The sequence below is a fragment of the Seriola aureovittata genome, chromosome 19, assembly GCF_021018895.1.
Source record: "Seriola aureovittata isolate HTS-2021-v1 ecotype China chromosome 19, ASM2101889v1, whole genome shotgun sequence".
NCBI classification, from domain to species: domain Eukaryota; kingdom Metazoa; phylum Chordata; class Actinopteri; order Carangiformes; family Carangidae; genus Seriola; species Seriola aureovittata.
Genome location: NC_079382.1, coordinates 20,063,320 through 20,351,677, shown reverse-complemented (window position 1 = coordinate 20,351,677; position 288,358 = coordinate 20,063,320). Strand labels below are relative to the sequence as shown.

At 42.2% G+C, this 288,358-nt stretch overlaps 9 protein-coding genes and 1 long non-coding RNA gene across 18 annotated transcripts; 5 read left to right on the top strand and 5 right to left on the bottom strand.

Annotated features, from left to right (window-relative positions):
* The first annotated feature begins 6,443 nt into the window (after positions 1–6,443).
* LOC130160721 (mitogen-activated protein kinase kinase kinase 7-like) lies at positions 6,444–25,183 on the top strand. Of its 3 annotated transcripts, none has more exons than XM_056363409.1 (18): positions 6,444–6,579; positions 7,793–7,912; positions 8,047–8,157; positions 9,407–9,472; positions 9,599–9,644; positions 11,819–11,957; positions 13,364–13,492; positions 14,357–14,481; positions 14,878–15,008; positions 15,957–16,038; positions 16,763–16,893; positions 17,029–17,176; positions 17,793–17,873; positions 20,582–20,649; positions 22,685–22,784; positions 23,611–23,672; positions 23,934–24,049; positions 24,870–25,183. In XM_056363409.1, exons 2-18 carry the CDS (start codon positions 7,820–7,822, stop codon positions 25,048–25,050), a joined length of 1,809 nt encoding a protein of 602 aa, XP_056219384.1. In that variant the 5' UTR covers positions 6,444–6,579; positions 7,793–7,819; the 3' UTR covers positions 25,051–25,183. The 3 variants fall into 3 exon arrangements, with proteins under 3 accessions (XP_056219384.1, XP_056219383.1, XP_056219385.1); XM_056363408.1 differs by lacking the exon at positions 6,444–6,579 and adding an exon at positions 7,009–7,236; XM_056363410.1 differs by lacking the exons at positions 6,444–6,579; positions 17,793–17,873 and adding an exon at positions 7,009–7,236.
* A 90-nt stretch (positions 25,184–25,273) lies between these two features.
* On the top strand, positions 25,274–26,850 carry LOC130160768 (mitogen-activated protein kinase kinase kinase 7-like). Its single transcript, XM_056363468.1, has 3 exons — positions 25,274–25,278; positions 25,788–25,961; positions 26,670–26,850. The coding sequence occupies exons 1-3, from the start codon at positions 25,274–25,276 to the stop codon at positions 26,848–26,850; spliced, it is 360 nt and encodes a 119-aa protein (XP_056219443.1).
* Positions 26,851–50,642: 23,792 nt separating this feature from the next.
* Positions 50,643–152,468, top strand: bach2b (BTB and CNC homology 1, basic leucine zipper transcription factor 2b). Its single transcript, XM_056363473.1, has 5 exons — positions 50,643–51,170; positions 112,902–113,156; positions 133,175–134,686; positions 144,755–144,961; positions 146,096–152,468. Exons 2-5 carry the CDS (start codon positions 112,914–112,916, stop codon positions 146,603–146,605), a joined length of 2,472 nt encoding a protein of 823 aa, XP_056219448.1. The 5' UTR covers positions 50,643–51,170; positions 112,902–112,913; the 3' UTR covers positions 146,606–152,468.
* LOC130160776 (uncharacterized) lies at positions 140,092–144,746 on the bottom strand. Its single transcript, XR_008826053.1, has 2 exons — positions 143,657–144,746; positions 140,092–143,100 (listed from the first exon to the last, which is right to left on the bottom strand). It is a non-coding gene; the product is annotated as an uncharacterized LOC130160776 (long non-coding RNA).
* A 236-nt stretch (positions 152,469–152,704) lies between the features above and the next one.
* gja10b (gap junction protein alpha 10 b) lies at positions 152,705–156,247 on the bottom strand. 4 transcript variants are annotated; one of them, XM_056363474.1, is made up of 4 exons: positions 156,080–156,247; positions 155,719–155,965; positions 154,184–155,611; positions 152,705–153,384 (listed from the first exon to the last, which is right to left on the bottom strand). In XM_056363474.1, exons 3-4 carry the CDS (start codon positions 155,582–155,584, stop codon positions 153,346–153,348), a joined length of 1,440 nt encoding a protein of 479 aa, XP_056219449.1. In that variant the 5' UTR covers positions 155,585–155,611; positions 155,719–155,965; positions 156,080–156,247; the 3' UTR covers positions 152,705–153,345. The 4 variants fall into 4 exon arrangements, with proteins under 4 accessions (XP_056219449.1, XP_056219450.1, XP_056219453.1 ...); XM_056363475.1 differs by having other exon boundaries at positions 155,719–155,946; XM_056363478.1 differs by having other exon boundaries at positions 155,719–155,913.
* Positions 156,248–158,378: 2,131 nt separating this feature from the next.
* casp8ap2 (caspase 8 associated protein 2) lies at positions 158,379–169,161 on the bottom strand. Its single transcript, XM_056363443.1, has 10 exons — positions 168,831–169,161; positions 167,675–167,748; positions 167,115–167,189; positions 166,885–166,985; positions 166,517–166,591; positions 166,068–166,183; positions 163,493–165,924; positions 160,185–163,014; positions 159,592–159,691; positions 158,379–159,491 (listed from the first exon to the last, which is right to left on the bottom strand). The coding sequence occupies exons 2-10, from the start codon at positions 167,706–167,708 to the stop codon at positions 159,429–159,431; spliced, it is 5,826 nt and encodes a 1,941-aa protein (XP_056219418.1). The 5' UTR covers positions 167,709–167,748; positions 168,831–169,161; the 3' UTR covers positions 158,379–159,428.
* A 113-nt stretch (positions 169,162–169,274) lies between these two features.
* mdn1 (midasin AAA ATPase 1) lies at positions 169,275–212,101 on the top strand. The gene is given in 103 exon segments (XM_056405436.1): positions 169,275–169,542; positions 169,830–170,056; positions 170,732–170,956; positions 171,878–171,985; positions 172,259–172,451; positions 172,531–172,740; positions 173,629–173,760; positions 173,887–173,990; positions 174,338–174,452; positions 174,564–174,748; positions 176,217–176,298; positions 176,486–176,581; positions 176,762–176,874; positions 177,448–177,596; positions 177,727–177,787; positions 178,084–178,295; positions 178,388–178,491; positions 178,719–178,863; positions 179,066–179,162; positions 179,298–179,411; positions 179,866–180,013; positions 180,106–180,213; positions 180,368–180,519; positions 181,992–182,170; positions 182,873–183,081; positions 183,241–183,387; positions 183,493–183,634; positions 183,716–183,850; positions 184,274–184,412; positions 184,516–184,648; positions 184,858–184,988; positions 185,471–185,609; positions 185,721–185,835; positions 186,090–186,350; positions 186,445–186,642; positions 187,042–187,250; positions 187,345–187,467; positions 187,565–187,762; positions 187,986–188,093; positions 188,186–188,374; positions 188,460–188,549; positions 188,650–188,913; positions 189,008–189,272; positions 189,373–189,532; positions 189,632–189,748; positions 189,843–190,051; positions 190,135–190,283; positions 190,392–190,591; positions 190,799–191,022; positions 191,186–191,299; positions 191,588–191,717; positions 191,858–191,964; positions 192,050–192,183; positions 192,982–193,148; positions 193,284–193,404; positions 193,496–193,709; positions 194,625–194,865; positions 194,976–195,099; positions 195,257–195,421; positions 195,526–195,740; positions 195,833–196,220; positions 196,451–196,563; positions 196,802–197,468; positions 197,612–197,773; positions 197,864–198,146; positions 198,243–198,481; positions 198,617–198,712; positions 198,828–198,922; positions 199,051–199,175; positions 199,274–199,426; positions 199,558–199,667; positions 199,796–199,869; positions 199,959–200,148; positions 200,297–200,441; positions 200,743–200,889; positions 200,985–201,111; positions 201,219–201,324; positions 201,487–201,602; positions 201,905–202,312; positions 202,396–202,622; positions 202,730–202,867; positions 203,327–203,526; positions 203,741–203,902; positions 204,075–204,212; positions 204,341–204,476; positions 204,614–204,786; positions 204,885–205,016; positions 205,128–205,287; positions 205,545–205,849; positions 205,936–206,103; positions 206,250–206,351; positions 206,461–206,659; positions 206,780–206,838; positions 206,841–206,952; positions 207,065–207,225; positions 207,407–207,496; positions 207,930–208,045; positions 208,948–209,122; positions 209,242–209,315; positions 209,461–209,575; positions 210,206–210,272; positions 210,685–210,827; positions 210,914–212,101. Coding segments are annotated over 103 exon segments (16,623 nt in total). The 5' UTR covers positions 169,275–169,446; the 3' UTR covers positions 211,100–212,101.
* Positions 212,102–212,196: 95 nt separating this feature from the next.
* On the top strand, positions 212,197–221,943 carry lyrm2 (LYR motif containing 2). The gene is made up of 3 exons (XM_056405581.1): positions 212,197–212,309; positions 221,182–221,322; positions 221,619–221,943. The coding sequence occupies exons 1-3, from the start codon at positions 212,265–212,267 to the stop codon at positions 221,697–221,699; spliced, it is 267 nt and encodes an 88-aa protein (XP_056261556.1). The 5' UTR covers positions 212,197–212,264; the 3' UTR covers positions 221,700–221,943.
* Positions 221,944–221,949: 6 nt separating this feature from the next.
* Positions 221,950–254,704, bottom strand: ankrd6b (ankyrin repeat domain 6b). 4 transcript variants are annotated; one of them, XM_056405577.1, is made up of 16 exons: positions 254,535–254,704; positions 244,687–245,027; positions 237,775–237,873; positions 236,064–236,162; positions 235,443–235,541; positions 234,818–234,916; positions 233,646–233,744; positions 233,089–233,187; positions 231,560–231,637; positions 230,478–230,582; positions 229,081–229,194; positions 228,790–228,960; positions 228,298–228,450; positions 226,228–226,341; positions 225,300–225,603; positions 221,950–224,812 (listed from the first exon to the last, which is right to left on the bottom strand). In XM_056405577.1, exons 2-16 carry the CDS (start codon positions 244,810–244,812, stop codon positions 224,217–224,219), a joined length of 2,355 nt encoding a protein of 784 aa, XP_056261552.1. In that variant the 5' UTR covers positions 244,813–245,027; positions 254,535–254,704; the 3' UTR covers positions 221,950–224,216. The 4 variants fall into 4 exon arrangements, with proteins under 4 accessions (XP_056261552.1, XP_056261553.1, XP_056261555.1 ...); XM_056405578.1 differs by having other exon boundaries at positions 225,300–225,600; XM_056405580.1 differs by lacking the exons at positions 237,775–237,873; positions 244,687–245,027; positions 254,535–254,704 and adding an exon at positions 235,641–235,754 and having other exon boundaries at positions 236,064–236,161.
* A 9,893-nt stretch (positions 254,705–264,597) lies between these two features.
* On the bottom strand, positions 264,598–287,159 carry LOC130160735 (gamma-aminobutyric acid receptor subunit rho-2-like). The gene is made up of 9 exons (XM_056363429.1): positions 285,978–287,159; positions 282,788–282,894; positions 277,690–277,757; positions 273,958–274,181; positions 273,707–273,789; positions 272,284–272,424; positions 269,275–269,427; positions 268,619–268,827; positions 264,598–268,523 (listed from the first exon to the last, which is right to left on the bottom strand). Exons 1-9 carry the CDS (start codon positions 286,097–286,099, stop codon positions 268,209–268,211), a joined length of 1,422 nt encoding a protein of 473 aa, XP_056219404.1. The 5' UTR covers positions 286,100–287,159; the 3' UTR covers positions 264,598–268,208.
* Between the last annotated feature and the right edge of the window lie 1,199 nt (positions 287,160–288,358).

Genomic DNA, 288,358 nt, shown 5'->3' with positions numbered 1-288,358 from the left:
ATGATTTCAATGTAGTTCATGAAATGGTTCAACAAAATCTTGAAATAATTCACCTCCACTGTGTTGGGCTTCCTGCAGAAATCAGTCAGTGCAAAAGCCTCACACAAATAAGTTCGAAGAGAACCTGAGCATGTGACCGCTTGCAGAAGAAGGCTCCAGAAGTTTTAATGGTTTTTTTTAAGTATGAAAAGATCTAAAATGAACTTTACTTGATTACTATAGGCAAAATATTTAGCTCCACTAATCTTATCCACTGTTGCTGAGAAGAGGAGGCCCATCAGAGGCAGAGTCTAGAGCTGTAACTTTTGTCACAAGATTGACCCAGGGCATAAAAGTGAACCGTCAGTTTCCAAACTCTGTCTATGCAGAAAATTCAACAGGATTTACCGACTGAACCTTGGATGCCAGAAATAAGTCAGGTATCAGTGTCCCGTCTGCATGGTGAGTTTCCTGTACTCGTCACATGATTGGTGCTCCACGCTGCTGTGTGCAGCACTGTGCAGATGCCAGAGTGAAAGTCTGTGGTCAGGCAGAGCGATGGTGCTAAGGGGGTGGCCATAATCCGCCTAAATCCCTGAGATGTTGTACTTCTGACCCAATGGCACTGAAAAGAAATTAGTTCCTTGCACTGTAGCGATTTTTTTTTTTTTTTTTTCTATAAATGGGGCTTTTGAGTTGAGACGGAGCGGCTCTGAGTTTCTGTCCACTTTCTTTCTTGCTGGTTCTTATCACCTCCAAAAGCAAGTCCTGCAGATACCAGGGAGGAATAATCACAAATAACAAGAACGCCCTTGATCCCTGTCTGACCCCCCCTCTGGAGACCGCCACACACTGTTCTCGCCTTGATACCGCCCGCCTGCTAAAGGGTACGGACATCACCTTATCCCACTCCTGTAGGTGGCTGTGATGCGCTGGCCGCTTCCCTTCGCAAAGGGACTTTGTGTTTTATCAGACACAGACTCTCGACCGGGTGAGTACCAAAGGACAAGATGCCAGGAATAAGTAATTGTATTAACTTGTCTCTGATTTGGAAAGCAGCTGTATGCGCAAAGTCTGGAAAACACTCTCATATTTCAACATGTCGTTTTGGATGCAGCGTCGAGACCACGGCCAGGTTAAACAGGTTTGATGAATGTGTCTTTATCAGGAACTCTGTGGGAGCAGTCATCGTTTCATTTCAAGACTTGGCATCTTTGAGATGATGTCACAGGCCCCCGTGATAACCTCTTATGTTTCCCCCACTAAAAACACAGAGCTTTTTTAAAATGAGTGTGAAACCACTTCAGCTTTGAACCACTGTATACCAGTGATTTGTTTCCATAATCATATACTCCAAAGCCAAAACAAATCCGCAGACAGGCCTGTCAGGCTGGTGGCTCCGGATGAAATGTAGTGTTTACTGAGATGGATCCCATGGGAGCTCTTTGGGAGAACTAATCTACGACTCTTAATACTGCCCACCAGTTTTGCAATTTGTTTAAATATGATTGATTCCCCTGGAAAACATATACACTGGTGCACTGGGCTAAATGCAAACAAAAAATAACATGAACGGAAAAACAAAAAGCTTTTCAAGGACGGACTGGTGGATACTGCTTACACTCAAAGAGTTCACATTTTTGTCTGACAGCTTCAGACATTCAAGCCGAGATGCACTCGTGTTGCGCTGGAGATGATCAGATTTCACATATATCTTAATATGGGGCTAACAAGGTGTTAGCAAACAGTTGTTTATTTACACATCCACCAGCAACTTAGCATTCAATTATTAGCATTCATTAGCAAGCCCAGTTAGCAAAATGAAACTTCTGAAATCTAAAATAAAAACATACATGTAAAAATTAGATATGAAACCTGTTAGAAAACATATATAGTATATATGCAGTATATGTAAATATATATCCATCCTAAAGCCTGTCAATATATGTTGATATTATATACAGTATACGTATTTTGTATGTATATTGTTTTAATAAACTCACATATATAAATTAAATATATATTGTTAACATATATGGTTGCAACTTGTATGTTATTATATCTAGTTATCTGACAATAATATATTCTCTTATATGTGACATATATGGGAACATCACTCTTGATATAGGGACATATATGTCGTATATTACATTTCTGTATGTACCTAATAGAGGCCCAGAGTATGTCACCAGCCACTTTTGTAAGGTTAGAGGTCTTGTTGCAAAATCCGTCTCCCCATTGAACCGTTTCCCTCCCATTCTAACAGTGTTTCCAGCACTCTTCTGAAATGATTCTCTGTGGCTCGGGGTCAGGTCTCAGGTTAAGTTATGGTTAGGTGCCTGAGAGATAACAGGTAGGGATTAGGATAAAGCTGGGTTCAGGTTAAGGTAAGGTGGAGAAGCACAATTTCATGGGTAAACTTCAACACAACAGGGGGACTCTCCGGGCCCCCTGGACTAGAGCTACGGTTGCTAACTGCTGGCCTCAGTTTATCGCCTACATGGACACTTATTCCTTCTGGTTCTGTGCAGCGCAGTTACCTGTGCACACAAAAACTATTTTAAAAAAAAAGGTCAGAAAAAGATTTATATACATAATGCATGTTTACTATTTGTGATGTTATTAATGATAAATCTGAATTAAGAGTATGATTTGCATCGAGTCATACATCTTTATTCCTTTAAATGGAATTAGGTTTGTTGTTAAGGTCTCATTGTGCCTGACCGCACACCCACAGTGTTCACATTACATGGAAAGCACCACCACCACCATACAAGTAAAGTAATATGTAATATCAAGCCTCATTAACAATGTTATAATTATTATTATTATTAGTTATTGTTGTGTCATTCTTGACATTTGTAAGCGTGGGATATAATGTCTACCTTCTTATAATGTTGACTAAACTAAACTCAACTCAACTAAGCCTCTAATGCTACAAAACACACACTCAAAATGACTCCATAATCTCTGAGGGGGATAAACCTGTCAAAGTGCTTTAGTGCAGTGTACCTTTCTGAAAAGAAAAAAAAAAAAAAAAAAAAAACCCAAAAAACATGAAATATTTCTCCAACACCTGTGAAATCAAAAATGAGCGTAATTTGCCTCAAGACATTTGGCTTTTTTAATAAAAGTAAATTCCATGGTAGAAAGTAATGAAAGTGGAAGGCAGCTGAGAGCAATATTTTTACCTTGTTAAAATATGACGTAAATATATTAAACACCTGACTTGTCAGAGGCTAATCCATCGGGCAGGTGTCTTGTCGCCTGCAACCCCCCCCCCCCCACCACCACCACCACCACACACACACACTACAACTAATGCTCTAAATAATAATCAGATTCAAATCAGCTCCTCAAGTGAGAACAGAGAGAAGGCAAATAATGCATTCATTCCTACCTGTGCTTTGAACATGCCTCGGCTGTAATAGTCCCATCGTTACAGTCTTTACAGAGCCTTCTAAAGCATTTAAGCCACTCTTTCAGGTGTAGCTCTTTGATTCACACTGTGACTCTACTACTGGAGCAGTTACCCAGACTAATACTAATTAGCCTGTGGGATTTCTTTTTTTTTTTTTTTTTCTCCCCCCCTCCTCAGGTGATGTATTTCATCTGTCAGAGAAATTTAGCGCGAGGGAACACAGCGTTTAGATAAGGTTTAAATGATGTTGCAAAATGACTTTGCAGAAGTCCCCAGTGTCTACAGTGTTTACTCATGGGGGGCGGGGGGGCGGGGGGGGGGGGGGTGCAGCAGTGGAGTTGCTCCACTTATAGAAAAGGACTCAGATGAATATTTGTGAACAGTGGTCCCTTCCCCCGTCCCTCCACTCTAATTAAACAATGTAAGTCTTATCGGGGACAGAGATATCCATAACGCCAACCTGGAGAGCTCGTGGCAGTTAAAAGCCATAAAAACAAGACAAATGTTCATCAGCTGCACGAGTGAGCCACAATCAATCACACAACTTAGCGCAGGAAATGTATTATTTCCCGTGGAGGAGAGTGCTGATGCTGACATAAGGATATAAATGAATGTATTCTAATTGTGAGAAATTTCTGTGTATAGTAGCACACACAAACAAATGAAAAATGCCGGCTTTATGTAAGAAGGAACTATGACAGATCACCATCAGGCTCATCTGAAGGTGAGGCCCGGCTGTTTGGAAGAACAACAGCAACACCCTGTGGTGTGGAGAACACATAACAGACTGAGCGTGAGACATCAGAGGAGCAGACACTGCAAAGCAACAGGATAAAATATAGATATCCGATCTGTGATAGATAGTAATAAATCTACAAATCTGACGTGCAAAATTTAGGCACCATAAACTGTTTTAATCCCTAGAGGTTATGTTGGGATAAATAGGTACTATAAGCTTCTTTAAGATTCAATGGAGCTTGGTCATTAATGTGTTTTTTAATTTAAGAAGGATTTTACTTGCAGCTTGTGCGATGAGAATTCTTTGCATCTTTCCAAGGCAGCCAGATCTCCTCAATGCAACACACAACCCTGATGACAGCTCTATTTTGTCCCGTCAAAGATCACATTAAATTCCTTTCCAAGCTGGTAAATTTCACTTTGGCATTGCAGGATATTACTCAGCTTCATCACTCGCATCACACTGCTGCATGATGATGCCACATGCTGCAAGGATGCCTCCTTTGCAACCAGTTCGCCGTGTCACCTGTCCAGGAAGAGAGTGGTTCATCAGGCCTGTCTCTTCAAGGATTGTAGGTTGCTGAGAGAGTACACAAACATGCAGCTTCCTGTTGACCACAGGTCCCAAACCATATGCCGGTGCAGGTAGTCCCGGAAAAACTGCCAGGTGAGAACATTTTAATCACCTTTGAAATGAGCGATTAGAATGATTATTTCAGGGGAGAGAGATGGCTCCTGCTATTAACAACCCTCTGTTCAATATCACAACAAATTAGTTCATGCTCATTAGTATGAGTTGTGCTTGCCTAGTGGTTTGGAAAGTCTCCTTTGGGAACTTGCTTATTACTCCTCATGAGTGTAGCATGTAATTATCATTCATGAAGTGCTTATATAACATCCTTCCTCACAAATGTAATTTTCACATTACATAAGTGTTACCTACCTGAACGTGGACGGTCCTGTTTGCGAGGCTAAGTTGTTACATTAAAAGGTCAGCAGAACTTCCTCCAAACTTAGTCGTCCGCAGAGAAAGTGTCAAAATTCAAGTTTAGTAGGCCATCCTATGTTCGAAGGCCAACCGAGACATCATCAAGAGTTCCTGATGAGCCATACATTTGTAAATTCACAAAGATATCTTGCAAATATGAATTGGAACAAACTCCAGAACAACATTCACTTCAATAATTTACAAATAAATGAGACGTATTAGTGAATGTCTTCCTAACATTTACAACTTTCAAGCAGACATTTGTGAATCAATTTTCCATTTGTGAAGCGAAAAAGCATTTGTGGATCTGAATTCTACACTACAGAGTTTTGAGACAAACTTTCCCGCCAGTCTGAGCGAAAATCGTCTTGTATCACTCCGCCACGTTGGGAAACTTGTTATCGCCTGCTGTGGAAACTATTTCAGCTTTTCAAAGTAAGAGCACGCAGTCTTCTATGAGCTGCCCCGGTTGTAACGGTTGTAAGACATGAAGTGACAGGACCCTGTTTAAGGTCTTTAATGATATGGCTGATGGTGTTGGTATTTAGGTATTTGACATATTGCAATTTTATTGTCCGTTGTTAATATGTAAGCTAAACTAACGTTAACTAGTAAATCGGCACCCGTTCCCATGGCGACGGTAAACATTCATGTTGCAGACGGAGGGAATAAGAGCAGGGTGCTGGATTTTAAACAATGTGATACTGATGAAGATGCATTGTAAATAGACCACATGTCATACACGTCAAATCTATAAAGCGACAACTGCTGTCATTTCTTTAACACCAGAGCAGACAAACATACGGGAAAAAAATGTCAAAATCGCGGAAAGATACGAATCACAACTTCCGGTCAGAACCTTCACAATTAAAATCTGATCGGAAACAGAATTTAGATCACGGATTGCGATTACCCAAAAAAATATTATCATATGATATTTTTGCCACATTAAACCAAGCGTCTTGGGTTCCCCTAACTATGTATTTAATTTCAAAATAACAAATGGTACATGGAGACAGTAAGGTGAACACTAGTCACACTTGTGACCCCAATATAGTTTCGAACAACAACCAACATTTAATTACGGTAATTCCCAGGGGACACACTTCAAAACCGTAACACATAGCAAACATAGGAGAGAGGCGGAGATCCGAGTATTGTACTTACTGACCGTGGACTGTAGAAAAAGCCAGCGGTGGTTCACTGACGCCATTGTATCATCTGTCGTCTGTATTTAAATCCGAAATGGCGCCACCATTGACCAATCACAGCATGGGGGTGGTGCGTAGCATGTTTGCGCAATCGTTTGTTACAGGTGTTTGTTGCCCACCATGGATGTATTATTTGAACCTGTCGTGTAAAAGGCCTACGTCAATGTTCCCCACAGCGATGGTTCCACTGTTTACTTTTCTGTTATTCCTATGACTCGGCCGATACTGGGCCGAGAAATCCGGTAACTATGGAACTATTTTTAACTAGCTTATATACTGTTGGATAGTTTAATTATAACAAATCATCATATTTGATAATGTAATCATTTGTTTTTTTATTAAAATCTTAATCGGAAGCGAGCTAGTAATTAGAGTTGTCAGTAAAATGTAGTAGAGGAAAAAGTACAATAATGTAGTGTAGTTGAAAAGTAAAGTAGGCTAATGTAACATGGAAATATTCAAGTAAAGTACTCAAGTAAAGCACATGAGCACTGGTTGGTCTGCTCCGAAAGTTGGTTCCCTCCCGTTGGAAAACTTACTGATGGAGTCGCATTGACTTTAATACAATAAAGATATTTCAACAATGTAAAGAAAAAAAAGCCTTTAAAGTGTGTCTTTCCTTTCTTTTAAAAGGTTGGAATGACAGCTCCTTTTCAGTGTGCAGGGGACATAATTGCAGTGCGCACACACTTCCTGATGGAGCTGCTCCTTCGGAGAATAAAAATACACTCCTAGCAAGCCAGCTAGTCGAGTTATGAAAAAGTTATGTTTTGCTATCAAGAGGGTAGAAAAAGAATATTTTTAGAAATGGACGTTATTCTTCGGGTTTTCGTACATGAATAGTAGGAAATATCCCCATGTCCAGAGAGCCGGCACTGGTGACAAGTCAACTGCGAAGGGTTGGAGTTGTTCAAGCTAATAAGTCCCGGTAGCTAGCGTTAGCAACCAGGCCAGCCAGCTAACATAAGCTAGCTAGCTAATACAGCCTAGGCCTTAGCTATCTTGTTTTTACTTGCGACTTGTGGTATGATAATATTAAACTGTGGTTAGCATCGGTCTACATTGATTCTTTAGGCCTATAGGTTAGCTTTACGTATACCAAAAGCTATTTTTTTTTTATCTCTCTTGACTTTCAGTCAGTGTTTCTAGGGCAGCTACAGTTAGCTCTGCTAGTTATGCTACGCGGTTAGCCAGGTGGTTGACTGCATCATACCACTTGACAGAAGGCTAACGTTTGACAGCTCGGGGGTGTAACTAACCTAGCTGCTATTTTTCTGAGTAGCAAATACATTTATTATGTCACTAAGCCATGTTCCTGCGTAGCGACACGTTAATTATACAGTTATAAAAGTATGTTAAATGTCTCGAGGCAAGTCTGCGCATCGGTTTGTTGAATTCAACTGTAATGAGACTTTTAACTTATGTTCTTTTGTCTGCAATTATCTGTCTTTTCAGTGAGTTACTAGCTAACGCTAGCTAGTAATGTCTCTATCGTTACCATCCGCCGATATGCTTGAAACACCTCCTGGATACCCGTTTGAAGAAATCAATTATGAGGACATTGAAGTTGAGGAGGTAGGTTGTGTTTATTTATTTTTGTGGTTTGTCCAAGACTCAGTTCATACTCTACAGCACTGTAAACTTCCAGAAGATGAGCTGTAGCAGCTTTCACCTAGAAATAACTGTTTTGTCAACTGTCTCATTTTCAGGTGGTGGGGAGAGGAGCTTTTGGAGTTGTTTGCAAAGCCAAATGGAAAGGCAAAGATGTTGCAATCAAGACTATTGAGAGTGAATCGGAGAGGAAAGCATTTATTGTTGAGGTATTGTTGTTTTTGTGCTTAATAGAGTTTTTCTCACTGATACAATATGTTTAATTTACTTACTTACTCAATCTAATCTCACATTTTCATTGTGTCACTTCATATTAATGCCATCCATAGTAGCAGAGCAGAGCGGGGGCGGTTCTAGGTTCAGTGGAGTTCTGGGGCCAAACCCTGAAAATTTGAATGACTCAGTCTCACATGGTCATACCTATCTCCACAACGCTGGAGAATGGTCTGGCTGCACCATTTATTATTCTGCTATTTGGGAAAAAAACATTCTGCCGCCAATCACAATTGTCTTTGGCTGCGCTGAGCCCAGGATGCAGTGACAGTGGCCCTGCAAAATAGTGTTGAGGAGAGAATCTTGTCTTGGGGGAACATTTGCTCGTGGGGAGGCGAGTACTATCATTAAAATGGCTAATTTCTCCGTAAAGAAAATGTTTTCTAATATTCTCATGTTTATAAGGATGACTAAATGTCAGAAGCACCTCAGTATAATACAGTCCATTACAAGACCACTGCAAACTACAACTACAATAAGAAGAATATGCAGTAGTACAATTAATATGTCAGTGCCAGTCAAACATGAACATTATTATCTTTCTAAAGGTAGAATTAATGTTTGAGCTGTTGAAGTGGATTTACAGGTGTACCCAGTAAAGGGGCAACTGACTGTATATGAAACTAATCAAAACGGCTATATTTTAAACAGTGTATGAGAAGCTTACCCTAGATTTTATGACAATTATAAGTAAATGTTCTACCCATTTTTTTCCCCATCCAACCACGGTTACTAAATGAACAATTGTTATCAGCTGCAGCTGAATGAATAAACTGAGTAATGTCATGTATTCAGGCACACCTGCGGAGCTCTGTCATCCGGCAGCACTTGTTGTTTGGGATCCGGGGGAGGACGCAAGTCAGGCAGTCTGCATGTTGAACTCAGGATGCAGGCTAGAGTTGTGCTGTTGGTGGTGGCGATTCCAGCAATTCAGTATCATTGTTATCAGGGAGGAAGCAGCGTCGGTTGTTGTTCAGCTTTCGGAGACATTTTAATGTCCATTACCTGCTTTCTAACAAAAGTGTTGTGTTTGTTGTTTCATGTTCTCTAACATTCTGCACATTTCTTTGGTCCAATACTAGTAACTACTACTAGTAACAACAGACTGGGTATTACCTATTTGTATTTTTGTACGGGATGCATTCAGATGGAACTCTGCATAATGTTTTTCTCCTTTGTCTCCAGCTCCGGCAGCTTTCACGAGTTAACCACCCCAACATTGTGAAGTTGTATGGTTCTTGCAATAGTCCAGTAAGTTACTGGAACATCATTATATGTTATGCTCTGTTTACTGCGCAGCCACACTGATGCTCCAACTCACCAGTGAAAGTTTTGTATGATTGTTTTTGTCTGTCTGGTTGCTTCTTTCCCACTCAGGTCTGCCTTGTGATGGAATATGCTGAAGGCGGGTCACTGTATAATGGTGAGTCTACATGTTGTGCTAAAGAACAGTGCTGTTTTATTACCAGTGATGGCATCTGTTCCACTTTGCTAGTGGTGAAATGAACACAGCCTTGCACAGACATGAGAAGCAGCCCTGTTCAGTTGACCCTCCCACTGTTTGCATGTTCAGTCACTCGTCCAAGTCCTTTATCAAGTAGCCTTGCACAGTGACATGCTGTATAGCTTTGTTTGTTCCTGCATCAAACATCCAAATGGACCTGGGAAACCGTGAGGTGTAGTAAACAGCAGTATGCAGTGTAATGTTTAGGGCTGTCCCCAAGTCAGCACTTTTATTTATAGTAATTGGTATGGTGCTTGTTGTTCATTGGTTCTTGCTTTTTCTTATTTATATTTTTCATTTTTATAAACATTCAACATTGTTACTGATTTTCTTCAATACAACTAATCTACAACTAGAAGAAATATATTAAATCACATTTTAATGTCTTTGTTCATCATCTTGTTCAGGTCGTTAACACATCAGATTTCCACAGAGTCAGAGAACGTAAAAGTTGGCATTTTGCTCATAGCTCAGTTATGAAATCATATCGCACAGCGGAGTGTCTCTTATGCCAGCCAGCGCTGTCAGCCAGACACTTGGAGCTCAGAGTACTGGGGCAGCCAACAGGAACGAGCAGCGCTGCTCTGCCTTGTGTGGTCCGGCATTGTGCTGCCCTCAATTTCTGCACTTCCATCTCAGTTTTGTAGTTTGGTCATTTAAAGACAAGACTTGTTCCTTCTCCGGGGTTTTGTGTACCGTCTGTCAGCTTTAAACAAAAAAATGCAGTGAGTCAACTTGGGGTCTTCTCAACTTATGCTTTGACTCATCGACTTTTAGGGGACAGCCCTAATGATGTCTAATTAAAGATAAAAATGAGACAGTGTTTCAGCCAAAATCAGCATCCTAGGACTGTAAGACTATTACCTTATGCTCAATTAGAAGGGAACGCACTGATGAAAGGTTGGTCTATCTTAATGGATAAGGCCCACCAGCCTTATCACAGAATAATCACATTTATCACTCGCAGTTTTACTTTCTAGTTTTCCACTTAATAGATAATTCTGTTGTATTGCAAATTGGGTCTTGTTTCCATAATTCTGAAGATCATTACTGTCTGTAATAATAAGACTGCATTTCCTAAGTCAATTGCTGAGATCTCAGAATGTGGCACTATCTCTAAGAAGTCCAACAGGGTCAAGAAGCATGAGCTGTCAGACAGTCGGCAGGTTGTAAACATCTCGTATTAGCCAGACTCTTGTTTTATCAGAGGACCAATGTAAATTGTCAAATCATTACTCAAACTGTTTGTTGTAAACTTCCACAGTTCGCATACATACTTCCTGCTTCATCTTTAACCTACCTTGCATACCAGCAGCTCCATGCACTGTTTTCTTGTGCAGCTGGGATATTATTGACATTTTTGGGTCATTTACTTCTTAGTTTTAGATAATCTGGTTGACCTGTCAGCTTGTTGACAACCTGTCTGATTGTCCGACTGCTTGTCTTTCTTGACATGTTTGACTTTTATGGAGCGATGTCGCTGTCCTCCCATGTCTTAGCAGTTATTTTGGTGTGGATAATGTAACTAATTGAAATGATGCCCAGAACTCCAAAAATAAGTCAGAAGTTCACTTATATCCTGTTGTTTATACATATAAGTTGAGGCATCTCAGCTCTAAAAGATTCATCGCAGGTAATTAATGTCTCATACTTTGAATAGGCCTTATATCTGTGTTCCCAATACATCAGTGGTTGGAACAACTATCATCCCCAAGAGATTCACATTGGCACATTTTAGTTTTAGCAGGATGTGAATCCCACCATAAGGGACTCTCTGCTGTGCTTCACAATTACCTGTCCTCAGAGTTACACCTGGGAGCTGCACGGTGACACCATAAATTTGATGTTATTCAGCTTAGTTTGCGAACACTGTTTTGGAACAATATGTTCTCGGTTTTCCCTCCTGGAATAAACTTGTTAAAGAAGCTGTACCAGAAAGATAGTCTGCTCAGTGTGTTATGTCTTTGTTTGTGAGTGTTTCTTTGTGTATGACAGTGTGATGAATCCCTACAAGGACTTGCTTTCTGCTCGGTTCCTCTGGACATTTATTATCTGTGGTGACGGTGGTTGTGACTGTGCTCTCTTGTCCACAGTGCTGCATGGTGCTGAACCCCTCCCCTATTACACTGCTTCCCATGCCATGAGCTGGTGTTTACAGTGTTCCCAAGGCGTGGCCTATCTCCATGGCATGAAACCAAAGGCTCTCATTCACAGGGACCTCAAGCCACCCAAGTATGCTCCTCCTCACCTCACACTCTCCTGTCTCCAGGTTCACTGTGCCAACAAAGTGCCTTATTCCTTTACTAGTTTGATTTAGTTCATGTTGTTTTCTTCACTTGATTAATAAACATTTTCTTTTATAATCCAAAATACTACTACTACTTGTATGATCTATAATAATAGTAGTATATAACACATTTTATGAAGGGGTTTAGTTGGTCAGACGTGGCACAATTTCAACATATTGACATGCGTTTTACAACTTAAAGTGATAGTTCAGGTTATTTTACGTTGGGTTGTGTGAGGTGTTCATCTAAAGTCAGTCTATTACCTGTGGGAAATTAACCTATCAGGTTAGAGGAGCAGCAGGAGCACCGGCACACAAGCTGAGCGAGTTGCTGCTGTGGACGGGAAACAGCAGAATAAATGTATTTTAGCCACTTAAGAGAATGTCCTCTGAGAAAAACAATAACAGTTTACATGTGCTCTCAAATAGCCCCTCCGCGATATACTGGTGCTGCACAAATGTTTGGGTACGAGATCTACTGCAGGCTACTGAACTTAAGCTGAAACACAGTTGCAGCAGTGGTTAGGAGGCATAGAAAGAGCCATACTACCAATAACAGAAGGCGCAGTGTCTGCCCTAAAAAATGACACCACCCCTTTCATGTGTTTTGTTTTTTGTTTTTTTCTTAAACAAAGTGCTGTTTTTGTCTGAACGCCGAAATACAAAGCAGCACTGAAGGATATCTAGATCCCAGAGGTTGTTTACTCTGCTCTGGTGGAAAGAAAGCTCCTGGCAGGACTCTCTGGGAATGACCAGCTGGTGTGTTTCCTGGAGAACTGTTGTGGAGTTTCCAGGAACAACAAGGTCACGCATTGTGCCAAATTGTCAACTCTTGGTTATTATACATGAATTTATTTAAGGATAGACTCTATGTAATGATTCTTCCTGGACTTGCTACCAAGCTTCTACTTGACACTTCCTTGTCCTGTGATGAGCTTGTGTCAATACACTGATACATGATGCAAGTTAAGGTTATAAGGTTATTAATTGTGTTAAAATAGATCATTAAAACATAGAATTCAAATCTGTTACGCCAGTCTTTTAGTCCAGTTGTTCCCAACCTGTAGGTCAGTTGAGTGTTTGGGTTCACAAGACAATTAAAAGAAGAAGTAAGTTTCTTTTTTCTGACTTTTTGTTGTTGTTGTTTTATTGGTGAAATATTTGTCAGTTTGCAATTTTCTATCCACACTTGGATAAGTCCCTTGTGACAAGGGGTCACAAATCAGAAAGATTGGGAAGTACTGTGTTACACCTGTAGCTGTTGCCAGTAAAGTGTTTAAATTTCCTGTCATTGATCTTTTCAAGTTAAAAGCTTCTCATGGGGGTTTATTTCTTGCCTTCTGTGTTTCAGTCTGCTTCTAGTGGCAGGTGGCACCGTGCTGAAGATATGTGACTTTGGAACGGCTTGCGACATCCAGACCCACATGACCAACAACAAAGGAAGTGCAGCATGGATGGCCCCGGAGGTATTTGAAGGCAAGTATGAGCGGCATTCCAAGTATTTATTTGGGTAACTTCCCTGTCACTTGTTTTTCTTAAACTTAAAAACCACAGTTTTATTTCTATAAATTCTCTGAAATCACCCATCTGTACACGCTCTCTCTTTTTTGCTTTGTCACCTTTCACCTTAATAGCAGCTTAGCGCTCACAGCGTGGAGGCATTAATTCTTAATTCATCATTAAGCGCCTCACTCTCTCCTGCTTTATTGATGGTCGTTTCCCAAGCGTAGTGAGAAGATAAATGGAGTGATTCTGGTGGCTTTATTTCCTTCGGGAGGCAGCGGTGCAGAATTTGTGTTCTCATTCAGCCAGAAGCCCTAATGTGTGTCTACATGAGACATGTTGTTAGCAAGGGGGAAGATGAATTAAGCCGTAGTCATTATCTCGTTTTTTTGCAGACAAGTTACAAAGCTCCTGTGCAACTAAACACCTCACTTTTGCCCTCTCGATGAACTCTTTACAACTCATTTGCATCAGTGTGAAATGCGATCAGAGAACGCCTCAGCAAAGCAACTTTAAAATAGGTGTGTGATGTGATGTGCACTTGAGCGCCGCAATAATAGGCCCAGTAATTAAGCAACACAGGAGCTGTTCCTTGGTGAAAAAAAAATAGCTCCCTCATTTTCTTCATCCTCTCCTCTGAAGGCGGAGGAGAGGAGATAAAAGCTGCCGTGCTTTCCTGAGCTCGCACTCGTTCTCCGCTCTTAACACGCCGCAGAGAATTACCTTTATCAGTCAGTCAGTCAGTCAGTCAGTGATGTCAAACGGAGCCTTTTTTTTCCCCTCTCTATTTGCAAAGGGTTTAAGTGTTGCTGTGTGTGGGTTCCTCTGTGCATGCAGGCAGCAATTACAGCGAGAAGTGCGATGTGTTCAGCTGGGGGATCATTCTCTGGGAGGTGATCACTCGCAGGAAGCCCTTTGATGAAATTGGAGGACCAGCTTTTCGCATCATGTGGGCTGTGCACAACGGTGAGTCACTGACTTTTCTGCTCGGGAGGGGGGAGCAAAGGCCGTGTCCAGCTGTCAGTCGCTGTGAGTCCTCAGACGTGCCGGCCCAGTCGGGGCCTGCTGGGAGGAGCCTGGCAGGAAAGAGGAGCTAAAAGACTGTGCAGAACTCCCTGCAGTTTATTCTAATAAAGAGATGGATGGAGACGAATACTAATGGGACACTAATAATACCTGGGGACAAGTTTGATATTTTCCACCAGTGAATCTGCCTGCCTGAGTCATTACTAGCTCGAGCTGCAGGAGTCAGGGAATATAGATAATAACACTTTGCTTGTCTTCTGTGATGCCAAAAGTTATTTGTTCCTTTGACTGTGTCTGAGCAGTTACTCTATTTATTTATTTTTTTTTAACATTCAGGTACAAGACCTCCTTTAATCAAAAATTTGCCCAAGCCCATTGAGAGTCTGATGACTCGCTGCTGGTCTAAAGACCCCTCTCAGCGGCCTTCCATGGAGGAGATAGTGAAGATCATGACTCATCTAATGAGGGTAATCTGTCTCCACACACTCTTTACCATCTGTATGAGGTTTCCATTAAACTGGGCTGAATTAATCAATAAACCTGACCAAACAGTTCAATCACAGGGAGCAGAATGAAAACAGAGCTCAGGGCGAATGGGAAAAAGTTAAAGTTTTGGTGCTACATGCAGTTTACAGTAACACAGGAAGTGTTAACCACTTGAAAGGTATGGACATGAGCTCAGCATTTTTCACTTAGTAAACAGTCGCTTGAGCAGCACGGGAGGAAAGTTGAACATGAGTTGCACCGACATGTAAATACAACCTGGCTCCACTAAGCTTTTTGTTACAAGATCAAGGACAGCCAGTGGAGAAAAGCACACTCTGATTTAACATCCCTGCACACATGCACATTCTGTGTTATAAAACAGTAGACAGCTTGGGTGGTATCTATTTTTCATACCTAAATACCTTCCCAACATTTTCATACATGTGTGATATTGTAGTAGCCTACAGCGCTACGTAATACCATTTACTTAATAAGTCTCGCTGGGATTAAAAGATTATGACCTACATTGTATTGTAGCACTGTGAATAAAGTTAAATGCTGCTAACGGCACAAGCTGCCTGTCATTTCTCCCTGTGAAACATTCTTCTGTTGGCTGAGTTCCCTGTTCCTTCATTTTAATTCCACTTTTCCTTTTACACAAATAAGGCAGTAATTTGACGCACTTACTTTTTTTTTTTTTTTAGGTATAAAACACTTTCAAGCTACCACCCATTGGGATTCATTTCAAATTTCTTCTCATCAGTTACACTGACATCTCACAGACAAAACGTTTTTTATTAGTGGCTGTATTGGAATTAACCTGACTTTTTCATACACAGTGACTTGGATAGAAATCAGAGCTGTATTTTTTTTGTTTTGTTTTTTTAAATCCAGCCTAATTTATCCTTCCTTCTTATTTGTTTTTGCAGTACTTTCCAGGATTTGATGAACCCCTGCAATATCCCTACCAGTATTCAGACGATGGACAGAGCAACTCTGCAACTAGTACAGGTACAAAGGTCAAATTCAAACCTCTGGGATGCACCAGTGCACTGTGGGTGTCCGTATGTGTGTCGTGTTATCAACACAGAACACTGTAGGAGTTCATGTGTAATGTATAAATAAGCTATGTTTAGTTTCACCTCATCAGGCCTAATTCTCTCTCTGGACAGTCGATGCATCACCTGGGAAAATCTTTTGATTGGTTTTAAGGGCCGTCCCATAACAGTCGAAGACTTGAAGCTTCAGTCAAGAGCTGCCTCACAGTACACAGAGCAGTGCAGGAGCAACTGAAAACTTAACGTACAAAACAAGAGTATTGTCTTAAAATGACTGAACCACAAAACTAACTGATGGAAACAGGGCAGCGTGACTCCTTCCTGTCGGCTCCTGATACTCTCAGCTCGACAGCGCTGTCAGCAGCCCGGCAGTAGAGACTCACTGCTGTGCAGTAGGATGAGACAGGCTGGTTTGAGTATTTCTGAAACTGCTGATCTCCTGCGATTTTTTGATAGGTGAAGACTGGAAAAACATCCATCCATTGTAAAATTTCTACATTTTCTATCTTAAACATATTTTCCAAATCTTTCAAATGTTTTCGGTGTGATGCAACACTGAACAAAAGTAGAAAATGCCACAAAAATAATGTGAAATCTTAGAAGAAAGTCACCGTGGTTGAGACAGTATGTGATGTAATAAAAGTTTTCTCCTGTTTTATGTCTTGGGGGAGTAACAGGTTCATATGTGGACTACACTGGCACCAGCACAAGCAACAAAAGTGATGCAAACATGGAGCACAGTGACTCTCAAGGGAGCAATGACACTATCAAGATTACCCCTCAGTTTGCACCTCATTTTAAGCCAAAGGTATCGCTCTCCTTCACATTTCTATCAAAACCATTTGAGCTTCTTTCTGTAACAACAAATACAAAAGAAGTCACAGGAGCCAAAAAAAATTATCAAACAACCTTCTGTAGTGAAAGTTTTCTTCTGTTCTTTCAGGGAGACCCGTTGAGGACTCTGCCCCTGTCCAGAGGGGGCAGCGTTGAGAGTCTGCCTGCTCGGACGCAGTGCCTTGCGTCATCTGACAGCAAACGAATGAGTGCTGACCTGTCAGAGCTGGAGCCCAAGATGCCGTTTGCACCTGCAGGTAATGTCACACATGACATGGCACAAGTCGACACATGAAAAGCAGGAAGAGGCACTCATCAAGGCACAATGTCCATTTCTTTTTAAAAGTTGCATTAAATAAGCAAAGTTGTGCAGGAAAGGCAAGTTGAGCTTGAATGAGTTCACAGTAAGGTTCCTTTGTCATGTGCTTTCATCACTCCGAGGTAAAGATTGAAACCTCACATAAACACACCCAGGCCCGTCAGAGCTAGCTGTCAACCATCTCCCCTCCTTCAAAGACTCTGACAGAAAGCAGACACTCACCAGTGCTGTCATGGTGAAATTAAACCTCATAGTTTTGAGTTCAATTTGATTTGGGCACAAAGTTTGTCAGATTTTTTTTATTATTATTATTTATTTATTTATTTTTAATTAATGCATGCTGTTGTTTGTGCTGAGAAACATAGCGCAGCGGCTGCCAGCAGTTTACGCAGCGTCTGGAATGGCCAAAGTGCATGCTGCCCCCTTGCACATACACTGAATGCTCTGCATGTGTGTGGCCTACATTTCCAGTCCAGCTGTGGGCCCCCAGTCTTTGTTAGTCTGCATGCTTGTTTGTGTACGCAGCTGTATGTGTGTGTATGTGTTTTTTGCAGCACGCCCACAGTATAAACGAGGCCACCGTAAAACCGCATCATTCGGCACCATTCTGGATGTCCCCAAGATCGTCGTCACAGGTATCACTGGACCACCGGGCTTCCTGGTGACTGGGTGGAGCTGGCTTGGCTTGACCTGTTGGTTGCTGTGCTGACATATGTGTGTCACTCCATGCCACTCACAGAAATGTCATCCCTACTAAATTTATTTTATGTCGCTGTAGTCACATAATGAGAAATTTAGGATGGAATCGAGCAGGTCCTGGAGTAACACACATCAGAGTTGTCTTATGTCTCTCTGCCCTCCGTCAGTTTTAGTCGGCAGAAAAAGGACATGAGTTAACACTGGAGCTTTCTCATCTGTTGTCACCTTTTACACCCAAAACCTGCGTCCAACTAATTGATCTCCCACCAAGGTCGATGCACTTTCAATCATGCATGTCAATGAAAGCAAAAAGCTGAATCAGAATGTTGCATCACATCGGGTGTCACACATGAGATAAGTTTCCTAACTCATGGCCCTGTAATCTCTCTGGCTTGGCTGCAGCAGAATCATGGGTAGCAGGGGTAAATCAGCGCACCACTTCTCTGCATTTGTCCTTGCCTTTCATGCATAGAGGACAGAAAGAAAGCATGGCACCCCCCCACCCCCCCCCTCCTCTTGCTCCCTTTACATCCATTAACTTTGAAAAAGTCATTTTGATTAATCTCTCACAGACTGAAGGTCAGAGCTATTATTACAAGCAGAGATACGGATGAATGGACTGGGGACAGCTCTGGATGACAGAAAAGGCTTCTGTTTGGGAGCCGTGTGAGACACGGTGAATGAGAGGCTAATTTAATCCAGTGACTAGAGGAGTCAGCTGGTGCATGTTATTAAAGGTAGGACACTTAGCATTGCATGTGCACACCTGGACATCAGGCCCTCTCCACCAGCACACAAGTAGGGGTGTAACAGTACACAAAGTCCACAGTTCAGTGTGCACCTCAGGTATGTGCTCATGATACGATGCAATCAAAAGAAACTTTTTATATTTTATTAAATATATAAAGATTAATTGGCAGCTTTTTGGCTATATTTCTTACTGTAATAAATTACAGCACTCAGTCCAAGTAAGAAAGATTTTTAATATGTTTATATCCGTAAATATAAAATAAAATGAAAATCGTCCATTTAAATGACTTCTACATGTCTATAATGAACTCAATTTGGCCATTAGGGCCAGCAGTAAAGTTTAAAGTTACTGTGAAACGGAGGTTAGAGCATCTGTAGTTTCATAAATGAGATGTATTTCAGAGAACATGTGGGTTTAACTGTTCAGTTCACAAACTGTCAAAGTGAGTTTACACATTCCTGTCCCACTGCCAAAGCTTCCTGCGCAGGTTTTGCACTAAATAATGAATGTTCCTCACATGCTTGACATAAACTAGGATACAGTGCATTAGGGGAAATCCTCAGGCTAATTTGATGCTAACCCTACTGAGGAAAGTCCCATACTGAAGAAAACATTGTGTACACTGTTACACCCCTGCTGAGGAACAATTTGGAAAAATATTGGCTGCAACTCCAGAATTGGCAGTAATTTGTCCAGCCCTTCTGTTTATTAAATACTGGGTTTATCAAATAATGGTCGCAGGTTGAGTATCCCACTCAATTTACTGCCAGAGCAGCAGATACAGTCAGTCAAGATCCAAGGAGTGCTTTGTGGTCTTTTCTTTTCTTTTTGTGTTTGTTTGTGTTCTGTCTCTTCGTTGTGCCATAGACGGAGCTTATAGTCAGCGTAGACCAGATACTCCAGCGTATCTGTTGCAGTCTTGTGTGTGAGTGTGAAACAATCAGCTCCAGGTCATGAAGAGTTTGGGAAATGCACACACTGTGACAAAAACAACTTGTGCAGTTCCCAGTAAACATGACCTGGGAACCTGGGAATGATTTTTGTGTTTAGTCTTTAGTTGAACAGTTATGTACTGTAGATTCTTTTTAAAAATACAACACTAAATTCAAAGATTTATGTTCGTTATCTTGAAAAAAAAACAAAACAAAGTTGACATTGTGGACATAGCAGGTATTCTTTCAACAGCGTTTATAAGCTGTGTGATTTATTTTGAACTATTTCTATTTCTTTCTTCAAAATATAAAGATACTTCGATGACATTCAGGTCTGTAAAATCCACAGAAATGAGAAACACTTCGGAACACAGTGAACATTAATTATCATCATTAATTATGAACGAGAGATTGAAAAACTCTTATTTACCACATTTTTATTCACCAGGAAAGTAAGAGGCAAGAAAAGCCCTGTAGTTAAAGTGTTAAAGTTCAAGTTGTTCTCCTGCCTACAGAGCAGGTGAAACCTCAGGTGATGTTAGTTCCACCCTGGTGTTTACCTGGCAGCAGCCAGATGAGTGATGACGAGCGAGTACGGTACCCACCAGGTCCCAGGAGCCCAGTCTGACACCTCAGCACTGGCCTGTAACCCAAACCAGCCAAAGTGCAAACCCGTCACCTGAGCAGTCTCAGTTGTGTCTGTGGATAGAGTTGGTCTGCAGTGACTGGTTTAGTGTGTGTTTGTTGTGCGGCTGGGCGCTGTGGTCACGTTCCTGCCACTGCACATGTCGATAGGCCAGGATGTGAAGCGGTAAAATCAGTGCAGCTGTCCCAGTGTGGCTCCGTGGGTCCGGATCCCCCTTCTACCCACGAGCAAACACCAGAATCGATCTCCCTCCATTTCTGCCCGCAAACTGTTCTTGATCTCATTGTGTCTCCTCTCTGTCCGTCCCGTCCACAGCCTCATGCGAGACTCAGAGACGTCGCTCCGTGCAGGATCTTCCAGGCGTCAGCACAGAGTCCAGCCAGGTAAGACACAGTCAGATACCGGAAAGGGAATTTAAATGTGTCTAGCTTAAATTAAATTGGTAAAGTGTGACTGACAGTGACCCTGACTAAAGGGGGGTTTTTAGTTGTGCAATTATGGGTCACAGAAACAAACAGAAAACACTCACAGATTAAAAATGTTTAATGTGGAGCAAATAACGAAGGCATTTCAGCTGTCAGTCATCGTCAGCCGTCTGTCCTTAGCTTGTAAAGCTACAGCTACCAACAGAAGAGTGTTTACATTGTGTGTCCGTGCTCCTGCCAGTTCAGCTGTCAATTAAACCCACTTACAGACTGAAGCAGCATTAGTGATATGTCTCCAACTGTCTGATTTATTTCCTTTTCAATAATTAAATTAGCGATAGATGTGAACACGGGTTCAGTAAGTTTACAAAAATAAGGCATAAATGACGCAGTGACGTCGCTGTTGCTAATCTGGGAACGGAGGCTGTGCCTGTGTCTTTTTATTTAATGGAAAACTACCCGATACACAGTCTGTGTATGAGCACATGTTCAATAAAACTCACAACACACACACACACACACACACACACACACACACACACACAGGACACAGAGTGGTAAGGAACGTGTTGCCACCTGTGAGCGTGCGCCTGTGTGTGTGTGTGCGTGTGTGCGTGTGTGCGTGTGTGTGTGTGTGTGTGCGGTCTAACCATCACCACAATGATAACAGCAGCACAGTTAAAACAATACAGACGTGACAGAGTGAAACACAGATCATCCTTCAGCCTGTCACTCTGACAAAAATCATTTTTCATGTAGCAGTTACGTTGCAATTAGGCGCTTGATGTGAGATTAATGATGCACTTTGTCTTGCTTCACCAATATAATAAAAAATAATGCATCGATAATCAGCTTTAGACAACACTCCGTCTTTAAGTTATTCCAAACGAGAAGTTGAACTCCACCAGAACCCGAGCAGACGGGTTTACTGCCGCTCTAATGCTCTGTGTGTTTTTGTTTTCCACCCTCATCACTTGTCATCCTCCTCTGAAGCCTTGTAGATGTTTAACTGATGCCGTCTTTGAAAAACGTCTTTGTTGAGAGCGAGAAATCCTTGGGGAGAAAATGTCATAGAACTTGACATGTGTTTGATATGTCGTCTCCAGGAAAGTGAAGACATTAGTGTAGGAGCAGCCCAGCGCTCGCTCGCTCGCTCCCTCTGCACGCACAGCTTCAAATAAGCTCCTTGGCTTTTCCCAAACATTTGTCTCCATTTGTTTAGTGGAAAAACCCGCAGAGCTGTCGAATTTAAAGTTCATTTAAAGTTCATTTAAAGTTCACCATGAAGACTCGGTACAAAAATACTGTCGCTGAAAGAGACAGATTGTGCCGTGTTGTGTGTGTGGGATTAAGCTGCCCTCCAGATTCACAATGTTTTGGGTCGTGTGGATTTTTCCGTTCCATCAATTTGCGTTGTTACCGTTTTGTCAAATAAATGTTAAAGAAACAAAAGGTGAGAAATCCCCGGCAGTGCAAGGCAGATGATAAAATTTCAAGTTTAAGTGGTACTTGACATCCCTCCAGTATTTCATGGTAATCTCCCGGCGCACTCCCATTGTGTTGGTTCTCCCAGAAAACTCCTGTAATTTGCGTGGCCCTCAAACCTTTATTACCAGTAATCATCATACACAAATCCATGCATTTTATGTTTGTGTGACGTTATCCAATTTGCCAGATGGTGTATGAAACACAAGCTAGACACAAAATACACAGACACAGTGGAGAGGAAGTGAGCTGGGTTGATCCGGGCATTGTGTTTACAGCAACAGCGACATCCCTTTGATGACTGGAATCATCTTGCATCGACTCTTCAGTGACAATCACAAGCTGATAAAATCACAGATCAGTAAAAACAGCTTTGTGTTCAGTAATCTTCTTTTAGCACATGTCTCCAAATGTGCATGACAACCCGATTGTTCTGCTGAGTCTTTTTTTTTTTTTATAGTCCAGCTCAACACTCAGACGGTGACTGACAGTTTGTGTCCTCTTGCAGGGGAGCAGGAACAGCAGCCGGTCCTCCAGTCCCAGTGTGAGGATGATGCCAACGGATAAGACGAGCAGCAGAGGCTACTTCTCCCCCGACGACCCCACAGGTGCTCATGACTGCATTTCCACCAAAGCTTAACCACCACACGTTCACACTGGAGTGAAAGAGAAAATATCACAACTGCACCTACAGAAGAGAAGTATTATCAAGAGATTTAATGTTTTTCAGTCATCCGTCTCGCACACGTCAGATTGAACAGATGCGCTGCGATATTATTCAGTCCAGCAAAGTAACAGCTTGCATTGTACTCACACTATACAGCTGTAAAACACGACCCAAAGCTTCAAGTCCTGAGTGCTTCTGAAACACAGGTGACCTACAGCTCAGCTGTTTCTGAATGAATCGCGTGTAGACACATGAGAACCGGAGCTACAGCTGTTCTGCTAACATGCTGCTCACCCTACTCACGCTAAATGGGATGCTCCTGGTAGCCTTTAATTGAGCTGTTTGTTAGTTATTAGATATCGCTACATAGCTAACATTAGCATTAACAGCTGTTTACTCACCAGTCTAGAAGGAACATTGCGAATTCAGCATCAAACTTCATTCCTTTACTCACCAAGAGCTGCCTCCAACATTAACTCTCGTCTCTATCACGTCTTTTCTTCTACTGAAGTTAGCAATGCTAACCAGCTAGCTAATAATATATACATATATATCATATACCGAAAACGTCTAGTATTGTGACATCCCTCACTGTAGCCTCCAATCTGCCATGAAGACTTGGGTGGCGTGATATCACCTCAGATGATGTCGTGTGGTGTTGGTCAGTAATTTACAGTGTTGAGGGTCAAGGTTGTTTCCTCAAGAAAAACCTGTGTTGTACAATCATTAAAAACAGCCCCTTCTCTCTCTCTCTCCTCTTTCCTCAGACACCAACGGCTCAGACAATTCCATTCCCATGGCTTATCTCACCCTGGATCACCAACTACAGGTACATCCACCAATCACCCTCCAGAAAACAAAGCACTGTGTAACTTGTTTATGTCTCAGTGGTGTTGCAGGTGACCTCTTTCCTCATTGTAAACTGCACCAGCTCAATTAAATCATTGAATCATCATGGAATGTGAATGTAAATATACGATGTCAGTGTATTATTATCAGTTCAGACTATAGTTACAGCTGATAGCAGTTACACTGCAGTTTCTGCAGTGATGTATGAGCAGTTAACAGCAATGTGCATGTTTATTTGCAGCCCCTCGCTCCCTGTCCCAACTCCAAAGAGTCCATGGCCGTGTTTGAGCAGCACTGTAAGATGGCCCAGGAATATCTGAAAGTGCAAACAGAGATCGCCCTGCTGATCCAGAGAAAGTAAGACCAGCTGCTCAGTGCAGCCAGTTTTCATTTGCTGAGGTCATTTAGTGTAGAAAGGGTTGATTCAGTTAGATATGTTACTGAGATATTCCTCATTATGTTTGCAACAGTGTCAGCAGAATAAACCAAAGCAATTCAGCATTTAACGTGGAGCTGTGGGTCTCAAAGCACACAAGTCCAACAGTCATCCTAAGATGAAAAAGACACACACACACACACACACACACACACACACACACACACACACACACGTCCTGCCTCACTACATTTGAAGCTACAAGCAACACAGTGATGTCAGTGATCATTAGGCAGGTTTGATCCAGTCACTCTGACACCGCTGCTATTATGACTCACCACAGGTGTAGACTGCCAGGTGTTGTTCACTGGACTCCACAAGTCTCAGCTTCTTCCTGTCTTTGTTTGTGGTTGGCAATAGATGAAAAGTGTTACTAGCAGGTCAACTCACGTCACACTGGACTCGATATGAAAACCGTCACATGCTTGTTCAACACTCCCTGGAGCCAATTCAGAAAATAACACTTTGTATGACTGTATGAAACCACAGAGGAAGCTGCTGCTGGATGATTTCAGGAAGTTAAAAGCTCCCAGTCAAAAAATCTGTCCTGTCCTCCATTTAACCTCCCAGTATAGTTATGGCTGATGCATGTTGAAAACCAATCCACTACTGACTGTATGTGACGTGACTGAGTAAGACCTGAAGTGACTGTGTTGTAAGTCTTTAATTAAAGGGACTGTAAATCGCGTAAGTAGCCCGGTGTTCGAAGGGTTAATGTGGCTTCATTTCCTGTCTGTGCAGGAAGGAGCTCATTGCTGAACTGGACCAAGATGAGAAGGACCAGCAGAACACATCGCGTCTGGTGCAGGAGCACAAGAAGCTGCTGGAGGAGAACAAGAGTCTGTCCACGTACTACCAGAAGTGCAAAAAACAGCTGGAGCTGATCCGGGTCCAGCAACAGAAGAGACAGGGCACTTCATGATGAGACACAGACATATGAGCCACTACCATCCCTCCCCTCCCCCCCGCCTCCCCTCCATACCCCTGCACTATAACACTACCCACTCTCGTGCTCTGCACACACACACACACACACGCACGCACGCACGCACACACACACACACAACACACACACACACACACACACACACACGTCCTGCCTCACTACATTTGAAATTACAAGCAACACAGTGATGTCAGTGATCATGAGGCAGGTTTGATCCAGTCACTCTGACACCGCTGCTATTATGACTCACCACAGGTGTAGACTGCCAGGTGTTGTTCACTGGACTCCACAAGTCTCAGCTTCTTCCTGTCTTTGTTTGTGGTTGGCAATAGATGAAAAGTGTTACTAGCAGGTCAACTCACGTCACACTGGACTCGATATGAAAACCGTCATATGCTTGTTCAACACTCCCTGGAGCCAATTCAGAAAATAACACTTTGTATGACTGTATGAAACCACAGAGGAAGCTGCTGCTGGATGATTTCAGGAAGTTAAAAGCTCCCAGTCAAAAAATCTGTCCTGTCCTCCATTTAACCTCCCAGTATAGTTATGGCTGATGCATGTTGAAAACCAATCCACTACTGACTGTATGTGACGTGACTGAGTAAGACCTGAAGTGACTGTGTTGTAAGTCTTTAATTAAAGGGACTGTAAATCGCGTAAGTAGCCCGGTGTTCGAAGGGTTAATGTGGCTTCATTTCCTGTCTGTGCAGGAAGGAGCTCATTGCTGAACTGGACCAAGATGAGAAGGACCAGCAGAACACATCGCGTCTGGTGCAGGAGCACAAGAAGCTGCTGGAGGAGAACAAGAGTCTGTCCACGTACTACCAGAAGTGCAAAAAACAGCTGGAGCTGATCCGGGTCCAGCAACAGAAGAGACAGGGCACGTCATGATGAGACACAGACATATGAGCCACTACCATCCCTCCCCTCCCCCCCGCCTCCCCTCCATACCCCTGCACTATAACACTACCCACTCTCGTGCTCTGCACACACACACAACACACACACACACACACACACACACACGTCCTGCCTCACTACATTTGAAATTACAAGCAACACAGTGATGTCAGTGATCATGAGGCAGGTTTGATCCAGTCACTCTGACACCGCTGCTATTATGACTCACCACAGGTGTAGACTGCCAGGTGTTGTTCACTGGACTCCACAAGTCTCAGCTTCTTCCTGTCTTTGTTTGTGGTTGGCAATAGATGAAAAGTGTTACTAGCAGGTCAACTCACGTCACACTGGACTCGATATGAAAACCGTCATATGCTTGTTCAACACTCCCTGGAGCCAATTCAGAAAATAACACTTTGTATGACTGTATGAAACCACAGAGGAAGCTGCTGCTGGATGATTTCAGGAAGTTAAAAGCTCCCAGTCAAAAAATCTGTCCTGTCCTCCATTTAACCTCCCAGTATAGTTATGGCTGATGCATGTTGAAAACCAATCCACTACTGACTGTATGTGACGTGACTGAGTAAGACCTGAAGTGACTGTGTTGTAAGTCTTTAATTAAAGGGACTGTAAATCGCGTAAGTAGCCCGGTGTTCGAAGGGTTAATGTGGCTTCATTTCCTGTCTGTGCAGGAAGGAGCTCATTGCTGAACTGGACCAAGATGAGAAGGACCAGCAGAACACATCGCGTCTGGTGCAGGAGCACAAGAAGCTGCTGGAGGAGAACAAGAGTCTGTCCACGTACTACCAGAAGTGCAAAAAACAGCTGGAGCTGATCCGGGTCCAGCAACAGAAGAGACAGGGCACGTCATGATGAGACACAGACATATGAGCCACTACCATCCCTCCCCTCCCCCCCGCCTCCCCTCCATACCCCTGCACTATAACACTACCCACTCTCGTGCTCTGCACACACACACACACACGCACGCACGCACGCACACACACACACACAACCCAGCTTTGTAAAGAGACCTGCATTCTACTGTGTCCTGCATGTTGCATCTAGACCCGTTCTCGTGTCCAGCAGGAAGACGTCCTCTGTACATACAATTTGCACATCCTCACAGTGAATTCTGTGACTGCAGACCAAACAATCACTGCACCCCCCCACCCCCAACCCCCCCACCCCGCTTCTGTGCTTCACAGACAGAGCTTTCTCTTCATCAGCAGGGCCGATAAGTACGGGTCGGGTGTTGGCTGGCTCTCACTCGCGGCCGCCGGACAGTACCTGGTCCGTGTGTGTGTGTGTGTGTGTGTGTGTGTGTGTGTGTGTGTGTGTGTGTGTGTGTGTGTGTGTGTGTGTGTCCCCACTCCTCGGCGGCTCCACGGCCACGCCGACCTCCACAATGTGAAAACCAAGACGAAGGCTTTTCAGCAAAAAAGAAAAAAGTGTGAAACGAGGATGTTTGATACCAGAGTGTGTGTGGAATCCCTGTTATGCAAAAAAGAAAGAAACACACAAACACACACACACATACCCCATAAATCAATGTATTTATCTCTAACCTCTCCCTTTTCTAATCAGGAGCATGAGCCCTTCCACAGGCTGCCACACCTGTTTACTTCCCCGAGGTGATCGCTTCAGGGGGGGGGGGGGGGCTGTACTTCATGTCAGACGTTACAGTAAAAGGAATGATCTGCTCATGCTCTTTAAAAAAACAAAACAAACAAAACACACACCCACAGAGCGAATACAGAGAGCTGTGGATTCCCTTTTTATTTTGACTTCAGTATTGTTTTGTTTTTTGTTTTTTTTGCGTGTAGATGTTTTCGTCTTTTCTATTCAGTAGTTCACGTTGTATGATAGCTCTCGTGTCATTTCTGCATTAGGACATATTTTATCTGGTCTGGGAACGCCCTTTCAGACAAGATTAGGGGGGGAGGGGGGGGGGGGGGCTGTACTTCCCTATACAGTATCTAGTTTGTTTTTAGTTCACATGTTGCCTTAGGAGTTGCCTGCATTTTAAGTGCTTGTTTTATCTTAACATGTAGTCGGGATAAAAGCTGAAAAAACAAAAAAAGGTATTTTTAATGTATTGGACGTTGAATGAAGTTCTCTGCGGAGGAGACTGAGAGGAATGTATGTCTGTAAGCTGATATTGTAAATGTTTCCCACCAGCTTCACATGCAGGACAATGCCATGTACTCAAAAAAGAAGGATTCAATGTCATATATGTATTGTTTTTTTTTTTTCTTTCTTGGTTTCTTGTCCCTCAAGTATTTTTTGCACAATCACTTTTTTTTTTTTTTTTTTTTTTCTTGCCTGGTCATGTAAAAAAATGTATTTCTCGTTTTAGACGATTCTGTTTTTAAAAAGTTCAAGACTTGACAGGTCTTTACTCTTCAAACTGTTACTGTACAGAGATTCCCCCGTGAGTTTTGTGTTAATTTACCCCCCCCACACACACACACACACACACACGACAATGTTTCCTAAATTATTGGTGAATGAGGTACAGTATATGACATTGAGCAAGGCATTATGAAATAAACTGAAGGGTGAAAAGATGCAGGTTTTCATGTGTGAATGTTTCTGTGCTGCATGTACAGACAGTTTACCGACTGTATTACACTTTTTTATTTAACCAACCAAAACGATCATCAGTTTCCTCAGCCCTTAAACATTCACTGTGCTGCTGGAAAAAAGAAAGCGAACCTTGGATTTAATAACTAGTTGAACGTCCTTTGGTACCAGTAACCTCAAAACCAGCTGCCAACTCAAACTGGAAGTATTCAGTCCCTTAATTCAGGACTTTGTCGAAGCCACTCCGTCCTCTTGGCGAAGTCTTTAACTCTTTGGGCAGTTTATTCTTCCTCTCAGATCCTCTCAGGATCTGTCTCTGGATGGGAAGTGTCTGAACTGATCTTCAGGTCTCTCCACAGATGTTCTTTGGGCTTCAGCTGCGTCACTCAAGGACAGTCAGAGACTCCAGTGTTGTCTTGTCCGTTTGCTGCAGGTCAATGTCGTGCTGAAAGGTGAACCGTCACCCCACCCCCCCACCCCCCCTGGTCTCAGGTCGTGTGAGTTCAACTTTTTGTCTTATCAAACCAGAGAATATATTTCCTCAGTCCTTTTTAAATGCCGCTCTGCAAACTCCAGCAGGATGCCATATATATCCCTTTAACTCATGCCGCTACAGGAGAGGATTCAGTTTTTGATTTGTAATAAATTTGTTTTGAATTTGTCATCATGGGTTAGTGATTTTATCCATTTAAAATTAAATCTATAACACACTAAAATGTGCAATAATTGAAAAGATCAGAATACTTTAAGAAGCCACTGTACCAACTCCATAAAACCACAGTTTTTATAGCCTAAGTTAATTTTCAATACCAGTCCCTTGTTGGGCCTTTAAACAGGGTGTTTTTCACTCCTTATAAGATTACGTCATCATGATGACATACTGTCTCCTCTCTGCCTCTCTGAAAACTCAGGGCTTTACTCAGTAGACCTGCAACTGGAGGACAGTGCGGCGCAGACGTTGCAGTGTCTGCGTCCCTTCCGCCAGCAGGTGGTGCTAAACATCCAGTCTTCGTCAGCGACACGGAGCTGAGAGGTTGTTTTTCACAGACAAAGGAGCGCACATATCTTCAGTGTGTCAGTGGCTGGTATCAAAGTGAATCCTTATGTCATGCTACGAGGCCCCCGGCCCCCGCTTACTTTATTGATTGTGTGAACAGCCGTGCTTTTGATTTATCTAATACAGAAATAGATTCAATGAAACAAGCTGCGTCTGGTCTTTAACAGCGAGGACCACGAATCTGATCCGTTTGTCTGCTCACACTAAAAGAGGTCACAAAGGTTAAAAGGTTTTATATTTCGGGTCGAAGTTATCTCAGTATTCTGCTGACAAAGGCTTCTGTTTTTTTTTTTTTACCGTCTGTATTTGAAGTTGCAGCTAAATAGGGAACAATGAGTCATTTCATTGTGGAGAAATGATGTAATCTTCCCTCTGCAGCCAGGTATTGTGTGTGTGAGCTCCTGCTTGCCCTCGCTGAACTGGTGGAAATAAGGAAGACGAGTATTGTTGCCAGCTTTGTCCTGGACTCTTTTGTCCTCAGAGGTGCTATGCTATGTGTTTGGCCCTCTGAAAGCTGGTAGGAAAGCTGGGGCGATGGTCTGTTTGTGAGTGTGACCAAGGAAGGAAGGCTACCATCTGGCTTGTGTGTGTTGGTTTGTGTTTTTTTAAGCTATTGTTTTCACAAGGACAGATGAAACCCCACGTCGTATACGACCGCTTAGGACTGGCTTTTTTAAATTGCCCGTGTGTGGAGCAGGACAGGATAATACTTTCTCATGTTCTCACGTTAAATGTAAAGATAACACTGTCGACATCAAGCTGTTGTCTAAAGAAATTGAATTCCAAAATAAAATTTGAATTATATCTGGAAATCAGAGTGCAAATTATACAATGACAACATTTTCTCTGGGGTGAAAGGGAAGCGCAGAGCTCCACCAAATTGTACTTTAGTACAGTACTTACAGTAAATGTACTTCATTACTTGTAAATACACTTACTCAGCCTTCAGCACACATGTATTTTAATACTGTTAAATTATCAAACCAGGTGTTAACTATAGAAAATTGATAACAAGAATGTAAAAGACAAACTAATCCACCACAGCTACACAAAACTCCATTAAAGTGAAATAATAAACTCTATATTGATGTCAACAACTAATCCTCCGTTGCCTCACCGCTCGTGACTGAGCACCAGTGTTTGCTAACATTAGATCATATATGATATTTCATATGTGTAATGAAATGCTAATGCCGACATTGGAAATGAAAGGGCATGCTATCAGCTAGCTAACATTAGTTAGCTAAACTGTATCTCAAGGCTAAAGTTAGAAGCTAGCTAACGTTATTAGTTCATCTGTAGATACTTGACACAATCTGTAGGAATCAGTATGAAAGCTAAAGTTCACAAATGTTAAATGTTCTAATACAAGAACTTAGCCGACTTAAAATATGGTATAAATTTGGCAACAAAAAAAAAAAAAAAGCACCAGGAACTATTTGATCAAAGACTAAATCACTGGAGTCCGGTTCAGTTCCCGGTTCAGTTCCCAGCCTCAGTGCAGCCGTACCAAGATCTTGTTTAACGTGTTTGTTACGACTGCTCAGGACTTGTGTGTGGAGAGAGGCTGAATCATCCCTCAGATTATTCTATACTAGTCCAAGAACAGTTTTTGAGTTTCAATACAAAAGCCAGTTTTGTAAGCCAAAAATTCTCTAATATTAAATGTTGCTGTAACACAAAGAACTACAGTTTAAAACTGGCGAATTCAGTTCACTTTGAGTCCATGTGATAGAAAAAAGAAAGAAAGTGAAGAATGTTAGAGAAATGGTAAAGCGTTCAGGGTTTGGAGGATTTTTGTCATCACTGAAAAAGTATTGAAGCTCCATCACCAGCTTGTGTTTGCTTTGGGATCTTTAACAACCTTAACCATCATGGGGAATAAATGCTTTGCTCCCCTTTCTGATCTTCAGGAGAAACATGAACACAATGTGCTTTCTTGTTTTAATCTTTATGCAGAGTAAGAGACAACGGACAATAACATCCTCATCTGCCTCTGTTGAACTGTATTAATGAATGTAAGGCAGTAGAGTCATCTCTCTCTTCCCTCTTTGCAATGCAAAGTTGGTGTTGCACTTGAAAACCTGTGTGTGTGCTTTAGATTTTATCTATGGCATGGTAGCCATGGAAACTGGATGACATAAATAGGCTAGCAGTGGCAGAGAGAGATGTTGCCGTTTTAAATAATGGACAGAATTTGGGTCATAATATCTTGCATGTTGGTCTATAAATTGCACTCTGTGCCAGTTAGGATTCCATTAATCTGCATGAATCCCTGGTCGGTCTTCAAAGTGGCTGCAGGCGATTATTTAACAACTGGATAAGGTCTCCTCTGCAGAGTCAAAAAACCTTCACGTTCTAGCATCAGATCTTTTTTGTTTACTCCATTATGTGTGCATTATGTAATTATACACTGCAGCTTCGCTACAGTAACAGTGTAAGTATGCTAATTGGGATCATTAATTAATTTGTTATTTGGAACAGAACTCATCTCCGTCCGTCTTCATTCAGAATTTCACCGTGGCTCTATTCGCAGGGGCGCTAATGAGGGGGAGAGGAGGAAGAGTGCGAGCAGCTGTTCCTCTTCTGATGCAAGATTGGGAGCAAACGCTTTAACGTATTTATTTTTTCATGATTTGTTTATTTTGATTGATTTTTTCAATGTAGTCTGATGTATGAGACTCTGAGTCATGTAAGAGAGGGTGACTTCACCCTCTTGTGATTTGATAGTTGCAGAGTGTAAGAAAGGTCAAAGCTCTCCGTGCCGCCTGCTGGAAGACAGTGATTGAATTACCAGTGTGACAAGAAGCCATCACTCACTCAGCTTGCAAGTCACAGCCTTAAAACCAGCTCTCCCACTGTAAAGGTATGTCGTAAATGTAACACAGATATAAATGTATGTGTGTAATGTAAATGCATCAGTAGAAGTGGCTGAGGAAAATTCACCTCCACTGCAGCGGAAACATTTGAAGATGCTTAAATGCCTTAAAATATTGATACTGTGAATGTATTTAACTGGGAGATGAACGTGAGGCCGACGCACTGAAAGAAGTTGGAGTGGCAGATGAAGTTTAAAGAGTAAAGCAGTGTTTTCTCTCTCCCCTCTCTCATTGATGGTTTGAAGCATGTTGCACCTGTAGCCACACCCCAGCAGTGACACCTGCTAACTCTGACGCTGATGTCACCGTGTACTCACACACCTTGGAGTACATCATTACATCACTGCAGCAAGGAGGGAGAGTTAAATGCGTGGGCGTCAAGAAAAACACAATTTTAGCACTGATAGAAGTGGAGGTGACGGTTGAAGCGATAGTGGTTGAGGTGAAATTGCTGAAAGGAGATGAAGTGGCAGCTGAGGTGAATACAAACGTTACAGGAAGCTAAGCTAACCTACCCAGCAGAATGACTACGATAAAGAAGTGAGTGATGCTGTCATAGTGTGAATTGCTGAATCGAGCTCACTAACTGTGCGACAGCTTCACGAGTTGAATTATGTATTTATTATCGCTTGTGGATGTAACACCTGCCTTTTGATGTGCTGGATGTTGAACGGTTAACCGCGGCACACGGCGTGCTGCTGCCTCACGCTGGAAAGCACCGCATGAGTAAGAGGTGAGGCATCGTTGATTTACACCGAGATTGACTTCTTCCCGTATGCCCACAGGTTCAGGATTGAATGAGTGGGAAGTGTTACAAAAGAAAACAAAATGCTTATTGTCCAGCGTCAGCAAGTCCATCACAGCTTGTGCAGCCACCCAAAAATAGACATTATATAAGCAGTGTGTGTGTGTGTCAAATACATTTTCTATGATGAGGTGGAAAAGCCTTTACAACAACATTGATGCTAAAATATTATGTTTCTCCTGACGTTACTGCAGGGTGTAAAGGTCTTTACACGATAGCATCTTTTCAGCAGAAGGTCAGAGTGACTGTGGGAGGCACGCTATTGAGCTCAAACTGACACCAAGACAGTTACTAGCCTGCATCGAGCTGCACAGCTCTCCACAAGCAAAGGTCTAGGAAAACCACAAACAGTCAAATGTCAAGAAGATTTTTTTTATTTATTTACTGCCTCGCTCGCCTTGAGGTTTAAAGGTGTGACGTGCATTTGTACATTCAGTTTAGGTAACATTCACACTGCAGGCTCTGATGCCAGCAAGGGAAGCTTATCAAGGTGTACTACTGCTCTCATTTCCAAAAAAGCCAACAGTATAGGGGACGCTGTGTTTGTCTGCACTTGTGACTAAGATGAAGATCAGATCACATTCGGTGACCTGTCACTGCAGGAAACCAGGTAATTCCAAAAGGTTCAGATAGTTTTTGCTGCCACTGTATGTCACCAACATGTGCACCCACGGCTTGCCCCACTTTCGTTTTAAGGTACCCTACTTCTAGACAAAAATGTGGTAATTATTTTAGGAGAACATGCCCCACAGTGGGGCGATAAAATAATATTAGAATATAGCCACAAGCGGCGATTTGCAGGTTGTAACAGGTCAATCACTCAGTATTAACACCGTGAGCAGCAGCTACTTGAGAGACCCGAGCAAAGTCACTGCAGCTACTTTAACTCTGTTTAAAGGAAGGAAACCGATCACACACTTGTTACATCATCACAATATAGTAAATGCATTGGGGAGCTCATTGATTAAAAGAAATCTACTTCAGTGTTTCAGCTAATTGACCCAGGTTGCGTAGTGTTGTTGAAGTGTTTTGTATGACCTACGCCCGGTTTCACGGCCCGAATCTGGCCCACACACAGCAGACGGTACTTCCACATCTGGCACACTCGCAGAAAATCTTGCCGCCATCGACAATATCTGAGGATATCAATATAAGGCTAACTGTTAGCTCTCCAGCTAGCTGACTAGCTATCTATTCTGACTATCTTGTAGACATCATTAGCTTATCCTCCTCCATTAAACAAGCTGTTTACTGTAAGCTAACGCTACCTACTAAATTAGTTTAGCTATCAACCGAGATTTCAGCAAAGAAGATCCCTGTAAGTATAATCCATCCTTTCAAACTGCAGACAGTTGGTTGCCTGGACGTGTCATTGGTAGCATCCCTCCAGCCAACTAGCCCACTGTTATGATGTGGAAGTCTGCCATGGCCGCCATGGCCGCCATGTGCTTGTGCCATGTGCTTGTGTCACAGCTGATATGTGATTGGACAGTCGATCGTTTTACATTTCGGCGCCGACGATCCGTCGTCCCTTTAAGAGGGAAAACGCTCCCTCGCTGCTCCCCAGGACCAATAATGACAGTGCTTTGTATTTAGTGTTGGCAGCTCTATGCTCCTCGCTGTTTTTGGTGTTGGGATTTGATTTCAATGTGGCATGGAAAACACTCAGATCATACCTGTCAAAACTATTAATTTGCCTCATTTGCCAAACAGTTTACAGCGAGTTGTGTTTGTGGCCACCAGCTTCCAGCCGCAGCTGCCAATGAGATGGATGAGAGCAGAGTTCAGAAGCTAGAAAAGTGGAAACAAAAAGCTAAAAGAGGGGAAATGCACCACAGATGTGAGGGGAACTGCAGCACATGTGACGACACATTTTACATCACGGTTGATTCATTATTTATATGAAGAACGTTGATTAATGCAACTTTAGATTCATTTATTTGAAGAAATAATAATTTGTCTTATTTTAACTCTGCGTTGTCGTTACAGTGGAACATACAGCCGGACTAATATCACCGTTTGTAGCCCCTGTAATCTAATTCAGTAATCTGTGTGTGTGTGTGTGTGTGTGTGTGAGCTGCAGAGTGCTGGTGAGCGAGTTTGGAGTGGGACAGTGCGACAGCCTGTTATTACGGCCCATGTGACTGACAGCGTGTGGGCGAGAAGGTAATTGCTGAAGTATGCCTGTGGTGACGAGGGCCTTCAGGGGAGCGGATGTTCAGCAGACTGAGAGAGGCGCACAGCGAGCACAGAACTGATGACTCATCTCTCACACCCCATTCACTCCTGTTTGTTTACTCCTCTCATCTGCAGCCTGAGCCAGAGATGAAGCTGTCACCCAATGACTGGGCTGTCTTAAAGGATTTCACCTGCTCATGCTTCAGAACAAGTGGCTTAGTTAGATCCAGGTCCACTTAGCATGTAAACAGCTTCCATATCTGGCATACTGTATGAGTATACACAGTGTTCACTTTATTAGGAACACCTTACTAATACTGGGTAGCTTTCTCTAAAAACAAAACAAAAAACAGCCTCAGTTCTTTGTGTCATTGATTCCACCAGATGTTGTGAACCTTCCTCTGAGACTCTGCTCCACCTCGACGCGCTTGCATCACAACGTTTCTGCACATCCACGCTGCCAATCTCCTGTTCTACCAACATCCCAAAGGTGTTCTACAGGATGCAGGTGTGGAGACTGACGAGGTCGCCGACGTTCACTGAACTCGCAGTCATGTCCGTGAGACCAGTCTGTGACACGCAGCGATCAGGATGCAGGATGAGGCCGTGGATTCGTCTGACTGCATGAAGGAATCTCATCCGCCTCAAGGTTGCACGTGCTTTCTGCGTTTCTGCTCACCACTGTTGTGCAGAGTGGTTATCTGAGTTACCGCAGCCTTTTCTGTCAGCTCCCACCAGTCCGTCCGTTCTCCTCTGACCTCTATCATCAACAAGGTGTTTCCGTCTGTAGAGCTGCTGCTGGACGGTTTTTGTTTTTTTTGCACCATTCTGAGTAAAAACTCTGGAGACAGTTTTGCATGAAAATCCACGGAGATAAATAAAGGCAACAGGCTTTTATTTGAGCTTTTACTAGATGCACGCCTTTTATTTTCTAATTCCCTCTGTTTGATAAGTATAATTTGTCTTATTTCAGTAGGAAACCTCATTTTGATCCAATATTAAACAAAGGCAAGCCTCGTTTTGATTCGCTCCTGTTTGCCCATTACACTGTTAATACAAACTCAACACTTCCTGTAACCGTTTCTTTAAGATTAAAAGCCCTCTAGCGTTTCAGAGGACAGAAACCCTCCATTTCCTAACAAGGCTTTCATTATTATGAAACATTTGCAGGCATACCATATGCAACAACAGCCGGAGAGGATTAAAGGATGACAAAGCAAAGTGGATCAGAGTGAATGAACCAGATACTTAAGATGAGTCATCCAGAATAACAATGTCCTGGAAAGCATGATTATATTGTTGAATTTATCAAAATTGAAGCAGTAAAAATGTACATTATATTTAACTGGCATGTATATTATACAACAGGCACCAGGAGTTTACCCTCCCTACTTTTTCCCCCGGCTTTTAATTGACTTGTTTAAATCTTGCTACACAGGTTTTTCCGCTACGAAATCAATAAAATTCTTGGAAGGACAAACTTTTTCTCTTCAGGGATTCATCAAATTTGACAGAGCAAGATCTCACAGCACATTCACATCCATTTTTGTTTGTAGCAGGATCGGCTACTTTGAGTTTGAATTTGTTTTTGTTGAAAGTTGGGGCACCACCCACTGTTATGTTTTTGGTGCTTTTTGCCTTTATTTGGACGGCCGGGGTTCGGGTTCGGGTTCGGGGAGAGGGGATAACATCCAGCTAAGGGCCGCGGGTCGGATTCGAGCCGCCGAGGTTAGGACCAAACCTTTATGGTGTGCGCTCTACCAGGTGAGCGACTGAACCAAATGAATCTTACAATCAGAAGTAGTTAAAGTGGTAGATCAGGTTATTAGACGTGGGGTGGTGTCAGGTACTGATCTATAGTCAGTTTCTTACCTGCAGTAAAATGCCCACAGAAAAAACCTAATATCAGTTTGAGCCTACGCTATATTTTGGATATTTTCATCTCTTTGTCTTGCCGTCAAACAGCCCTTTACTTTGGATCTACAGTTTGTCAAACGTTAAAATACGCACAAGCGAAACCTGCGGCACACGCTGTATTACTCCGCAGATCAGCTGTTCGAGTCAAGACAGAGCTAAGCTAAGCTACGTTAGTTCAACAGTTGAACGGTTACGCTGATATTCTTACCCTAACCAACTATCACCAGGGCGGGTCGTGCCTTCATCGTGCCTTCGTCGTGCCTTCATTGTGCCTTCGTCGTGCCTTCGTCGTGCCTTCGTCGTGCCTTCGTCGTGCCTTCGTCGTGCCTTCGTCGTGTACACACAGAACTACACCACTGGAAGCCAATCGCTTGAAGCAAACTGCAAACAGCTGAGGCTAATGAGCCAACACAAGCACAACGCCAGCGCTCTACCTGAACTCTCACTGTGCTTCATCTGTGTTTATGTGGGAAGAAAACTGGCTCTCTGCCTGTCGTAATTACAACACATATCACACACACATGCTACACACACTCGTACACACATGACAAACGCACGATGACAACCTGTCATCTGTAGAGTTCAAAGTTTTACCTTTTAATCTCACTCTGTTAAACTCAATCTGTCAGACGGTTCCTGCGGTAAGACACAAGTTGTTATTCAGTCAAGGATTGTACAGAACTTTATTTCAAATTGCAAGTTTGGAAAGTTTCCAAAGATACCAAATATGTCACACTGAAATTTTATTAAAATGTGTCAGTAATATTTCCATTTGATGGACTAACGCAGCCGGAAAAATGTTCATTATTCAAAGCTGTATTGTGCTTTGTTTGCTGTCCTGACTGCAACAATCAGAAAACAAATATAAACTGGTTGAACCTCTTCAGCCTCAGCGGGTCACCGTGAGTCAGTCGTTTCAAACTCCTGTCAGTCAAACGCTTCACACCTGCAGAGCTTTGTTTTAAATTCTCATGGAGATCCCAAAGATATCAGAGACCAAAGATGTCAGGCTTAATGTCCTATAATGAAATGATGCTTGAGTTTGAATATAGCTGTTATTCAGCTCTTTTTAATGACAGAATTGTTTTTAATTATTATATGAATATACATTCTATGCCACATTGAAACCAGATCACAACACAGACAATGAACAAAGTGAGGACATTGGTTTCACAACAGTTTTAATGTGCAAAAAACTCACAATATTATCTACAGTGTTGCCCATAAAGCTGGAATAATTTTGTTTTCAGACACAATCCTGTTTAATCCTATTTAAATGCAGTAATCACTTTTGACCAGGTGCAGTGATTACATTATGTGTCCCAATTACCCAGGTGAAATGAAAGAAATCACATCATCACAATCATTTCATGGAAAGAGGTAAAAAATATTTTATTCTAACTTTATGAGCAACAGTGTATATTAATACGTTTGCTGTTCATTATTTCATTTTAAAATAAAATGGTTATTATCAAATAAACAACAATTAAACCACATGAAAACAGAGATTGCAAAAGTCATCACCTCAAAAAATGTACAAAAAATAACAAAGAAACATTAGGAACTTAAACACTGCAGCCATTTATTTCTTCATTTATTTGTAATTTTTCAACCACAAAGTTTGTGTTTTTACACTTCATTATTCGACACCAAATAATGCAACTTGCCGACAATGTAAATGAACAATAATACTAATATACTCATTACATGAATAGGAAACATAGTTCAGTCCTAGTTACATTTTCTACAAGATGGATTTGCTGGTGCAAACTACTCGCCTATAAACATCTGCTGTATCTGTGGCCAGGGGCTGTATGTATGTATATATACAAGTATATACATACACGCATACATAAATACATATATACATGCAGTAATATACATGTATATATACAAGTATACACATACACACATACATAAATACATATATACATGCAGTAACATACATGTATATATACATATTTAAATTTAGTACATGTGAAAATGTGTGATACATTCTCGTGCTTTACATGTCACGAGTCATAAAAAATGTACAAAACTTTACGACACTTTAAAACAAACAGTAACACACGTGTAATTTCACCGACTTGTTGGAACAAGCGGATCCAAAAAACTGTGTCGAACACTATTATTCTTTCTAAAATCTCCTTGAAAAAGAGCGTGGGAACAGGAGACGCCAAACACAATCTCACATCTGCCTCAGTAACCTTCCTGACACCTCCTCCACTTCTCTGTCTCTCTAACCTGTTGTCCCTCTCTCTCCCCCCTCTCTCTCCCTCCCTCTCTCTCCTTCTCTCTCTCTCCCCCCTCTCTCTGTCTCTCTAACCTGTTGTCCCTCTCTCCCCCCTCTCTCTCTCCCTCCCTCTCTATCTCTCTAACCTGTTGTCCCTCTCTCTCCCTCCCTCTCTCTCCCTCTCTCTCTCCCCCATCTCTCTGTCTCTCTAACCTGTTGTCCCTCCCTCTCTCTTTCCCTCTCTCTCCCTCTCTCTCCCCCCTCTCTCTCCCTCCCCCTCTCTACCTCTCCCCCCTCTCTCTCTTTCCCTCCCCCCCTCTCTCTCTTTCCCTCTCTCTCTCTCTCTCTCTCTCTCTCCCTCCCTCCCCCTCTCCCTGTGTGTCTGAGTGGAAGCAGGTGTGCTGGAGTCAGAGTCGGGCGACGCCAGCTGCACCTCGTCACCGTCATCAAACCCTCTACAAATACCCAGCTCTCTCTCCCTGGCAGACTGCAGCCTCTGCTTCAGTCAGACTGCAGCCTCTGCTTCAGTCAGACTGCAGCCTCTGCTTCAGTCACACTGCAGCCTCTGCTTCAGTCACACTGCAGCCTCTGCTTCAGTCAGACTGCAGCCTCTGCTTCAGTCAGACTGAGCGTCCAGCCTCTTTTTTATTTTTTGCAAGTTGCTATTGTGGGTTTTTTTTCTCTCCCTGTTACCTGCAGCCTGACCCTGACCCTGGTCTCCCCTCCCCTGCAGGTTCATCTGCCCTGGCTCCCCCCCCCCATCGTTTCCTTTTCCCCGCTCTGTGGCTCAAGCCTCCACTGTCTCATCCACGTTAACAACCTCGTCATCACCGTCTCCAACACGTTGTCTTCTAATCGACCGCTGATCTGCCGCTCGTCTGCGCCTCACTCAACGCAAACGGTACGGTGGCCCTGAGAGCTCAACACACTGCAGCTCAACCAAACATATGCAAACACACGCGGTGCAAATTACTCACAACACAACCAAATACACAAACTATATTATTATATTATCAATACATGCACGTGCGCTCGTTGTTCACTGCGTTTAACTTTAAAAGTCACAAAACATTGAGCAGCAAGTGCGTCCACGCCAGGTTCAGCACTTTTTAGTGTCCCCCCGGAAACACTTCTGTTGTTGTTTTGTGGGTATTTGCAGCGTGCGTGCGTGCGTGCGTGCGTGCGTGTTGTCAAACTGTCGAAGATGTTTTCTGAAGTTGTTTGTTTTGTCGGTTTGCATGTGTTTTCTCCAGCTGCAGTGTGTCGAGCTCTCACGGCCACTGTGCAAACCACAAAAGTACATTTTTAAAAAAATGTGTGAAGAAAATACACAAATGTAATATGTATGTACATAGATTGAATTTCCATATATGAAATATACATACAAAAAATTAAAACATATATATATATATATGTAATAGAAATTAGATCAATTTAATTTATTGACATGAAAACATGAGATCACATTAAACGTGTTTAAAATTAAGAATAAACTTCCTATAAATGTATATGTATGCTGGTTTAATAAACATAACATATACTCTGATCACGGCATGTCATATCATGAAATTTAGATATATATATTTATATAGAAATTTTATTCAGAGGATGTTTATATTTGATAATAATCATCTTTTTCCACATACAGTTAAAGCATCACACTGTATCTTGATTGACAGATACAGGAATGTGTTAAACACAATAGAAAAGGGTGTGTGTGTGTTTTTTTTTTTTTTTTTTTGTTGACACACAATAATAACATGCGCATTACTTGTATGTTTTTCTTTCATCTGTAACAATGTCTGTGTTTTCTCTGAGGAATGACGAGCTGTCCTGAAGGTAACCTGAGTCTGATGGGTACGTCTGTGGCATCCTCTGTTATGAATGGCGGTTAGATCAGTCCCTCAGGCACCGTCAAGCTCGCAGTAATTGATGTAATCAAAGGCATTTGGCAGTGGGTCACATGCCTGCCTGCCTGCTGGCTGACAACACTGCTGCATTTACGTCTTTGTGCCTGTGCCTGGACTTGCCGACCTCTTAAGCCAGCAAATTCATGGAAGTTTTTTTGGATGGCGGTGCTATCGGGGCGACCACAAACCCTGATGAATCACTTGGAAATGAGTCATCCCAGCTCTCGAAATGGTGACTCTTTGACCGACATGTCTCTCATTCTCAGCACAGCTTCTTTCTTCTTCTTTTTTTTTTTTTCTTTTTTTTTTTTTTCATGCTTTTGGATTTTGCTTTGAACACTTTTCCTATGAGTCACTGCTTTTGAGCAGATGCAGGATTATACATGCGCTTGTTTTGCTCACTGTAAAAATTCACCGAGCTGCACTGAATACACACTGTGAGCTGTGCTGCAGTTACTGGTTGAAAAGCATCATGAAATGTTGTATAAAGAAAAAGAAACACAGGTTCCCATTCATTCATTCATTCATTCGTGCACAACATGTTGCAAAAGGCTGTCGTGTTTTGTTTTGGATAGACTCCTCCTGAAGAAGCTGGATCTGTGTGTATGTTTGTGTTCAAGTGAAAAGAAAAACTGTTGTGACAGAGATTATGTTTCGTCTAATCCCTCCTAAAGAGACGTCCGTTTTCTCTAATCTGACGTTGCTACTCAAGAACATCCCAACCGAGCTGCAGCCAGGAGTTGTACCTGTGTGTCTGCATAAGAAGAGGACATCTGAGTGGGAGAAACAAAACTCTCCACATCATCTTGTCTTTTTTTTTTCTCTCTCTCTTCTTACTCGTCCTAGTTAGTAGTTTTATTTTGTTGAAAACATCTGGCAAGCCATACAGATGTATCCGCTGCCGTAGCAACGGACTTCAGAGCAGTTTCTTTCTTCGGGCTGTGACTGGACTGAATCCATCCTCCACACTCCACCAAGAAAATTCTTTCATTTTTATCACTTGATTATTTATTTATTCATTTTATATAACTCTTTTTTTTTTGTGAGTAGCAGGAAGGGACTACATCTGTTATTTTTTGTTACACAATCTTGTGTTGCATAACAATATAGTAATTAAACTGAATCTTAAATAATCCAATACAAACTTTTGTCCTTTTTTCTAAAAGAAATTTCAAATCTTGGAAACAAGCTGAAATTTTTTATACTAATAAGAACAATATTGCTGCAGTTTTGTAAAAAATGTAAAAACAAATGTTTGCCTTTTCAGATCGCTGCAGTGAGAGAGACAGGTAGGTCAGGGGGAGATGACATGGAGACCAGGGGTCAGATCGGGGGTCAGACTGGAGCCCCGGAGGCTGTGGGCGGGACTAAGCCTTTGTGGTGCGCGCTCTACCAGGTGAGTCACCTTGAATTACTGATTTTATGATAAGTGAATCTGCTTCGTGGGTGTTTTTACTGGGTTTTAATCCCCTGGTGTGTTTGTTATGGAGCGGAGGACTCCTCTGTGGATTATTCGGCTGCTGGTAAAAACCTCCTGAACGTCTGGTTCATAAGTTATCAGAGCAACAATCAGAAACAAAAGTTAGCGTGAATCTCAGCTCCAACTCTTCCCTGACGTCTCTGTCCTCCGTACAGCGTCGCTCAAACACTGACTTTAAATGTCAAACTGCTTTATTTGGTTATAATCACCAGGTCTGTTTGATTTCCTGAACCACTGACACTGAAGGAATCCCATGATCCCACGCTATTTCACGATGTCACCCAACGCCGTCTTTTGTTATTGTTTTGACTGAGAGACCCCGAGAGGCAGAAGCTACAGACTGTGCGTGAAATAAAAGTAGATGCGTTAATAAAAGTAAAAGTGCAGGGTTTCAGATAACAAGCAATAAAAACAAAACTGTACAGAAAGGCACAATATGATTGTGTTACAATGAAAGAATGTAGAGAAAAGTGCATCAGTGTTATTATTTCATAATGTAATGTGAAATATAAATTGGAAAAACCCCCAATATTAACTGTATGATGGGGAACATCACACTGTCGATGTGATAAGAACGGTGGATTGAGTTTGTAACTAATAGCTTTATAATGAAGCCATTAAAAACTGAGTATATTTTGGCACACCTCAATCTGTCCTCTGTGAAACACAGCTGTTAACCGTGTCGGACGTGACTTGACTGAGAGCAAGATTAGCACAGTGTTGGTTAAAAAGTAACACGCAGTGTATGAGTTGAATGGGCAGACCACATGCATCGGTTGCCTTTCTCAGTAATGCATGAATGACAGGGCGCATTGTGCTCTGACACCTACCAGCTGAAAGATAACATTCCACATGTGTTGCACAATCATCGCCATCGACTTGTCCTTAAGATGACGGTTTCCACACACCGGGCCTCCCTCCGACATGCAGCTTCCTCTCTCTGTCGTGGAGGAATGGCAGACATTTCGCATGCTGCTTTTATTAAGTCTAATTAGTCTTCCTGACATAAGAAACACAGTGTTTGTCAATAGAGTGCGCGCTGGGCAGGAAGGCTAGGCCATTGCCATTGCTCTGTAGACTCTTTCATCACCACACCACCACCCCATTCATCCCCCACACCTTCCCCCTTTTTCCGCCACCCAACTTCAGTCAGCCGCCTTTTATTGAGAAGGCCTCGAGGAGAGGTCATTGAGTGCAGGAATGCCATTGCTCACTGTGTGTCTATGGATGTGTGTGTGTGTGTGTGTGTGTGTGTGTTTGTGCAGGGAGTCTATACTCTGTAATTAAATTCTCCTCATGCAGTTAGTGCACTGGGAGCATGGGCAAAGATGTTGACTGTGAAAGTACCGCACTGTGACAAAGAGGTCAGGGCTCGTCTCCCAGCTCCCATTTGACACCGAGCTGCCTCTGCCTTGCAGAAGCCCCCCCACCCCCCCACCCCACCCCACCCCCCACCACCCACCTTCAGAGCTCCACCACTTTACGTACCAGAATCAAAAACCCCTCACATGTCCTGAAGGTTTCTGCGTGGATGCATATGAATATGAATACCTTCACTAATCTGGGGGATTAGCTTCTGGATTGTCAAACTGTGTCTCTGGCCCCTAAAAAAAAAAAAAAAAAAGCACCCCTTGACAGTACGCAGTTCTCCTTTCAGTGCTGCACTTTTTAATTCAGCATTTAGCTCCTTATTTCAGGGCACCTCTGATTTTTCTTCTGTCACATTTGACTTTTAAATTGTGAGTATACTCGTAATATGCCTTATGATGCATATTAATTTCAAGTTCTGTGAAGGGTGCAGTGAAATCTGTGCCTATCATCTGACTTCTCAGAAGTGAGCTTACTTTGCACATAAAAAATTAACATTTGGATTAAGCCAGTGGCTCCACCGGCTGTCAGGAAGCAGCATGTTTAAAGTCCAACTGAAATGTGAATTCTTTTCTCCCCTTTTGTGTAAGAAAATGTAGCCTATACCATAAGAGTGCAGCTATTTTGCAGGTTTTTTCAAAAGTGCATAGCATTAGCATAAGTCAACATACCTACATGCCATTAGCAATTAAAGCTGCGTGTGTCTTTACAATAGTGGTACAGTGCCAACAATGATAGGCATTGTGCAGATGTGTTGCTATTGTGTGTTAGTCGCTACAGGGATAAAATAGTCTATTTTCGGTATAAGAAAGTAATGTGAGACTGAAAAGGACCGACAGCCATGTTAGCGCTAAAAAAGCTACTGAAAAGGTTCCCACAGTATTGCCCTGTTATTGCTCAAAAGCCAGTACAGTTTTACAAAACTCGGGAACCAGGTCTCAAGAGTCTTTTTTTTTGTAGTTACAATACAAGAACATTCATCATGTGGAGGGGCCCACTTTTGCTGTTGAATTTGTATTCCCAGAGCAAATGGAAGCCAGTTAGTCTAGTTTGCTCACATTAGCGCTGATTCCCACAGGACGGAAACTTTTCATTCATGTTGCTTCCGCACCTGCTGAGTCATTGGCAGCTCCTGCACACTCAGTGTTTGTCCAGCTTTATACAAAGGAGGGAGCCTATGTAGTGTGTTAGCTGTCTTGCTAACACACCAGGCAGCGTTTGGGCTAGGGCTAACAGACTTCTCTATATACAGAGCTGTTGCACCAATCAGTGACGTATTTTTATAGACTAACCCAGAAGTTAGTGTCACCCTGGTTCCCTTGACAAAAGACCAGGGGTTTTTCCATTGGCTTTTGGATTAATGCAGAAAATAAACTCTGCAACAAACAAAAGTTTATGATACTGAAAAGTTTTGTTCAGCAGGAGAATCTTCACAAACACCACTTTATTATTTCTGAAGCCTAAATACAATCACCAGAGTGTTGTCACTGGACAAAGGATTTGGCAATCGTTGCATTTACAAGACAAGAGGTTATAATACGTCCTCTGAATAGCGCTACGTCTATGGAATGAAGTTTGATGCTGAACTCACAACATTTCTTCTAGACCAGTTAGTAAACAGCTCTTGATGCTAATGTTAGCTATGTTGCAATAGCAAAACTCACAAATGGCTCCTTTAACATCCCCGACAACCTCTGTAGTCTCATTTAAACACTTGTTAACAACTGGCCTTTTGAAAGAGATGTAACAGCTTAAGGAAATACTGACTGGGGTATTTATGCATGCATTTTACCCTGAAGAATAAGAAGTGAAAAATGTCTTTAGCTTGTGTTAACCACAGACCTTATTTCAGTCATCTAACCAGAAACCCATTCAAAAAAGTCATAGACTTTGGCAGGAGGAAAGAAGTGCTAAAATGCTACTAATTTCTGGGTTTTAGGACTCATTCCTGCGGCACTCTATAATGTCTGTACTGTAATGCACTGGAAAACGCCACTTTGGGGCTGCTGGAAACCAAATAAAATAAAAAAAAAGTTAATGCAATTTTGACCAAATAAGAATCAAAACAAAATCAAAACAAAGACCAAAGAGATATGATTTACATGATGATACGATTTCTTAGCAAAAATGAAATTATATCAAAACTCTGTGTTTCCTATCCCTGCTGTATTTCTTCATTCTATTCAAGTTAATTGTATGTTTAAGGGTTGCAGAAGATTTTTGATTGTTTTTTTGCACTTCAAAAGTTGCATCATCATAAAATGTCATCATCCCTTTCCTTTGTATACAGTATGCAGACCTCTGTCTTCTTTTTCTGCTGTTTTTCCCCCTGAATCTCACTCACTTTGATGTTCTCTCCATGCATGTAATAAATGCCTGATGGTGGTGTTGTTTTGATGTCAGCAGCAGCACCATCTCAAATCACCGGTTTAATGCGTGCAGCAGCACTTGGGAGCTGCTCTTTGAATGCCACTCAAGGAATATCCAGTGAAAAGCGAACGCTGCTAAGAAGAAGGGGCTGTCTGCTGTTCTATGATAATTCATAATTACATGCAAACTCCCCGGGGGTAGTTTTTACATTAGAAATTAAAACATCTCCAGTGAGTGTTCGCTTGTCCAAACAGGATGTGAGTTCCTTCCAGAACAAAACCCTGCCTCCCTCACACGGCTTGTGTTTAAGCCAAACAGCCAATTCTCAAGCTTATACCTCCTTCCCACAGCCTCGCTGCGCTCATTTAGCATCATGCATTTGCATTTCTGTTTGTTTGCTTTGGTCAAACTGGTTTGGTTAAACTGCTCCCGCATAACTGGTTTTTCTCACAAATTACAATCATTTAGCCTGGGCCTCCATTTTACAATATTATGCCATTAAAACAATATGATATTTCTATAGACCCTGTGTTGTATCTGTGGAACTTGTGACTTTAACATTTGTATCACCATAGTAACCCTTGATATAACATTTGCACAATGTGCTGTGCTGTCTTATTTTACCACTGGTTACAAACGTTTGTGGTTTTTAAGACAAGAAATACATGACAGCTCGTCACCACACAAGGTGGGTTATTACCCCACCACCCCAGACTCCTAGGGACCCTAAAAGACCAAGGTTTACTTTATGTGTTTTTATTGATTATATTTATGATGGATAACTAATATCTTATTGTCCACGTAGACCACTTGTAGTATATTGTATGAATATAGGAATCACAGGACACACAACACACTTTTCTGATATGCCCAAACACAATAAAGGCACTTTAACTATATCCTTGGTGCCACGCGAGTGTTCCTGGAGTCAGCCCAGAGGCTTCACATTGTCTAAACTTTACTGTATGTGGGTTGGGTTTGTTAATTTGAATAACTGCAAATGTTGTAAAGAATTTTTGCCACTGAAGTTTAACGTCAACCGGGAGAAGTCTTGCGTTATCGGTTAATTTTGTTGCCCTGTTTTGTATAGGAGTCCTGTGTCTGACTACACTATGAATGTATTTGTACTCACATGAGGCATATTCCTGAACAAAATTTTATTTAATCAAATCATCACGAGCTAATTGAGAACACTGGTTGGTCTTTGGGCAAATGACGACCTGCCATGTATAGTCTGCTATATGTGTTCACGGCACTGAATGGGAACTTTGAAGAGACAGGGTTCATACAGGGAAAATAAAGTGAGTACACGTGTGATCACTGCAACAGAAGAAATGCGTTTGATTTAGTTTGGGCTGACAAGCAGAGCTATGATGAGGGAACTTCAATAGTTTAAAAACAGGTTTATTGAAGATTTGGTTCAGTGAAGTTATGGGAAGTTAACAGAGTTGACTGCGAAGCGTAGCAGGCTGAAGGAGCAGGAGTCGGAATTGGCAGGAAGACAGACGAGTGCTTGGCGAGGCGGGCAGACTGGAAACAGCAGGGGATGATGAACCTGAGGCACAGGCAAACAGGATTAAAAGATGTTCAGGCAAGCACGAGAGAAATGCAAACTTAGAGCTGGAGTTTGGCCTCAGCGCTTGTACCACACTGACGAACCGAACGATCTGATGAAGACTGGAGTGTAGAGCCGGGATGTATTTATACTGCAGGAGTTTATTAGTGGACAGGCCACAAGTGTGCAGGTGAACTGGCAGCATGAGGGGGCTGATTGCCAAACCAAACAAGAAACACAAGGGAGGGGAAAAAACCGTCGATGCCATGACAAAATGTCATTGTACCTGTGCTCACAGCAACTAAAGTGTTTCCACAATTGATTTCCTATTAAGCCAAATTGCATGAAATAGGCTATAAAATAACCTGTGAACACCACAGCTTTCTCGCTTTTGGCCTGCGGTGTATTCAATCTGAAAACGGTGAGCAGTGTTTTGCTACAGTTTCCAGGTTGAACGACAGGATCACGGTTTGAAACAGCGTGCCCTCCTTTGGTGGAACAAGTAAGACACCAGATTGTGAGAGAGGGAACAAGAGCATCAGTAGACTGCTGAACATAAGCTATATAGGAAGAGCCATACCACCAATAACAGAAGGCGCTGTGGCTGTCAACGGATGCTTGGTGTGTACCGGGCCAGGACCACCACAGCGACTGCACAGCCCCGACTGTGAAGCACGGAGGTGGGAGGGTGTTTGATGGGAGTGTGTTTGATGGGGCTGCATGAGTGTAAAAGCTGTAGGGGAGATGACATTTATAGATGGCACTATGGCTGCAGGTCTGTAAACCCAAATACTCAATGAAACGATAACTCCCGGTCTCAAGAAACACACTGCAGAAATCACACAAGAGTTTGTGAAGAAGAAACAAGTGAAAACTATGACCTGGTCTGGTTTGTAACCTGATTTGAATCCCGTAGAAAAACTTTGGAGTATTTTAAAGTGAAGGCAACACAAACCCCTCCAGCAAAGAGCAGCTGAAAAGAAGCAGAACCTCTCTCTGCAGATCTGTTCAAGACTGATATCATCCATACCCAGGAGGATCGAGTCTGTCATTAAAAATAAAGGCAGATATTTAAAAAATATGGATCTTTTTATAGTTTAATTAATCTGTTTTTCAGATAAACTGGTCTCATTTCTCTTGGGCTTTGGCTGAAAACAAATAAAATTGTATTAAATTGTCAGGATTTGTAATTACTTTAGTGATATTGATAAGGGGAGTGCTCAGTTTTGTTGTGTACTGTACGTTTTGTCCCTTGAATCCCCTAAAAAAGTGAGTTATTTCTAATATTTGAGCAAACACTAATACAAACAACAACTGCTGAACAATATAAATCAGAACAAAGATTCTCATACCGTACACCCAGTAGATATAATTTATTAAAGCAACATTTTGATCTCAGAGATCTTCATCAGACATTGTTTAGTAAGGACCACAGAGCAGAACAAAGTAAATATAGACTATATAGCATTTTTCGAATCATTTAAGTTTTGAACATGAAAAAGAAACATGTTTAATCAACTGCAATGCAAAAAATTTCACTACCCAAAAAGGAAACAATTATTATAGGAACTTCTACATGTAAAAGACAATAAGTACCCTGAGGCCAAAATAGATACACAAGATAATAATAATGGGCTCTAAGTAGCAGTCCAAAAAAAAAAGAAGTTGTGGATTTCTGCCTTCGCTTTTTTGATCCAGCACCAGAAAAACATATTTTGGGACGTTAACGTTCTACAATATGTTCTGAATATAAAGTTTTAAAGGGATAAATGTAGTTTTGAGAAGCTATCCGAATCATCCTGCACACAACACATATGCATTTAAAACAACAGCAGAGAACAAGCATCATTTTATGTTTTAAAGTAATTTTTTACTTAAAAAAGCTGAAAAAAGTTTGATTCCACGAAGCAGTTGCTTCAAAGTCAATGCAAATAGTTTCATGCATTTTCTTTTTGAGTTGTGATGCTGAATTTTGACACAAGTGGTCTGCCGTATAAAACCTTTTTTTTTTCTTTTTCTTTTTTTCTTTTTCTTTTTTTTTTTTTTTTAATAAAATGTTTCCAAAATACTACAAACATACAGCCTGAGGTGTTTTGGACGAAATAGAAATGTTACCGCCACCTTTGAGTTTTAAGTTGCTTTGACAGAAAAAGAAAAAGAGTAAACACTGGACCAAACTGCGTTCACATTCCCAGCTTGTGAAAAAATGCCTTGAGTCATCTTTCACCGTCATATTCCCGCTGTGTGCACCTCAGGGAGGAGGAGGAGGAGGGAATGGAGGGGCTAGGCCGCCGAAAAAAGCGAGTGCTCGGGGAGGGGGAGGGATTTCAGCTTGCAGCGCCGTAGTTGCGATTCTCCAAACCCGGCTGCGCACGTTCGAGGGAGTACGCGCGCGGTTCCCGCCGGCACCAACGCAAAAAAGCCGCGCCGCGCTAACGATGTTGTGAATGAGGGGGGATCGAGTGACGTCAGCGGCCGAATGTCAACAATGTAGCGACTGAGAGTAGGCGTTCTAGTCGAGTGTAACAAACAGCGGAGACGGAGCAGCACGCCGCGCTGGATCACCACGCACACTTACACACACGCGCGCGCACACGTACACAACACAGACCGTAGAACCGTAGACGTTGTGTGTATGTGTGTGTGAGTGTGTGTGTGTATTTTTTTTTTTTTTTTTTTTTTTTTGAAGTAGGCGAAGTGAGAAACAGCCGAGTTGCACCGACAGGGAGAAGAAGTGACCTATCTGCAGCCGGGAGGCTTTGAGGAAACGACAAAGCGAGCCATCATGTGAAAGAACTTAACGTGGGAAAAACGGACAAAAGGGGCTGGAATACGAGCGGAATATTAAGTAAAAGGTGAGCTGGCATGCACGTTTCTTAGCATCTCCTCTATCTCTCAGACCCACATCTCACTGTGTAATCTGTGTGAATTCGCCGTTTGTCAATCTCAGCCTATTGTTGATGCTCTCGTAACCGAGTTCAAACTTGACTAAGTGGCGCAGCGGTGGGCTACAGTCAGGAGAGTCCTCCTCACTGTGAGATATTAGGAAAAAAAGTCACTTGTAGCAAGAAAAAAAAAAAAAACTGAAGAAGAAAAAAACCGCATGCATGAATCGTGAAAGCATTGGCGGTGGTGCGAAATATTGGAGGAGCGTAATGTGCTGGGGTGTGAACGCGGGTTCAGGAGTGAAACACAACTCTTGTACCACATCCTGTTATGCTTTGAGTCAATGCACCGTGTGCGCTCCCTTTTCTTTCTGTGTTTTTGCAAAGTAGAGGCGTTGGTGATCCCGGAGGAGGGTCAGGCATGCCGCTGCTCCTGTGAGGGAAAATGCTCCATAATAAAAGAAGCTTGTCACTTGTAGCGTCATTAAACAGCCGCCTGAGTCACTACATGTACATTCATCAAATTCATTTGTAGCTTAATAGAATATAGGCTACTTTATTATTATTATTATTATTATTATTATTATTGTTATTATTATTTGCCTATTTCATTATTATTATTATTATTATTATTATTATCATCATCATCATCATATGGTTTATTTTATAGTGGAATTTTTATTGCTTTTCCGTCATTGTCATTATTGGTCATTACACCATCCTCATTAATCTACATTCAAAAACATCATCAAAATATTTGCTGTGTAAGGACGAGCCTTATTTGCTCCGACAGCCAATGGAATCATCTCAATCTCTCGACGGTGCCTTTCAGAGCCCGTATTTTCATCGTCATTAGTCTAAAGCCCTTATTTAAAAAAAAAAAATAAAAGATCAGGAGCAAGCTTGACTCCAGTCATCGTAAATAAAAAAAAAAACATATATGTTTTAATCCATCACTACTGGTGAGGTTATTTAAACAAGCTGTGCCTTCACGCTCTGTCCTGCATTGTCATGTGAATGTATGCTGCTGCAGTCGTGGCTTAGTCAGTCCCTGTCACTCTTATTTTGTAGGTGTCAATGATGTAGTGGTGAATTATGCTGTGATGTAAGGCAGTGATTAGGTTGATATAAAAACAAAACAAAAAGGAAAACACCTTTTCACAAATTCTTTTTTCGTTTAAAATTGAACAAACATGTTTGCTGGCACGTGAGTCATACGAACTGTTACCATCTTAAAGAGACATATTAGATATTGAATGTGTGTGTGTTTGTTTTTTAAACCAAGTTTTACAAGGAGAATAAATCGTCCATGTTTGCTTCGCTCACTCTGTCATGGATTTATAAAATAAAATAAAAATAAAAAGCATGTGTCCACAGTGACCAGTGGCCATTTCTCAGCAGAATAACTGGTTTATTTCGGGATACTATTGTGTGATGATGCCCATGTGCTTGACTCGGCCCTGGGATCATCAGGGAGTGGAGCGATGCTGTCATTAATGCGGTGATACAGCACTTTGAGGAGCGGTGGCATTCACGGCATCACAACCTCTTTGTTTTAGTGCTGATGCAACGCGATGATGCCACTGAGCGGGATCGCATCGCGTTGCCCCCCCATCCGTCCATCCTCAGCCCTCTCTGCCATCCCCGCTGTTACTGCTCTGCTGTTATAACCTTGCAAATATAAAAAAAATTGCAGGATTTCGTGCGTGAGGGTGAGCTGGGGTGCAGGGCGAGCAGAAGACGCGCACGTGCCATGTAGTAAATCCATGCTCATTGTCATCTTTAGCAGGGAGCTGAAATTGAAACACATTTTCGTCCGCTGACATCGCTCTGCTTTCACAACACGTGTACGGCGCCAGCACTCATGCGCAGTTTTGTGCACGGAGCCTTTCTTTTGTTCTGTACAGTAGTCCCGCTGCCCTTCTTTTGCATGGCAGTCCTGTAGCTTATTGTGATGGAGGGGGGGGGGGGGGGGGTCCAAAACTGTAAACCCCACAGTGACTCAGTCAGGCTTAAATGCCACTTCATGCAATCTCCCTCCGCTTTATTTTAGTCATCTATAATAACAATTATATTTATTTCCCTCCATCAGAATCCATTATTTCCCTTTGTCCGTCAATATTGATAAAGAGAGGGATTAAAATGACAAATGACTTTTTGAAATTGACAGCTAATTCTCAACAGTGTATCACAGCAGTCAAAATAATAATAATATAAGTCAGGGATTGATAGCTATTTCTCAACAAACGGAAATATCAGTCAAAAGTTTCCTATCAGAAGCCGTCGCCTCACTAATGCATGAGTGCAGGGTTTCTGGTCTGAGATCCTGTTATTACAGTATATGATTCCACTGAGTGTCAATAAAGAATAATATATTGCAGTATTGCCCAGTTATTGCATCACAGTTTTGACTTCCCTTTCTCTTATGCCTCATTCATTATTGTAAAAGCTGCAACTTAAGAGTCACATGAGAAGCATCGACTGGGGTCAGAGATAAAACCTGCGTGAAGTTTTCACCAGACAACAAACAGAAAGGAAAGAAAAAGTTCCTGCGGCGTTTTTACATCAAAGCAAACGGTGTGTGTGAAAACACAGGGTCTTTATCAGGGTGAAAACAGGTTGATTACACCTGTTAATCCATGTAGACAATAAACTGATATGAACAACGCTGCATGAAACAACCAAGAACTACTAGTTGTATTTTTTATATTTGATTCATCCAGTAACCTATTCAATATTTATGTTCCGTGTAAATGTGATAATTTTACACGTCTTTTAAAGCTGTTTGTGGTGGAGAAATCATTGATTATTTTATTGCATATATTAAGTTTAAAAATAGTGGAACAGGCTTGTAAAATACTCAGACTGTTAGGTTTTTAATTGCTGCAGTTACTAGTTCTTTATGGTGTGCACTCTACCAGGTGGGCCACCAGGGCGCCCCCCCCCCCAATCGTACAATTTGATAAAAAAAACCTTAAAATTGCCAGAAAAATACCCAGGGCTCATGACCTCAGTGTCCAGAATAGGAGCAACAACTGTTTTATGGGTGTTGCAGCCTCCAGAAACTGTAATAAAAAGAACTGTGTTCCGCGTCCCCAGCTGAAGCTCTATAAAATAGATGAGCAGTAATGTGAGACAAACTGTATTTTAATCGTGTAACGTGGCCAACATCTCCCAAGTCGGGACCACCTCTCAGTCTGAGAGAGGCTGCTCTGGGGGATGTGGACATAATGACGCCCTCGGGTTCCCAGCCACAGCTGAATTCTCACGAGCCGACAGGATCCTCCATGCGATCCCGCCGGTCCGCCCCCCTTCAGGCTTTCCATTCTGCACTGTAACGTCCAGGACTAGGACCTCCAGGTTTCCACTGAGCCCACACAGTAGTCGTGCTTTAGAGCGCCGAAGTTCCTGTCAAGCTAATTAAAAACGCTGATGACAGAGAGGAGGCTGCTTGTGTTAGAAAAGCAACCGAGGCACTTTTGGGTTAATGATTTATGAAATTGCAGTTTGATTATAGGATGTGATGGAGTGATGTCATGCCATGATAATAGACAGATTTCTCATGAAGACAATCTCAGCAGCTGCTTTTTTATTTATTTTTTATTTCCATGAAGCGCAGGAAAAGAAAAGCAAGATTCTCCTTAAAGGAATTAAGCAAAACGCTGCAGATCCCGTGAATGTTTTCTCCTCTCTGCATCATTAAAGGATCGCTTGCATCAGTGAGGATATTTGAGTAACCCCCACCAGCTCGGCTCAACATCTCAAGTCAGTGCCTTGGCGAGGAGAAGAGAAAAAAAACATGTTCCCATAGCTCTCCCACGTCAGCACAAAGGCATGTTTGACTGGGCTGCTGCCAGTGTGAGGCGTACATGGAACAGCACTGCTGGGAGAAATCTAAGATCCTGCACTTTACACCAAGGGCTATTGTCCCCCCCTCCTCCTCTCCCTTCCCCTCCCCACTCGCCCCCCCCCCCCATCCCCTCCTAACCCCACCTCCCCATCTCCCTCCCTCCCTCCTCCACCATCATGTCATGGCTGCTCATTCTTCTTCTCCCCGTCGTTCACGGCAGCGATGTGCACTGGCGTTTTTTTTTTTTCTCGCTCGCTATGTGAAATCAGATTGTATTATCCCGCCAGAGCCAGATCCCATCAGCCTGTGGTTACAGAGTCTGTGTGTTTTGCTGCTCAGCACCGACAGTCGCCAAGAAGCTATCAAATCTAAAACACCACAGGCAGATTTCTAATTGTTCTGTTTTGGTTTGGACTTTTTTTTCTTGTGTCTTGCCTGTTAGAAATGATCTAGACACGTAAATCATCCCTGATAGTTGCGTCAAACCTATTTAATGATCTCACACAGACTCGTCTCGCTGCCTCAAGCAGAGACGCTTGACCTCCTGAACTCTGAGGTTCATACTTTAGTCGCCCGTCCTGCAGCCACCCATCAGTTTACAACCATGCAAAAACATACCGGGCTAATGAAATGATGCACATATGGTCCTAATAGCTCTGGATTTAAAACACTGGAAGAGTTGGAGGAGGGAGGGGGCAGGAGGTTCAGCAGTTATTGGAGCACTTTAGAAGAATGAGCTGTTTGTAAAGTGGCGTTCAGTGAATGAAGAGAAAACATTTAACACAGTGTAATGACTTGTTTGTATTGGATTACTGCTACTACTACTACTACTACTACTACGACGACTACAACTGGCAGGGAGCTGCAGAGCTCTGAGGTTTGAACTTGCACCCTCTGAGCTGGAGAGGGTTCAGTGTGGAGGTGCTGCTGCTGCTGCTGCTGCTGCTGCTGCTGCGTTGGGTTTCCTTATATTCACGCAGCTCAAACTGGCAGCGCTGCTGTTTTAGACACAGTTAGCTTCGTAGCCAGAAGGAGCTCGACTCCAGAGAGCTTTAAAGACACTCAGCAATTTCCACTTTACTATGAACCAATTTGTTGCATTTGAAGTGTTGAACATTATCATTTAATGTGAGTCATCAGTTGTTGAATATGGAACATCTCTTTGGAAGAGAAAGTCAGACTATTAAAAACTATTTAATTCATTAATTGATATTCAGATTAATCAAATACAAGACAAAAGTAAGTGTGTGAAACTCTGTAAAGTTCTGACTTTTGACACTAAAGTCATTTCTGAGTTTTCAGTTTGAACTTTCTGAGATTTCTGACAATTCTCACAAAGTTTAAGTTCAGGTTTAGCTTCATTGTTGTTTTCACACACATGCGTGTCACACATATACACAGAAACTTAATGTTTCAGAATTTATTTTAATGTTCTTTTCATGGCTTTAATCCTCAGAATAGCGAGAATTGAATTATTTATTTTTAAATAATTAAATAATTTTTATTATTAATATTGTAATTTATCATTTGTATTTTTAAATATAATTTTTATAATAAATAATTAAATTAAATCTAAGGTTTTATTTAGCCAACTTCATTCTTTGCATTGTTGATTGTGAGATTATGATTCTGGTGATTCAGAAATTAATCTTAGTCTCAGATTTCAGAAATTATATTAATAGACTCAGAATTTTTTTTCTCATGTATTGATTTCAGAAACTTGGTTTTAGTCAAATACCAATAATCTTCCCTCAGATTTTCAAAATAAATGTAAAATTCTGAGAAAAAGAAAGAACTATGTCGATGTCTGACTTTCAAATCAGACTTTTTGGATTTTGAGATCTGACTTTAGATTTAAGATTCAATTTTTCATACATTTTGATCTCAGAGTTAATTATCAGAATTTTGCAAAGTGACTTCTCTTCCTTCTTCTTTATTCACTGTGTTCTGGCTTCTTTGGATTTAATTGAATTTACATTTACATCCAGATTTTGTGATTTTGAGATTTGTGAGAAATTCTGACTTTAATCTCAATTTTCTGAATTCTCATAATATAGTTTAAAAGTTCTCAAACGAAACTGAATGAGAATTGTTGTTCTCTTCAGTATTTGAAATCAAACAAAAACAAACTTTGATGTTATATTTGAATCTCAGTTCTCTCAAAGTTTTGAGGATTCATAAATTAAATTCAATGCTCTCATTTCATTCTCAGAATTAACGTCAGAGCTCAAATCCCTTACACTCGTGTGGCCTTAATTTTCTTCCATACTTGTCTGTTTTTCTGTTGTCAGTTGGAAAGTTCGGTTATGAAATCGCCTGTGGGACACATATGTTGATAAAAATAGCTCTGAGACTTTCGCATGTGTTACAGTGGTTTCTGAGAATGCTCCTGAACACTCATGCAGCTCTGTGTGACACACACACCTCCACATTGAAGCAGCATTTTTGATGAGGCTTTCTGGATGTTGTTTCTGAATCCCACAGACTTGAATGTGTGGTCTCCCTTTTTTTAAATTTTTTTCCAAGTGTCACAGAACGTGAATGACGTGTGCTACAGTTTGTCCTCCCCCTGAGCCCAGTGGGAAAGTAGCGGCCAAAGAGCAACATGAAGTGCTTCTGCTGCGTTCAGATATTCACCTTGGTAACAGTAACAGCGCCATTATCACAGCATATAAATGGGGCAGCTCCTCCATATATTCATGTTGGATTTTCTTAGGGTTGCTGAGGTTATTCATAGTAAACACTAGTCCCCAGAGCCCACCCCCCTGCTGCCACCATAGAAACAATATGCATACCATATCAAATTAGAGCAGCAAGGCGTTGTAAACAGTGCGTCTCTAGGGGCAGGCCCCCTCTGTGTTCCCCTCTATGTAGTCCCAGGGAACATTGAAGCGCAGTCGTAGTAGTTCCTAATTTAAAGTCCTCCTCTGGCGCTTTTCTCTCTGCAGCTGCTGAGTCACACATGAAGCGTGCACGTACAAACCTAAACACATGCACACTCTGCGTCTTTACTGTCAGTCTGAGCCTCTTCATTCATCGCAGTGCTCAGGTAACAATCAAGTCGCACTTTCATATCTGCAGACAAGACAATCTCACCTTAAGGTCCTTTTTTCGCAGTTGTTCTGGAGCTTTCGATCATATCACATTGTCTTCGTCAGCAGACAGTTTTACAAGCTCAGAACTTTAAAACTCAACGTTTAAGTCGTCATGGATGAGAAGTATGATGAGAAATTTCAACATCTACAATTCAGTCTCTGCAACTCGGCGAACTCCCATCTGCATGATGAAGATCATGCAATATGATTGAAGGCTCCAGAACAACTACTAAATGGACCAAGAGGGGAGATAGTTTTTCGATTGCTGCTTCCAGAGTCACGATAGAACCTCGACTAGATATTAAGCGTTGTATCGATCAATATTAACAGCTGCATCACTTTTTCTGAAATGATAATGATGTGACTTTCTTTATTTAATAATTATGAAAGACATGTTAGCCTGTATTTAATAACAGAAATCACATGACACAAGTTGGACAAAATTAAAAATGATATTTTATGTGCATCTGGATCCAGAGCCCAATTAAATATTTAACATTTAATTTTTATTATATTTAATAATTTAGAAATAATAAATTATAATTTAATAGAAAATAGAAAATCCAGAATCAGCATCTAAATCTGTTCATTTGTTCCTTGGCTGAATATTCCACCAAATTTAATAAAAATTCCAACTAATAAACTTAGAGACATGTAAACACGACTGAAAATATAAATCCCTTAGAGGAGATGATGAAATAAAATCAAATAAAATTACCAACCAAGTAAATTAAATAAATGTTAAGCTTTTATTAAGACTTAAATATGGATGAATCCGAGTGAGGTAAACGTAAATACAGCATATTTTATTTACCTTTAATTTACTTACTTATGCCTTGTGCTTCTTTTTTCAGTTAGAACTCAGTAGTTTGTGACTCTGTACAGTTGATAAGTTTCACACCTCTGTCAGTACAATTGTATCTTAGGGCATGTATTGGTTGTCGGTTCACAAACTTGACTAGAGTTTCTAAATATAAAGATGTGTGTGTGTAAAAGGCACGAAAAACAAAAAAGTTGTTAGTTTCGACACACTTCTCTCCTGACTCGTGCCGAGGCAGAAGAATAGCGCTCTGTGCTTCTTCGTCTGAAGTCTGAGGTCATATCCTCATATGTGACACCCTTTTGTTCTGTTCACTGACATGGCAGTACACACGGCAACAGTGGAAACCTCAGCACTGTTGCTGTTTTTATCAGAGTTAAACTCATTACGTTGTGAACGTGACAGTCACCAGTGTTACATACTGTGTGCTGGTGAAGATAAAGACTTTTGCCTGTAAAACAACTGAGTATCTGGTTAGTGTTTATAGTCATAACCCAGACACACACAGCAGTGAGGACTGTGTGTCAAAGTCTGATATCATAGCACATTAAAGGCCATTTATGGGCTGAGCTCAGTTGTATTTTGTCTTCTAAATACATGGAGTGATACACTGATATCCCACATATCTCTTTTCCAACTGATACATTGGTTGAGCAATATTTTCTTCTGGTAATTGATTATAACAGATATTATATAATATTGTATTATATTTTAAAATTTTCCCAGTTTAAGTTTAATACAATATTTTCTGTGCATATGTTTCTCTATAAAAACAGGGCCACATGCAAGAACTTGCTTATATTGTTTAATTATTTATATTGCTTTCTAATTTTTTTTTTTATGGTTTAATATTTTTCTGACAGTTGACATGGAAACAGGAATCAAACTGTAGATGTTGCTGTTATGTGGTTGCACCTGAACCATTAAGGGGCCACCAGACATTATTTTTCTCAAGTATTAATATTGGCCTTAAAATCCTGTTTCAGTCAGACTCATACTTTTATTTTTTGCATGTTTTATCTTCCGTATCAATCTCCTCATTCCTCAACTTCCCCATCAATAATCATTCACTGTGTTTTCTGAGTCTCCCTCAGCGACAGTGGCTTTGTTGTCTCTGGCTGTAATTTAAACCATTAGTCGTAGGTGGCCAAATGAGGCTAGCTCCCATCTTGCTACAGAGGGCTTGACGTTTCCTGCCAAGGTCATTTTGTTTTCGCCCCCCCCCCCCCACCTCTCTCTCCCTCTGTCCTCCGGGTCGATGGGAAAAAGAAGTGGCGCTCAGTCAAGCATAGTGGAAGGTATTTCAAACAATCAGCGGATTCCTGGTACGGGGAATGAGATCATTGTTTTAGTGAGGGGGGGGCCTGCAATGACCCCCGTGGCAGGACGTTGTCGCCCCGTCCGTCGGTGATCTCTGTGAACTCGAACGTGACGACGGCAGATCAGAATTCCTCCCCAGATGGATTTATTTGTTCTGCTCCGCACATTAGAGACACCTTGCAAAAACAAAACACTCCCATTGTGCGCGTGAGGCATGTTAACACGAACCTCTGACATCTGCAGCTGATGAACAGGGTATAAATAGAAGATAATACAAGCTCGCTCCGCTGAGGTCGGAGTAAACACAGTGTCAGCGAACAACTATTGATCATTCAACACGCACAAGTTTGATCTGTTGTTTGTTTCCTGAGCTCACACATTAGAGAAGAAGCTCCTGGTTCACGTATGTCATTATAGCTCATCTTGAACTTCATCATGAACTCAGCTGCACGGCGCGAATCTTCGCAGTGACGGTTCACTCAGAGTGCAGCAAAACATATTTCTTCAATTAAACCCTGTGTAGTATCAAGCCGTACAGATTTATTTGTCTTGGTCTCTGCGATTTCTCCTGTACAGCTGAGGTGGGACAAGAGCCACAATTTAATTTAACCGACAACTGTTGCCAGCAAGTTTACCCAGCTACAGTTAATTAATGCGAATGAGTAAACTACAAAATAAAATTTTGTTTCCTGGCAAACAAGTTTAGAAGAACTAGAAACAAGAAATAGAAGAACCACTCTCTCATTTTGATGTCAGAAAACAGAAGAGACTGTTTGCATTTGCTCTTCACAAAGACTGCACTGTTTTTCTATGAACTATCTCCCTAATAGGACGTTATATTGTTCAGAAATGTTTGATTGTTGGGACCCACGCCATACCTTGACTTCAATACCGATTTGTGACGATGGTTAAATAGTTTCAGACCAATTCCGTCAAAGGTCGATACCCAGACCTAAGTTTGTAGTTGTCAAGTGAATGAAGAGTATTTGATATTTCCCAGTTTTTTTTTTTTTTTATCACCTTTATATCTTTGAATGAAGACGTCCAAGATTCAGTGAGAAGCTGGAGTGCAGTTGTAGGGTTGTTGGTCAGATACAGAACTTTTCACCATGAGACGCGACTTTGCCGCAGTCTGTCATGTCACTAATGTCTTCTCTTAAATGAGATTCTGTTTAATGCAACTAATCAGTTTATGTAATTATTTAATATTTACAGATCATGGAGTTGGCCTGGAGTTCAAATGATGTAAGATAATTGCAATTTAGATATTTATCGCAAATTATTGGTTTCTCTTTCTTTTTTTTTTCATTGTAACATTTTGTTTCTGGGATTTCATTTCTGCAAAGATTCAGATGATTATAAACTTCTTAATTACAATGTAATATTCCTGAATTATTGATGACGCATATCTTCAAACTTTCTCCAAAGTTGCTTAAAAAACCAACCCCCTCCTCACAGGATAGAAACCACTTGAGGTAAATGCAAAAATGCATTTCTTTAATTTGGGTAAACCGACCCTTAAGCGACTGCATACATGTTGAGGCAGTTTGCTGTAAACGCAGTCACATCTTCTCTGACGTCGTTGAGGCAGCGGAGTGTGAAACAACAAAGACTGCTCAGCGCACGGTTTGGTAAAGAAGTGCAGCTGTAAAGGAGTTTGTGTCAGGGGAGGGGGGGGCGGCGGCTCCTATGAGACCAGCACAGGTGGTTAGGAGGGGGTGGGGGGGGGGGGGGGGGGGGGTGTTTGGTGTAGTGGTGGGAGGGGAGTTGCAGTAATGTGCCCACTTCCTGCACCGAGCCTCTTGCGCTGTACTGTAAAGCAGTAAAGCTCACAACCAGATCAGCAGGATTTGCCGGTGGTGGCGTCTTGCCATTTAACAGCAGGCAGCCATAGGTGGAGGTCCTGTCTGTGCACTCGATTGGCCCGCTGTGACTCATACTTTCTCATGTGATTTGTGTGTGTGTGTGTGTGTGTGTGTGTGTGTGTGTGTGTGTGTTTTTTCATAAACATGGCACCAAAAACGGAGCAAGAGCAGGAAAACTAATTGTACAACAAGAAAAACCCTGTGAAGTGCCACTCTGCGTCGAGTGGTACCATGGGGATTATCGTTTCCCATGACAACTATTTTGGGTCGTTAGGAGCATCAACGATGCGACTTATTGCTTTGTAGATATGTAAACTTTTTTTTTTCTGCCGAAAAACACATTAAAAACCACAGATTCTCTTCAGCAATGATGTTTTTTTAACAAAGATGGCTGCCGCTAGAAGGCAGGATATCAACCCAGACCTCCAATATTAACACAGGTTTCACACTCTACTTTAAATCTGAACGCTCGTGTTGTTGGTGAGGGGTTTATTCAGCGAGGTTCAGGGATCAAATGCAGACGAGGTTACATCTTTAATAATGTAATGCAATATAATTAAATAGCCAAGCGTAGTGTTTATACACAGGGCGTCTGCAGAAAATAGAGGTTTCACATGTTTGTGTGCACCTGCAGTTCAGACAGAAATATTTGGACTCTAGGCTGAAATTATGGCTCCACACAGACACACATACAAATACACACTCCCACATACATGTCAAACATCGGGTCACCCGTCTCCTGTTGGGAGGCAGGTTCACAGTGGTATTTAGTCAGCCAATCAGGGTCCAGGATACAGTTTTATATGTAAGGCTTTGGAGAATGTCTCTCCTTGAACCAGTTAGCGCCGATGCAGTTAAGCAGTCGACAGGGGTGTAACGATTTCTGAAACCGAGACCGAAACCGTGATACAGATGTCCACGGTCTCCTGATACGGAACCGTGACCCCACCCGCCCCAACCTGCGCCCACCTCTGCACAGGTGCATGTGTGGAGCTCTCGTTATGTAACAATACTAATTTTATATTTTCACAATTAGCACTATAACGCAGTGAATCACAACATAATTATTCTATTCTAAGAAAAAAATTATTAAATATGATCAATATAATAATAAATAAAATAAATAGATATTACACGTTACGCCTGTTTTATTGGCTTCCAACTACGTTACTAATTTAATCTGCCCGTGATCAGTGATCACACCTGCAGTGAGACTGAGGCTTGTTTAATTAGCTGAGTATGGAGAATAACAATGAGACTGCATCAGTCAGATCAGCAGTGTGGGAACATCTGGAACATCTGCAGTACTTCATTATTATTATTATTATTATACCATTGAGTGGCGCTGGTGTTCTCAGTTTATATAATTCATGTAATTAATATCCTGAACAAGACAAACAAATAAAGTTAAATGTTAAAAAAAAATAATAAAACTTTTCCAGTTCTACCAAAACCAAAACTGGACCTTTTTAAACACCTGACTTTGAAGAAAAGTGACACGTTTTTCTACAAAGAATCAACTCTCTAACAGCCGCAGACTGAATGTTTTTGTTTGAGTTTTTAAAGAAACTGTCGGGAGGATGGTGGACATCGTTTCACCTTCCTCCTCTCGTAGTTTTAATGCATTGCTTTGAGTATTTGAATTGCTGCTCTTACTAACTTCTCTTCAACCGCACCTTCGTCTCTTAAGTGGAAGGATTTCCATGTTCGTGAATACACAGTCACATTGTGGAGACTTGATCATCTACGAAGTCGTATTTTTCCATGTTATAAAATGACGTTAAACGCAGGCTAAACATGAGCAGCTGTAGATGAGCGTCGACTAAATTTTAAAGTCTAAAACCTGATTTTAAAATCGAGGATGATCGTCCAACGCTGGCTGTCAGTGCTTCACTCTTTTTGATGTTTCACTTGGTCGAAATAATGTGAATTAGCGAGAGTTTTTGATATTAGCTCCGTGGGACGTTTAAAGTCCAGAGGATTTCCTCTGAAAGACAGAGAGGAGCGGGCGAGAGACAAAGGCAGCCGGGGCAGGAGAGTTAGTGAGAGTAGAGATCAATAGTTGTGGCTGCATGAAAGGCGGCGGCAGGCAGCCATTTAGATGGATTACAGTAGCGCTGCTCCCCTTTCATCTCACTCAGGGATTGTGTCTTGGGGGAAGGAGGCAAATTGGTTCTCATGATGCTTAGCAACTGCTGCTCGGTCTGATACCTAAGTCTGTTTGAACACCGTGATGTATTTTCCTACGGCGGGGACGTGCAAGAGGAGCATTTACATTGCGCTTTAAGCCGCCGTCTTCTCCTGCACGAGCGCGGTGACAGACCCGAGAGCAGGCTCATCCATCATCCTCTGCTCTGCGGCGTCTCTTAACAAAATGTGATTCGTCAACACGCCGCTGTAACCATCATCGCCGTCGTCACCGTCGTCGTATCTGCCTCACGATTGTGCAGCCGTAAGCACATGTTCAGGTTGAGCTGTTTGATTGTGATCAGTTTGACGCCAGTGAAAGACTTAGAGGAGAAAAGAGGAGATTTCACAGCTGATCTGAATCTGAAAGTGAAAGATTTCCTTTAACCAGCAGCAGCAGCAGCTCAGAAACACAAACCAGATAATCTATAGGTTTAAACTGCTCCGTGATCAACAGGTACTAAACACAGCTCATTTTTCACCTCCCTCAGATATGATGCGGACCTCCGTCGTCAGGGTAGGAGCGTACCGGCAGCAGCCGGACCAGATCTTAGTTGTTATGGTAACAGTAATGAACCTGCAGTTAAGGTTGTCACAGTTTGGTTTTGGTTCAGGCACAAAAAAAAAAAGACTACTACTACTCGGTTTGTGCTTCATCACCTCCGTCATCGGTTTCACGCAGGTGAGCGTCTCCTGTGTGCTGTCGACCTATATCCACCCACACAACCTCCGCCTGACGTGGACACTGTGGCTTTTTATGCTACGTCACCTGACTTCCTCCTTTGTTCCTGTCATGATCAGCGCGGCTGCAGAAGGTCAGCTAACGCTGTCGTCGAGCTGCTCTCACAGACGACAGGCGGGGATTGTTTCTGACATCGTAGCCGCGTAGTGAATTTGTTTTCTGACGAACAGACTTCAGTTCTTGCTCCTGTGTTTCAGGAATACTTGTTGAAGAATAAGAATAAAAATGAAATATATAATGTCACCTGATATCTGTTGCTGCAGATCATCAGAATTTGAAATTATACATTCATCCATATTTTCTTTAATTAAAACATTTATCGACTGTTCATCCTTCATGGTTGTAGTTTGGAAAAAAAGGAAAAAGAAAAATGAACTCTTAACTTTCAACCATATCTCTTGATCTTCATCGGTGTATGGAGTTGTCATGACAACTAGCCAAACTCCACTGTCCACTGATACAATTGAGAATATGAAAATATAAATAAAAACAAATCATGATGAACGGCCGCTGAAATCGAGAAAAGCAGTGGATCCTCATTTGTAATGAATCACGCAACAGGTCAACAAGTGAGCAAACTCCATCCTGAGGAAGACTTTGAGATATAGTTGAAAGCCTAGGAAAAAGTGAGGGAGTGGATCTTGAGTCAGTTTTTTAGTTTTTAGTTTTTTTTTGGTTCATTCATACTTCACCTTAAAGTCAGTCTGACAAAAGCTTCATGTAACTATATTCAAAAGAGCAAATTAACTTTTATGTGACAGGAACAGAAACAGAAAGTCAAATACTTTTAGAAAAATCTTTCCTTTTTCCTTTACGTCTGATTTTTATTCTTATTCTTTGTTTTCTTTTTAGTTTTTTTGAAATTTCCTAAAACAACTAAACTTCCACTGAAAGCAAAAAGAGCAGTATCTTCTTTTTGATTAACAGTCGTAAAATATATATTTTTTAAAGCTGAATTCTGGCAGATTGAATGACTTTTTGATCTCTCTCTCTTCAGATGTTTCACGGTTCATGTACTTGTTCTCACTTTGCAGCCGTAGCTGCGACAAGAAACCTGAAGAATTGCAGTTGTTTTCTGACGGATTCTCTCCAAACAAAACTCTTCTCTTCTAATCACAAAATCTGTGTTTGGGATCTTTGTATTTAAAATGATTTGTGTTCTCGACTGTGAGTGGATGAGTAGCTGTGGATGATAGGTGGGTCTGTGCTCACGCTGCAGGGACGTCCTCCCCCCCCCCCCACACACCCCCCCCACCCCGTGCACCGCCGACCTGCCAATCATATATCTGACCTCACATCTCTCTCACTGATGGTAACACAGATGTGTCAGCGTGACTGTTTGTGACTGCTGGATAATTGATCACTGATCACTCTGGGAACATGAAGGACAAGTCTGTAAGTAGCTCTGATGCTCTAGTTGTTATTCGTCAAAACAATATTTTCTGTTGGCAGGAAGGCTGTTTTTTATTTTTTCCTGTTGTGGTTAGGCTGTGTGTAGCCGAGGCAAACATTTGTCACCGTGATACACAAACAAAGAAATCAGACGGTGCTGCTGTTGTTTGTTTGTTTCAATATATAATCTATATGTATTTGAACTATTTTAGAATCCCTGCAGCAGCACGACTTATATATGTGTATATATATATATTTATCTGTAGAATAATTAATTGATTCCTTCCTGTTTTGAAGCAAAACTTCATTGGGTTTCAATGTAAAAATTCTCGATTTGAACAGGCGAACTCCTGAAGACTTGATTGCATGTTCTCAGACAACAAGAGAAAACCACACAGTTCAGAACTAATAAATTCTCGACAAAATGCACATTTCCATTTATAACTAACTGTTGCAAAGGAAATCAAGCTTCCTTCTATGACTTCCTTTGCAGGTGCTAGAATAGAGGCTAAAGTAAGCTTAATATTCAGTGTTAATTAATCCAGCTTTCTCTCCTGTGCCTTGAACGTGCCTCAGAACTATTAACAACCCGATTTCCTGACAAAGTAAAGGAAACCTACATTTTTTTCCCCCCTTTTTAATAATAGATCCAGGCAAATGAGCTCATTGCACATAAGCACGTTAAAGGTGGAACTATATCTCCAAAAGTGACATTTTGCCCACAAATCTCTTTATGGCGGCTCTCACGTGTGTTGCGCATGTTTATAATGTCAGCACTCTTATCCCAGCTTTTCTCCACGCTCTTCAGGCAAACACAAAGAGCGCCTTTCTCCTGGAGCTGTTAGTTTCATAGCCAGAGTTTGTGGCTTAGTGTAAGTAGTGGAGTTAAAGTGTCAGAGTGTTTTAGACCCAGACCACGTGGAGTGCTGGCATCTGTGTGTCACGCCCTGAGACCGGCTCAGCGTGGATACTTTTACTTTTGGCGGTTGTGGCGTGGCTGCTCTTGGCCTTGTGCGGGGGGTGGGGGGTGGGGTGCTGGACCTCCCACTGTAAAACATGTGTATGTGAAGGTCCACCCGAGATTACAATTCATTTTTCGATCAGACGCACCATCTGTGTTGTTTGGACTTGTGTAGTTCTTTTGTCAACATTGAAATACCAAGAAGGAAAAATGTAATTTATTGTTATTTTTCTGAAGTGACAGCACCCACTTTACTTGTAGTGTTTAGTTAGCTTGAATGTTTCATGCAGACTGATGATGTAAGCGCTGCAATTTGACAGGGGAGACAGCATTGTATGTGTCTAGGCCAATGCCGCTGCTCAGCTCTGAGGTCACAGGACTACCTTCTAATGTGAGCTAACATCTGGATCCATTAAAGACAGACAGCTAACATGAGCTAGCTCCTCTTCTTCTCTGTAATTACAGCGCACAATGAACACAGCCGACGTTTAATGGAAATAACATGAGCAACGTAACGTCTAGTGGGAATCAGCGTTAACGTTAGCGGGCTAGTCTTGCTAGCTCCCACTAATACAAGCCTTTTGGACAGACTGCTAACAGCTGATGGCTAACATGATGTTCTCCAGGACATTGTTCACAACAGCTGTAGTATCAGAAAACTTAAAGGTCCATATTTTCCTCTTCTCCTGCTTGTGTCGTTACCTATTTGAACATTTTTGCGCAAACATTTTAATTCAGCCTCTTTAAGTTGTTTTGATATTTCTTTATTGTTCTACCGAAGGCTGTAAGAAATGTCTCAAACAGGAAGCTAAAATCCCAAATGACTTCCTGCTTCCTGCTCAGCTCATTTGAAACTTGTGTGTGCTATTAAAGTGGAGAAAGTGAAGCCAAACTGGATGGATGAAATGTCTATTGCTATAAGTGTCTTGAAGTTTGTAAAGGGTTTTCTGTCTTCAAACAGCATCCGAAAAAACGCTTTCATTTCATGTTTTTTTTTTTGTATTCTGTGCACCAGAATACAGACCTAAAGGGATTCATGTACTTAAGAATAAATCCTTACTTATTTATATTTCCTAAGGCATTCACACAAATTAAATCTTTACAGTCTTTTTCTCTGAATGAACTTCTTTTTCTAAAGAAAGAGAAGCAGAAAAAACACGGTTTTAGCAAATGAACATTTTTTTCTATGAAAGCATGAAAACCGCCGCAGTCGTTTTATCTCCACTTGTCCTGAAACAACTGACAGTGTCTTTTAAATGTAAAAAAAAAAAAAAAAAAAAAAATATGGCGAGCAGAAAGCCGTGCTTGTAGATCTGAGCTGGGAGAGGTTTGTGAACCTCCTGCCCTCGGATCCAGACTGAGCGCTTCAGCGCTGTGTGTTTTACAAAGCAGGAGTAATCCAAGCACATAATTCACACATGGCCCATGTCTGGAAGTTTAAGTGTCATTGCTTGTTGCCCGGGTTTGCGCGGGGCCTCTCTGAAGTATCTGCGCTCAACTGAACTGAGTCTGTCTGTTTCCCATGATGCACCTCCCCAACTCCAGCCTGGCGAAAAAAGGCAAGTGAAGGAAGCCATTGTTCCTGTCACTGCGAGGCATGTTGCATGCACTTATGACACAGAGTGGGAGAAATTATTCCCATTATATCCCTGGAATGTCTTTGAATCAGTCGTTTCTGTATGAATAAGTGGAGCTCTTCAGCAGACTTGTTTACATGTCTGAAAGAAAGGGACACACAGTATTTTACTGTATAAAAAACTCATTTGAAGAAGCAAAAAGATTACTTTTCAAATTTAAAGCAACACCTTGTTTTATGCTAATTTCCTTCCTCACTGAGGCATTTTTCATTTTTTGCAAAGACCACCTCCAGGGCCTGATTCAGACGTCTGATCCTCTCAATCAAGCAGTCTGTTAGGAAGGGGCTTTCAGGACTTCTCTCCCCCCTCTGCCCCTCCGCCCCTCTAATTCCTCTCTTTTCTTGCTGTAGCTTTGATTGATGCGCAGCAAACCACAGCTGGAAAAACCTTGCAGCTTCTCTCATGGATTTTTCCGGCATGATGTAATGTTTTGATGATGATCCTCGGCGTAGTACGCTGTGTGCAGCAACATCAAAACAAAAGAAAATACCCCCGGAAAAGGTGGACTTCTCCTCTGTCTTTGAGGATCATTTCTGCTTCACATACCACAAGACCTCTTTGAATCCCCCCCACCCACACACACACACACACACACACACACACACACACACACACACACACACAAAACAGGACGTTCTTTTGCTTTGACGTGCGTGAGAACATTTGATCGTCTCTGTTCTCAAGTTCCAATAGACGTGAGGGTTCCTGATCGTATTTCAGCAGCTAGAAATGGTTAAAAAATGCCTTTTATAAAATCTTTTATGTTTTCAATCGTGAGTTGAGCCGCATGAGTCTCAGCCACAGCCGCTCAGGAAAGGTGAAACACTGCCCTGTCCATCGGCGGCAGGTCTATTTTTAACCCTGCTGTATCACGTATCACGTCTTTGCCATTTTGGTCTTTTGTTCTGCCTCTAAACGGTGTGCAGGGGTTGAGAATGTGCTCTGCCACCGAGTGTTTTCACTGCATTTGTATTTGTAGTCTGGAACACCCATGCGGACCTCTTACGAGCTTCACATGTGGCGAACATTTCATTTAAAGGAGCCTTGCACCGGGGGTCACACTGTAAGCAAATGATGATCCGTGTATTTTTAGTGTTAGCAGTAGATTTGAAATCTACACACAAACAAAGGAAGAAACTAATAGACGTAACAGAGTAGAACAAAAATAAAACAGACAACCTGCCAGCTCGTAGAGAAAGAGCACATATGCAATGATCGTGATTGTCCGCAAGTGGATTGAGAGTCCAAGGCACAGGCCAGGAGGTCGACATGCTGATGGATCAGAGCTGCAGTACAGCCTGATATGATTAGTTCCCAGGCTGACACCTCTCCTTCATAATATGTTCAATAGAAGTTCCCTGAACAGAGTAGACCGAATGTCTTCAAGGTGTGGACAGGAAACCATGTCCTTTAGTCATTTTTAGAGCAACAGAGAGGCCCAGAGCCTCTCTTCTGATTGGCTGGCGCTGGCTGGGAGCGTTGACTGTTTTGTTGTGACATCACAAAGTCACAGAAGTCCTGATGGCTCCTTTTAAGGCTCAGTTTCTGAATACAGGCTGTGTGCATTTCTCTGTGGACTGAGCGCTTTGATACTTTCAAAGTATTAAAATAGAATCTAGACCTGATCTATAATCACACTACACATGGACACAGACCTTTAGACTGTATGGGACCTTTAATGTTTCAAAAGTAATCTATGTGATCTGTACATCCATGGCTACAGAGCTAATTCAGCATGACTTGTTTAGGTGAAGCCAACATCTGTGGACAGATAGGCCATTTGTCCTAGAACATATATCTTGCAACACGTATCTGCCAGTGGACTGTATTCTATAAATAACCATGCATGACACGGCTAGTTTCAACTTGAATTACTATAAGACAATAAATAAAGAGAATGAAAAAGAGCAAAAGCAGCATCAAAAGTTTAAAGGGTGAAAGGGCCCATAAAAATTTGCCAAAGTGCAGGAATTCCCACTCACTTGGCTCATCTTGCATTTGCTCTGCTCCTCCGCCAAGTTTCCCCCGCCACACATGGAAAAGGGGATGTTTTGTTTGTGAGAGACTGTGCTCTCGGGGCCGTGCATGCCACCCTTGTTTTTCAGGCATCGACGGGTGTTGGGGGGGGGGGGGGGCACTGCATTGCACAGTGGCAACCCGCAGAGACGCTTCACAATGTGGCGGCTAGGTTTAGCGGGAGGAACGCCACTGACTTCATTCATCCGCTTGTCAAGGGCCGTTTTCTTTTTGCTTTTATTTTTAGCCAAGATCCATCGGGGGCCCTGAAAAGCAGCGCGATGTGAGCCAAGTGGAGGGCCGCGCTCCAGGGCCCGTCCACAAAGTCAATCTTCTCCTCCCCTCCTGGGAAACAAAAACAGGCTCCGGACAGCCCTGCTCCAAGGCCTGGGGGTTTTTGTTGAGTCATGTGAGATCATGTACACAGAAACCGAGGAGGGGGGGGGCTGAAGGTGGACAGGGGGCAGCAGGGTAAATGAGGCAGGTGGGGTTGAGGCCGGGGGCAGCAGGGGGGGGCTAAAATCTGCTCACAGGCCAGCAGACAGCAAGAACGTGCTGATACTAATCTTGTATAAGGTAATGTCTAGCGCACATGTCGGGGTGGAACATGTGCACAGATTTATTTTAATAGACCGCCGCTGTTGCCAGTGAGGAGGTGGGGGTTGTGGAGCCCGCCAGCTCGTCCCAGGACCACTGTCACACTTCGGACCAGACGGGACTTTTTTGACAAAGCTGCCACAAAAAAACAGTGAAAAGAGGCGAGTGTGAGTCTGACTCTGACCTAATAATCTGCATGATTAAACCGGATTTCTTTTCCGTCCCCTGAAAGCTGTTTGCACTCGTCTTCCTGTCTTCATGCCGCCGGGCCGGCTCCCCTTACAGATGCATGTTTTGAGCTCGCTGCGCTGCAGGGCGGTCTGGATTTGGCATGTCAGTCTGGTATTTAGCGTTGCAATGATACAGTATGAGTAGTTGCCTCAAGGTAGCTGCTGCACAGAGGCAGGAGTCTGCTGCAGCCTCACACCTGAGAGGATCTGTTCCTGCATCACATGCTCCATATCAGCTTCAGACGATGAAAGATTTCAACCTCTTACTTCTCTAATTAGATAATCATGGAACTGCAGCTAATGATTAATGACATAATGAATAAATCTATTGATCATTTTTCCCTCAGATGATTTAAAGTGTTCTAGAACCGTGTAAAACAGAAAAGCAGCAAATCCTCATATTTGAGAAGCTGCAACCTGTAAATGTTTTGCAGTTGAAAAGCTCAGGAAAGCCCAGGATAAAGCTAGTAAGTGGACCTTGAGTTAAGATTTTTAAATTTTTTTTTATCAAACAAAAACAGTTGTAGCTGCAAGGATAAACAGAAACTGCTTAATTTTGTATGTAAATGAAAAGAATAAAAGAGTTCCCCAGGTCCCTTAAAGCAAACAGTTGTAGGCTGTGTGTTGATGCACAGACTGAAGTTCTGGCACAGCCTTTGTTTGCAGATGGCTTTGCTGCGTTATTTATTTATTTTTGTTGTAACCATGCTGGAAGCTGACGGCGCTGGGGTCAGCAGGAAGGTCGATGGGTTGATTCCCTTCTTTGCTCCTGAGTGAATCGTCTCAACGACAGATATTCACGTTCCTGAAAGGATCTATTCTAATCACTTTTCTCTTTATCTTCTTTATTAGTTTCATCTCTTTTCATCTCTGTGGCCTATGACCAAATACCTGCAAAACTAATAATCTCCCCACCGCCTTCTTCAGGTGTTAATAATAGGTGGATAGCGGTCCAGATCCGGACTGTCTAGCTGTCAGTCGCAATCAGTGAGTGAGAGATGGAGGCTCACAGGAGAAATGAGTGAGGAAAGTGGGGATATAAGAGGGAAAGAAAGAGAAAAGGAGGCGTTAAAGCTGCTCAGTTGTTAAGATGTGTGGAGATTGTTTAACTTAAAAATGGCTGAGCCTGTTAAGATGTGAAAAAAAGAAGAAATTAGATTATTTTCTAAAATTAGACACTGCTTAAACATTTACTTTATACAATACGAGACCTTTAAATGAGAAAGGAACATATAGTTATTATGAAGTAAGTTATAAGTCATTATTTACACACGCTCCAGACCTCTGCTTGATGATATTTTCTCTAACTGGACATATAATTGAACACCCTTGTGCTAAACTAGACTATATACATTGTCATCCTAGTGCATTAGCACACTGACATTAGCATTAACAGGAGCTAAAAGTGCTTCTCTGGCTAAGTACAGAGGTGCTACCGTGGCTGTGAACCTGCAGAGAGAGAAAGCATGTCTATCCAGCATCAATAATTAAATCTGAGCTAATTCTGGAGTTGGACCGGCATGGGATGGTACTATCAGGTTCATTGTCGACTTCATGGCTCGTAGCCAACGGCAGTGATGCCAAATGAGTGTCTGCTTGGGTGTGAAATCCAACTCCAAGGAGGGAAAATTAATTTCAGTCTCAGTTTTAGCTTTTCAGGAACAAGTACTGACAGATATCAATTAAAATGTTCAGAGGACGTTCAGTGGGTTGATCATTTTTATAGCCCATAAATAAAATAACGGTGACACTCTTCACAGGACATAAAAAATTAGAGCAGTCTGTCTTTGCTCAGTGTCCTGAAGCATGTTGGAAACAAGGCTGTGCCACTGCAGTGGCAACCCGCTCACACGCCACCTTGAGCGATGAAGGTGACACAAGAGGAGAGTTAATGACCAAGCACACAGGGCAATTTTAATGAGCCCTGCACAAGTGTTATTTAGATTCCATTATACCTCGTCTTCCCACTCTCATTAAAGCTGTCAAGAAGCCATATATCCTCCGTCTGTGCATGTGTGACTTCTGTCGCTGGGAGCTGTAGGCTACATGTCTGTGCTGCCATGTTCATGCTGCATATGAAGTTTTGTACAAAAATACTCATGTTTACACGAAGGAAACAATCAAAACCTTCGACTCTGATGTCATTATTTGTCTCATCACCGCTCCAGTGTGCCGTAAAAGTGCTCAGTGTTTCAGCAGCGATCTTTAAAGCGGCGCTCGCTGATGACCACTGAGGTGCCACGTAGCGGTGAATGCTACCTGTTCGTCAACACGCTCATTTTCACCAGCTGCTCTTCTGATGCTTCACGCCAAAGAAAACTTGGTTAAATATTAGACATTAGTGGATCACTTCCTGAGGGCAGACACCATTACATTTAATTCAGACATTAACTTGCACAGCTTTATTTCTGCCCTTAAAAAAGCACCTGGAGATTTGGAGCAGGTCAATTAGCAAAGTCGGTCAGAAAAGGGCAAAGACATAGTGGATAGTTTGTCATTACATGCTGAAGTAAGGCGCTAACTTTCTATATTGATTATTGCATTATATGTTTCACATATGAAATGGTTCAATAGGACTATTTTCACCTAATAAATGACTGTGTTGACTCGTGTAAGGATCAAACTCCAAAAAAGCAGGATACTACACTTGATTAAGACTTGGTTGCTTCAGCATTTAAAACAGCAAAGTTAGCAAAGGAGTTTATGGTTAAATTACTGACTTATTAGCGAATATGCTAGCTGTCAGTTAGCTAGCAAGGTTCCTGAGAGAGTTACAGTGACAGACAAGTGCTAGCATGTTCCCAGCTGGCTAGTGTGTTGGAGATTAACACCCCAAATAGCCTCGCAAGCAGTCACTACCTCATCAAGCGCCTAGCACCACCTATTTCATTAGCAAGGATATGCTAATGAACTTTGCAGTGTCACTATTAGCTGCAGGTTTCCTGGATGTTGGTTTTTTTCAGGCTCCTCGCCCCCACTTTGTAACATAAGCTTTCCGTAATGCAAGATAAGATAATGATATAGCAGCAGTGTCATATTAACCACGATGAGTAAAGTTAGTTTGATGTGTGAAATGGGCAGAGTGACGCTGTAACTGCATTTTTTTCCAGACATTTATGAGCTTGCTCTGACAGAGGACGAAGCTAAGCTAATAATAGTTGACATTTTTCTAATGACTGACGTCTCATTTTAGAGCCAAACTCTCCAGTGACTAGCTTTATTGTCCTCTCAGCGTTTGATGTTGTGTTTGTAGCGTCCAGCCTTTGTTGCTTGTGACTAGAGGTTTGTAAGTGGGATGTCACCCCGCAGCTGTCAGAGCTGTTGGGTTACGTGAGTGCCAGAGCTATGCCGGCGGTCAGTATGGCGCTCAGAGCTTACCCGTGTTTCCCTCTCTCAGTGTGACATCATACACTTGCTAGGCAGCGATCAGCCTCCAGCTACATGGAGCTTTACTTCTCTTTCTGTTAAACTACTTTGTGGATCATTGAGTTTAACATTAACTGTGAAGTTTTGTGAAAACTCAAAAGGATTATTTGAGGAAACAGGTTCATAAATACCTTATGAGAAGATGAAGAGCAGGTAGAAAGCTGCTCCAAATCGATAATTGAAATTATTTTTACTCTGAAATACAAATGACCCTCCCAAAAGGATGTGGCTCTCCAGACTTGTGGATTTTGTTAAGGATGTTGTTTTCATCCAGACTATTGATGCATGCAAATTCCTACTGTGTTGTCAAGACCATAGGCTGAAAGGATGCTCTAGGAAAAAAAAAAAGCTGTAGGGACGTTTGGAGCTGTAGCCGTGGATCATGGGAACTGCGGCCGGAGACGGAAACGCGACGCAGACAAAAGCGGATTTTCTTTTGCGTAAATCGAGAGTTTACATACCTTCTGACACAGAGAGGAAGAAAAGGGAGCCAGCTGAAAAATGCTCCATAACGTGGTGGAAGTTAAGGGGGGGGGGGTCATTGTTCTGGCAGCCCTGGATCCGAGGACTCGTCGCCATGGTAACCATTATGTGGGGCAATTGGCGGCGGAGCACTTTAGAAATCTCCTCGGAATATATTAGGAGCTGCAAAGGCCCCCGCTCCCCTCATCTTCAACCTCTCGCCATTGTCTCAGTAAAAAGTTTACTTCAGGCGCCGCTCTCAGGATTTCAGGCCTCGGCTCAGGAATGTTCGACCTATAGCCCGACCTTAAAAAAAAAAAAAAAAAAACAACCCATGTGGCGTCAGCTGAGGTTTGAAACCTGCCAAACGCTGAAGCCTCAGCGCCTCTCAATTCCCACTACATCTATTTTTACACACAAGAAATCAAATTAGAAAAAAAAAAGATTAATTTCATCGACTCGTGCCGGCTGCAGCAGCGCGCCGACTTCAATTTTGACTTTCATCAGAGAAATGAAATTATTTGCGCTGCGGCGGCGCGAACAAAAGCCACTGTGCTCTGTTTTTCCTGATGTGGCAAAAAAAAAAAAAAAAAGCCAAATAAGATGAAGACCTCAGATGGAGCAGATGTGCTGAGGTGGAGAAAGTGCCGCTGAATCAGAACTGTCAGCCCAGTCCTACCTGCTCAACTGAATTTGAATATGAAGTGTTTTTATTTTCCTCTTTCACAGCATTATTACCTTTTCTTTTTTTTTTTTGCCCCTCACACACATTTGCTGTGTGCTTCTTTGTTGGCAGGACAGGATCTCAAACCTGAAACGCTCAGCACTCATGTGTTCTATCACCTGGAATCGCTCAAAGGCAGTGAGTTTACTACCACTTTTCCTTTTTAGATACTTAAAAAAAACGCTGCCTATTTCTGTGTTACTGCCCAATATGAAATATTTTTATTGTGCAGGAAAACAAGCTTCCTAAAGATCTAACCCATCTGGCTGAGGTGATTAGCAAAAGCTGAGGCAGATGGTGCCGCGACGAGATTCTGCATTGCTTCAGGGGCGTATTAATCTGACAGCCATGTTTGGCTGTTAGAAATATATATTTTGTATGTTACACTGTGACTGAATGGGAGTGTGACAGTCAGTCTTTTTCCAGCAGCAGCAGCAGCAATGTGTGTGTGTGTGTGTGTGTGTATGTGTGTGTGTGTGTGTGTGTGTGTGTGTGTGTGTGTGTGTGTGTGTGTGTGAGGTTTCCAGTGGAACTGGCTCATTTGAGTGGGACCCTCAGGATGTTTTTGTTAGGGGACGAGAGGAGGAGGAGGAGGGCAGGCGGTACGCAGACATTCCCCTCTCTTTTTCATCTGCAGCAAACACGCTAAAAGTGAATGAGCCACGCAGCAGCAAAAAGCCCACCACGCCCCGCCCCACCCCACCCCCCACCTTCAGTGTTGGCAGTGAGGTCTGGAAATGTTGACACAGGGAGCGGAGAGCAGCCCCAGAAACCCCAAGAATCCCCCCGAGAAGACGCGGGGCGGGAGGGTGAGGTGGAGCCTTGGAATGCGCTCGGAGGAGTCAGTCACTTATTTACTAGCTGAACTCGGTGAACCCTGCCTGAGTCAGCCACTTCCAGCACAGTCAGCCTGTCCCACCTCCCCCTCCCTCCCTCCCTCCCTCCCTCCCACCGCCCCGCTCTGTTTTGTTCTTTAACCTATCCTAATGCTCCTCATTGGCTTGCCCCCCGTTCCCTTCCCGCTCCTTATCGATAGACACATGGCTTCTCATTGGCCGACATCTTCACCCATGGCTCAAACTAATCCAACCCCCCCCCAACCCCAACCCCCCCCCACCACCACCACCTACACCCTGCAGACCTGACCCCTGTCCCCCTGTTGCTCACTCTCTAGCTGCAAACATCGAGCTCATGAGCTCATGATGAGTAATAAAACAAATGTCACCAGGAATGTGAGTCAAGCTCTGGCAGTGTGTGTGGAGTACAGCCCGGGTACAGGAAGTACCACACACACACACACACACACACACACACACACACACACACTTGTTTTTGTTTTTTTGGCTCCTGTGATAAATGCTCATTAGTTGGTGGAGTGAATCTGATCCGACCCGCTTTCCGTCGAAGCCCACTTCAAACAGGTTAATCCGCTGGTTGACCTTTTCATCAGCACATCTCGTCCCGTACTCTGACCCGGTGGCCCAGACAGACCAGCGTCCTCGTCGGATATTCCCGCCCTGGAAAAGCCCTCTTGTGTGTGATCAAATGTGTCACTTTCAGCCACAAGTTTTATCACAGAGAAGAAGAATGACAGGAAGACTTTACTCTACCTTAGTTGATTTAAAGATTTATGGTTTAGCATCCACCAGAAGGAAGCAGGAGGCAGCGTCCTTCACGGTCAGTAGTTACGGATCTTTCATTAGTTTTCATTTCGTTTTGACTTTTTCTTTTCATTCGCAGTTTGAATTAGTTTGTAAAGCAGCTTAGTTTTATTTATTTTGTGCGTGTAATACGGTGTATATGTCAGGGGTGAGATTCATAAAGGTCAGAAACAGTGTGTGGTTCAGCTGATAGAACATTAAGGCCTAGTCCTAACCGCAGCAGCTCAGGTTCTTATCTGACTTGCTGCATCATCCCCTCCCTAACTTTCCTGTCTCTCTAAATAACTTTAAAAAAAAAACAAACCTTGTGTGTAAATGTGTGTAATTGTGCTTCTGAGGTGAGAGGCAGGTTGAGTCAAACTCAAAAACCCAACGAACTCTACAGGTTTGAATGATTTAGATTAACCAGTTCAAATTTAACTCATCAACGAGCTGGACTGACGTGCGCTGCTGCACAGATCTGTGGCTCATCACTGCAGGTAATTAACGATAAAAGACTCGTCATCATTAACACAGTCAGTGTTTTGGACACTTGAAAAATGCAATAGGTTTAAGCATGAAAATAAAAGATGAAAACTGAAGACAATTTTAGTTTATTTTAGTGGAAAGTTTGCAAACACAAATTCAGTCTCAGTTTTTTATACTTCGTTTTTATCTTTATTTCATATAACGAAAATGTTTTTTCAGTTTGAGTTATCTCATTAGTTTCAGTTAACCTTGCTCATCACTTGCAAGCCGGGGCAACGGTAACTGCAGGATGTGGAGAAAGTCAGAGAGTCCTCAGCCAGAGAGAAGCAGCAAGAGAAGAGATGTAATGATTTATAGCCGTCTCAGTCTTTCACTCCGACCACTGATCTGATGAGAGAACAATAATCCATGACTCTGCGGGAATCCAGCGCCGTCTCGTCAGTGATACTCTCTGCATGACAATTACTGTCGCTGGGGAATGTCAGCAGGTTTCATCTGAGCGCAGACACTTAAACTCTGCATCAACAATTACAGCTGAACACTTTATCTATTATTTTATTGAAAGATGAAATTGATAAAAAAAACATGAAACTAAATTAAAAGTGTTCTTTTTTTTAGACATCAGTTTTGGCCTGTTTCGTGCTTTGCGTGTGTGCGTGGCGTGTGTGTGCGTGTGTGTGCGTGTGTGTGTGTGTGCGTGGCGTGTGCGTGTGGTCTATGGGAGACTGACTTGTGGATATTGAATGAACAGCAGAGGAGGGGAGCGAGCTGCTCTTGCGGCAGTGTGGATGTGTTCAACAAGGTGCTGTTTCTGCTTCACTTTATCACCTTCATCTGGCCTTTGGCCCCGATCAGTGTCACCAGCTGACACATTATCAGCAGCTTTTGTCTGCTTACATGTGTGTTTCCCCGCCTCCGCTGAGGAGATTATGTTTGTTTATCCGTTAGCGGGACATCTCAAATACCAGCCGAAAGATTTCAGTTACATTTGGTTGAATTTGGCACAAAATGAGCAACTGGTATTTTGGGGGTTAAACTTTGATCCAAATGCAACTCAAACCTTTTTGAACATTTTCTCTAATTTCCCATTAACTACTTTTAAAGCTCCATAATTTCCTTTTCTCTTGTGTTTTATTTCAAGTGTTGATCCATAAGAAGATATATTTGTGATTTTAAGAACCAAAAACCATCTCAGTGTAGTTTTACATCTCCTCTCTCAGGCTTCTCTCTGGAGCTCTAGTAACAACAGGTCTGTGAGCCAATCAGAAGAGAGGAGGCTCTGAACCTCTTCTTCTGATTGGCTGACTGTTTTCTGAGTGATCCAATAAAAATATAGCAGATTTCAGGTAAAACACTCAGAGAAACCAAATCCAGCCAGGTTGGATGGTGGGTCCAGGTGGGCGGGGCTTGGTGACTGCTTTGTAGTGACATCACAAAGTTCCAGAAGTCCTGACGGCTCATTTTAAGACTCAGTTTCTGAACACAGGCTGGTTGCATTTCTCTGTTGACTGAACGAATTGATACTTTCACAGTATTAATATCGAACCTAAACCTGATCTATAATCAAACTACACATGGACATCTGCCTTTATCCCATGATAGACTGTTGCTGTTTGTACTTTGATGCAGATGCACATATATATTCTTATATCAAAGTAACACAGTCTTGTAATGTGCAATTTTCCCCTGTTGTGAGTTTAATGCCGCTGAACCAAGAATGAGCTGATTGTGGAAATGTTTTGCTTATTTATCGTTTTTCGTGCAGTTGTTGAAGTTAGAGTCCAAAACTATGTCATTGTTATCAGAAGTCCACATCGTCAAGCTGCTTATCAAAAGACCCAAATAGAAGAACTGATTATCAAAATATTAATTATTACATTATTTCAGTTGATTGTTTTGGCACAAACTATGTTTTTAATTAGTTTTGGTTGTATTTTTACTATTAAGGCGGAGACTTTAAAATGAATGTCTCCTGTAACCATAGTGATATTAAATAAATAAGCTCGGGTGTTGAATATGAAGCAGATATTCAGCAAAAAATTTGGACAGATTTTGAATCTGTAAAACTTCATGTTTGGTTTCGGTTTATCGCTGTGGTGTGTTTACAGCCCAGTCAGTTTCTGTTCGTGTCTGTTTAGTCATGATGGCTCCTTCTTCTTCTCTACTGTAAAGTTGCATTAGTTGCTTGTGGTGTTGTAAAAAGGTAACACTTCCTGTCTGCTGGGACATGCTTCCTGTGTAAAACCAGCTCCACGCAAGGCAAAACAGAACGTGTCAAAGCTTACACCTGCCTAAGACACAGACATGGTGTCAGTCAGACCAAGCTGACAGAGATGGGCCTCAGCGCCAGGGGCTGATGGGAAAGATGTGGGTGCACGCAGTCCAACATGCAGACGCTGCCAGAGTTTACCTACTGGACCTTTACCTCACTTCTCTGATAAATGACTCTGACTGAGATCTGGGTGGAAATCAAACTCTTTATTTTGCCTCAGCTCTGATGTGATGGTCTTTTTGCGCCTGCGCCAGATATTGCACAACACCTCCACCGTATTTTCCTCAAATGACATTTGACGTCGGCTTGTGTTTTTGCTTGTGTTTTTGCTTGTGTGTAAGGAGCAGATAGAAAAAACAAACGCTGTCCCAACTCTCCCCTGAGACGTCCTACGAGGCCTTTCAGAGAGAGAGAGGGAGAGAGAGGGAGAGATCCTTTTGTTTTTTTTACACTTTTGTTTTGACTCTCTGCATCCCAGCAGAAAGTAGGTCACAAGCTGACCGAGGTGAAGTATGAGGCAGCAGTTTGCCGGCCGGCCCACCGTCGAGGCAGATAGCGTCTCCAGGAAGCTTGTTGCAGGAGGAGACGTTAAACACACAAGTTCCTGTTTGACATCTGTTTCCAGCGGGCCAGCCTCCTTTCCAGGCCTCGTTCACCTAGGCCCTCCATCAGCCAGGTTTTGTCGGTTTAACTGCTCTATGACCCCCCCCGTCCCCCCCCACCCCCCGTCCCCCCCCACCCTCCCTTCCTAGAAACCAAAAAAATTCTTCTGACGCGCCTGCAGTTGACTCGGTGCCTAGAATAACGAAATCTTGGCAGATAAAATCAGGAAAGACAGGTTCTTACGCAGGCAGCTACCCTGCTAGACTGCAGACCCTCAGGGCTGTGAATAATTAACCAGGTGTATATTTAAGGAGACAAAGCAACACTGTGAATGTGTGTGTGTGTGTGTGTGTGTAGTTCATCTGCTTGATGTGGATGATCGCTTTCTGCCATTTTACACTTAAAAATCTTCAAATTGCAGCTCAAATGAAGCCGTGAATTTGAAAGAGGAACGTGCTCCAGGAGTTCTCAGAGTGAGCCGTAAACATGACAGCTGCACGCTGGGGGTTTGTTGTTTTCCCCGGGCTGCGCAGAGAGATGGCTCGAATGTGTTTTTCCATCATCAATAAACCGGTTGCAAACCTCTGCCAGCCCTCCACGGGCTTCCCTCCTCACACGTATGAAGGCGCACACACACAAGGGGTGTATTTTTAGCTCCGGGAGATACTGTGATACCGCCAGGCATCAGAAGACCAATTATCCTCCTACTACACCTTGCCTCACGTGAAACCCTAGATAGGCTGAGCCGGGAGGGAGACGGGCGACCTGACCCCACCGCGAGCGACGCTGATGTCAGAGGCCAGGCTGAAAAGCAACACGAGTGAGTGTCATCGGTCCGGGCAGAGGGCCAGCACAGGGCCAGCACAGGGCCAGCAGAGCGCAGGAAGAGCAAGGGCACGGCGAAAAGGTGTCACTGCTGCTGCTCCCACCTGAACCCTGGTTTCCAAAGTCCCGGAGACGTCAGCAACTTTAGTCGTTATTATTATTATTATTATTATTATTATTATTATTATTATTATTAAGACCTAAAACCACTTTTTTATTAAAAGAAGCCAAAAAAAAAAGAAAATAGGTTCAGTTTCCAATACAAATGAACTCATATCAAATGAATCAGTGAGAGTACACTGTAAAAAATGCTCCATTAAAAGTTAAAATCCTGCATTGAAAAGTTTATTTAAGTACTATATTATTATATATTGTACTATTGGATATTTATTAATAGTGCGTTGAAATGTAAGCAGAATTTTACTGTTGTATTTGGTCTAAATTGAGCTGATTTTAACTACTTCATTTGTTTTTAAGTAGTTACATGTGTTGCATCATGTTGCATCACAACTTCTTAATCTGCAGTTTTACAAATAACTACCGTCAAGTGAATTAGGTTATTTGAGTATAATTACTCTTCACAGGACTCGAGTGCACTCGACTGGAGTGAGACAAGCAGAATCATCTATACAATTCAATTTTATTTTATTTCTATAGCGGCAAATCATGAGAGACATTATCTCAAGGCACTTGACAGGGTAAGGTTCCCACAATGAGCAGCACTTGTTGACAGTAGAGGGAGTAAAAACTCCCTTTAACAGGAAGAAACCTCCCAACAGAACCAGAAGAGACCAGAGACCAGGAACAGCATATAGGTATAGGTATAAGTGTAATAATGTTAATAATACACACACACAGACACACACACACACACACACAAAGTTGCATCATCATGTGCACATGATGATGCAACTTTAAAAATAAATACTTTAAATCCAGTATTAAAGTAAGAAACAGTTTTGTTCACTGATTTTCCTGCAGTGGCCTGATACAGTCAGAGATCTTAAAGGGCCAGCTACCGAGGCATAAACTCTACAGGCTCATGTTCGTTATTGTTAATCAGTGTTAGTGATTTTTTTTATGTATTATTATCTAACCCTAACCACGAGACTTGCACACCACTGAATGCAGAAGAGGAATTTTACTACAACAGTGAAAATGCTGCGTAGATATTAACACCACACCACAAAAGTAGCTCTTCTATAAGATATACTTTTGCTTCCTGTACATTAAGTAAACTTTCCATATTGATCATCTGAACTTTTAACAAAGAAAAATAACAGCAATGGTGCAGTAAAGTGAAATTGTTCTTTAAGATTAAATCTTATTCACAAAATGATTAAATTTGCCTTGACAGTAAGTAATCTAATCTATCAAGTGATGCTTTTCACAAAATGACATACAGTTAGTCATCGTGCAACAGATGAAATAGATCTTCTGCCCACTTTTGTCCTCAGTGGAGGAAGATATCCTGCAGTCAGGGATGTGATACAGTTTGATTTTATGAATATGTTAAAACCCCCAACACATTTTCCTGTGTGGAAACAATGAGCGGTAGTAGACGCAGCCTACATTTCCACTGATTTTTTTTTTTTTTTTTCTTCGGTCTGAAGGGTTACAGTGGGTGAATCAGATTTTCCACTTACTGTAAAGCTCCTGGCAGCTGAAGCTTCTCTGTCAGTAATTTGTTAGCTGTTAGCATAATGTGACAGCATCCTAAAAGTTTTTCTGCACAGAGTTACACCTCTGCAACAACTCATCTCGACATCTGACACAAGTTGAGTCGATGCACGCGCCGTCGTTCAGTAAAACACAACTAGATTCCTATTGAGCGGTTTACTCTTAGTAAATGAATCAAAATGAGGAGTGAAAGCAGCTGCCTCATGAACAGCAAGCTGCGTCCTCTTAATGATCGCTGTGCTGCAGAACCAATTCAGCCAAGAGGTATGAAAAGCCTCTGCTCATTCTGTGAGCTTGTGCAGTTGAGGATCTCAGCCGTATCGACGTGGCTCTGATCGATAAACCATGAACGGAGGGTGCAGGGGATTCAGAGAGAGAAAGAGAAAAAAGAAAGTGCTTGGTTTCTCTCAGAGTATGTGGGAGTCAGTGCGATGAGAGGGAAAAAGAGAGAAAAAAAAGACCTCTGTTTGTTGTTGCTCCCCAGCGCTCCAGGCTGAGATCAGACTAATCAATAGCAGGGATAATGTGGAGATGGGTAGTATGACATCAATATTCGGCACAGAGGCCCAACAACGCCATTGTGTTGTGCATTACTTCAGCCCGCCCTGTGCTGAGTAAACAGTGGCTCCCCAGGGAGGAAGAAACTCATGGATGGGTCCCTGCAGCCTCCTCGCTCCCGCTCTACCTGCTGGTCAACAGAGGGCGAGGAGAGCCGCTCGATAGGCGGTTAATTTCAGCCACTTCTCAATGGTTTGAGACATTGATGGACTCTTCCCCCTCCACTCCTCTCCTCTCCACCGCTCTCTCTCTCTCGCCCAACGTTTTCTTTTTTTATTGGGTTGTGAAATAAATCACTGCGGTTCTGTTGGGACGATTCATGTGGGTGATTGAGTGGTCTTCCTTGTGGAAGTTTAGGGTTTCACTGATGCCTGATGATTTTACAACATCTTTCACTTGCCCACTGGGAGAGTGTGCACATAGATGGGCTGCAAAATGAAATGTCCCCAGTTTGATGAGAGAAAAGCAAGTGACACCTGTTTTTAGAGACTAAATCAGCTCATTATTATTACACATTTACGTGAACTTCATTTAAATGCTCTTGCTTTTTAGCACCGTCGCTCCAGGATTGTCAGTGTCCATCTCTGTGTAGGAGTCCACCACTCAAACACCTTGACAGCTCATTCATGGATTGCCATTAAATTTTTTGCACAAACATTAATGGAAGAATCCCAGTGACTTTGGGATCTCTTGTTTCTCTTGACCACCGATCGCCGTGAAATTTGCTCGGCTCCTGACAGACTCTAGTCAAAGCTCGAAATCGATAGCTACCCAGGATTCTCCACTCTTCCCTCGCCTCCTCCCTCGCGGCTCTCAGGCTCTCAACGGAGCGGAGACACCTGGTGTAATTGGCGGAGCTTTGATGCGACGCTGCTCGACGGAGCCTCTCAGTTCGGCGCTTAGCTCTTAACAATGCGCATTTCTTTTAATCTGCAAAGCCGTTTCATTTGCTGCGAGGATCACAATTTCAAATAGTGGCTACAGACGGGGACGTATATATATAGATTTCTGGTTTTTCAGTGGAGAATGGTGCCGCATCACCGCATCTGAAATCATGCACAGATGACTTACGCTGTCGTGAGCGGCAGTCACACGGCTCACCTCTGGAGACCTAAGAGTAGTATATAGTGCAAGATCACTGTTTATTCATAGTAGTTTTTTATTGCAGAAATAAATGTCACCAGACGGCAAGTTCAGTCTCATCACAAGAGTTATTTATTGTATCAAGAGACAAACAGTCCCTGAGAGTCATTCATGCAGCACTGAGATGTACTATGAGGCTTGTGGAACATTTTCTGACTCATTCTTGGCTTCCTCCTTCGTATTATGACTCAGAGGCACAGGGTGAAAAAAGTTTCAGACTTCAGAGCATTATTTTGTGTGGTTGCCTGTATGTGTGTGTGTGTGTGTGTGTGTCTGTGTGTGTGTTTGTGTGTGTACAGCAATCAGAGATAGAGACAGAGAGCTAATGCAAGCATTCTGTACTGTTATCATAAACTTGTAATGTAATCCGATTACAAATGGATAAAGTAACTGGATTCAGCCCTTTTTGGAAAAGGAGGTGATCCCGTTACCGTGGCTGTTCCAGGAAATCCCCCGTACATCTGATTTATTCAGTGAATAATTAATGTGAACACTTGGAAGTTAAAGTCATGAAATATAGATTTGTTTACAGTATTCATGACAAGTCAAGCATTTTGTGGAAGTGTTCATCATGTCTCCGCCCCCCCACCCATTAGACATAAAGACCTTTTTGGGGATTTTTACTGGAAGGAGACTGAGAATGCGTCAAGTGCATATCAGTTTAGATTTGTTATGAAATAGTTGGTTATGAAAATTGCAAAAATCCATTCAGTACAAGTGCTCTGACAAATGATGAGTCTTACTTTCCTAAACCGAGGGAGAATCTGCCAGTACGGTGATCTAATGCTGACCTGTTTCCAATAGGGAGGCAGTGTTTAACGGGTCGTTTTCACAGCAGACGCTCTGTGTTGTCATAGCAGGAAAAAGCACAGGTGCAGCTAATAACGTTCACGTGAGGCCCGTCCCAGTGTGACGCGCCACCGGGGAACGCTGCATCAGAGCAGGGAGCAGCTAAATGGAACGCAGCCATCGTTAATGTTATTAATTACACATGAGATCGGTCCGCGGAGAGGAAGGTCCGTCATAAACCGGGACTGCAGTCATTAGACCTGATGAAGGCGTTTGCCAACATAAATCTCAAAACGTACAGGACTAATGACGAAAAACAGGGCACACCTATGTGCTCATGGGAAATGCAGTTTACAGGTGTAGTTTATGCCAAAAAGCTCAACAGATTTTAAAACACAACACAGGAAGCAATCAGGAAATCAAAATAGACAGTATAATAAGGAAATATAAAACAGAAGTAATGAGAAGGAAAGGAAAAAACTGCAGACAGCAAATGTCTCGGTAAAGTCTGTGGAGTAAAACAATGACATTGAAAGCGAACAGGATAATTGAGATCAGCTGATCCGACAGGACTTTTATGTTTGTGATCTTCTGTTTTGATGTGCTTTTTTCTGTTTAATGGTCCATATTTGACACTTTTCCAGTGTTGATCCATAAGTAGATATATTTGTGGTTTTAACCAAAATCAGAAGAGATGAGGCTCCGAGCCTCCCTCGCTTTGTTGTGACATCACAAAGTTACAGACGTCCTGACGGCTGGTTTTAAGGCTCAGTTTCTGAATACAGGCTGTGTGCATTTCTCTGTGGACTGAGGCTTTGATACTTTCACAGTATTAATATAGAACCTAGAGCTGATCTATAATCAAACAACACATGGACATCGACCTTTATACAATATGGGACCTTTACGTGTCCCTTCTCTTGTTTGCACTGATCTGCCGTTTGCAGAAACTTCAGTTCCAGTGAATTCTTGCAACAAGCTGATTTGTATCTGTAACAGGTTAGAATCATTTTTGCTGCACTGACAGATTTCTGTACGTTCTTATGGAAAGAAGTTTTTAAAGACGTGCTGAGTGATGCACAGCTTTTGGGTCTGGCGGGTCTGTTCAAAGCCGACCAGCCTGTTCGCTCATGCTGAGTAATTCTCCCAACAGTTTGGACATTTCACATGGGTGCATAAATGTGCACTGCTCTATTTCTGTGTGAATGGGGAAGTGAAATAGAGTCCAAATGCCCCCACCACCTCCCACTCCCACCACCTCCACCTCTCAGTGCAGCGCAGCGTGTGTTTTTTGTATGTGTTTGTGTCTAAGAATGGGAGGGGGTGCGCGTCCTGCGGCTTTGTGTGAGTGTGTGTGTGTGTGTGTGTGCTTTCTTTACGAGTCTCCTCTGCAGCACTTTCCACCATCCCGGCTCCACCCCTCACACCCCCACCCCCGTCACTCCCACCTCCCATCACCTCTCTGCAGAGTTTGTTGTGACGAGCCTAAGCAACTGTTTGAAACAAGATTACGACAGTCGCACAGGATGTGAAAGAGCTCAGAATAAGTCAGCTTGTCACATATACCATCTATTGATATCTGGTACGGTTGGTCGTGTTTACATTGCCTAGAGTGACTGTGATTATCAGTTCAGTGAAGAAATCACGCCCACGTCACGTCAGCTATTCCCTCAAATAACCTTCAGCCGGCGAAGGGCTGATGAATGGACCATAACTCGCTCTGGGCTGCCGCCCTGACAGGTGAAGTCTGGGCTGGGGCTTTTACGAGCTCTGCGAGCTGCAGAGGTGAGTAAAGTTCACCAAGTGAGATGAGTGAGGACCGGAGGCACTGCCGAGCCACGCCAGTAAACTGTGCTTAAGCTGTGTGCAGGGACTACGAGATACAGCCCCAAAACACACTTAAAGGATAATATGTGTGTTTCCCATAAATGTGGCTATAGTGGCTCTATGGGTTGTTCTGACTTTGCAGTAGAAAATTATAACAATAATAATAATAATAATAACAATAATATTAAAGAAAATAAAAGGACAACGCAGTAAGCCAACCGGTGGAATGAGGACTGAACTCGGCAGCTAGACAGACGGAAAAACAACATTTTTGCAGTATCGAGACATTTGATATTATTGAATATTGGCCCACGCCTAATGTAATATTTTACTCCTCTTTTAATAGACGAATAAAAAGAGAAAGCAAAATCCCCATGAAATCATTTTCGTTTTTGTGTAAAACCATGACATCACTCTCTGAATAGATGTGTTTCCTGGCCTTAAAGAACACAGCTCCATTTCACAGTTTCATATTCTTGCTTTCAGTCAGTGAAACTGTGTCCCATTTCACTAAACCACTGCAGTAACGGTGGTAATCTGTCAGCACTGTGTATCTTCTCAATGAAAGTAAACAGCAGAGAATACCCAGTGTGAAAACAGTCCACAAACTGAATCTAGTTCCACCTAAACCAGTTTGCCATCATGCTGCCAGGAGCCAGATGTGGAAAAGCTGGGACAAACCAAAAAACCCAAAACCAGAATAAGACTGTCCAAGTCCTCTGTGGTCGTACATGATTGATGAATTTTCCTGTTTGTCTTAGTAAGCAGCGTGACTCAGGTTTTAGGTGTTAAACATATGAGAATCCTGGTGCGGTGACTGAACTGATCACTTGTTTGCTTTTGGATCAAATCCATATACATCAGTGAAGCTGAGCGTGATGAGATGTGGAAAAATTATACTGTCAACTAGATGATATTCACATATATATATATATATATATATATATATACACACATTGGCTGAGGCGGACGTGTGTCCACAGTTATTGAGCTCATGTAGGCTGCGAGTCGATGGCTGGATTTACATGGGAACATAATGTGCAGCGAGCAGGGAAGTGGGGCATCAGTGGGACGGAGGGCAGAAAGAGCAGCTGATGAGGGTCGAGTACCTTCTCCTGACATGTGGAACAGCACATGCAGTTTTTTCCTTTACATCACAGATCTGCTGTGAAACTGCTTTCAAGTTACTGTACTGTTTAGTTATTTAAGTCAGTTATTTACACCTGACCTCACCTTGCCCAGCACAGCACACCAATACATTCTTACAGAGTCAATGGACACTTATAATATTATTGCCTCATAATATGATGGATAACATTGCAACCATCAGGGGAAGCTGATGATGTGGCCACATCTGTATTTATAAACAAAACACCTCATCATCTTGCAGCAGGCAACCTGAAAGCAGCTTATTACTGACTACAATACATTACAACCTATGGGCTCGTTTTTTATAATAAACATCATCATGTCCAATCTGGATCGGATTTAAGTCTTATTCTCATAGTTTTGGCAATTATTGAGTGAAATTTGAAGTCAACAGGCTTTCAAATTTTTCACTTTTTGACTTTTGATTATAGCGCCGCCATCGGACGGATTGAGATCATATTTTTTGTGAAGCTTTTCCCAGTTATGGCGCCAAGTTTCATGTCTCTAGCTCGTTTTGCAGCTCACAGCAATTTGAGCTGCGGCATAAGACGCTACTAAGAAAATTAGACTAATGGCGATGGACACACTGTCTGTTTGTATGTTTTCTTTTATTTTTGCATATGTTGCAGGCTGGAAAACAGTAAAACAGATATCAATATGTTCTAATATAAAAACACAAGCAAAGACGTTTTAAAACCTAATGACAAAAACATCCAAAGTGCATTGATGGCTCACTGTCAGTTAGAAAACAGCAATACTGCATCATCTGCCATACACACCTGTGCAAAGAAGCCAGCTTGGCCTTGGAATTAGCACTGCGTTATTTACCCTTTGCTGGCTCGTAGCGTCGGCCTAGCTACAAAGGTTTTAGGTCGTTCAAAAGCTTAAAATTGAGAAACTTTACCTTTCACCGTGTATAAATATGTTGAAAACAACTTGTTTTCATATGTTTTAGTTGTGGGTCTGCTTGTCCCATCAGTCTGCAGCAGCACACCCAGCCAAGCAAGGTGGGATGATGGTATAATGATGGGAAACTAGGGCTCAGGTCCCAGTGTGATGCTTTAAAGCTATTAAAGTGCAAGCGGTTTAGGCCCCAGCGCAGTCTCTTTATGTTAATGTCTGCAGGATTCTACACAGTCAGAAGAGTTTGCTCCTGATAAAATCCTGGAGGGGGGGGTTAATGCAGTCTGTGTGTGGTCATGTTTGTTCCCACCCACCTCAGCAGATTAGCTGCTCAGTTAATGCTTAGCAGAGCAGAATGTCCGGGGTCTGTGCGAGACACGTCCAGCAGTTATGAAACACATGAATCAGACGCTCTCCATGACAAAGCTGTTGTTTTTAACACTTGCTGCATGGTCCCAAAAATGTTCCATAATAAGGCTTCACATGTATATCACTTTTCATAACCGTGACTGCATGATGCAGTGTTTTTTTTTTTTTTTTTTCTTTCATAATGTAAATTTAAAGGGTAACAATAATGAGAGATCAGACATAAACCCAGTATACGCTTTAACGTGAAGCTTTTCATGTTTATTTTTGTCATCTGGCCAGTCTGGACCATTATAAATCCACCGAAGGATTAGGCGGCTAAAAATAGCTTCTTATGACAGGGGACTTAGTGCACAGTCTGAACCATAAACAAGCAAATGGCAATCTCTCCGTGGCCCTGTCTGCCAGCATTTCAGGGAGTAATTTGTGGTGTGCGAAGAGGTTGACCTCGGTCAGGAAGCTGCGGCAGGATACAGAGGGGCCATTTAGTCCCGTTTGGAGCCTGAGAGCGGCCTTCTCGTAGGCCGTGTCCACCGCGTGGCAGCTGCACGGCCGCAGACGAGCTAAAACGCTTAGGACGCTCAAGCGGAGATGTGCATCAATCATGCCTTCCAAGAACTGTGCGGCGCTAGAAAAGCCAGTGTCCTCCCTCAGACCGTCGTCCAGTGTGCCGTTTCAGCCAGTGCTGTCTCTCGTCTGCAAATAGCAGCAGCTTGCGTCTGTGTTTTTTTCTCCCCTAGAGGTTTCACGGGGCTGATCTGAGTAGAAGGCGGGCTTCCTCTGTCAGTCAGTGTAATGTTTGCTGTGTACTTGAGAGTGGCAGGGGAAGGTGACCTTTGATAACACGCTGCAGGGCAGCAGCAGGACTCTGGGCATTTCTGCTATCTGTTCGTCTGAGCAGTGTGAAGTAGTTTAGTACTGTAGGCTCTTCCCACAGAGAGAGATGCATCCTAATTTAGTCCAGCAGGTGGAATAAATGAGGGCTTGAACTCCTGAATAATCAATATCAGTGAATCTATCTCTTTAGCTGTTCAATGCGCTACTATGCTCAGTAGCTAGCTAGCTCTGGTTGTAAGAGCATAGTTAGTTAAATGTAAAAACTAATTAGCTAAACAGGCTAAAAGGCTTCATATAGCTGAGGTGAACTCAAGAGTTGGGTGATAATGTTGTGTTCAAGCACCGTTGGCAGAACAGAACCATCTTGGGAGTGTTCATGCCTTATTCCAAATTGGTTAGCTCCGCTGCTAACCATGTTAGCGTACCATTTACAAAGCCTGAATTAGCTGTTTTTGTTGTTGTTACATACAGGAGCTGTAACAACTGAAACCAGATACAGATAGAAACGGTATAGCTCCTTTTTAAATTAGCTATGTTTAGCTAAGCCTGTGTATCGTTGAAAAACGTTTGATAGCCTATTGGTACTGATACCAATACCTTGACTTCGATACCAAATCCATTTAACAATAAGAAAATTACAACACACTTTGCGGCACAAATTTTAGTTTTATTTTAATTGGCTGTTTTTATAAACATCACCAGCATTATTAGATCTTATCCAAGCATGCCGCATGTTGATTGGCTCACTGACGCTCAGGAGATTTACTCATTTACTCTTTAGATATTTGAAATTATTGATCCTCAATAGAGTATCAAACCAATTTGGTCAGTCTATAAAAGTTGCCCATTTCATGTTTGGTTACACTTCTGTTCTTTTGCCATGTGGGAGATCTTGTAATCAGTGTGTCAAAATGTCAAAAAAGATTTCAAAATCATAATCACTGAACCATATTACACAATTATCTGTTAGTCTGTCACTACAAGAAAGCCCTTTTAAATTATAGTCATTTCATTTATTGTTAACATGAAAAATGTTGACTAGAGCAGCTTTAAAGGACAAACAGAACGCCTCTGTGACGTTGACTTTAACGGTGACTGATGGGAAAATCGGTTTCCAATCAGAAGCACTTATACTTGAAATAAATCATTTGTATATGAGTAACATTAATTCCCCTTTGATGATGACTGTTGAATAAAACAGAGTGAAAATTTCCCTCAGTCAAAGGGGAAAAAAAGGGAAAGGGAAATTTACACACTTTAAAGGACTCAGAGCAGGTTTCTGTCACATCAAGATTTTCTTCTTCTTTTAATATTTGGTTGTTTATCTTTATAGATTTGGTTGTTTATCTTTATAAAGAAATAGATAGATAAGGATTATAAGCGATAATGACACCAACAAATGGCAGCACAGGCTTATCTGCACTCACAAGCTGCAGAATCACTGTAAAGCCCAGGCTGTAGTGAAGGATGAGTGACCTTTTATTTTCATTTTAAATTGGATATTTAACAAGGAGTATGTTGAGCGCTTCTCCTTAAGTGACTGCCCTGAAAAACCTCTTGATTTGAGGCTCATTTTGTCAGTGTGAGAAAACATAAATCACATCAGAGGAGGGTCGATATGTGAAAACAAATAGCCCGGCTCTGACTCTCTGTGTGCTGCCTATAGATATGGTGCTTTCAGTTGATTATTGGATTAGTCATTTCCAGCCCTGATGGAAAAATCAATCATGCATCGCTCAGAAAAATGTCATCCAGTATATAGCAATGGGGCGGCACTGAACTGTGCTACCAGAGTGACTCGTCCAGAAGGACCTGCCTGCTTTTGCACCCGCTGCTCCGTCTCCTTGAACTTGTTACAACTCTGAGGTTTAATCAAAAAGAAATCAATAGTCCCAGAGATAAATATTGATCTCTCAAGAGCCAAGACTGTAAGTAAGTTGTCTGACCAGTGGTCTGCACTTTTTAAACACACAGTGGCTGTTTGGACGTACAGCAGGGAGGAGGGCTTTGTATAAACCGTCCATGCTGTCAGGGTGTAAATATCTGTTGTACTGTGAACAATTCTGTGTTTAATAGCGAACTTCACGAACCAAATGATAATCACCAGTGAATAGCTCTTGAATAACTCTGACCACTTTCTTCATAAACCTTTAAAGGAATTTCCAAATCAGCACAGTTTGGAAAAAAAATGGAAAAAACACTTTGAGACATGTTGTTTCTTCTGGTATTTCACAGTCAGAAATGTGGTTTGACCAATAAAATGTGGATTGTCCGACCTAGTTTAAGGATTATTCAGTAACAAGGTGAATGACAGGAAACAGAAACAGGAAAGAGTTTTATTTTCACTCATGCACAAGTATGAAAAGAAAAAAATGATCACCTAACACTGCTTTAGCATAGAGACTCCATCGCCGACCAGAGTTTAACACAAAGACTCACAGTTTTGTCTCTGACTTTTTTCACATTTTGGCATCACTACTTAGGGTTTGATATTGGAGAAATATTTACATGAGACTAAGCAGGTAGTTGAATCCTTGCTTCTCAGATCTCATTTTGTGGATTGGAGCTGTGATATTTCTTCTGAATTTGAAGTTAATGTTTGACCAATGAGAGCTATCCGCAACCTTACAGCCATTATTTTATACACAGTATTATTTCTGCATCTTAGTTGTGGTTATGGATTTTTTTTTTAACATGTTAATTAGTGACATATTTTGTAACTTGTTTCCAGTCTTTATGCAAAGCAAGATTAACTATGTCCTGACTCCAAAAATCCCAAACTAGTGAAGTCACATTGTTTCACTGTATTGTAAAGTGTTACAGGTTTTTCTTTTTTCGTGGATGTAAAAACTTTCTACCATCACCACGTGAAAGAAACACAGCTAGCATGAATATTCAGATTGCTGCACTGTGTTTATCAAATCGCCGTAATGGCTGCATGACACAGCTGGAACACCCAAGTCAAAATAAATCATAGGTGGGGATCCAAACACAGTAATTACTGTACATAAGGAGGGCTGTATGACTGAGAGCTCAGTGTTTTTAACTGCCAGCCTATCACAGAAAAATAGGCTCAGATGTTGGAAAAAGTTGAGTCACAGGTTGTGCAATTAAAAACAGAAATGCTGTGTCACAGCATCACAGACCTGACAAAACACGAGCGCAAGGAACGTTAAAGGAAGCTATCTCAAAACTGCTATATATAAATATATGACCCGATATATCTTGTTTTAACCAAGTGATCAAAACCAACATCACCTCAAACATCTGACACACTGCTCATGGCGGATACAGTTCCTCCTCCATGCAAATATTTCCACTGTGACTTGTGAAGTTCAGGCGTGCAAGGGGGTCTAATCGATAAGCACCACTTTCTCTTCTCCATTTGAGTCATCAAGACTGCCCCAAAAGCCACCAAACCACACTCTGTGTCACATCCGCGCACACTTGAAACCTGTAACCTTTCATTCCGTGCCCTTGTACTGGATTTGAGGCAATCAGGTTTTTCTGTTGACGTACTTTGACAGCTCTGACTGACCTATGATAATTCTCTGAAATGATGTCAGATATATTCTAGGTGTATTGTAAATTGGGTCTGTCAGCAGGGCTTACAGTCCACAGCATTTTACATGACACACACGTTTAAATCACGCTTTTATTAAAGGTCCCATATTTTGCATTTTTCTTGGGTTTTAAACTTTGATCCAAATGCAACTCAAACCTTTGTGAACATTTTCGCTAATTTCCCATTAACTACTTTTAAAGCTCCATATTTTCTTCTTCTTCTGTGTTTTATTTGAAGTGTTGATCCATAAGAAGATATATTTGTGGTTTTAAGAACAGAAAACCACTTCAGTGTAGTTTTATATCGCCTCTCTCAGGCTTCTCTCTGGACCTCTAGTAACAACAGGTCAGTGAGCCAATCAGGAGAGAGCAGGCTCTGAGTCTCTCTTCTGATTGGCTCACTGTTTTCTGATTGATCTTATAAAAAGATTTCAGGTAAAATCAAATCCTGCAAGGTTGGATGGTGGGTCCACGTGGGCGGGGCTTGGTGACTGCTTTTTTTTTTTGTGACATCACAAAGTTCCAGAAGTCCAGACGGCTGGTTTTAAGACTCAGTTTCTGAATACAGGCTGTGTGCATTTCTCTGTGGACTGAGGCTTTGATACTTTCACAGTATTAATATAGAACCTAGACCTGCTTTATAATCAATAAAGACATGCACATCTACCTTTTATACAATATAATATGGGACCTTTAATGGCGGCAGATTCAGTAGGTGGTTGAGGTGAATGGCCAGTGTACAAGTCACGCCACTGTCACACCAGAGAGCTGACCTTTGCATCCACAGTGGTGTGGTTTAGGCTGCAAAAGCACTTTGGTTAAGGTTAAAGAAAGCTCATGCTCAAATGCAAATCAGGGTTTTTTTCTGTATTCAACCAGACCACAATCCTTCCCTAAACATAACCAAGTGCTGTGAGTGACTAAACAGAACCATAAAAAGTTTAATAGAGGTCACTGCAGGTGGATATTGTCATGCAAGATCGTACATTTTGGCAGAAAAACAAATCTGTCTTTGAGTATTTTACGTTCAGTATCGAAAATACTTGCAACTTGACTAATAAGATGCATTTCCTACTGAATGTATTTGCTGTTGACCTTAGAGAGGTCAAGTTGAGGCAGCCACAGTGGCAGTCAACACACTGGCACCAATATCACAGTGTGGTCTCCAGCAGATGAACCTGTTGTCACCTTTTGGAAAATAGTCCAGTCACTTTGGAGCACGAGTTCATCTCAGTTACTACTACTGATGATGAAGATGATGATGATCATGATGAGTGTGGAGCAGTGCAGGCAGGTCTGGATCCTGCAGCTCCGCAGTCAGAGATACCTGCAGAATGAGAACAGAGAGAGAGAGAGAGAGAGAGAGAGAGAGAGAGAGAGAGAGCAAGCAAACACTACAGGAGAGAGATGACACAAAGTTAACGACATGCAGCGGTCTGATATATTGATAAATAATCAGCTTATCAAAGAGGAAAGTTTCAAGTCTAATCTTAAATGTAGAGACGGGGTCTGCCTCCTACAGCCATATGTAATACACCAACTGGTCACACACAGTCCAGCCCACTACCCTTGTGTGTGTGTGTGTGTGTGTGTGTGTGTGTGTGTGTGTGTGTGTGTGTGTGTGAGTGTGTGTGTGTGTGTGTGTGTGTGTGTGTGTGTGTGTGTGTGTGTGGTGTGTGTGTGTGTGTGTGTGTGTGTGTGTGTGTGTGTGTGTGTGTGTGTGCGCGCTCATATATTTATACCCTCACATCACTTCCCTAATTAGCCCCCTCTCTCTGTGTGGCGGCTGCTGCTGCCAGTGGGTCATCAAACCTGGTATGGCCGTTCTCTGGCAGCGTAATGTGAGTGAGCTTCCAGCCCGGGCCTCAAGTGTTGGAACATGTGAATGTGTTACTGCCTCCCCTCCTCCTCCTCCTCCTCCTCCTCCCTCCCTCCCTCATGCCGCTCCATCCCCCCACCCACCCCCCACACTGGCATCACCACAGACAGAGTAAAACTGACAGCAGCGGCTGTTCAGCAGATCCCTAGACATGCACACATGCACTGCCCGAGTGACGTTTAGGTTTTAATGTGACCTGTCTGATCACCTCAGAAGCCTCAGAAGTCAGCAAGATACAGCCGTTACACTCGTCAGACAGATTCATTTGGAGGTTACATGCATAGGAGAGATTAAGTCGTCTTCTGCAACAAAGATCAGCTTCCATTCTGCACCTGAAACTTCAGCAAAATCAACACTGTAGGGCGTTTTGTCGGTGCACCTGAGGGCACCACCCGTAACAAGGGAAAGGATTCAGTCTCATAAAGTATCCTATCAATTTGGAACTCTGATTAGTAATTACCTTAATAACTACAACCAAAATGATCATATCAATACTTGGGGGGGGGGGGGGGGTGGCTACTCAGTTACATGTTACAGTGACTCGACCAGGGACAGGAATCGGGGTTTCCCTACCCCAGGATATGCTCCTATGGGTCTTTTCTAGGGGTAAGTTTTAAGTCGGAGGATTTGTTGAAGATTTAGTTACACGTATGTGGTGATATTTCTCGCTAAATGCAATATCTTTTTTTTTGCAGTTTTGCACAGTCTGCCCTGCTTCCAAGTCCAACCCTAATTCCACTGCTTTGCTCACTATACTGCTGTTTAGTGGCAGCATGAAATACAACAATATAATCCGACGATAATATCGTATATCGCGATATTTGGGCCGGACTGTATCGAGACTGTCAAAGCCTTCTGCAGAGCGCATCGTTTAAGACGAAGGTTCGGAGGGAACCTCTCATTTCCAGTCTTGCATGTGGTTTTTCACAGCAGCTATTATTCAAAAATAAGACATGCCAACAGCATTTAGATAAATGAAGACAAAAATATTTGATTTGATGTGAAGAAGCATCAGCCCCTGAATTTTCAGACGCGCTGGATGTCTCTTTGTGCTCGTCGAGGGTGTTTTACAATCAGTCGCAGCAGTAGATGTTGCCTTTCATCTTCATCGCAGCCCAGCTTTGTGGCCTTTTGATCTTAGCTGGATATTTATACCGTTGCTCCAGTTTTGCACATGTATGCATGTGGCTACAACAATAAAAACACTTGTGTGTGTATTCTTAAAACTTGAGATGTCACACATCCGAGCTATATCAACAGGCTTGCACTAACCCATACACACATGATCACATGCACACCCACATACACAAGCTCTTGGCTTTGCACACACACCCACACACACACATACATGCATACAGACGTGGCTTTTGAAGGCTTTGACGTGGGCGATGCCTCTGTGTCAAACTCTTTCCTGTGGAGAGACTTTCCACTTGATTTTTTTCCATGAGTGCTGAGCGTGAGCTTTTTTGTCAAAATGACGGTTAGATTTTTTTTATGCATGCGATCAATCTCTTGTTTCCCCCTTACTCTTCACTCCATCCAGTTCCACTGGGCCCCCCCATTAATAATTCAGCACATAATCCAGTCTTGGTCACACTCCTTGGCCTGTCCATCACTGGCTTAATTAGCACAGATCTGCTGCTTCTCTGGCAGCTGCTGGAAAACACTCCACTTATCCTAATCCAATCCCTCGAAGTCCACTTTCCCTTTTGGCAATGACAGTTTTGAAATGTTTTTCTTTGTTTTTTTTTTTGTTTTTTTCTATCCTCAGGTGGTTTTCTTTCAACTTGCAGACATCTCAGTCTGCAAACACCAAACTTGTTTCTTTGTTGATTCAGCCAATTGCACAGGAAGAGGTTTAGACAAACACAATATTGTGTGTGCAGGTGTACCTTGTCAGCGTGAATGCAATAAGTATCAGCTATCCTGTCAAACATTCATTGTATTGTTGTTCTTTGTCTTTCTTTCTTGTGCAGTAATGTGGTATTTACATTTAAAGGTCCCACACTTTTCTTTTCTTTAACATAAAGACTTGAAGTCTGGCTCTTACCAAAGCACCAAGATTACAACTACCAACACCTGTGAAGTTAGTGAGCACATTTTGGTTACTGCATTTAGTGTAAATACCAAAATGCAGAAGTATTCAGCTTTTAAACAAGCATCAGTCCATTCTGTCTCGTTAGCGTTTTAACTGTAAATATTTAAAGGTCACATATTTTACACTTTTCCAAAGTTTTATTTGAAGTGTTAGAACCAAAAAACGCCTGGGGCACGGCTGAGAGCGGTGACTGCTTCGTTGTGACATCACAAAGTTACAGAAGTCCTGACGGCTGGTTTGAAGGCTCAGTTTCTGAATACAGGCTGTGTGCATTTCTCTGTGGACTGAGGCTTTGACACTTTCACAGTATTAATATAGAACCTAGACCTGCTTTATAATCAAACAACACATGGACATCTACCTTTACACAATATGGGGCCTTTAAAATGTGTCAAATGAAAACCAGAACGGATCTGAGTCATGGTGAGTCACACCGAAATGTTGGGCAGACTCTTCAAAACTGAACTTCAAATGCACAAATATCAAAGATATTAGTTTGATGCGATTAAACGAAGGCTTAAATGAGTTGTCGTATCATCAGACGACCAAGACAGAGCTGAGACAGAACAGCTCTGCCTCAGACATTTGAAACATCGAGCCCGGGGCTATAGATAACCCCAGTGTTTCTGTCACATGTGCAGTGTGTTACCATATAAGACAGCAATATGACTCACCCCGCGCACTGACCTACTATGTGGGAAGTCATGATTCATGCAAGCTGCATTTAAGCAGGCAGGGCCCAAAAATACTCTGGTATGCCATCACACATACAAAACTATCACACACACACACACACACACACACACACACACACACACTCACACTGACACATACCTCACTTGCTCAGTCATACTCACCACCCACAGACACTGATAGGCTAGATGCTGTTGGTAACATACAGTGAGAGACATTAGAAAGTTGTCAGAGCAAACACTGGAATAACACGATGACTGGATCTGTGCTGATGCCTTTCTGAGGTAATGCCAATGTATGCTAACAGCTGACGCTTGTTTGTCGACTTCATTTCTTTCTGCTTCGGTTGAATAGAAAGCAATAGATGATTTTTTAAAAAGTAAAAGTAAAGTCTAGTCCTGTGCAACAAGTAGCTGCAGTGAAACTGATTGCATTGCAGTGATTCAAATAGTTTTGCGATTTGGTTGCTAAGTGCTTTTTTTTGTTGTTTGTCTTGATTTTGTTCTTCCAAGAGTGATTAGTCAGCAAGATACATCTATAAATAGTGTTGTTATGTTCGAGACAACTGCAAGGCACCACAATAACAAGAGGTTTTGAGGATTATTTTGCAGAAACCTGTCCTCAAACACCTGGCTGAGAGCGTTAAACGTCTGTTGCAGTAATTTTGCACTTACTGTTGATCACAAGGATTAAAGCAGCCAAAGATTTTTTTATTTCACCCCCGTGTCTTGATTTTTTCCTGATGTAAAAGCCATAAGCCTCAGTGCATTTTTAATACAGATGTTGGCTGCTCTGGTAATGAGTTTCTTAGTGTGTAATCCAGCTGTCTTTGATGGTTTCCACGCAGCGTGTGTTTCTTTTAAAAGGTAAATCTCGGCGGTGGTTTTGAGTATCGATTCACGCGGTTGAGGTCACAGCCTGGACCTTTCCCCTCGCTGGTGGATGAAGTAGCTCTGGTGTTAATTAGGCCTACTGCAGATATAGGCGCAGGTTTGTGCAGCACCCCAAGTGCATTGTGGTGCTGTGCAGATGAGAGCTCAGCCGGTCCCATTCATCAGTGTCAGCAGCGGGAGCACCCACCGTGAACTGGTCTGCAGCTTGGTTGCACCCAGGGGACTCAACCTATGCGAGGTTACTCCAGTCACATGACCATGCTAGACCTGAGTGTTGCTAAGGACATCACATCACTGGCGTATGGAGGATGCACCTCTGCAGGGCAGGGACTTTTATTAGATCCAGGACAACAGATGTAGAGTGCAGTTGAATGTTGAGTATGAATACCTTGCTGTGTTGTATCTGAACGGTCCACCGATTGAAGCACAGGGAGACAGTATTGATTTCTATCTGGAGCAAAAAGCACTTGATCCTTTGTAGATGGACTTGAACATAATGAGTCCAGCTGTAGCCTGAGATGACACCGTGTAACCCACGTTATGTTTTACATTGAACTTTACATTTTGCACCCATCATAAGTGATGGACCTGTTGTTTCTTTTTAATGCAGCAGATGTTTTATGATACATCCTGAGAGGACCTTTGCATTGGAATTAATTGCACATTCAAATATTATTCAGGGATCTTTTTCAGCGTGATCAAACAAACTCATTATGCCTCCACATTTCTCAGTATGTAATCAGCGAAGCCTGGCAGGTGTCAGTCTGAGAAGCATGTCTCAGATGTGGCTGTGTTGCATATATTATCTCAGGATCAATATCAGCAACCCAGTGACCTTCTGAAAAGCCGTTTAGCTCATCTGCAAGTGTGGAGAATGAGGAGCCTCTGCCATGGATGTTAGCGAACCCTCTGTGGTCAGAGTGGAAAGCCCCAAAAAACACTGCACGGCTTTTAATCGTGTCTTACAATCTGAGGCGGAGGAATTTTTCTTCAGGGATGTATGCACTGATGATGTTCTGTATTTAAATGAACACTCACATTCTTCAAGGTGTGAAGAAACAAGTTGAAAAGGGATCTCACTTAGTTCTCTTTTTTTGTGTGTGTTTCAGGACAGATTTTGAATTCATGACTCAGTTGCTTCCTAAGTTACAGTTTCTTTGTTGCAATACAGAGAGACATCAGCCTTCCTTCCTCTTACCGAGAGCGGTATCCCCTTTAGAAATCATTTCATATGTGATTTAACAATGTCATCTGAATCCTGGAAGAGTATATTTGCTCAATTAATATTGGTGTTTAGGTGTATTATCACACTGCATGAGCAGGATGTTTTGTCTGTGACACCAAATGTTGCAGATGAAAACCACACTGAGTAATTACCAAAAGTCTTTTTTTTTTTCAGGAACAGGAAAAACAGTCTTGTTTTTAGTCTTGATGACAGTGCACTTCTAATGGGTTTTGCAAGACAAGTCAAAAGCCACAGAGGTCAGAGAGTGTTGTGTCAGCCCACAGACAACCACTCAATCCTCCTGAAGTTACAACATAGCAGAATTAATCATTATTATGTCAAGTCAAAATCTTGGATCAGAATTGCAGTCACACAAATTTTGCTTATCAACAATAATTCTCCTTTAACATTGAGACCAGAGTCTTGTGTGTGTGAAGTGAAAGATTAAAAGGAACAGAGAGGGGGTGTAATTGCATAATAGCCAGGGAGACATTTGAAGCAAGTCAGCGGCTTGAGGTCTGAGTCCACCCTCATTAACATTTTCTATTACAGCCCAGATAGAGTAATCCCTGTTTAATCAATCCTTCTGCCCGATATCCCCATTCAGTTCTCGTAATGAACCATCAACACATTTCTGATGATCTCTGCAGTTCGTCTTGCAGAGAAGCACCATCCTGTGTATGATTAACACGACCCTTTGATACATCTTAAAGGAGACCTCGTGTGGTACATTAAATGTTTGATGCACAGCGCTGTATGCTTAGATACGCACACGTTTCAAGATAATGATACCATCTTAAATATGTTTTTTCAACCTTGTAAACTGAAAATCGAATACATTTCAAATGGAGTGTGTACAAATAATGAATCTATTTTACAGCAAGTCAGGACAGCTCCATGAAATGATCACTGCTTTACAGATGCTATTTTAAAACTTTGCTAACAGCCAACAGACCCTTTAAAGGCGCTATTTTGCTATTGCTATATAGCCAACGTCAGCATTAACAGCTTTTTACCTACCAGTCTTGGCAAGAGCTTCATCATTGTGTTTACAATACAAGAGGTTATAATGCGTCCTCTGAGCAGCGCTACTTCCTGAGAGAAGACTGGACGCGACAGCGACTCGATATCGGAAAGTGGTGAGACAGTCCAGCCAGACTGGAGCTAGCTTGTTAGCATGCTAACGTCAGTAGAAGAAAAGAAGTGATAGAGACAAGACTTAATATTGGTGTTGCTTTCCACCTCTGGAGACAGCTATTGGTGAGTAAATGAATGAAGTTTGAAGCTGAACTCGCAACATTTTTTCTAGACTGGTACGTAAACAGCTGTTAATGCTAACGTTAGCTATGTAGCGATAGCAAAAAACAAAAAAGAACCATTTCTTAATAAAGTAAATTTGCCCCAAGCTTTAGTGAAGCAAGATGGGCCAAATCAAACCCCAAACCTGTATTTTATTGGGATCCACTGGGTTCAGGTTGGTAAGCAGAACACCATCCTCCATCCTGACTCTTTTCTGCCGCTTCAATTGTGATTTATCCTTTTCTTTTTTCACAGTCTTTTGTCAGCTAACCAAGTGCAATACTAAATTGCTGCCTTTAAAGTCAAAGGCGCTCATTCCCATGGGCTCATGAATGTGCTCAGTAAATGTCATGGCAACCTGCCTAACATTGCCACAAACACTTATCTGAGGTTTTGAGGAAGCAGATAGTTTGACTTGAGGAAATGAAACCTCCCCAAAAAACAGTGTATTAAAGGCAGTTACAATACGTGTATGTATGCACATTACAGGCTTCTCTCGCATTTATTCTGCTTCCAAAAACTGACACAAAGCAGCATTATGTGATTTTAATTGGAACTTTACATGGTAATAAACACACATTAGTCCTTACATTTACCTAGCCATCATCATCATCACCATCCACATTGACATTTGCTCCCTTGTACAGCTCCAAGGGCATTCGTTACTGTGGCTTAATTTGATAATTCCAATTAAAACCATGTTCCTACTCAGTGTAATTACAGTCATCTGGCAGAAGTCCTCCCCCCTAATTTTGCACAGTGACACAGTGTTCATGGAAGTCTCCCTCCGACTGTACTGGCTCAGTGGATAATGTTATTAGACTGTAGCAGCAGCGGCTGAGGCTAACCTTGTTTGTTACAAGGAGCCACAGGGTGCATTTGTATTTTGTTACAATCATGCTGTGTAGATGTTCCAACAGGGCAAAAATGATCCCACAACTCAAGAGATGTTGAAATTATTGTCCCGCAATAAGTTGGGTTTTACACCTCCTGCGATTCTCTTAATTACAACAACTCATCATCTGCAGCAGGTGCTCATGAATGCGCCTTGATCTGCTGCATGCTGAGTCATTGTACTCCTGTTTGAGGCAATAATCTATCTGGAAATGATGGAAAACATTATCAAATATGTTAAAGGTCCAATATTGTATAAAGGTAGATGTACATGTGTTTGATTATAGATCAGGTCTAGGTTCTATAGTAATACTGTGAAAGTATCAAACCCTCAGTCCGCAGAGAAATGCACACAGCCTGTATTCAGAAACTGAGCCTTAAAACCAGCCGTCAGCACTTCTGTAACTTTGTGATGTCACAACAAAGCAGTCACCGTCCTCAGCCAAGCCCCAAGACCCACCCACCTGGACCCACCATCCAACCTTGAAGGAACTTAAAACCACAAATATATTTTCTTATGGATCAATACTTATAGAACAAAAAGAAAAGTATAAAGTATGGGACCTTTAATATATCAATAAGTGATGGAAAAATATATAATTTAAGAAGAAATATCCATGATGACATACCAACAAAGATTCTCAAAATGCAAAATGATCATTTACAGAACATTTCTTAGACTTTAGTGTAAGAAACTCAGCAACCTCCATTCTATTAAGGGATAATGACATTAATTTTAACCTCTGAGGAGTCTAGACTTTCAATTGGCAATAAAAGCATTGCACTTGATTAATTGCTGAGATCTGCAACATTGCTACAAGAAATGCTGAAAGAAACTTGAACGGTCAGACAATCAAACCAAACTTACTTGGGGCAAACAGTAAACTTATTAACTTACCCAAACTGCTGCATAGATCCATCACCATCTGTTGCACACAGAAAACTGTGTTCAATAAGGGATTGCAACTTACATTTTAGGTGTTCCTCTGACTGCTTGTGATTTTGTCAGGGCTCTTTTTAATGTCACTGCATTCCTGTATCTCAGCAATGACTTTGATGACTTCAATGTCTGATACAATGACTGAGAGGAGTGATGGCCAAAATTAAAAAATAAGGGCCAAGACAGAACAAACTCCACCCTGACCCGAACTGTGATGATCAATAGTGGGATTTGAACATCTACCATGCCGTGACAACTGAGCAAGATCGTGCAGTAAGATTTGAAAGGCCCATAATGAGCGAGTAAGTGGAGCTTGAGAGAGAATTTGGGTTTTATTATTGTAGCTACGTTGTTTTTGAGTGTCCTATTTTTGAGTAAGTGGACTTAGACTGGAGATTGTTTTGTACCCAAGGTCAGGAATGAACTATCAAGCTCAAATAACTATAATCTCCCTTGAATTTTCCTCTGTATGTGTCCATCACTGTCTTGCTTTGATATTCATGGCTGTTCTTGAACACCTCCTCAGTCTGCCTGGAAAGTGTTCACAGAGAGTCTGTCCTGAAACTGTCAGACCGGTGACTCAGTAGAACAATGTGACTCAACACAGAGTCCAGCAGTTGATGTCTGCCAGTGGTTTTAATGCAGTCAAATTTTGAATGTGACTCTTTTTTGACGTATGCTGAACTGGTAAGTCCCACATGAAAATACTAAGTGCTTGCGGAGGTGCTCAGTACCTGTTTGTTTGAAGCGCACAGAAAACAGGAAGCCTCTGAGCTGTAGCTGACAGTGTTGGCTTTGCCTCACAGAGAAATAAAATAAAAGAATTTGCAATTGCTTTTTTTTTTTTTACCACCTTTACAATGTGTTGCATATAGAAACGCCAGAGTAAAGCGTTGAAGCGCGTCTTGAATGACATATGATGTTTTGTTATGATAGAAGCAATCATGACTCGGCCACAAGGGACTCAGTTCAGACCCTAAAGACCATCCACCCTCTCTACTCTATATATTTAAATGTGTCACGGCTCAGTCCCGCCTCTTCCTTCCACACATCCTGCACATCATGAGGCCCAGCGAGGGCGAGGGGGGGCACACAAGCCACAGAGCACATTATGACACACTGTCACACGTTACCACCCCTCCTTCTTAAATCCTTCAAACCAAGACCCCATTATATGATCCAGTCAGGCCAACGCTGAGTCAAACATCCTGCTGCCTGTCCTCTTCGGCTCTGATTGGTTAAGACAGTTCGGGGGTTTTCTCCAGTCTTAATTTTGCTCTAATAATGTACTGATGCAAAATAAAGGCTGACTAATTGACCAAGGCCAAAAGATTTATCTGACTTAACCCCCTAGGGAATCTCAGCTGTGTTTCCATGGTGATAATCGGCCTGCTGATACCCAAGAAAAAAAAATAGAGCAATTTGGAATAAGGGAATAATGTGACACTGATTTTGAGTTCTGCTGCTGCTGAACGCTCTGAATTCATCATGAGGAAATCATCTTTGTGAACTGTTAAATTCCTCCAGCCCGCACCACTTCTCCTCGCAGCTTGAAGTGGATGCTGGCAGTGCTGAAAGGATCAATCGGTTAATTAATTTGTCAACATCTATGATTGGATGACTTAAAATGACTATTCTGCCCAGATTTTTAACATTATTTTCAAGAACTCCCACTGACACTACCAAACACGTTTTAGGATAAATTCAACAAATAATTTGGTTGATTAATCCAGAATGATAGGAATTATATCTGCTCAATCTCCCAATCTTAGATATCTTTTTTTTGGGGATAAATTACAAAACAAGGAGTGACATGGAAAACATAAAACATAATAGTATTATAATAATAGCACAAAAACAGACAATCAAACTACTTCAGTATAAGTTTTTAATGAGAGTGTACATACCTCCTGATATGTCTGCTAATATTCCAGATGTTTGGACTGAATGTTTGGATGAGAGAGATTCTCTTTTCACTGTCTGTGGGAAGGATGTTATAAAATGTTAGTCAGAGATGTTTAATATCAAAGTCCCTTTAAATGTCAAACTCTCCGTGTGCATGGAACATATCCGACGCTAGCCCCTGATAGACGATGATAGACAGATGGTTCATCCAATCACCTGCCAAGTATTTTTTTGACGGTGCCTGCCCTTTTCTCCCGACAGTTTCCAACAAAGCGTCCCCAGATGGTTCAGTGTGACAAACCATCTGGTGCGTCAGGTTAGAGCCACACATGAATATAATGAAAGATGGAAACAAAGGTTTTACCTGAGAGGAAGTTATGGAGGGAAAATATAGTGTTTTATTTGTATTCTAACTGATATCAGAGCAAGTTGAGCGTGTGTGTGTGTGTGTGTGTGTGTGTGTGTGTGTGTGTGTGTATGTGTGTATGTGTGTAACTTATATTTATATAATTATAATTCAATTTATAAATTGAATACCTTTAGGTTATGGATCGTTAGTTACAATCCTGCTCAGTTCCTTGTGTTTTTTCAGTTCTTTATTTACCCAGGATGCATTGCAGATTCTTCTTTTTTAAAGGAATAGATTGACATTTTGGGAAATATGCTCATGTTCTTCTTTTGTCATTTGAGAAGATTGATGTCGATGATTCAAAGCTGGAGTTGATTAGCTTAGCTTAGCATAAACACTAAGCACATAACTATGCTATGCTAACAAACCGTGTTTCTGTGCAGATTAGATAAATGCATGATATATTTAGCGAGCTTCAGACATGTCAGTAGGTGTATTTTTGAACTAAGCCAGGCTAGTTGTTTCCCCCTGTTTGCAGTGTTTATGCTAAGCTAAGATAACCACGTCCTGATTCCAGCTCTGTACATGAGATTAACATCTTCCCATCTCTGTCCCTGACAGTAAGAAAATAAATTATTTTAGATAATTATAAATAATGTTAGCGTTGAACAGATGGAGGAAACGTAACGTCTGACTGATTACATGCAAGATATAGTCAGTGTTTACCTTCTGAAAAAAATGTTTGACAGTGAGAACATGCCTGAACCAATCAAACACAAAGAAGCAACACAGTGAATCATGCTGTGAAACAGGGAGTCAAACTGCACCATCAGTTCCACCAGTCAGGCAGCAGCAGGTACAGTCAGTCCTGGTCCTGCATTCACACATGAAGGCTGTGGCGAAGTCACGCCATCAACAACTGGAAGTAAGAGAAAAGAGAGAGAAATAAAAAATAAAATCTTCTGCATCAGTCAGCACTTCTAATCAGAATTCTGCCACAACCTGATTTTGTGATGTGTGTGTCTGGGTATGTGTCTGTGTCTGTGTCTGCGTCTGCAAGCATGTGTCTGTGTAGGTGTGTGTAAATGAATATGCTTGCAAAGTATTTCTGTGTGTTTGTGTCACCCTTTGCGTTTTTGCTCCCGCTGCAACAAACCCATCTGAAGTCCAAGTGAAGCAAATGCGCACTCCGGGGTAGAAATAGCATGTTTGGATTTCTCTGAACCTCGCAACCGCATCTGGAAACATTATTCTTGGAAGACAGGTCATTATCCTCGGAAGCCAACTGAGAAATGTTTGGTGGAAATAAGCAAACTCTACAACAGTTGGATCCAGCCAGAACCGCAGGAGAAGTCTGGACTGACACAGTTGTTCCACAACACCCCCTCCACCCCCCCAACTCACACACACACGCACACACACACACACTAGACTGTGTGTTGTAGCAGCAGTCTGCTCCAGTCAAATCATTATTATTATAACTCTGTCATCGGTAAACAACCGAATCTACAAACGGCATCACATGAAAGGGCCTTTAAAGCAATTCATGGTTCAGCGTGGCCTCAAAAAGCCTCACAATTTTCACTTCCTTCATTGTGGTCTGGGCCCGGTACGTATTTAGTTGTGTCAGACGTCATTGGTAGCAGGTTATGCAGTAGATTTTTTAAAGATTGGCAAGTGCTCTCCTGTGCTGAGATGTGAGCAGGATCCCTTTATGCAACCAGATTGGATAAAAAGCAATGACTAACCGGGCCGTGATTAGTCCTTTTCCTCTTTCAAACTCGCTGATTGTTCTGGAAACGCTCTCACATGAAATAAGTTGATTGATACTGATAATCTGTTCCTTGAGATCAAAAAAAGGTCATGCAGTCGCTGAATCATTTGCATGTTTCACTGATATCTTGTTTGTAGACGGTCGTAACATAAAATTTAAAAGGTGGAAAGCTACATCATTAACTAAAACATTTTCACACCATGAAGTGTTTTGGTCTGGCTTTAAGCTCAATTGATCGTCAGTGGATGTTTTCCAGATGTTTTCCTCACAGCAAGAACTTTAGGATTTATAGCTGTTTCATGAGGTTTATATGTCTCAGCCCCAAAGTTCCTGCTCAACTCTGGTGGATTGAATTTTTTTGAAATCTGTAAGAGATCACCAGTTAGATAATGAATTAACTCTAAAAGCTATTTTTGCACAATTAAATTAAGCAATTATTGAATTTGTCCAATCTATAGTTTGTGAGTCGCTATGTTTCAGAAATACTTTTCTTTCCAATATTGTCACAGCATTTAGGCCCAATAATCTGTTCTCGTGCAGAATTAAGAATCAAGATATTAAAAGAGAGGCGGTACGTCTGTGATGTCACTACATTAAGGAAGTGATCAGGAATTACATATTCTTCCAGCGAGGTTCAGCTTAGTACTTGAAACTGTTCTTCTGCATTTACATGGAGCCTTTTTATCTACAGCCGTGTCCCAATTCAGGGACCGCATCCTTCAGAGGACGCCGTCTACGAAGGCGTGGCCCTTTTTGTAGCCGTTGTAGATTGATCCTCAGGCTCTCTGTCGGTGTTGTTTGCTGCCATATGTGCAAAGAATCTTGGGATAAATTAGGCCACGAAGGATTCCACCTGTTGGAGCCTTTGTTACCTGGGAGAAACTGCCCCGCTGTGACGCAATCAGTCTTCAAATGCAGCCTCTGAAGGATGCAGCCCCCTGCCTTATATGTACTTCACGTTTTATTTCCTACCATTTTTCAGAGTCTTGCATGTCTTGCAGGGGAACCACGTGACCAGTGTCTGACTCACCTTCTGTAAAACTCTCCTATAATTGAAATTGAAAAAGCAGCAGTGATGGTGCCAAACATCCGATGCCAGTTTCTGACAGGCCGGGCCGGCGTGCAGAGCATGAGCATGATCTTTAGTTGTGACACATGGAAACAAACAGCGCGCCTCAACCAGTGATTTCATTCAGCACTCCCATATAATTTTGTGGGAATCGTCAACTGGATTGATTGCCTTCTGGAGGAAAAACATTTCGCCCGTGAAAACCACAGCCGGTGATCAGAGTCTCAGCTGATCAACTGCAGCGTTGAGAGATCCTGTGCTGAGATCACACCCCGACCCCCTTTTCCGTTTACACAGTGAGGGGCCCCTTGTTTTCACAAGTTCGACTCTCAGTTTTCACACTTGGTCTGGTAACAAACCACATTTCTTCCCGTGAATCAGGAATTAATGCGCAAATTATGATACAATTAAACACAAATGTCAAACAGGATAAAAAAGAGGAGGTGATGACATTTATAAAGGTCAAAGGTCAACTTCACTGTTCTGCAAAAACACTTTTCTGTCCATTATTCCACTCTGTAACTCAGGAGCAGAAGGAGAAGTTGTGAACATATTAACTGAAACTTCACTGGTTGGCAGAGACATACAACCTCCTTTTAACTGCTTAATTTGGTCATTAATTACCCTAGGAAGTTAATGTGTAATGTAGCTTCCCCATATTTACATAAAATTTCTATTCCATGATTAGTTCACTATGTATGGAGTCCTTATGACCCAGCACAAGTTATATGACATGAAAACATACAACAGTTCAAATTAGAAATATAATAAGAACAATTTCAAGGGAAATAATTTAATAATTTAATAATTAATTTTTTTTTCACTATAATTTCATCCATAAGTAACACAATGGCAGAATGCGACTATCTTGGTCATGAGTTTCTGTAATAAAACAGCAAATGTAACAAACGTCTACAGCGTTATGTTGTGTTAGAAAACGACAGATAGTTGTAGAATTCATTTAGAGCGTGCGGCCATAAGTCCACATACGGCAGAGAGGCATCTTGGTATTGAATATCATCTAATATAAAGGCCCTTTGAGCAAGTTGTGTGTGTGTTAGTGTGTGTTAGTGTGTGTTAGTGTGTGAGTCTGATGGGCGATGAGGGACGATGAGCCTGCGTCTATCGTCACAGGGTGAACGAGATGGAACATTTGGCAGGAATACCGGGGCCACGTGCTGCTATGTTCCCAGAGCTGAGCTTTTTGGGGTCTGTGGTTTGTGTTTTTGATGGAAGTGTGGAGTTACGCTGACTCACTGCGACTCCAGCCAGGCAACAAAGCCGGAGCCACGTCATGACACATTTTTATCTGATGTTATTTATTTTCATGTGCCTGAGAATTTAAACACAGAGGGTATAGGTGCTTTTTTTCCCTGAAGCTGAGACATAAATCTCTGTGAGTCTGAGAAGAGTGATACCGGTCTAATGTCTCATCTGTGTGTTTGAATACAGAGCTTGAATCAGTTATTGTGGCTTAGCTTAAAGATTTGAATCCTGGCTCTGATGGAAGGTTGCTGCATTTAGTGTATTTACCAAAATGTTGAAATATTCCTTTAAAGGTCCCATATTTTAAACTCCTCTCCATAATAAGATATATTTGTGGTTTTAAGAACCAAAAACCATCTCAGTGTAGTTTTACAGCTCCTCTCAGACTCTAGTAACAACAGGTCAATCAGAAGAGAGGAGGCTCACACTCAGAGAAACAAAATCCTGCAAGGCTTGGATGGTGGGTCCTGGTGGGCGGGGCTTGGGGCATGGCTGAGAGCGGTGACTGCTTTGTTGTGACATCACAAAGTTACAGAAGTGCTGACAGCTGGTTTTAAGGCTCAGTTTCTGAATACAGGCTGTGTGCATTTCTCTGTGGACTGAGGCTTTGATACTTTCACAGTATTAATATAGAAGCTAGACCTGATCTATAATCAAAGAACACATGGACAGAGACCTTTATACAATATGGGAGCTTTAATATTTCAGTTGATGTTATACCTACATGGTGCGTTATCTTAAATAAATCTAAAATAAAGGGTGGTAATCCAACATGTAGATTGGTTTCAGGGAAAATGGAAACATAAAAACATAAAACTGTTTTTCTTTTAAAGCTGCTGATATTCAGTCCTTCATGTCCACATTATTCTGTATTTCTTAAACTGTTTCTATTTTTTAATGCCTCAGTGCTGTCGTTTGGTTTCTGATACCGTGAAGACACTCTCACCCTCCCTCAGCTGATGTTGTGTTGCTGAGCGTGTCCAAGTGCTCAGCATACCTTTACAGTGAGTCTGTCTTCGATTACAAACACATGTGGACCTCTAGAGCGAAAAGAAAAGCGCACCATTACTATGGACTCACTGATTTACCTTTAAATTAAATGTAATTGGCACTTTAAATAAAAGGTCTGTGTGTTTTCATTTGCTGGCGGTATTATCTCGGTTTATTTGTGTGTAACCTGAAAAGTAGGGGACTACTTTCTGTGCTATTTGTGATATTTCGTGTGTTTCCACAGCGAGCAGGGTCACGCACACAGGCAGCAGCATTTTGTTTTGGTTTTTTTTTGTTTTTTTAAATGTTAAAAGAGGAGTGAGTCAGTCAGTCAAGCTTGTGAGTTTAAATCGTGAGGACGGCCGTGGCAGACCACCGGCGCTGATATCAGCCCTGTGGTATGCGCTCACTGGGCTCAGCTGTAAACTTACCCCTCTCTGTTGTGTTTCTATTTTCAGGGCGTGAGCGGAATGTCCGTGGATGAGAAGCCTGAAGCCCCCATGTATGTGTATGAGTCGACGGTTCATTGTACCAATATCCTCCTCTGCCTCAACGACCAGCGGAAGCAGGATATCCTGTGCGATGTGACTGTCCTGGTGGAGGGCAAGGAGTTCCGCGGGCACCGGGCCGTGCTGGCCGCCTGCAGCGAGTACTTCCTCCAGGCGCTGGTGGGCCAGGCGGAGAATGGCTTGGTCGTTAGCCTCCCTGAAGAGGTACGTCCATCAAACGCAATGTTTCCCTGAAATGACTTTTAGGTCAATGCAACACTGAAAACTTCCCACTGACATGGAAACAAAAGCAAAACTCACCGGGCGCTCTGCACAGCATCCACAGCCACACACACAGGGATGACCACTGTCTGTCCACCGTCCACCTCAAGCAAATAAAACCTGCTCAGAATGCAACTCATGACCATGAACAAAGCCTCATCTAAATTACCGTACAGTGCACTGTGTCACATAAAAAAAAAACTACTGTGAGTGTTCGTTGTTTTGGTTGCACAGTCAAGTTGCAGGTGCCAAGACGCATCCGTGCACAAGCCAAGTATGACAAAACTTATTCATCCAATATATTATTAAACAAGCAGCATATAACGTTTACATTTATTCCTTCGGCAGAGGCTCTTATCTAAAGCGATATTAACAGCACCTCCTGACACCGACGCTAACTGAATTCAGGGGCGCGTTCAATCTGTAAACGCTGTAGCACCAGTTTTAGCAGGGTGAACGACATGTTTCCTCGAAATGTTGTGCAACAGGCTCTGAGGTTTGGTGGGTGTCTGAGGTGTTACACCATCACAATCATCAACGCACCAACGTTTGCATTAATCGTTTTGTTACGAAACACACCCAGAAAAAAGATTTGTTGCAGCTGCAGTGATCTGGTCGACTGGTACCTTCACGTCCGCCAAGGAGGTTTTGTTTTTACCTCTATTTGTTGGTCTGTTTGTTCGTTGGCACAAATATGCAAAAGGTTGCCTACTGAACTTCGTGGGGGCATGGGGCATGGACCAGGGAAGAACCCATTAAACTTTGGTACAGATCCAGGTCATTTACTATGAATTTTTCCCATGAAGTCTTGTTTATGTTGTCCGACACTGACCTTGGCTGCGGTCTGTGCTCTCCTGAGCGCATTTTCTCGGTTATGTTTATTTTGATGAAAAAGCCTTTTTAGATATCTGAGGGAGCTTTCACACTCTAGTTTAGTTTTCATGGTCCAGAGCGAAAAGGAAAACAAAGACTGTTGCCCATTTAGTTCTGGTCCTAATCAACAAACAGACCAAGTGTAAACACGACGTTATTTCAAGTTCAAGTTCAAGTTTATTGTTGTATACATTAAAAGCACAGATGTACATTTCCTCAGCCCTTAGACTATAAAGAAATAAGACATAAATAGCAGGGCAGCTGGTAATAATAAATAGATACATAATCAATCATACATAAAAACAATGGTTACAGACTGTACTTACACTTTGCTAGCAAACTGTACAGTCGATGCATTAGCTGTTGTGTAATATTCAAACAGAAAAAGCAAAGTGAACATGCTCTTCATGCTCCGTCTGAACACGAGTTCAATTGTGACTTTCTATGTCTAATGTCACAACACAGCGTAGCTTTGTTTTGTTCTATTAGCAAAGCCACATTTCAGGGTGTTTTGAAGGTTAACTTTCATTTAGAAACATTTTTATTTTATATAAATATAAAATTAGAAGTAATAATTGGATTTTGATTCATTTTAGACCCTCTTAATTGAATGGAGGAGCAAGAGGTTTCATTCTGGCACCAGACAATTTCCAAAAACCCTCACACTAACTCCATCAGCCTCCTCTTTTAATCCATGTCACTCCTCAGCGTTTCTCTTCACTGTTGACTTTCTGATTATTTTTGGTTATTTTTGTTCTATTTATTCTTTACACTGTCTTTTTTCTGTCAAACAGTGGCAGTAAAACAGTGTTTTAATTTGATCTGTCATTCACCAGAGGATAAAGACTCAAGGAAACGTGTGGGAAAGTGCATTATTGAACCTATAGGGCTGTGATTGCCAATTAGCACCTGTCAGCCGTCGTCGTCGGCAGCAGGTTACACTTCGCAGCAGGATTAACGCCACCTTGGGGTGCGGCGCTCATCACGTTCAGCAACACTCCTCACTCTTGCTCACCTCATCTCTCACACTGTCACTTTAAAATGAGCCCTTTCAGAGCTCCTCCGCTGAACGCATGATGAAAGTACTCCTCTGACGTATTGATGTCACACACCCACACTTACACGCACACATATGAGTACATACATGTGCTGCTGTGAAAACTGGGGCACATCCCACATGTGCCGTGGAGTTGTGGCTCCTTGCTGGGCCAGCATGCATTTAATAAAGTAGCGCCTGTCAAATGACTTTGCCACTGCACTCATTGGAAAAGAAGTCACTGTCAGATTGTTGTCTTATGTAAAATGAGCATCACAGGTTTTTTTTTGTTTTTTTTTTTCCTCCTCCTTAACTCAAAGAACGACAGCGGGGAAAAGCTCCTGGATGCTCAAAGCAGCCTCCTTTTTCATTCATTTGCTGCGCGCATTAATAATGTATAAGCCACTGGGTGTTTCAGGTGTGAGATGGAGTGTGGAAAGTAACATCTTTCAATGACTGTCTCTTTAATGTGCAGGAGAGAGAGTTACTACCATTGAGGCTTTAACCAAGCCTCCTTCTCTTTTCCGTCCGTGTTCAGTTTGACAACATTTCACATACGTTTTTCATTATTTTATCAAAATTGCAAAACATATAATTAATATACTCGCTTTATTCTGTTGCAGTGGACACTTGAGGTAGCTACATCATATTTTGTGCTGAAATTCAAATTTGAAAATAATGGTAATTTTTATTATGGATTCATTTTCAATGCAATTTAATTAATGTAGCTTCAAATACACTGATTTGTTCTGTAGTTTTGTCAACTGAAAATCAAACGATATTCAATTTACAATTATATAAAACAGAGAACCGAAAGAAAATATCTGGAAATGCATATTAAGTCAAATCATAACATAAATCTTGCACTTGTTTTAATAAGGAATTGCTGTTCGCTTTCTTTTTGCTTATGTCATCTCAGTATCATTGAAAATGAAGGTCAACTCTCAATGTATCCCTGAGAAAACAAAAAAAGTTTTATGATGATGTTGATGATGATGATGTTAAGTGCCTTAAAACAAGAGGTCAGCTCATTTAACTATATAAGCTTTATTTATATATCACCTTTCGATCATGTTTTACAAGACAAGATAAAATTGAAGACGATAAAAAATAAAAGATATAAAGAGATATTAGGCTTACAATGATATATAGCAGAAAACAGCAAGAAAATATATGTTATGTATGTTTTATGAATCTATATAACCAGTTAATACATGTGTGAAATATTGTGGAGTAATAAAGTAGCAGTAGCAGCACATTACTTCGCTTGTTCATCTATTTAAGGTGGAATTCTCCTTTAAATAGCTTTCCTCTGCCCTGTTTAGTGGGTAGTACATCTCTTTCTCTCTGACTGTCTAGACAAGTCACAGTCACATAATGGAGACATGTGATTTCACTGAACATTTTTTAAGGTCCACTGTTGCCCTTTGCTTTACGGTCAGTGACCGAAGTACGCTGACGCATCCCTGCCTCATGTCTGAACACCGTTGTCTCTCTGATGCCGGGGAGGGGAGGGGTTGGGTCTGCTCAACCCCCACTGGTGTGTCAGCTCGGAGCAGAAGCTTTTAGCTCTGCTAGGTTAGCGGCATTTGTCTGACTGACTGCGGTCACAGAGAGTATTCCCTCACCGGCGACTGAAGGCTGCTACCTATGTGTAACAAAGGGCAAATAAGAAATGCCTCTGCTGCCGCTGGGAGGAAGAGGAGGAGGGGGGTGGGGGGTGGCTGTTTCAGATGAAATGTGAAACAAAGACCACCTCCCCCCTCCCCACCTTCATCAGTCCTCTCTCTCTCATGGCCTCACTGCCCCTGGAGTAGCCGGGGCTGGCGTGGGTGAGTGACATCATCTATATCTAATGTGATTCTGGGGCTTGCAGAGGGGAGGCCAGTTTAATCATGGGGCTTTGTTGGCCATCACATCATGGGAACAAAACAATTGTGCTTTATCTCAGTGATTCTGTCCTCCCGGGCCAGCCGGGGGGGGGGCACGACGTCCATGTTGGATGATGGAGGCTTCACACACACACACACACACAGCCTTGTTTTACTGTATTCGTGGCCCCTTACCCTAAAATCAAGTCTTAACCCTCAAACTGCCAATTGAACTTGTGTGGTCGGACCCCACAAGTATAGTGGGCTCCCTTTGGTCCTCAGAAATATAGTAAAACAAGCACGCATGCACAAACACACAAACACACACACACACACACACAGTGTAACTCTTCATCCCATTTCTTGTGAGTGTAAAAGCAAAGGACGACTCATAAGAATGAATGTGATTCAGATACGAACTAGGGAGAGAAATTTCCAAGGGAGCCCTCCGCTGGAGAGGAGCAGCCATCGCCCTGACAAACAGAAATGACCTCCATATTGTGGAAGTGTGTGCAAAGACGTTACTCAGTCCTGACTGCCATGGTTCACAGAAGACTGCTGTCAGCTAGTAATTAGCGAGCAGCGTGTAGCCTTTGTACCTTGTGAGGCTTATACTGAGAATCTGATGATACTCAATTCTGTCGTGGCGAAATTGCAGCAACCCAATTTGCTGTAGTTATCAGATCAGTGAATAATTTTGTCAACTTGAATGAATCAAATAACCATTCACAGGGTCATTAGCCAATTATTGGCTACTGCGCTGTCCACTTGTCCCGTGTGGGAATGCACTGACTGGATGAAATGATTGATTCCAGACCACTGCGGGGACAGCGGAGGGCTCCCGGAAGGTGGTAGATCATCAGCTCAATCTCTGCCCTCCGGTTTTTGTTCTGGAAAAAGGGAAGGGAGAGGACAGCACTGTGATTCAGCAGAGTGCTGGTTCACAGACCTCAAACCACCTCCTGTTTGTCAGTTCTTTCCTCAGTCATGGGCCAGGGAGTCCTGCACATTTTTCATCTCCAAAAGAAAACACACACAAATGTACACCCTGTTTTAAAAAGGCAGCATATTTGCCTATGGTTGTTGCAAAGGATTTGCTGTGATTTATTTTAACAAGACTTAGAGTTGAAAGTAGTACTTGTGGCCCCTGAAGACTCAAGTGTTCTTTTCACCTCGTAATTTGAAAATGTTGCAGGGAATACTGAAGAGTTCACTTTAATGGCAATTTAAAAGAACCCTTAGCTGCAAAAAAAAAAAAAAGTAGTTTGTCCTAATGGTGGTTAGGGTTGGGGTTAGGGTTAGTTAGGGGTGGGGTTGGGGGTAGGACCACACACCACAAAGTAGCAGTGGAGGAGATATTGAGACAAGGAGAATCCAGGAAACAGTGGGATGTCAAAGGCAAACCTAGCTGGGGTATTAATCCAAAGTAGGACAAGCTTGTCCACGTATAAAGTTTTCTGAACCTGATGTCAGAAAAGGTATAAAAAGAAAATCCTATCCTTAGGAATGACATGGGTCATCATAACCTCGGACCACAGTGTTTGAGAAACAAACTGGCTGACCAACTGTCCACAAAAATGTTTGAGTGCCAAATCCCCAGGGTATGCTCGAAACGAACTAGGTTTTATAAATGTGTTGTAAAACCACGTCTGAAGCTGTTCGGGATGGGCAAGAAGTCGTACCGTAGAGAAGATTGAGAAACGATGTTCAAATGGGGATAAAGGTGCAAACTTGTATATGAAGAATATATAAAAAGGGAGCTTGAGAGAGAAGTTCAAAACCTGCTTACTTTCTCACTTCCATACACCAGGCCACTCACTGCAGGGACTGAGTGTTAGATTGATGGTTTATGGAAATTCTGTTTGACCATCAAAAAACCTCTTTAGTTGAGGCGCACTGATGCCTTAAGGTGACTTATGTTCACCCCTTCCCGAGAAGCAACCTCTTGCGGCCACATGAATAATGACTGTCCTCTCTTAGAAGCAAAGGGTGAAGTCAAGTGTGAAGTTGTTGCAGCATTGCAAAACCTCTTAGGGAGAAGATCATGGTCTAAGCTTGAGACAGCAAAGCATTGGACTCTACTGCGAGGTTTGGTTTCTTATAATCAGGACTACAACCTTTCCCTACCTTCACCAAGTAGATCTACAACCATGATCGCAGTCTTTCTGTAACCGTAATCAAGTAGTTTTAGTTGCCTAGAACTGAACCAGACTATAGAGGGGGCAGGACTTCAGGCTACACAGCTCATAAGACAACAAAGAAAAAACCTGCTGCTCAGACAGACAGCGAGACTTTGAGATACTCCAGAGGCAGGCAATTTAATGGTCTTGCGGTAGTTTGGGAGGTTGATGAGTGACATCCGTCCACCACCTCAGGTCAAACAGTTGATCGGGGCTTGACTTTTCCAATACTGGCTAATCTGAGGGGGCCTCACACAGACTGGCCCCACGCCAAGTGTCTGGCCAGGACACTATCACACACATACAGCCTATTAGACAGATGGTAGGAGCCTGGATCCAGGAAAAGAGCCTTGCCTTCCTTAAAGATGGGGGTTGGGTGGTAGAACATGAAGAGGAAGCGGTGGAGAGAGAGGAGTGATATGGTGCGGTGGGAGTGCTGGCACTAATACCCAACCCCCTCGGTCCGGCGGGGGGTCTCTCTTTCTCTAGCAGCACAAGGGCACATCTCATCCCGTAAACTGACAGAAGATGCAGAGTCTTTGTCTGAGTGTGAGAGGCTGGGTAGAGGAGCACCTTGAGCAGCCAGCCTGCTGGGCGACAGCCTGCGGCGTGATCCCATGTTTATGCTCTTTATGTTTAACCTTCAAACCCGGCACAGTAAAGCAACGAAAATCACAGCTAATGAAAGGAATACACAGACATTCATTAGTCTGGGATGATGAACCCACCACACATAGTGAATGCAAGGCTGAAAGTCTAGATCTTGGCATATTACTATACTTCAAAAAAAAATGTTTTGTCAAAAACAAACAACCCTGTTGTTTCTTAAATAGTGTAGAGGTTGGGTCATGTCCTCCCGAGTGTCTGGTTGGTGCTGTAAATTGCACTAGCAGAGGATTAGGATGTACAGTATCTGATTTAATCCACTGTCAGGGGGAGGTTTACTTACTCATAGCTCAGCACAAGGAACATCTAAGCTTTCTGTTGTCACCGAAGACCACACTTTACTTACACGGGGCTGGTTATCGTTCAAAAACCTTCGATATTGGTACTGATACCAATACATTGACTTCGATAACGATTTTTACAATACTTTTTGTGATTCCAATTTTTTAAAATTCAATTTAATAAAAATTATATTACAATAAACAGCAAAGGTCCATAGGTACTCCTTAGGTATCCAGATTTGACCCATGCTAACATTTCCAATTACTGTGAAACTAAATGTTTTCTCAGTGCTCAGTACTTCCTTTCACGATTAACATTGATTTCGGTTCCGGTTCGTCAGTTGCGATGTTGTTAGATAAGAGTGCAGATCTTTCAAACACTTTTGCAGTTACAGCCGTATTAACGCAACATGATGTTCACTGTGGCCGATAATCTAACTGATGGAAGTTTTGAAGAAGAAGAAGAAGAAGAATGGTTGCTTGGAAGTAGGGTTGAACAATTATCCAAGGTAATATTGAAATCGCAGTTTGGCCAAGTGCAATATCCAAATTGCAGGAGCTGTAATTTTTTTGATAATGTATAAATGTAATATAAAATATATATAAAATCATGTTATACAGATATAAAAGAACATGCATGTTTGGTACAAGACTTTTTTGAGTTTTTGTTCAGTGAAAATGAAATGCAAAAATCACCATTCCCACTAAAATCTGTCAAAATCATCAAAATAGGATTTTCTTTTTCTTTTTTTCTTTTTATTCATATTGTTCAGCCCTATTTAGAAGGTAAGAAAATCGATTAAAAATCTGAAATACAATCCAAATTAATTGAAAAAAAGTTGATTTATAAATGAGGCGAATGTGCAGACTGTCCAGTGTGGTATAAAGGCACTTACACTAGATTTTCAATGTGCTGCCAGGGGCTTGTCACATCTGATTTTTAGCCAGGTGATGTTAAAGTATCTCATCAATTTATCAGTGTAATGTATCTTTAATGAAAGCTGTGGATAGATAGACAGACAGAGGCTGTCCCATTGCTTACTGTACGTCTGCTCCAGCTGTCTTTATAAAAGACTTTGCTTTGGCACGGGAGCTGTTCTGTTCTGCGGCGGGTTATTGTCCCTGCACATTTCCTGTCATCTCCTCCAGCATAACAGCTTAACTCACAATGGCGGCATGACAGCGTTACAGTGCAGCGCCTGTTTCATTTCCATCAGTGCTGTGACTCAGGCTCCTTATTGTTTTCTGCGAACGCAGAGGTTAATGTCAGGTTACTCAGCACATCTCATGTTAAAGCGTCGCCCGCTCCCTCCAATAGAGAAGGAGTGTTTTCTCTTATGCGGGGAAGCACTCCCATTGTCATGCCATGCCACGTTCCTCATTAGCATGCATGACATGCAGGAATTCACTGAGGCACATTTGCATAAATTAGTCTTCTCTTCTAAGAAGGCAAAAGGCCGATGTAAGAGAGGAGTGCTGGGTGAAGGAAGAGGGAGTTATCGAGGGAGGAGAGGGGAGGGGGAGGGTGGTGTACTATTGCTCAGCCTGTTTATAAAAGGATATTTGGCAGGCTTCCTAAAGATGTCATGCGAATTGTCAGTGATTGGCCACTGCCTATAATATCCTGCCCTGTAATGGTATCGCTTGTCCACTCCAGATGCAGAGCAGGACTGTTTACGGTCTAAAATGGCCCCTATCTGTCATATTGATGAATCTGTGTCTTTGTCTTAACTCATACACTTAGTGCTGCTAACAGCTGACATGTTTCAAGCATTGTGGTAGTCGGCTAATGACCAGGAAACGCTCTGTGTATCCTCCCTGTCCTGCTCTTCTTCCTTTAGCAGTTAGTTTCCTACACGCTTCCTCTCTCATTTTCCTCGGTGCTCCGTCCCTCGCTCCTAATATTTACCCCCTCCTTCCATCCCTTCATCCTGTGTCGCTCCCTTTACAATTTCCTTCATTAGGCTGCTGTGCTGGTTGTAACAGTGGAGTAATCACATATGGTACAGGGCACACATAAAGATGCGCTCCCGCAGGCAGCAGCTGCTGATACTAGCTGAAAATAGATCCCTGGTATGCTCAGCACTTTTTCCTCCAGCAGCGTTGCTGTTTATCAGCAGCTCTGGATGCAGCCGGCCAGCCACCCAGCCTTGTTTAAGCTTCCACTGCCTCGCCACTGCAGTTGGCATGGTTCAATTTAACACACATAACCATGCCTGTGTGTGTGTGTGTGTGAAGAGAGACCAGTGGCAGATATTTTAGTGTACACTTTCTCAGATTGCTGCAAACTTGTGTTTTGTTCTTTTTGTGTGTGGTTTATATGTGAATAGATCTTATTTTTTGTGTTAGCCATCAACATTCAAATCATACAGTGAAAAGTGCTTTAGATCTTCAACAACATACGTTAAATACAAAAGTCAGACTGAATAAAAGGTCAGTGAATGGTGAAGAACATTACACCAGAGCTGTCAGAGTTGGAGTTGATTTCAGAGCAAGGATATAGTTCTTCATTTAAATTTAACTTCAAAAACACAAAATAAAACATGATAACAGAGTTAACACAATACACTCCTGTCTGTGGTAACTATTTGTCAAAAATATTTTACACTGGAAATGTAGACCTCATTATCATTAGTAAATTAACAAGTAACTGGGTTTTTTTATGACTTTTTATGCCTTACTATACTATGACTTATTATGACTTGTTATGCCTTACTATACTATGACATTTTATGCCTTACTATACTATGACGTTTTATGACATTTTATGCCTTACTATACTATGATGTTTTTATGACATTTTATGCCTTACTATACTATGACGTTTTATGACTTGTTATGCCTTACTATACTATGAAATTTTATGCCTTACTATACTATGACATTTTATGCCTTACTATACTATGACGTTTTTATTCATTTTTGTCCCTTACTATACTATGGCATTTTATGCCTTACTATACTATGACGTTTTTATGACTTTTTTATGCCTTACTATACTATGATGTTTTATGCCTTACTATACTATGGCATTTTTATGACTTTTAATGCCTTACTATACTATGATGTTTTTATGACATTTTATGCCTTACTATACTATGACGTTTTATGACTTGTTATGCCTTACTATACTATGAAATTTTATGCCTTACTATACTATGACATTTTATGCCTTACTATACTATGACGTTTTTATTCATTTTTGTCCCTTACTATACTATGGCATTTTATGCCTTACTATACTATGACGTTTTTATGACTTTTTTATGCCTTACTATACTATGACTTTTTATGCCTTACTATACTATGGCATTTTTATGACTTTTAATGCCTTACTATACTATGATGTTTTTATGACATTTTATGCCTTACTATACTATGACGTTTTTATGACATTTTATGCCTTACTATACTATGACGTTTTTATGACTTTTTATGCCTTACTATACTGTGACATTTTATGCCTTACTATACTATGATGTTTTTATGACTTTTTATGCCTTACTATACTATGACGTTTTTATGACTTTTTATGCCTTACTATACTATGACATTTTATGCCTTACTGTACTATGACGTTTTTATGACTTTTTATGTCTTACTATACTATGACATTTTATGCCTTACTATACTATGACGTTTTTATGACTTTTTATGCCTTACCATACTATGACATTTTTATGACATTTTATGCCTTACTAGACTATGACGTTTTTATGACTTTTTATGCCTTACTATACTATGACATTTTATGCCTTACTATACTATGACGTTTTTATGACTTTTTATGCCTTACTATACTATGACATTTTATGCCTTACTATACTATGATGTTTTTATGACATTTTATGCCTTACTTTACTATGACGTTTTTATGACATTTTATGCCTTACTATACTATGACTTTTTTATGCCTTACTATACTATGACGTTTTATGACTTGTTTTGCCTTACTATACTATGACATTTAATGCATTACTATACTATAGCATTTTATGCCTTACTATACTATGGCATTTTTATGACTTTTAATGCCTTACTATACTATGACTTTTTATGCCTTACTATACTATGACGTTTTTATGACATTTTATGCCTTACTATACTATGACGTTTTTATGACTTTTTATGCCTTACTATACTGTGACATTTTATGCCTTACTATACAATGATGTTTTTATGACTTTTTATGCCTTACTATACTATGACATTTTTATGACTTTTTATGCCTTACTATACTATGACATTTTATGCCTTACTATACTATGACGTTTTTATGACTTTTAATGCCTTACTATACTATGACGTTTTTATGACTTTTTATGCCTTACTATACTATGATGTTTTATGCCTTACTATACTATGGCATTTTTATGACTTTTAATGCCTTACTATACTATGACTTTTTATGCCTTACTATACTATGACTTTTTATGACATTTTATGCCTTACTATACTATGACGTTTTTATGACTTTTTATGCCTTACTATACTGTGACATTTTATGCCTTACTATACTATGACGTTTTTATGACTTTTTATGCCTTACTATACTATGATGTTTTTATGACTTTTTATGCCTTACTATACTATGACGTTTTTATGACTTTTTATGCCTTACTATACTATGATGTTTTTATGACTTTTTATGCCTTACTATACTATGACGTTTTTATGACTTTTTATGCCTTACTATACTATGGCATTTTTATGACTTTTAATGCCTTACTATACTATGACTTTTTATGCCTTACTATACTATGACGTTTTTATGACATTTTATGCCTTACTATACTATGACGTTTTTATGACTTTTTATGCCTTACTATACTGTGACATTTTATGCCTTACTATACTGTGACGTTTTTATGACTTTTTATGCCTTACTATACTATGATGTTTTTATGACTTTTTATGCCTTACTATACTATGACGTTTTTATGACTTTTTATGCCTTACTATACTATGATGTTTTTATGACTTTTTATGCCTTACTATACTATGACGTTTTTATGACTTTTTATGCCTTACTATACTGTGACATTTTATGCCTTACTATACAATGATGTTTTTATGACTTTTTATGCCTTACTATACTATGACATTTTTATGACTTTTAATGCCTTACTATACTATGACATTTTATGCCTTACTATACTATGACGTTTTTATGACTTTTAATGCCTTACTATACTATGACGTTTTTATGACTTTTTTATGCCTTACTATACTATGATGTTTTATGCCTTACTATACTATGGCATTTTATGACATTTTATGCCTTACTATACTATGACGTTTTTATGACTTTTTATGCCTTACTATACTGTGACATTTTATGCCTTACTATACTGTGACGTTTTTATGACTTTTTATGCCTTACTATACTATGATGTTTTTATGACTTTTTATGCCTTACTATACTATGACGTTTTTATGACTTTTTATGCCTTACTATACTATGATGTTTTTATGACTTTTTATGCCTTACTATACTATGACGTTTTTATGACTTTTTATGCCTTACTATACTATGACATTTTATGCCTTACTATACTATGATGTTTTTATGACTTTTTATGCCTTACTATACTATGACGTTTTTATGACTTTTTATGCCTTACTATACTATGACATTTTATGCCTTACTATACTATGACGTTTTTATGACTTTTTATGCCTTACTATACTGTGACATTTTATGCCTTACTATACTATGACGTTTTTATGACTTTTTATGCCTTACTATACTATGATGTTTTTATGACTTTTTATGCCTTACTATACTATGACGTTTTTATGACTTTTTATGCCTTACTATACTATGATGTTTTTATGACTTTTTATGCCTTACTATACTATGACGTTTTTATGACTTTTTATGCCTTACTATACTATGACATTTTATGCCTTACTATACTATGATGTTTTTATGACTTTTTATGCCTTACTATACTATGACGTTTTTATGACTTTTTATGCCTTACTATACTATGACATTTTATGCCTTACTGTACTATGACGTTTTTATGACTTTTTATGTCTTACTATACTATGACATTTTATGCCTTACTATACTATGACGTTTTTATGACTTTTTATGCCTTACTATACTATGACGTTTTTATGACTTTTTTATGCCTTACTATACTATGATGTTTTATGCCTTACTATACTATGGCATTTTTATGACTTTTAATGCCTTACTATACTATGACTTTTTATGCCTTACTATACTATGACTTTTTATGACATTTTATGCCTTACTATACTATGACGTTTTTATGACTTTTTATGCCTTACTATACTGTGACATTTTATGCCTTACTATACTATGACGTTTTTATGACTTTTTATGCCTTACTATACTATGATGTTTTTATGACTTTTTATGCCTTACTATACTATGACGTTTTTATGACTTTTTATGCCTTACTATACTATGATGTTTTTATGACTTTTTATGCCTTACTATACTATGACGTTTTTATGACTTTTTATGCCTTACTATACTATGGCATTTTTATGACTTTTAATGCCTTACTATACTATGACTTTTTATGCCTTACTATACTATGACGTTTTTATGACATTTTATGCCTTACTATACTATGACGTTTTTATGACTTTTTATGCCTTACTATACTGTGACATTTTATGCCTTACTATACAATGATGTTTTTATGACTTTTTATGCCTTACTATACTATGACATTTTTATGACTTTTTATGCCTTACTATACTATGACATTTTATGCCTTACTATACTATGACGTTTTTATGACTTTTAATGCCTTACTATACTATGACGTTTTTATGACTTTTTTATGCCTTACTATACTATGATGTTTTATGCCTTACTATACTATGATGTTTTTATGACTTTTTATGCCTTACTATACTATGGCATTTTATGACATTTTATGCCTTACTATACTATGACATTTTTATGACTTTTTATGCCTTACTATACTATGACATTTTATGCCTTACTATACTATGACGTTTTTATGACTTTTTATGCCTTACTATACTATGACATTTTTATGACTTTTTATGCCTTACTATACTATGACATTTTATGCCTTACTATACTATGACGTTTTTATGACTTTTAATGCCTTACTATACTATGACGTTTTTATGACTTTTTTATGCCTTACTATACTATGATGTTTTATGCCTTACTATACTATGACGTTTTTATGACTTTTTATGACTTTTTATGCCTTACTATACTATGGCATTTTATGACATTTTATGCCTTACTATACTATGACGTTTTTATGACTTTTTATGCCTTACTATACTGTGACATTTTATGCCTTACTATACTATGACGTTTTTATGACTTTTTATGCCTTACTATACTATGATGTTTTTATGACTTTTTATGCCTTACTATACTATGACGTTTTTATGACTTTTTATGCCTTACTATACTATGATGTTTTTATGACTTTTTATGCCTTACTATACTATGACGTTTTTATGACTTTTTATGCCTTACTATACTATGACATTTTATGCCTTACTGTACTATGACGTTTTTATGACTTTTTATGTCTTACTATACTATGACATTTTATGCCTTACTATACTATGACGTTTTTATGACTTTTTATGCCTTACTATACTATGACGTTTTTATGACTTTTTATGCCTTACTATACTATGACATTTTATGCCTTACTGTACTATGACGTTTTTATGACTTTTTATGCCTTACTATACTATGACATTTTATGCCTTACTGTACTATGACGGTTTTATGACTTTTTATGCCTTACTATACTATGACGTTTTTATGACTTTTTATGCCTTACTATACTATGATGTTTTTATGACATTTTATGCCTTACTATACTATGATGTTTTTATGACATTTTATGACTTACTGTACTATGACGTTTTTATGACTTTTTATGCCTTACTATACTATGACATTTTATGCCTTACTATACTATGACGTTCTTATGACTTTTTTATGCCTTACTATACTATGATGTTTTTATGACATTTTATGACTTACTATACTATGACGTTTTTATGAATTTTTATCCCTTACTATACTGTCATTTTATGTCTTACTAAACTGTGATGTTTTTTCATGTTTTTACGCCTTACTATACTATGACGTTTTTTTTTTACGTTTCATGCCATACTTTACTATGATGTTTTTACACCTTACTATATTATGACGTTTTTATGCCTTACCGTACTATGACATTTTATGCCTTACCATACTATGAAGATTTCTGCCTTACTATACCACATTTTTATTCCTTATGATGCAATGACTTATGTACCATGTGGCACAGTGTTTAGAACTGTGGCTTTCCATTGAGAAGGTTGAGGGTTCGAATCCTGGGCTTGGCAGGGCCTGGTTCCTCCCATGCTCCAAAGACATATGCATTAGCTTTATTGGCGACTGTAATGCTGACATTTTGAGCCAGTGTCTCAAAATCCCCCCATTTTTATTGAAGTGTAATAGTAAGGCATTGGAGTGGGGTACAACAATGCAAAAATAAAAATACAGAATTTTTTTTCATATCAACAAGGTCATTGAAGTAGCAACATGATTTGCAGTAAAAAAAAAAAAAGAAGCACACACAATATACTGTACCATTATAGATTTTATAGTGGAAAAGAGCAGCAGATCTTCATGTAGATTCAGTGGATTCATTACTGCAGCAAGTACAGAAATGTGTGTGTGCTGCAGCAGCAGTGGTGTTATAGATGTGCTGTGCTCATCAGTAGAGCGGCTGGTCCAGTCAAAGCCTCTGCCCTCCCCCCAATACATCACACTCATTCACACACACACTCCCACCCACCCATTTACTGTAGCGCAGTCAGGTGTACACACACACACACACACACACACACACACACACACACACACACACACACACACACACACACACACACACACACACACACACACACACACACACACACACACAATCCCCCCTCACAGATATGGAGTCAGCAGCTTCCTCTTAACAATGACTGATATCCACAGTGCTGTTACACTGTCTGTTAGCCAGAGCTCACTGTGCTTTAGACCAGTGGCATGCTGGGAAATTGCAGCCTGTGGAGGCACAAGAATGATGCAGGTTCAGCTACCAGAACCAACCGGGGAACACTGTGCAGATGAAAAAACACAGATATATCTTAAATGAAGTGTTTATAGTAATCTTATCACACATTATACACTGTATGCAAACAGATGTGTATCACACCTGTTAAGTCTGCTGCTGGCATGATGTTTTACATCTTAACATTTGGCTATCTGTGATCATATGACAGCACAAAGACATTCAGCAGATGTGTAAATTAAATTCACATGAGAACTAAGACTTATGCCCAAAATGAAACATGTCAACAGCAAACACACGTCTAATTATGCAAGTATAACTTTTTATAGCATGACTGATTAAAGGTGGTAGTCACTGCATCAGGGACTGAAGGTAACAGGGCCACAAGCAATGACTTATAAACCTAACTGGGAAGTATCTCAAGCTGTCACGGGCCAGCTGAAAGAAAACTGGAAAGATTTGACAGCTGTTGTTTTCCAGAAGATGTGCCTCATTTCATACTGCTGCAAATATGAAATGAAATGAAAATGAAACACGTTTATTTATATTTATTTATATAGAGAGTCACAGATTTAAGCATTTCATGGTCAATGCGTAACTGAGGGACAACAGGATAAATTGATGATGGCATTGATAAGTTACACATGTTCAGATGGGTAACAAATGAAAGGAAAAACTGAACAAAGGAATACAGGTAAATACATACAGGTGTACTGCATGATAATTTGATGATTTCAACACACTTGAACACCTATGGGAGATTTCGGACCATTGTGTTAGACAGCACTCTGCACCACCATCATCAAAACGCCTAATAATCTTTTTGAAGAATGGTGTCCATCTCTCTAGCAGAGTTCCACAAACTCTATCTGAGCTCACAGTTACATTAAAATCAAACAATAAATGTTAATAAAATCATAATGTTAACAGCATGGTAACATTGAAACGTCTTTTAAATTACCCCTAAAATGCATTTGTAATGGAAAACTAATGCTTGAAACTGTGTAAAAAAAGTGAACCTTGAGTTTAAAATATTATATCAATGCTCAAAAAAAATAAAGGATTCTGTATGTGGAGAACTGAGGTAGCTAAATGTTTACAGCACATAAAGAAACACAACATCTGCAGTTCGATTCCAGCTTGGGACCTTTGTTGCTTGTCACTCCCCTTCTCTCTCCTTCATGTTTCCTGTCTGCCTCTCTGTTGACTATCAAATAAAATCGATGTCAATAGATAATCTCAAGCTAGCATTAGCAACCCACTCTGTTCCTCCCATCGCTCCCTTTCTCTTTGTCCATCTCTAATTGGTTAGTGTGGCGAGGCTCATTCAAAAACATTAGAGAGCATTACCCCTGCTTTGCTGCCAGGCTGTTCAATCAGTCTGGGTCACAGGAAATGACCTGAAGACAGAAACTTTCCAAAATAAAATACATTTTGCAGCCTATTTCTACTAATAAATATTATTTTAAAAAGTTTCATACTGTACCGTTAAAAGATAACATGAAAAATACAAATAATTTAAAATATTAATTACATTGTCTGTTGTGGATATTGTCAGGGAAGGGGAGTGGACTGGTTGGCCTCACCACTGCACCAGCACTGTCAACATGTGTAATGTAGATAATCTTTCCACAGTATGACTCTCAGCGTGTGCTCAAGTCTGCTGTTCATGTTATCAAATGAACACTGTTTAAATCCAGATTCAGTTTAGCTGAGAGTCAAATTGGGTGTTTTATAATTTAAAGCTCTAAAAAGCTCTGTATCTGTTCTTTAACCACATAATCCCTGTCTGAATTTTGGGCCATGTTCCATGCATTGGCACAGACACATCCCCCAGTGTGTTGTTGTTGTCGAGTTCTGAGCCTCCAGCATATATTAGCTCTAATTTCACAAGGATTTTTTATTCATTTATGTTTTTTTGGAATATGAACAAGGATGAAGTCGATAAAGTATCGGCTCTGCAGGGTTTAGACCTCTGGAAAACAACGGGCGAGCATCCTAATGCACATGTTTATTTATCTTCAAGAATATCCACAAGGCCTGATGATTTAATGCGTTCTTAGACTCACTCAGATGACCTCAAGCTATTTTTACTGACATGTTTGTGTTTCCTCATGCATACTACTTAGTTGTTTTTCCAAGCGGAAAAAATCCACAGAGCAAATTCTGTGGTTTTATAAGCTTGATTACTTAGGAGAGAAAATCCTGTTTTACTAGTGGGGTGTCTGGCAGAGACCGCGGGACCTCTGGAAGCTGCTGCAGTGCTCACACCGCGCAGACTGTGCCACGTAGGGTAATTCATCTTCCTGTTTCCCTCCAACAAAGGCAGCAAAACAATCAGTAAACAGTCGGCTCATTAAAACCACATTGGCATGCTCATCCTTTACATCTGCGAGCCTCTGTTAGGTCGCGTAAAAACGACCTTACATCACTCAGCCACTGAAAAGGTGCTTTACAGAGCAAACAATAGCATCCCAGATTAAAAGTGAATCGATTGTAATTGCTTTTGTGCGCGCACCTTTCCTCTGTGTCGTTTGATCGCATTCCCCTGAGCGCCTAACGGTAATGTGTTTGTCACCAGACAGTGAACATAAGTAAAGCTGCAGGGATTGGGTGCCAGAGCCTGAGTAAAGTGATGAACGCAACCTAGTGTGAACCTCACACTGATCTCCAAACAGCAGACAAGCCCTCCGTCTTACAGCCGGCTCCTTTTCTCTCTGTCTCTGTGTGCACAGCAGCAGAGGGCAGCGCAGCCTGGACTTCTGCAGGCTCAGGAGTTTACCTAATTATCTGGCATTATGTCTAAATGGACGGCTTCCCTCTATCATCCCGTGCCACATGGCCACAACAGGGATAAGCCGCAGTCTTACAAACCATTAGGCTTTACAGGCACTTGACCTGAGGACGCAGGACTCCGACACAGAAAGTGTGGCCGTGCCTTGATCAGAGCACTAAAGCAGTAAAGAGCATAGCCAGACATATTCATTTCAGTGTTGTGGGGGCAACAAAAATCTAATATTACAGCTGCAGTTTACTGTGAAGTGCAAATGTGAAGTCATTATAAACCCATGTGGTCGGATTCATGATCTAATTTCTTTTTGCTGTGATCAAATAGTCTCTGACCTAATGGCTGAATGGTTAGGGCACATGGGTTCAAATGCCCTGAACAGCCAATCCCCGGTTCAACTCCTGACCGGCCCCTTCCCCCTATTCTCTCCTGTATTTCCTGTCTGTCTCTATCAAATAAAGCCAAAAAAGTAGTTCCTGGAGCTGCATGTCATCCCCTCTCTCTTCCCCAACTTTAAATCGCAGTTTTGAACATTTTATTTAGGCTGCTTGTGTTTAAACAGGATTTAACTTTGTTTGTCACGTAAGGTTTTAAAAAAAAGTGTGAGTTTGGTATCAGTATCAAAGCTTTTGGAAGCAATACCAAACCTCAATGCTGAGGTTAAAAGTTTAAACCTGGCCCTGTATTTATAACCACATAGTCACTGATTCTGTTTTAAGTAATACCATCATTTGGCCATCCAGCGACACACAGTTTCTATGTAGATCCCTGCTGCCAAGAGTGAATACATGAAACTGAATGAGTATAAAGCAGCACTTGTTCCTCGAGTAAGTAAGGGTTTTGCAAATACGCAGCAGTAGCAGGAGTGGGTGGAGGGAAAACCAGTGATGCGACCACAGAGCAGACAGTGGTGGGACTGCTGGAATGTCCCACAGGTTGTTATTATGGACATGAAGATGGACACACAACCCGCCAACATTCCCAGAGCACCAGTTCTTATTTACTGCTGTATAGAAGCTTCAGTGCTGACCCAATAAAAAGATTAACTGGTACTTTACAGTGTTTGTTTATGGTTGTTGGAGCTGTCGGGTTATCTCACCACACTCCAAATGCTCTGAACAATGGCTGTGCTGATGGTAATGCTGGCAATTTCCCTGTTTTTTTGCAGGTCACTGCCAGGGGATTTGCCCCATTGTTGCAGTTTGCCTACACTGCTAAGCTGTTACTCAGCAGAGAAAACATCCAGGAGGTCATCCGCTGTGCTGAATTCCTGCGCATGCACAACCTCGAGGACTCATGCTTTCGTTTCCTGGAAGCTCAGCTGCGCAGCGAGGACGACAGCCTGCTACCCTACCACAAGGTGGCCGCGGAGGCAAACAACTCAGAGGATGAGAGCATGCAGTCAGAGGCGGAAAGGCCCACCTCCCCCAGGGCGCGGCGGTGTGCCGACGCCCTCGCCTCCTTCCGACGCCCTGACAATGATCGGCTAGCGATGGCTATACCCAGTAACTTCACGGACGGCCGCCTGGACTTCGATCGGCATGGAGGGTCAGACCTGCCACGATGCCCCAAGTACAGGAAATACCAGTGGGCTTGCAACAAGCACAATATTGACACCTCCTCACACACCAGTACCTCAGGTTTTCCAAGCACATTAAAAGAGAGCAGCGTTAGCGGGGAAGTGCCGGATCAGGTCAGGCTGCCTTTGGCACAGATCAAAGTTGAACCACAGGCAGAGGAAGAGGCCATCTCATTGTGCCTGTCAGGAGATGAGCAGGATGTCAGGGATAAGGACAGTGTGACAGCCATGGAGATGGATAGCCCAATATCTATGGAAAGAACCAAGAGAACCAAGTCTCCTTCCTGCCTCCGAGCCCTCTTCAAGAAAGGGATGGACCTCCCCAGCCTGCCCAACACATCACAGCAGCTATTCGCCAACAGACTTGTTTGCCCCCAGGACAAAGGAAACTCTCAGGGAGATCATAAAAAAGACTTCAGGCCTTTCACTGGGGAGCTGGATCTGTCTGTTACATCCCCAAAGGACATGGACGGTTTCCCTGCAGGGTTGTCCCTCAAGTCCGCTTCCTGTGATGGGGTCTGCAAACAGGAAGTTGAGCTAGACCGCCGTAGTGTCATATTTTCCTCAGCGGCCTGCAACCATCTGGGAACCCCAGCGCATTCCTACCCTGGTGGGAACTCTTTGGAGATGGAGCTCTCTGAGCACATGCCAAAGGGCCTGTGGGCTGGAGCCAGCCAGTCCCTCCCCACCTCCCAGACCTACTCTCCCAGCACCACCTCCACTGAACCTCCACTCTTATGCCGCCCAAGGCCCAACACCAGCTGCCCAGTGCCAATCAAAGTGTGCCCACGCTCGCCGCCTTGTGAGACGCGTACCAGGACTTCCAGCTCCTGCTCCTCATACTCCTACGCGGAGGACGGCAGTGGAGGCTCTCCCTGTAGCCTGCCCCAATTTGAATTCTCCTCCTCGCCGTGCTCCAACGTGGCGCGCTGCCTCAATGTGGACCAGCAGGAGCAGAGTGTGGGAGGGGATGCTCTTTTTAACCAAGTGCGGCCCAAGATCAAATGTGAGCAGTCCTACGGCACCAACTCCAGCGACGAGTCAGGGTCCTTCTCAGAGGGAGACAGCGAGTCCTGCCACGTACAGGAGCGGGGGCCAGAGGTGAGTGTAAAACATTGTCTTTCACATGTAACACACAACGAGCAGTCACACTCAATTCCACCATGGCTAATTATACTGCAGTGGCCTGCTCTCCAGGTCTGCATTAGCAGTCATTAAATCATCATGTAATTGAAGTAGGAGTGTTCAGCGTAAGATTTACAGCACCACCAAAGGGCACAGATGTGCTTTGATATTATTAATCTGCTTCATGCACTGCTGGAGATGTGTGTAATGAGTCTGAATATGAGAGCCCAAATGTACCAGGACAGTCTAAACGCAGGAGGCTGTGGTGCTGTTTTTAAGACCGTGATTGGTTGATCATCCTCCCCAAGAGGAGTGTGTTTGTGAAAAGCGCTGCGGGGTCAGGATTCTCCCGGGGTAGACCTGCCCTCTGAAGTGATTCCCTCTGGCTCTGTTTTGTCTCTCAGCCAGTGCCAACTAGCCTAAGTATCTCGTTTTATCCCGAGCAGAAACACTGACGCTTGTAATCCGTCTCCATAAATATGCATATGCTAATTCTCTGCGCAGCCTTTAGCCGACTTGTGACATTTCTCATCTATCAACAATTAGCTGCAGCCGCGTTGAAGGTGTGCGATTACAGGGATTACAACCTAAACATTACAGCAGTGGTGCGCCCGTGGAATGAGAGTGGACAGGGAGGTTGAGCTTTGGGCTGTAGTGCAGTCTGACAGTGCTGACGATGACGGATGAATAGCCAATCCTCTAATCATCCTCCCCTTAATCCACCTGGGCAGACGTCCTCCAAAGCTGCAGACTAGACGACTGTTGTTGTTTACCAGGTAAAGATCAGTGAGGGACTCTAACACACAGATGGAGCCGCAGCTCAGGTGTAACAATGTGAAATGAGCAAATTTACCACCCGAGGGAAAGTATATAGAAAGATCCTCATAGTGCTCGCTTTAATTTTTTTAAATTTCCATCTGCACCTCGCCTGCACATGTGAGTCAGATGAGAACTTGACGCCTGTGATGTCATATGTTGGCTTTAAATGACAAACTTTCAGTGCCAGGCCATCTTTGACTCGATGTTACATTCAGCGATGTTTGCTTGTGTAGACAGAATTATTTTTGATGAGCTCGGCGGAGGGGGTTGCTCTAAGTGCACAGAGGAGAGAAAAGAGAGAAAGAGAGAGAGAGAGAGAAACTGGTGTGTTGCCATGGTGATCAGATTTACAGAGCAAGTTGCAAGGGTTGGAGCTACATGACAGGATTGTGCTTTTCAGTGTAAAGAATTCAGTTCCACCCCGCAAAATAAAGAGGCTCAGCAGTAATGTGTAATTATTACCTTCGTACCGTGACCCATCGCCATTAGATTTATGGGCTTTTGAAGGGTCTGCTGAATGTGCTGCTGTAAATTATATGGGACTGATCTATAATGCAGAGCTGTCAGTCCAGCTCAAAAATGACCACAAGACATTTCAGTTCCCTTTGTCATATCTTTGTGCGGGTAAGGCCGTGTTTATATCTGTCAGCCATTGTAGGTTGTCCATTACACACTGACTTATACAAGGTTATCTGCCAGCTATCGCAGGCTGTTGATAACATTCTTCATGAATGAATGTTTCCCAGATCTGTCTGCTCTAGAGTTTATTGCACTGGTGTTATATAGCGGAGGTCACAGAGGGGTAGTTGCAAAATGAAGCAGAGTGTTAGGTTACTCCCCTTTGGCCTTTATGTGGTGAAGAAATGCTACCTCATGCTTCCTGGGCCGCTCTTTTTCCTACTGCCGTGCACAAACAAACACATGGAGAAGGATGTCCTCTCTGTGTTTGCTGAGCAAATGGCAGAGGGGTAAAGCAGCTTTGGTAAAAATAGCTGCAGCCCAGGACCGCGGACTGGACACAATGAATACCGATGAGGAAGGAAGTTATTAAAGTGCAGGCCCGTCTGACTGGAGCGTAGTCATTCAAGGTACAGTGGCCAGAGTCACTCGAGGTCTCTGGGCAGCTCCTGCTCTGTGGTTATGGGTCTGTTGCATTCATGTGAGCCAGATCTGTGGAGAGGGCTATCAGTAGTTTGTCACACCAGACAGCACAGTCACCTCAAACGGATATTTAACTTCTGAAAAGTCATCAACAACTTGAAAAGTCTGGCTCTTTGAGGGGAATTTGATGTATAGTGTCACAGTGGTTTATATTGGTCTCAGAGTAAATTGGTCTTAATTGTTATGACAGGAGTAGTGTATACTGCTAGAGTCAAAGTCTGATTTATCTCCTAGCAGTGATTGAATTAAGAAAATGAATAGTGTAAAGGGAGAAAGTGAAATCTTGGAGCTATTCCTGTAATAGCCTGTGCCTATAGTATAATATAATAAATACTTAAACAAGGGATTAAATGTAAAATAATACATTATAAATAAAAGATAAGCTGTGCCAGTTGGAGTTGGGTGTATGATGGCTGGATATACAGTGTATTCAGAAAGTATTCAGACCCCTTCACTCTTCATATGTTGTTATGTTGCAGCCTTATACTAACATTAAAAAAAATCCCTCATCAGTCTAAACTCAATTCCCCATAATGACAAAGAGAAAACTTTAGAAAACTTAAAAAAAAAAGAAATATCATGTTAACATAAGTATTCAGACAATTTGCTATGACACATCTCACGTACCTCCCATTTCTCTTGATCCTCTTTAAGATGTTTCTGCTCCGTGGTTGGAGTCCACCTGTGGTAAATACAATTGAAAAAAAGTGACAGGGTCTGAACTCTTTAAAAATGCACAGCGGGATGTGGCTGCTAGAATATTTTATTAGTTTATTATGTACAGACAAATAGGCTACTGTTATCATACCTCTGTTCTGTTTGCTAAATTGAATGAGATAAAGAGGAAAAAAATAATGAATAGTTGAATTCATAAGAAATAAAATGCACCTTTATTATAAGTCAATACTTGTGTGCTATAACCAGTAGCTTATAGGTGGTTAGCTAATGTTAGCATCACTGAGTTCACTGACTTTGTGACTCTTCTGACGTCGTGCTACTGACACACTACGTTTTAGCATTCATCATAATTGTATAATTGCAAAAAACTGCTAAATTTATTAGCAGTAAAACATGTTTTTGCTCAGTTTAGTACAGGTAGCTCACATTTCAGAAGGTCTGGTATGAATCGTAAGCTTAGCTAATTTAGAAACGGTATTGTTGTGTAGCTAACAAAACTGAGTCAGTTCGCTGACTTTATGACTCTTTGTTGCTTGTGCTAATATTGAAGCATTTATCATGTAACTTTTTTTTTTTTAAAGTTGTATTTATTAGCAATTATTTGTATTCTTGCTCATTTTAATACACTCGGGGTGCTGTAGCCTTACTATAGCTTTTGGTGGCTAATGTTTTCCTAATTTAAGCTATCTTTAGATCAATAACACTGTGTAACAGACATTACTGAGCCAGTGAACTAACTTTATGACTCTCCTATTCTTGTGGTACTATTGCACTATGTTTTTTACATTCACCATTAACCCATAAAATTCTATTGTACCAGAAATTGCACTACCAATATGGTGGCTAATGTTGGCTAATATTAGCAAACTGAGATTACACTGTGTCATTTCACTGACTTTATTCTTTACTTACGTTTTAGTTTAGTTTTAGCATTTCTTTCCCTGGGCACAGTGTCCACTTTTTAGTTACAAAGTCTTGCTTTAATGGCTTTAATGGATGTAGTTTGTTTTTTTTGCAGCAGCCTCCCAGTAGGTCTCAACTCTGAGTAAATCAGAGCTTGCAATCGCACAGCTCAGAGTTAATGTTCTGCACAGTGACTTTTGGACCCCACTGTATGCTGCCACAATCCCACCTGGATTTGCCAGCGCTGAAGGAGAGTTTGAGAGCTGCATCCACCAGTATGTGGATTTATAGAGATGCATACACAGCACCATTTGTTCCCCAGTCTGTCTCCTCCTCTCTTTGTCTCTCTCAGAGCTCCAGCTCCTGGTTACAGTGTAGGCGTTGAGCTCATTCCAGCGTATCGTCTGGCCGCAGAGGTGCAAATATTGATCTCAGAGCGAGTGGGAGATTTAGGAAGTAGTCCTCATACATCACCACACTTTTCTTCTTCCTTTTTTATCATGCAAACCATAAAGTAGAATGAACTTGCAACAGGAAGTGCACAGACCTTAATATTAGTTCCACTACTCTTGCACAATGCCAGAGATGCATTGCTCTATTCTAGATATGATGTGGCTGTGGTCGTTGCCATTCATAATGTTAGCTGTGGAGCTATTTACTTGTTTTAGTCATATCCAATAGTGATAATAGTAAATGCATAACATGTCAGATAAATTAGTGACTGGTGCCTTTTTCGAGTGAGATTATCCTCTCATCCCAGGGCACTATGGGTAATTTAACTGAAGCAGCGTAATGTATATAGTGTGATTTTATTGTTATGTAATGGAATACAAACATGTGGCATCCAAATGTGATGATGAGTGCAGCTGCATGGCAGTAGAGTGTGTACAGTAGCTATTAATGAAATAGCAATGGAGTCTTGTTTACACACTGTGTGATATGTGCAAGGAGACTTATTCGAGTTTAATACAAGGGGGATGTTTGCCCGTTCATTTCCCTCTTAAATCTATATTTAGCAAGAGTGATGTGTATAAGAAATGAATTTTGTAGCCTACACAGAGTACACAGAGGGAGACTTGTTCAAATTGAGCAACAGGAGTGCTGTTTACCCAAGAATTTTACTTTGAAATCTATATTTATCCATGATGCATATTCAGAATATAGCAGTAACAAGGTAATGAGATATAAAGCCATTTCATTACCTCCCGAATCGCATCAAATCAACCGTGTTGTATCACTCCGGAGGGCTGAGTGGAGAGGGATAAATATAAAAAGGAGGTTTTGTGCTTTTATTTGTTGAGCCTGCAGAGAAGAGGATAGTGTGTGTAGTGTGTGATCAGGCTGGACGGGAGATTCCCAGGATGCTGCTACAGCTGAGTAACAGCAAAACCGTACAGTACGTGGGCCCTTAGGGGCAGCCGGGGCACAGAAACAACTCTATTCCTCTGCAGGGTTTTACATCTTGTGGTCAACCTGGAATCACGGGGGTATTTAGCATCCAGCTACCTAACAGCGGTGATCTGCGAGATTCTTCTTGTGTTGATCTTGGCCTCGTCTTTGCAGCTTGGCGGCCGGTGCTGTGGTGTTTTTGCACTCAAATTCCGAGAAGTAGCTTGGCGATCAAATAGTGTGCCCAGTAATGCAAGTTTATTTTATCAGAGTTTCTGTTGATGAAGTTTGACACTTTTTCAGAATTAACTGCCCGTTTTTTTTCATGTGCTTATTCCATAACATTCAATATTTATAACTTAGATAAAGCTTTTTATGAAGCTGATATATTTCATGACTTCGTCATTCAGCAAGAGAGCCAACAACAGTCATTCATTTATATTAATTTATCGTAATTAATCTGAAAATGTTGCAGATTATTACTTGAACCCCCATGATAGAACAGCTACTACTGAACCTCTCATCATCCTCTTCATTAAGATCTAACTCAGGACTTGCATGTGTAATGTGGCTTTATAATCCCATTTGCAAGCATGTGAGACGTAACAGGGTTAATTACAGAGATAGCATGAAACACAAATGTGCAGAATTCTGAATCACACATTAAAACTGATAAGATCTCATTTTGGTTTGGATTAGATAGGGGACAAGTAGTGCTCAGACCTGGAGCGGAGGTGTCAGGCAGCAATCACTTAAAGAAATTGCTTAAAGCAAACTGCCAGAGAAAATATCTGAGTGCTGACAGCGCCGGGGCCTTTGGGTTAAACAGCTGCGAGTAGAAAAATTGCCTTTGTGGAAATGAAGTTGAGTGTAAAGGCTTCGGAGCGGGTCAAGAGACTTAACAGGTGAGCACACACTGACTCCCCTCTGCTCCGGGTCTCCACCTGATGCAGGGCTACAACACAATGCAAAGATATCCTTACTTAACGTTTTTTGAAAAATAAGTTGATTTGCTTTCTTTCAGAGAGCGAGATAAGAAAAATGGAGTCTCGTGTCTGTGTGTTAAGTAATACAGCTGGACTCGGGTCATGCATTGTTGGGTTTTCTTTTAAAGGAGCAGTTCCATATTTCTGCATAACAAGCAAGTCTAAACACATCTCATAGCACTCTCTGTACTAGATGCACAGAGATAAGTTTCTTCTCTTCTCATCTGAGAAACAGAAAGTGTGTTTTCCAAACTGTCAGACTGCTCCTCTTTAAAAGATCAATTTTTGTTTATTACAACTTGTGGCTTATTTTTGTAGTTTTGTTTTTTGTGCTGTGTTGGTTGGTTGGTTTTTTATCTACAGTTGATGAAAATAAAACCCAAGCTGTAATGAACTAGAACATTCAGTGAGTAATTCTCTACAAGCTTTGCGCACCTGAATTTGGGCAGTTTATTTCATTCTTCATTGAAGATCCTCTCAAGTACAGTCAGAGACTCCCGTGTCTTGGCCGTTTGCTTCAGGTCAGTGCCGCGCTGAAAGGTGAACTGACGCCCCAGTCTCAGGTCGTGTGGTCTTCTTCAAGGACTCCTCTATCAAGGCGCTGCCACCGCCACGCTTCACCCTGTGGATGGTATTAGCCAGAGATCTGTTCAAATGGTAACGTTTTTGTCTCATCAGATTAGAGAATCTTTTTCCTCATGAGCATCGTTTAAACGTCCATTGGCAAACTCAGTGTGGCTTCCATCTATAAAGGCCTGATTGACAGAGTCCTTCAGGCAGGTTCTCCATCTCTGTAACCGTCAGGTTCTTGGTCACCTCCCTGACCAAGGCTCTTCTTGCCGGATGGCAGACTCGAGAAAGACTCCAAGCTTTCATTTCACAATTACTGAGGCCGCTGCGCTCCTGGGAACATTCAAAGCTTTGGAAATGGTTTTATACCCCTGACCCTGAGCTACGCCTCACCACAGTTTCATCACACAGGTCTGCAGAGAGATCCTTGGACTTTGTGTTTAAATCTTTCTCCTGACGTGTGGTGTCATCATGGGGTTATTATGTGTAAAGTAGCAGTTTTTAAAGATAAATCTACAACACAATAAAGTATTTAAAAAGTGAAAGGGTCTGAATATTTTCTGCAGCTTCTTTATATTGAAAGAAAAAAACCTTTCAGCAGGTGTAAATGATCACCTCACCTTGAAACCTGAACATCCATTATATTTTAACAGTGTCATGGCTGAGGCCCAGCACGGCGCTGGTCTGGATAACAGATGAGCCCTACTTTTCACTCTCTACCCCATTTACAGCAAAAAATTGACCCAGACAAAGAGAGTGACTGAAGAGAATTAAGAAAGAAATGTAAATCCAGAACAGTTGGGTGTGAATTCACCAGCGTGGAAGTGTACTCTGTCATCCCAGCTTTGCCTCTGAACTGGTTCTCATGGTGGATGGCTAAATTTAGCCATCCCCTGTGTACCAGTGACTGGTGGATGCAGAGGAGAAAGAAACCAGCACAAGGTTGCAGCGTCTCCTTCCCCCTTGTTTGGCCACAGATTCCCATCAGATCCGGTGGTGGAAGAAGCTCACACTTCTCTATCTGCTGTGCGGTATGGTGCACAAGCTATCTAATCACAAAGAGAGTCATCTTCTCCTTTGCTTTAGATAAAGCTGGCAGCTCGCACTGATGTTTTATTGCTCTCCCGACACCTCTCTTTGAGGCTGGAGTAGTCATGCCCTGGCAAAGTAACGAGAGCCCAGTGTGGCCTTGAAAGCTCAGGCCATTATTTATTCATGTGTCTGCATGCAGATGTTGAGCCGAGATGAGAAATAGGGCTCCTGCCTGCTCAGAAGGCTGCACTTCTAATGAGGAAACTCGAGCTATTTTCTCTTTCAGAGAGAGATTGATGTCTAGATTTGCCTTTGAGTGAGGAGTAATTTCGATTCTGTCATGAGTGGGCACCTTGCCTTATCCCCCCGAGTGCAGCGCTTACACCAGGTGACAGCTCCGCCGCCGCTGTGCACCAGTATGGAGAAACAAAGCTGAGCTGCCTGTGCTGCAGCCTCTGCCTGCAGTCATCTGAGCGGCTAAGGGTCTCTGGGGAGCATCCGGCCCCGCTCGAGTCAGCCAGGTATGGAGTGGAGTCACATCGCTTGCTCCTCTTTCTCCTGTCTTCCTCCTTTGTTTGGCTTTGTTCTTCCTGCGCTCCACAGAGGCAGCCACGGGGAGAGAAAGGGAAAGGGAGAGGAGAAAGAGAGAGCTGCAGCTCCTCTCATCTCTGCCAAGCTCTCCGGCTGTCTTCCTCTGGCTCTTTGTTATGCCTCCACTGCTTCCCTCGCTGCCTAGAGCTACAGCTCCCTGGTGCACACAGATACCACTGGGGTGGATCTGCCTATGATGTGCTTATCATAAGGTTTGCCATCACCTCGGGGAGAGAGGCTGACTTGTTGTTGCTCTCCAAACTGAGAAAAAGAGAATAAACACATATACAGCCTTGATATGTTGTCATATCAGCGGCGGATTATCTGGCTTTTTGATTTTGCTTTGCACTGTCGTATTTATTCCACTAATTCTTTTGTTCTGCAGCCTGTGAGCACTGCTGCAGATATTCATGACCCCAGAAATCACCTGACACTGATTTGGATCAGGTTGACAAGTCACTGCCCCCCCACCCAGCCCCACCCCACCCATGCTGGCATACTTCTCGGTCAGATGGAGGGGGCACACTTCCAGGACAGATGGAGAGGGACTCTTTTCTTGGATCACCTTTTCCCCCTATGCTTGAGAATGTGCTACATGTTAAATGTGAGGCGGAGAGAGCTGAACGCTCACTAAGTCCTGCTCTGTGAGGCCTTGTGGAGTGGTGCTCTACTGCCATCTTGTGGTTAGATTTAGTAACTGCTCTTACAATAGTGGACACAATGGGCTGTTTGATTTACCTGTTGAACTTTTTGGTAAAAAATCTGTGATTAAAATAAATAAATAAATAAAAACTGTAAAATAATCTGTTGTACTTACGTGAAACACCCCGAAGCATCATGTTCATTGTGACCTGACCACGCCCCCCTATCAAGACACATAAAAATAGAAATCAATTATCTGTGTAAAATGTGGATTTTCTTCTTTTTTTTTTTTTTTGTTCTTCCTGGTCGCCACCAACAGCGGAAATCCAGGTAATACGTAGCTTCTCTGGCGGTCACCCACGAGTGAAATGCGAGCCGCTGCGCTGTCGGTGTACACAGCTCTATTTGCGTAAAGCTGACACAGACAAGAGGATGAAATCTGGATTAAATACATTCAGAGTTTAAGCAAAGGGTTGAAGAAATACTGAGGTCATGATTCCTGCCAAAAGAAGTTAGGAATATTTATTCATAAGCTATTTCAAATATAAGACTCTTGGGAGAATAAACCCCATCTGAACCCCATTTGGAAAATCCACCTTATGCAATTTCTGTAAATTTCAGATTCAAATCGTGGATTTATAGTTCAAAGTTGAAATCAAAGAGTAGATCAAATCTTCATATCAAGGCCCTGCACAGGAATTGTACGCCTACACGTTCCTTTACACGTTTCTTTTTCAGTTGATTAGATCTTTTCTCAGGTTTGTGTGGGAGTGAACAGACAGTTTGACATTTCCTTCACTCTCCTGTTGGCTTTGTTGCACCTTCATAGGGAGCGACAACCTACATGTTTATGATCTTTATTTGTACATGAACCTTCAGATAAATCCCACAGTAACACCAACCCAACTTCAACCTGAACAAACGTCTAATCAGCCAAAAGAAATGAAAACAACTCTGGGTGTGCAGAGAGTTGAAATTTTACAATGGAAAGTCTTTTAATTTGCTTTTTTCCCCATTTCCACATAGTTATACGCTGTAAATTGATTTTTTATAACTTTGAGTTGAGTAATACATTCTCAATTCAATTAATCAATTAATAATTACTTATAAGTTGAACACTGTCAAAGACTATAATTATAACAGCGGCACACTTCAGACTCTGTAGGAGAAAGATGACCTTGATATTTTTACATTAACTGTGTAAGTCTGTCCAGCTGAATTAAGGCTGAATAATAAAACTGATGTCTGATATTTTTATCTTCCCCTTTTCCAGGTGAAGCTCCCTTTCCCCGTAGATCAAATCACAAATCTTCCACGGAACGACTTCCAAATGTTGGTGAAAATGCACAAACTGACCTCGGAGCAGCTCGAGTTCATCCACGACGTGAGGCGGCGGAGCAAGAACCGCATCGCGGCACAGCGCTGCCGCAAGAGGAAGCTCGACTGCATCCTGAACCTGGAGTGTGAGATCAGAAAACTGGTGAGTTGACTGCTTCCGCACCCTCAGCTCTTCATTAGACACCTCGTCGTCAGGGGTAACAGTTACCTGTGGTGATGTGATGAAGTACCTCTCAGAAGGGCCGCCGTTATTTAGAGCTCTGTCCTTCAGATTGGCCCGCACCTGATATCTGACAACCTCATAATATGTCACATTTTTGATAAAGATTGGAGATTACAGGAAATGAAAGTGACAATAAGAACGTTGGCTTTGTTGACCTCTAGTGGCCAGATGTGTGAACTGCAACAATATAAGACTTTTCTCTCCTCCAGTCCCATCAGTTGGCGGCAGCAGTCATATTTTCACAGCACTGCCCAACATATGACAAAGTAATATTAATATAATGTTCACCACTATACAATCATAAGATTTAATTATTGGTCCAAGAGCAAAGTGTTTCAACCTTTGAAGCAGAACTAATATTCTCTATCATGCAGTGAATCTAACAGCTCTTTTCAAATGCATGAAGGTAACTTTTCCATACCGGAGACTGATACAGGTTCCTGTTGCATCTTCAAGAAAAGTCAGTGTTACAGGAAAAAGCAAACAATGTCAAGAGCAATGTAAATTTGTCTACTGATGTTATCATGACCACATTTTTCATCGACTTTCCAGCATATTTCTCTTATCAGTTTTAACCTCTTCGGTCATATTGAGTGAAGCAAAGTTGAAAGTGAATTAGGTGTAAAATACTGAACAAGATGCCTACAATGGTTCTGTTAAATGAACATTGCATATAGTTAAAAAAAATAAAATAAAAAATCAAGTCTTGAGGTTGAATAATTCAGTGTCTAACCTGTATCCTGTTCAGAGTGGTTACTGTTTACAGGTATGATGACGCATTAGTTTGATCAACCATTTTTCAGTCACTTCCTGAGCCAGGCCAAAAATGGACTCCAAGAGCTAAAGCCATCGTAGCCATGGAAACACTAAGGCTGTGTCAAAATTGACTTCCTGTTTGCTACCTAGTACAATTTTAACGCAAATCAATTAAATGTGAAAATACAGTGACGCAACAGTACGCCTTTCTGTGATGACTTTAAATAACGACGGCTCAAAACTGATTCCTGACTAAACCATTGAGTGTCACGCCTTGACTGTTGTGTGTGCGTGCAGGTGTGTGAGAAGGAGAAGTTGCTGACGGAGAGGAACCAGCTGAAGGCGTGTATGGGCGAGCTGTGGGAGAACTTCTCCTGCCTGTCCCAGGAAGTGTGCAGGGACGTCCAGCTGAGCCCCGAGCAGGTCCAGTCATTACACCACTACTGCCCCGTGCTGCGGCCCTCCAACTCCACCGCCAGCAACAACGCTGCCCACGAGCCCAAGCGTCCCCGCAGCCCCTCCGCCGCCCTCACCAACGCCACCACCAGCATCGACCTCACCGCCCACTCGGGCTCGGCCACGCCGGAACCCAGCTTCCACGGGTCGCCCGGCCCCTCAGAGAGCGAGCCCGACTTGGCCGTCAGAAACGGGGCGGATAAAGATATGGACGGCCAAGACGCCGGCTTGTACACAAAGTCAGGGCTGCCCACTGAAAAATCCAACCAGACGGTAACAGTTGATTTTTGTCAGGAAATGACTGACAAATGCACAACTGACGAGCAGCCAAGGAAGGACTGTACAATGTAGTGGTGGTTCTGTGTTGTTGTTTTTCTTTTTTGTTTTGTTTTTTTTTTATTATTTAATTTTATTCTTCTGACAAACCCTCTCTCGGGGTTGTTGAGATGTCGGCCTCTCCCAGTGTTCACTGAAAAACAAGCTTTGTATGTATTTATGTCTTTTCGTGCTGTCTTTTTGGTTTTTTTATTTTTCTTTTTGAACGGTTGACACTAAAGTTGTCTTAACAGCAGCAATACTGTTCTCCAGGTATTTTTCCTCTTAACCATGACAGAGTGGGAACTTCTCACCAAACCTTTACAGTGGTGCTACACTTCGGCCGGGCAGCAACCTCTACAGTGAAGACTCCGTTCTTCATGTGTCGCTCATCACAACTCATAGTTCAACCTCATCGGACCTAAACAGCAGCTCTCTTTGTCTCTCCGTGTACCGACAGTATCTCTGCTTCTTCTGCCTTTCTCTCTCCTCTCTTTTATTTTTCCCACTCTGTCTTTATCAATCTTCTCTACCTCTCTCTGTCTCTCTCTCTCTCTCTCTCTGTCTCTCTCTCTCTCTCTCTCTCTCTCTGTGGTTCTCTTCTCACTATATCTTAGTGGCCCTTTTCGTCACAGCAATTCAAACTCAGGAATAAGAAAAAGAAAAAAAAATCCTCTGAATGTTCAAACTAATTCATGAAAAATGAGAATACAGTAGTTTCTGTACACGAGGAAGTTACGATGCAGTTAGACTGTAAAATGTTCATATGCAAAAATGTCTTCAAGCGTCTCACATTTGTATTTCTGTACAGGAGAACTTTGTACAGGCTGCAACCGAAAACATTCCTCCTTTGCCTTCCTCAGCACTGAATTGAAAGGAAAAAAAAAAAGATAAAGAAAAAGGGTTTTTGCAGGTGGTTAAATGACTATTTTTATTTCCCACTCATCAGCAATACCATTGTATTTGGATGTTGTAACAGTGACTGACTTTCAAGTGCTTGTTTGGCAGAAATGTATATAGTATGGAGCATGATGACTGTAACAGTGATTTTTTTTTTTTTTGTACAGGTAGAGGCTTAGATGTTTCTTTTTATTTTATTTTTTTCACCGGGGTTATATCAAGCACCTTTTTGCTAAGGGAAAAATCTTTGCTTTGCTGTTTCCTGTCCTGCCTAATGAATATTCCCCATCATGGTGGGTGTTCTTATACTCAGGAAATCAGCTCGACACACATGTAGACACTCAACACGCAACACAGCACATACAGACACATGCGTCGACACACACTTGTAAAATTCTTTCGCCCCATGCATGTATAAATTTAGACATTCAAGATGTATTTGTAATGCGCAGCTCAGGCCAGCTCCTTCCTTCCTCCCTCTCTCTCTCTCTCTCTCCCTCTCTCTCTCTCTCTCTCTCCTCTCTAAATGTGAAAAAAAAGAGTTTTGCCTTGTGTTTTTTGGAGTAAATCTTATTTCTTATCAGTATTTAAAAATGCTATTTGTGTATACACTCTCGCAGACATGCTTTGGGTTTCTTCAGTGTTTTGCCGTTTGATGCCGTTTGACAGTGAAAAGTGCAGCAAACATCTACGTGACAGATACTTTCTTTTTTTTTCAAATGGATCCTGAATAAGAGAAAACACCTTTTTGACAAAAAGATTTTTTTTAAAAATCAACAAATTTGACAAATTATTCAGGCACTTTGTTTCCGGCCACAGAGCCATTTAGCACTTCAACGAGGGTCTTTGTCTTAGTTTCAGACCCTTTAAACATCTGAGACTGGAGCACTTATGTTGGCACTTCAAGGGGAAACATCTTGTTGATATGATTATATGAATAAATATCTCTCTATGAAGAAGACGTATCTGAAACCTAAATACAAAAGGAATCTAATGTTTTAGTATAAGAGTGTTCACACCTTATATTTGTATTTCTTTAGGACTTGAATAAGCTAATTCAGAATTCATTTGACGTGAAAGCAGTGTACGTGTCGTCAGAGTGATTGAGCAACAATCATATTAGATAGTAACATGTTTGCCCTAATTGTGCATTTGTTTGAACACCTACTTTGTGATGTGCATGCATGCTGCCTATAGCTATAAGCCTAGTTAGTTTGTCCAGCTTCCGTTTGCCTCGCGAGTTCTCTCTGGAGCAGTCTGCTTTTAAAAGGATTTTTTTTCAATATATATATATTTCTATGTATAAACAAGCTGAATTATCTCAACTGTCACTGGAGGCAGGGCCATGCTCTAGTACAAAAGTGGGATTCAATTGGAATGTGAAGCTTTTTTTTTTTTTTTGTCGCTCTTTAAAGCCCCAATCCAAAATGGCGCCCCTGTTAGCTTGATAGCAAGCTTAAGCTAATGTCACCTCTGGGCTAGCCGCTGTTCTGCTAGCTTCTGTGATCTCTTATTGGCATGTCTCTCTGAAAAAAAAAGAGATGTGTTCCTGAAGTTTACTGTCCATACTGCCATACATAAGAAAAGTATCTGCTACAGTATTTGGTATTAAAAATTCAAAAAACCTCTAAAGCTACGAAGCTAACTTGATGACATCAGAAAACATTTGTAATGTTACTGTATTACTAAAAAATGCAGATTAGCAAAAAAAATTTGCTAAACAATTTGTTGTTAAAATCACAAAAGGCTCTAATTCTAATAATAATTGATCTAAAGAATATGGATAAAAAAACACCAGGAAAAATGTGGGTGCTACTAAGCTAGCAATTAGCCACACCCCCTGACACCCACCTATTTCCTCACTCAATTTTGTGATTTTATTCGGGTGCATTAGGTGGGATGCTGAGAGTGTTTCGGATTGGGGCTTTAAAGTTTGGATAAAAACATTTTGAAGTTCTACCCCCTGACTTTTACTGATGTAAATTTTAGAGTTTAAAACAGTAGTTTAGCGTATAATCTCACGTGAGACTGTTTTTCTGATACAGCCGAACAGAGTAACTCTTAAGTGTATTTTACAAACCTGTCTTTAAAAATGTTGAGACTGGTCTCTATATTGTAGAGTACATAGACCCGCACATGCACAAAACACATGCATACAGACACATACAGTATATTCATACAAATACACGCACAGAACTTACATTGTGGCACAGCCTGAGCGCGGAGCAGTAGTAATTCTTCGTCGACCGGTGTAGTTTCTCCTGTTTGTTCAGCCCTTTTTTACCGTTTGAGCTCTTTTTCATTCTTGTGCGCATATTTACTGAAGCAGAACAGTATTTACCCACGTGGAGATTCTACCAGGTTAAAGCCAGAAAATTAAAGTGGAACACTTTCGATACAGACGCTTCTTCTCCGCAAACAATATGCAACGTTTTCTATTTGTGTGCTTGACCTTAAATCGAGGAACCCTGGTGTTTCATTGGAGAGCACAGACTCTTTGGTTTTATGTTTTTTTTTTTTCTGTTTGGAGAAAAATGAATTCATGAAGTTTGTGTTGTAGCGTAACTATTGTAACAAAGGACCCTGGGCATCTCTTCAGATGTGTAATAACACCACAGTGACATTCTTGTTTATGCATAGTAGAATTTCTGTCACCCGAAGATACATAATGTATATTGCTAATTCAACATAACATGCCCTTAGATTATCATAGAGGATGAAGCGAACGGACATCCCTGAATTATACTCTCAAGTCAGGAGACCTCTGAGCTCTTTGAGTCTTGCTGCATGCTCCAGTACCGACTGTTTCAGTCAAACTATGATTCTCCATCCATCCTCAGCCTCAATGGTGAGATGGTGTTAACATCAGCAATGTCAACATCTTAATTATTCCTTTAAAAATGTCTGGTTTACACCCTGTAGACTATTATTTCCACTGCTGTTTAAAGGGTCAGTTCATTGAAATGTCACACTTACCTCTGGTGGCATCTAGCTTTGCAGATGTCCAGGTTTTGGGAGACATGTCTCTTGAGATTTCTGCATCCACTCTAATACAATGGACAATGGAGGAATTTTGTTCATGGTGCTCACATCACTGAAAAAACAAAAAGAAATCAAAAGCAGCATCTCATTTCATAAACAGTGCCCTAAGCCTTTGGTAGTTCCAATGAAAACTCCATTGAATTGTGGTATCGGCAGAATTTTCAAACACTGTAAATTACACCAAAGCTACTTAGTAATGAAACATGCTTTTTGTCATTTGGGTGAACTGACCCTTGAGTGGCTCAGATATTTAAATCTGCTCAGAAGATGATGTTTAAAAATGATTTGTTAATATTGTTTAAAGCTGAATTAATTGATTAACTAATATTGGCCACTTGGGGGCAGCAGAACCAGCTGCATTTGCTTATTATCACCATATATGGTTGGTATGGCTAATGTGTCAGCATGAATTGTTGTCTAATATTCTCCCTCGTTTTAGCTGTTTCAGTCTCCACCAACTCCTGAGAAAACATATGTGGCTCTCCAGCTCCAGTATGTTCACCAGCTAGTAGCTAACTTTGCATGTCTGCCATTTGGTGGTGGGAAGGTCGCACACAATGAGTGTATCAGACCTTTTTTTTTTTTTTTAGCTTAAAAGCAGCAAACTGCTGCTACTGGAAATGAGATTAAAACTGAGTTTTCTGGTTGTAAAGCTAAAAGAGGCTGAAAAACTTTGCAGGGCTGAAGGGAAGTGCAGGGTCTGTGTAATTATTTACTGGTTCGTCACTACGTTCGACCCCTCACATTGCACACAGTCATCTGATTCATTTTTCGTATGCAAATATTGATTTTAAAATGATAAAATAAGTAATTACAAGCATAAAAAAACACCTAAAATGACATAATGAATTTGATTCTTATATATGAGGAGTCTTTCAGGCTATTTTGTGCAGGCCAGGCACTTTTTATTTCATAGCCATTACAACAGGTTGATTTAAGTGAACAATTTTGCTGTTGCTGTAACTCTGTAATTGGATGCTCTTACCTTTTTTTGCTGTGTATTTGTCTTCTTTTTTTTTTAAGTTTAACTTTTTTTTGCTGCTGCTTCTCTGAAACAAACACTGGCTTTTCAACTCCAAAGGTTGTTCTATAAAAGAATATGAACAAAATCATGCCTTTCTCACAGACTGCTCAACTTTATTGAGAAAAAAAAAAAAAAAAAAATCTGGTATCCTGGTTGAATGCGCAGGTCGAGATCATTGAAGATAAAATATGAAAAATGGAATATGTTTACAAATAGGTGTCATGTCATGTATGATTGATTTTTGCCATGTAAAAATCACTTGGTTCAATTCGACTGGTTCTTGGTGTTGTGTAAAGAGACAAAGAATGAGTTTCCTCACCTTGTCTTTAATCCAACTTTCGGGATGGGTTAGCATTATATGAATACAAGTGCACCTCCGATATTTGCCTTAGAACGTGCAGAGGCCATAGTTCACATTCAAGTGAAGTGAGTGTATACAGGGGCCTGGGCCCCCATCCCCAAGTCACCAGTGCGGACTTTCTCACACTTATCTACCTGTGAAATCCTTCATACCTCTCATAACTGGTCAATGACTGTATCAGCAAACTGCATCAGGTGTTTTTTCTACATGCTTTTTACACAGATTATATGGATTATTGTATTAGTCGATTTTGGTGCATCATTTTTAATGTAATAGCTCTTAAGCTTGTAGTTCAAGTTGTTGTTTTTTTCTTTCATTTTTCTAGATGACTGTTTTGTGTTAATATTGTCAATTTGAAATAGCTGTTATTTGCTTATTCTCTACTAAGAGTTCTTACCTTTATAATTTTTAAATGCTACATGACCCTAATTAATTAAAATGACTTCAATAACCATTGTAAATACAGTATTGTGCAAACCCAATTTTCATTAATTTCAATTGCTAGTGTTATCTAAACAACTTTTTTGTCTAGACACCATTTCTCTTTATGAAATAAAGAAACATGCATATCACATTTTGTGTTTTGTGAAGGTTTTTTTTCAAAAACATGATAAAATGTTGGTCAGTTTCATTTATTGAATATATAATACTGAATTAATTAAAAATGAATTTATTATTTACCTACCCAGCAGAGATGAGATATCTTGCTGTGGACAAAGTTTTGCACAGAGGTACAGAGGTGGCTGAGATCGCCATGTTCATGCTTCATTGAAGTGACTATAAACAACACACTGGTTAGACAAGACAGTTCAGTCCTGCTGAAGAGGAAAAAGGGTTTAATAGAAAAAAAAAAAAACAACAACAACAGAAATAGAAATATTTGCAACAACATCTTAAGTTGGTCAGATATATTCATAAACAATATTAGGCTACTCTGTCAAAACGAAACTTTGAATTTGAAGATCCTTTTTTCTACAGCTCTTTCTGTATGATAAACCATATACACTGGTTTTTGTGGTTGCCAATTCCACAATCTTTAATTACAATCTTCTGTCAAATATATTTCACTCATTTTATGAGCAGTCACATGTGCTTTGAGCCAAATGTAATTTTGAATCATATTTGATTTGTGGTGTCAAAAAAAAAAAAAAAAAAAAAACACAATTCAACCCTAAAGCGCAAGTAAAAATTTCAAACTGTCAGTATAAAAGATGCTGGAGATATCATTGGTACAGAACCTGAAGCAAATTATTAAGCATCTTTTGTCTGTGGAATGACGTGTTGACATATTTAACTGAAGCTTTTGTTCATGCACAATACATACTGTATAAACTGTGAAAGCATAAAGTTGCAGTTGAGAGACAGGATTAGATTTGCTTTGCGATCAGGATCCTTCAGTCCCATTATAACTTATGTCTCTGGCTTGGTCCCAAAACAGTCATCTTCAGTTTACTTTTTCATGATTGAAGACAGCTCCAGAATCATACTCTGAAAGAAAGAAAGGTGGTTATTATTCAAGTCACAGACACAAACACATTCCTCTCACCAGCAGCATCGGACCTCCTGTGGTTTAAACTTGTCACCTTGATGCACCAATGTAAGAAGCAAACACCAAGGTATATAAAAGATTTAAAATGACTAAATGGAAACAAATCAGTACAATACACATTGTTATATGTAATTCTTTTTAAGTATGCATTTACTGTGTCATAACTACATGAAAAACATAATTATTCAGCTTTTTGCATTCAATTTAATACATGCAACATTAAAATCATAATACAGAAAAGAAAGTGAAGAGATGCACATTTATGTTTTATCAAAAGTGTTCATAAGAAGATATATTTGTGGTTTTAAGAACCAAAAAACATGAACACATGGACATCTCCCTTTTTTTTTTTAATGGGACCTTTAATAGTAAATACAAAGTGCTGTTACTAGTTTTCAGAAGGAGATATAAGGGAGCTTTTTCTCTTTTGGAGATTGAGATGTGTTGTCCAAAATGGAGAGCAGTCAACTGTCCAATCAGCCTGGGGTCAGAGCTTACTGTCACTGAGACACGCCGATGGCAGCCATACATATAAAAATGTGTACTTGTGTTGACTTTTTGTTTTAATTTGCTTTTTGGCATTTTAAATCTTCCACACTGAAAACTGTTTTTGTTTAGTAAAATTACATTTAAATTGACTCCACATCTTCACTGAGATATTCACCTAAACTCATCAGACAGCCATGCAGTGACATTTGTTGCTTTAGGATGGGGTGCAAGATAAAAACATGTTCTTACCATGGACATCCTCCTCCCACCGGCTGGAGGCGGCGGGGTCATCACTGGACTCTCTCCCTGGTTGAGGTGCTGGGCCTCGTTGTCTGTCCCACTCTGAGAGTCGGCACTGTCAAATGGAGTGGCCAGCATTCCCTCTGACATTCCTCTGGACATAAAACTGCACTTTCTGGCTGTGGGGTAGTGGTCGCTCTCGGGAGAATCACTCATGTCACTGAGCTCCTTACAAATACTGACTCTGCTTTGCTTCCTCTGCGGGTTCTTCAGGGCTGCTGGGATCTCCATGTGGCCGGCCATCAGCGTGGGTCGAGGTCCCGCGTACTGCGGTTGGCCTGAGCCGTGCGGTCCGTTTGACTCATCGCTGCTGCATGAGGGTTTCCTGCTCTCCAGAGTGTAGCGTCGGTCCACAGCCCCCAGCTGCTGCAGACCCTGGATGTCAGCGTGGCTCTGTGCAGGCTGCTGATTGGAACTATTGGACTGCTCCTGATTCTGAGGGGCCATCGGGGGCAAATTCAAAGGCGGAGTTTCCCCTTGATTATCAGGCACAATAGAGCAGGTCATATGTGTGAGCTGCATCAACCTCTGTGGTGAGGAGTTGGTGAGCACGCAAACCTGCTGCACCATGGAGTTTTTCTTTGACCTGTACACACTGTCATCGTCTCCATATTTGTATCCGTACAAGCTTTGTTTGATCTTCTTCACCCCCAGGTGGAAAATCTCCAGGAGGTTGAGAAATAAAGAAACTCCAGCGATCACCAGCATGAAGACCATGAAGATGTTCTTCTCTGTTGGTCGTGACACAAAACAATCAATACTGTTGGGGCAAGGTAACCTCTCACATTTGTAGAGAGGAGAAAGCCTGATGCCGTACAGAGCACACTGACCTATAATGAAACCCACCTCCACCACAGATCTAGTCAAGATATGGAAAACATATGTACGCAGCAAGGAGCCTCTGAGGGGAGCCTTCCTTACCTTCTTCTGTTCATCTAGTTTCCTGAGCTCTCGCTCAATTCTTCTATGGTCCTCCTGGATGGGGTCTGTCCCCTCCAGCTCGGCTTTCAGACAGGCTTTTTTCTTGTGCCTCTCTTTCTCAAGGGTCCTCAGACGGTATAAGGCATGACCCATGTAGACCAGAGACGGAGAGGACACGAAGATGATCTGAAGGACCCAGTAGCGGATGAGGGAGATGGGGAAGGCCTGGTCGTAGCAGACATTCTTGCAGCCTGGTTGCTCCGTGTTGCAAACAAACTCGCTCTGCTCGTCATCCCAGACGTCCTCGGCCGCGACACCGAGCACAAGCATCCGGAAAATGAAGAGGATGGTGAGCCAGATCTTCCCCACAATGGTGGAATGGATGTGGACCTCTTCTAAGATACTCCCTAATAAGTTCCAATCCCCCATCTTCTGTCACATTATTAGGATAATTATCTGCGGGTGAATAAAAAAAAAAAAAAAAAAAAAAAAAAAAACTGAGAAATTTGTACATCTTTTATCAAATGTTCAAAGTTAAAATGCAATAAAGATGTTTTACTTACGTTTGTCAGGGTCCTTGTCTCATGTGCTTTAGTGTGAAGCCATTATAAAAAGAGCAGATTTATTAGCGGGACAATGGGGCTCAACTGTCATCCCCTGAAGACAGACGAGACCCCACTGTGCAGTGTAGCTGACACTATTTCACTGCTGTGGCAAAGTAGGGCTCCAGTTTGAAGTGATTGATCCACCACATGACCCTATAATGCCCTGAGGTTAGTTTCACCCTGCAACTTTTAACAGGACACAACACTGGAAATAGCACAAACTGAAATGTCAATACACAGCCATGGACAATGTTTCTATTTTTTCCTTTATTGTTTTTAATGTATATGATATGAACAAAGATATGTGGACACCACTGACCTTATACCCTGTTCTGGGTTTGGGTTGTTTTTGTGGTTGGTTTGCTTTTCAACCTTGTGGTTTCCCTCATTTGCAATGAAGATCATCATTTTGAATTGTCCAGGCGTAGTTAGCATGTCGATCTATGAGAGTGTGTTGTAGATAATTCCATGTGTTTGATGTAAAAAAACTAAAAAGAAGAGAAAGGTTTTAAATGTTAATATTTATGTGTGAATTTAATACACACACAGCAGTGGTATGATAGCAGCTGTAAGAACATAAACTTGCCTGAATTACAGCTCATCCTTGGGAAAACTCCCTGGTGGGAATCACCTGTTGGGAAAGAATACTAAGAGATGTCTGTTTGACAGATCAGTTAGACATACAGTGCATTTAGAAAGTAAACAGTCACTATTTATAGATGTCATTTTGCAATCTTACAATGAAATCGTTTAATTCATTCATAAGTGAACAATGCCAGTAAGCTAGCTGCTAATATTAATGCTAATGCTAATTCGGGGGGGGGGGCGCGGCTAGCTTGCCCACCTGTCCAGCACAGACCTGCTGTAAAAACACCCGGCTACACTGCGCACGGGGATAAAAGAGGAAATGCAGTCCCGACATGAGTTTTCGAAATAAGTTTCAAAAACACCGAGCAAGAGACAGAGAGAAGCCATCACTAACGGCTGAGCTAAAGTAACTAGCAGGTGAATAGCGTGCCTATCCGTAACCAACCAGATCAGATATCCCACACTGTTTCCACTGATCGAGTGCTGCAGTGACGAACAGAAAGCTAACCGGCTAGCTAATATTACAAACAACCTTAAGAGAGGAAATACAAACGCTCACGACTCAGACCCATGGCAAACTGTTAACTAGCGTGTTGTTTACATAAACGTTTAACAGGCGGACTGGAAGTGTGATTTAAACTAAGCTGTTTTAATATGATGTACGCTGCAGTTAACATCGCTTCCCTTAAACCGGGAGAAAAGAAAACATTAAACCAAGATGGCGTCCAGCGCGGAACGCAATTTAAAACTACGGTGTCCCACAGCGGCCAAACAACATCAAAACCGGGATTCACCTGGAAATAAACATCGCAAGTGTGACACTCAGTGGTTTATTTAGGCCACTGCCCTACACATGTATGTATACATGTACGTACAGTATATGTAACGTATTCAGTTTTGGCCAAACCGCCTCTGGATTTCGGAGTCCAACAACCCGCAACCAGCCCTGAAGCACAGGACATATGCTGGACGGCCATTACTGTTCTGGCGGTGGGCCTGAACGGCGTTTGTTAATTTCCTTGTATTTGCCCCACGCCAGCCCTTCCCTTAGATTCAGGATAGAATCAGATTACATAACATGCTGTTTAATTAAAAGACACATTTAGACACAGAGTGAACCAGCATGAAGTCCACAAACAGCAGCAAAAATCAATCAACTGCAGCTGTAAGTGAAGGTAAACTGCAACTATAAGTCCAACAGCAGCTCTGCAGGAAGTTAAAGTTACTAATAAATAATAATCACAACGTTCATAAACATACAGTTCAATCATTTGAAAGCAGTTTGGCCTAAATGAAAAGCTCATATGTCACATTTGTTTTGTATTTGTATCAGTTTGTATTTGATTGTGTCAAACTTCAGTGTCTGTGACAGTCAAAGTGTGATCACAATTTTATACTTTTAATATTTATACAGTGAAATGTAAGATTATGTTCTTAAGTTGTTAAGTTTTTTTTAACAATTTGATAATGTCAGATAATATCTCAATGACAGGGGACATATCAAATACTTTTGATATTATTAATACATTATGGTGTTAATACTTATATACTTTTAAGTAGAAATTTGAAACTTTTACTTGAGGATCTACTTCTTCTGAAGTAAAATGGTCAGATATCAGAATTAGGTAAAAACTACTAGCTTTAATTTATATTTAGAATTTAAATTTTCCTGCCTGACATGTAATCAATAACTCATCTGTGGTTATGTGTGAATAACAATGAGTAGTATATTTAGTCAGATGGTGAAGTATGAGAAGTTCATCCAAAAATTTGGCACAATAAATTCTTGCACCATCTGTGTTTGCTTCTGTCCTCCGCTTTATGCCACTGTCTGGTCTGCTGGTTATAAACGGCGCCCCAGGGCAATGGCCTCAATTTCCATACTTTGTGGCCCACTTCATCAATATTTGTGTCATGGTGAATGCGGATTGTCTTCCACTGCTACCAGCTGCTGTAGATGCTTTATTTCCCCAAGTTAGCAAAATTAATTTGCACAATTTCCAATTAAGTAATAAAAGCAGACACCAGAATAAATAAATAAAACTTTATTTTCAATAAAGAATTATGTACAATATTAACAATATTGCATTCCATGCTGTTTATGAGCAATAGGGTGAGTCAAACAAAATGCTGTTTAAAAGTTTTAATTCGTATTAACAGAGACAAATGTACCGTCCTCTACATGTATTTGGACATGTAATCATTTTAACCATTAAACACTTCAAGCACCGCCCGCAACCCCCCCCCCCCTCCCCCTACAATACTACCATTAAAATAACATCCAAAATATCCGAGGCTAATGATAAATGGCCCAAACTCTCAGTCCTATAGGTCAAGGTCTCAGTGAAGTCTCAGGTTGGCTCTAGTGCTTGTCCGCCAATTTTAGGGAATAAAAATGTCACCTGATTTAGAAAACATCAAGTATACTTGCACTGAAACCAATAACTATCCCAGTTTTTCCTATTTTGAGAAAACCGGACATTGAGAGCTAGATGTAACATTAACTTGAGGTCTAGTTGAGACGAACATTTTTGCGATATGTCAGGAGACGGGAGTCGTATGTTTCTGTGAGAACCAGACATCAGCATATATGCAGAACTGATTAGTGAAGTAGTGGTTGCAGTGTGGATTACTAAAAACCAAAAGTGCATCAAGAACAATAACACTGATGTTGACTGTATTTATAGTAAGTGGATGTTTAATCCTTTATATATTTATCGTGTCAGTTGTGCGTCATCCTTTGAATTCTTTTCAGACAGAATGAACAGGTGCAGCTCATCATCCAGAACAAAACTCTCTCCACAGTCAGTCACTGGATTTCCAACCTTCCTTTGAAAAATAATGCTTGGCTGATACTGCTATCCATGTTGAAGACCATCAGGTCTTGCTGGACACAGCAGCCTATGTGCGGATCCATGTGACCCAACCCGATCGTCCGCAGCCGCCCCTGCGTTCACACCTTCCTTCGTTACGTCACACGAACAGCAGCCAACATACCTGTGTCGGAGCTACAGGAGGCGTATGGAAACGCTCTAATACAAGAACTATTTGCATGAAACGAAGCACAACAGTGCGAGGGATCAGGTGTCCATCTTCTCCTGCTTCTTAAAAAGCTTCATGAGCTGGTAAAATCTGTGAGCAATCTGAGGAGAGGGAGGAAACAGTTATTGGATGTTCCTTCATCGCAGCCTGTGTATGTTGCATATTATAGTGCAACAAAAAAAAAACTAGAGACAAACTTACCTGCCCTGATGGTTTATTGAGTTTTTCCGACAAGGCAGAGAACGTCTCACGTGAAGCGCCTTTTGTCTTCAGCTCAACCAGAATGGCTCGATCTTCATCTCTGCAAGAAGAATAAAAGGCAATGAATTGAATATTGTGGCCCAGAATAAACTCCACGAGGGGAGAGCAGTCTGTGGAAACAACCACAGCCTTTGTGCACCAACGCTTGTGGATTTAAAGCACCAATCGCAAGTGCCACCAGACAGCGATGATTCCCCCTGCCATTTCAGTGGCGAGTTAGCCCGTCCAGCTCACTTGCCCTGTCCCAAATGTTGCTGTGTAGCCATTATTCAATGAAAACAGAGCCACAGCAGCAGCTTTTCATTTACACGCTGGATGCTCCAACGTACGCAGGAACTTGGCAGCAGTAGACGAGCCTCGCTGTATAAAGGGTGCTCTTTTTCTTTTTTCACAGCTGAAGACGAGTAAAACAGCAAAAGCAAAAGTTATATTTGGTCTGCAAGAGTCAGAGTGTGTGTGTGTGTGTGTGTGTGTGTGTGTGTGTGTGTGTGTGGGGGGGGGTGTAGTAGTACAATACAGAATCAGCTACTGACCTTGTCCATGCCATCACCACCTCGCCTTTCTTCCTCACAACATTCTTGGCGGAGAGACTGTTGGGGGACAGCGGCTCTGAGGGGGATTTGGACTCGTTATCCGTCTCCTCTTGCTTGGAGTCAGACTCCCTCTCCTCTGTGATCTCCACCTCCTTTCTGGGCCGCTTTGCTTTCAATTTATCCTGATGCTTCTTCCTTTTTCTACCTTTGTCAGAATCCCTCCGGTCTTTCTCTGGCGTGCTGCCCGTGTCCTCTGCGATGGTGAGACTTCTGTCGGACTCCGACACCTCCGTCCCTTCTCTCTCCGAGTCTGACGGTGAAGCTCGGCTCCTTTGATTCGCTTCACAGCTTTCAGCAGGACGATGAGGACTATTATCTGACACCGCAGGTTTAGAGGGACTCATCCTTTTCTGAGCTTTGGAGGGATTTTTTTGAGTTTGCGCGCCGTCTTCTTCGCGGCGTGTTTGACTTGCGTTCTCATCAGCGGTGACACCTTCTCCAGTGGCTGCCTGGAGATGATCAGAGCTTTGAGCACCACTGTGCAAACTGTTCTCTGAAGGAGTAATTACAGGCAGAGACTCTGGCAGTTTCTGCGACTCCTGAGAAAAGCAGTAATTCGAGGTGCTCTGTTGAGCCGACTTATCTTCTTTGTTGTGGCACGAATTTTTAGTTAGTGTTAAGCCTTCATCTTGGGTGAGACAGCTCCCTGATCCTGTGGCAGCCTGACAGATCCCGGAGCTTTCAGCAAAGTTCGACAGACTGCTCTCTGATGGTGCGACACATGAAGCGGTGCTTCTGTTCTGCGGCTCATTTGACAAAATAGCTTTTGCTTGACTTCCTGGAGTTGCGACGTCCTCATCTCCATGTGGCTGATCCTCCTCTGTTAGTGTTTGACTCAAGCTCTCATCAGCAAGCAGCGTGCTGTTTGCACTTGTGGCCGTCTGGCGAATCTTCACGATGAAGTGATCGTTGGACTTTTCCATCACCAGCGCCTGCATGGGCAAGTCCGGCTTGAAAGTGAAAGACGTGGCGAGTGCCACTGAGCCCACGCTGCTGCTGGAGCAGCAGCTGGAGTTGTCCGTGTCGAGGGCGAGGTGTATGTCCTGCTCTGTGGCGTCCTCCCCGTCCATCAGAGCATCCTCGCTTATGTGTGCGCTGATGACGCTGTCTGGGGTGGACATAATGTGCATGCTTGACATGCTTGACATGCTCGACGGCTGCAGGAAGCTGAGGTGGCTGTCGGACTTCAGGGGTGACGGGATGGTGAGGGAGACCGCCAGATCTTCGGTAAGAATGGAGTAGGACCGTTGTGCAGCCAAGCCGGACGGCAGCATCGCTCTGCTCTCTGACGGCACTTCCAACAAGCAACTTTCATCAAATAAAGCCGGGTTCAGCGGGATCGGATCTTTTGATCGCGGGGACGACATCTTGCGAGGTGAAATGCTGGACCACGTGGCAATAAGTTTGGAGGGCGTGTTAAATTTGGTCGGGGAAAGCAGTTTAGACGGAGAGCTGAATTTAGGTGGAGTGGTGATGCTGATGAGTCCTCCTCCGTCCTTCCTCGGAGTACCGAGCGACCAGGTCGCGCTGTCTCCCGCCATGCCGCTGGTTTCTAATAAGTCTGATCCTTGGAGGAGACATTTGAAGATTTCGCCCATTTGAGAGTCCCGCACCAGGTTGAAGGTTAAACTGGAGGCTTGCTGCTCTGTGAGGAGCTCAAAGTCGGTTTTGTCGAGCAAAGAGCCGCTTTGAGAGACAACCAAAGAGGTCATGCTGTTTTTCTCTGGGGTTGAGGAGATGTTTTTAGGAGGAAGGAAGTCAATAACCGTTTGTGTATTTAGGCAGTCTGTTGGATGCAAGTTTTTTTCCACGTGTGTGATCCTGATATCTTTGCCTCTGCTTCCGAGCCCCGTTTTGTACGGCACCACAGCGCAAGGCTTGACTTGATTCAGGCTGGCTGCAGCAGACTGCGCTTCCTTCTGCTGAAGCTGTGGATTCTTTACAGAGGGCTGCCTGGATAAGCTCTCACTCCCGCTGGGCCTCTTCTCCTCGGCCTGAGCTCTCGCTGGTTTGCAAAGGCTCTTGAGTGTCGTGTGAATGTCCTTGAACAGATAGTCCACTTGGACATCCACAAAGTCCCACAACTTTTGCTTCAGATCCACAGCTTGCTGCTCAAAGATGCGCTTCACTATACCGTTGTTCGATACTTTGCTGAACACGGATGCGACGAGTTTCTTCAGCTTGGACTTCAGCTCCTCTGCCTGACCACATATTTGACCGAAGTGGGCACCGTCCACAAACTCTAAAAAAGACTCCTGGAAATTCTCCATCATGCCGTAGAAGCTCTTCCTGGGAAACGTTTTATGAAGCTTCATGTACTTTTTTCGGATCTCTGTGCGAACCAGCTTGAACGTCTCCATTATTTCCTCTATGTTGGAAAAAGACGCTTTGGTTGCTGCAGGGCAAACGGTTTTAAAACGACTCTTCGGGCTTCGTGTCGATGAACCTGGCGATTCACTAGCTTCCTTCACGGCAACACACCTTTCTTCAGATTTCCTCTTGAACACAGACTGAGGACTTAGTTTATTTCTGACTGCCCGTGTTAACTTCGCCCTCTTGTTTGCAGGAACAGGGGATCCTGCAGCCGCCTCATCGCTTTCGCTTAAAATTTCCCCTTCCTCCAGTTCAGTGTCAGAGAGACGCGGGTGCAGGTCGGATACCTTGTCCGCCATGTTTTGCGTGTCATGGTTTGCAGGAGAACCTGGATATTTGTTCTCTTTGTTTACATCCAACTTCTTTGAGTTGACATCGACGGCTGTGCTCGAGAAATCTGCACAGGAAAATGAGAGAGAAGAGACATTTTTAAAGACTTGCATGTTCTAGGAATTATGGCCTAGCATCTCATAATCATGGAAAATGAATCTTTTTATTACAAGATCTGTCTTGTAAATCTGCATCTTGTATTTATAAGATCTGTAATTCATGAATTAGAAACAGAAAAGGAAACGAGATTAACACTCGCTGCCTTTCTAGATGACAGAACCTGCAAATGTAATTTGCATTATTACCTCCTTGGTTTGAAGCACTGGAATAAAACTGATGTCAGTTATGTTAAAGAGTTGCATTACCAGTAATATGTCAACGATGCACACACAAAGTCAAAGAATAACCATCCTAATATGTCTGCATGAGAAATAATAATGAAGACTCAGTAAAGTTGTAATCACAAGTTAACAGGCCCAAAACAATCCACTCTAATCTGTGTGAATGTAAAACTTGACATGACATTGTCATCAGAATAACATTACCTTTCTGAAGGCTCTTGACGTGACCCGGCTTGGCGTGAAGATGGAGATGGCTTCTCTTGGCGATCCGTATCGGGCTCCTCAGGGGGCTTATGGCGTCAGGGATTCTCTTCAGATTGCTCAGAGTACGCATCATGGAGTCCTCGTCGTGAAGTAATGGCACCGAACTGGAAGGCTCCGCGTTATTCTCGTGACTCTTCCCAGGACTGAAGCTCTTTTTGGGCGTGAACGTGAGGTCACTGTACTTTTCTGGGGGCGCCGTCTCCTCTGTCGTGCTGCTGACTTTGGACACACCGATGCAGCTGCTGGAGGAGCTCGGCTCAGCTGTGATGCTACTGCTGTCGCTGGCCTCTTCGTTTGTCTGCGTTAAAACGTAAATAGCCTCGGGTAAACTCAGCCCTTCCTGAGGAAGTGACTCCAGGCTTATTGTGCTGGATACAGCATCCGTATCTTTAGGACTACCTTGCTTCTGGCAAGCATCTTTCTTATGAAGGGGGCTGACTGAAGCAGGAGGAGGCAGACCTTTCTGACAGTCCTGTGGTAAAGTACTGGGAGAACTTTTGGGAACATCGTCAGCTACAAGATTTTCCTTCAAGGGTGAAACAGTTGCACCTCCTTTAACTGAATCCACGGGGAAGCTTTTCTGTACTGAGGTTTTCAGAGGCTCTAGCTTTGACTCAAGCACAACGGGGTCGGGGATAACAGTTTGCTCGGTATTATTTCCCGGGTTCACCTTTGGTAAAGACTTGCTCGTGTGTTGTTTGGAAACGTCAGTGACGCCGTCTGTCGCCTCCAGTGGAACAGGTTTACCTACCTCCCTGTCTGAGGCAAGATTGGTTGAAATGTCGCCTTCTGTTGTTTTTAGAGAAACGCTCTCTGGTGATTTTGGTGCGAGATGCACAGTTGTCTGAATTGGCTGGATTTGTGCTGAGGTAGTTTGGACTGTGCTGTCTTCAAGCTGTTGGTCAGCTGCAGCTTCACTAAGGTCATTTTTGTCCTCTTCCTGGACGTCTTTTGCATCATCACACCTCTTGTGTGTCCTTTCACAGCCTGAATCTTTGGGGATATCTGAAGACTGCTCTGCAACATCTTTGAGCCCGGCTTCAAGTTCACTGCTGTCTACTTCGTCAACGACACACATGTCTTCGACACACAAAGACTGCAGACTCTCATTCTCCGGTCTGTTTTCTACTGCCTCGTCCGCTGGAGTGAGGTCGAAGGGTAACGTCGGCTTCTTAATTGGTGAAAGGGTTAGATTCAATGTTTCCATGAAACAGAGTTTCCTGTTTGGACTATTTTCCTCCACAGAGCTTTTCACAGTGATATGTGGTTCTTTAGATGATCTTTTTAAGGCCTCGTGTGTCTTTTCCTGTCTTTCCTTACTGCGGACATCCACTTTGTCTTGGTCCGATTCTTTTAATTTCCGCTTCTCGCGTTCTCTGCTTGTGCTCCTGTTGTGTTTTCGGCTGATTTCATCTTCCCGTCTCTCTTCCTTCCTTTGATGATCCTTTGAAAGTCGCTCTCCTTCCCTCTCTTTGGAGGAATCAGCGTGGCGCTCGGCGTGTTGATTTGAAGAGGACTTTTTCCGGTCCTTTGAGTCTGAACTTCTGCTATGCCTGTCACTCGTCCTGATTCTTTTATGATCCCGGCTGTGGACTTCTTTAGAGCTGCGAGAGTCACTCTGTACAGACTCTGGTGTGGCCAGTTTAGCTTTGTCTTGCCGACTTCTCCCTTTCGTGTCATCAGAGGAAGCTGCGCTGTGTGAGGAGTTTGGTGGAGGGCTTTTAGTCCTGTCAGATCTACGGTGCCCCTCATCATTTAGGTAGTTCCTGCTTTTACCTGACCTGGAGTCATGCTTTCGTCCTGCGTCTTTTTCCGCTTTATGAGACCCGCTTTTCTCAGCGGCATGACAGTCCTTGTTGGGATATGAACCATTTCTAGGTCGCCTATCTATTGAATCAGATAGCTTATGACTTTGATATTTTTCCTCTCTGTGCTTGGACTTGTGTTTGTCTGAATCGCTCTGCTGGGTCGATGAGTTGCTGCTGAATTTACTGACAGAGTGCTCAGTCTGTTTGTCACAGTTTGCTCTTGAAGAGCTTTTTGAATGACTGTGAGAAGATGCTTTAGAGGCTTTTGTCTCAATGCAGGAGCCAGCGGGGTGATTGGTCGAACTGTTACTTTCTGTCCTTGAAGGATGAGGAGGATCCCTTGAAGGCTGGATCTCCCTGGGAGATGAAGTCAGTGGACGTGGAGGAGGTGGAGCACTGGATGGGGGAGGAAGAGGAGGAGGAGGAGGAGGAGGAGGAGGTGGAAGACTGGAGGATGGTGGAGGAGGTGGCCTGCTGCTAGAGGTGCCTGTTGAGGTCCAACTGGAGGAGGTCTGGTCCCGCAGATTATTGTGAGACTGATGATGAAAGCGACCTTTCTCTGACCTGTGGAAGACAAAGTTTTAAGAACTGATTTAGGCTTGAACGTATTTTGTAATTACATTAACCTACAGACCAACATGTCATTGTAAAACAGAAAGTTATAGTGAGTCGCCAATTATTTATTATTTATTAAAAAAAAAACATACCGTTGATTCAACCTCTGAATCTCAGCATCTTTTCTTGTCACTTCCTGTCTGGCTGTTCGTAGAAGTGCAGAGATGTTCTTCTTGAGACGGCAGTTCTCAGTGTTTAACCCTGTGTTCTAGAGAGAGAACGAGAGAGAGACAGAGAGAGAGAGTAAAACCACATTAGTGCTGGTGAATTTTTAGTGGAAGTGGATTTTGACATTGATCTTTACTGGAAAGCCCAGGTTTCTACTCCAGGGTCCATGGTCTGACTAATACCTCACAACTGACTGTCAGTAAAAACATGTATCAGTTTTTGTCTCGAAATAAGTTTTTGCTTGTGGCCGGTCTACATAACAGATAGTGTACAACTATTAAGTAGTAGTTAGTTAAAAAGTATACAATAATCTATTCTTCATATAAATCTTAATACTTTTCAGCAGCTAAGAAATAAGGAAAACAAAACAAACCTGCATCTCCACCTGCTCCAGTCTCCTGCGCAGCTCTTTGATTTGGTTTTGAGCTGCTTGGAATCTGGTCTTCAACTGTAAACACACATAAAAGAAAAGTCTATATTTATTATCGGGTTACTGACTTAATCCTGTAGCAACTAACAACCGACAACAACCTATTCACAGCTCAGATATCACAGCTACGCATTGTCCAGCCTGCAAAAACCCCAGGTGGGAAAAAGGCTTCAGAGCAAAGCAAAAAAAAAAACAAGTGTATTGATCTCTGCACATCAACAGCAAACACAGGTTTAACTCAGGCCTCTGCTTCAGTAAGAAAGGTCTAGTATGACAGAGAGAAAGGAAGCACGGAGCACACAGCCACTCACCTCAGTGTACGACGTCTCCCTGCTCTGCTGTTCCTCTGTGACAATTTCTTCATATAGATCCATTGAGTCTTTCAGCTCAGAAGCATTTGGAGGCAACTTCTCTGTAATGAACCAAAATAAGACAAGAAATAAGATTGTCAGTCAGCCTCAATGATGAACAAATTCATTTGTCATGGACTGTCTCTGTCTAACTGTGCTAATATTGAAACTGTCTCATGGAGGATTTTTACCTGCATTGCTGCTAAAACCATCATCCAGGCCATCGTAGATATCCACAGAATCTTCATGACCATCAGGTACCAACACTGTGGAAATCATACATGTGTTACAATATAAATGCATGTCATCAGTTATAATAAACCCTTCTTCCACATAAGTCCTAACTTAAAATTATGGCCAAAATCACTCCCACATTCATACCCACATGCTATGGATGCTATATTTTTGTTACATTAAGGAAGTTTTCTTGGGTGCTGTATAGCACATTGATTTTTACCCTTTGAATTGAGTCACTAAAATGAAATTGCATGAATGCATGCAAGTAAATATAGTGCAATAAGTAGCAAAGAATAAAGGATATTTTGAATAAAGAATATGTTTACAGGGAAAAAATGAGCAATCACTTTGTGCCTCAGGACTTAAGTGACACCGTTCCTCCTGAAGCCACTGGTAAAGACATCTACAGTACACATTATATGGCATGATAGACTTAATACAAGCAAGAATTCCTCATAATGCGCAAATACTACTATGTAAATCTAAATGTAGCATATAATAGACTTATACTTACGACCAGAAGCATCATTGGTGTCAGTGTCCTCCATTGTTCCAAATATCTCTGCACCTCAGTTTCTTGAGGAGAACCTGATAACAATGCAAAGGAAAAAAATAAATGCTAATGCCAAGTCTACAAAACATAAGCCAGAACAAAGTTTATACAAGCTCATCAAAAACACAGACAATCAGAGTTGGGCAATATGACCATGGTTATATATGTAAGTTTTGCATCAACGTAATGAAACACTTTGATTTGTCAGTTATTCAATTTGCTGGATTTGAAAAAAAAAAAAAAGGTAGGTTGCTTTTTTTATTTTATTAAACAGCTTCTCAGTTTATTTTCTTTGAAGATTTACTATGATAAACTATGTCACAACTTATATTGTTGTGGCAACAAACAATTACATTTGCCATCTCAGAGGATTACATATTACAGATTACATACTGTAAGCTCTATTATCTGTAGTGGACAAACTGAGGCTAACCGTTTTGTTAGCATGTTTAACGTCGTGGTCTAGCTAGACCCCTTTTGTTTTTACTACTGTCCAAACAAAGAGCACAGAACAAAGCTTTTCAGCAGCAGACAGAAATTCAGACAAGAGGCAGTTCACCGCACAGTTTCATCTGAATGTTAGTTTTGTTCTTGCTGAACATTTGTTGCTTCATTTTGAACTTTCTACCCATGGCTTTACTCTGGCATTTGACACCCTGGCTAAAGCAAACATTAACATTACTATAGCTGCTACACTCTCCAACCCCACACGATTTATAAAGTTGTCCTGAAATTTGCACTTGAATCAGGTGTTAAAAAGGACAGGATGTAGACCAGTCCAACATAACCTCTGTTTAACATTTATTTCATAATCTTATCTTGAAGGATGTTTTAACACATTTCTTCATCCCGTCTCTAAGATATTTAGGCTTATTTTATGAAAAATGCCTCCAGGTTTATTTTTTTCTGAGAACATCGTAATGTAATTTTTTGTATTATTAGTATTTTATTGTTGTTAATCATCAACGTTGGGTCAGTTACCATTAAACAACAGTTGGTTGTATAACTTACACCGGAGAAAAGTGCTCCGTCTGTCAGTTAAGAGCCTAAACACCAGCTAGATGTTTACGTAAATAAATGGTTTTACTATAAGCTAACTATGAATTGGTTGACTTACTTGTACGTGCTTATTGTTGTGTGTCCTCTTGTTGTTTACAACCGTAATGTCGCGCCAAGACTTTATTGCACAGGAAGTAACGACATTTTCCCGCGGTCTGTCACTGCCGTGGGTGTATTCTTGCAGCTCTTCGGTTTCACAAAAATATCCTTAAAACAAGAGCCAAACCCTAAGTGAGATGAATTATACCGCGACTGACGGTCTCCCCCGGCGGTTCACATTCTCCCGCGGCCACAGGATATAAAAAAACACCAATAAATAGCAGCAGATGTGGCAGTTCAGTCGGGCGAAAGTTGGTTCTCTCGCAGAGAGAATTGCACTACTATGCCGGGCGTCGCTATCCGTCTACGTCATCACAGCGCGACGTTAGAGACAGGGGCGGGGTGGTGGCGGAGACGTAGTTGACCCGGAAGGATTAGTGTCTCACTCACATGTGGACAGGATTTTAACAGCAGTAACGGGAACGTGCTTGTGTGTTGTGATACAACCTAACACAGACAAGCTCGTAATGAACCTCACAGTTTGCTTTAATAACAGTAAGTCAGGACACCTGTTTGTTGACCGCGCGAGCCCGTTTCCGCTGTAGAACGCTCCCCCACGAGCGACAAATGATAGGATGGAAAATTTAGAATTGAGCCTGTCATCACTGGGCACCATATCCAGACATGTTGACAAAAGTCACAACGAACTCAGCCAATATCTGTCAAAACAGGTAAGATATGTTGATTCCTGGCTTGCATGACACATAATAATGTATTTACAGTTTAATTTCACACTGTGATTCAAAAACGTGTCCTCTGTGCAGCAAACAGTAACCTTCCCTTCACATGTTAGTAGTAATTACACAAATCAGATAGTTTTTGTATATACTGTATGTATGTTGTGCTAAATCAATGCTGCTGCCTAAACTGTAAATATTTTGAAGAAACATTGGTTTATATCAGACTTTTTCTTTAAAAATATCAATATTTCATTGGTGCCCATGTGATCTCTCCTCAGATATGGAACCAGCAGGACAGACAGTGTATTCTGGAGTGTTTGGCCCAGCTGCTGTTGGAGAAGGATTATACGTTGCTGATAGCACGACACCTGCGGCCGCTGATTCTGGACCTGCTGGAGCGGAACGCAGAGAGGGTCAGAGTTGGCGGCAGGATCAACCACGACCTCCACGAGCGCCTGTGTGTGGCCCTCAGCAAACTCCTCAGCATCAGTCCCGATGCACAGGCGTAAGTGGACCCTGTTCTCACCACACTGTGCCTTTTGAAACATTCACTCTCTTCATCCTACCTGTAAAGATGCTGATCCTGACTTTAGTGCTGCATCTGTACACATGGCCAGATTAACCTGGTTGGGGCCCCCTTGGGAAAAATGTGTTGGGGGGGACCTTTTCACACCCTCTACCACCACTTTTTCTCTGTCTGTATTTTGTTTCCTTTCACCTTCACATAATCAAAATAAACATATATCTAGGAATATGACATTTTTGAGCAGATCATAAATATTAATAATAAAGGTATTATGACGAGGTCCCCCCTCTACAACACAGGGCCTGAACATTAAAGGAGTGGTTTAACATTTTGGGAAATAAAGTTACTAGTTTTCTTGCTGAGAGTGGGATAGGGAGAAAAATGTAGGGTCTGTGCATTAAACACAGCTGAAGTAAGGATGCAGTAAGCCTAGCTTAGCATAAAGACTGGAAAGCAATGGGAAAAAGCTAGCCCTGCTCTGTACAAAATTCAAAAATTGACCACTCAGTAACCCTAAAGCTGTCATATTTACATTATTTATCTTATTTGTTTAACCGGGGCACCAACATTTAAAAATTAAACATTAAAAATTAAAAAAAAAATTATTCTAATTTCCTAATTAATAATAATTAATTTTCTACTCTTCTCTGTTAGGTTTGCTGCAAAGTACTTCGACAATGCCCCCCCAGTGTTTCAGAGGCTCTTCTTCACCAGTGAAGAGTCATCAACTGTTCAGTATGGCCCCCGGAGGATGAAGATGCGGGACCTCATGGGCGCCACCCTGCGCTTCCTACAGAGCGATTGTGCCAAGTTTCGAATGCTCTGGGACTGGAGTCCCTGCGTGTCCCAGCTGCTCACCAGCGACGTCATGGTCCGAGGGTACGTACCTGCTTCCTCTTTACACCTGTAGAGGCTTCGTGCTCCACACGTAAGAGCGTAACTCTTCTAGTCATTATTTCTACTTCATTAAGTTTTGGCAGTCAGCGAGCAAGGACTTGAAACATTGCTTGTCAAAGTAATGTTGTCATTTTTCGGTAGATTTTCCCGCCTGATAATAATTTAACTTTGAAATGATGTTGACTGTGATGGGTTATTCAATAAGGTTCAAGCCTTTTTAACAGAAGACATGTTGCCGTGTCACAGTAGGAGAAGCTCAGGTGTAAATAATTAATTGATTGATGTTCTGTATTCTGTTTAGCTGCCTCAGTTATAGGCTCCAGGTGCTGTCACACTGTCACACTGTCATAACTGAACAGAGCCATCGTTGTTAATGTTATTAGTCACACCTGTGCTTTTCTTACTATCACAAGTCAGATTGTCTATTATTAGAAAGGAATATCTCCCCAAGAATCTAAACATCCATGATATGCTTTAGAAAATGGTCAAAAATGGTCTGAGCTTCAACACATTCAGTTTGAAATACTGTAATAGATGCTACATTAAAGCGCCAAGTCTCAGCTTTAATTAGAGTAAGTTTCTGTCAGCATTGAAAGAAGTTTGTGTGAGATACATCCTTTTTAATGCAGCTGACACGATTCATTTACCGCAGTGGCAGTAAATAAGGCAGGAAACCTGGCAGCGAGCAGTAAACCAATAATCTACACTCAAAATATCCCTTCAGCAAACTATTGATCGCATCATGTGGTCATATTTTTCTACAATTTATGGTTGTGACCCTCTGTGTTTTCCCTCCCATATCTGTCTTTGTTACAACAATATTAAACTGTCGTATGCCTTTTGTACAATGTTTTTGCTCTCTGCTTATTTAAACAAACCGTGTTTTCCCATTGTCTCCAACAGCTACACTGCCCACTGTTTAGCACTGGTCTCTCACATGACTGATAATCAGAAAACCATCTTTCTGAGAAAGGTGCTGTCGAATGATGAGATCCTGCACATGAAGATCAAGTACGTACCTTTGTTTCTATTATTCATTTAAATATTTAGTTTGGATGCTCTGAATGGCTCTAAAACAGCACAGTATACTGTATGCATACAGTTACACTTGTACACATATTCCTTTTAATATCCCTGTTTGATGAATGGATGAATCAATGAGAGGGAGTTCATAATCTACAAGAAGAAATAAGCATTGTTTGCCTTTAGCCATCTGTAATAAGGAAAATGATTCTGTAATTATGTTTTCTAAGCTGCATGTCATGACCTTTGTTTCTTGTGTAGAGCTTTGGAGGAAACTCAGCAGCTGGAGGTAGAAAAGGCCCTGGTGTTAGCCAATCAGGGCTCTGTGATGTGGCGCCAGGAGAAGGCTAATAAGTTTACCAGGGGCCAGGTGGTGTCAGAGGACCTTTCCCAGAGCGTCGTAGCAGTCTGTGGGGTTGTGCTCCCCAGGATAGCTCCCAGACAGGCCGAACAGGTACGTGCCCTGTCGCATGAAACTGTTGCTTTTTTTCCCCATAATTTACAATTCCAATACCTAATGTTGTTGTTCATAGGTGAACCAAAAAGATCTGGTGCTGGTGGACTCGACCTGCCGTAACCTGAGAAGACTGGCGCTGGCTGTAGCTTCCCAGAAGCCCGTGCTCCTCGAGGGTCCCATCGGCTGCGGTAAAACCGCGTTGGTCGAGTTTACGGCCGCTGTCACGGGACACACGAAGGCCACAGAGATTCTCAAGGTCCAGCTCGGGGATCAGACCGACAGCAAGGTAAGAGAGCGTGGATTCAATCTAAACTAAAAGGTTCATTCTGACAATTTTACACAATAAATTAGATAAATTAGACGGTTCTGAGGAGTGCTGCTCTCTGACAGGCTGAAACTGGCTCTGGAGAAGTTGTGAGTGATGTTATCTGTAATAAAAAACAAATGGCATTACCCCCTCGGCTTAAGACTCTGCACTGGCCACTTGTGCCTTTTTTAAGAATACATTTTAAAGTTCTTTTACTTGTTGAAGCTTTAAATGGCCTCGGTCCTCCCTGCGTCAGAGATTGTCTTTCATTTTATGTTCCTCCCGCATCACTAAGGTCCTCCATTGCCTTTCTCTTAAATCTTCCTTTATGTGTGAAATACTGCTGAGGCTGCTTTTTGTTTTTATGCCACTGAACTGTGGAGCGGCAAAATCTCTTGTTATCTTCAGAAAGAGTGTGTGTGTGTGTGTGTGTGTGTGTGTGTGTGTGTGTGTGTGTGTGTGTGTGTGTGTGTGTGAGAATCACTTTGGGCTGCATGTTTACATGAAAGGTGCTGTATAAATTGAGTTGAATTGAGTGTTATATGTGCTTGGACTTGAGGCGTAACATTTTGTAACAGAAAGCCTGAACTACAAACGAGGAGGTTTGAAAGCAGTGAGCATTCAAGAGGCAGTTACGGTCAAAGTAAAGACACTGTGAAGTTGCATTATGGGAATTGCGAGATCCCTACGCTGGAAACTGAAAGTCAGGAAATCTCGGCTTCGAATGTGACCATGTTTTATTAATATGTCACTTGTGAGCCCCCTCCTTTTTTTTTTTTTTTTTTTTTATAGAAGTGCAGTACTAAATTGCTGGAGTGCCCTTTTAACAGGCTGGAAATTTGCCCTTGTGTTGTGTTTGTGGGACAGATGCTGCTGGGGATGTACCGCTGCACTGATATTCCAGGGAAGTTTGTGTGGCAGCCGGGAACACTGACACAGGCGGTGTCTAAAGGCCACTGGATCCTGTTGGAGGACATCGACCACGCACCTCTGGACGTGGTGGGTTGAAACTTGTTGAGAAACTGTGTAGATACTCTGTATAGCTCAGCCCGGACAGAGGTTTTATTACTAAACCTTCTGTACCTTTGCCACAACCCACCTCTGGACTGACCTGTTCTCTTGTAGATTTCTGTGCTCCTGCCTCTAATGGAGAATAAAAAGCTGATGATTCCAGGACGGGAGGATTGCATCGATGTTGCGCCTGGATTTCAGTTCTTTGCAACAAGAAGGTAAGAGTGTCGTTAACATCTAGATGTAAGTATGCAACAGCAGCTCTGTTGTCAGACCACGTCTAAAGGTTCCTGTTCTTAATGGCCACAGTCAGAAAATTCGCCATTGTCGCCTCCTCTCAGCTGCATCTGCTCGTTTCCCCAAAAATCTTGTGTCTTTGTAGATTAGAATCAACAGGCTACACACAAGAACCACATTTTCACCTGGTCGCTTACACACTTACTCACATGTTTACGTTTATTTACCTTTATCAATGCATGGCTGTTGAATTTTCTCTTCTGAAACCTTAAAGAAGTTGTCAAGACGTAAGTGACAGGTAAAGTAAAGTAATGCTTGTGATCGGCAGGATGTACCACAGTGGTGGCAGCTGGCACAAGCCGCAGAACTCTCACGCAGTGCTGCTGGACAAGTACTGGACCAAGCTGCAGATGGGCAACATGACAAGAGAAGAGCTGAAGAAGGTGAGTGTTGTCATATTTTATTTTTCAGCAGTTTCCTTAATATTTATCGTATTTCCTTGTCTTAAGTTGCTGCTGATCACAGAATCTGTCCTCGTCTCTCTCTGTGTGCAGGTGCTCATCAGCAGGTACCCGAGGCTGACGGTGGTGGCAGACCGACTCCTGGACATCTACTGCCAGCTGACCGGGGAGAGACACTCTGACTCGGACACAAGCGGCGTCCAAACCCCCGACGACTCGCAGCAGCACAAGTCTGAGAACAAAGGCACACCACTGGAGGGGAGAGCCCTGTCGCTGAGGTCATTTGACATTATTCAGTCAGCTTGACAGTGTGTTCGTGTTTTTGTTATGGGGTTATTTATTTATTTTTAAGTCTTGTACTGACTTACATCTAACTCTTATCCACCGCCAGTCACTTGTCAGGATTATCTGCACGGTTACTGTCTAACAGCAGCAGGTCATCCCGACTGTGCTCATCAGTGAGGGCAAACATAGAAAGCTTTAGCCCTCTTTGTCTTACAAAGAGTCACAACTCACACCACCAGCCAGTCTGCAGCAGCAGCCTCCGTGACTTTAATTAGCTTTCCACTAGCTGCTGCTGTGTTCAATAGGTTATTGATTGGACTGTCCTCTGGACGATGGGCTGGAATCACAGATTCTCCTGGTTATATCAGGCCATCCTTATTAGGTAACGGCTTTATTAACACCTCTTCACTCAGAGACACTGTCAGCCGCCCTGACACCTTTTGAATTTTCCATAGCTTTCTGTCTAGTGATGTGTTGGTGAAGATTCAGACACAAATCAATGCTCTGCCTGCTTTTCATGGATCAGTGTAATTGACTTTATAGCTTGGCTGGCGATGCTCATCGGTGCTGGTCTCGGTCATTAGGAGTTCATGGTGTAAAAGGTCCCGTATTTTACACTTCTGTGTTTTATATGACGTGTTGATCCAAAAGAAGATATATTTGTGGTTTTAAGAACCAAAAACCATCTCAGTGTAGTTTTACATCTCCTCTCTCAGGCTTCTCTCTGGAGCTCTAGTAACAACAGGTCGGTGAGCCAATCAGAAGAGAGGAGGCTCTGAGCCTCTCTTCGGATTGGCTGAATAAAAATATAGAGGATTTCAGGTAAACACTTGAAGAAACCAAATCCTGCAAGGTTGGATGGTGGGTCCATGTGGGCGGGGTTTGGGGTGTGGCTGAAAGTGGTGACTGCTTTGTTGTGACATCACAAAGTTACAGAAGTCATGACGGCTCGTTTTAAGGCTCATTCACTGTTAAACAGCGTAAGCCTTTAAGCTATTAATAATACCAGCTTTCCACATTCCAGGATAAAGGAAAACTCTGCTCATTTCGTCTCATTTCATTTCATACACACTAACAACATGTTTTGTTGTGTTACTTGTGCATATGTGGAATAGAAAACACAGTATCTCTAGTCCAGTTGCATCTTTTGTTTAAACTTTCCATCACGAGTCCGTCGTTGTCATAAAAGTGGAATTATAAATTGGTGGTTCACTTTAAATATGTGCCTGTATGTCCCTACATGCAGAACTCTGTTTCAATAGCCTCCACTTAATGGTGTATTTTATTTGTCCTGATCATCCTATACAATATATACACCTGAATAACAGGCTGATTTGGGGATTGTAATTGATGCCTTTCACTCCACTACTCATTTGTTATCCAGATATGACATATTGTCTCCTGTGATCATCGAAAATACATAAATAAATGTTCATTTTCATTTTCTTCATGATTCCACAGGGACCTGTTGAAGTGGTGCGAGCGGATCAGCGTCAGCTTCGATAGCACCTCCTCTGCCACAGCACAATACGTCTTCCAGGAGGTTCGTGTCTTTCCCACGTAACCGAGCATTTAGTTGTATTTCGTGTGGCATTGCTCGGTCATACCACTCCTTAAATGGATTGTAGATTCAAGCCAGTGTGTCAAAGCGCTGTCTGGACAAGTCGCTGTGTTTCAGTGTGTTTTATCTTCACTGGCTGACACGTTCTTGTGGGTTTTCCCCTTGTTAGGCTCTCGACTGCTTCACAGCCATGCTGTCTCATCCTGAGACCCGACTGCGAATGGCTGAGATCATCGGAAGCAAGCTCAACATCTCCAAAGAAAAGGTCAGCAACAACCCTGCAGCACTGATGGTTTTTGGCATACAGTGAATGGGATCTCTACATGAGGAAAATTTCAGCCCCTTGTAGTTTGAGAATTGCTGTCACCAATATGGATTTTTTTCTCTTTTTATACAAAAAAAACACATCTTGTAATTGTGACTCCCGGCTGCTGTTTGTTTCCAGGCCCAGCACTTCTGCCAGATGTATCAGCCCGGCATCTCGCTGACCGAGCTGGAGGTTTCGGTGGGCAGAGTGACCCTGGTTCGAAAGCAGACCGAGGCGGTGCAGCTGAGTGTGTAAGTGGGACATCCTGCGCACCCGGCCCCCTTTGACCTTTGTTCACCCACTGATAGAACCAAATAGACAAATAGACCCACCGCTGCTAAATTGAATTACCGTTGAATCGATTTGGAACTACATTACGATAAACAAACCCATCTAATGGTTCCGCCATCGGGAGACACCCAAATATTCACATTGATTCTTTCCCAAATCCAATATGAGTGGGTGTCAAACTTTTAGACTGAAACAAAGTGTGAACTTTCATTGTAGCATGCAACAACTGAGATCAGTGTGTGCAGCCACTGTGGTAAAGTAATCTGAGGGCATTATACTTGACTTTTGATGTATTACATGTATTAAAAAGCCGTCATTCATCTTTATCTAGTGGTATTCAGAAAAGGAAGGGTGTCCTCACTACAACAGCACATTAGACACTGCATATTCTCTAGTTAGTTGTCAACTTCCAGGTCATTAAATGTGTTTACACTGGAGACAAAATAATGTAACTTCACCAGTATCCACATCCAAATACAGCCCACTGTGTAATCACTGACCGTGTTTGTTATTATTATTATTATTATGAACAGGGAAAACCAGACGTTCGCTGCCACTCGCCCCTCTGCTGTGCTGCTGGAACAGCTGGCAGAGTGTGTGTTCAAAGGAGAGCCCGTTCTTCTGGTGGGAGAGACGGGAACCGGAAAGACCTCCACTGTGCAACACCTGGCCAGAGTCACAGGTGCTGGTTTGACCCTTGACCCCTCCTGTCCAACTGTTGAAATGTCATTGAACCCTAAATCGCTTTATTAATGTCTACAACTGTGTTCACACCACTGATTCAAATGTGCTGTATTGTGTGTTCAATCCAGGACACAGGTTGCGGGTCGTGAACATGAACCAGCAGAGTGACACTGCCGACCTGCTCGGAGGGTGAGTGACATGAACGTTTTGCATCAAGTCTCTAATTCAAATGAACAAATTAATTTGAATTATGCTTAAAATTAAAGCAAAAAAAAAAAAATTCATTCATTTAAAATTCATTCAACATTTTTGTTCGGCCTCAGGGATACTCACATTTGTTGATGGAAAAAAATGTTTAGCACAGTTTTAAGAAAAAACAGACCTGGTCGATCACCATTCTCCATCAGAATTACAGAACTGTCTCAGAGGAGTTCCTCAAAGTGAGTCCCACATTTCTGAGAACTCTAGTTTTCTGTCTAATGTAGGTACAAACCAGTAGACCACAAGCAGATCCTACTTCCCCTGCGGGAGGCCTTCGAGGACCTCTTCTCCCAGACCTACTCCAGGAAGCAGAACCTGACCTTCCTGGGTCACGTTCAGACCTGTTTCAGGGGGAAGCGCTGGCAGGATCTGCTCAAACTCATGGACCACGTCTGCAAGTCTGCTCTCACCAAGGAGCTGCAGGAGAAATCAAACGGTAGCGTATCAGACCGATGATAACAGTGCGGTGTGCTGCTTATTGCAACACGACGAATGACGGATATTTGGTGTTTTGGTGTGTTTGTGCAGCTTCCTTGCTACAGGAGCAGTGGGAGGCGCTGGCTGCAAAGCTGAGTCAGACCCAGCAGCAGATCCGAGCCTGTGAGACCGCCATGGTCTTTGCCTTCGTGGAGGTAAACGACTTAAAATCTTCTTAAAGGGACAGTGGGCAACCTAATCGTTCAGGCACATACAACACCTGAATGTTCGCTGAATGTCTCCTGTGACGATAAGAAGCTAAACAAGTGTCTAAAACTGTCACACACACACACACACATTCATGCACAGGTGTGTATGGCCTGAGCTTTATTCCTGCGTGTCCTCTGTGCAGCAGCTCTGACCCCTGTGTGTTCCTCTGTAGGGAACGCTAGCTCAGGCAGTGAAGAAGGGTCACTGGGTCCTGCTGGACGAGATCAACCTGGCGGCAGCAGAGACCTTGGAGTGTCTGAGCGGACTCCTGGAGGGCAGCGCCGGGTCTCTGGTGCTGCTGGACCGCGGAGACACTGGTGAGGAACATTTGGGTCGAGGGGTTTGATGAGATTTGATCAAATCCTGTGATGAAAACATTCAAATTGAGCCTTTAACACTTAACAGACACTCGATGTGACATCACACTGATTGGCCTCGAGTTGTGTCACTGTCATTAATGTATTTGAAATGTATGAGAGTGTTGATAATATTGTTTGTTTTTGTTTTCTTTAATCAAAGAGCCCCTGGTTCGCCACCCAGACTTCCGACTCTTTGCCTGCATGAACCCAGCTACTGATGTGGGGAAGAGGAACCTGCCTCTGGGCCTCAGGAACAGGTGAGCGTCATGCTGGACTGATCTGTTATTTCAGTTTTTAAAGATGTTAAAGAGGGAAAGAAACGCCTAACCACAGCAGTAACACCACATCTCTCTCTCTCTCTCTCTCTCTCTCTCTCTCTCTCTGTGTTGCAGGTTCACTGAGCTGTATGTGGACGAGCTGGAGAACGAGGGAGACCTGCGGATTCTGGTCACAGACTACCTCAAGTACTTGAATCCCCACAGGAGTGTCATCAGCGGCATCATAAGGTCAGCACGTACCGCAACGCTGCAGCAGGTCAATTCAAGTTAGCACAGTTGTAGTCAATGATGAAAGAAACTGTGGCTCTAAATGAGTTTCCCTACGTCTTTGTAAGGCAGAGAGAACATGAGAGAACATTGCGTTATGGATTTGCTTTATTTTTGGAGAGGATTTATAACCCTCGGGCAATACTCGGGGCTGAAGAAAGTTTTGTGCGTCCAGAGAAGAAAAGAAAATTTAAGGCAGTAAAGCGCTAGGGGCTGGTTTCTACAAAACACCTTAAGTTTTCTACTGAAGTATGAAACCTAAGGTGTAATTTCTCCTTAGCTGAGGGAGCCACCGAAGGATCTCTTAAATGATTTCCTTAGTTGAGAAAAAAACTTTTGCAGATTCCCACATTAGGCTCAAACCGGTTGCCAAAGCATTCCTTCATTTTTCTTTACTGATTGTGTTCGTGTGCAGTTTTTACCTGGCGGTACGAAAGGAGGCCAACTCGCACCTGGTGGATGGGACGGGGCACAGACCCCACTACAGCCTGCGGACCCTGTGCAGGGCCCTGAAGTATGTGGCAGCGAACCCCTGCAACAGTGTGCAGCGCTCTCTCTACGAGGTAGGGCCCGCACAGACAGAAACAGTCTGATACATGTCCCCGATCGCCTGCATGTGCTCGGAGCTGACCTTTTCCCTGCTCCATGTTTGCAGGGTTTCTGCCTGAGCTTCTTGACTCAGCTGGACAGAAGCTCCCACCCTCTTGTCCAGAAACTGGTGTGTCAGCACATCCTGATGGGAAACACCAAGTGTCTCAAACAGGTAAGAGACTCTCAGAGCTGGAGAGAGTGTGGAGATGTTGTATCTGAAAAATTTCTATTTTAAAACCAGTAACCCTCTCAAATTGTCTAGAGCCTGTAATTTCTTTGGTATTTGTGGACGGATAATGAAAAGCCTCTTGTTATGTTTCCTGCAGCCGATCCCGGCGCCCTCGGGACACCCCAGCGTGGAGGTCGAGGGCTACTGGGTGTCCCAGGGGGAGATGGAGCCAGCGGTAGACCCCAGCTACATCCTCACTGCCTCGGTCAAGCTCAACCTCCGTGACCTCGCCAGAGTGGTATCTGCAGGGTAGGAAAACTGTCGCCCAGCTTCACCGCCTGCTCATGACACCCCCCCGCCCCCACCCCCACCCCCAAATCAATGGGTTCATTTATGAGTGTCTAGACGTTCATTTTGCCGGAGCTAATTCTGGCCTTTTGTTGAAAGAAGGCACCAGAGTGCGCGAGGACAGAAATGTGGTTGGACTGAATCCGCGTGCAGGCAGGAGGCGATTAGTTTTTATGCCTCTGTTTGGCTTCTGTTAAGGACAGATGACATCCTGATCTCCTAAGAGCATTAGCGAGGTCGGCCGTCGGTGTTGATGATGCTGATGTCGCTACGACTGTTTCAGTTCATCCCAAACAGCTGGATGGAGCCGGGGTCACGTTGGAACGGGGACAGAGACAAACACAAACTGTCAACAAAAAGTTATCACGGTGGCAGCAGGTACATTCGCTGACAGAGTTTACGATTGTATCAAGGGAAACGCTACAGGAGCAAAACTCCTCTGATATCTGGGTTCCTTCTATTATACGAACTCACCGAGCTCTTTATTCTGCTCCATGTTGACGTGATGACGCCACGTCATTTCTGCAGATTTGTCAGCTGTGCGTTCACGCTGTCTGCCGACTGGGGACGGCTGTCGTGTTCACATGCTCATGAAACCACTTAGAGACGACTTTTGTTTTGCGACATGGAGCATGAGGGATGCACATGATCAGCAGCAGCTGCGACATTTGGGTGGGGAAGGAACAAGGCTGTTGGTGCAAGAGATGAAGCGGTACCAACTAGAAATACTTGGGCTCACCTTCACGCACAGCACTGGTTCTGGACTCTGTCCTTTTGCATAGGTGTGTGTGTGTGTGTGTGTGTGTGTGTGTGTGTGGGGGGATACTCATGAGCTCCCTGGCGGAGCGCTGAGGATCTTATTGAGGTGTGTGGGGTGGATGTCAGCTAGGGACTCCATAGTGCTCCTGGGGAGGGGTTCACTCATGTCAGATGTCAGAACACCCTGAAATCGATGATGGACTGGGCGATAATCATCAGGTCCACAGCCGTATGTGTCGGACACGGCGCTCACCACCGCTGTGACGAGTTTCAGTGATGAAAACATAACGGGGAACCCAAAGAAGTTAGTGATCATTTTCCGTTGGTTCCTCGCTACGTCGTCACACTACACACGCTCATTTGATCAAATGTTAATCCAACTTATTGATAGTGTTGCTAAGTTACGACGTGTTCTTCTCGTCACCAACAGTAAGTGGGGAAATATCGAATGTTAAAACTTTTCTCATTTTGCTCATTTGTTTTTGTCAACGCCGGCTGCTGCATGAGTCAGCGCTTCCTCCTCGCCACTCAATACCCCGGCAGGGCAATGTGGTGCACTCAGGTTACAACATCAATCTACACTGAGCTCATAACACATCAGTGGTCTGTCCTCTCATCACTCTCTCCCTCTCTCTATCTCCCTCCCTCTCTCTCTCCATGTTGTGGCCTCACAGGACCCACCCGGTGCTGATCCAGGGGGAGACGTCTGTGGGGAAGACCAGCCTGATCTGCTGGCTGGCCGCGGCCACGGGGAACCAGTGCGTGAGAATCAACAACCACGAGCACACCGACATCCAGGAGTACATCGGCTGCTACTCCTCGGATGACAGGGGCAAGCTGGTGTTCAAAGAGGGTACGAGGACTCTGTCACAGATTCCACACGTTCATACATGCAATTTATTTATTTTTAATATCTAGGTGAGATATGATGTAAATAAATTAAGAGTAACTCAGATTTTAGATTTAAGGCAGATATTAGAGAGAAAGTCATTTTTCATTGCATTTTCATTTATTAGAGGAATAAACCCCATCTTCCCTGAAAAGACCCACATCAACACTGAATGTGTCCTTCTATTAGCTGTGTGTGTGTGTGTGTGTGTGTGTGTGTGTGTGTGTGTTTGTGCCACAGAGCTCCACTGTTCTCCAAAAACCTTTTAAAACATCAATGAGCAGCAGGGAGCAGGGATTTAGGGACTATTGAGGAAACAGAGGTCACGTCCTCAGTGAGAGAACGGCGACCTGAAATGTTCTTTACATGATACGATAACATCTGACAATTATTTCCCTTATTGATAAGTCTATTGATTATCTTCTTTACTTTTGGTCATTTCCTCATTTCCTCATTTATTTATTAGAAACTCAAAGATCATCGGGGTCATTTGCAGTGAAGTGGAGATGCAGTTATATGATGATACATTAGATTCCAGTGATTGGCACTTTGCATAATGAATCCATTCATCCAGTGTTACACACCGCAGCAGCATTTCCCGTGTCTGCTATCGAAATCCGGCGCTGCCCTAGACTAACACGCCGCTCGCTCGTGTGTCCGCTCCAGGCGTCCTGATCGACGCCATGAGGAAAGGCTACTGGATCATCCTGGACGAGCTGAACCTCGCACCCACCGACGTCCTGGAGGCTCTCAACAGACTGCTGGACGACAACAGGGAGCTCTTTGTGGCCGAGACGCAGGAAGTCATCAAGGCTCACCCCAGGTTCAAGCTGTTTGCCACCCAGAATCCCCCGGGGCTCTACGGCGGTAGAAAGGTATACCGTCAATTTCAGCTGCATATGAATCTTCCTCTTTTTTTAAGTGAAGAAAGACGGGACACGGGTCGCCCCCTGCTTCTCACTGTCAAGATAAAATCTAAAATCAAAATGATTCCTCTTGACTAACTGCCCTCCCACCACCACCTCCACCTCCAGGTTCTCTCCAGGGCTTTCAGGAACCGCTTTGTGGAGCTGCACTTCGACGAGCTGCCCAGTGGAGAGCTGGAGACCATCCTGAACCAGAGGTGCCGCCTGCCCCCGTCCTACTGCGCCAAGCTGGTCAAAGTCATGCAAGACCTTCAGGTGACAGTGCACTCCCGTATTTATATCTACCTTGCTTTTCTCGTCGTGTTACCCACCGAGTTATTTGGCTGATCCTGTCTGTAATTGTGCGGATTGTGTCTCCAGTCCTTACGCCGGGGCTCCTCCGTGTTTGCGGGGAAACACGGCTTCATCACCCTCCGAGACCTGTTCCGCTGGGCCGACCGCTACAGGCTGGAGGAGCAGACGGAGGCCTCTCAGGACTGGCTGCAGCATTTGGCGGACGACGGTGAGGCTTTCTCTTAAAAAACTACCAGCCGACACCCGCGCTCCCACCTAAACAAAAGCTGTCGTCTCCTCCTCCGCACAGGATACATGCTGCTGGCAGGACGGGTCAGGAAGCCGGAGGAAGAGGCCACCATCCTGTCCATCCTGGAGAAGCACTTCAAGAGGACGGTCAACCCTGAAAACCTGTTCTCTCAGAAACAGGTTACCAGCCAGTTCAGTGAGTACAACATTACTACGTACCGATGCATTAACAGCTGCAGTTCATATACTGGAACTCTATTAAAAGTTTGGATGAATAATCAAATATTCGAATCAAAATGTAAAGAGACTCTGTCATCGTATGTAGAACTCCGTCAGTGTTTAGTTTCGATTGCTGTCAGAAGATAATCATGTTATCTGACGGCCCAGTGATCTGATTCTGACGCCCTCTCACGTCTATAGCGTCTCAGACTCTTTAGTCTCACACTATAAGATTTTGTCTCTTGCAGGGTCACTATTTGTGAGACTAGATTCCGTTGAGATCATTTCCCATCATGCTCCTGGTGGGAAATTTACAGGAAGAAAAACTATGAAACATTTTTGAGCATGGCGCTTGTCTGGTGAACACACGGTCACGTTGTCTTGACGCTCCGATCTCCAGGTCCCTTCATCGACAGCATCGCCGGAGTTCCCGAGGAGTTCCGCCATGTGGTGTGGACGCACGGCATGAGGAGGCTGGCCGTGCTGGTGGGGCGGGCGCTTCGGTTCGGCGAGTCTGTCCTGCTCGTAGGAGACACCGGGTAAGAAATACGTGTGCATGTATATAACACCGTTTCTTGGTTTATTTTCTGCACATGCAGTTATTTCGATCATCGTTCATCTCACTTCCTGTTCCCTCACCAGATGTGGAAAGACTACAATCTGCCAGCTGTTTGCCGCTTTGGCTGGACACAAGTTTTTTTCAGTTAACTGTCACCTGCACATGGAGACGTCCGACTTCCTGGGAGGCCTGCGACCCGTCAGACACACGCACCAGGTACTGACGAGGCCGCGGCAGCTGCACATGTCAAATCTGCACATGAAGAAAAAATATAGACAAGAAGAGTCAAACCCCAAGATAACAATTACAGTGAACACTGACGTGAACCTTCTTATTATTCCTGAAACTTATTGTCGTGTGTATGTGTGTGTGTGTGTGTGTGTGTGTGTGTGTGTGTGTGTGTGTGTCTCTGTGTGTGTGTGTAGCCGGACGGCGAGGACTGCAGGCTGTTCCAGTGGCATGACGGCCCCCTGGTGCTGGCCATGAAGGAGGGCGGGGTGTTCCTCATGGATGAGATCTCCCTGGCAGATGACTCGGTGCTGGAAAGACTCAACAGGTACACACACACACTTGCACACACACACTTATTTATTAATATCAATCAATTGTGATATACGACACTCTCAGGACATATATTTTTTTATCCTGAGTTGCATTTCCTATCACAAACTACACTTAGATGACGCTTCTATTATAACCACCGTTGACCTTATTTGTATTTATCTACTTATACTTTTCATATCATTTTTTATATTCTGTTATAACAAACACATACACACAGCATCAGAAACAATCACACACATCTCTTAACAAGATCCACGACCCAAGTTTAAATTCATCCAGTAACAATCATGTAATTAGATTTTCATATTAAAGTATTGAACATCACCAAAGCGATAGCAGTTTTTATAGAATAAAAAAACACATTTTGCCCATTAAAATATGGACTTGGATGAGACTTGAAGCTTTTACTGCTCCTGCTAATGACAGTTAATGAGGCTTGTGTCGTGTCGTCACACGTGTTGCGTTTGTGGGCAGCGTTCTGGAGACAGAGAAGTCCCTGGTGTTGGCAGAGAAGGGCAGTGGAGACAACGACAACGTGGAGCTGATCAGAGCAGCCGAGGGTTTCCGTCTGGTCGCCACCATGAACCCTGGAGGAGACTTTGGCAAGAAGGAGGTAAGAAGTGAATTTGAACCTTTCACACGTGTTTTAACATGTTTTTATTTTACAGCTGGTCGTGGGTAGAGTCTGACTTGGTGTGCGTGTCTGTTTTTTTTTGGGGGACAGCTCTCTCCTGCCCTCAGGAACCGTTTCACAGAGATCTGGTGTCCTCAGAGCAACAGCCGCAGCGACCTGGTGCAGATCATCCAGCACAACCTGCGCGCCGGCCTCTCGCTCGACGGTAAAGTAGATCAGAGATGATGTTTAAAAACAAAACACGTCCAGGTCGCAGATTTGGATGAGCAATTTTGAGGCAGTTTGACCTCTGGTAACCTTTTAAACACCATTATTACATAATCATTACATCATCACAGTTGCTGATATACTATTAGTCTTAAGCTACATAACGATCCAGCCCGTGGTGAATACATATGCAGAACAATTAACGTAATCCCGACCATGTAACTGATGTTGCCTCTCTGGATCCAAACCCAGGCTGCGATGTCGCCGAGCTGATGCTGGACTTCATCGAGTGGCTGACCCGGCAGGACTTCGGCCGCCGCTGCATCCTGAGCGTCAGAGACATCCTGTCGTGGGTCAACTTCCTCAACACCGTGTGCGAGCGCGACGAGGACGGCTTCATGACCATGGGAGCCCTGGAAGACGAAGAGGAGGCGGAGTGGGACCTCAGACTGGACACTGTGACCGCCTTCATCCACGCCGCATGTCTGGTCTACATAGACGGCATCGGCTCCGGTGCGCCGACGGCTTCTCTTCACTCCCACCGAGAGCTCATCTGTTGAAGGGCGTGTTTCGGAAATTTGATCAGGTGTCTCCGTTTTTTTTGCAGGAACCACAGTGTCCTACGCAGACAACGCCCTCCTGGCTCGCCGGCTGTGCCTGGGCTTCCTGCAGCAGCGGCTGAGCAAGATGACGAAGCTGGATCAAGAGATGATGGACGCCCTGCGAGTCTATGACAGCGGCCTGCCGCGGAAACCCCAGTGGGGAGAAGACTTCTTCGGCATTGACCCCTTCTACATCGCCTTAGGTGTGGATTTTAACGTTTCTTGATGAATTTATGACGCTAGATGTAATTTTAATTCCATTTACTGCCTCATTAGATTTTGGTGGTCAAAGGTCAAAGGTCACGGTGACCTCATGACACACGTTTTTGGGCCATAACTCAAGAATTCATGTGCCGATTATGACGAAATCTCACACAAATGTCTCTTGTGATTAAGAAACGAAAAGGTCAAAGGTCAACCTCATTGTGACGTCATAAAAACAATACTTTGTGGCCATTATTCTTCTTTTGCAGGAACGTTCATATCTGTTTTTTCTCTCAGTGAACTTTCTCACTAAAACCAGCATTTCTTTACTAATACGTAGGTACAGTTGAGTTTTCCCTCCTCCTGACTGAATCTAATGACTCTGTGTTTCCACCCAGGGCCTCAGACCGAGAGCCGCAACCTGTCAGACTACGCCATCGCAGCGGGCACGACCGCCATGAACGCCCAGAGGCTTCTGCGGGCGCTGAAGCTGCAGAGGCCCGTGCTGCTGGAGGGCGCGCCGGGTGTCGGTAAGACCAGCCTGGTGGCGGCGCTGGCGAAGGCCTCTGGGAACCACCTGGTCAGAATCAACCTGTCCGAGCAAACGGTAATTCTTTAAGTTCAGCAGCTTTTCATCAGGCGTTGAAATAAACTTCAAAGACTAAACAGCTCTAATGCTGACGGCGTGTGCCCTCCGACAGGATGTCACCGACTTGTTTGGGACCGATCTCCCAGTGGAGGGAGGGAAAGGAGGGGAGTTCGCGTGGCGTGACGGCCCCCTTCTGGCGGCTCTGAAGGCAGGCCACTGGGTCGTCCTGGACGAGGTTCGTTCGGCGTTCGTTTTTGTTGCAGATCACTGTAAAACAGCAATGATGTAATCTGTAGTTTCACACTGTCTTGCCTCGCTCCCTGCGCTCACAGCTGAACCTGGCCTCTCAGTCGGTGTTGGAGGGTCTGAACGCCTGCTTCGATCACCGAGCAGAGATCTACATCCCTGAACTGGGCCTGAGCTTCCAGGTTCAGCACGAGAAGACCAAGATCTTTGGCTGCCAGAACCCCTTCACTCAAGGCGGCGGGAGGAAGGGACTTCCCAAATCCTTCCTCAACAGATTCACACAGGTCAGGAACAGTCGAGATTACATATACTTTTTTTTCCTGCAGCATAAAAAGCTCCATATATATATATATATATATATATATATATATATATATATATATATATATATATATATATAATTTGTCAAACTCAAAATGTTATTGATCCTCATCTGAGCCCCAGCGAATGTATTAGAGTATGTTTCTCTTTCCTCCTTCTTCATGAAATCTGACTCTGCGTTTCCAGGTTTTTGTCGACCAGCTCACCAGCAGAGACATGGAGTTCATAGCCGACTCCATCTTCCCCAGCATTGACAAGGAAATCATTGCTAAGATGGTGGAGTTCAGTAACAGGGTGGGTTTCTCTTCCCTCGCTCATGTATGTCTTTGACTCTCTGCTGCAGCGGCTCCGGTAGTTGTCTTAAAACTGTTTCCTGCCTCCCGCAGCTCGTCCAGGAAGTGAGTGTGGAGCGGCGGTGGGGTCAGAAGGGAAGCCCCTGGGAGTTCAACCTGCGCGACATGTTCCGGTGGTGTCAGCTGATGCAAGCCGACCAGTCGCCGGGATTCTTCAGTCCCGGGCAGCATGTCGCTTTGGTGTACGCCGACAGGATGAGGACGGAGGCTGACAAGGCTCAGGTATTCTGCTCCACCAGAACTCGATGCTTTATGCTCCTGGCGTTGTGAAGTGAATAAAACACTCGTGTCCTCGTGTCCCCCTCAGGTGCTGTCTGTGTTCAGGAAGGTGTTCGGGGAGGACTTCGAGCCATACAGCGGCTCCAGACAGTTCCACATCACGCCACTCAACCTGCAGGTTAATTAAAAAAAAACCTCATCTTGATTCTCGCCAGCAATTGTTTGAAAATTGTGTGAACAAAGTTAAAGGTTTCTTCTCTCGTGGATTGTCCTTGTAGGTGGGTTTCTCTGTCCTGCAGCGCAGCGGCGGAGCCCCCGTGGCCCTGGACCCCCCTCTGTCCATCACACACCAGGCCCTGCGGCCCCTGGAGTCCCTGATGAAGTGTGTGGAGATGGGCTGGATGACGATACTGGTCGGCCCCACAGCCAGCGCGAAGACCAGCCTGGTGAGACTGCTGGCCCTGCTGACAGGACACCGCCTCAGAGTCATGGCCATGAACAGCGCCATGGATACCACCGAGCTGCTGGGAGGCTTCGAGCAGGTAACCAGGAAGTCATGATCCTAGTTTCCCCAGACCTGTTCACCGTCTGAAAACATCAGCCCGCATCAACCTGCACTCTCTTCCTCATCTCCAGGTGGATATCATGCGACCCTGGCAACAAGTGCTGGAGAGTGTGGACTACATAGTTGCCATGGTAATAAGACGGGGCCTGATGTCATTGGACGTGGGCATCCAGGACACAGAGTTCCTGCTGCAGACGTGGGGCCTGTTCTGCCACTGGCTGAAGGAGAAAGGGCTGCAGAAAACCGGAGGGACGGTCGACTCGGAGGCTCTGAACAAGCTGGAGGTCATCATCCTCCTGCTGCAGAAGCTCAACACCAAGCTCAAAGTCTTCACAGGTAACGGGGGATAAAGGGGAAAACTGGACATAAGAATGAGAACAAGAGAGTATAAGAACGTGTTTCCACTGCCGCGAAATGTCCGTGTTTTGTCCTCCAGACATGTCCAAGCTGCAGATGGACTTCACGCTGCTGAAGGAACGTCTGGCTCAACTGGAGGACGGCTGGACGAACGGAGGCTTCGAGTGGTTGGACGGCATGCTGGTGCAGGCGCTGCAGGCTGGCGACTGGCTGCTCATGGACAACGTCAACTTCTGCGGGTGAGGAGGGAGAAGTGTTCGAAGAAAACCGCATTTAAATGATGATGATTGACCAGCTTAAATTGAGTGATTTGAACTGATTGTGTTTTATCTGCTCAGCGCCTCCGTCCTGGATCGTCTCAACGCTCTGCTGGAGCCCGGCGGATCCCTCACCATCAACGAACGCGGCGTCATAGACGGGAAGACCCCACAAATCACCCCACACCCAAACTTCAGGTACTGAGAATAATGACAGCTCGTTTTCTTCTTCTTCTTTTTTTGTGGAAGTCGTTGAATAAGCCCGTGCTCAGGTGATGTGTGCGCTGTGCAGGTTGTTCCTGACCATGGACCCTGTGCACGGGGAGCTCTCCAGAGCCATGAGGAACAGAGGGGTGGAGGTCTACATCCCCGGGGAACATGAGGGGGTCTGCTGGGACTCACTGGACCTGAAGACCCTGCTTCACACTGCTGGGGTGACCGGGGACTGTGTGTGTGATCTGCTGATTGAAATACACAAAGGCATCAAAGCCGCCATCTGGGGTAAGTACTGAATGTCACCAACAGATGAATGGATGGTCAGTCGGGCTGCAGAGTTAAAAGACTCTCTGGCTTCCGTCTTTCAGACTCCCCCGCCTCCTCCTTGGCCTCCCTCCTCCACGCTGCCACCCTGCTGTCCTGCCAGCTGCACAGAGGAGTGGATTTACCCAGCGCCCTGCAGCACGCCTGTGGGGAGGCGTACTCCCTCTGCCAGCGCACCAATGCCACCCAGAAGGTATCGGTTATTATCAGTTATTACCGTTACCTACTGTAATATTTCTGCGAAATTAAATCTAATGAGCACATTCATGAATAAACATCACCGCGCTCTTTTCCCCTGTAGCAAGCCCAGCAGGTGATTGAGCAGCACTTGGCCATCCTCGACACGGAGGACTGGGGCAGCGGGCTGCTGTGTGCGGGGGTTTGGCCCGACGGCTTCCCATCCGCTCTCCTCTCCACAGAGGACTCGTGCTTCTCCGCCGTTCTCCGAGACGGACAGGTCCTGTCGTTTTGCCTGAACACCCTCAGCCTGCAGGGCAAACGGTGAGGATGGCGACAGCAGCAGCATGAGTCTGCAGCGTACGACGCATCAGTGCTGAAGCAACTTAGAAAAAGATGAAGTTAATTTAAATGTTAAAGAGTTTGCCGTTTCAGTCTATTTGTAGAAGGTGCTAGCAGTGTAAAAGGTGAGGCCCCACCCAACATCAAAAAGGTAAAAAGTCATGAGTCTATTATTGTCTGTGTGCGCAGGAATCGGCCACTGAGTCTGAGTGACCTGCAGAGGGCGCTGCAGAGCAGCGGTGTCCATGAAGGCCTGGTGTTCTCTGACGGAGTGGTGGATCTGGAGGAAGGAGACGCTCTGAGGCTGATCCCCACAGCGGTGAAACTGGTCACAGAGAGAGCCTCTCATGGAGACTGGATCCTCCGCAGCAGCTGGCTCTCACACCTGGGGAAGAGCTACAAATATGCCCCTGGTTTGTTACTCTTGCACAATTTTAGACTTAAAATAAAGAGGTTTTATACTCAAAACAAGATGTTCATGCGCAGTGAAAATATATTTTCTCGGAAAGACGGGAATTACTGCAGAATTATCCAGCACTTTGGATCCTAAAACTATGCCGTTCTCGACTCTTCCAGATTCAGCGCTGGTCCAGGTGGAGGCGGGAAACAGAGCGCTGAAGGCCGTGTTTGGTAGCAAACTTGCCTCTAAGGGCAAATCACTAGCAGAGTTGCTCCAGCCTCACAGCACAGGTAATCATCAATGTTTTGATGCACTCACTGCAACTCTGGTTTGAAGTGCATGTATGTACCGTCTCACTTGTATGTAGAAGATGATTGTGGAGGTTAGTTGGAAAAGTTCAGAGAATAATTTCAGTGTTGAAAACAAGGAAGTAATCATTTTCATACTGAAGTCAATAAAAAAAGTTAAAATTTTAGAAATAAATTTAGTTTCCAACCATCTGTCAAAACGATAGTCGTAGAGTTAAAAGACGTCTCTGTCAATCAACAACTTAATAATCATTGTCTGTTATGTTGCAGATGAATACAGGATTCTGGTGGACATGCGCTGGAATAAACAATATCTGGACATTTTAGCCAATAAGTGTAACTTTGAGGACGAGGAAAGATACATGGAGTTTCTGGAGGCGCTGAACACGGTTGCCAACAGGTAACAGATCGACTTTATATCGCTTGGCATGTGCGGGATTCACACTCTTAACTGCAGTAAAACATTGCTCGGAGTTAGAAATGAAATGCATAATGCTGTTCTAAAATGTGTGTAATGAATTTGTCTGTGTTTGTTGTTAGGATTGTTCTGATGATGGACAGAGAGGAGAGGTCCGTCATCTGCACCTGTGCTGTCAACCTGTCAGCTCAGAACTGTGCTCTGAGAATAGCCACAGCCTTCAGCAAAGGTACGCACCGGACACAGCTCTCGCTACCTGACACTCACCTGCACGACTGGGTATAATGAGCTTGTGTTTTACCCTCCCCTCGCAGGGACTGTGGATATCGGTCACCTGCCCCATCCAGTGCTGATGCACCTCCAGACCTTCTTTGACCTGTGGAACTCGTTCACTCTACAGGCTGTGCAGAGTGGACAGCCCTACATCTCAGACCACATCATGTTTGAGGTGACGGCTCCTGTATGAAAATATCATAACTGCTTTACAACTGCTGCTGTTGTTGCTGTTACTGCAACTCCTTCTGTCACTGCTGCTGCTATTACTGCTGCTACCACTAATGCTACTATTGCTGCTATTGCTAATACCACTGCTGCTAATATTATTACTGCTAGCTGCTACTACTATTATTTTTTCTACTTCTATCTGCTGCTACTAGTACTGCTCTTGTTTCTACCTCTACTCTACCTATTTTTGCTATTGCTACTGTTACTATGACTACTATTATTACTGCTAATGCTAGCTGCTGATGCTACCAACGCTACTACTATTACTAGCTGCTAACTTTATTTCCTACTTCTTTTATTACTGCTACTGATACTACTAGCAGCTATTGCTATTACTATTGTTACTGTTAGTGCTGCCACTATTAGCACTCCTGCTAGTACTATTATTACTGCTACTGCTGCTACTTCTGATACAACTTTTACTGTGCTATGTTAGCAGTACCTCTAGTACTGCTACTTCACTACCTCTTGTACTTCTACTCCTACAGAAATAATATTATTATAACTGCTTGTATCTTAGCTAGCGAGGTAATTAACAATAAATAGAACAGGTTAGTCATTACAGAAAGAGCGGGAATGAAATGCAATGAGGTAAGATCAATTAAAAGCCGACCATGACGCTTAAAGTTACTGCGACATTATGAAGTGAGAACAAATCCTCAGAGGTTACACAGGCATCTTCTAAAATAAGGGCTTTGCTGTCGTCTCCTCACTGACGAGACTCTACCCGTGGTGCGTTTAGATCCTGCAGTTGCTGCAGTGGCTCGACCGTTTCTGGGACGTCTGCAGCACGCTGCCGGCCGACTCCCAGGGCATCTCTGTGCTGTCTCTGCACTGGCAGTGGGTGCAGAAACACCTCATCCTCCGGCTGCCACAGCTGCTGCTGGGAGACACTGAGGCCACATTCGAGTAAATATTTTTCTCCACATAATCTAAAGAATCGGACATTTTAGTTAAATTTTTTTATCCATTTGCTGCTACAAAACTAACATTGGAGATATGATATGATTTTAAGTGAATGTATTGTGACTGTGCCGTGTCCAGAGGTCACCAGGAGCTGCAGGTGGTCTCCGCAGCCATCCAGACTGTCCTGTCCACCCCGGTGTCTGTGGCCACTGCACTGAAAGGCATCCAAAAAACTCTGGGGAAAGCTCTGCCATTCAAGGTGGGGAAAGACTCCATCGACTTTAATTTACTCTCAGTCAAAAATCTTTGTCTATATTTACTCAACATCACTTCTCCATCTCCTGCTGCAGCTGGAGTCGGTGGGGAAGTGCGCGTCTCGGCTGCGGCGCCTGAGTAAAGCCTTAGATGTGAGCGATCTGAGGCTGGACGGCACCGCTGGTCCTTGGCGGCAGGAGCTGGTCCGACTTCAGGGTGCAGGGCTCATGCTGGACATCAAAGAGAGTCTGCTGGAAGCCTGGGGCCTCGTTCTGCTGGCGAACAATCAGCTGGACCCACAGAAGTCTGGTGAGCTCATGTCACAGAAAGATCTGAGAGTTTTGATGTTGTTGTTCAGTTGGTTGACAGTTTTGTCTAACGTGAGTCCAGCACAAAGTTATGGTGTGGAAAGCCTCCTAATGATGGCCACACATTGTCTGTTGTCTAGCGCCATCATCAGGTCAAAAAAAGGCGAACTAAACTCGCGGATCACTTTATTAGGAATGACTCCTGCTCATTATTGGGTCTTCATCTCTGTTTGTCTCCAAATGATATTAATAAAAATGACACCAAAGAGCAAATAAAGAATCTTTTCATCGTCCTTTTACACATAAAAGTTGTTTAATATCTTTAAGGTCATAATGTTCATCACACTGTTACAGTGAACAGATTAATTTTACAGTAAATTTTTTATTTTATTTTATTTGATTTGAGTATCATATTTAAACTCCACATTTATTCAAATTAAGTTAATTCAAATTTAAAATGTACAAGCGCAAACATCTGGAGAGAGGCATAATATCTATACGTGATTCATCTTGTTCCCTAAGATTACCATCCAACGATTGTGCAGCGTGTTCTCAACATCTGTCTGTCTTGTAATCTCGCACCTGGACCTGCTCTATAATCAAATGAACACACGGAAATCTCACTTTCTACAACCTTTGAATTATACATGCAGGGAAATTGGTGAATGTGATGAGTCGTACATGCTTATAAGGAACAAATTTTGTTACTAGTGGTTCCTGCATGAGGCCTCATCTTACTGTTTTTCTATGGTAAAAAACAAAGACTGTATGCACTTTATTCCCTCTGCTGTTCAGGCTTTAGGATCAATGCTGGTGGAGCACTGAACCTTTTATCTTGTTTCAACTCTTCTCACTTGTGATATTAAAGGTGCAGTTTGTAATTGATATGAAATTCCTCAACATATTTTCCCGCCAGGAGTGTTGGAGAGGTTGGTGTCGAGTGTGGAGCAGCAGCAGCGTCAGATGAACGCCAGAGGTCTCCTGGAGAGCTGTTCCATGTCTGAGGGTGAGGATCCAGCAGATGGAGTCCACCTGGCCAGACAGGAGCTGCAGCAGCTCAGCCGCAGGGCCCAGCTCTGGCCCCTGATGGAAGAACTGGCTGTGCTCAACCAGCTGCGACTCAGCACTGACCTGCTTCACTTGGCTCTGTCTCCTGGGTAAAAGTCTTCTTTTTTCTTTTTTAAACCCCTTAACAAAACAAAAACATTTGTGAGGACTGATATGGAACCAGTCGACTGTTAAATGAACTATTCCTGTTGACCTGCAGTGATCAGGAGGCGGAGGACAGCTTGCGTCGGGAACTCTCCAGGCATCTTCGTTACTGCCTCCAGTCCACGCCGATGAACGTCAGTCAGCTCCAGGCTCTCTGGTTCCTGCTCAGCAGTGACAGGGTCAGTGGAATAAGGAATTTCTTTGCAAAAGCAGAAAATTAATTCTCAACAACTCTGACAATTAATGAACTATCAGATAAAATACACAAAAAATAAGAAAGTATCATTCACGGCTGCAAACTTAAGCAGTTACGCTGATGATCCTTCTCCCCTGCAGCCGGCTGAGGAGCTGCAGTTTGTATGGTGCGAGCTGCTGTCAGAGGCTCTGAGTGCTTTGTGGACCAGCTGTGTGACCTCGGACCCAGACCGCTGGCTGAAATGGGACCCGATGAATCCTGAGACCCAGCCGGGTCCAAAGCTGCCCCACGGAGCAGATAATATGGTACTGGCCGTTTACCATCTGCCGTAGATGTCACGGTTTTAGCCGCAGACTATTAAAGATAATTAACACGTGTCCTGCTGCTGTTTTGTCCGTGTTGTTGTCAGGGTCCGGCCTTGCTGAGTAAAGCAGTGTGGTCACATTGCATGCTGGGAGTGCTCATCAGCAGTGAGACTGGAGGTCGCTGGGAGCCGTCGGCAACCGCCCTCCTCTCCCTCTCCCATGTCACCCTGGGGGAGTGGAAGGAGAGGATCCAGCAGCTGCAGGACGTGTCTGCAGTGTTGTGGGACAACATGGCCATCCCTGCACTGGCTGAGTTCAGGTAGGTTAGAAAAGAACATACATTCACAGGTCCTCAAGTGTTCAGTCTCTCCAAAAATGAGTTTCTAATCACCCGCACATCGTCACCCACAGGGGCACAGACTTCAGGCTCCAGGGCGTGGTCCTGCGCCGACAGCTGCAGAGCATGGCAGACCTGCTGCCTCCCAGCCTGCAGGAGGGCTACATGGAGAGCTGCGAGAGCCTGGTGGAGGATTCTGACCCTCTGATCGCTGCCCAGGAGATCCAGACGGTCTTCAGAGACTTCCTGCCCCCCAACCTGCTCCCAGACAGCCTGGTGGAGTCCTGCGTCACCTGCCTGCAGCAGTACGTCCAGAGCAAGGTCCAAGGCTCCAACTCGCTGGTCCGCTCCGGAGTGTTCTGGGTCAACATGGGCCTGCTGCAGATCAAAGTGTGGACACCTCAGACCATCTTTGACCCAGCTGTGAAGAGGGCCTACAAACTCAACTACGCTCAGCAGGAGGTCAGCAATTTAAAGATCTTTAAACCTTAGTTTCTTGTCACTTATCAGCTGACATATAGTATTTTGTCCTGGCTGATTTATCAGTTTAGGTCTAATTGCTGCAGCAGAAGTGAAAAAGTATCAAATATCTCTTCAGTGTTTTACACGTTACATGCAGGAAGAAGGCGGTTAGAGCTGGAAACACTTTTAACTGATGACTGGATCGTTGTGTCCCCCTGTGCTTCTTGCAGCTGGCTCTGCTGCAGGAGGAGTGGAGAGGACGCAGCCTGTCGTCGCAGCTGATGACTGGAGCAGAGCTGGAGGAGAGCAGCACCACCGACGGCTTCCAGCATCCTCGAATCAGGTCAGAGCCAGCGGCACGTTCAAAAATGACCATAAAAGCCAGAGTGTTGGTTTAACTAGGGGAGGTCAGTAAGTTTACTTTCCTCAGGAACATTCAAAATGTTTATTTAACTAAACTAAATCAGGGAGGAGAATTAAGAATTGGTTGGAGCTGACAGGCTACGGTAACTCAGATAACCACTCTTTACAGTTGTTTAACCTTCCTTTTAACCACGTACCTCCCTGACTTGTGGTTGCAGGTACCTGTGGATCCGCATGCAGCAGGTGAAGGAGCAGATCGCGGAGCTCTCCAGGAAGCAGGCCTGCCGCCCTCACGAGCCCCAGTACGGTCGACTCTTCCAGGACCTGCAGCACTATCTCTGCAGCATCGGCCAGGCGTCTAGAGTGGAGGACCTGCTGTCCCACCTGCTTAAGGCCGCGCAGGACTCCTCCAAACCCAGGTCAATGGTTCACAATCTGCTGAAGGAGGAGGTTGTGTGGCAGAACTCCCAGCAGCGCTTCTGCCAGAGGCTGCTGGAGGACTACCCTCTGTACCCTGACGTGGTCGGGCCAGTGCGCACCGGCATCCTCCAGCTCCGGCACGGCATGAGGCTGGTGGCCTCCCAGCTGGCCGCCTCACTCACGCCGGTACCAGGTCTGCCCAAGCTGGTGTCCTGCCTTATGGCCTTCCCCTCTCTGTCCGCCGGCCTGCCGTCGTACCTGTCCCGGGCCGACTTCCTCTGCTCCACGGCGTGCATGGACGTTCTGCGCTGCCTGGTGAGGCTTCTGCCCCAACAGGACCCTGAACACGTGGTCCCCCAGTCCTCCACACTGCTGCTGAACGCTCTGCTGTATGTGCAGTGTCACACACTGTCCACCGGAGACTTCAGCCAGGAGGCGCGCAGCCTCTTCAGACACATCTGCCAGGTCAGAGCTTCGAAACATCTGTCTCTCTCACTGTCTTGTTTTTATAAATTCAACACAGGTTTCTATTTTTGCAAGTTGTTTTGTAGTAGTCTTGAAACTCATGCTGTCGCTGTGCCGACTGTCGTGACGTTCCTCCTCCTCAGGCTCTGGTGAACGAGTGGGACGATCAGGAGAGACGGAGGAGGGAGCGAGAGCAGCTGGAGGCCAGTCTGTACCGCAGCCGCAGTCGACTGCACGGCTCAGGCCTGACTGAAGACGAGCAGGAGGAGAGGGACTTCAGGCGCCAGTTCCCCCAGTTCAACAAGGTATTGTAGTAGTTGTGTGCACGGTAGAAACATACATGGTCGTCCTGACCCCCCCGCAGCTCACTGTTTGTGTCCATCGTCTTCATTAAGGACTTCGCAGACATCGTTTCCCAGCCGACCCTGGAGGCTCCGGCAGACACGGAGTTGGAGACAGAGGACGCAGCCCAGGAAGAGTCCGTCGAGAGCGGCTTCCTGTCTCCGGCCGCCATGAACACTCTGGTCCAGGTGCACCAGCGCCTGTGTCTGAGATACGCCCGCTCACTGTGGTATCAGAGCACGGCAACAGCCAATCACAGCAAGGAAACCATCAAAGCCCTGGTCTCCTCCTATCAGATCGCCGCCCCTGTGATGTCACGCTTCTATCATCTGATGGGTTGGTCACTAACACAGTATATATGCATTAGGGATATTGTTTGCATTTTTTTGTTCAATATTTGCTCAAAGTTTGCTGTTTCACTTTAAAATTCAGATGCTGAACTGGACCAGCAGCTGACAGGCAGTGAGCTGCTGCTGTCGGCCCTCCTCCAGAACACGGTGCAGGGCTCGGGGGGTCCTGACGGTCTGGTTGTGTCCGCAGAAGGACCCTATGACTTCTATCAGCAGCCCAACATGAGCGAGGCCTCCCTCTGTCTGCCCGTCCTGGAGCAGCTGAGTGTGGCGGTGAAGCAGAGGCTGGACGACTGGCCCGAACACCCCGCACTCATACAGGTCAGTAAGACGGAAGAAGGACGCAAGAGGGAATTCACTATCTAAACCCAAGGAACATAACAGGAAGCAAGACCAGTGAGACAGGGGGCCGAGTTGCTATAGAGTGTAATCCTGCGTGTGTGTGTTGTTTTTCAGCTGACTGTGGTGATGGAGAGGATCATGGCTTTCAGTCTGTCCAGTCCGCTCGCCAAGTTCCTTAACGGTCTGGAGATTCTGCTCAGTAAAGCACAGGTGAGCTCCGCTAGCGAGAAAACCTTGTGTGTAAACACGCGTTTTCCAGAAGTGTATTTTTAGAGTTGCAGGTTGTGTTGACGCATGTGATCAACTGTTGCTGTGCTGTCTGCAGGACTGGGAGAATAACGCCAGCCGCTCAGTCTCTCTGCGCAAGGAGCTGGAACCAGTCACCCAGCTCATCATCCAGTGGCGCAAACTGGAGCTCAAGTAAGACACAGTGGGATTCAATCCAGCCACTGCCCTGAAATTTTGAGAGATATTAAAACTGAAGCTAGTCCTTAACTTGTCCTGTTATGTTTATAATGTAAACTTGTCCTGTCACTTCTGTGTGGTAGCTGTTGGTCGAGCAGTCTGGACAACGCGATGAAGCGCTGCACTGAGAAATCAACCAAACACTGGTTCTCCATCTACCAGCTGGTGGAGAGGTATCTGGAGGAGCAGAGGATGGAGGCTAATACAGGTACAAATAGCAGAGCTCAGATTATAGTTATTTTTTGACACTACTACACTACGATCACACATGAAGGACTTACTTCAACTCTGTTACTGTCCTCTCAGGCGAGGAGCCGGAGCGCCTCTCCCTGTCCTCGGTGTCCTCCACCCTCCAGGCCTTCATGGAGGGCTCCCCCCTCGGCGAGTTCCACACCCGCCTGACCATGCTGCTCAGCTTCCACTGCCACCTCCTTCTGGTCCCCCGCCAGCCTGGACAAGGTCAGCCGTCACTACTATTGCATAAATACATCTGCTTTGTGTGTCTTCTAGATTGAACATGTTTCAGAAACTATGTTATACCTTTTTCTGACATGTTAATTACAGCTTTCAATGTGCTGCCTCTTTCACAGAGTCTTTGTCCAGTCTTCTGTGGAACCTGCACAAATACTACAGTCAGTTCTCCGAGTCCGTCCAGACCAAAATCACTCAGCTCCGACAGCCAATCGAGAAGGAGCTCAAGGTATATATATGTATATTTATTTATTTATTAGTGTCCTTTTCCATTGCTCACTAGCACTTTGAAACCTTGCCCACACATTTCAGATTAATGAATATACAGTGTGTCAACATTCAAATTGCTGTTCTCAGGACTTCGTCAAGATCTCCAAGTGGAACGATGTCAGCTTCTGGTCCATCAAACAGTCGGTGGAGAAGACACATCGGTGAGACATCGCCTGGCTTTTACCTGTTGGCAGCTTTACGCTGAACATTCGCTCTGCAGGACTCAGTGTCTCATGTTTGTCTCACTCAGGACTCTCTTCAAGTTTGTCAAGAAGTTTGAGGAGGCTCTGAGCGGCGCCAGTATTCCCGCTCTGGTGGAACAGGAGAGCAGCACAAGCTTAGACAGTAAAGACGCCAACCCGGAGGACACGCCCATCCACCGGGTTCACCGGGCGCTGAAGAGCACGCCGCCGGGGAAAGGCAGAGATCTGCAGGCACAGGTCTCATAGAGGAGTGTTTTTCTAAACTATTGTTGTTCATCATCTCACCATAACACATGGATAATCACTCCCCCTGTTGTTTTATATAATTTTATATTATGATTGTGAATAACGAATGGATAACCTTGAGCTAAACTGTATATTTCAGAACGAGGGCCCGGAGGAAGGCGTTGAAGCGTCGTCTCTGCAGGGACGTCTGCCCGTTCTCGCCAGGAAGATGAAGAAAATGTGCGTCCAGCTCCTGAAGAAAAACCCAGTGCCCGAGCTGGCTGAAGACCTGGACTACTTCACTGGTACGAAAACCACTTTTACACAATAAATATCTAAATATTGACGTGATATTCACTGAGCAAAACCAGGCTGCTGGAAGGTTGACTCAGTTTGATTTTAAAGGGACTTTGTGCAGCTTTTGACCACTGGACTGGCTGTGGAGCTGTGTATTGTTGAGCAGGTCTCACTTTGCTTCATGCTTTGTGCACATGGGCGATTCCCCAAGATAAGAAGCGGCAGGAAAGAAATAGCTCGATAAAAAAGAAATGGCCGTTTCACATGTTTTTTAAGATGCCCTTTTTGAACTTTTTCTTTTCTCTGCAGTGGAGGTCATCAGTAACCTGCGGGACCTGCAGAGCCTCACCATTGACATGTCTGCAGAGAAAGAGAAACAAAAGTCTGAGGTCAAACATATCCTGCAGCAGAAGCAGAGAGCTCTGTCCGACCTGTTCAAGATGCTCACAGAGATAGGTGAGTTTCCCTCTCGCGTTCGGAGGTGTCGCATATTAGTTTGACTCTTTGACCAACGCTAACTAACCTGTCTGTCTGTGTCTCTTCAACCTCAGGTTTGTCGTACCGTAAAGGCCTGACGTGGAACAGGACGGCCGACCCGGAGAAGACGCTCTGTATGCAGCCGCTGGAGATGAGCACCGCTCTGTCTGCCGTCAGCAACCAGGAGCAGGCTGAGAGCATGTAAATAAAACATGTCGACACACACCATGCACTAACAGCTGACTTGAGATTGCCAGTTGATGCTGTTTTGGGTTAGAACCAGTTACACTGAATTGTGGATGTTGCAGGTTGTTCACGGAGCTGCTGACGGCGTGGGACGGGTGTCAGAAGTACTTCTATCGTTCGTGGGCCAGGAAAACGTCCATGCAGACCGCTCTGCAGCAACCTGCAAAGGTGAGACGCGTTCGTCCGGCGATCCACAGTAAAGCATCTTGTAGCATCTTCTGCGACGAGCCCAGGGATTATAGACGAAGCACCGATTTCAACTTCAGTAAGTGCTGTTTGTGTGTTCTGGCTCCAGCGGTCTGAAGTTTGTGTTGTGTCGTCTGGTTGTAGGAGCTGGGTCTGGGGAACGTGGAGCGCTGTAGAGGTTTCTCCTCTCACATGTTCAAGCTGCTGCTCAGACAGAGGCGACGGCTGGCCAAACTCACCGAGCAGTGGGTCCATCTCAGGTCAGCACCCGATTCCTCAAGACTTAGATTTACATATTTTTTCATGGATTTTATATAAAGTTGTATTATTTTTTATAAAACCCATATTTGGAAATATTATCAAAATGTATAGTATAGGAGATTGAAGTAAAGTTTGGAGGAAGTTCCCCACAATAAAACTATTTAATACATTGGCAGAAATTTTCTCTTCATTCATTTTTTTTCTTTTAACACAAAAGACATGTATTATTATTAAACTAAATCCACCCATCCAGTGAGTTATAAAGATGTAAAATGTCTTCTTTATGTCCCACCACCTCCAGGAGGCTAACACACAGCATACAGGGCCTCAGGGCCCACCTCCAGGGCCACAGTAAGGACCCAGGCTGTGCCCTCCCGCCCCAGGCCTCTCTGCAGGGCTGGGTCAGCAGAGGCCAGGTGCTGGCTGCCCAGTGCACCACCCTCCTGCAGCAGCTAGCCTGGCTGCTGCAGTGCTGCCCCGAGGACCTCCAGCAGAAGGAGGAGACGAGCAGCTGCAGGCAGCACACCCTGAGGTGCCCGTCCCCGCTGGCGGCGCAGCGTCAGCCCCCCGGCTGTCTGATGAGGAGGGGAGACGCCACCTGGTGCCAGCTACACCAGCGCGTGACTGCAATGTTGAAGCAGACGGAGACCCTGAAGGTGGAGCTGGACACGGTGGCCCAGCAGACAACTGAGAGAGTTCTCCACACATGGTAAAACACAGTCACTCAGGAGTTTGTGTGAAACGCGATGCATCGGTCACAACGGTCCTGACGACGCTGTGATTTTCCCACAGGAACCATTTCGTAACGTGCTGCTCGGGCTTCGACCAGCTGGCGGCTGTAGCGGCTCAGATGCCCGGCGTGGAGCGGCTCTTCATCCCGGCCACGTGTGTCGGGAGCGCGGACAGCCAGCCGACCATCGCCCAGAGCCTGCAGTACGTCAGAGGACAGGTGGAGGCGACCATCACTGAGTTTACCACCTGGAAGACCCAGCTGCTCTCCCTGGGACACCAGCACACAGGTGGGTGCGCTGACCCGTCACCCTGATACCCTCACCCCTTCAGGTGTTACGACAGACACGCAGACAAGCTGTCGTCATTCACCTCTCCTCCTCTCTGTGTTTAACAGATCACCAGTCTGCCTTCTCTACTGAGTTCTCTGCTGAGCTGGAGACAAACATCAACACAGTGCTGTGTGCTGTCCAGACGCTGGTGAAGAGACGGGAGAGAGAGCAGGAGAAAGAGAAGCAAGGAGACGTCAAGAGAGGTGACAATGATCTGTTGGTCTCTATGTCTCTCTTGCCATTGTTCATTCAAAGTTCTTGTCTGGGTTCATGTAGGAAGTGTTGTGACTGTGCTGTCTGCAGGACTGGTGGATGGAAAACAAAGTCAGAATCACACTAACATAGATTAGTTTGCAGAATTCCTGCTGCATCCACAACTGTTTTCATTTCACAGGATCTTTGGTAGAATTTATTTTAATGGAGACGTGCTGGAACCGGTACACTTATAAAGCGCCTAAGATCAGTTGTTTTGTCCATTTCAAGCTCTCATCTGAAGACTAGAGACCCTGGTCTACCTGACTGGTGCAACACACCAGAGGTCTGATAAACAGGTGTAAGAACAAAGGGACTCAGATAAGGTTATGCTTGATAGTAACTTGTGGCTTGTTATAGGACACTGACACTGGATGTCTTTGCTTACACAGTGTCATTTGATGTTTCAGATGGTGCTGAAGAGGTGGAGGAGGAGGATGAAGAGCCTGTGGAGGACCTGCTGAAGCCTGGTCACCTGGCTCGTCTGCTGGAGGAGGAGCTGGAGGCTGAGGTGGAGGCTCTGAGCGTGGGCGATGTTAACGGCCGGCTGGAGAAGCTGCTGAGCGGCCTGAAGACACACAGAGACACCTGTCAACCAGCGCAGCTCCAGGTACGAAGAACAGCTGCACATGCAACATCTGTCCCGCACTGAGTCATTTTAAAGGGCCGAGAATTAAAGTATTTACTCATTTGAAGCATAAAATCTGTCCGCGCGGCTTTAATGTCTCTCCTGTGTGTGTGTGTGTGTGTGTGTGTGTGTGTGTGTGTGTGTGTGTGTGTGTGTGTGTGTGTGTGTGTGTGTGTGTGTGTGTGTGTGTCGTCAGGAGGTGGACAGGGCGTGCAGGACGCTGGTGCGTCTGGAGCCTCTGCTGGGGATTTACTCCGACCTGGTGCGTTACTACCTGGCCGTGTCGCTGGGAGCACACAGGAGCACGGGCAAGCTGCTGTCCGTCCTGGCCAGCATCTTCACCGAGCTCGCTCAGAAGGTGTGGACGTGTCGAGACGTTTTCTCACTCTCACTGTCAAAATAATGATACAGGTATTATTGAGTTAAAGCAGCGACTATAAACGGTTGTTGTTGTGTCTTCCTCCTCCTCCTCCTCCTCCTCCTCCTCCTCCTCCTCCTCCTCCTCCTCCTCTCCTCCTCCTCCTCCTCAGGGCTTCTGCCTCCCTCAGGAGCTGATGGCCGGAGGAGACGGAGAAGGCGCCACAGAGTTCCACGACTACGAGGGTGGTGGTATTGGAGAGGGCGAGGGCAACAAAGACGTCAGTGACAAGATTGAGAACGAAGATCAGGTGATGAGAGGATTTTAAAAAAAAAAATTTTTACAAATAATTTTACTTATTAGCTTAGCAGTATTGATGATGGTGATTACCTGTAACAGCTGAATCTCTTAAGAAGAACTGTCTTCTTCCTCCTCCAGGTGGAGGACACGTCTCAGGAGGGACAGGAAAAGGAAGAGCAACAGGACAAAGGGAACATCGAGGCAGAAGATAACGCAATCGAAATGTCAGAGGACTTCGACGGCCAGATGCACGACGGGGACGAGAACGAACCAGGTTTGTTCCATTCCCGGTTTTGTCTCCGGACGTCTGGCTCCGGAAAATACGAGTAAAAATACATCGTCGGTTTCACGACAAACTTCTCCCTGAATCACAGCTGATGAGATCCTTCCCCCCCTTTCATCGTTTTGCAGGTGAAGACGATGAATCGGATAAAGAGGATGAGGAGGAGCTGGACAAAAAGATGGGCAACCTGGGCGACGGCCAGACCGACACTCTGGACGAGAGAATGTGGGGAGACGATGAGGACGATCAGGACGAGGAAGGAAGTGACAAAGAGGAGGAGTCTGGCCAGGGCATGGACCAGGTACAGGACCAAGGGGTTTTATATATTTGATGTAGTTCGATGTCACATTTGTCGCCGTGCCCTGATTTCCTTTGTCGACGCTGTGGATTCTGCGTTAGGGTGAATCGGAGCTGGTCGCCAAAGACGACAACCTGGACGCCGCAGACGCCAACAAAGACAAGAAGAACCAGGATAAAGACCAACAGACGGACGAGGAGGAAAAAGAGAAGATCCACGAGCAGGGAGATGAGGTCATTTTCATTATACAGGATTAGAATCGGACATTTCAAACCTTCACTTCATCTCCTCTCTCGTCTTTATGTCTTCGCTGTGTCTGACCTGTTCCCCCTTTCGTTTCTCAGAGGGAGTTCGATGAGAATGAAGTGGACCCCTACCACGGTCAGCAGGACAAGAGACCCGAGCCCGAGGCCATGGATCTGCCAGAGGATCTCAATCTGGACCAGGATGAAGAGGCTGGAGGCGAGGGCGAGGGCGAGGGCGAGGGCGAGGGCGAGGGCGAGGGTGAGACCTGTTGCTGAACTAAACAAACACATGTCCAGGAAACGGCGTCATTGCTCTGGAATACATGAAGTTACTGAAGCACCGGAGCCAAGAAGTTTAATGTCAAACGAGATTTAATTTTGTAGATTTAATTTTAGATCGATCAAAAACGTCTTTTAACGGCAAATTTTCAGACACTTTGCTGCAGAAACTGTGGTCAGGTGCTTCCTGTTTGCTTTCAAATTTTCAAGGAACTTTACATGTTTTTCCCTCCGCAGAGGAGAATCCCTTCGACATCGATGAGAAAGCCATGGAGCTGGACGAGAAGGAGGACGGAGAGGAAGACGGAGGGGAGGAGCAGGGAGCGGAGGAGATGCAGGAGGACGAGGCGGAGAAGGAGGAGAAGGATCAGGAGTCCAAGACTGAAGAGGAGGAAGAGGAGAAGGGAGAGGGAGAGGGAGAGAGAGCGGAGGGAGAGGAAGAGTCTGCCGAGAAAGACGAAGAGAAGGAGGAGAGGAGAGGAGAGGAGGCAGGGAGAGATGAAGATCTGACTGTTCCTAATGACAAAGGTCACAAACCAAAGGTGTGCTGCTCTACCTGGTCAACACTGATGTTCTCCACACGTGGTTTTGTTCTGCGTTTCTCTCTCATGACTTCTCGTGCTCACAGGAGGAGGAGGAGGAGGAGGAGGAAGGCGGGGCCGAGGATGAGGAGCAGCCGGAGTCGGCGGAGAGGAAGGAACACGACAGAGACGGTCAGACCGGAGAGGAGAACGTCCAGAGCGACACAGCTGTGGAGCTGGGAGGGGAGGCGTCGGAGAGAGACCAGGCTAAAGAGGTTCGCTTCACCTTCACCTTCACCTTCACCTTCACTCACACAGTGCTTCATTCATTCATTAAGACATATATCTAATTAAAAAAGACATTTAAATAGGATTTAAATAGAAAAAGACAAGATAAAATTCACATCTTCCCGTCTGCTAGGAGCACGGGAGCGGAGCAGCTGACGCCAGCGAGGCAGAGGGCCACCAGTCAAAGCTCACGGCGAGGATGGCTTCACAGAGACAGACTCAGAGCAAGACTCAGGTACGACCGACTCTCTCAGAGAGCACAGATCCAGATCTTCTACCTCCCCTCTGTTTCTCTGTCCATCTCATCGCAGTGTTTGTGTCCCCCCCTCCCCCCCCTGTTCCAGAGCTTCAAGAGGAAACCAGGTCAGGCCGACAACGAGCGGTCGACGGGCGACTACAACGAACGCGTGAACAAGCGTCTGCGAACGGTGGAGAGCAGCAAGGACAGGAGTGCGGACAGCAGGCAGAGCGACGCCCAGCAGGAGTCGGACCTGTACGAGCACATCAAACAGGGAGAGACGTCCTACGACACCCAGACGTATGGTCAGTGATCGCCCATCTGCGCCGGACGCAGCGCGGAGAGCGTAAATATCAGTTACTCCTCTGTAGCTGCGTCTCAGCGGATGAATGACGGTGCTGTTTGCTGGTTCTCTCTGTGTCCAGATGTGGCCAGTGCAGACCAGCAGAAAGCAGCGGGGGCGCCGCAGGACCAGGACGAGATCAGAACGACGAGGACGTCGCCATGGAAACGGAGGACCAGGAAGAAGACCTCCAAGCTGCCGAGGTCCAGGAGCTGAAGCCTGAGCAGCTGGACTCTACGAAGGCCTCCCAGAAAGGTGTCGGCACATCTCCGTCTCCTGACGATGACGCCTAGTTTTGTTTTTGTTTTTTTTTGTGAAACGTGTAAAACATCCTTTGACGTCTCTCCCTCCTCGTCCTCTCGTGCAGGCGCAGACAGCGGGGAGATGGAGGTGCAGCGGCGGGAAGAGGAGGAGGAAGATGAGGAGGAGAGGTGGAAGGACCGACAGCATCCCAGAGAAGAGCGAGCAGAGAGAGACACCGAGTCCACGATCCACACGGTCCCTGAGCTGCTGCTGGACGCCATGCAGGTACAAGACCGTCAGCTGATCCTGCCACGTCTGAGTCCCACACAAACATTCTGCAGTCTCCTGTTTAGCTGCAGGCTGACACTTTAAAGCCTCTCCTGTGTGTGTGTGTGTGTGTGTGTGTGTGTGTGTGTGTGTGTGTGTGTGTGTGTGTCTGTGTGTGTGTGTGTGTGTGTTTTTGCAGCGAGCTGAAAGAGACCCAGAGGAGATCAGGAGGGAGATGGAGCTGCAGCTGGAGGCCTGGCACAAACTGGCTCCAGGAACTCAGGAGGAGGTGAGAGAGACCGACACAGGAGTCTTTGCATCGTTAAGTTTGTCTGTTCAGAATCAGTCGGGATCTGAAACTCAGCGTGTGTCCTTGAGCTCGTTTGTTGAGTGCACCTCTTTTGTAAAGCAGATTGTTTACATCCATGTTTAATTGTGAGCGGCCGTCGTCGTCGTCGTCTTCTTCTTCTCTCCTGTATTTGTTGGCACTTTGCTGCTGCACTTCGTGGCACACATGACCTCCACCTGTGGATCAGTGGAACCGTCGTTTAACCATCGGAAGGACGATACGTACGATAGAGCCACTACTACTCCATCCACAGGGGACCTTCAACCAATAAAGCCAATTCACAATCAATAAGAATCAATAAATGTGGCCGTATTAGTCACCTGGGGACAGGATGTGTGTGTGTGTGACTGATGTTTTCCCGTCTGTGTTCCAGGAGACTGCAGCGGCCTCCATGTGGCATCAGTACCAGACCCTGACCTCCGCTCTGTCCCAGCAGCTGTGTGAGCAGCTCCGCCTCGTCCTGGAGCCCACACAGGCCACCAAGCTCAAGTCAGTGCCCACACACACACACACACACACACACACACACACACACACACACACACACACTGCAGGGTAGAGATGGAGGTTTGAGTTTACAGTGGATTCAACTTTTTGCTGAGATCTAAGATTCAGAGACTTTCTTCTTCATGCGTCTGGAGGAGTGTAAACAACAAACACACTGGTGAATTCTCTGGATCATATCGTCGACATCTTCACATTAAAAACTCAACATCTGGTAAACACTGTCCATCCACTCTGACTGTGTGTGAGCACCAGGCATCACTGAGGTAAACACACAGAGTCTGTTCTGTCTCTCGAGTGCAGCAGCTGGATCCGGGATGTTGTGACGGATCCAGGTCTCTGAGCCTGAGACTCATTTGATCCAGTTCATTTTCCTGCCACCGGACATTAGCAGTAAGTCGGCTGGATGGAGGAGTAGCCTCGGGTCCACACTGATTCAGCTCTGACTCTCTCGGTGACGTGTGGTCCGGCTGCTCTGGCCGGTCGTAGGTGGTCTGAAGGTCAGCTGCACTTCATCCAGTCCCTGGGCTTCCTGCACCGACGTTCACGAGTGTATTTCTGTGATACGTAATCATGAGTAATACGTGCTTCAGTCATAAAGGCGAGAAAATAAAAACAAAAATGTAGTAAAATTTCAGTCACAAAGTGAAAGTACATTTATATAAATTTGATTTTGTTTCACATTGACATGACTGAAATTGGAGATCTCAGTTTTTGATTTTTAATACATTTTCCAATGAACTATTAGTTCTTGCTCCTCCCGTCGTCTTGATTTCCTGTGTGATGAAACTCGGCTCGTTGTGTATCCATGGTGATGCTCGCGACGACACAGCGTGGTTGAACGTGTCAGAGGTGGAGCTGATGGTTTTGGTGCTGTTGCTCCACAGAGGCGATTACCGCACAGGGAAGCGTCTGAACATGAGGAAGGTGATCCCCTACATCGCCAGCCAGTTCCGCAAAGACAAGATCTGGCTGAGGAGGACCAAGCCCAGCAAGAGGGAGTACCACATCTGTCTGGCTGTGGACGACTCCTCCAGCATGGTGGACAACCACTCCAAACAGGTAACGCTGCCCTGTTGTCTTACCTTATACCTGCCGTGCTGCTCTTCACACGGAATAGACACAGTCAGAAAGTCAATATCTAACACATGACCCCCTGCTGTGTGTGTGCGGCGCTGCAGCTGGCGTTTGAATCCCTGTCAGTGATCATCAACGCTCTCACTCTGCTGGAGGTCGGCCAGGTGTCTGTGTGCAGGTGAGAATGTTTTTCTTCTTTTGTTCTTGTTTTTGGTTTATTTGCACATTGCTGATGCTCGGGTGCAAAGAGATGAGACGTGCAGATGTGCAGTTTGTTATCGAACGAACTGATGTGACGTGTTTAACATCTGCCCGTGTCACAGTTTTGGCGAGCAGGTGCAGCTGCTCCACCCCTTCCAACAGCAGTTCAGTGACGAGTCCGGGGCTCGGATCCTCAGACTCTGTCAGTTCCAGCAGAAGAAGACCAGGATAGCACAGGTGAGAATCCTCCACCCGCTGTCGTTCACTCTAACCCGAGGTCCCGGCTCTCGACCGGGAATCCTTAAACATGAAGTTTACGATGAGAGTGACTGCGATCAGAATGCTGCAGTGGATGCTGGGAGTCAGGGTGAATCATTTATAAATCATGATTTACTCCTGACTTCGATAATGTGTTCCCACGGAGAGATGAAACAACAGAGTCTCCCTGTGTGAGCATTACTGCCTCATAGAAATGTAGAAATGTTTCTAATGGAATTCAAGAAAACTTTACAATTTACTTTTATTTTTCCACTTTACAAAATCAGTCAACAGAGATATGAAGGAAGTACGGCCACTAGGTGGCGCACTGGAGGATCTCTGGTTTCTCCAGGTGTTACTGACAGATAGATGATAAGCACAACTCTAAACCAACAGACTAAATGAAACAGACGTTTTTTAATGGTGGAATAGAGTGAAAATCACATTTGATGCTACAGATGAAGACAAGGAAAAGGAGAAGAAAAGTCTATTATGTTTATTATGTTATTTTTCCTTAATCAAAATGAGTTCTTTGCTGTATTTCCCCTTCACCTCGTGGTTAAACGTCCCTCCCCTCAGACTGACTCTCTTCATCTCTCTCCTCTGCAGTTTTTGGAGACGTCAACCAAAATGTTTCTCGCAGCTCGGCAGCAGATTCCAGGATCTATGAACTCAGGTAACAGCTCTCACACACACACACACATACACACACACACACACACACTTCTACAGTGACTTTTAGCTCGTTGTTTTTGGGTTTTTGGCTCATAAATCCTGTTGTAATCAATCACATGGTGGAGACAAAACAGCTAGAAGAGAGTGAATATGAGCACCAGTGTTGTTCTTGTGTCTGATGTTAAAATAAATAGCTGTTTACTTGCTCATTCACTTTCACCAACCAGGGAACCAGCCGTCAGTAAGAACAAGGAACCATGATAGTTTCACTGACCTCCCGTGATTTAACTTCTCTGTTCGCTGTTAGCTTTGGAAAAATGTAGCTTATGCAAACAAACCTACTTAGTTTCCATGACGAGCTGCATGTAAATACCCTCTACTGTTCCCCTGTGACCTCTGACCTCCCTCCACAGACACGGCCCAGCTGCTGGTCATCGTGTCCGACGGCAGAGGGCTGTTCCTGGAGGGGAAGGAACGGGTGATGGCAGCTGTACGAGCGGCACGCGGCGCAAACGTGTTCGTCATCTTCGTGGTACTTGACAACCCCAACTCACGGGTGAGAACGGCAGAATTTTACAGTTATTATATTTTCTAAATTTCTATACACAAAGTGTAACGAAAACTGTGGTGCTGTTGCTGCAGGACTCCATCCTCGACATCAAGGTGCCCATATTCAAAGGGCCGGGAGAGCTCCCAGAGATCCGCTCCTACATGGAGGAGTTCCCCTTCCCCTTTTACGTCATCCTGCGAGATGTCAACGCCCTGCCAGAGACCCTGAGCGACGCGCTCCGGCAGTGGTTTGAGCTTGTCACGGCGGCCGACCAGTAGACCAACGAGAAGCCATCTTTCACAGGAAGGGAGAAGCGGGCAGCGACCAACTGCACAACGCCACTCTGCTGCCAGCTTCTCAACCAGAACTGAGAAAAAGAAAAGAGAAAGACGGATTTGCCGCTGTACATGTGCCTTTATTTTCTTATTTTTACTGTAGATTTTAGTAGAGTTTAATAGCAACCTTTGCTGTTTTTTGATCTTTGTTATCAGGGTAATTCTCTGTTTCTTTTGTAAACGTCACAAGGATTGCTTTAACTTGCACGTCTCAGATGAAATGATAGAAACAAAAAAAAATGTGATTTTCATTGCGTGTGAACCACCTCAGTGAAGAGTCAGTAAATACCTCTGTCCACCTTGTAAAATAACCCTCCTCCCCCATCCCCCTGAAATCATTTGTTCCTTTGTGTGGATGTTATAGTCAGTGCTGCAAAGATCATCAAATCTTCAATGTGAACGCAACAGCAGATGTACAGAGCTGGGATTTGAACGTCACGACTGAATCGTAACGTGTCGGCGCGGTCGTGACCCGACATTCAGAAGAACTCAAAGAAACATGTGCCTTGGGAGAGGAAAACAGTTTTTGCATCTCACTTCACACCTGAATCAGCTGTCGGGGTGATGGATCAGAGGCGCGGCCACAGCTCTGTCGAGATTTTTAATGAAATTCAGATCTCATGCACTTTGAAGCACAGGGACTGCAGACAACACTTTTGAATAAATGCCCCAGTATGACCAGTTTTTGTGGTTTAAAGACGACATATCTGCTGTGTTGATCTTCCATCCATAACTTGTGTGACTTCTGCTAAACGAGAGCTCGGAGCTCGTCACTGTGTCTGTTAGGAGTAGGTGTTGATGAAATGTTTATTATCACCTCTGTGTTTTGTAACGTGGACATACATGTGAGCAGATGTCGGCCATATTTAAGAGATGGTTTCTTCATTGCATCGATCTGTTAAACCACGACACAAATGATCCTGACAATAAACAGTTTACAAGGCTGCTCTGTCTGTGCTTGTGATCATTGTAGATCTTTGTACAAAAGACTTTCAGATTGTGCAGGCAGCTCTCCTCCGCTCCACTAGGGGGCAGTAAAAACTACATTAACCTGTTAGCGTCATCACAACATCCGCCCGAGAGGCTCACTGGTCTCGAGGAGTCAAACATGGCAGTGTCGAGGTTACCGATCGCAGCTCTCTCTCTGAAACAGGTAAATACATGAAGCTGTGGAGGTGGAAGTGTTTCCATCTCCTAAAGATGAGCTGGTCTGTACTGATGGGACTGTAGCAAGTGCGTAGGTCAGGCTCAACAAGGCAAAAAATGTCGTAGTATAGTAAAGCATGTACTGTCATAGTATAGTAAGACATAGAAACGTCAAAAACATAGTATACTAAGGCATAAAAACTTCAAAAGACGTCATCTTATAGTAAGACAAAAATGTCATAAAACTTCATAGTATAGTAAGGCACAAAAATGTCAAAAAAAAGTCATAGGCATAAAATGTCAGAAAACATAGTATAGTAAGGCATAAAATGTAAAAAAAAAAAAGTCATAGTATAGTATGGCATAAAACATCATCAAACGTCATAGTATAGTATGGCATAAAACGTCATAGTATAGTAAGGCATAAAACGTCAAAAATTGTCATAGTATAGTAAGGCTCAAAAATGTCAAAAAATGTCATAGTATAGTAAGGCATAAAATATCATAAAAAGTCATAGTATAGTAAGGCATAAAATGTCAAAAAACGTCGTAGTATGTCATAAAATGTCAAAAAAAACGTCATACTATAGTATGGCATAATACGTCATAAAACGTCATAGAATAGAAAGGCATGAAAACGTCAAAAAACGTCATAGTATAGTATGGCATAAAATATAAAACTTCATAGTATAGTAAGACATGAAATGTCAAAAAACTTAATAGTATAGTAAGGCATAAAATGTAAAACAAAAATGTCATAGTATAGTAAGGCATGAAAACGTCAAAAAACGTCATAGTATGTCATAAAACTTCAAAAAACGTCATAGTATACTAAGGCATGAAAACGTCATAAAACGTCATAGTATAGTAAGGCACAAAAATGTCAAAAAATGTCATAGTATAGTAAGGCATAAAATGTCATAAAAAGTCATAGTATAGTAAGGCATAAAATGTCAAAAAACGTCATAGTATAGTAAGGCACAAAAATGTCAAAAAATGTCATAGTATGTCATAAAACTTCAAAAAACGTCATAGTATAGTAAGGCATAAAACTTCAAAAAACGTCATAGTATAGTAAGACATGAAATGTCAAAAAACTTCATAGTATAGTAAGGCATAAAATGTAAAAAAGAAGTCATAGTATAGTTAGGCATAACACGTCAGAAAACGTCATAGTATAGTATGGCATAAAATGTAAAAAAATGTCATAGTATAGTAAGGCATGAAAACGTCAGAAAACGTCATAGTATAGTAAGGCATAAAATGTCAAAAAATGTCATAGTATAGTATGGCATAAAAAGTCATAGTATAGTAAGGCATGAAAACGTCAGAAAACGTCATAGTATAGTATGGCATAAAATGTCAAAAAATGTCATAGTATAGTATGGTATAAAAAGTCATAGTATAGTAAGGCACAAAAATGTCAAAAAATGTCATAGTATAGTAAGGCATGAAAACGTCAGAAAACGTCATAGTATAGTATGGCATAAAAAGTCATAGTATAGTAAGGCATGAAAACGTCAGAAAACGTCATAGTATAGTATGGCATAAAATGTCAAAAAAAAGTCATAGTATAGTAAGGCACAAAAATGTCAAAAAATGTCATAGTATAGTATGGCATAAAAAGTCATAGTATAGTAAGGCATGAAAACATCAAAAAATGTCATAGTATAGTAAGGCATGAAAACGTCAGAAAACGTCATAGTATAGTATGGCATAAAATGTCAAAAAATGTCATAGTATAGAATGGCATAAAAAGTCATAGTATAGTAAGGCATGAAAACGTCATAAAATGTCATAGTAAAGTAAGGCATAAAAAGTCATAGTATAGTGAGGCATGAAAATGTCGTAAAATGCCATTGTAAAGTAAGGCAATAAAATGTCGTAGTATAGTATGGCATAAAACGTCATAGTATAGTAAGGCATGAAAACGTCATAAAATGTCATAGTATAGTATGGCATAAAATGTCAAAAAATGTCATAGTATAGTATGGCATAAAACGTCATAGTATAGTAAGGCACAAAAATGTCAAAAAATGTCATAGTATAGTAAGGCATGAAAACGTCAGAAAACGTCATAGTATAGTATGGCATAAAATGTCAAAAAATGTCATAGTATAGTATGGCATAAAACGTCATAGTATAGTAAGGCTCAAAAATGTCAAAAAATGTCATAGTATAGTAAGGCATAAAATATCATAAAAAGTCATAGTATAGTAAGGCATAAAATGTCAAAAAACGTCGTAGTATGTCATAAAATGTAAAAAAAAACGTCATACTATAGTATGGCATAATACGTCATAAAACGTCATAGAATAGAAAGGCATGAAAACGTCAAAAAACGTCATAGTATAGTATGGCATAAAATGTCAAAAAACTTCATAGTATAGTAAGACATGAAATGTCAAAAAACTTAATAGTATAGTAAGGCATAAAATGTAAAACAAAAATGTCATAGTATAGTAAGGCATGAAAACGTCAAAAAACGTCATAGTATGTCATAAAACTTCAAAAAACGTCATAGTATACTAAGGCATGAAAACGTCATAAAACGTCATAGTATAGTAAGGCACAAAAATGTCAAAAAATGTCATAGTATAGTAAGGCATAAAATGTCATAAAAAGTCATAGTATAGTAAGGCATAAAATGTCAAAAAACGTCATAGTATAGTAAGGCACAAAAATGTCAAAAAATGTCATAGTATGTCATAAAACTTCAAAAAACGTCATAGTATAGTAAGGCATAAAACTTCAAAAAACGTCATAGTATAGTAAGACATGAAATGTCAAAAAACTTCATAGTATAGTAAGGCATAAAATGTAAAAAAGAAGTCATAGTATAGTTAGGCATAACACGTCAGAAAACGTCATAGTATAGTATGGCATAAAATGTCAAAAAATGTCATAGTATAGTAAGGCATGAAAACGTCAGAAAACGTCATAGTATAGTAAGGCATAAAATGTCAAAAAATGTCATAGTATAGTATGGGCAAAAAAGTCATAGTATAGTAAGGCATGAAAACGTCAGAAAACGTCATAGTATAGTATGGCATAAAATGTCAAAAAATGTCATAGTATAGTATGGCATAAAAAGTCATAGTATAGTAAGGCACAAAAATGTCAAAAAATGTCATAGTATAGTAAGGCATGAAAACGTCAGAAAACGTCATAAAACGTCAGAAAACATCATAGTATAGTATGGCATAAAAAGTCATAGTATAGTAAGGCATGAAAACGTCAGAAAACGTCATAGTATAGTATGGCATAAAATGTCAAAAAAAAGTCATAGTATAGTAAGGCACAAAAATGTCAAAAAATGTCATAGTATAGTATGGCATAAAAAGTCATAGTATAGTAAGGCATGAAAACATCAAAAAATGTCATAGTATAGTAAGGCATGAAAACGTCAGAAAACGTCATAGTATAGTATGGCATAAAAAGTCATAGTATAGTGAGGCATAAAAAGTCATAGTATAGTGAGGCATGAAAATGTCGTAAAATGCCATTGTAAAGTAAGGCAATAAAATGTCGTAGTATAGTATGGCATAAAACGTCATAGTATAGTAAGGCATGAAAACGTCATAAAATGTCATAGTATAGTATGGCATAAAATGTCAAAAAATGTCATAGTATAGTATGGGCAAAAAAGTCATAGTATAGTAAGGCATGAAAACGTCAGAAAACGTCATAGTATAGTATGGCATAAAATGTCAAAAAATGTCATAGTATAGTATGGCATAAAACGTCATAGTATAGTAAGGCACAAAAATGTCAAAAAATGTCATAGTATAGTAAGGCATGAAAACGTCAGAAAACGTCATAGTATAGTATGGCATAAAAAGTCATAGTATAGTAAGGCATGAAAACGTCAGAAAACGTCATAGTATAGTATGGCATAAAATGTCAAAAAAAAGTCATAGTATAGTAAGGCATGAAAACGTCAGAAAACGTCATAGTATAGTATGGCATAAAATGTCAAAAAATGTCATAGTATAGTATGGCATAAAAAGTCATAGTATAGTAAGGCATAAAATGTCAAAAAATGTCATAGTATAGTATGGCATAAAAAGTCATAGTATAGTAAGGCATAAAATGTCAAAAAAAAGTCATAGTATAGTAAGGCATAAAACATCATAAATCGTCATAGTATATAAAGACATAAAAATGTCAAAAAATGTCATAGTATAGTAAGGCATGAAAACGTCATAAAACGTCATAGTATAGTAAGACATAAAAATGTGATAAAAACGTCATAGTATATTATGGCATAAAACGTCATAGTATAGTAAGGCATGAAAACGTCATAAAATGTCATAGTAAAGTAAGGCAAAAAAATGTCATATTATAGTATGGCATAAAACGTCATAGTATAGTAAGGCATAAAATGTCAAAAAATGTCATAGTATAGTATGGCATAAAAAGTCATAGTATAGTAAGGCATGAAAACGTCAAAAAATGTCATAATATACTAAGGCATGAAAACGTCATAAAACGTCATAGTATAGTAAGACATAAAAATGTGATAAAAACGTCATAGTATAGTATGGCATAAAACATCAAAAAACTTCATAGTATAGTAAGTCATAAAATGTCAAAAAAAAGTCATAGTATAGTAAGGCATGAAAACGTCATAAAACGTCATAATATAGTAAGGCACAAAAATGTCGAAAAATGTCATAGTATGGCATAAAACGTCATAAAACGTCATAAAACGTCATAAAACGTCATAAAAAGTCATAGTATAGTAAGGCACAAAAATGTCAAAAAATGTCATAGTATGGCATAAAATGTCAAAAAATGTCATCGTATAGTAAGGCATGAAAACGTCAAAAAAAAGTAATTGTATAGTAAGGCATGAAAACGTCATAAAAAGTCATAGTATAGTAAGGCACAAAAATGTCAAAAAATGTCATAGTATAGTAAGGCATGAAAACGTCATAAAATGTCATAGTATAGTAAGGCATAAAACATCATAAAACGTCATAGTATGGTAAGGCATAAAATGGCAAAAAAAAGTCATAGTATAGTATGGCATAAAAAGTCATAGTATAGTAAGGCATGAAAACGTCAAAAAATGTCATAATATAGTAAGGCATGAAAACGTCAAAAAAAAGTAATTGTATAGTAAGGCATGAAAACGTCATAAAAAGTCATAGTATAGTAAGGCACAAAAATGTCAAAAAATGTCATAGTATAGTAAGGCATGAAAACGTCATAAAATGTCATAGTATAGTAAGGCACAAAAATGTCGAAAAATGTCATAGTATGTCATAAAATGTTAAAAAAAAAAAGTCATAGTATAGTAAGGCACAAAAATGTCAAAAAATGTCATAGTATGGCATAAAATGTCAAAAAATGTCATCGTATAGTAAGGCATGAAAACGTCAAAAAAAAGTAATTGTATAGTAAGGCATGAAAACGTCAGAAAACGTCATAGTATAGTATGGCATAAAAAGCCATAGTATAGTAAGGCATGAAAACGTCAGAAAACGTCATAGTATAGTATGGCATAAAATGTCAAAAAATATCATAGTATAGTATGGCATAAAACGTCATAGTATAGTATGGCATAAAACGTCAAAAAACTTCATAGTATAGTAAGGCATAAAATGTCAAAAAAAGTCATAGTATAGTAAGGCATAAAATGTCAAAAAATGTCATAGTATAGTATGGCATAAAACGTCATAGTATAGTATGGCATAAAACGTCAAAAAACTTCATAGTATAGTAAGGCATAAAATGTCAAAAAAAAGTCATAGTATAGTAAGGCACAAAAATGTCAAAAAATGTCATAGTATGGCATAAAATGTCAAAAAATGTCATAGTATAGTATGGCATAAAACGTCATAGTATAGTAAGGCATAAAATGTCAAAAAATGTCATAGTATAGTATGGCATAAAAAGTCATAGTATAGTAAGGCATGAAAACGTCATAAAAAGTCATAGTATAGTAAGGCAAAAAAATGTCATATTATAGTATGGCATAAAACGTCATAGTATAGTATGGCATAAATTGTCAAAAAATGTCATAGTATAGTATGGCATAAAATGTCATAGCATAGTAAGGCATAAAAAGTCATGGTATAGTAAGGCATGAAAACGTCAGAAAACGTCATAGTATGGTAAGGCATAAAACATCATAAAACGTCATAGTATAGTAAGGCATGAAAACGTAAAAAAAAAAGTCATAGTATAGTAAGGCATGAAAATGTCAAAAAATGTCATAGTATAGTAAGACATAAAAATATGATAAAAATGTCATAGTATAGTATGGCATAAAACGTCATAGTATAGTAAGGCACAAAAATGTCAAAAAATGTCATAGTATAGTAAGGCATGAAAACGTCAGAAAACGTCATAGTATAGTATGGCATAAAAAGTCATAGTATAGTAAGGCATGAAAACGTCAGAAAACGTCATAGTATAGTAAGGCATGAAAACGTCAGAAAACGTCATAGTATAGTATGGCATAAAAAGTCATAGTATAGTAAGGCATGAAATGTCAGAAAACGTCATAGTATAGTAAGGCATAAAATGTCAAAAAACTTCATAGTATAGTAAGGCATAAAATGGCAAAAAAAAGTCATAGTATAGTAAGGCATAAAACATCATAAAACGTCATAGTATTTAAAGACATAAAAATGGCAAAAAATGTCATAGTATAGTATGGCATAAAAAGTCATGGTATAGTAAGGCATGAAAACGTCAAAAAATGTCATAGTATAGTAAGGCAAAAAAATGTCATATTATAGTATGGCATAAAACGTCATAGTATAGTATGGCATAAATTGTCAAAAAATGTCATAGTATAGTATGGCATAAAATGTCAAAAAATGTCATAGTATAGTAAGGCATAAAAAGTCATAGTATAGTAAGGCATGAAAATGTGATAAAAACGTCATAGTATAGTATGGCATAAAACATCAAAAAACTTCATAGTATAGTAAGTCATAAAATGTAAAAAAAAAGTCATAGTATAGTAAGGCATGAAAACGTCATAAAACGTCATAATATAGTAAGGCACAAAAATGTCGAAAAATGTCATAGTATGTCATAAAATGTTAAAAAAAAAAACTCATAGTATAGTAAGGCACAAAAATGTCAAAAAATGTCATAGTATGGCATAAAATGTCAAAAAATGTCATCGTATAGTAAGGCATGAAAACGTCAAAAAAAAGTAATTGTATAGTAAGGCATGAAAACGTCATAAAAAGTCATAGTATAGTAAGGCACAAAAATGTCAAAAAATGTCATAGTATAGTATGGCATGAAAACGTCATAAAATGTCATAGTATAGTAAGGCATAAAACATCATAAAACGTCATAGTGGGGTAAGGCAAAAAAATGTCATAGTATAGTATGGCATAAAAAGTCATAGTATAGTAAGGCATGAAAACGTCAAAAAATGTCATAATATAGTAAGGCATGAAAACCTCAAAAAAAGTAATTGTATAGTAAGGCATGAAAACGTCATAAAAAGTCATAGTATAGTAAGGCACAAAAATGTCAAAAAATGTCATAGTATAGTAAGGCATGAAAACGTCATAAAATGTCATAGTATAGTAAGGCACAAAAATGTCGAAAAATGTCATAGTATGTCATAAAATGTTAAAAAAAAAAAAGTCATAGTATAGTAAGGCACAAAAATGTCAAAAAATGTCATAGTATGGCATAAAATGTCAAAAAATTTCATCGTATAGTAAGGCATGAAAACGTCAAAAAAAAGTAATTGTATAGTAAGGCATGAAAACGTCAGAAAACGTCATAGTATAGTATGGCATAAAAAGCCATAGTATAGTAAGGCATGAAAACGTCAGAAAACGTCATAGTATAGTATGGCATAAAATGTCAAAAAATATCATAGTATAGTATGGCATAAAACGTCATAGTATAGTATGGCATAAAACGTCATAAAAAGTCATAGTATAGTAAGGCATGAAAACGTCAGAAAACGTCATAGTATAGTATGGCATAAAAAGTCATAGTATAGTAAGGCATGAAATGTCAGAAAACATCATAGTATAGTAAGGCATAAAATGTCAAAAAACTTCACAGTATAGTAAGGCATAAAATGGCAAAAAAAAGTCATAGTATAGTAAGGCATAAAACATCATAAAACGTCATAGTATATAAAGACATAAAAATGTCAAAAAATGTCATAGTATAGTATGGCATAAAAAGTCATGGTATAGTAAGGCATGAAAACGTCATATTATAGTATGGCATAAAACGTCATAGTATAGTATGGCATAAATTGTCAAAAAATGTCATAGTATAGTATGGCATAAAATATCATCGTATAGTAAGGCATAAAAAGTCATGGTATAGTAAGGCATGAAAACGTCAGAAAACGTCATAGTATGGTAAGGCATAAAACATCATAAAACGTCATAGTATAGTAAGGCATGAAAATGTCAAAAAATGTCATAGTATAGTAAGACATAAAAATATGATAAAAACGTCATAGTATAGTATGGCATAAAACGTCAAAAAACTTCATAGTATAGTAAGGCACAAAAATGTCAAAAAATGTCATAGTATAGTAAGGCATAAAATGTAAAAAAAAAAAAAAAAAAGTAATAGTATAGTAAGGCATGAGAACGTCAGAAAACGTCATCGTTTAGTAAGGCATAAAAAGTCATAGTATAGTATGACATAAAATGTAAAAAAAAAAGTTTCATAGTATAGTAAGGCATAAAATGTCAAAAAACGTCATTGTATAGTAAGGCATAAAAGGCATAAAACGTCAGAAACGTCATAGTATAGTAAGGCATAAAACATCATGCTATAGTAAGGCTTAAAAAAGTCAAAAATGTTTCTTAGATTCTTAAAGTAAATGTGACTGTCCTGTTGAGTCTAAACTGCTTAGTCGCTCTCAGTTTTTACAGAGGCAGAGGATTTTGGGGATTTACAGAAACATGTTGAGGACCATACGGCAGGTACCAGACGAGGCGGACAGGAAGTACCTCAGAGACTGGGCGAGGGATGAGTTCAAGAGGAATAAGAGCGCCACAGACCAGGTAAAGAGATAGTAAGATTGTGTTCACCTTTCTATTGTTGTTGCTCAGTTTTCATGTCCATACATATTTATTGTTGTCATGACTACTACTTTCCCTCACCTGTCCACAGTAAAACAGTGTTTAAAATGTATAATTTCAACATCAAATCAAGAAGTGGTGATTGGGCAGACTAATTATATGAACTCTTTGTTGCTCACTGGCTTTTTCCTGGAGCTTTGAACCACATCTAACAGTCTTTGTATTTATGTTTCCAGCATCCTCTTCACCACCGTTTTCCCTCTCATTGCTTTTTTCAGGACGCCATCCGCATGATGGTCACACAAGCTAACAACCATCTGGAGGAGCTGCAGAAGTCTCTGGCGCTGGCCAGAAGTTAAGGCTGGGAATCCCTGATGTGGACTTATCTGTGACGGTTCTCAGTGAAGACCATCATGTGGTTTTTATTGAGAAGAGACTCTTTAGTGCTGAGGTAACCATGGAGACAGGGAAACCCCTCACTGTTGACTCATCATTACCTACTTGTCAGGGATGGATTGATGGTGTTGACCAGAAGACATCGTCCTGCTGTATATGTTTGTGCTGTATATATATATGTATTAAACAGGAAGTAATGAAACAACAGGCAGATTTAAGAACAATCATTTTTTAATACAAAATATGTTTTCTGGCCTCATTATACAGACTGTATTATTCATATCCACAGAGTTCATGTAAAACTAACCCTGTATGAGCAGACAGTCACTACATCAAATGTACAGCAGACAGTTAATACTGCAACACAACTTTCTTCATACAACATCTTCTGATTGAATTCATCTTAAAAAAAGGTCAAGATTGTCCTTTACAGGTAAACATGATTGGCAGGGAAACTAGATTATCGGTGTTCAACTGATCAGAACTTGGCTTGTAGTTGTCACCTGTAGTGAGAGATCAGCTGATTTAGCCACAAACAGGAAGTATGGGCATAAACTTGTAGTAGGTCATAGTTTTGTGTCAGAAGCCAGTGTTGCATCATCTTTTACTGTCCATTTTAGTGGATTGTAAACACTTTCTTCCCCTCTCACACTTCCTAAGACACTAGGGTTAATATATATATGGTTACTATCCATTACACAGCTGAACTGTTGAGTGTCTACAGAAACCTCCGGAAACATGGTGTGGATGGCAGTAGGAGGATGGATGTGTCAAAACTGTATTTATGTGGCAGCAACTTTTTAGCTTGAAGTTAAAATTAATTCACAGGTTCGTAATGTCAGATCCATGGAGTCTGGAGGGTGCTGTGGCAACTGAACAATAATGCGCTTTTACAGTGTTTAATATAATCAATTAAAGACGTCCCTTTTTATAGTCAAAATAATATTTTTTAAAACTGAAACAAAGAAAATAGAGGTTTTTAAATGCTCCTTCATTGTACCTGTGAGAGCCAATCACTTTTTTATTTAAAAAGTCATCTTTAAATTGAACAACTGTAAATGTTAAAACTGGGGACAAATAAAAGTGGGATGGAGAAATTAGTAAATGGAATACCAAAAAATAAAGATGGGAAATTACTTAAGAAATTTTTACATTTTAGTTCAATGTTACATATATATGTGTGCATGTGTGTGTGTGTATGTATGTATGTATATATATATATATATATATACATACATACATACATACATACATACATATATACATACATGCATGCACACACAAACAGACAGGTGACAAATTAAATTAAAAACTTGAACTGGATGTCAATGACCCACATCCATAGGATACAAGGCATCACTTGTTTGTCCTTTAATTTGCCAGCCGTCTGGATGTATATCATTACATATGTATGTGTGTATATATTTAAACCTTTAATTAAATTGTCAATGAATTAATCAGTTCATTTAATGCTTTTCAAACTTTGTATCAGTTTAGAAATTAATTAAAAATAAATTAATTGTATTTAAACACTGTAAAAGTCTTTAAGTCTTCTGTTGTCATTCTCCAGCCTCCGTACAAATCACACCATGCAGCACAATCAAATATCAATACATTTAAAACAAACCTTCACTAGGGTTTTTATATACAGTGTCAGTTCAGCTACATTCTCATAAATAAGCAGTAGGTTGTTCCTTTAAAGTCACAAGGCTGATTCCAGCTTCTAGATACCAACAAAAAGCTTATTGTACTGTAATTCCCTCCATGCAGACAGAATTCACTGTGATTCAGTTATACTAATGTGCACATTTGTGTCTGATGTGCAACAGGCGAAATAAAATGTATAAACGTCTCATTGTGTTATTCAAATCAGTAGATTTAGTGTGTTGTTAGGCAAATATATGCTCAGTATTGATGAGATGTAATGTATCTAACTATAAGTAGAGGAATCTGTCTGTATGTTGAATTTCTCCCCACAACCGCTCATTCGACTGACTTTTAACTTGGCGGGTGAAGGAAGTGCAGCATCGACTGTGAGGTTTTCAGATGAGTGGTTGTCAAGAAAATCCACAGACCTCAAACGAGCACTGCACCAGTCTTATAAATGGCACATTAGATCAATGTTTTGACATCTAGCTTTACATTAACTGGTTTATTTACAGCCCAGTGTAGAGCTGCCCCTATTTCTATAGTACTGTATGTACACATCTCAACACACCAGCCCGCCGCTACCATGACAACCAACAGGAAAGGATTTTGGATGTGGGACATTTTTAGTCATCTGTATAAAAAAAAAAAAAAAAAAAAAATGGATCAAGGCCCCGCAGCACTTAACAACTCAGTATGGCTGTGGTTGTCCATGACGACCACAAGTGACAGTTCGGTTCCTTGTGTCATAAATCTAGATCACGTCATCAAATCTAATCCCACACTGATTTTGTGTGGTGTGTACAGTGTGGTGGTGACAGATGGGCTCTGTGTTAGCTGTCGTCGTGTTTGTCAGTCCTCAGCAGGCGCAGCTCGTCCTCCAGGTAGGCGATCCTTTCGATGAGGGCGGCTCTGTCGGCCTGAGCCCTCTCGTTGGCCTGCCAGCGAGCCTCCTGCACCTTCCTCTCGTACCAGCGCTCCATCTGCGTCGACACGGCCTCAAAGAAGTACTGAGTCACCTCCATGGCGTGCATGTTGTCCCGCTCTTGAGCAAAGGTGGGGTCACTGGGCTGGTCTCCAAAGACCTCCAGAATCTTGGGCCCTGTGGCTCCTTTGGATTTACTCCTGCCTTGGGGAAGTTTTTTATGGCGCCTCCCTCTGTCCCGGCCTCGCTCCTTGTCTTTGAGCCCAGCTTCACCACTGCTGCTGCAGCGGTGCTCTGTGGCTGGAGACAGGCTGCTGGCTCTGTGGCCTCTGACTCCACTAGCGCCGCACTCCACTATGTCCAGGTCCTGCAGGTCCTTGTTCTTCCTCTGGGGGTCAGCACAGATCACTGAACGCTCCTTCGGCCGGACCACCTGGACAGATGACAGTGACCTCTTGGCTGCTGCAGGAGAGGCGACTTCTGCGTTATGTGCCTTATCGCAATCTGTTGAAAGTTCAAAAGAGACTCAGTGAGCAGATTCAACCACACACAAACCACTGGACAATATAATTCATTATTATTCATGCCATCCTGCTAATTAGAAACGAGTATAACTCTGAATCATGAACAACTCAGTGACATTCTGCTCCGGCAGTGATGATATTCCTTCCAAAAAGGTCACAACAAAGAAACAGTGCACTTAAGGTCATTTCAGAAGCCTTTATCCACTGCAGAAAGGGAATGAATGTGATGTGGGTTCAGAAGTTACATGTGATATAGTTTGACAATGTTTAAATAACAGCAGGTGAATGATTTACAGTCATGTATCTTATACACAACAATATACAGCAATGGTGACTTTTAATAGGTTCATCATTTACCGTTTATTTCAGCGTTGATTACCTGTTTGTAATTTACAGGAAACAGATTTAGGACTCAGTGTCTCTGTCTGTGTTTAATGAGAAAGTTTATATGTTTGTTGAGGATGTACCTGGAGAGCTCTCCACATGAACCACAAAGTAGTGATTGGCTGGACCGCCCTCTGCCACGCTGGCTTCCCCGCGGCTGGAGTCCAGGAGTGTAGGACTGTGGTGGAGCTCTGGACAAAGGGAGCTATCCCCGTGTCCGGCGGGCAGCACGGTGAGCCCGGCGCCGCCGTCGGCTTCATTCAGGCCCTCGGCCACCGAGGAGGAGCGCTGCAGCTTGGTGCTGCTGGGGTCTCCTGTGAATCGAAACTCCATGTTCTGCAGTTTGGACAGACACCAGCTCTTCAATTCACTGACCAGAGACGCCTGCTTAAAGGGCAGATACAACCACACACAAGACATGATGATATTACTGTTATTGAACATTTAGTTCAGGTCACATTTGTTGAACATAAAAAATTTTTTTATAGCGGCAGTAATCTAAATTTTCAATTTTGAATCTGGTTTCCAGGGGCAACACGAAGCTGTTTACAGTGAAAAACCTCTGATAAACCCTCCCTACACTACCTGCCCAGCACCAGACAGCAGACAGACACAGTCAGACACTAACTGGTGAACATAGTGGAGCATTTAGCAGCTAAAGAGACAGACATCTTTCTCTGGAGTTTGTAGAGACCAAACCGGAGCTAAAAGAGACTTCACAGAGAGAGAGACCACATTTTGAGTCAGTGTTTCTGTCCCAAAAGCTGGTCAAACTAAATGGCAAGTCAAAATTGTGAGAGAAGTTAGAGGTGGGCAGAAAAAAGTGCAGCTGTGTCTTTATTAAATCCTCCACCATAAAACTCACCATCTTTTATAAGGTATAATCAGAACTGACATTTCCAATATGCCAAGTTCAATTTTGTTTTCCATGATGACTTCATCGACCACAGAGCCTTGCAGACTCCAGCTGAGCGTGCACAGAGACGAAGGTGGCACTGCTGTTAATGTTACCTGTCTCTTCTCCGCCTCCAGTCGCTCCTGCAGGGCCCGCTGCTCGATCCTCTGCAGACACTCGCTCCTCTCTGCTGACACTCTCTCCACCGTTATCTTATCAAGAGCCAGGATCTGACACGGGTAAACAACAAGGATACGGGTAAAAATACACAAGGGCATCTTGGTTGTTTGAATTATTTGCTGTTAGATGTCCTCTAGTTTCATAATTCTGTATACATTATACACTGTTTTACATTCTAGATGCAAGTAAATGTGGATGTTTTAGAATACAGCAGTGTGAGTAGTGGGCCCTATAATTATGCACAGGTGTGAGCCTTTTTTTTTTTTTTTTTAAACCATGTTGAATCAATACAATTTGTCACATGTGATCTCCAGTTCTGGACACATCAAGTATAATTAAAGCAAACAGGATGCACCAGTTTGGAGCCACAACAAAGGTTCTGAATACTTTGTTAAATGAGAGATTTCAGTCTTTGATTTTTAATAAATTTCTAAAAACATGCTTTCATTTTGTTATGATGTGTTATTTATTGTAGCTTAATGAGCAAAAATGTCAATTCTATCCATTTAAAATGAAATCCACAACACAATATGTGTAAAAAGTGAAGGGGTACTTTCTGCAGCCACTGTAACTCAACTTATTAACTCAACTAAAGTGAACTTAAAATAGAAATTATTATTTGTCACACATACAGCCAAATAGGATTACAAACTGCTATGCTACGTGGTGTTAGACAGCGTTCTCCAGCACCATCATTAAAACCAGGACGAGCACTGGAGCTGTTTTATAAGCTCATGGTCGATCAAAACCTTACCACAGAGCGTGTTGGTAGTTCCTCTCATTTCTCACACACACGCGTGTGTATTTTGTTGTTGCGTGTGTATGAGAGTGTCCTTCCAGCACACAGAGGTTTATCAGTCCCACAGTCTAAGAATTGTTTACCTTATACTTCACCTTGAGCGCGCATACCTTCTTCTGTTGTTGTGATCGCACTGATTATGAATTCCTGCCTACACCCACTGGTGTGTTTTCTCAAGCAGCAGTGATGCTCGGAGTACACGCATGAACGGCTGATAGAAGCTTTTATCTTAAGCGTCTTACAGTATTGTGGGAGAATGTATTAATCATGAAGTGGCTCCAGGAGGAAAAGAGGCCAAAGCCACTGTACTGTTACTACAATGTCCCACCCTGTGAAAAACACAGGGAAGAGAACCCCATAAAACACGCAGCGTCAGAGATGTGTTGTTTCTGTTCAGCAACACGGTCACAGTGAGGCTTTTGTAGATGCCAACTGAACTCTACGTGACTCTGAAGAAACATGCTGGTAAGTTTGTTTAAAGCCTGTATCCGTCAGACAGAATCACTCCTATCAACTGCACTATGATTTAAAGGAGCTATTTGTAAGTTTTGCTATTGCTACATAGCCACTGTTAGCATTAACAGCTGTTTACTTACTTAGAAATAGTAGATAAACTAGTGTTCACTTTGATATTGCTTTCCACCACTGGAGACAGCTCTTGGTTAGTAAAGGAATGACGTTTGATACCGAACTTGAAACGATTCTTCTAGACTGGAAGGTAAGTAGCTGGTAATGCTAACGTTAGCTCCTGGTAGCTCCTGATGGGTTAGGACATATCTGGACTTCTCGTAAACATCATCACAGATATAAGTCGTTTCTTAGGATAAAACAGGTAATAAAATGTTTTTTTATTTTCACATTATCAGAAACAGAGAAATGTAACCTGCTGTATGTAAATTGAACAGTGAGGGTGATGAGGGGACTCCTTTTTCTTCATCTCATTAGCACCTTTCTGTGTGGCGATGAAAAAATCTTTGGAGGTAGAGGGAGTGAGGCTTAACAGTCACATAACAGAGCAAAGGTTTAGATAGGGACCTGTCTATGTTTCATGTGATCACACAAAAATTAAAAGTCTCTGCAAACGATGTTATCTTTTTAAGGACAAACTGCAGTTGATTATGACGGAGCGCATGATTCAGACCAAATGACTCCTTTCTTCTGTGGAGCGTGTAAAACGAGCTGCGGTGCGTGAGCTTGTGTGTCTTACCTGGTGTTTGTTCTTGCGGTCCAGCTGACCCATCTTGCTATTCATCAGGTCTTGGACGGTGTGGATCTCAGTCTTCATCTCCTCCTTGGTGGCTTCCAGCTGGTTCTCCAGTTTACTGATGAGCGGTTCACAGCGGCAGCCGTTCAGAGGAGCCTGCGACACAGTCATCAAACTGCTCAAATTCATGTTTTCAAAATCCGTTAGTCCTACTTTTTACTGAGAAAACTTTGATTCATGAGTCAAAGGGACCAGTCTTTCTTACAAGTTTTATTCAGCATCACATAAAACATTTAAATTTATGGTGCCCTTTGGTAATTGGCAGATGGTTCAGTAAATCTCTCTGGTGCAGCTGCTCAGTGATAGATGGAAGTCATCCATAGATGAGCCAATCATTTGCATATATGAACAATGAATTTACCACATAACTGAGAAACTACATGAATAACAGTCTTAATCTGACTCAACAGGGGAGTGTTCGTGTGCTGACAGTACCTGCATGATCTTGCCATCCTTGCCTCGGTAAAGCGTGTAAAGCTGATAGGCTTTAAAGTTGTGTGGAGGGACGGCTGCATGAGGGGAGAGTCCTCGCAGTTTACTCTTCCTCTTGTGAAAGGCTTCGCCGTGCCTGGTCTCTCTGCGGCGGAGGGGCTCAGACATAAACGGCTGCAACAGCAACAGCACCTCAGATTAGTAATTACTCCAACGTACCTCTGACCTCTGACCCTGTCCAGATCTTGTGAGCAGCAGCGTTCAGCCTCTCAAACATCACATGCAGGAACCTACCTTTTCTTTATGCTTCCTGTTCTTTCCCCTCCTGGTGTTTGACTCCGTCACCTCAGTGTGTTTGCAGGCAGCTCGGTCGCTGCTCTGGGTGTCATCAGCAGCAGATGCATTGTCCTGCAGGAAACAGGAAGAAGGAAAGGTTCGGTAGTGCAATTTCCTGGAAATGTTTAAACACTCTGGGACACTGTAAAATCTTAAAAATGTAAAAGATCTAAAGCACGTTTTAGAGTTTCCCATAAACATGTGGTTTGTGCTGCTGATTGAAAGAAGCTCATTTCTAAATGTTTCCATCATTCAAATGAGGAAATTCAGTAGAATCAAAAACACTCTGTTATTTTCCCAGTAATATTTACTCTTTGTTTAATCTGATCAACCATCTTTAATTCATGCTCTGCAGCCAAACTTTGTTCCCTTTTATTTGAATTGTAGAGGAGGTCCCAACGTTTCCAAAAAAAACTAATCAGAAATATGTCTAAAATGATGGACAAGACATCTGGAATATTTCTGTTTGATGGAAACATGCAGCCACAAAAAGAGTCTTGGCTGTGGAAATTTCACTTAGTGCAAACTGAGAGTCAGGAAAGAAAGAGAAATTTGTTGACAAACTGGCTCCTATTCTAACAACTGTTTACAGTTCTTTAGGGCAACAGCCAGAAACATTCAAAGGTTCTGACGAAGGTTGCTGGTATGAGGCTTTTCTACCGATTTCTACCGATTCTACCACCACGTAACACATTCAGATCAAGAGGGAGTCATGAAGAGACGGTCAGACATCTTTTACATCTCATGTGGCTTAATCGTGATTAAAGAATCCTGATAGATGCCCTCTCTTCTTGTTGATGCCCTAAACAGGCAAATATTTCATAAAATATTGTGCTTTGAGGAGGGGTTTATTAAATCCAAGGGCAGCAGTAATAATGAGGAGAGTGATATCACCCTTTTTTAAATCTAACACACAGGACCATACAAGGAGATCGTCTCAGCCCTCGACTCCTGCCACCAGGTTAGGAATTGGCATTAAATGTGTCTTACATGAGGAGGAACACAAAATGTTAGGAGAAGGAGAAGAAATACAGTCCACTGGCAAAAGAACTGAAGACATGCCAATACCAAACTTTCAATCAACATCATCCCATTCCAGTTTAAGTGGATTAAATGGATTAAGTGGATAAGTGTGTGTGTGAGTTATGAAGCAGTCAAACTGCCTCTCTGTTTCTTCACCACTGGATTGGAAAGTCTTTTAAATATCTCCTTTGTTAGAAACTCTCACTCCTCTGCTCTCTGCTCTTCTCTTCTCGCTGCTGGTTTCCTCTCGTTTTTTATATTTAAATTGAATCTAATTTTAATCATGAATACAATCATTTACATTCAGTCTGACACAATGGTCCAGCTCTTACCTTACAGGGCAGCATCTCATCTCTGGGCACCGACTGAGCTCTGCCCTCTGCCTTCAGCTTGTCTCTCCTCTTCCTCACACTCCTGCCACGCACAAAGCTCTGCACCTGAACACACACACACACAACACACACACACACACACACACACACACACACACACACACACACACACACACACACACACACACACACACACACACACACACACACACACACACACACACACAATTATTATAATCACAACTGGCATCGTAATGCGTGGTTAGTAAATAAAATAAGACAGTGGATTATTAATCCTTGAAGGTAAACATTCATTTTTATAGACACACTGCAGGTCACAAACAGCTTTTTAAAATGAGATTAGCTGAAACATTTTTGTTGCTTTTTTGTGACTTTAATCTCTTTTTACTATTTTTAAATTTGCTGCTTTCTGTTTCTGCTTTGATTAAATAAGTCTTTAATTTCAGAGCAGCAGTAGTAGACTAGTGGTACACAGTCAGGGATGTGCAGAGAAATAAAATTCCTGTGAAGCTGCTTGTATGGGCAGAGCCTCCCTCGAGTCTGGTTTGGCTCCAGTTGACCAGAAGTGGGAAAAGCTTCCCACAGAAGTGGCCTTGAGTATCTCTATGGTTCAGTCTGTGTACAGGTTTTCTTACCAGGGATATTTATGGTTTGTGGTTGGATTATGAGAAATTATGTCAGATTACCATTCCTATAATTTCTTATCTGTCTGTACATAGTCCAATCTGTGGTGTCTTCTGGTGTCATGATACAGACTCAAACAGCAGAGTTAACCTTTCTCCAGGAGATTGAGGTGTGTCTGAACACAATGCAACCTTTATCATTTATATTTTGAGAACAGCAAATGCAATCACGCATTAAATTCATTTTAGTGATTTTCCAGATTTTCCCCTGAGCGCTGTGTATCAGCCTCTAAGAAATGAATCACCTGAACATGTAACCGTTAAAATCTATGAGCAATACACTGACATTTCACTGACATGATCACAAAAATGTATCTCTAAGTATGAGTTTTGTTTACAGCTGCCTGTACTGGTCAGACAGGGAGTTACTGGTTTCACCTGTGGAGCTTTGGTTAGAAGAAGAGCCACATCTGGGTTGTTATGTTCTCTGGCCTGGTCCAAAGCCGTCTCACCTGCCTGTAGAAACACAAACATACACAGTCCAAATGGGCAAAACAGTGGCAGAGATTTGGAACAAACTGATATTACGGAAAGTTCTTTATTCCTAATTCCAGGTAAAAGTGAACTCTTGAATGTGAATGTTCTTCATGCTATTGTCACGTCATGTAAACAAAGCAAAGTGGAAGCTACAGGGAATCCATTAGTGAATATAAACACTATATGTGTTTAAAAAGAGTGGTGAGTATAAGTATGGCACTGATTATGATCAATTATGGTCGGACACGTCTGTATTTATTCTATATTTTGAGACTCAGTTTTTGTTTGACAACAACATTTTGTTTATTTATAGTAAAACTGTAACAGGACACTTCTGTAAGTGAACTTGTGTGACCACAGTCTTTATTACGATATGACCCCTTTGCCTGTGGACACCAACATCAAATTTATTTGAGTAATGGAGTAAACAACCTGGCCGGATTGTTTTATGACAGAGAATTCAGCCAAAAACAAGATAAAACTTACTTCTTACTTAATCAAATTAATAAATAATGCTCATACATTGACATTAATAATGTGAAATGTAATTTTTAATTTATAGTGACTACAAATAACAGTAAATAGTGAAATAATATTCTATTTCTGACAAAAACAGCATAAACATTTTAAAAGGTGGGTTATAATTTATACATTTGTATCTGGCTTTTTAAGTAAGTGTGAATTATTCATTCACTGACATCCTAATTCTTCAGTTAGAGGTTTGTCCTCTGAGACACAGCCCATTCTGGTCTTCAATTAGATCCCCCACTGTTAGGTACAACTGCAGGAACCACGGCTGCACTCACGACTTTCAAAATGTATGAACTTCCCCGTGGTTTAATTGTTATTAAACATTGTTTTATATCAATACAACTAAATAGAAATTAGACCAAGATTTAAAACATTGATGCTCATAGGAGGAAAGCACAATATGAATGTATTCAGTTTGACACACCTGACAGGAGAGGTCAGGAGGTATTTTTTGTGACTTTTTTTCCTGGTTTCTTTTGTTCTCACTTCAGTTTTTGATGCACAAATTGAAAATGTGCATAAAAACAGGTGAATGTAATGAAAATGATGAAAATACTGAGTTGAAACTCGAGCTGAAATTTCAAAACTTCAGCTATCCAATCCTTATTTTCAAATGTCAGAATCCTGCTTTTCTGTTTCAAAATTATTGTTTTTTCTTTCAAAATTTACTTTGAATCTTTCAAATCCTATTTTTAATGTTAAAAAATGCCAATCCCAATTTAACCTCATGCTTAGAACAGACGACAGGAAGCTAGGACAGCTGCTTTGAGAATCCCTCAAGAGGAGACTGGTAACACAACAGAAATGCTGTGCTGACTTGAAGATGAAGAAAGACAAAGTGAGTGCACAAACACTTCCTCTGAGCATTAATGATGTAGAAAGAGGCCGCGGGCACTCACATTGTTGCAGATGCGGCTGTCTCCACCCGCCTCCAGCAGCAGACGTACTGTTTTCTTATGATTCAGAGCAGCTGCTACGTGGAGCGGTGTGTCCCCGGCCTGCACACACACACAGACACACACAGACAGACACACAGACAGACACACAGACAGAGAGACACAGACAGACAAAGTCAGACACAGACGGACACAGACAGACAGACACAGAGACACAGACAGACACACACAGACACAGATGTGATGCTCTTTCAACCACTTCCATAATACAGAAATAAACTACATGATTTAACTGTATAATCCACATTTCATGACAACAGATCTAACAAACATACTTTAAGAACATGATTTTTTTTTTTTGAATGCATCCTAATTACAAGTGAATTAAAAATAGACCAGCCACCTTTACAAACCACCTATGATGATGATATATGATAACAGCTCAAATCCATATTCCCCAAAGCCAGAGATTCTCATACTGCACAATAACCACAGACCGGATTCTTCAGTATCTAGCTGGTGGTGAGTGATCGTTTTTTTCTACCCAGTCAGTAACTCACCAGGTTCTTCTCTGAAACAGAGCAAAAGGCTCCCAGCAGGATGCGGATCATAGCTACATGGTTGTAGCGGGCTGCCACATGCAGACACGTGTCCCCTCCCTAGAAATAAAACTGAGAGATCAGCAACTTTTCAAGAATTTAATTTCAGTTAAAGCTAAAAGATGTGTCTCAGCAGAGCATGAAACATATTATTATAGAACTATAGAAATACAAGGGACAATTAATCATTTTTACAGGCTGGATTCTGTATATTTTAGAAGGTGCTGGAGGAAACAATCATTTGGCAGAAACAGAGGCAGAACAACTCGGGCTGAAGGTGTCTGAGAAGCTGAAACATAAGTAGTAACAAAAGATTCACAGGAGACGGACTGGTCCAGTATTATGACTACATGTGTTACACAGTTACAGTAGCATTACCTACTCAACACCTACACAGTACAACTGGGAGAAAGTTTATGTGAATTGTGGTCTTTATTTTAGAAACACTATTTTTCTTCTTCTGTGTTTGTTGGAATGCAACAAAACACCAAAGCAAATTCCTCACATGTGAAAACCTACTTGGCAATAAACCTGATTCTGATTCTGAGAACAGAAGCTGCCACTTGTCTCAACCTTGAGCTCCTTCTGCTTCAGGTGATTACACTGAAAAGCACCGCTCATCCGAAAAATAAAGATAAAGTGGTTGTTAAGGAGAAAATCTTATCATCGATTGTTGAGGTTTTCGGAGAAGGAAAGACCAGTGGAGCCTGAATGTCTTACGCTGAGGTTTATTGAGCTTGGCCGAGGAGAACGGAGGAATCATCAATACAAGCAAATATGCATGATGTCACCTCAATTCTGACAAGAGTCCCTGTGTCTTTCCCTTAAGCAGCCCCAAAGAGTGCCAAAGATAGTGTATTCTCCATATTTGGTATAATATATAAAAGGAATGGGGAGAGAGGGATGTGTGATCATTCTATTGGTTCTTTAACCATAAAAAACACAACTGATTTACGCTCGCCCAGGTGCAAGTCATAGAATGCCAAGCACTTGTTGCTGGACATCCAAGGTCGTGCTCTATCTGTCTTAACTTCCTCAGTATCTGCAGTAACTCACAGATGTCTCTGGAGAGACAGAGAAACAGAGTTCAGACTAAACAGAGTTCAGACTAACCCTTCACCCTCAGCTCTTACATGGTTCTTGCTGTCAGGCCTGGAGCCTCCGAGGAGCAGAACCTTGGAGCTCTGAGTGTGACCGTTCTGACAGGCGAGGTGGAGAGCCGTGTTCCCCGCCTGGAAAAGGAGGAGGAGGAGGAGGAGGAATGAGTCAGTGTCAGCATTTATTAGTGTTGAGTAGAGTTTTTTTTGTCATCACAAAAATCCGCTGTGCGTTTTTATCATCTCATTTAGGTTTAATCTGTATTGACTCTTTGACAACATCAATCATGCTGCTGCTGACACTTTCATCGTGTTTGAGCTTTACAGTTTGAGCTAGGCATACGGAGGCATTTAAACTGTTAGTCCTGAATAGAAAACCTTCAAATAGAGCCCAAAGTTCTGTACCATGATATCATTCTGTAGTGTAATAAACAACTATTAAAGACACTGAAGAATCTATAGCCTAACAAATCAAATATGGTGTGTAACTTGAGTTTATATACAGTAGGTTGGAGGATGTTTTAAGGATGTGTTGGTACAACTGTTTTATTTTATGATGAATTTCTGGCACTGAATACCAATCAGAGGGAAGGATTATTGGAACTGAGTTTGTAAGTGAACATATTTAATCAATGCTGTGGTCACTCCACTGCAGAATCACCTTGTTCTTTGCGTGAACGTTGGCTCCAGCTTTCACCAGCAGTTTGACAGACTGGCTGAAGCCATGCCAGGACACTTCATGGAGAGCAGTGTTGCCATCCTGACGGGACAAAAGACAAAAAGCCACTTTAATAACAGCAACAGTTAGACTGATGCCCTGGACTTTATCTTTGAGATACTAGCATTTCTGAAGACTCACGTCCTTCATAGATTTTAGGGAACCCGTCATGAATTATATTGGTACTGATCCAGTCCGGGCTGGTGGTGGTGGTGTAATGGTGTGGGGAATGTTTTCTTTTCACACTTTGGACCCCTTGATACCAATGTAAAGAGTTTTGACATCAAATGATAGAAAAACAAAGTAAAATAGTGTGAGTGTTTATGGCTATAAACCCCTATATGTCTAACTAAGATTGTGAACAAACCATCTCTCTTACACTACTTTACTTTTCATGGGAGAATGAGGTTGAGCAGATTACAGACAGATTGGTTTCCCTCAGATCATCAGATGGCTTACGATGGCTTTGAAATGCCCCCTATTGGTCTGACTGACTGTAACAGAGGTACCATTAGCCTCTGTATGTGTTTTTATGTGTGTGCGTTTCTGTCTTTTGAAGTGCACCTTGTCCTGTCTGTCCAGTGCACACCCTTCCTGGATGAGAGCGCTGATAACATCACTGTTTCCCACCACAGCAGCCCGTTGTAACGCCGTCTGCTCCCCCTGTCAACAGAGGCAGAAACACACAACGCCTACATCAGTCAGCAGCAGGACAAGAAAACAACCCACAAAAAAAAAAAATCTATTCTGTCACATAAAAATCTCGGACCTCCAATATGACATTTTTATTATATTGTTAATTTACAGTTCTCTTGCTCGATATTTTCATGTCACAAACATTTATAAATCTTATTCAAAGATTCAAAGATATTCAAAAATTGTAGGAAAATGCTCTTATAAAGAAATAGTTTGGTTATTGGGGACTTTGGTTTTAGATCTACTTCCTCTGACTGAACAAACACATGGATGAATGAATGAAATTAGTTTAGCTGGATGGCTGTATTTTAAGGGAGGGATATTTGGTCTGCAAGCCCTAATTTACATTCTCAAGTCTCGATTTACAGATAACAAACAGTCCAACCTTCAGGCGAATACGCTTCTCCCTATTTGTGAGGGTGAGATGAGAATACTAATATTAACTTATTTATATATTCATTCTATAGACATCACTAACTGGATTAAATTAAATGAATTTTGTTATGAAAATAGTATTAAAAAAAATTCCCCCAAAACAAACTATCCCTTTACATGGTGACAGCTTAAATAACTTTTAATAAGCACAGCAGGTATCCCCAATCTCAGCAGAGTTATTGCTGATTTAGGCAATGATGATGTTAATTTGATCCCAGTGTGCCAGTTATACAGACCACAGCAGTCCATCTATAATAGCTCTAGTTGCTGTTGAGAGTCCACTGTGGTCTGTATAACCATATGAAAGCAGTCAAAGTCCCAGGGAAAAAAAAAAAAGGTTCAGTTCACATTTATACTAAGCCATAAATGGAATTTCTGCACACAGAGCAGATTAGTGGTGAATGAGATTTAGCAAGCCAGGTTTGAAATTAGAGCGCTGGAGAAGCAATGAGCAGTGATTTCCACGAGAGAAACAGGAGAAACAGGAAGGACAGGAGGTGGGGGGGGGTCAAGCCAAGCTGGATAGGAACTGAGCGGCAGCAGCGGCAGCAGCAGCAGCAGCAGCAGCAGCAGCGTTGGATGAACAGCGTTTGTTCAGGGAAGGAAGGATGAGGGAACAGATTTCCACTGCCTCAGTAGGAGCAGGTTTGGCTAACCTCCTTCACTCTCCCTGATCCTCCAGGCTCTTCCCCAGCCCTCCTCCACTGTCTTCTCCCCTCCTGTTCCTCCTCCTTCTCCTCCTCCTCCTCCTGCCTCAGTCTGCACCTCCTGCTCCCTCCACTCCTGGAGGATGTACTGCAGCCTGTTGCAGAGCTCACTGACCACAGAGAGTGAATTTGGCAGCGCCAGAGATCTGGGTTATCACTATCTGTGGGGAAGGGGGACTTGCATCCTGAGGGCAACCCCACGAGTGGAAAGTCCAAATAGTCCCACTCAAGGCCACTAGAGGTCATTAGACTACAGTTGTGATTGTGTTAAAATAAAGAAATTAAAGTATTAAAAAAAAAAAAAAAAAATTATTCCAATTTAATAGAGCTGAAAGCAAAAAGAGAAGCAGCTGCTGGTGACCATCAATCAGGACCGCAGTGCAAGTCGGAGGTGGATGAGAGCTGTAAACACGGCCGACGCAGATGAGTCTACTCACGTCGTCTTGGATGTCCAGGTCGCAGCCAGCTTTGAGCAGGATGCGCACAACCTCAATGTGGCCTTTATAGGCGGCCAAGTGAAGCGGGCTCCTGCCATACTGTGGACACAAAACACACAAACAACTCAACCCACCAAACAACACACAGCAGTGCACGCAATGTAAGCACACAAAGCTGATTAAAAGACGCCACCACAGCTTTACCACACACCAAGTCACAGTGCAGTGAGTCAGATATTGCTGCAGTGTAAGTAACCGTGGTGATAGCTGGTGGCATGACAGAAGACAAGAGTACAATACATCTCAGTAATGAGTCGACAGAAAACAAACAGATCCTTAATCCATGGTTTAAGAGAACAGTGCACAATCAGTGCACAGCTGTTCATGTTAGCCGGGTAGAGGATAAACCCTGCATCCTGCCACTATAAGCATCTGTGGGTGGGCACTGAGGCAAAAAGGTTACTTAACTTTGGGGAGGTTTAAAGGATCTGTTCACCCAAATTACAAAAACTAATATTTTGTACTTGCCTCCGGTCGTGTCTAGCCATGCAGACAGCTTTGTTTAGTTTTATTTGCCCACGTCAAAGATCTCTGCTTCCATCCAAATACAGTGTAAATAAATTGAATTTCATTGGTGGTACTAACAGGATTTAAATTTTTTTTTTTTTTTTTTTTAAAAGCTAGATGTATTTCCTACAGCACAGTCTATGGATTATTCGGAGTAACTAGATAAAGAACAACATGTTGCTGTTAAAGTGACGTTAGCTTTTTGCAGCCTTAATAACATGTATGTTGCAGTTGATGCTCCTGAAGCATTCGTTTTATATTAATTTACTCAGTCAATGTGAAACATTTAAGGGTATATGTATTTCTCACTATATGTTTCTAATCTTCTACCCCTCTATGTGATGTCGTAAACTGTTATATAATGAATTGATGTTGCACATGGGGTGATGTGATTTGGTTGCTGGTTTACAGCCACTGCTGTTTAAGATCTGTTCAAGGGCTAAAAAGATAGTTAAAAAAATTTCCCACAAACAAGTAAAACAAAAATAAAACAAAAAACTATTTGCATGCTATTTTTGTAACTGACACTGTGATAATGGAAAACGCAGCAGTTTGAATGCTCTCTATGTTTCCATGATATATGGGACATCAACAGCAGGAAACTTTCTTTCAGCCCCTCAAACACATCCTGAAATTTTGAGCATTACATCAAACATCCATCTCAATGTATTTCCAAGTTTAAATAAAGGTTGAATGAATGAATGAATGACAGAGCAGGATGTAGCCATACACTCAAACTTCAAACACAAGATCTAGACAATCTCTTTTAATCTGTAATTATACTGAGTAAATACAGTTTAATGACAGATCAAGTGTGTTTCCCACACAACAGCACAAACCGCATTACATGCCAGGTATTATCTCAGCGTTTGAAGGTTTGTGCTTTTATTTGGGAGCGTCTCGGCTCTGCTCTGCATTCATGTGGTTCCTGGGGTTGGGTTACACTGGGCCAGGCTTGGAGGGAAGCCACTGACCAAGCTCAGGTAAACAGCAGGTCTCAAGCTAGCAGCTCTGTTGTCTCCGGACTGACTGAAGGTCTGTTTGTGACTCTGAGGGTTTGGTTTTTCAGTGGCAGTCGGTATGTTGAGTTCACGTCCTAATGCTCTGTTGGTTTGTGTTGTGTAAATTACCCAAAAGTAAATTCTGAACATATAAAGCATATGTTCAAAGATTGTTTAACGGGAACCTCTCCTTGCAAAAGGGGAGGATTTCATCCCTATAAAAGTGAAAATATACAGTTTGAAAGATTTCTTATAATAATATCCTGTCAGTCAAACTCTGCAACTGAGAAGAAAACACCAAATCTGAAAGATTACTGACATAAACTGATCCACTAAAAATAATCTTTAATTTCTACCTTTAGTAGAAAGTAGTGCATGTAAAAGAACTTTAAAACCAGATGTTTCTCATAGATGACTGCTCTTCTCCTGGTCTTATCTCCACAGGGTTGCACCTTTGTCTTTTTATGAAAGAACCAGATGTTTTCAGATGTTTATATTTTGCAGTGATGATCCAAATAAGAGAGTTTCATGTCTATCCAAGCATTGACATGCTCCAACTGCTGGTTACCTACATTTTACATACAAACTGTGAGGCCTGTCATTTCTGGAAGCCTGGATGCTAGAAAAAAATTGCTTTTCAATAAGACATGTTTGAAGCCATGTAAACAGAGTTTCCATTCCATAGTGTGTTGACTACAGTTTAATTTTCCAACTATAAAATGTCCCAGTCAAAACACAATTCACAATTCTTTAAAGGCCTATAGAGGAGTTTTCCTGATTAATCCTCTTCTATAATCTGTGTGGGTGTGTACAGACTGTGTGTGTGGGTGTGTACAGACTTTGCCTCATTCTCGTGATAGTTTGTGTTGCATTTGTTAAGGTGGGACAACTCACAGCTTCCTCATTCTCACTGGTACATGTAGTGTCATGACCCCAGAGTGAAAACACCTGTGTGTTTTCTTAACATAAATTAAAGGGAACATTATCAAATTTATGTGTTAGAAACAGCGTGCATGCAGGTTTGATAAAAAGTATTAAGATCCCCTAACTAACTAGCTTGAAGGAAGAACATGAGATGTGTTTGAAAGCACCAGAAAAGCTAGTAAATGGACTTTGAGTTCAGATTTTTTTTTTTTTGTGTGTGTCAAACTACCATTTCCAAGGTTGAGAATGAAGCTACAAACCTAATGTATGTAACTGTTGAGATGTTCTTCTGAATTGTTCACATTGTTTCATTTGTTTTTTCTAGTTACAAATAAAAACTCAAATGAAAATCAAGCTGTTTCTCTCACTGAGCGGCTGAAACAGTCGACCTATGAACTCTCCAGATTGTAAACCCGGAGTTGATCAGGAGCTGGAAGCTAAACCATCACTCTCTTTTTCCTCCCATATTCATTACTAACCTCATCTAACGCCGTACTTAATCCTTTTGCCTTCTTTTCTTTTCATCTGATTTATGTTTTTCTTTCTCAGTCCCATTCATCATATTATCCCTACATTCCTTTTCCTGAGCGGAGGAATGTTTCATATGAAACTCTACCTCCTTTATCCCAGATTAAGCTTTTCATAATGGCGCCTTGCCAAAATACCCAAATACAGCTAGTTGGAACACAATCATGAGAGCGAGCAGTAGCACATGTCATATTGTTATAGCTGTTACAATATGATGCCATGTGTTCGTGTTCCCATGGAAAATTGGTTTGCAGTGCCAGAACAGAAAATGCAAAAACATGCAGGATGATAAAGCAGTCACACGTGAATGGTACTCAGCACTGGCTTTACATAAGTTCTCTTTTATTTCAGGCATCTGATATAGAGTATATCAATAAACTAATTATTTCAGTTTAATCAAGACAAAGTTAAACTTGTTGTTATTCCAGGAAACATGAAGCTCAAAAGAAAAACCTGTTGTTACTGTGTCTGGAGAAGCAGATTTATGACGGCCGCTCAGAGAAGAAATTCCTGTGTCTCGTCATTAGGATCATACTGCAGACTGTAAAAGGTAAACTGTGTGGAGATCTACAAGCTTTGATCTACACTGTACATGGATAGCTTAAGTTTCTCCATTATGGAGACACAGATACAGGCTGTTCACATCACTACAGGTACATTAGTCTCAAGCTGCCCAACACAGAGCCATGAAAACAATGTGAGGTCACAGGTCTGATAAAACTGTAACTGTAAACCATCTATGACAGAGATGCTGTGGACTTTAGTCTGGTAGTAACATTATACTACACAGGTTGCTAGGACGCTACAAGAATCCCCCAAAACACCTGAAACAAGACACACAACTAAAGTACCATCACACATAACATATACTCACTCTAACCCAACTCTCATGTAACCACATAACACAGGAGGTTTACTCTTTTTTACACTGGTAAAAAAGTTGTTGTAAATTGTGTACAATATATGCTATGTCACAATGGACTTCTTAACAGGTGTGCCAACAGTAACGAAGGGGTTAGAGACGGGTATTAGCATCTGACCACCTGTTATCACGTGACTTAAATTCCATAGTTGATGAACCCCATAAAATGCAGTTAAAAGCTCTGGAAACAGCTAGTAGATTTCTGTGTCAAACTGCTACTGCTACTAAACAAAAACAACTAATTTCTTCTTTTCTTTCAACATAATAAGCTGAGGTTTAAAGTCAAAACAAGAAGCAGCTATACAAGAACTTTGCTTTGCGTGTTGAGGTTTGTCACCCAGCACTGATGAGGTACTCTGCCTGTTCTCACTGAACCTCATCTAAGATCAAGGCCATTTTTGTAGTTGAGCATTAGCACTAACTGGCACAAGGGAGGATTACATCATGTCTTTGTGAACGACCTTTGAACTCTGCTGTGTTTACAGGAAATGCGAGAGCTGGGATGAAAGAATAAAGCACAGCCTCAGGGGGCTGTGTTGCCTGACTGCGTGTCTGAGTGTCACCGTGTGTGTGTGTGTGTGTGTGTGTGTGTGTGTGTGTGTGTGTGTGTGTGTGTGGCTCTTAGACTGAAAGCTGTGTCAGTGTGATCCATCTGGCCACACAGCAGTTCAGCTGTGATACTGTTAAACATCTGGGTGCATACAATACACTGGCCACTTCTGGTGGGGGTTACTCAGTGTGGAGATAGTGTGCTGGGTCAATTCACAGTCAGCTAAATTTGAGTTTCATTCACTCTCAGCTGGTGAAACCTTTGTATTTTAATATCTAGGAAGAGAAAATTAACTCACTGTACAGTACAAGGATCTGAAGTATGGTAATCTGATTGTAAATCCAGGCTTCCAAATTCTGACATTAAGGAGGTGGTAAGCATGGAGGGTTTTTAGATATTTGCTCATGTTTCAGTGTTACCAGGGAAAGGGGATAAAAACTGCCTAAAATGGAAACTGAGCAAACTCTGTGCCGTGATGAAGGAAGTAAGGAAGGAAATTATAAAAGAATTAAAAACTTTAGTACTTTAGTAATTAGGTATCAGATTGGTGCTAGTATCAAAAACTTCAAACTGATATCCGACCCATAAGATGTTCGCAAAGGAAAGCCTGCTAATCCGAGCAAATCCAACAGAAACATCTAGAAAAGAAGGTATTATCTCCTCACTGATATCACAGGCGACACAGTCATGCACAGTCAAGGTTCAGCAGCTCCAGTGCTTCTAACACTTTTCACGCTCTGTTTTGTTTCTAACTCATTTAAGAGATGCAGATGAGCCAGAGGGGGGAAAGTAAAGAAGAAAAAAAAAACACTACACTGTGGTCGATCTGATATCATCATCAGACCAATTTGCATTTTCAAATGGGTCTGGAGCCTCACTTCATTTCCACTTTCCAAGGGGTGTTATTAATGGTCACAGAGCAGAATGCCTCTGGACGCAACTGGATAGACCTACAACCAATCAGAGCAACGAAGCATGTGACACAGCGCAGAGCAGAGCCAGTTGGTAAATTAACCTTTTACCAAATCCCAAGTTGGCAGTACAGCAAACACATCTTTTCAATAAATGGTTGTGATTGGCCAAACATGTGTGAACAGGAGCGTGGCCAGAGAGAGAGCAAATAAACATGAGCTCTTAAACATATTTGGTTAGTAGCAATTATGTTGATACTGAGCACGTCAGTAAAATATTCTCAGGTGTTTCCCACTAAAATAAACAATCTTGCAATAAAATATCCGCTCATAGTCACTACAACATTACTCAACCTTTTTTGTTGCCTAACCCTAACCACAGACAGGACTGAGGATGCCAACACTCGACTACAGTGTGTCAGTCACGTGCTTTTTACACCCGCCATCCTCCCAACCACCTCCTTACAAGTCTGCTGAAGTTAATAAATGTGCTGCTGCGCTCTTTAAATAAACAATGTTACCTCTAGAAGACAGTAGTGACCCTGCAGTGAAAGGAAGGTCTGACTGATGACTCAGCCAACCAAAACCCAGAAAACGAAAGAGCTGTCCCTGCAGTCCCTGCAATTTTCACTAGACTAGACCATGAGTCACACAACTCCACAATGGAAGTAAAGTGACACCTTAAACCAAGACACTATAATACAGGCCACCAACAAGGAAGATAAAGCCAGTGAGTCAAATTGAGCAAACCAGTTGCTTCTGTAAATGAATTCACTGTGACACGATCAACAAGTCAACAATACTGTCAACAGATGTCAGTTAATTTCATATAGAACTGAACTGTAGGGATCAGTACTATAGGGGGTGTAATGAGAAACTGCTAAAAAAAACAAAAAAAAATGAAATAGGACAAATCTGTTTTAGTCCATCTTAAAGTATAGGATATCTGTCACTTTTTGACGAATCAGAACGCATCCCTATTAGTTCACAATGAGCAGCAGGTGGATTTAATGATAGTTGAGCTTTCTGAGTTTCTGTTAAAATCTGTTTTGCTTTCACACCACGAACAAAATGCACAAGAGTTGGACTGTATGCGGGCTGAGAGCCACCTTTTAAAGCAGTCTCAGTCCAGTTATTTTCCCTGCGCCAGATTTTCATTGACTGCACCAAAGAAGCAAACACACCAGAGTTGTTGGAACCAACTCACTCACTTCAGCTTCATCAAGAACGGGTCCATCTGTTGAATACAAATTTTTTTTTTTTTGGATACCTTGTCAATCACCAAATTGACTGACTGCAGTAATAGGGGAAAATTCCAGGGTCGCCCACATTATCAGAAATCCTCTGAGGAGCATGAATATCCTTATCAAAGTTCATGGTCAGTAGTTGTCAAGATAATTGTAAGTTGTTCAAGGCCAAAGTGTTAGATAGACAGACCAACTCTTCAAAAGGTAAATAACACACAAAACACAACAGTATTCATCAGCACATTCAGGTCCACACACTCACCTTGGTGACTGCTACTTTTGCACCCTTGTTGATAAGCTGGACCACATTGTCGGCTTGGCCCTTGTGTGAAGCTACGAGGAGGCGCTCGGAGAGTGCGAGGACCTCAGCCGCATCCTGCTGGCTCATGAAGCAGGGCGAGTGATGCTGCTGTCTCCAGACACAGTGCTGCAGATGGTGGGGAAGGCAGCTGTGGCGACGGTCTCCGATGCCCTCTAACTCATGGTAAGCTTCCTTTCAGACAGAGGTGTCAAACAGGAGCTGGATAGGCCGCCAGTGCTGCTGATTCTTCTGTTGCTACAAACTCCACAAACTCCCAGGATTCATCCCCTTCATCCTCTCAGCTGCAGGGAAGAGAACAGGAAACACATGCTGTGAAAACAAGCCAGCATGTGCTCCACTCATAGTAAGCTGGCAAACAGGAAAACAAGGGAATGGGTAGAGTGGATTGCCATCACCACTGTCCAGGTTGCTAAACCCATACAATCCTCATGGGATCATGTGAGCTGGACAGAAATAATCTGCAATGAGAGCCAAAAAGAGGGGTCAAATTTGGTCACAGAGTGCCTGCTGTACAGCAAAGCAAGCCGTTCACACAGTGAGCCATAAAAATAAAAAAAATCACAAGAACACAGTGCTAACTACCGTAAACAGCGTAGACACACTTCTGTGGTTTTGGTGTAACCACAGGGAAGACAGTGACTAAAAGGAAGGAGGCTGCCGCACCTCAAGTGTCTCATCTTATTTCTCATCATCATTAAATCCGTCAACTGACAGACATCCAGCTGTCATGCAACAACTCCGTCTCTACAAGCTCAGTGGAACGCATTCCTGCCTAGTTAGGCATTTCATGAATCTCCCATAGACTTCCTGTTATCTACCAGTTTGCCTCAATGTACTGTCAATGACTGCTGACATTATCTGTAACCTTCAGAAAATGACCCTGGGCACAAGTTGCTGTATAAATGTGAAAAACATCTAGGCTTTTAATAGGTAAAAGGGGTGATGCAGAGATGAAGTTTCTCTGAGACTGTTGCATCTAAGTTAAGTGTGCAACACGCACTGGCCTCTTCATGCAGGTATTTCACCAATTTGGATCAGACTATCGCAACCCATCCAAGTATTTCCAATTTGGGCTACCTTATACGTCGCAGCAATTCAGGGGGAATAACTGTACTTTTTACCCCACTAAATCTACCCGCCACTTTAGTAACTAGTTTATTTACAGATTTTAATAGATAGAACTGAATAAAGATGAAACTTCCCAAAAATATATAAAATTGCTAAAAAATCAATTCCACCTCGAACATCCACAGCAGCAAAAACCTCATTCCAAATCACAGTGACATTGTTAATAATCTGAATTACCAAAAGAAAAACCCTAAAACCTTTGTGGTACACACACCATTTGTCTAGAAAGGAGTGGTAGATCTTACAAAATAACACTATAAAAAGCAGGATGAGTGGTAAAAGGGATCATCACTCCATCACAATAAATTTTCACAGGAACATTACAGAGTCTACATGTAAGCTGACACTAACACAGGATGTGAGAGACAGTGAAAACAACATTTTCAACTCATCACTAATTGTACAGCTCCACCCCGCAGAGGAAGAGGCATGTCCCATCTGATCCCTGGAGTCTAATCTGTGATGACAGTCCCTCTAATGACTGTGTTTTTCATTACTGGAAACACAGTGGAGAATGAGACAACATGGTACAGATGACATCAATAAGACAGATTCACAGCGCTGCAGGCATACATGGCTAAATCCAGAAAGAGAAATGGATTAATTCCAAGATGTTAGCCCTTCATCTCAACTCAACCATAAAACACAGCTGTGCAGTACAGTTTCCCTGCCAAATCATTTTCACTAGACACAGTCTCAATTTTAAAACCGAACAGTTATCACACCTCTTACACCAACTCTCTGGTAAAGCAATACAAGCACTGCTTATCTGAACAAAAATTATATACCCAAAATTAAATTGTTACTGTTCTAGAAAAAACAATTATTCCAAATCAATTCACAGAGGCATAACCAAAGCAAAAAGAGTTTGTGTTTCTTTTCTCTTCTATTTATTTTGAATGAAAGTTTTGCGAGTGGGTTAGGGATAGGGTTAGACCACATCATGTGCTCATGTTGGTGCTACCAGTGGAAAAGTCAAGTCTGGAGCCCTTGCTAAATTAACATGTGCACGCAAAATGAGCCTGGTGGAGAGAAGGAGCAAACGAGACGTCCCAACACAGATACAACAACTGATAATGAGGGTGCAGGTGCAGGTGGGCAGAGACCAACTGAGCCAGTGAAGAAGGAAAAGGGCTACTTTCAAAATCCCTGGCTAACATAAAACCAGGAAGAATAGCTGCTGCAATGCAAAGGCTAATGGGAATCTTAATAAACTAACAAACAAACAAACAAACAAACAAACAGTACCCATGGTTGCAGAGCAACTAGTTGCTATAAGCGTCTCAAAGTTTGGATTCCTTCAGTGTCAGTCGTGAATAATTAAAGCAGTGGTTTAACAGACCTTGTTAGATCTCGTAACTAGATTGTAACTGAGACACTAGAACTGTAAAATACCAAATATTTCAATAAAAATGAACAAAACTGCAAAAGTACTCACAAAAACGTCAATTTCCTGCGTGTAAAAGGTATGAGAATTGGACTTTATATACAATGATTAAATCCAAAATAAAATTGGTCTTTCATGTACTGTTAAATTCAAAATGTTATTGGATAATGTGTGCCAGTCATCCCCACCAAAGACTACGACCAACTGACCAGTTATGCACAAGACAGAGGTTAACTTGTTTGTGTCGTTCCCGGTCTTTTTGGCACTGCTTGGCCTCACTGTTGCAGATGACAGCATGAGGCCTTAGTGAAAACAATAACTGCTGGATAGATTCCTATGGTGATGATGTTAGAAGCAGTTCTTTTACAAAACAACTGCTGTGTGATACTTGGATCACGTTTACACTGAATTGTGAGCTTGTGGTTTGTGTTTTCAAAAGATGGATCATTTTATATTTAAAAAAAAGTCCACTTTGCTTCTCATTTACAGTTTTTAACTCAATTTCCACCTCATATAATTGTGTTAGTACTAACATATGTAGTCAAAAAAATGCTGGAGTGAAAAGTATCCCAAATGTGTGCAGTCAAAATCTGCACCACACATGAACCTAAAATGTTAAAAAATTATGAGAAATTAAAAAGTGTTCTTTGATTTTCTTGTCGACTACCTTCATAAAATCTATAAAGAAGCCCACAAACATTGGACAAAGAACCACATTTCAAGATGACATGCAGAAGTGACCTGTGGTGTGTGCCTGACAAACTTCCTAGTAACATTCCCAACAATTTCAACTTGGACCACACAAAGTGTGGAATGCCAAAGAATGCACGAAAAAGCTTTTGCAAAAAGCATTTGAATGACTGCTTCCTGCCAGCTGAAAATGAACAAGATTAAACCAAAGGGGGGAGTTCTCTCCCCAGCTGCATTCCAGTTGATTCTCCAGAAGATCCTGCTCAGTCAGAGACCCACACACACAAAGCAGGCTCTGCTGTCGCAGTGAGGCCTCTAACACGCCGCTAGGCAACAGGGCTTTTGTGCAAACTTTTAGGAACTCAGGACTCAATTCAAAAACAAGAAATGCCAAGCCCTCGCTTTTCACATGGCTCAGGGAGGAGGCCCTGGAGAATACTTATTAACCTGCTCACTCCTGAAAAACAACCGCCTTGTCTGCAGACTCACTGCTTCGTATCTGTGTTGTTTTAATACCCGGAAAAAGTGGGAAGAGCTGAAAAGCATTTTTTCTGATATGAGTTAGAAAGAAATTATAGTGACAAAAATTACAAAGAAGAGGAAAATACAACAGCAACAGAACTGTTGATATGTTAACATTTGTGACCTCATAGATGTAGGAACTCCAGAGCATTTACAGTATGTCATCCATAACATTGTGACCAGTGACGCAATCTTATCAATAAACCCTGAGGTCACACTGTGCCCCACAATGGCTAAATGACATTTTATTTTAAGAAAATCTACTCGTTTGTCTGCTAATTAACTCCTTGTAACCCTATTAATTTTTGCTGCAAGCCACTTAGTTTCAAAAAGAAACAGGAAGCGATCGATTCCCTTTTGTTTCCAAACGTTGAAAACTCTGTAGAATCCATCCATCATGTCGAACCCAGGCACAGAGGCAAGGCCCGACCCAGCTGACTACCTAGGAAAAACAGGACTGCACACCTCCGACAGTGGATATGTATGATGTTATTGAAGTGGAAAAGACAGACAGACATCTGGTCACTTGCAAGTGCAATCAAGTGCAGGTAAGGCTGAGATCTGGGCAAAGTTAGCAATAGGACTAAGTGTTAGTAGATGCTAAGTGTTTGAATTTCAGTCCTGGATTTTATTGTGAACTGATTTTGTGTCTTCTCTGACTGAGAATTTTGTTCTTTGTCAAGTTTTGTTTCAACTCAGTCAGATCTTGCTCGCTCACTCTCCATCCACTACTGTTCAGCATATTCTCACACTTAAACATTGCATTTTTGTCTTAGTAGTGAGGCAGTATAGAAAGATTTCATAAGAGGCCAACTTGGAAACTTAAATCTTTCACTATGAGCTCATAATTCTTTGTTTGCTCACTCTCACACACACCAGCTCTCTTTCCAACCTGCAGATAGGTGCCCACTGCTTCTATCTCTCTCTGTCTCACACACACACACACACACACACACCTGTATATGGTCCAGTGTTTCCATTGTATAAATTAACAGAAGCTTTTGAATTATGAGAGGCACTGCTGAAATTTCACATAGTTTAAGTTTATCAATATTCACAACTAAACAAAAACAACAAACACTGCAACTGCTTTCCACAATGCATGAGCCGCTGACTGGAGCTAGGGGTCTAGTCTATGAGTCAAGTCAAGAAAAGTTATCTCAGGGCACTTTTCATACAGAAATGGCCTATGTGGTTTGTCCTACCGGTGTTGCTGTACCTAGCCGCCCAAGCTGGTGGACCTACACAACCAATTATATTTAGGAATACAAGGGTGACTGGGTCCACAAGCTTACTGCCAATGAGAGCGAGCAGGAGATCAATAATAGTAGGTATGTGCTCTGGAATAACAGTCACGTGCATTCAGGGTCAAAGTATAGTTTTCTCCTTGCAGGCAACGATAATTCTGGCACGAGCAGAACTATTCCGTGTGATGAAATTGATTGAACAAAGATTAAGGTGCGTGCGCAGCTGTTTGAGTTCCATGTGCAGCTCCTCTACATTGCCGTGCGTGAATCTCATTTGCTCTCACAGATTTTGCCAGTATAATGCCATCATAGGCTTTTCCTTTTATACTACAGATGCAAAGGATCAGTGAGATGACAATATGACAAGAGTGTAAGGTCCCCCACCACCCTTTCCTCTATCCGCAGATTTCACTCAAATCTCAGCCATCTGTCTTTTCTGCACCAGTTATGGACAAAGTGCCAAAACCAGGTTAGAACAATCCTTTGACCCACTCACTAATCCCAAGATTTGTTTCAGTGATAGCTCACTGCAGCAGTGAAGCAGAGAGATCTGTGCTGACTGGGGCATTTATGATGGACAAAAGTTACCATAAATACTCCAGAGAATGCAGGAAAGATATTTACAACTATATTATCAGTTTAATCACAGTTTTGTGTAGAGACATGGCAGGCTGACATGCTGTTGGCTAATCCTGAGGTCAATGCTGGAAATAAACCGTCTGTCATCCATGTGACAGCTGAGCCAGATGTGATAGCCATCTAAATAAACAGTACAGATGTCAACCTACACAAGGCTAAAAATAACATGTAAAGCCTTTTAGTACAACTCTATAAGTCACGGGACACTTCAACGACTTGCTTTTACCAACAGGAAAAGACCAAAACAAACCAGTTACACAATTTGGGACATTGTAAATGACCGTGAAAAGGCCAACATGACTGACCCTGAGCCGAACCAAAACATAATTTCTAAATTCTTGTCCGAAACAGGCCCAACCCAGCAGGTCCCAGCGGGTCACAACGGGCTTGGGTTGGGTAGAGAGAGAGTGAGAAAGAAAGAAAGAAAGAAAGAAAGAAAGAAAGAAAGAAAGAAAGAAAGAAAGAAAGAAAGAAAGAAAGAAAGGGCAAAGGGGCTGAGCAAATCAATGTGCTATAATGTCTACAATGAATCAACGACGCAAAACACTACACTAGAGATCTTTTATGTGATCATGAGAAATGAAAAAATATTTCTTACACACAAATTACAGACTGTGGTGGATGAAAGAACAGGAATGGGACAGGTTATTTGACTACGGTTGGTGTTGTCTCAGATGAATAAAAAAATGGAAAAATGCTAGAACGGGTTACCGGATTTACTTTAGTGGCTGTTGGGTAAGTAAAGTCTATGTGTGGGACACACTATCTTCCATTTTAATGTAAACCCAGAACCAGTCCCAGACACCCAGCCCTCCTGATAGCCACCTATTCTGCTAAGCATATATTCGTAAGATGCTATTTTAACCATTGCACGAACCTATTATTTCAGTTCTGGAGCCACTGTTTACTTCTTCCAATGTCTTAAAATAACTCAACAGCCTGTTATTATACCAACAATAATAACAGAAAATGCACACTTGTTTGGTATTCAGGACCGGTCCCCCAGTAAACATGACTGATACCTGGGGCAGCTGTGGCTCAGGATGTGGAGCAGGTAAATCACCTATCACAGGGTTGGCAGTTTTTTTCCCAGCTCCTCCAGTCCGCAAATATAAATGTCCTTAAGTAAGACACAGAACCCCAAATTTCCCCCAATGTATCATCTATGTGAGTGTGTGATAGAAAAGCCCTGTATGTATAGAAAAAGCACTGTGAATGGGTGAATGTGGCTTGTAGTGTAAAGCAGTTTGAGCGGTCAATAAGACTCACAAATACAAGTGACACGCTCACACTGTCGAGCCCTGGCATCCATACACCAACCCCCCTCCCCACCCCAATTCTTTAATCCTCTGCACTGAAAAAACTTAGTGAAAGCAGATGCAGAGTCTGAGAAACAGCGAGAGACTGCGCATGACCGTTGAGTTCATTGTTTCGAGGCAACAAAGGGTTAAGTGGCATTTAGAGCCCCTGCAAGGCAAAAGACTAAATAAAGCTCCTTTTCTTATGCTACAGAGATATTCACTTGCAGGTCCAGTGCCTCACTGGGAAGCAGTGCTATGACAAACAGTGTGCTAATCCCAGGATTTGTCCTATTATACTGCCACCTGAGGCTGGGTTTAAAATTCTAATGTGTAAATCTGATTACAAAGTGATATTATCTCCTTAAAATACATTACAGGATCAATATTATAAATCTAATATGCTATAGAGGTACTACAAAAATTAATGTGATGGCTTTTACATTGATTTTCACACACAAAGTACAATGGGACTTAGCAGATCTCAGCGTCTGTACTTGCACTTGGCAGCAAACGCTCATAATGGACACCATCTCACCATCTGACGGACAAATCTAATAATCACCTCTCATTCAGTGTCAAGTTTCTGGATCCTGTAAAATGTGCCCCCAACCACACACCCCCGCCCTGTGGCCCATTAAGACTCATTATGTGCCCATTATGCACCTGGTGACCTCTGACCTCGTCAGCACTGTGCTGTGCTGATCACCCCCCCCTGGGGACATGAGCAGATGGACACATGGATGAGGATGTTGTTTGTACTCTAACTGCATGGATGCATTCATCAGCTTCACACAGAGCACACACTGCAAGGCAGCATTACATGTCTCTGTATTCAGGTAGAAAGTGTCCATCTCCAAATTATGTAATATTCTTAGGAACTAAAGGTTTTTGTAAAAATAAAGACATGTTTTTTTTGCTTATGTGAAAATCACAGGGAATTGAAAAGCGCAGGGGTTGAGCAAACAGAAACTGGGAGTCAGGGAAGATGGAGAAATCATCAGAACAATACATCCAATCTTGAGGTGGATGGACTACAACAACAGAAGACCACGTCAGGTTTCACTCCTGTCAGTCAAGAACAAAACGGGACAGTTGAAGCCTGGAAAAACGTGGTCTGATGAGTCTGGATTTCTGAAATCAATCAATCACTATGTTTGAATGCTACATCTTATCTGAGTATTGTTTCTGACTATGTGCATCTCTTTATGGCTGCAGTTTACCATCTTCTTATGACTACTTCCTGCAGGAAAATGCACCATGTCACAAAGTAAAAGTTGTCTCAAACTGGTTTAATGAACAGTGAGTTTAGTGAACTTCAGTGGCCTCCCTCAGTCACCACAATCCAGTACAACACCTTTGCAATGTGGTAGAACAGGAGATTGGCAGCTTGACTGTGGAGCTGACAAATCTGCACAAATAATGTGATGCAATCATGTTGACATGGAGCAGAGTCTCAAAGGAAGGTTTCCAACAAATTGTGAAATTCCATGCCACAAAGTACTGTGGTTGTTTTGAGAGCAAAGGGAGGCTCTACTCAGTATTAGTGTGCTGTTCCTAATAAAGTGTCCAGTGAGCGTATATAGTTGTCATATAATAGAAAGTGAAAACTCAAGCTTTACATTATCTCACTAGGTCCACCTCTCCAGAGGGAAGTCACCTTAAAGAATCCTTGTTGTACAGGGAATCCCTGCAGGCTCACTTGACCCTTACATCACCCTGAATACACTGACCCCCAATAAACAAATCCCATTCATATTAATTCACATCATCAAAGTTATTTATTACTTCCTGACAACAACAGCTCTTCTGCCTTCTCTGTGTAAGTTTACGTACAGTGCTACACGTTGTCATTGTAACACATCACTGACCAGCCTTTCTTAATAAGCTCATATCTTTAACTGTTAAATACCCTCAATGTGAACCCTTGTAGATTTAAATATTTAGGTTAAGCCTGAGGCTAAGTTCCATGGTGTGGAGAGGATTTAATCTAAGCCTACTTTATATCACATTTCCTTGGCATTATTTTTTCCGGGGCTGTAGCTCCATTTGCATAAGATACAGCACTAGCTATCCATTGTCCTGATTAATTTTTCACTTGCTTAATTTATTGTTATTTTCAGACATAGTTCTGAGTCTTGACCAAAACCTGCCCTTTAATTAGTGATACATTTTGTAGGAATATGATGTTGTGTAACAGCAGTAACTCCCTAATGGGGAATTACTTGAGCATAATGAAAACACTGAGGGAATATCTTGGCAAGTGCACTCAGTAGTGAGCAGCACAGACACATAAATGCAGCAGCTTTCTTAGAGAGTTATTTCAAATTATTATTATTTTATTTGAAGAAAATGGCCAAATAAATAGTTGCATTTGTTTGACAAACATACTAGGGATCACACACAGTGATTTATATTACATTGTGGAGGTCAAGGAGGCGTGGAAGACGTTTAAAAGTGTTGTATTTAATTAAATAAAGTCACTATAAACTCAAATATAGTTACAACTATATAGGCTAACAAGTTATTGTAATATTTTAAGTATATTCCCGCGGCTTGTCGTTAAGGAGTTAAGGGGAGGAGGCACTGCAGAAGCAGCAGTGATAAAAGAAAGAATATATTTATGATGAGATCGTGATAAATTCACTAAAACATGACGGTTACATAAAAAGTAAGGTAACAAACAGTTAGCGTTAGCTAACTAGCTAACATTATTTGAATTTCGAACGGACGTTAATTAAAGTCAGCAGAATCTCAACAGACGTCGTCACCTCCAACGTACGTAGTACAAAATAAACCATTCGTTTAAACCCAGATATCTCATATTTAAATTAAAAAAAAAACACACACACAAACAAAATAAAGAAAGAGGCTTACCTCGAAAACAAACTGTCGCACAAAGTGTCCACTCCGACGAAGACGCTTGTTAGCTAGTCCGACCGTCCCGTACTGAGCATGTTGTTGTTTGAGGGGAAACTACAAAGTGAAAACCACACACGGTCTCTGCTGCTGCCGCTTCCCTCTCCGTCCCATTTACATGTCAACAGACTGTCGCTACGTTCAAATGAGGGGAGGAAGAAGAAGACACTGGCCAGTTACAGTTCAGGTTCCTCCTCCAGCGAAATTAACCCCCTGCTCAAAACTATTGCCCACTTTTGACTTACTTGGCTGCTGAGCCGAGTAAATAAGCCATGTGTGTGTGTCCAATATTTAGACACGTGAAACAAGCTTTCATTTTAAAGCCTAAAAAAGATCTTAATAGAGTCAATTCTGGCAAGTAAACTGCTATATAACCCCTTAGTACTGTCTTAAAAGTAAATTAATCAACAAAATGCAGCTCAAATACGATGAGAACAACTCAGACAGAATATTTAAAGGGATATTTCAGTAATTTAATATTGCAATTAAATGAAAAAAATGACCGTTTAAGAAATACTGACTTTTATTCTGTATGTGTCAAAGTAAAATCCCACATTTCCCATAATTCAACTTGACACTACATGCATACATGCATCCATACTATCTTATAATTGTACCTACACTATACTACTAAACTATGTAATCAAAGTATATCTTTTTTTGCAGTTGTATACAAAAAGCGAGGTACTTTGTTTCCACTGAAATAAAATGATGAATACAGACATTTTAAGTATACTTAAATTTGGCACTTGTCAAGTGTAGGTGACACTACAGACTCGAAACCTAGAAGAATTATTATGTATAACTGATTGAATGAATAGCTCAGGAAAGAAAGTGAGCAATCCATGATATCGCTGATGTCTTTAAAACTTCATGCCGTAAGTTTATAACACATACTCTCCATTACACAGTTGTAGCCCCCCCCCCCCCGATCAAGCTAAGATGACCCCTGCAATTATCACCAGGAGAGAGGCCTCCACTCCCCCTTTTAAAGAATCTGAACAGGAACAGCATCTCCAAACACCGCGCCTTGGGGGCATCCAGGAAGTACTTGTAAAGGTGAAGAAGGGCATCACAAGCAAATCTAGGTTTGTGAAATGCAAGATAATGAAAGCCCTTGACAATCAGCTGTTCCTTAAAACAGGTAATAAGGCTCTTAACTGATTTCAACAAATTGCTTTAGCCTTACTACTACATGCCTGCTGTTTTAAGAAATGCCATAATTAGTTTGAACTTGCTGCTGTCATTTGTTACGGGAAGGTTTGTCTCACATTTTTTGTATTCAAGATTTATAGTATTTTGTATTTAATTCAAGAATGGTGACATTTGAACAAGTCGCTGTTCTGCGACTCTGTCTCACTCTCTCTCTCTCTCTCTCTCTTTCTGCACCTACAGTACCGGCCCCCAAGCTGCAGAGATCAGAGTGTGGCCCCCCCATCCTGAGGAAGAAGGGTGTGTCTCCAGCAACCTGGATGTTTCATTCCTCTTCTCTTTGTGCTCTTCTTCATCTGCTGTCAGACTAAGACAATAGCTCTCCAAAGAATGGAACTAGACACTGGAGAAGGGCAGAATATATGCAGCGAAACTGTCGCTTCACGATTCTGTTGTGATTCCTCCGCGCACGCCGACACGCTCTCTTCAGCCGTATAGAAACAGCATTGTCTCATCCCGTGAGTCGGTGGAACGAGAGCTGATCTAAACTGTGTCGCACTCACCTCGGGGCTCGTTCCGATCCATCCACAATGCAAAGAGCCACGGGAAACCCATATAATATGCTTGCAAGTATTGATTTCAGAGCGAGAGGATAAAGCAAAGGACTGGGGGACAAGTCTCGCTTATGTGAAGGGTATGGGGAAAAGTAGATTCTGAGAGTCGATGAAGATGAAGATTCTGTGGCAAAGTTTAGTAACAACTCGGTGCCTTTAGATAAAGATTCTCTGTGTGTTGTGTTATAATTATAGACTATAGACGGCGCTTAATTCTAATCAATGAATAATTCAGTAACATATAAAAACCTAATATAAATTGATACATAAAATTTTAATTTCAGGAATGAATGAATAAAATCTAATTAATAGCACACACAACTCCCACCACCCCATGTCAGCTGGCCGGGCAGAGCTCCTGCTGCTGCTCTGTGGGATGGACAAAACATCCTATCTCCTGCTCCACACTGAACATCAAGGCAATGGATTGACATCAACCTTTGCATATAACTCTTGCAAAGTCTCCAAAATGTTTTCCTTTTTCTTATGTGGCTTACAAAAACAAAACAAAAAACATCATTTTAATGCAAATGTATATGCACAGCTGCACATTTCTGTTAAACACAAAATTACAGCAGGAAGTTAAGGCAGCTCAAATGCAATTTTAGTTCATGTCAAGAAGCAGAGTGTTGTTTTAGAGCAAAGACTCCTGAAACCTGATCGGCGTTATCTTTTGACCCGGTGCTCCCACATAAAGCCCCGAGTCATTTGTCAGCTGATGTCAACGGCTTTAGGTGAAAGCGCTTTTCTTGGCCACTTCACTGCCTCTGATCGTTGATGATCAGCGGAGAACTTCTGAACAAAAGCAGTGAAGACGTTCTCATTTCTCTTGTCTCAAGTTGCAGAGCAGAAATCTGATTCTACATGACGCCACAGCTTTCATGTTTTGGGCTCTCAAGTTTTGCGAGAAGAAAACTTTCTCAAAGTGTTTTTCTGCCATTGAGGGAAAATAACGTCACCCTCTCTGGAATGTGATACTTCATGTCAAATCTGCTAGTCAACAAAACTCTCTCACAAATTTGGATAAAGCTTGAAACTCGAGGAGGACAGACAGTCACATGTCACCATTGTTTGCACTCACTGAGCGCTTTATTAGGAGCACCAGACTAATACTGGGTCGGGCCTCATGGAGATGTTATGGCTTCACTTTGGGGTTTTGCTGTTCCTTCCTTCCTCCACATTTGGTCTTGGATTGCTGTATCTCAAGTCTTTTCGTGCTCTTGCAAACCTTCCTGCAGTTGCACCTGTCCTTGCAACACTTCCCCTCTCCACCCACTCCAGTCTTTCCTGGAGGTTCTCATCTTTCCAGAGACACCACAATTAAATTAAAATGTATTGTGTAATGGGGTGTTTCTTTGGTTTACAGGCTCACACACAGAATCTGACCGGGGACTATTGCGGCATCTCTCTCTCCTTTATTTCCTGGCATCTTTCCACCTTAACGATCTAATTAAGACACATTAAAGTGTAAGACCGAGGGCTAAATTATAATTGAGTGTGAAACAGGCTTGAAAACAGCTGACAAAGAAGTTCCAAAATGGCTTTGCTGCTGGGTTGCTGCAGGGCCTTAATTGGCCACTTGGTTTGCGTCTGCCTGGGGCCAGCTAATGCCTGCATGATGAGCTCCCATAAATCTGACAGAGCTGTATTTTGCGTTTGAGCAAAGGAATGTCCAGATGTTGAGTTCAGGGGAAATCCAGTCAGCAGCGTTCACCTGAACAGGTCTGTTCTGTTGTTTGCTCGTGCATACGTCAGTTAATGTTTCAGTTTTTATTGCTGTTTAGAAGTTTATGTGCGAGCAAAGACATATTGAAATTAAATATCTAAGTCCTTTTGATGAGGTTGAATTCATATTAGAATGATGAGAAACAAAATAAGTCACAAAGTTAAAAAATAAACCAGACTTTACCTGAGACTGTATCACTGTGATATCAGTCTTCAAGAGTCTGGTAACCACATAGTGCCATCCTGTGGTGAGATGAGTGAGTGACATCATTAAAATAATTAAAAAAAAAATCCTTCCCCTCTGAAATATAGTGGAGTAGAAGTATGACACCAAAAAATGGAAATAATCAAGTAAACTTCAATTTGCCATTTGCCATCCATTTGCACTCTTATTTATCACAATCATACAAAATGAATGTGCAACTTTCATCATCCCTGAGTAATTTTCCACTGTGCAATAATCATATTTTACTCCACTGTAAACATATTTGCACTGAGACACTTTATATTTATCTTTTTATATTAGGATTGTGTTGAATGTGTGTGAAGCTTTTTCTTTTTTTTAATAGTGTTTTAAACCCTACTGTTGTTCTTGTCTGTGGTTCCCCGACGGCAGAACAAGCTCCCGAATACTACACACTCTCTGTCTTCAAGAATCTCTTGAAGACTCATCTCCCCTGAGAGCGCCTCCTCTCCTAACACCTCTAACACCCTAACATCCCTAACTAGCACTTACTATGCACATTCAGTGCACTGCTGTACCTCATCTCCTTGCACTTATTAAAAAGATGTAGCACTTAGTTTTTACACCCAGGTCTCCTACTGTGCTGAAGCTTCAGTGAGGTCCCTCACTTCTAAGTCACTTTGGATAAAAGCATCTGCCAAATGACTAAATGTAATATAATATACCAACCATGAAACATACGAGAATGCATGTAAAAAGAAGAATGTACAATATATGAGATTTCTAAGACACAGAGGAGAAAAAGAAGTAGAGAATAAATATAAAACATGCAAAAATAGATTAATAAGTAGTTTGAGGTCTAATAAGAAGCAACATTATCTCAAGAAGCTGGAATAGCTTGAAAGAATGATACGCAAGGAACATGGAAAGTGCTCAACAGTATAATTAAAAAAGAGAATTGATGAAGAGATAAAAAAAGAGAAAAATTAAACAATATTATCATAAATGATAAGAAAGAAATTGCAAATTAATTAGATATAATTTAGCAAATGAGATTGTGGAGCCGATAAACAAGGAGGAGAAGACATTAATGATATGTAAACTGTAGAAAGTGTTGATGGAAGGAAATACTAACAAAAATTAAGAATAAAAAATCCACAGACTGGACTGAAACTGATACGTTGTTAGTTAAAAATATTTGTGAAACCTCTGACACATATCTGTAATCAATCCTTTCAAACAGGAATATTCCCTAATTTAATATGTATAAAAATTAATAAGGATCGAAATGAACTGAACTAAATCAGTTCAGGAGTAGCACTCATAATTTAGTTGTATTTTGTACTGTACAATGACATTAAAGGCTTTTTAATCAAAAACTGTAGCTAAACTCAGTAGTTGAGTAAATGTATTTCGACACTTAAAGCCACTGAGAATAACCTTTGGCATTTCCATTATCCTCCCCATTTTTGTTTTCCACATCTTTAACCTTTATTTATTCCCGGAAATGTTGGCTCAACGCATTTGCCAAAAGGCATTACACTAGCTATTGTGAGGCGTGAAGGGAAGGAAAGAACAACATCCCTGAATTTCTTTTTCTACTCCAAGTCATTTGGATCCAAACCAGCAACAACATGATTTTTCTGAAAAACAACCTGAAAATGTGACTCATAATCTGACATCCTGAATCATTTGAAAGCGCCAGCAGAGGTCTCGCCACTGACAGATACACTGATGTTTCTTTTTTATTGCATCACTCCACCGCATCTTTCCTCATCAGCGTTTCCCGGCACATGCAACAGTAACTGATTGGATGCTTGATACGGAGTGACAGTCTTTTTTTTTTTTTTTGCCCATTATGCTTTGTGTGTCACACATCAACACATGCTCAGGGACAGAGGCTGTCTGCAAAATGTTAGAGAAATGTACTTCTGCAGTCAGCCGTGACATTCCAGACTTCCTCTCTCTTTTCCCACTGACAGGTTTCCTTTTGTACACTTTTTAAATCATTAAGTGGATGTCAAGGGGGAAATAAAGGTATGATGAAAGGGTCCATTTCATCTGCTTTCTTGTTGTTCTACTGACAATGAATTAGTAACTGATTCTGCAAGTTCATAGAATATTTTGATAGACATTTTTCATCACAGTTTTTTCTATCTGATTGCGGGTTCCAGCTGTGAATCTGAAAACGTCTCCTGTCACAATAAGCCTGTCTCTCTGCTGTTCATCTCTAAGAAGAAATCGTACAATATTACACGATCCGCATTCAAATTCCAGGGTGGATTTTCTGCCAGTTGCACAAGAGGATTTAGACGAGACACAGCTAGGACTACTCGAGCAAAACCAGCAGATGTCAGCAGAATACAACGTCGAATAATCTGAGGCATCAGATGGAGTATGGTTGAGTTGATTCAGGTGTTTAATTAATGCTTGTATGGTTTGTGGTTCATGGTATGGAACCTAGAGTAGCCTTAAAAACAATAATCAGTGTTTCTTGTTTTATATTCCATGCAACGGTCACAATCTTCATCAGTCATTTTTCACCATTTAATGCAAGTATGAAACTTCAGTCCCATGATGCAAAGTGGTTGTATCTCTGGTGACAGATGTGAACGTCCTCCTTGATCTTGCTCCAGGTCGTCCACCGACTGCCGGTTCATGTCATTTGACCCCTTTAAAACCATTCAACCATTCAAGCAACTTAAAGCTACAAGAACCACTGCAACCACATGGTTATCATTGTGACCATGATGATTAAAATCCCCTGAATGTAACAAAGAAGTCATTTTAATCCACACCATGACGGTTCTCTGACTTTTACCATGATGGTTTTGCACCTATATCTAAACAAACCTTAACCACTGCAATGCAACATCTCAAAACAGTTTCATTTCTGGTGAAGCAATGCTGTCATATTGATGGTGCTGTCAGATCAGACAACACACATTTTGTTGTATAATTTAGCACAGACAATCATCACCAACTCTGCGGTTCTCTTTCTCTCAGAATAACAACTTTGCTGCTGTGTTGCATGTCTGAAATACGCCAACACACACTTACACACTTAAGCAAACGTTGACTCACACTTCTCTTTATACCATTTTGGAAGCAGTATTCAGCGTGTATCCCAAGTGTATCCCACAATTTACCACTGTCTACAAGTCAAGTTGGTGGAGGTTGGGTGCCTGTTACTGGCGGTAAGAGAAAATATGGTTTAAAACTACACATCACAGAATTCTGGGGGCAGTGAAACTAATTTTAATAAAGAAGTCAGGCAATAATTGTCCTTTTTCCATGATACTGTGAGAAACCGGGATCTGATTTAATGCTGCACACAGCTTGAGTCTGCAAACAGCAGGGCGCATTGAAAGGAGTTTAAACGGCTATGTTTATTGATAGGGCCTAAACACCCTCCAATGCGAGGCCCCTCTTAAACTGTTATGTTGATTGCTATTATTAGGGCCTTTTGGATTAATCAGATTGATATCATATATGATCAGTCTAATCTAAAAAACAACCAACATTCAGTTATAGTCTTAGCACCACCTACTGGCAACAGGAAATGACATGTTTTACACTTTCACGTCCTCCTCCTAGCAGGTTGACCAGATTCACCTCTAGTTTGGTCAGAAAAGCCTGAAAAAGACGTTCGTGATGCTTATTTAGTCAAGTTTATGAGTTTTCATTGAACGCCGTCGCCATGGCTGCACAGCAGATTTTAATAGTTCAGCATGAAAAAGGTCGCGCCACCTACTGGCAAGGACAGGAAATATAACCATATAATTGCAATTTACTCCTGCAGTTAACCAGATCCACAACATAATGCATGTTTGGTGCATGTAGTGCCACATTAGCAGAGAAAAGGAAGTGATACAAGATGTGAAAAAATAAAGTTTAACTCGGTTTGTTAATTGTCGGCACTCCATTCAACTCCTGAACGCACATTTGATCATCTGATTGTAACTGTAATACCGTATGGTTGAGTCTATATATTTGCTCATTATGTTGAAATGAAATAAAACAACAAAACTTTGTCTCAGTGTTTGTCTAAGTGAGCTCGGATAAACCTCCGCACACATTTGCAGTCTCAGTGCACGCTTGAGCAGTTTGTGGAAGTAACCAAACATGTGTGAGTAGAAACTCGACGACTCCCAAACACTGCAAGTGTGGATATCTCATCAACCTCATCTCCAGTAGCAGCAGGCGGCTGTTAGCAGTGAGAAAACACAGACAAACCCAGTGTAAACTAGATTCCCAGCACCATGCCCGTCTTTCTCAGGAGTCGGTGAAAACCAAAACAAAGACTAATCAGCTGGACAGAAACACAAGTTCCAAAGGAATGATAATGCTGTTTGTTAACGTGTTCAGCATCGCCACCATTTCAGCTTACTGCGCTGGTACACCCTGAGGACAGGACTCCCCCAGAGAAGAAGACTGATGGTGTATGACATCATTATGACATCATATGTGACATATGTGTGGGGAATATTACACTGAATGAACACCAAAACCAGCTGTTTGTTAACACCAGACCAAACCCACTCACAGCATTCAAGAGTTCAAAGAGGAAGAAAATGTCATTACTGACTGGAGGAGGATCAAGGAGGACAGTCACGTCATTGAACACAGATCCTAGTTCCTTCACTATAATCTGTATGGGACAACCATACAATAGAAGATAATCATAATATTTTGCACGGTTTTTACTCTTTTGTGAGTGATAAATTGATTTTAATGAAGCTTTAGTGAACGACTTAAGAAAGTCTCTTGTCGCTGACCTCAGTCGATATTATAATACATTTCTAAATGATCTCTCCTTAGTGAAACAGTGGGACGTGACATGAGTAATGACTAAATTACAGAAACCATTCTCTTTTACTAAACCGACGAAGGCAAAAATAGGGAAGTTCATTAATGAAAAAACTACTGAGCAAGCACAAAAGCCAAATCAAGCTGTGATCAGTCTGCAAGTCCACATTCGCGCCGTGTTTGTATGCGCAGAACAAGTCTTCGGTGCAAGTGAGGACATCATGAACATAATCAAAGTTGTGGGGCCACAGGAGGAATTGTCTCACTAGATTTGAGCAGCAGTAGGGCTCGATATGCTCACAGTCTTCAAAGCTGCTGATTCTCAGTTCTGGCAGTTTGTATCCCTCACATGCGAACTCCAGCTGAGAGCAGAGTATTGGATTTGGCCCGTAACTGAAGTGTCATTCTCTTGATTTACATCAGGCTACTTCCCAGTGTACTCCATTAGCTTTTTTGTGTTGTCTAAAAGACTGACAAACAGATCTGACACTAAAAACTGGCTGTGGGAACGTCCTCACCAAACTTCCTCCCCTGTCCTCTTCGGACTTACAACTTTGTGTTTGCAGATTGATTGCTGCTAAAAGGAATAGGTCAGCACTTTGTGAGATGTGCGGATTGATATCATCCTCATGTTTGTGTGTTAATGTACAGGGCTGGAGTCGGGACATGTTGGCTTAGGTTAGCATAAGCACACAGCAACGATGATGTAAGTCATGAAGACGTCACTGGTCATCATCTTTTTCCCTGACAGGACTTAACATTCAGATTGAGCTCCCGTGCCGATGAGAGCCTAGATCAGGGCATCAAATAAGGGTTGTTATTAATGTCTACCGAGCAATGATTTAAAATGCAAAATTTTAATAAAAAACATACCAAAAACCCCAGATCTGGGTCATGCTCAGTTCATACCAGATCCTTTTCCTTCCTGTACAAATCCGACCACACTAACCAGAGGCACTGGCTTTACACACACAGGGATTTGCAAAACTATTTATATCGCATTTCCTTTTTGGCTTTTCAGAGAAATTTGTGTGAATGTTTATTAATTCATCCCAGACACAACATATTACGAGCCACAGTGCTGAGTCCCTTTTAGGACAAAGTACTCAAGGATCTGCCAGTGGGTATAAACCACAGCCAGACATATTAGAGTATGAGTCAGTGTATTACCTTAAAGCAGCAGATGCATTAATAAACAACACAGATGATAGTGTGGGATCAGTTGCCTTACTGCAGCACTGAGTTTTTAAGTAGTGATGGCATAGGTAAATCTGACATGATTTGTTTATTTGGGGGATTAGATGTGCCCAGAGTCATCTCTAAAATCTGGATTAAAGATGGATGTGCGTCACAAGGGGAAGATTGTGTCTGATAGATTATTCTTGGAAGTTGTGACTGTTTTCAGTAAAGTTGCTTCTTAGCCATCGTTCTCATGACAATACAGAGTGGAAGGAGCTTTATGACATTGTGGCAAGTCCTCGACATGGTGTTCCGATATGTTAAATCTTCAACTCAAGCAAATCAGGACTCATTTAAATGCGCGAAAGAGAGACTTTATTTATGAAATTTGCTCCGAAAGCATTACATTCTGAACATTTTCTGAAGACGAAGGTAGAAGAGATGTTGGTTTGGAAGATGAGAGATCTGCAAAAATGTGCTTCTTGTTTTATGTTTTTGCACTGAGAGATCATCTGACTCACTGTTATTAGAGATCCATTCGAAAAAAAAAAAAAGAAGAGAAAAACACAAATAAAAAAAAAATCACATTTAGCCATCAAGGTAAATTGCAATAATGGTTGCTGAGTACATCATGAATCAGGATGAGACCTTGGCTTTAAAGGAGCACCAGGTACAGTTTTACATTTTGCGAAATGTACTTTTTTGCCACTCTCATATCTGTACAGTATGGACGTATGGGGCTTGAGCCAAGAGGCAGCTAGCCTAGCTTAGCGCTAAGACTGGAAGCAGGGTGACACAGCTAGCCTAGCTCGCTCAGTCAAAGATCTGGGATTGTGCGAACTGATGACTGCCTCCCCGGGTTGGAGAAACATTTGACCAATCAAATCTTACGCTGAATCATACAATGAATAAGGATAGGAAACCCACCTAGCTAGCTAGCTGCCAGCTATGGCTAGCTAGGTGGGAAGCTACATGAGAAGCTACAAAGTTTAGCAACAGCAATAGAAAAATAAGCATGGATGAGATGGATGCACCTGTATGGGTTTTTGTGAGTTCATAAACAGAAACAACATCTCTTAAACTGACTTTTTTGATCAATGTAAAGAAAATTAACTGCACTGAGCAACCACTACTGCTGCTTCATGGCTGACTGAAATTTACGTCAGCAGGACCAATACGTCACTCCCTCCTCACTAGATACAGTAAAACTAGAAAGAGCTCATGAACGCAATGACAGTCTCTCTCCCCAAGTTTCTTTCTCACATTTCTGACTGAGTACTGACTAAACAAACAAGCCACAATTTGTTAATTTGTGAGTTATTTAGTTAGCTTCAGAGGTGTGGTTGGTGCTGTTTCCCCTGCTTCCTGTCTTGTGCTTAGCTAAGCTAATCACCTCCCGGTTTAGCGCTGTATTCTAATATGAATAGACATGAAATTCATCAAAAGCTGGATACATACTTGGTGCAAGGAGCTAATGGGATTCCCAGAGGCTACACATGTAGCGGTTGTACGCTACAGCATATCCCTTAGCGCAGCATAAACATAAATGGGCTTTACTGGTTAGCAAGAAGGTGAATAAGCTAATTTAAAAAACGAAATAATTGAAATTGAAATAATTTTCCAGAATCTGTTTTTGAAATATTGACATGTAAACCAGTTTTGAGGAATGAAAGTGTAGCACTTGTGACGGGTGAAATCACACACATCACAGTGTGGTTAGCCTAAAGCCTCTAGCTTAACTTACTATTTACCCACATAATTAAATAAAATGCTAAACTGTATATACTGCTTAGAAAACCTCAATAAAACTACCACTCATGGTGCTCAAACAAACAAATGAAAAAAAAAAAATACAGCCATTAAACCATGTTGGTGTATAAAAAAATGTTCACTTAAGGCGGTTCAAGTTGGTTACATCACTGGTAAAGCTTTCCGTGTTTTAAAGTCCTTTCTAAGAAATATACAACTAGAAAGATACAGTATTGCACGTCTTGCAGCATGCATCAAGCAGTTTTGTACAAGCCCTGTTTCGTGGAATCTTTGCCAACTTAAGGTGTCATGGCACATGGATCGTATTGCTGCACTAAAAATAAATAAATAAATACTAAATAAAATAAATTCAGTGAATAGAGAATCCTGCAGATACATAAATAAATAAACACTTTCCTCAGAAACAGTGATATATGGTGCTTTAAAACCCACAGAGTAGTAGCATCCTGTTTAGTCCTGGCTTTATGGGCTGCTTTAATCTGGTGAATGTCAACAGAAGCCATTGAGGAATACAGGGAAGGACTACCACTTGAAGTGAAATATTGCCGCTGTAGTCGGAGGGCTGTTAAGGGAAGAAAGCCTGGTATTTAGCTCCTTTACTGCCTCATTAGCCATCTGTTCTGGACACATTCAGTTATATGACTCAGTCAGTTCCAAAGGTTACAGAGGCAATAGCAGCCAAATTATATGCTCTTATTATTTTGTCAGTTTGATCGAAAATAGAGAGCTTCAGAGAGTAGAGAGTATCATTTGGCGGGGGCTGGTTGCACAGAGACAGACTTTGACTGTAGCTCAGATCTAACAGTCCAGCTTCTGACAGACATGAAGACACTCTCCTTTCACTTATCAAATAAATGTAGGTCTCCTTCTGCCCCGAAGCTTTAGTGATGTCCCTTACTTGGATAAAAAACGTCTGCCAGATGAATAAATGTAAATGTAAATATAAGTTCTTTTTCTATATGAACTATGGATCATATGACTATGTGCGATGTAAAATAGGTTGCTATGGTGACAATCCATCTTCACAACATTTTGGCCTCTCACTTCAGCTAAAACTCTTCTCCAGGGGTATTAAATTAAAATTCAAAGACGTCCAGTTAGACAACATATCCTCAAGCAAAGGAACATTGGTCGGGGTAGTGGAATAAGAACTTCAAACTTTTCTTTTACCTTATGTAATAATAATTATATGTTCCTTTTTCATTTCAAGTTGAGTAAGACCTGTACTAAGTCCAAACAGAGCTTTTGAAAAAGGTACATCTTAATTAAAGTGGTTAATTTTAGAAATATGAAATAAAAAGTGTAGCTTCAGTATCCCTTTTTCTTCTTTTTAGCCCATTCCACATCTTAACAGTGTCGACCATTTTTATAAAACACAATCTCAACACAGCCTAACGACAGAACAGCTTTGACCCGTCCCTTTCTCTTTCTTTCCCTGTTAAATACCACTTTCCCCACTTATTTCTCCGATGTCGTCTCTCACCGCCTGCGTCTCACTCACTGACTCGAGTCGCAATGATTGGCTGAGGGAAGTGACCAGTGCCATAAAGGCTGTGCCTCTATCAAAGTCTAATAATTCTCAATAATTCATAGGTTATGGGTCCGGGTCCAGAGAGGATGGTGTCTGGGTCCAGATTCGGGCAAATCGTCCGATAAGTGAGCTCTACTCTCATCAACCTTGGTTACAGCAGAGAGCCAATTATATTTCTTTGGGAGTTGGTGGGGAACAAAACAGAGAAGAATGAGAGTGAAAAATCAGACTAACAAAAGTTGTGTTGCCAGAAACCAAATGAATGCAAATCCGTGGTGATATCATTGTTATGTTATTAGACTTGGGGTATGGTGGCTAACATTTTAGGCTTAAAATGAGTCTGTTTTTTATTTTTATACAACTGGCATTAGAGTAGTCTACTTGTGCAACCAGCCCCACCCGATTGTTGGAATATGATTGGGGAACATATGAGCTTCTGATGCAGTTATGTAAAGGAGAAGAAGCTGTGTATGCGGTCCAGTCCGATGGTGATGTGTGAGCCAGCGCTGTTGAAATTCACACCCAGGAGCCAGTGATATTTTTTTCAGCCCTCTTGCCAAACTCGTTGCTCCACGTGAACATGCAGTATGGGAACAACTACTTCTTCTCCAAGGTTGCAGTTTTTTTCTTTCACTGCTACAGTTTAGGCTCAAACAGTACGCACACACTCAGCAGTACACACACCAGTAGATCAGGTTAAACAGGATGTAGGCACCAGGGAAGATCATGCGAGAGTAGGTGTCAATGGCGTGGGTGTTCTGGATAATCCGGAAGCCGCGAATGCCCTTTTTCTTGGTCCCCGTGGACTCGTTGTCCAGGGAGAGATGCACCACCATTCGCTCCTGTTTTTCGGACGCATCCTCAGCCATCATGGAGGCTCTGGTGTACCCTGCCAAGCTGTTGGCATCTGCCTCGCTGTATGTCCCATCCAGCATCATGGTCCTGGCATGCGACATGCCACAGGTGCAGGGAAGGGTCTGGGACTGGGCAAAAAAAAGAGAGGAAAGGAGTCAAGACTGAATAAAAAGTTGCAAGCACCATTTGGAAATTTATGCAATTTCTGGAAAGGTCTCCGTACCTGTTCCCTGACTTTTTCTCTGAGCTTCCGTTCTTTACCGTCCCTCACTGTCGTCAGGTAGTTGACGGCAGCATATTCAAGCACAGACAGGAACACAAAGACGAAACTGACCCAGAGGTAAATATCCACAGCTTTGATGTAGGAGACTCTGGGCATGGAGGCATTGACTCCAGTGATGATGGTGGACATGGTGAGCACCGTGGTTATACCTGAAGCACAGAGAAAATACAACCTTGTGTTAACATGGCGGTAAAAAAAGGCTTTTGGGGAAATATTCTGTAGTTCTGGGATGAAGGTCTTTTCACAGTCCGTCTACTCTGGAGTTGGTTAGTTGCAGAAAATATTACGAACGAGGAAGAAGGCAGAAATTACGTAAATGAACTGTGCAACAGCCGGTAGCAAAGACAACAAGGTCAGGAACGCTTTTAATTCATTATCCATGTTGCATTCACAACTTGCTTGTCCAGACCACAACACAGTCCTGGCATTTTCTAAATAAAACATGGAAATATATGATATTGTTCCAATTTTTAACAGGTTTCATATGTAATTTTTTTTACAGATATAGGCTATACTTTTAATACATATATGATTTTTCCTCATATGTACATATATTCATAAACGGAAATTCAACACATGCCCATATGTCCTCTTACCTAGTGAGACTCTGGCAGGGACGGCCCTGCGGTCAATCCAGAAAGACACCCAGGACAACATGACCATCAGAGTGGCGGGGAAGTAGGTTTGGAGCAAGAAAAAGAAGATGTGACGCCGCAGAGTGAAGTTGATGTACAGACGGTTGTACCAGCCTAGAGACAAGGACAAAGGAAAACATAATGATGTAATGAAGTGCCCATTAAAACCCAGGACTAAATGAAATTAACAACTAATCTGCAAAGGGATGATAGAAATCTGGAGGGCATATAAAACCAGACCAAACAAACCAATGTACAAACAAAACAGCGGCTGAACAGAAAAGAGGTCATTGCACACAAATATCTGTGACACTAAAGCACTAAAAGGTAAAAATGGCTGAATAACAATGTGAATGTGAATATATTAAAACAGCCCAGCGGAGTGTTTTTAAACAGCGATGTTCCAGTTCCTGAGTTTCAAACATTTCCCAGAGGAAGACTGTTTTTTTTCTGATTGGTTGACGAGAACAGCTTTAATGTTTCCTACCTTTATTAGTGCCATTTTCTATCTTTGATTAGTGTTGTCAGTGAGCTCTGCGGAGAGCGCCGAGTAACCAGGACATTGTTTTTGGAAAGACAAATTTCTCCTGACCTCAAATGTAATTATACAGTTAAAAGAAAAAAGTCCACTGAGATGTTCTTCTTCTCACACGCACTGAACCCCTCACAGATGGCCCCGAATGCAGCGGCCTATCTCGTCTACGATCAACCCAAAAGGTCACATGTCACTCCGCCACTCGTCGACCTACAACCCAAATCAAATTCAAGTCAGTAATGCTCGACTTCAGAGCGGACTTCCGGGTCAGCACCCATCTACTTCAACTCAATCATTCAGCCTTACGCTCCTTCTCAGCCACCGGGTTCCTCCAGGGGGGGACGCCGTCTGGCATTGTGGTCCCTGCACGCAATTATTATAATAACTATGGCGACGAAAGTAGGTACGCCGCTGTTGGTACAGTCCGCAGGTTTATTATTGTAACCATGACAACTGTAGGGGTGCTATTTCAGGTGACTATCACAGGGTTGAATATTTTACACAATAATACACCTGTCCTTGTCCTACTGTGATATCTCAAAATGTTGTTGTTGTTCTTTGGAGAAAACTCTCAAAAACTTTCTTGAACAAATAATCCTGACACCAAACCATTTTTGGAGTGTGGAGGATTTTTGGATTCAACACCACAGATGGAAAAAAAAAAAGAAAAAATCACAGATAAAGTCGAGGCTATTTGCAGCTGCCTGAACAATAACATTAACCTGTCACTCAGGCGGCAGAGGATCCACTAACAAGCAAGAAAAAGATCATTCTGCAGTGCAGTTCAAACCATTTCAAAAAAGAAAAAAAAAAACTTGTTAATTCAAGTCTTTGCACAGAAAAAGAAAAGTGAAGACACCTCACTGATTCTCACGTCTCTGCACTAATCGTGCTCAAGACCACAGGAACAGGAAATATTGCTGTTGTTATTGTTGCTATTATGATTATAACTCTGAGAAAAATAATTATATGCTGTCTTCAGCATAAGTTCAATGACAGCAATGGATGACTGCAGGATATGTTATATATATTATTCCTCTTTTTCCCTTTTCATGCACTGGTTTGATTTCATATTGAAAAAAAAAACCAACAACCATATAAGCAGCAAAGTGCAAATAATACTTCTAAAAAATATGACAAAAATCCTCAAACAAATAGTCTAAACTTCACTTTTAAATATATCTTCCAGTCTCTACTGTATCTGCAAACTGATCCGGAGCAGGGTTGACCGAATCACTGGGCTGAACACTTGACCAATCAGCTGGCTTAAAAAAATAAACAAAAGCTGTCAAGCAGAGGCTGCTTTTAGTGCAGGAAGTGTTATAAATGTAGGAAATCAATTAATCTTTCAACGGTAGCATCTCATCCCCAGCCGACTGTCAATACTGTCAACTTTGGCTCCGATAAAAGCAGCCGTAACAGCTGCCTGTTGCTCCATCCATCGGCCAGGACTATTGTAAGAGCTTGTTGAAACAGTCATTATGAGTCTGTGTTGTTGGTAGCCACAGCAAAGTCTGTGCAGAAGCCAAAACTGTAGAGGCTGTAGAGCTCCGGCAGAAGAAGGCTATCGCTCTTTGCACCTGGCCTAACAGGGCGGCTGACCTGAGGTCATGTAACCCCCAGTTAAGACTAAGCGTGTGCTTGTATTGTGATATAGCTCTGAGCAGCACAGGAGGTCGACACCTTGTCTCATTTCTCTGTGGAGAGTTAGTGTGACGAAACTAGAGAAGTGTTTTTCCTGATGGAACACTTTGGCTCGCGACTCGCTGCTTCTCTTGCTTTCAGCAGCAGAAAATGGCTGTAGGTTGGCTGCAATGAAGTTGCCAATTTCTTCAGCTATTTCTTGAGCTCGCACACTGGTTTTGCGGAGGAGGGATAGAAAATGATTTTCAGCAGAGCTGTTTGGACCTGTGGCAGTTTTTTTTTTGTTTTTTTTGTCAGCGTGTCCTTTTCCTTTGTCGTGTCTTTATGGAAATGAGCGCTCAGGTTGGCTAAGTTAGTTGTTGTGTCGGGGCATTATCGTCTTGTGCAACTTACAGTGTTTCTCTTGTCAGCAACTCTTTCATTATTTTCTCCACATTTCACAAGAAAGTTTGGAGCATTTCCAAACTCTGTAATACTTGCACTCCCTAATAATTACATATTAATGCACAATCCAAAGACACCATGAAAAATAAGCATTACCTGCACGTGTTAATGACAGAGTGCAGAGCAGGTTATAGTAAAAATTTTAATATATTTAGAAGTTTAATATTAAAAGTAGATTTCAACACAAGACCCCTGAGACAGAATGTGACCTCAAGGTAACATTAAGATGACATTAACATTAAGGTAGTTTTCATTTCAATTTATATTAATGACACAAGTTTTTTTTGCCCATTGGGTGACCCGGCCTTACAAGGACACATCGCTCGGCATTGGTTTCGCTGCTCTACCTGTGCTGCTGTAGAAAGCCAGTCTGGAGGTAGTGTGAAACTTCTGGATGAGGAACTGCGACAGAGAAATCCTGTCGTCAGTGCTCAGAGACTCATCGCCGCTTTTCCAGTACAGCATCAGGTCCTCGTCTGTGTAAGCATCTGATGGACAGAGCATGTGTCAGCATCAGAGACAGGGCTGAGTACCGAACTTAAACACTTTTATGGACTGACAGAACTGGTTTGATCCTAGAAAATATGGAGGACAAAAAAATGACGTAAGTATAAATAAATAAATAAGTGCAGAAATAAATAAACAAATACATAAATAAATGCAAAACAAAACCATTTTGATAATGACAAATGCTTTTTCTAAATAAATAAATAAATGAATAAATACATACATTTTTCATTACCAAACTGTATTTATTTTGCATTTATTTATGTATTAAATTATTTATTTCTGCATTTATTTGAGTATTTATTTATTTATTTATGTTTATGTAATTTTTTTGTCTTTCATATGAAAAAATGCTTTGTCATTCGATACCTAAGGAGTAAATGAGTAAATGTCATCAGTGTCAGTGAGCCAATCAGCATGCAGCATGCAGCATGCTTGGACCAAGCTCTAATAATGCTGGTGATTGGCTGTTTATTTTCACCAAAAATTTGAGCGTGCAAATGCACCAAGCTTAAAAGTAAAAACTACAATTTGTACCGTAATGTGTATTGTCATTTTCTTTTTTGTTAAAATGGATTTGACAAAATTGGTGCAGAAAAAAAGTATTTTCATTAAGAATCGGTATCAGTTACCAATAACCAAAGTTTTTGAACAATATGCAACAACAGCAGCTGGATCTCTGTTGAGGCTTAAAGACACTTAACTCTTAATTCAGACTCAGTATTTAACCTATATCTGATTCTCAAATAAAAGCTGAACAAATGAAGGACAGCTGTTAATAAAGGCTGGCAAAGAAACATTACTTTAAAAACTGAATTATGACTATTGTACTAATGGCGTTGGTGCTGTGGAAATGTACATTGCACTGAATTTACAGGTGAAAAATTAGTAAATCAAAGCAGTGGCACAATAATCTGATGATATTTACTTCAAAAACAGACACACTGGAAAGAGAGACCCGTATAATATAAGGCTTTTTAATTAAACTCTCTCTACAGTCAAGGTAAATAAAGCAACTATTTTCCAATTTCCGGCAACCAGTGCCATTAGATGTGGGTCCCACTGAAGTGAAATCCTGATGGAATAACATCCACCGTAGTTCTGCACCAACCTCCGACTAATAAATCACGGTTTAGTGTTTCTTGTCAGTGTGGTGCTGGTTCAGGCAACATGCTGCTAAATTGCTTTGGGCCTTTCATAATTAGGAACAAAATATCAGAGAGGTCTTTTGAGCAAGAAGAGCGGAGGCACGTGAATACTTACAGCTCTCCAGCTCCAGCGTGCATGTCTGCGAGTCCAAAGGGAAACGACTGAAATCCATGTTGCATGCAGCGGTAACTGTAACCCTGGGGAATTAAAACGAGAGTGTAAATCTCACCAGCTCTGCAGATGCTACACCGGGGCCTGCCAAGTCTCATTTGGTTGGTGTGATAAAACCCTATGGAGGCAGATATCTGTGTGTATGTGTGTGTAGAGTGTGTGTATGTGTGTGGGGAGGGATTTCCTGTCCTCACCTCAGGCTGTACAGGACATGACCATCTGGGAAGACCCGCAGCATGATGTTGTCGGTGGTGGTGTCGTGGATGAAGGATCTCTTGGAGTGGACAAAAAACACGTCAGGCACCCAGATTTTCTTCACCAGCCGCCCGTCAAAGGTCATGCTCTTGTTGGTGGTGCTCGGGAAGGCCAGCCTCTCGTCCTTCCAGTAGTGCCTCAGATACAGGGTCATGGTGAAGTCCTGTGGGAGAGTAGGGGGGGGGGGGACACACGACAGAAACAGTCACTGGATTAAATCTCACTACAAGTACTTTGCTCGCTCACCAAACCTGGTTTATTACATTCCACTGGGATTACACTGCTGCGGATTATATGGATTGTATATAACTAAACATTGATGGTCCACAGAAGTGCTGAACATATGTTGACAAAGCACGGTCCGCAGCTTCCACTCGTCCTGTTTTCTCTCGCCTCCCTGTTGCCATGCCGGGCCGGAGTGCGTCCATGCGTCTGCACCGCTCCCTGCCACAGGAGATCATCCTCTATCCCATTCTCCTCGTGGTATTACATAAGACCAGATCAGTTTAGAATAATAGCTGCAGCAACACATTGTACTTTTGGCACCCGCCATAAAAGTACCTTTGATGTTGCGTAAGATGAGTTCGGGGGCATGTCTGAATCCGACGTGTAATAACTGTAATGTAATAGAAATTTACTAATGAGAGGTGATTTCAAGTGTTGTGATCTGAAGTCTGTGTACTTTTTTTTGGGGCGGGGTATTTATAACTGCAAGCTCATTGGTGGATCTCTAAACAGTATTTCATTTTTGTTAAACTTTTTATTTATCTTTTATCTCAAATATGCTCTGATTTTCATTTTTAGAGCGACAGTGTACGAGGCCAGGATGTAGGTGAAGAGTATGATGGGACAGTTTGTTTAGCTTGATTTCCAGAACTTGCATATTGTGGCTTTAAAGCAGTTCACAAGTCGTAAAACATCTGTTCACTACACTCAGGAGGATTGTTGATGCAACCTCTCTTGGTCTGGTGTGACCAGGAGCCTTTAGGTGCTCATATATCTGTAGCTGTGCTACTGTTGTGCTACGTTTTAGCATTTACCGTTTATCCATAACTGCTCCCAAAAGTTGAAATTAATATGCAATAAATAAAAAAAAAAAACCCACATCTGTTAAATTCACTGCACACAGACACAGACTTACTTGGTGTGGTATGAGAAGCTAATGGTGGCTAATGTTAGCTAATGCTAGAAAACCTTTGCAGTGCAACTGAATAAACGAAGTCATCTTTGCTCTTGCTGCTGTTACGATACATTTAAGCATCTATTATCGTCGTTATATTCATTAGCATTACAACACTCTACTGCTCCATTCAATAGACCCAGGAGTTTTAAAGCTACAGTGTCACTTGTCTGGGATGACAATTATGGTGGCAAAAATTACATAGACTCATTTTAAGGATACGTCTGGTAATCGTATTAGGCCATACATTTCTCTTAATGTCAACAAACTCCATGTGCAGAACCGAGCCAACAATAAATGTATCCCACTAAACAAGTAGCCTGATAAATCTTATTCTTCTGTACCACAGCGCTTCATTGTTGTCCAACACATTAATAAGCCACAGTGTTGCGTAGGGAGACATGTTACCTCATTACACCGTTCCTGCTGCTGCAAATACTACAGTGGTTCCCAACCTGTGAACCATGGCCCAGCAGGGGGTCACGGAGGTAAAGGGGCCAACAAATCATTAGCAACACGGTACAACACAGAAACAATTTAATTAGAAAAACTCCTCTCATTGTTTTTTTTTTTTTTCTTTTTTCGTATTAAGGTTCAGTTCAATCCTGAATGTTCGATCATTATCGTTAAAATGAAAAGTGAACGCATTATTTGGTCTCCGTGTTGTTATGAGGTCAGACGTGGGCCGCCTCATTTTCAAGTGGGTCGTGAGTTGGAAAAGTTGGGAACTTACTATACAGCAACAAATGTGTATTAATCCTCAGTGGAAAACAGTCCCTATAGCACCAAATGAGCCCCTTGTACATCTACCTGTATAAGTTATCAACAATTAACTATATATACTACAATTTGTATTACTCAAAGCAATGTGTGAGACTGTAGTGTGCACACACCTTTCAGCCCCTTGTATCTTGACACACTTGTTATGAAGTTTGCTTGAACATTATTTCCTTGGTGATTGTTTAGGTATTTTTCCTCAGCAGCCTTTGGCCTCGGTGCTGAGAGTCACACGCAGGGTGGAGATGGACTAGCGCGCTGCTTCTGGATTCTTCTTCATGGAATTTTGTTGACATTAAGAAAAATCCTTTAATATCTCATTTTTGCGAAAGATCATTTGCTGTGTAACCGTTAATCATCCTGTAGCTTTGTGATATGACATAATGTCATTAAAAGCAGCTGTCATTTAGGATCATTAATTTTTTCAAATCCACCCCCCCACCCCCCCTGACCCACATCCCCCCCTCCCTCCACTCCCACCCCCTCCGTCTGCTCCAAAACAAATAAATACTCAACCCTTCCAAATGAAATGTAATCCTTGGTTGTCCTTGCAAACAGGAGCTTACACAATATCACGACGACAGTTTTGGATCCAATTTATGGTTCCAGAACAGAGGGTTGATTTAATTACATTACTCAACGTGCATTTAGTCTGACTTTGAGCAAAATAAACGGCTCCTACCACCCAGCTTTCATAATCTAATTCGGAGTATCCGACTGAAAACGGCTTAATGACTATACGACTAACGGGATACAATCGTCTGTCGTTTTCTAAAAGGACACAGTCCCTCAAATTCCAATGTGTGAGTGAGACATGGTTGTTATTAGGTTCTAGTTATCAGACTGAGTTTGGGCTCCGATCTGCCGCGTCCAAAGAAGAAAGTCGCACCGCAGTCTTCCTCACTGTGGTGCTCATGTGTGTATTCTCATGCTGCTAATGAAGGATGTTCCTGCGAAGCCCCATTAACTGCTGCGTCTGACGAGAGCTTCTTCCCCACGTGCCGAAGCACAGTCATTTGTAAAAGTCGGCGGCTTCATGCCTGGAAGCTGAATATGTGACAGACAGATTCACCAGTTAAAGCTGCTGGCAGTAACATAAATGCACTGGAGCAGCAGCATTAATAATGACATTCTGGTTTTTATTTTTAACTTTTTATTTTTAACTTTTTGTTGGTCTTTGCTTTCAAAACCCCCCATTTTCTGCATATTTAATTATTATTTTTTAAACTTTATTCCTTTATTGGTGACATGAAGGATATATAGGACATAATAGACAGACATGTAAACAGTTATAGAGATGTATGGTATGAGTCTAATAATAATAACATATATAATAACACTTTATATAATCAATATGATGTTCTGTCAATGTACTATGACATATCTTACATCAAAAATATAATAATATAAAATAATATGATAATAGTGTAATGATATTATGACAATACAATATGTATAATAGGCTAATATAATAATTTTAATAAAATATAATATTAGTATATCACATAATAATAATTATTATACAGGTAATGTAATGTAATGTTAATTAGTGCTGCGAGGTCTAGACTGAATCTATTTGAATTACTGTTATTTGTCAGTATCAGTATCTGCAGCAGATTCAAGGTCCATTTTACAGTAAAATTACAACTTTAAAAAAGTTATTTTTACCCATAACGTTACGATGTGACCTTTTGGGCATGTTCAAGCGACTCACCATGTCGACCTCTGATATGCTGTCCAAGCTCTCCACCTGAACATCCACTCCGACAGGGACAGCAGGACCTGCAGGTGTACAGCAGTTAGACAGATCAGAGTTTTTGCATTCATTCATATCGTTTTCTGACAAACTGTTTTAATACCTGATGAGTGCGAGTTGAACACTACGATGATGATTTCAGGTTGTTTTAAAGTTATGTTGTACTGCAAAGTTGAAACCAAGACTTAAAGGTCCCATATTGTAGTCGGATGTCCATGTGTTGTTTGATTATAAATCAGGACTTCTGTAACTTTGTGACGTCATAACGAAGCAGTCACCGCTCTCAGTCATGCCCCAATCCCCCGCCCACCTGCATCTACCGTCCAAAGCCTTGCAGGCTCAAGTTCCTCCGAGTGTTTACCTGACTCAGTCACTCGCTTATAAATAATAATAAAATAATTCAATTTGTGCTGATATTATTTTATTTTTATAGAAATATGATGCCAGTTGTGAAGTAGTCATCGGCTCCTCCTCTTACACACCGCCCTTAAATAACAATCCTATCCTTGATATTCCTATGCTCATTTGATGACAAGCAAAACACTATATTTTCATAACTGGCGATATGTATTGAGATGATTGAAAGGACTATATTTAAGGCCGTCTTGGGATTTACAGGGATTTGGAGGAGTATCCTAGTAGCCCTATCATGAATAGCAAAAATAAATTCACACACCCTTCTGTTATTCGTGTATTAAAGTCACATTGGCTGCTGTAGTATTTTTAATCTGAGCAGCAGTAACGGTGCCAGCCTTACATAACCAGCGGCACGGCAAAGCTGCTACCTGGAAGAGGGGATATTAACTCGCAGCTGTCTGCAGAGAGTCCTCCCTACTCTTTCTCACACCATATGCCACACATCACGTGCCGTACTCAGCGAAAGCTCCTGGTGTCACCGAGACAACGGACGTGGCACCAGACACCTGCTGAGGAAAGGAATAAACAAAAAAAAAGAAAAAGCCTCGATCAGTGGTGGAAAGGTGTGATTTTACTCTGTCTCTCTCTCTGCAGCCGGGGTCACACGAGGCCGCTGAGCTGACCCGCACTGCAAGGACGCAGCAGTGAGAAAACAATCTGTACCATGGAGGGATATAACAGTGTATGTTCCCGAGATCACAGGGTATTGCAGCTTATTTTCTGTGCTGCAGTGTTCAAAAACTGAGGCTGAAAAAAAAGCGAGGGGTTATGCGTTCAGACGGGGGACAGTCGCTCACAGATGAAATGTCCTGCGTGTGGTTTTGCCAGAAGATTTCCTTTTTTGCTATTTTGGGCTTTTGAGCATCAGCGAATTATTCTACGTCACTGATTATCAGATGAGACCCATGGATGCGTCATAGAGATGCTCCACTTCATCATTCCAGTTGGCCCCTGTAGCCCGCAGTCGCACTTCTGTGTGGGCTGCTTTCAAATAAGGCATGAAGGGAGAGTGTGTCACCCAATGCCCCCCCCCCCCACATCACACCACAGCACCGAGCACCAACAAACATCACAGAGGAGTAAACGCTGTAAGTTAAAATGCTCCACAGTCTGTTTATGGCCACATGCAGCCTGAACAACAGGCATATTGACAGCTTCACTTAATACCGCGTCTTAGTCTTTAAAGTGGATTTATCATCAAGGCGTAGGAAACAAAAGCACATAATCCATATGCATTCATTATGTGACATAAAAGCAAACATTTTTATAGCAATGTTTGGGGATTTATCCAGCAGCTGAATTTTTTTATCAGGCTAATTATTTGAGTCACTGTGTATATGGGCTTTAATTTCTCCCTGTGGATGAAATTTCATATTGTCTCTAATTAAGGAACTTACACTACACAAGCTGAGTAATGATCATTAATATAGGAAATACAGGACGTGGGTGTTTAGGAGAGACTTTTATTTTGATGTGTACCCACAACTGTTCAGAGATATTAAAGTGTAAAGCCTAAAATTTTTCAAAAGGGCAAGTATTTCATTTGTGGAGGCAGTTTATTGGGTTTTTGCAGGAACTTTTCTTTTTGATGTGTTAACGCTTTACTGTGAAAGTATCAAAGCCTCAGTCCACAGAGAAATGCACACAGCCTGTATTCAGAAACTGAGCCTCAAAACCAGCCGTCAGGACTTCTGGAACTTTGTGATGTCACAACTAAACAGGAAGCAAGGAGAAACAGCTAACCTAGCTAGGTGTTATTGTGTCCGTGCAAAGACTTTTAAAAATCTGTGCTCACCAGTAGCTAGAAACTCTGTTGCTAGGTGTATTTTTAGTAAGCTAGCTGTTTCCGCTCTGTATGGAAGATAACCACACCCTGAATCCAGCTCCATCCCAGGAAGCAAAATGAAACTTCTGGCCTGATTCCTTGGCTCGAATCTGGCCCATATACTTGCACATCTGGGTAGTGAGTGTGGCTGTGATCCTCCGATAGAAGATTTTATTGTGTGTGCGCCAGAATGGGTCCCAAGATGTGGAAGTGGCATCTGAAGTGGCCAGATTCGGGTCGTGGAACCGGGCGTATTCTGGCCCAGGATTTATTTTGATATCTGAGATGAAAGTAAACATTAACTTTAAAGGTGTCATCTGACAGGTTTGTGCCGCTGCTTCCACTGTGTTCAGCATGAACTTGACGGTTATTTGTTGCTCCTGTTGGATTTGATGATGGTTCACCTTTTTCAACTTTGTCCGCCGTGGCCGTGACCATGACAACAAAAGAAACCGCAGCGAGGAAAAAGGACACGGGGGCTGATTTTACATCTGAATTTATAAGCACTGCACCTCTTCACCAGCAGAGAAGAGATGGAACAATGTGGAGAAACATAATTGTCTGATTATACGGTCTGACCCACTCTCACTTTTTTGAATGAATGCAGCGCTACGTTCACTAACGGCAGCAGAGTCACAGGGAGGCGGTTGGGTTGGATGGCGGGCGTTCGAAGCACGACTGTCGCTGTCACTGGAGTTCGCATCCCATCTGTGGTTAGGTTCAGGCAACTGAAGCGCTTTTGGTCAAGGTCAGGGAGGGATTGTGGTTAAATGTGAATAAACACATTGTGTCTGAAGTCATTGTGAACTTAGTGGTTGATCTGAATGTCAACAAGTGGAATGGGACGCAACAAACATGTCTTCCTGGTGAGGTATGCTGTGTTTACCTCTTGTCCCCTAGATGCTAGCTACAGATCAAACATCATTTAAGGGAGGTTTAAGCGGGGTTTATATTTATTATTGCAACATGTGCAGCCTATTTTTCGCCTTGGGACTGACTGTGGATGGTTTCCAGCTCAGTTTGTTCCCCCAAAAGATTTGTTCTTTTGAATGAAAGGTTTGTGAACAACTCTGACACTGAACTGCTGCTCTGTTTGTGGATTAGCAGCCGTAAATCCACTCTTGGTTCACCCCGACTAGATTACACAGCTCGGCTCGTCCATTACACACTGTACTGCCGAGGCTGGAGAAATCGCAGTGAGAGGATGAATCTGATGGAGGCGGGTTGCTGTCTCTTTAATGCAAATGTGACTGATGCATGACGGGTCTATCCGGCCCCTCCAGTGTTTCTTTAAACCTGAGGCAGACAGGGAGGCGGAGCTCCATAAGTACATGTATCCAGGAAATCCTAACTTGATGTGGTGACAAATATTCCGTCCAAACATCCGCCTTCTACTCCTCAGCTTCCTGTATGCGTTTGATTCGTCAGGCATCAGGTGGGGGGGGGGGGGGGGACCGCCCAATGGGAACAAAGCAGGTGCTCTTATTAGGATAACACAACTTCATCAAAATCCACACCTGCAAAATCGCACCTGCTGTTGTTCTCTGAATCATATTGAAGAATCTCAACCAAACAATTATCGCCTCTTTGAGATATCCGTTTACTGTGTGCAGTTTATTTGGACAATCAAATTCTCCACAGTCGGGATTTGTCTGATTGTGACTTGTGACTGAATTCGCTCCATCCCCTCACTGATCCCCAGCGGCACATAAGCGCATCATTCTCCATATCGTTCCACCAGCAAACAGGAAGTGGCTGCGTAAGAGGCTTTCATTAGTAACACTGCAATCGAAGCCTGGAGGAACCACGGCAGCTGCTGCGCGCACACACGCTTCTTCCTCAGCCAAATGAGCGCGCGGCAGCCTCCCAGTGCACTTAGACGAGTCAGCTTTTGATTATCTTTGACTGAGACGATCACCTTTTTCTTCTTCTGCTGGAGAAGAAGAAACTGCTTGTATCAGCAAACAAAAGCTGACGAACGCATAAGACAAAAAAATAAAAAGTGATCCTCAGTGGGATCCCACGCCCATCTGTGGCTGCAACTGTCGTCCCAGAGGAGCATGAAATTCACTGTGGGACGTTTCATTCAGCTCGCCACCTCCTCCTGTACGTATACAGTGGCCTGTTTATGCTAAATACCGGAGAATGGGAATAAGCTTCTTATTTTTAATTGCCTCCTCAAATCCCAGAAGCGGTGGCATTGTCCTGACATTCAGGGTGTAAAGTAAGGGCACAGAGGACGCCCTTTAGTTTGACTTCTGTCAGTGCAGAGCAATCACAATTGACAGAAATGGATGGTTTTAAAAACATCTGGCGCAGAAATGAACTCATCACCAGCCATAACGCTACAGCAGCAATGGGAGAGAGGACGTTTCTTCCTATCTTTTCCTATAAGGTGCTGCAGGTCCTCTGCTCAGCCCTCTTGTCAGTTTGTATTTAGAACAGAACCCGCTGAGTATTTCTCTGTTTCTTTCTCTCTCTGTTTTTTTTTGCTTTCGCTCGGGGCTGCGAGCTCAACATGTCACCTATTTCTGTCCTCTTAAAGGTTTGGCAGCCGCGTGGGAACGGAGACAGGTGGGGAGAATAAACCTGCGTCTCCTCTTCCAGTCAGAGTGGTATTAACAGTCACACTCAGGTTCAGCAGAAGGTGGGCCCTGACATTAACAGCAGAGAGGCTGAGTCAGTGTCAGCGGACTGCTGAGCTGCAACGTCTAATCCGGTCGGTGTGTGATATCGCTCGGATAAAAAGAGTCGAGATCAGTGGGCAGATATTTGCTCATTGGTCACTGAATAGAAGCAGCTCCGGGTGCTTACCTGCGAAGGCGGGCCTCATAGTGAAGTCATGCTCGTCGATGCGCAGAAGGTGGGTGGTCTTCACCTTTCGGGTTTTGGTTCCATCCGCAACCTTCTTCGACAGAGGACTGATAACAGGTGAGAGGACAGAGAGAAGTTTTTAAAGTTAGGACTAAAGTGTGTGGTTATAAATACAAATAAAGAATGGTTAAGGTTAAAGCTCCCATATAGTATAAAGGTCGATGTCCATGTGCTGTTTGATTATAGATCAGGTCTAGGTTCTATATTAATACTGTGAAAGTATTAAAGCCTCAGTCCACAGAGAAATGCACACAGCCTGTATTCAGAAACTGAGCCTTAAAACCAGCCGTTAGGACTTCTGTAACTTTGTGATGTCACAACAAAGCAGTGTCCACCCTCAGCCATGCCCCAAGCCCCGCCCACCTTCACTCACCACCCAACCTTGCAGGATTTGGGTCCTCTGAGTGTTTTTACCTGAAATCTGCTTTATTTTTATTGGATCACTCTGAAAACAGTCAGCCAATCAGAAGAAAGGCTCAGAGCCTCCTCTCTTCTGATTGGCTGATTGACCTGTTGTTACTAGAGCTCCAGAGAAAAGCCTGAGAGAAGAGATGTAAAACTACACTGACATGGTTTTTGGTTCTTAAAACCACAAATATATCTTCTTATGGATCAATACTTCAGATAAAACACAGGAGAAGTTTAAAACATGGACCTTTAAACTGATGGTTCAGGGTAAAAGAAGATTGTGGTTCTGTGTGACTGAAAACAAAGACATGTTTCATATATGAAAGTCAGATGTGCCACATCTGTCCACTGTCCCAATAGTGCTGCAGGAATGAGAATACAATGAATGAGAATTAGTTTTTGTCGAGGGAACCATGGTGATGCTAACTTACAAAACAAAAAAATCATCCCTGCAGCACTCGATATCCAAATCTGGAGTCAGTCCAAATCCTCCCAGGAAGAATGGCAGCATGGAGGTGGGTGTAAGGGGCTTGAACACTGGAGACTGCTGTTTGTTTCTTGTCTGTTGTGTTTAATGTTTGTTGTTTTTGTAAAGCTCGCCATGATCGTTCCATAACCACAACTATGTGGTTATTATTGTAACCATGACACCAAGAGTCCACTAACCTTAATGATGTAGCAACTTTAACCCACACACCAAACCGAAAACTTAACCCTGTGTTTGTCTTTTTGATAAAGAAGTTTATCTTTCAACTGGAAACTGCTGAGAATCGATCCGGTCCTGATGATACAGGTGTCGGATCGGAAAATGCATGTTGTGTTTTGTCATGAAAGTTGGAGGACTTGTTGCCACCTCAACACCCCCTCAGGGCAAACACACACCAGCATCATGAGATGTGCATCGAGACATCCGCACCCATCACTGTGTGTCAGTCTGCACGTTGTTGACGTGTCGACTCTCCAGAACAGCAGTGATTTCATCACATTCACCCGAGCGTCAAATAATGCAACGGCTCCATGACGTGGACGATGTGTGTGACGTTTCACTCTCAGCACGGACTTCTCCCGACATCGGCACTGGATGGAAATCATGAGCTGAATCGAACAATATGAACAGTATTTCCCTGGATGCTTCCTGCCTGAGATCATTGTTTCTACTGAGCAAGTAAATATTTATAAACCACCTCACAACTACAATATATTTTTTAATTAAAAAAAAGGCTCCAAAATTGGTGGAAAAAGGTGGAAACACTGCAACAGATGGGGACTATTTTCAGCAGCGAATTAATCCACGTTTGGTGCTATAGTGACTATTTCTGGCAGCAGGATGATGAGTGTGTGCGTGTGTGTGTGTGTGTGTGTGTGTGTGTGTGTGTGTGTGTGTGTGAGTGCGATTGAGTCAAAATAAACGACAGTGTGTGTGTTTGTGGTGATGAGGTGAAGGAACATGTGGCACAGAGGAAAGAGATATATCAGGCTTTGGAAACACACACTGTATAAGACGGATACGTTCATCGACAAGTAGAAAATGATAGAATTGCAGACGTACACCTTCTACTGAAAGAGTGGAGGGAGGGGACTGTGTGAGCGAGCTCAGCTGCTGTCCACGGCTCTGAGGCTCCTAAATTTAATCTTATTTCTTCTGGGTTTTTTTTTTTTGCTTTGTACTTCCTAAGAAAAGAAAACACTGAACATGTCACATTAAACAAGGTCTCCAGGTTGAATGAAGGTCTTTTGTTGCATGATTTTTAACTGTAGGTGACAGCTGTTCTGCACATTTTAAAACTGAGTGTTTTGTTCAAAAATTTGTCAATCAATACCATCAACTTTGACATCTTTGATTAATTGTTAGTGAATGTTCCAGCTTCTCAGTGATGAAAATCTGGGAGACAAAACGATCGCAGGAGAAACAATGAGAAGATGAATCATTAATGAAGTTTTGCAGCCTTACTGCTGCAAGGACTGATGCCCGGGGCGAGAAGAAGTTTTGTTAGTGCTATGACAATGTACCTGAAGCTGCTGCTGAGAGGAGGCTGGCTGCTTGAAATGAAACCAAACTAAAGGCTTAAGGATGAGATGAAGAAGTTCCTCCACTCTCCAGTCTCTCCTGTTTCCCCTCAAAGAATAAAGAACGTAATCTATGCAATGTCCTGTGTTACTCCAGGTGAATGTGTTCACCTGGAGGAGCAGCCAACATGCATTAGGCTTCTGCAGGGATGGATCTTCAGGAGGTTTTTCTTCATGCGCAGCTGGAGCACAGAGAGAGAGAGAGAGAGAGAGAGAGAGAGAGAGAGAGAGAGAGAGAGAGAGAGAGAGAGAGAGGTCTGTGCGCTCTCCGGTTGATCTCCACTGTTTTCATGCTTTGGTTCCCCTCAAATTAAAAAACCCGCAGAACAGGAGTGTGACCGCGGTGTGGAGGCTCCTGATGGTTAGAAAACGGATTTGGAGCAGAAAGGGCGCGGGCTGCATGCAGATGTTGACAATCTGGATGATGCTGATTGGAGGGGAGATCCGCTCAGCAGCTGCCTCACCCCTAATTTCCTTACTTTTTTTTTTTCTTTTTAACACAATGTCATGAGTCTGTGCTGGTGTCAATCATAACCTGTCTGTCCGCTGGAGAAAGCTCGTGTGAATGTTTGTCCTGCGATGATCTCTGGAGGTCAGAGTTCACGTCTCAGTTAATAACAAAATAAATAATAATAAAGGTTTCCCCGACACTTACTTGCCGAGCTTGTGAGTCTCCGCCGGCGCCGACCATCGCTTTTTCCTACTTTTGTGCTTCCTGCACTCCCCGACAAGAATCAGACACAGGAGCAAAAGCAGAAACCTGGCGTAACCCGGCATGATGAGTTTAAAATTCCCGCAGCGAGTCGATCGGTGACGACTTTGGTCCGCGTGCAGGGCGCGCTGTGCACGGTACCATCTTCCTTCCAGAGAGGCAGGAGGAGGAAGAGTGTGGAGAGTCGAGGGACTGTGGGGAACAAGTGCGCCGGCTGCTTTGCAGAGAGAGACAGAGTGGTGAAGTCTGATAAGCGCTCTGATTGGTTTTCAGACTCCAGAGGAGCTTTTTTTTTTTTTTTTTTTTTTTTTTCCTGGCTCAGGAGCGCACAGCATCAGCACCACACACACACACACACACACACACACACACACACACACACACACACACACACACAGCGCAGTGAAAACAAACAAGCAAGCAAACAAACAAACACACAAACAAGCCCCTCCTGACCAGTGGTTTAGAGGCAGAGACACAGCTGGGAGGAGAGAGGCAAGAAGAGGGAGGAGGTGATCATCCTGACACAATGATGAAAGGGTCCAGTGGTTTTCTATCACTTGATTTGATACCATCATTAACATTAACCTGCTCTGCATTTGCAGATTGGAAAATGTGAAATTATGTCATCTCATGTATTATAATGCTGTGCAGTGGAGGACAGAGTCAGGGCGTCCTCATCCTCAGTTCAAGTCTCGGATTGTCCACAGCTGTCTCGCTCGCGGGGGCTCCTCCTCACATCCGCCTGGAGTCTGGATAGAAATGTTCTTGGAAGATGTGAAATTGCATTAGAAACCAGTGGAATTACAATATCTCACCCGATTGGGCAGACGTTCAAATATCCTTCTCAGACTCAGTTTATTTAGGATTAATACTTTTTTTTTTTTTTTTTTTTCTATGGATTTCCTGCAAAAGTTGCCAAATCCCTTTTTCCTCTATGGAAAGTGTGAAGATGCCGGCAGCTGCCGGCTGCCACGGAGAATTTGTCAATATGCGGCGTCACAGTTCATTCCTGATGTTTTTGTCTTGACCTTTAACCTCTGTCCATCACACAGTGAAGAATGACAGTGGTGTCAGCTCCTCACATTAGTCTTTGTGGAAGCTGATGAACAGTCTGCTGCTCCATCAGTGTGTGTGTGTGTGTGTGTGTGTGTGTGTGTGTGTGTGTGTGTGTGTGTGTGTGTGTGTGTGTGGGGGGGGGGGGTGTTTCTGATCTGAAAAGATTAAAAGATATGATTGAGTCAAAATGATGTTTTCTAGACGGCTACGTCCAGCCTGATTAATTCTGAGCATCCAGTGATGGAGTTTCACAGGCAGGAAGAGATTTGGAGATTTTGAGGCTGACTAACCAAAACTGAGTGACAGATTATTCAATTAAGTTTTACCACCTTTATTTTATGCCTTTTGAACGTGATTATTTCATCCTAAATTTACAGACACAGACATAAGACCTAAATACTGCAGGAACTTCACTCTGTCTTGCGGTAATGAACGGGGGAAAGTGCCGCATCCGTAACTAAAATGTGTTTCTTTAGCTTCAGCTTTTCTTGTCTGGTTGAACTAAAAGACTAGTTCATTATAGAGTAATGCATTTAAATATGTGATATAAAGGGTGCTTGAGTAAAATATCGAGTCGATCGAAAGAACTAAAAGTCAAGTCTCAAGTCCTGGTCTCATGTAACGTCAGTCACTCTTCTTTCAGGTCTCTGAACGCAACAATTAAAATGACATGAGAACATTTTGCTTTCAAAACTCCAAAACCATTCATTTCAATGATTCAGTTTACAATTGCAATTTTTTTTAAAATTATCATCAGGTCCAAACTTGAGATTCACTGCTACAAGATTTACGTGAAACTCGACTCTTGATTTGAGAAGAAAAATATTTAGAAGTTCACATTTTTGGACTCGGAGCCTAACCTCCAGTCTCAAGTCTACAGCTCTGGTTTAACCGAACATGAAAAGGGTCAGAGAGTGAGATGGTCAATAACTGCTAGTTACTAGAAGTTTAACTCTTCATTGGGTTTACATTTTCATGGGACTTGTGGACAATAATATAAAGTAACATAAAAACTTGTAGATAGTTTGACTTTGAGACGGGTTTACTCACCTATAAGTCAGGTTTCAGTGTCTTCGGGTCATCGTCCTGCGAGTTTTAGCCGTGTTAGCCTCATGGCTCTATGTCAACGTCTGGTGGTGAACTTCTTCGGTCCTGCAGAGAAATTCGGTTCTGATGCCCGGACAACGAATCCGGCCTTTGGTGATCCACTGACCTTTCCTCCTGCTCCACCATCTGATTCTGTGGTTTGAATTAAATCTTAGCAA

Bases quoted from the DNA above. Each gene is read 5' to 3' on its own strand.
- LOC130160768 (XM_056363468.1), top strand. The intron at 25,962-26,669 runs GTCATGATGAGA...CTGTCTGTGCAG, and splicing joins CAACAGAAGAGACAGGGCAC to GAAGGAGCTCATTGCTGAAC.
- LOC130160735 (XM_056363429.1), bottom strand. From the start codon at position 286,099: ATGCCGGGTTACGCCAGGTTTCTGCTTTTGCTCCTGTGTCTGATTCTT. The intron at 268,828-269,274 runs GTAAGAGGACAT...TCTGTGCTTCAG, and splicing joins CCCTGCCAGAGTCTCACTAG to GTATAACCACGGTGCTCACC. The intron at 268,524-268,618 runs GTACGGAGACCT...TTTTTTGCCCAG, and splicing joins GAGAAAAAGTCAGGGAACAG to TCCCAGACCCTTCCCTGCAC.
- LOC130160721 (XM_056363409.1), top strand. From the start codon at position 7,820: ATGTCTCTATCGTTACCATCCGCCGATATGCTTGAAACACCTCCTGGA. The intron at 16,894-17,028 runs GTATCGCTCTCC...CTGTTCTTTCAG, and splicing joins CACCTCATTTTAAGCCAAAG to GGAGACCCGTTGAGGACTCT. The intron at 23,673-23,933 runs GTACATCCACCA...GTTTATTTGCAG, and splicing joins CCCTGGATCACCAACTACAG to CCCCTCGCTCCCTGTCCCAA.
- ankrd6b (XM_056405577.1), bottom strand. From the start codon at position 244,812: ATGAGCCAGCAGGATGCGGCTGAGGTCCTCGCACTCTCCGAGCGCCTC. The intron at 229,195-230,477 runs GTAAGAGCTGGA...TGTTTCCTGCAG, and splicing joins ATGAGATGCTGCCCTGTAAG to GACAATGCATCTGCTGCTGA. The intron at 224,813-225,299 runs GTACATCCTCAA...AACTTTCAACAG, and splicing joins TCATGTGGAGAGCTCTCCAG to ATTGCGATAAGGCACATAAC.
- lyrm2 (XM_056405581.1), top strand. From the start codon at position 212,265: ATGGCAGTGTCGAGGTTACCGATCGCAGCTCTCTCTCTGAAACAG. The intron at 212,310-221,181 runs GTAAATACATGA...AGTCGCTCTCAG, and splicing joins CAGCTCTCTCTCTGAAACAG to TTTTTACAGAGGCAGAGGAT. The intron at 221,323-221,618 runs GTAAAGAGATAG...TGCTTTTTTCAG, and splicing joins ATAAGAGCGCCACAGACCAG to GACGCCATCCGCATGATGGT.
- casp8ap2 (XM_056363443.1), bottom strand. From the start codon at position 167,708: ATGGAGGACACTGACACCAATGATGCTTCTGGTC. The intron at 167,190-167,674 runs GTAAGTATAAGT...TGATTTCCACAG, and splicing joins CACCAATGATGCTTCTGGTC to TGTTGGTACCTGATGGTCAT. The intron at 166,184-166,516 runs GTTTGTTTTGTT...TTCTCTCTCTAG, and splicing joins TGGAGCAGGTGGAGATGCAG to AACACAGGGTTAAACACTGA.
- gja10b (XM_056363474.1), bottom strand. From the start codon at position 155,584: ATGGGGGATTGGAACTTATTAGGGAGTATCTTAGAAGAGGTCCACATC. The intron at 153,385-154,183 runs GTAAGAACATGT...TCTTTCTTTCAG, and splicing joins GTGGGAGGAGGATGTCCATG to AGTATGATTCTGGAGCTGTC.
- bach2b (XM_056363473.1), top strand. From the start codon at position 112,914: ATGTCCGTGGATGAGAAGCCTGAAGCCCCCATGTATGTGTATGAGTCG. The intron at 113,157-133,174 runs GTACGTCCATCA...GTTTTTTTGCAG, and splicing joins TCGTTAGCCTCCCTGAAGAG to GTCACTGCCAGGGGATTTGC. The intron at 134,687-144,754 runs GTGAGTGTAAAA...CCCCTTTTCCAG, and splicing joins TACAGGAGCGGGGGCCAGAG to GTGAAGCTCCCTTTCCCCGT.